General features: G+C 35.7%; 2 pseudogenes; one reads left to right on the top strand and one right to left on the bottom strand.

The window, feature by feature from the left end:
* The first annotated feature begins 105231 nt into the window (after positions 1 to 105231).
* Positions 105232 to 105318, top strand: LOC123937723 (annotated as a pseudogene).
* Positions 105319 to 182060: 76742 nt separating this feature from the next.
* Positions 182061 to 182552, bottom strand: LOC123936828 (annotated as a pseudogene).
* Positions 182553 to 288358: the final 105806 nt, after the last annotated feature.

Genomic DNA, 288358 nt, shown 5'->3' on the forward strand with positions numbered 1-288358 from the left:
GTGCAAAAACAATGAGTACTGTTATGCTGAAAATAAATAAATAAATAAATAAATAAATAAATAAAAGAAAAAGAATGGTCTTTAGCCTGGAAAAAGTTCCCTGATAATATATACTCTGGGTCCCCCAGAGATGAAAAGTAGGGTCCCCTATTCAAGATATGGAGTGTCAAGGAAGACATCCTGGAAGCAGTGACCACAAAGCAAATGAGTAGGAGTTAATCAAGTAAGAAACATTGCCCCAAACTAAAGAGCTTTTGCAAAGACTACGTAGGAGAATGAAGACCAGGAAAACATTTTAAAATTTCTGTGACATTTCTCAGAAGTTTATGACTGTCACTTCAGGAGTGAATAATGGATTAATGAGGTAAACATTCCTCTTTTCTTTTTGTTCCAGTGAGAAAATCACCTCATGCCAATGCCTCATTTATTTTATCATCCTGTATGTTTGTTGTCATTTGCAATATTGTGCTTCCATAGTTTGCTTTTTGTGACATTTCATTTGGTTTACACAATTGTCTGAAACTTGGGGGTTGGTGGGGGGGGAGAATCATGTACCAGTGAAGTTATTAAATGTGAAAGAGAGCTGCAATATCTCTGTTCAGAAAAGCCAGTTTCTCTTTCTTCTTTCTTTCTCTCTTTTTTTTTTGTTAGTTAGTCATTTTGGTGGATTAAATAAGGTACGTTTCTGGAAAAATCTGTGCATGCTCAGTGGCACACATAGTGATCATTCAAAACATGCTGACTGTATATTAATTCAATATTTTTATTTTTTATTATTATCATGAGGTTTCCACAATATGACAAACGCTATGAAGTATCTGCTACACCATGTATGAACTCAGAAGCTTTGCAGTTTTTTGCAATGTATTGGATTAGAGGAAGAAATATCTTACAAAATCGCATAATTTTCATTTTAAAATAATCAATATGACAAGATGAGATAAGGAGAGAGACAAACCATAAGAGACTCTTAGTCTCACAAAACAAACTGAGGGTTGCTGGGGGTAGGGGGTTAGGGAGAGAGTGGGTGGGTTATAGACATTGGGGAGGTTATGTGCTATGGTGAGTGCTGTGAAATGTGTAAGGCTGATGATTCACAGATCTGTGCCTCTGGGGAAAATAATACATTATATGTTAATGAAAATAATTAAAAAATAGAAATTAAAAAACTCAATATGGAATGTAATTAATCAATTTAAATGTCTTATTAAGATAAATATGAAATTCTGTTTAAAATATGTTGGAAAAAACTGTATTGGAGAAACTTAGGATCCAAGGTAAGAGGATACATGTTTGAGAGTCTGCTTTATCTCTTTATTGTCTTTTTTTTTTTTTTTACTTACTGACTTTTAAAGAAATGGAGTTTTATTCTCCATGTTATAAAATCTTTATAAATGTGGATATTTATTTACAAAAAAGAGTAAACCCTGAAGCCCAAATGTTACACAAATAGAAGACATTTTTATGGTTCATTGGTTTATTACTTAGAGCTATCCTTATGCTAGATGTTTTTAATGAAATTATCTGGCTCTATCTACTTCAGCTAAGTATTCTGTTATGCTAAGATGTATCAGTTCTCAACTACTTTACCTTTAGAAATTCTGGTCCAAGAATAGCATTATGAATTTTGAAAAGGTCCTTAAAGTCAGAAAATTATAGAATTTAAATTTTACTTCCACTATTTACCAGCTATGCAAACTTGGGCCATCAGTCTGTGACTCATATCCCTCTTCTAGAACACGGAAATACCATCTAAATCATAAGAATGCAGTAAGAGTTAATACTTGTAATGAACATATAGCAGTGATTAGCACACTTTTTGGTGTATAACCCATGCTCAAGAATGGCTGTACTGTTTATAAGTATTCTGGTCCTATAATTCTTCCTCCTCATCATCATAATGATACAACTCTCTCAGTAAATGCCTGAAAAAAATGCAGGGAAAAATCAGCAAAACTTTAAGCAAATTACAGCTCAAGGAATGCGTTAGAAGGCCACTTAAAACAGAGAATCTGTTGAAAATTTATCCTCTGTAGAATAAATTGCAACCTTGAGACACTAATACTAAACTTACGAAACCTGTAAATCTATAAGCAGCAAGCTGGGCTGGGAGATTGAAATCCTTTCTAGGACAGAATAATGAGTTTGTAGTAGAAGAGACTAGTCAGATTCCATCTCCAGTATTAGAGAAGAAAGAATAACATTTGTCCACTGTCCTGAGTTCTAAAGCATAATTCAAAAAGCATTTTAACAAGTAGATAAACTACATTTTGTGTCAAACAGTCTTCTGGGATATGGCTTGAGGAACTACCAGAATATTCTTCCTTAAAATATTCCCTCTTAAAAACATTATTGATAAGTTCCAAACAGCTGACTTAAACACAAATGTTAAATCTCAAATATTTGCTAATTGGAGACAAGATGATTTAATATTAACACATCAGAATAAGCAGGCATTTTGAAAAGCTAGGCTTCTAAAATTTATGTCTATTTAAAATGTTTACTTAGCTCCTAATCTGCAAACCTGTTATAGCTCAAGTGCACCAGCAGGCAAATGCTAAACTGCGAGAAGGTGTGACATGATGGCATTTAGGAAGTGCTTTATGTTTAGGATCATCAGATAACATGAAGGACTCTCAGTATATTCATGCATAATTTGCTAAGTCTTGGAACTTGTTTTTACTGTAGGGTATGTATATGTATGTATATGTATATGCATATATCTGTTTCTTCATGTATATTACATATATGTATCCATATATGTATATAAACTCATACATAGGTGCTATAAGGGATACATGAACACACATGCACACACACACACACACACACACACACACACACATTCTTTATTGCCTTGTTCAGTGTTCTGCACCAACTGGGAGGAGAAGGAAGAGAACGAGGTAAAGAAAGGTAGAAAAGAGAAGAAGAAGGAAGAAAAATAACTAAAACCACACCACAAGCAGGAGTTGCATTTGAAAAATTATATCAGCTTATTTCTTTAACTTGTTTCATTCTGTCAAGAAAGGGTAAAGAGATAGTAGAAATGACGTAGCATAAGTGACTGACTTATATTACTAAGATATACAGATTTGACATCTGGAAGGTTGAGTACAATATTAATATGCACAAGTACATTAAAATTTTCCATTGGAGATATAATAATTAAAATTTATTGAGCAGCTACTACATATTTTATTTTAAACTTTGATCAGCATAACATTCAGCATAAAATTAAAAAGAATTTTAAACAAGATCTTGATGATGGAATACCTGCTTTGAATACATTGTATCCAGAAACATGAACATCAATAAATATCTATATATAACTATGCAAAAATATAGTTTGTTCACTAAATTATTATGTAAAAGGCCATTTATGGATAAGAAGCAAGTAGTCTATTAGTCAATCAGTAGATACTTTTGATAGCTTATAATGTGCAAGTACAAGAGATTTCTCAGGGACGCCTGGGTAGCTCAGTTGGTTGGGCAGCTGCCTTCGGCTCAGGTCATGATCCCAGCATCCTGGGATCGAGTCCCACATTGGGCTCCTTGCTCGGCGGGGAGCCTGCTTCTCTCTCTGCCTCTGCCTGTGCTCTCTCTCTCTGACAAATAAATAAATAAAATCTTAAAAAAAAAAAAAGGAGATTTCTCAAATCATTGACTGGGTAATAAAGCTTTGGAATGTGTTTATATCTGTTTCTTGTTTTTGTTTTTGTTTATTTTATTTTATTTATTTATTTGACAGAGAGAGATCACAAGTAGACAGAGAGGCAGGCAGAGAGAGAGGAGGAAGCAGGCTCCCTGCGGAGCAGAGAGCCCGATGCGGGGCTCGATCCCAGGACCCTGAGATCATGACCTGAGCCGAAGGCAGCGGCTTAATCCACTGAGCCACCCAGGCGCCCTGTTTCTTGTTTTTGTTTTTCATATTGCTTAACTTTCTGACAATAAAATTAAACTACTTCAGATTGTTTAGAAAAGCAAATCTAGACATGTTTTCCTTTTTTTTAAAAATTTTTTATTTATTTCTTTTTTTTTTATTATAAACATATAATGTATTTTTATCCCCAGGGGTACAGGTCTGTGAATCGCCAGGTTTACACACTTCACAGCACTCACCATAGTACACACCCTCCCCAAAGTCCATAACCCCACTCCCCCTCTCTAAACCCCCATTCCCCCCAGCAACCCTCAGTTTGTTTTGTGAGATTAAGAGTTACTTATGGTTTGTCTCCCTCCCAATCCCATCTTGTTTCATTTATTCTTCTCCTATACCCCTAACCCTCCATGTTGCATCTCCACGTCCTCATATCAGGGAGATCATATGATAGTTAGACATGCTTTTCTTTGAGTGGCTATGTGACAGCCAATAGGAAAGTCAGCCTTAGAGAGTCAAGCACAGCTTTCTAGAAGAAAGTATTCAGTGAGGGAGTGACAACAGTGAGAACTCGTCAAAGGCCAGTGAAGAGAAGTGCTGTCATGGCATATTCTTGTGTGATGAGAGAAGGCTTGTGTTCATCCACTTAACAGCTTCGTATGACTCCCGTTTATATTCCAGATAAGCTGAAGACACTCGGTTTTCCTTCATGTTCAGAAAACTAAAGTCATTCCTTCTTTCTAAGACACAAAACTTATGTATATTATATATAGGTAAATGTAGGGAGATGAGGAGGTTGAAAAGAAACAAAATAATGGAGATAGGCAGGGCTGAATTAGAAGCCTTAGTCTATCATGAGAAGGCAGATAAGTGTAGCTTTAAGGGCCATGGAAGAATCTAGAGCAATAAGCCACGTGAGCACTTTTAAATTTTAGACGAACCACATGACAGCAGGGTGACAGAGCGATTGAAAGAGAAATACTGGAAGCAGAGATTCTAACACAAGAGTTATTCTGACAGCTAATAGAATTGGCAGAATTCTTGCGGCCTACAGTTCTTCGCCTCCACGTGGGCGTGGTCTGTATCGCTCACACTGCATCTGTGGGTGAATACAGAAGCTGCAAGACAGAAGTGAGGGTCACAGTCTCTAGACTTGGGTTTTATGCCTCAAAAACATCACTGTTTATCTATCGGCTACTTACCTAATCTGTTCTTAACATCTTTTTAGTTTTACAGACAGGGTTGGAAAATGAGAAAACAAAATGTGTCTTCACTATCCCACGTGTACCTTTCCTACTATCTCTTGCACACATGTCAAGTCCTAGTGACAGAGAATTTAATACACCCCTTCATACCATGACAGAGGCATTGTCAGCCTGCTCCCACATAGCAAGCACATGGCTTTGCAGCTAAAATCTACAGCAAAGGGACACTGGTTTATGAAAGGGATCTAATATACTTGAGGGAATTTAAGGCATATTTTAGGCATTGTGGCACCACAGTCTAGCTGAAGCTTCAGAGTACAATTTACTTGGTACTTCTTAAATAAAAACACACTGGTGATACTTCCCCAGTGTATTCCCTAGGTGTGCAGATTTAGTCAGAAGAAAGCTCTCATGCAGGTGTGAGAAAGATACCAGGAAGCCCTTTTCTCTCCCTTGTCAAAAAAGAGAATGAAATCTCAAGGGTGATTGTCTAATTATTAAATGTTCAATCTTAGAAAGGCAAGTTAATAGCATCATTTTATTATAAAAATATTAATTGTTTAATAGTAGAGAACACACAGAAAACAATGTTACTGTTAAGAAAGGACAGTAATTATAGAAAAAAAATCACAAAGTGTCTCTTAATTTCAGGAAAATATATTCCTTCATCTCTCTTAGAATGTCACACTGCAAAGCTTTAAAAGCCTTTGTTAACAACTTTATGAATATTAAAGAATACCATGAAAACTTTTTTAAAGAAATGATTTATTATTTAATGCTTATATTATTTTTATTATGTATTGATGCCAAGCAAGCAACTTCCTGGTGGTCAAATAAGGATGTGAATGTTTTCATATTTTAGTGCTACAACATTCTTTCATCTATTATTAATACAACTCATAAATACTCTCACCCTCAAAAATAGCCTCAAACAATCTTATCTGGGCAGACTCAGACTTCATTTCTTCCCCAAGGCTTTCCAGTTTCTGGACTATAATTAGTTGTCATCTATTCTGACAGAGAAGATTCTACCAAACTTCTCCCATGTCTCAATAACGCTCTTGACAGATTTTATACCCTGAGGCAACCTAAACAGTTTACTAAGTGAGACCTACTAGTAGAGAAGGAAAAGGTAGAATAAGAAAAAAAAATTCTTATTATTTTTAGCTAAAAGTTAATTAGTTATTTTTGTAAGATTGTTTTCCTGAAACCATTCATATTTGGCCAAATGTGTAACATGGCCTATGTCATCCTGTAAAATAATTTTAGCCACTTGTTTTAACACTATGATTGTACATTTGGATAAAAAAGAAAGACTTTTTTGGCTAATTCAGGGCACTCCATTAAAATATTATGCTGTTAAATGATTCACATTTGACACTCATATGTTCTGAAATGTCTAAACTATCATTTATTTCCTAAAATAATTCATCAAGACAATAAAAGCCCCACCCCTGCTAAAAAGGAATATTTCAAACTACATTTAACATGAAGAAGCTTGTCTTTCTATGACTTTCTTAAGATGTATATGAACCTTTCTTCTTCAGTGCAAGTATTGGCAAGGATTTCCAGGAGAAAGACTACAAATAATCATACCATAACCAGATTAAGGCTTCATTATCAGAGTGAGAGCATTGGGCTGAGAACATCTTGTCTTTGAAGGCAGATCTTGACTATATCATGGATAGCTGTGTTTCAACCATCTTAATTATCTTAATTGTATAAGGCATATGTAGAATTAAAGGCGTATGAGAATTAAAATAAGAAATTGAACCCCCGCTGTGTTAAGCACTGTGCTCCTATTCTTAAGATAAAGCAGTGAATGACACAAGTTCCAGCTTTCAAGGCTCAAATTTTTGAATCTGGAGTCCATAAGTGGATATGTAAAGGGGAGTACTAAGTACTAAGTAAGTACTAAGATAAAGGAGTACTAAGATAAAGTACTAAGGAGTACTAAAATAAAGATTACTAAGAGTACTAAGATAAAGTACTAAGGTAAAGATTCCAACACACAGAAGAGGAGCATCCCATGCAATTTGGAGGTAAAATGGGGATGGGTATTTAGCAAAGTCTTCATAGCAGAAGTGACATCTAAACTGAGCTCTGAAATATAAGTAATAGCTCTTTAAGGTAGAATTCGGGGGGCAGGTACAGATAAGTCTAAAATAAGTCATTCCAATCACAAGATTATCTTTCCTAGATATTTTCATTGCTCTTAGCAGTTCTATGCTCTATAATTCTAACATAAACTGTGTTTTCCACCTTTCCTGCACTCCTCAAAAAGCATGTTTTTGGAGGCTGTAAGAGAAACAGACAGGTTTGTGTGGGCATGCATACTCATGAAGAGTGTGCACTGAGGTTGCTTCTGTTAGATTCCTATTTCCAAAGCATCCTTTATGTGTGTCTTTGAGTAAATTGCTTAATCTCTCTATGTTTCATCATATAAAATACTGTCAAATCACAAGATTGCTACGAGTGGTGAATGAATTAAAAAATGTACTATATGCAAAAATATTCAGTGTTAGCTGTGATGATGATGGTGATGATGAAGACAACGATGTAGATGATGTTTTATCAGCCTGAAAATCCAAGGTAAATATTTAAATGTTGTCTCCATGGTAATATTTTAGACTAGGTTCTAACAATTTAGGTTAAATCAAGCTAAATTTCCTTTTAGATTGAGACAAGGTAGAATGCACTTTCCTCAAAGTAGTTCCCATATTTCTTCAAAGTCTCACTTTAAGATAAGTATAGCAAACCAGATATCTCCAGTTTTCTATAACTAGTTAGAAATAAAACATATTGAGGATTTCCATCTCTGGCTATAACACAGTTCCCATATCAAGATTCAGCACCCTTTGTAAACAAATATGAACAGAGACAGAATATATGAGACCATTATTTGTGAGCAATAGGCAACAAAGAGTGCAAGTTTATTCTATTTGATTAAAAAATAAACACTCCTGCATTACCCTGACTTCCTGCTGAGGAGATTTTTTTAGACCACAGCACAAAGAGAAGGAACCCAAGCAGAAAGCTGCGTTCTCAATGAATGAAGCAGTCAGAAATGAGAGTCCAGAGCTTCTGAGGTGGAATAATTTTGTGAGCCTAGATGGTAGAAAGGAAAACTGTACAGAGAAGAGAATCTCATACCAACTCTTTATTCCCTCTGTTCTTTGTGGAGGGCAGGGCTCTGAGGGCTCAGGGTGAGATTCTAAGGCCTGGCAGAGGGCAACTGCTGAGGTCTAGTAACTGAATGAAGACTCAAGAGGCTTCTCGATTTAGGGAAACATTGCAGGATGGTCTAGCTAGAGTGGGAACTCCTGCTGGGGATCCCAGGGATGCAGGTGACACTCCGGAAAGGCCATCCCTCCAAAGTGAGATGACAGACTAAGGCTAAGTAAGAAATTGAAACAGAGCTACCCAAACAAAGCCTAAAATAAAGGCTCATAATGATCAATCAATCATTTATGCCAAAATAAACACAGCGCTTTAAAGGAAGAAACACAATCCAGGTACCTTACATTATAGCAAACAGTCAGAATTACTAGACATGAAAACACAGAAACATGTATTCTTCCACCAAAGACATTAAAAATCTAGTTATTAGAAACAGACCTCAACAACAGATGACATGAGTGATGGAATTCACAGAAAAGGACTTTAAAACAGATACTATAAATATGTACAGAATTTTCAGGAAAAGAAGCACAATTGAGAGAACAAGTGGAGAAATTTGGCCAAAAGAGAGAGAGAGAGAGAGAAATTATAACAGAAAAATCTAAAGAATTCTCAGAAATTCACACACAAAATATCTGAAATGAAAAAGTCATAGGATGGATTTAAAAAGCAGAAGGATCGGTGGATTTGAATTCAGATTAATAGACATGATTCAAACTGATCCAAACAGATCAAATGTTGGAAAACAAAACAAAGCAGAAACTCAATGATCTGAAGGATCAAATGTGGAATACATGCAGTTGGATTCCCCAAACAAGGAGAAGAGAAGGAAATTTTTGAAGAAATACTGGCCTCCAAATTTTCCAAGGTTAGTGAAAAAATAACTAACCACAGATTCACGATGCCCAGTATATATTTATCCAAAGGAAGATAAATATAGAGACCCACACATAGACATATCATAGTCAAAGTTCTAAAAACCTAAAATAAATAGAATAGTAAAGGATGAAAAGTTTAAAAAAAGATACAAGGTATCAGTACTAAAAATCCCAGTAGACTTGTCAGAAATGGTGAATGCATGATGAAAATGACTGAACATCGTTAGTGTGCTTTAAAAAAATGTTGCCAACTTAAAATTCTATATCCCCAGAAATCAACCTGCATAGAGAGACTTGAAGTTGACATCAAAAAAAAAAAGTCAGACCTGAGAAAATTATTGAAGTATTACTATAAGAAATGACTAAGGGAGTTCTTCAAGCTGAAGGGATGTTACCAGATAGACATTCAGACTCTCAGATATATTGAACAAATGGAAAATGTAGTAATAAATATAGAGATCATCTTTATTTTCTTAAGATCTTTTAAGTGGCAATGACTAAAGCAAAGACAATAATTATCATATGTAATTATTATAATATGTATAAATAAAATATATGGCAACAAAGGCACAAAGGTTTGGAGGAGTAAATGGAATTATATCATTTTGTTTTGTTTTAAAATTCATGTGAAGTAGAACATATGAAATTAACTAGAATAAAAGATGTTAATAATACATTGTAATTCTTAAAACAAATTTGGAAAAATTATACCATCTAGTAACAATATGTACTATGTATTATAGTAACCAAGAAAATATAACTCTGTATAAGGGTAAGCAAAATAATATTAAAGGAACTGAATTGAGACCAGAAATAGATTGCACATATATGATCAATCAATTTTCAACTAAGTTATCAATGTAATGAAATGGGAAAAGGAGCATCAGAATAATCATACTAAAAACAAACAAACAAACAAAAAACAAACAAAAAACCTTGATCTATACCATATCATACCAGAAAAGCAATGTGCAACAGATCATAGAACAAAATGTAAAAGCCAATATTTTAAAGGTCCTGTATGAAAATAAAGGAACAGCTTTGGACTAGACAAATACTTTTTCGATTGGACAAAAAAGTTCTAATCATGGGAAACTTACCCTAGAGTCCATAAAATTTTTGTTCCAAGTTCCCTCATCACTGATTCACCTGCTGTTTAATAGGAAAAATGGAACAGATCTGAGTCTCTCGCTTATGCTATTAGTTAGTAATTAAAGACTTGAGTCTTACTTTCGTATTTGTCTTTTTGCTGGAATGACTCCTCTGGTAACGGACAATTCAGCTCTCTATCCGGCTCGGCTCATCTCCTGACATGCACAGGGACCAAAATCACACGATGATAACAAGTAGACATCTAGATGATTGAGACTCTTCCTAAATTAAAGCTTAACATTATTATCAATACGAAAACAGAATTGACAGATGATCACGCTTATCTTCAAAATAAAATGTGGTAAATACTGATGTGATACTTGGGTGTTCTTTTTTTTTTTTTTTTTTTTGGTAGGAGAAGGGAGTGATAATTGTTTGATCATCTTTCAGTCATGATCCTACTTGACATGTCATCATGTACCAAAGCTAATATATTCTTGATCCAGGAAGAGTTTTCTTCACTGGCCTTCTGGATATATTTTCTGACATTTTTCCTTTGACACTGGATATACATTTATTTATTTATTTATTTATTTATTCATTTATTCATTTATTATTTTTGGACTTTTAAAAATCCCAATTATCACCAACATCTTAAATTTGGAGTGCCCTAAAGATCATCCTCTTGAATCTTTTATCCTCATTTTTTTTTTGCCAGTTATTCCTTCTGGTTCACAATTTCATTCATCATCTATGTAATAAGGCTCCCACATTTATACCTCTAGTCCAGACTTCCTCACGAGAATCCATAAAACTCCATAGAACTCTACTTAAAACATCTCACACTTGAAGTGCTCAAAACTGAACTGTGGAAGTTTCCTCTAGAACCTGCTCCAGTCACACACCTTCTGTTCCATAATTGGACTGTATCATTTCAGTACATTAGAAACAACATCATCAACAACAACAACAAACAAACAAAAACTTGATTCATCTTTGAAATATTTCAATTTTATTCCATATCTGGAATATCTCCTTATGTCCTCCACTCCCAAACTTTCTCTAAGGCACTATTTCTGCTCACCCAGGGTACTGTGGTGTTCTCCTATCCCTGCTTCCATTCTTTTCCCCGCTGAGTCTCTTTGAAAACAATGCAGTGAAAGGGTGCCTTTCAACACATCAGTGCATCAGCTCACTGTTCTGTGGGGTGGCTCCTCATGTCGTTTATAGTAAAGCCAATGGCTTCCCAAATGTGTAATATGCTCTGCTCAATCCAAGCCATTCAAAACTGTTAACTCATCATAAGCACTGTCTTCCTTTGCATTCCTTGCTTTTTCTCAAATATGCCAGATGTGTTCCTATCCTGGGATTATTTCTGCTATTTGTTCTCTGTGCTTGAAACACTGCGCCTAAACGTCACCTTCTCCTCAATTTTTATCTTGAGTTCTCAAATTTTTTTAAAAAAATTAAAAATAAAAACAAAAACAAGGCAAAGAAAGGCAGGGGGGCCTGGGTGGCTCAATTGTTAATTTCCGTCTTTGGCTGGGATCCTTTGGAATCCTGGGATCAAGCCTGGAATCGGGTTCCTTGCTCCGCGGGAAGCCTGTTTCTCCCTCTTCCACCCCTCCTGCTTGTGTTCCCTCTCTCGCTGTCTTTCTCTCTCTATCAAATAAATAAATAAAAAATCTTAGGGAAAAAGAAAAAAAGAAAAAGAAAGACAGAGAGAAGAAAACCTTACGTACTGCTCAGACTATAATGCTTTAATTTTCCCTAGCATGCTTCCTCTGCTACCATATTACGTAGTGAAGATATATTTATGTTTTCCTTCTTTTTATTCCCATTAATAGGTACACTCTAAAATTCATGGAGCTTCTTAGTTCTTATTGCTACTGTGCCACTGTGTAGTGTTTGGTACACAGTAGGAGGCTCAATAAATATTTATTGAAATATATAATGAATAAATATTTATATATAAACTTATGAATTTATATTACCTGTCTATAATATTATATATATATATATATATATATATATGCATGCACCAGAAGCTGACATTATAATGGCAGGAAAAATTTCTTCTTATCAGAGTTTTGGTACTTTATTTATAGCTTTTTATTTAAGACAGATAACATAATAAAGGATAAATGAACCCACTATGGTATTAATTACATTCCTGACTGAAAGTACTATCATTCCCTGAAGAATAATTTCACTCAATTTCAAAATAATAAAAGGATACAAGACTTAATTATATACACATTCTGAAGTAAAAAAACAGGGATAATGAAAGTAATTTTTTATATAATATTCTTTATTTTTTTAAAATATACATTAGTAAACTGATATGACTTTCAAAATGTTAAAAAAGAAAATAAGCCCTGAACTCTATTTGTTGAGTAATATGGCTGGCCTCTAAGTCTTCTTTATTATGAGAAGAACGACTGGAAATATCTCAGCAAAGAAGTCTCAGGGGATTTTTCGACCAGAGATAGCTGAAACAACCTAGTTGAGCTGGGGATTGGACATGACTAGTTCAAAGTCAGTGAACTGTGGGTGGCATGCCGAGAATAGAGATTTTTTTTTGAGAGAAGGTTATAAAAGTTATTCCAAAGAGAGATGTACCTGTCATTGATTTCTTAGACTCTAGTACAACGGAAATGAAAGAGTACAGTTTCTCTCTGGAAGATTAAAAACAGGAGTTTTCAAGAAGGCCCTTTTACCATTTCTATAATCTTTTGTGAACAACTATAATTGTTATTGTATTTCTTTTGTTAAAGGGTATTCAGTGGGAAAAAAAATTTAATTAAGAGCATCGATGGTACAGTTATCTTTCCTTTTCCCCTCTTATCCCAGATAAGTTCTTTAAACCAAAAGACAAGATCTGGAAGTCACATTATGTAAACTTTAAACTAAATAAACAAATCTGTTCATCTCTTTTGTCCAACTCTAATAGTGACAGGGTTTCACACAATTTGCTAGGAGTAAATGAATCCTAAGTAGCTTGTCAAATTAAAGGGCTTATATAAAATTAAGCAACACCATCAATTTCAACTGCAATTCATTAACCGATTTATTTTTTACAAATGCAATTATATACTTATCCACAAAGAGATCCTTGTAAATGACAATCAAGAACAAAATATCATGGTTTACTGTATCCACTGAAACATTTATGACACTTTTATACATCTTTCATGGTTGATTTTAAGAAAAATACTGGTTCTTAGAGATGTTTAAAAATGAAACTGACCTGGTCTGATTCTGTATGTTTTGATTTTAAGTCTTACTTATGGATGGATATATATCCTGATGGTTGTTCTATCCCTGTTATCTAATAAATCATGCAGATAACAAAATATACAACTCTGAGCCACTTCTAATGTGGATTCTGATCATCTAATGGTCTACTTAGAATGAAGTTTGATGGTAAATTTTGAAAGTGGAAATATCCATTGAGGAGGGGAGGCGAACCATAAGAGACTATGGACTCTGAAAAACAACCTGAGGGTTTTGAAGGGTCAGGGGTGGGAGGTTGGGGGAACAGGTGGTGGGTAATGGGGAGGGCACATTTTGCATGGAGCACTGGGTGTTGTGCAAAAAGAATGAATACTGTTACGCTGAAAAAATAAATAAAATGGAAAAAAAAAGATGCAAATGGCGAAAAAAAAAAAAAAGAAAGTGGAAATATCTACAAATAAAATTAGGCTTTTTCATTTGTTATAGTCATACCTAAAAACTAGGTTGATTTTCATCAAATTCTGAAGCTATATTTTTGATACTGTAAATTGACATGCAGTTTGTGTAGTGTACACAAAATTTGGGGGCAGGTATCCAAGAAGAACCTCAAAGAGTAACAGAGTAAGCTACAAAGAGTAACAAGAGTAACAAAAAAAAAAAAAAAAAGGAACTTTGAAACATTAAGAGGCTTCTGTCACTGCAAATAGGAGAGTTGTCCCATTCATGATAGACACGACGAAGAGAGGTTTCAAGTAGAACCCTATAATTCAAGAGTTATAAAAGTTAATTTTAAAGAACAAGTTCTGTTTTGTGACTGAGCTACTTCTCACATGGTCAAGTTTGTATAGGAAGCCAATGTGTGCTAGGCTCAGACGTTTAAATGATTGTGTTCATGTTTCACAAGCAAAATGAAGAGTTTTATTCTAAATGAGACTCTAAAATGAGGTTAGAAAAGATAAAGAAAGGATGCCTGGGTGACTTAGTTAAGCATCTGCCTTCAGCTCAGGTCATGATCCCGGGGTCCTGGGATTGAGCCCTGCGTCAAGCTCCCTGCTCAGCAGGAAGCCTGCTTCTCCTTCTCCCTCTGCTGCTCCCCTTACTCGTGCTCTCTCACGTTCTCTGTCAAACAAATAAATTAAATCCTAAAGGTAAAAGAAAAGAAAACATGAAGTCGGCATAGCTGGGCTTTATATTCTAACTATAAAACAATCTTTTAAAAACTTTTTAGAGAAGAGGTAATCTCTAAAGTTCCTATCTCTCCAGCATATTTTCAGGATCCCACATTTAAGTTAAACCTTAATTTGATTTCCCTTAGTACATTATGACTACAGAACACTCTTATGATTCTGAGATACACACATATACAGAGAGACACACATTATATATCAATATCTAAATCAATATTAAGATTTCATAGATTAAAGTCCAGTTAATGTACAATCTCTTTAAATCTTCAGAGTTCAGTAAAATGTACTTGCATCTTTGTCTGTACCCTTGCTTTAAGTTGCACAGAGCTGATAAATTGTTAACTAGTAATTCACATCAATATAAATTTCATACTTTCCATATTATTTTCTTTACATGACCCTATTTATCTCTTCTTTCCTTCATATTTTAAAAGGCCATCTTTCAAGATACAATGGTAAGATTATGTAAAAAAAAAAAAAAAGTTCAGATTCCAAGAGAAGAATCAGTATTTTGATGTACTTCTCCAAACTGTCACTTAAGTCAAACAAGGAGAGAGGGTTGGAGCAAATGTATCTTCTAGCCCAAAAACAAAAGAAAAAACCAATTACATGTTCAATAAATTGAAATAGATTCTAACAAAATCAGGATGTTTCATTCCTGGTCTATCGTGTTCTAAGTTTACCAAAATTAAACACCCTGGACTGGGAGGCTTAAACAACATAAATTGATTTCTTCACAGTTCTGGAGGCTAGAAGTCTCTGATCTAGGTGTTGGCAAGTTTGGTTTCTTCTGAAGCCTCTTCTTATTGTGTAGATGGTGTCCTCACCTGGTCTTCCCTCTATACCTATCGGTATCCAAATATCAACTTCTTTTTTTTGTTTGTTTGTTTTTTTTTTGTTTTTAGAGAGAGAGAAAGATCACAAGTAGGCAGAGAGGTAGGCAGAGGCAGAAGGAGAAGCAGGCTCCTTGCCGAGCAAGGAGTCTGATATGGGACTCAATCCCAGGACACTGGGATCATGACCTGAGCCGAAGGCATCCGCTTAACCAACTGAGCCACCCAGGCGTCACCAAATATCAACTTCTTATAAAGACAAGAGTCATATCTGACGAGAGCCAACCCTAAAGACCTCATTTTTATTTAATTATCTCTTTAAGATTCTATCTCCAAATATAGTCACATTCCAGTGTACCGGTAACTAAGGTCTTCAGCCTATGATTTTAAGGTGCACATTTTGATCCATAGTATCTGGTCAAGTCATTTTGCTTTGAGTTGTATCCTGATTTTAAACTACATTTTGAGAGTTAAGTCTGAATGAAATGAAAATCCCCAATCAGATGAACACATAACCACCATGTAAAAGTAGAAATTTAGAAGGGATTAGTAAAGGTCAGAAAATAAATAAATAAATAAATACATAAATAAATAAATGTCACAAGTCTCTTTCATGCCACAGAATGGAGAAATACACTTAGTACTGGATCTTGAGAGTAACCAAGAGGGCTAGATCATACAATTGGATAGAGAGGTGTTTATCAATTTAAGAGCATTCTTTTATAATACTAGATCAAAAGTCTGGGCAAGGGCTCCAAGTATGGTACCACTTTCCTAATACAATTGCTGCTGAAAGATTTGAAAAAGCAATGAGCATACTGAGCAAAACTGAAATGCTGAAATTCCCACAGAAGAAGGTGGAAGGGGATTTAAAGGCTTGACAGTGTGGGCATGGTAGTAACGATAAGCTGTCCACATCCAGAACATCCAGCAGATGGTTATGTTTCATGAGAAGGCCACAGCATACCATTTGCCAAGTCCATGAGAAATACAGTTGAGAGGATATCATAAGATGATTCAGTTGTAGTTCTTCTATAGCCAGCCCTGAGGGTAAGATAAAATATTGTTGAAGAACTTAGTATTCTGATGACTATGGAGAGAGAATCCCAAAACAAGAGTTAACAACACTTAACCATGAGAAACCAGGGGCACAATTACTGCAAAGGCTATCAAGTCCAGTATGGCCTTCAAAGTGGCCTGATATGTAGATTTATGAAGACAGTTAATAGGATACAACATCCTGAAGTACAAAATAAATAGGTAGAAAGTGATGTTAACACTCAGGTTGTGATAGCAGAAGGAATCAGTGGTGGATGTCTGGGAGGCAAAGACCAGTCACCCCAATAAAATCCATAACCTCATGTAGAGTTTTCAAAACTCAAGACAGTTTTCAGATCCAGAAACCAATGCTGAGCCATATATGTATGGAGAAACCTCCCCAAGCATTATGTCAAATGAATTGGTAATTGTTCTCCAGGTCTTACCCTAAGGTACTTTAGTCATTTTCTCAGGGAAGGACATCATCATTATGTTTTACAGACCTTTGAACACAGAGTCTGAATTGAATCTTTGCCAAGAGCTCTAAAACATCATCATGCACCCACCACCACCAGCCCAAGACATCCCCTTCCCTCAATTAGAAAGTGCCCTGCTGAATCTAGTTAGAGCTTAGGAGATGACCACAGACTATTGCAAGTTTATTCAAGCATCAGGACAAATTTTAACCAGTGTCAGATTTGGATATAGTGTCCCTGCTCAAGCAAATTAGTAGGACCTCAGGTACATGGTTTGTGGCAACTAACTGCTCAAACAACATTTTATTTCCTACCTCATCCAAAAAAAGATTTTTTTTGCAAAAGAAAAAACATTGTATTTACATAGAATAGACAACAGTATTTATTTACATATTTTCTCTAGAGAAATGATAACATTCATACCCTTCATCATGTAATAGATCAAAGATATCAGCGTGGGGGTGCCTGGGTGGCTCAGTGGATTAAGTGGATTAAGCCGCTGCCTTCGGCTCAGGTCATGATCTCAGGGTCCTGGGAACAAGCTCTGCATCAGGCTCTCTGCTCCGCGGGGAGCCTGCTTCCTCCTCTCTCTCTGCCTGTCTCTCTGCCTACTTGTGATCTCTCTCTCTGTCAAATAAATAAATAAAATCTTTAAAAAAAAAAGATATCAGTGTGGCATGAATACAGTGTGATTAACTCAACCCGTCACTCATATGATGAAAGTTAGTGTATAAATAATGAGATGTGTGACAAACTTAAAGCATAGATCTTATCATGTATAAGCATTTCGTGTTGGGTTAAATTATAGAGTAAAAATAAATGAAAGGCTTAAAACATAAAGAAATAAAGAAATATATTCAGAAAGAAATATATGCAAAAGCCTAATTTTTATACTTCAAGGTTTATTAATTTATGCTACTAAGAGGCATTAAATATTATACATATCTGTTCATTAATACTGGAATCTCACTTATTAAAAAGATAATAATTTATTTAAATTGCATTGCCTCAAAGGATTTTAAGGATTAAATGAATTAATACATGTTCATCGCTTAGAAAAGTATCTGGCATATGAGAAGACTGCAGAGCGTTAGCTATCATTATTATTATTGCCCTAAAGTAAAGTGAACTTTTTTTTTTTTAAGATTTTATTTATTTATTTGACAGACAGAGATCACAAGTAGGCAGATAGAGAGGCAGGCAGAGATAGAGAGGAGGAAGCAGGCTCCCTGCGGAGCAGAGATCCCTATGTGGGGCTCGATCCCAGGACCCTGGGATCATGACCTGAGCTGAAGGCAGAGGCTTTAACCACTGAGCCACCCAGGCGTCCCCATAAAGTGAACTCTTAAAAGAAATATAAAATGAGTAAAGAAAACAAGCTACTTAAATACTAATTTTATTGCAATAAAAGTCGTTTCACACTCAAAAAAGCATACCTCTTATTTGATTTAATAATTTTTCATTTTCTAAAAATGGATTTTTGCTTTGTAATAAACTCCTCAGATGGGATATGTAACATCTTTCTACTAAGCTATTCTTAATGTATATTTTAAACCATCCGCATCACAGTGAAAATGATTATCTCTCAAAACCAGGCATGACACCCATACCCAAATTTAGCAGTAAACTTCAGCTCCTTGGCTCCTACCCTGAAGTGTGGCTTTCCAGGGGAGCAGTTCAACCATATAATTTGTTATTCAGACTGGGCTTTAGTCACACATTTCTTCTTGAAATTCCTGCGACTAACCGAGATCTTACCAAGCTCAGAATCAAAAAGACACAGAAGGGGAAATATATAATATGAGGCTTTAACATGCTTGTCTTATTCTGGAGGCAATAAATTAATTACGTATTAAAATACAGACAAACTTAACTCAAAAACTAAACCAGTCATTACACACAAATGTTAATTTGGCCAAAGTGTAATGTTAAAAATTGGTAACAATATCAAAAAACCCAAAGTATCTTCCTCCAGGAAACAAAACTCAAACAACCACAAAATTTTATTTAAAAATATGTTGGATCAAAGGTGAAATGTGGATTGAAATTGAAAGAATTATTATAAACTTAGAATAATATCATAATATATTAAACTCTTCAAAATATAACTAATGCAGTGCTCAGAGAAAGCTCATAGCATTAAATACCTTTATCAAGAAAAATAACAAATGAAATAGATAATTGCATACAGAAAGATTAAAAAAAAACTAAAAAAACTGAAACAGAAGAGATAATTAAAGATAAAAGCCAAATTTATTGAGTTAGCAAAGAAAAAGTAAAAAATAAATTGTGCTTCTAACAATCAGAAAAAAAATCTGCCATTAAATAATTTTTAGGATGTCTCAGTTGGTTAAGCAGCTGCCTTCAGCTCAGCTCATGATCTCAGGGTCCTGGGATCTGGCATGGGGCTCCCTGCTCAGTGGGGAGCCTGTTTCTTCTCCTGCTTCTCCTCTCCCCAACTCCTGCCTGTGCATGTGAACATGTCTCTTTCTCTCAAATAAATGAATAAACAAAAATCTTAAAAAAATAAAATGTTTAAAAATAATTTAATTTTTAAAAAGTAGAAAATACAAATATCCAAATAAGAAACTAAAAGAAATTTAAAAAATACACTTGTAAGCAAATTTATTTGGAAATCTGAACACTACACCAAAACTTAATGATGTACTCTATACTGGATAATTGAACATAATAAATAAAAAAAATAAAATCTGAATCAAATTGGTAATTTTAGTAAAAAATAAAGTACATAAAAGTGGTATATTAAAAGTATCTTATGGGCACAACCATAAGAGGAGTGACTGAACTTAGTGGAGTTAGAAAACAACTAATTTCCATATAAAAAGAAACAGAGACTAGGCAAAAAGGACCCCTCACAAAAAATTTCCAGGTTTCCTAGTAGATTCAAAAGGATTTTTAAGCCTTTAAGAAATAGATTATTTTAAACAATTACTAAGAATAGAAAATTCAGGAAAACTTCTGAAATATTTTTTTTTTTTTATATTTTATTTATTTGACAGAGAGAAATCACAACTAGGCAGAGAAGCAGGCAGAGAGAGAGGAGGAAGCAGGCTCCCTGCGGAGCAGAGAGCCCGATGCGGGGCTCGATCCCAGGACCCTGGGATCATGACCTGAGCCGAAGGCAGAGGCTTTAACCCACTGAGCCACCCAGGCGCCCCTGAAATATTTTTTAAGAAGATAATAAAGTGATTCCAAGACCTGAAAAAGGTGACACAGTATATTAAAATTAAAGACCACGTTTCACTTATGAATAACAATGAAAATTTTAAATGCAGAATTATTACATGGAGTTCACATACATTTTTACTTTGTATTGTAGCAAAACTTCTTTGGGGGAATTTAATGTAAAAGAAGTGGTGTATTAGAAGTGAGCTCCCAGGGGCCCCTGGGTGGCTCAGTGGGTTAAGCCTCTGCCTTCAGCTCAGGTCATGATCTCAGGGTCCTGGGATTGAGCCCTGTATTGGGCTCTCTGCTCAGCAAGGAACCTGCTTCCCCCCTCTCTCTGCCTACTTGTGATCTCTCTCTCTGTCAAATAAATAAATAAAATCTAAAGCGAGCTCCCAGACAGTTTGAGCACAGGAAGGCAAGGTGTAATTATTAAACGCCTTCTCTCACAGTTATGGTAGGAGTAGGGTAAGAAGAAGTACGTTTGCTGAAACACAAAGTATCAAAATGCCACATAGGGAAATAAATGGAAAACAAAAAAACAAAAAACAAAAACAAAACAAAAAACACATGCATGCCGTCTCTGTCCTCCCCCCAAGATTGAAGTAGCCCACCTCAAGGTGGGCAATCAATGACTGAAACTCAGTATGTGACTGTGCCCATATCAGAGGCAACTTACCACAATGACCTCAGCATGGTCACAGCAGAATAGGATCAGTATCCACTTGCTTTTGCAAACACCATTATAAAGGCTAGAAGGATAGATTTCTCTAATATCCTCACAGTTTCCTGCCATTATCCTAAGGTTGTGCCTTCTATCCATGTACTTCTCCTAATCTTACCTGGTCCTTGATTCTTACTAAGTGAAGAGAATAACTGCAGTGATGTTTCCAGAAATAAGAGCTTTATGGACATAGCACCTTGCGATTTCCCTGAGAAATGGCGGGATTCCCTCGGCAGCATGGGCATATTTGGTTGACGAGTATGCAATCTGCCAGGAGTCACCATCGCCACACAGACAATACAGAAACACCAGCCAAGAAACACAATAGAAATCCTTTTCCTGGGCGCCTGGGTGGCTCAGTGGGTTAAAGCCTCTGCCTTCGGCTCAGGTCATGATCCCAGGGTCGTGGGATCGAGCCCCACATCGGGCTCTCTGCTCCGCGGGGAGCCTGCTTCCTCCTCTCTCTGCCTACTCGTGATCTCTCTCTGTCTGTCAAATAAATAAATAAAATCTTTAAAAAAAAAAAAAGAAAAAAAAAAAAAAGAAATCCTTTTCCTGAGCTATACTGAGGATGTTCGGAATTACTCTGATTCATTTGAATCCTAAATATATCTTAGGTTTTTAACCTTGGAAAATAAAGTTGAATTTTTTTTTTGTAGTAACCACCTTGAAAATAAAATATTTTGTAGCTAGAAAACAGGTCTTCTTTACTACCTCTTCTAAATCATCATGATGCTGAAAAGTGACAACATTCTGCGGAACACGTTTCTATACCTGTGATTGGGATACTACCATTTAAAAGTTCCACCCAGGGCACCTGGATGGCTCAGTGGGTTAAAGCCTCTGCCTTCAGCTCAGGTCATGATCTCAGGGTCCTGGGATCGAGCCCCACATCGGGCTCTCTGCTCAACAAGGAGCCTGCTTCCTCCTCTCTCTCTGTCTGCCTCTCTGCCTACTTGTGATCTCTGATGTCAAATAAATAAATAAAATTAAAAAGAAAAAAAGATAAAAAGTTCCACCCATCATTCTGTCACTATTATGGCCAACTGTGTTCTAAATAAACATATACTTCAGCATATAGACAGTCATAAAGTAGACTTGTGAATTATGATTAATCTAAACTCCTTGATAAGTTATAAAGTTATACATACACATAGTTATATATGTTGATATGTATATACATACATTTATAGGCATATATTTATGCAAATATAGGCTGTATTTGTTTGTAGTATAATATGTAAATGCAGACCCAAAAAAACCACCCTGAGCTAATTTAAGGAGTAATGGATAATTTAAGGGTATAGAGTTATCTAATGGAGTACACAGAAAGAAATATATTGGAGCCACAGGAAGAACTTAAAATGTGATTAGAGAACTCGTAATGAACAAGCTTGGATTTTAGGGTTTGGATATTTATGCACTGGAAGAATACACTAGGAAAGACTTTATGAGGGAAATTTTCGAAGAAATGTTAAAAGTCTTGAAGCTATAATAGGTTGAAACATAAGGAGCAGTGGGATGATAGAGGCTCTAGGTTTCCATAGTTATTTACAAACTTCTAAAGTCCTCCTCTTTGTCGTCTATCTTCTCATCTAGGGAATTCAGCGCCACCTTCCCTTCCTGGCAGAAGGAATTTCTCTCCCATTTAGTCTTTATGGGGACTGAAATTAAGTCCTCACCCATGGTTCCCAAAATCACATCTTGCAGGTATAGTCTTATAGAATAATGGTGCAATAAAATGGTCATAAGGTCATTTTCCTGGGAAAGTCTTCCAGCTCATGCAGGGGCTTGCCATTGTTCTAGTCAACCGTGGTGTGCCAGCATGTCATGTTAAGCAATGTAGGAAGGCACACAGGGGTTTCCAGAAAAGCACCCCAAAGATGGGAGAAAGCAGTGAAGGGGTCACATGAGTGGAACAGATGCTTACAATGTTATGTATCACATAGACTCTAAATACTTTGAATTCTCCTATGGCCTCTGACCCTAGATTTTTTACCTTTGTGTCCTGGAAGTTTTGTGGCTTAATGCAAATTTGTTCCCCCTAGAAACACTATCCTATCTTCCATCTTTAGCATCACTGGATGAAGGACTCCAGAGGCCCAAGCAGCTCCAGCGGCCTGGTCATGCTCAGGCCTGTAGAGGAACCTCTGCAGCCACAGACATTCCTGGCCCTGACACTGCAGTTGAGCAGCAAGATCAAGACACAACAGCTGCCAGATGCCTGCAGCTTCATCAGGAGGCTCTTCCCCTCTTTCCACATGAGGATACCCTTCATTCCAAGACTCTATTAAAGGGGAAGTGATGGACCATGGTGGCACTCAGCATCCTGGGAACAAGAGAGACTATGAGACAGAACAGCCATCTGGGTAATAGAGCACCATTCTGGAGAGACTGTCTAGACAGAATGGTAATGAAAAGATAAAGACAATTACGGTGTCAAAACCCAGGATCTGAAGACACTTTACACAGAGCCTTCCCCCTGCCACATGCTTACACAAATAAATCCCCAGAAACCCCTAAGACACAAGATGGCAAAGGGAGACAAGCAGAGACTAGGCTGAACAGAACAGGCTGAATAAATGCTGGCTCAAATGCTTACTTTTAGGCGGTAAACCAGATAAGAACTAGCTCTGTTATTTATGCAGCATGGTGTTGTTTATTGAGGGATTGATTGATTGATTGACTGACTGTTACAGAAACATTTTATTAGTAATCACAATGAGGTTTTTTATAAGTTTTATTTCAATGCCTTCTTTAAAGTTTTAAAAATTGTTTTATATCTCATTGTTAAGTTAGCTCAATTTTTAATTTTTAATAAAAAATTAAGTATAAATCTTAAAAAGTCAAGAAACTGCAAGCAAGCACCTCTTCAAAAAGTTACTTAATATTGTTTAAAAATGCTATAGTTGGATGGACGTTCAATCAATTACAAAACAAAAGATTGAGTTGTAAAATTAAAAAAAATTATTTTGATCAGTGCAGCTGTAGCCTTAAAATGTTAATTTATTCTTTCTGTTGCTAAAAGAGATAATAATTATGATAACCAAAGTGTAGAATCTTTAAAGATCAAACCATTGTTATAGTAAGTCAAGTTTTTTCACCACTTGACTTAGCATATTCAAGAAACATGGTTTATTAAAATGTGCAGACTTCTTCCCATCCAGAATCATTCTATTACATTGCTTACCTGTACTTCTCCCTTAATTGTAGAAATATTAAGCAACCTTAATTCTATTCCTGCAGTCACTAAGGCATCTAACAGCCAATGCCTACACACCTGTGCTTGCTAACCTATTCTCCATTATCAGTGCGGGGGAAGGGACCTAGGAGAGCAGGAATCTGGACATGGCTTTGACTGTTACTTCCATGCTTATCTTGAGAACTGACCTCCCTCCTGAACCATAGGAATAACTTATAGCTATTTCTTTCCTTGCTTCATTTTAGGAGGACCCTTTCTTATATTGGAATCTATTTATATTTCAGAAGAAGAAGAGGCCATTCACCTTTTCCATCTAACACACCATCACCTATTCCAATGTACCATATTTCAATGTGTCTTAGTCCACCTTTGGGACATTGATGTGCTTTTTTATTCAAACTATCACCATCCAAGAATCTAATTTATTTTCTGGAATAGATAACTGTAATAATTGTGCATTGCTAAATAAAAGATTATGATAGAAATTGTTTTAATCTACAGTTGATTATAAGTTGTCAACCTATCTAAAGATGATGGAAATAAATATGGTTTTTGTATAAATTTCAAAAAATAGAAAAAAGCATATTTTTATAATTAGCATAAAAATCAGATTTTTATCAAAATGTACACAAATATTTTTAATGGAAAGAAACTATGCTTAGAGACTTGCCCATTATATATGAACCAATCCACAGACATGGAAATTTATTATTAGGAAGATAAGTGTATATTAACATACATGGATATTAATATAATATATATTTAGTTAAACAAATATATAAAGCCACATTTGCAACTTCATTATAAATGTATTTTGAAGATAATGCCTATTAGGACAAAATAGCAATTCAATTTATTTTAAGTTGAAAGGGTTAGTTTTCGTCAAGTTCTTTTTTTATTGAGATTTTATTTATTTAATAGAGAGAGAGAGAGAGCAAAAGCAGGGGAAGCAGCACGCAGAGGGAGAGGGATAAGAGGCTTCCCTGCTCAGCAGGGAGCCCAATAATGGGGCTCAATCCCAGGACCTGGAGATCATGACCTGAACTGGAGGCAGACACTTAACCAACTGAGCCACCCAAGCACCCCAGTTTTCATCAAATTCTATGATAAAAGAGAGATGGTAATTAAAATTGTTAGGCTAGAAAAATAAAATCACTTTCTATTTTCTTTAAATAAACACAAAATAATTATATGACACACAAACACACATACATGTACATACTTGGAAAATTAAATTTCTTCCTTAATAAAAAAAAAAGTTTTTTTTTTGTTTGTTTGTTTTTTTAAAGATAAGCTTCTACATTTAAAAAAACAAAAACTTTTCTTTCACTTTCGGGACAGGATTTTAAGATCATAGCACTTGATAATTTCCCATGTCAACAGAAAAAGTGTGAGAAACAAAATAAGCAAAGAAAGATGAAGGAATCTCAGCCTAGGCCAAGTCTTTCCATCTGTCTAAGAAGAAAGTTGACAAGTCACATAATTAGGTGTTGTTTATTTCCTATTAAATAGGTGTTAAAGTTTCAATTAATCATGCATCAAGCTGTAAGAACAGGAAAGTTTAACATAATAACATAATGTAGGAATAATAGAATAATATAAATCTATAACAATTATGTGAAATAGCTAATATACCTCAAAACATATAAATCCCATGCCTATTAAGTTCTTTTTCTTATAAATCTTCTAGTAAGAAACTGAGTAGCCTATCTAGTCCTTGAGCACACGTGTCTAGGAGAGCCTGTGTGTCTCAGTTGTTAAATGTCTGCCTACAGCTCAGGTCATGATCCCAGGGTCCTGGGATGGAGACCCACATAGGGCTCCTTGCTCATCGGGAAGCCTGCTTTTCCCTCTCCCACTCCCCATGCTTATGTTCCCTCTCTCACTGTGCCTTCTATCAAATAAATAAATAAAATCTTGGAAAACAAACAAACAAAAACAAACAAACAAAACACATGCCTAAGAAACATTAGGAGGCTTCTGAAGTAATAGGAACCAGATTTACCCTACAGATTTAAACAGATAGAAAACTAGGCAAATTTAGAAAACAAAAATTGACAGGGGCCATAGGCAGTGCAGAACTACATTCTTTGAAATGAGATAGGCCAGGTAATGACTATTGGTCGTCAGGCCAGGTAAACACTATCGTTCCCATGTGTGTGCCTTGGAGGGAGTTTGCATGATGCAGTCCAGGGAGGAGAAACTCAGAGTCCAGTGTTCTCACTGGATTAAGGAAACATATGGGGCTGAGGAGGTTAGGGCAGTTAGCACTGGTGGGGCAGAGTACTAGAGAAGATGTCACTCCCCAGAAAGCCCCAAAGAGCCTCAGAGGATAACCCTCAATCTTTGGGAAAGAGCTTTCTGAGGAACTGACACTAGGGAAAAAAGTCAAAATGATGAGAAGATGAAAACATTCATAAGATCAGGGAAAGAACATTCAAAGCTTATGGACTAACAAAGGTGGAAACCTAACCCAGAAATAAACTTGGAATGTTTGGGGTAATAAATAAATAAATAAATAAATAAGAAAACATAGGAAAAAAAAAATAAGAAAACGTAGGAAAGGCAATAAAGGAAAGAGTGAAAAGAGAACAAGTAAACCTAGAACTGATGTTGCAGGACTGTCTAGGCCTTGATTTAAATGATTAATTTTGTTGTTAATATGTTATAATATATTGTAATATGTTAATATGTTATGAGCCATTATAGGAACTTGATGTCAGCTCATTTGTACCTGAGAATAATCACACTCACTACTCAATACTGGCTATGTTATAGTGGAACACAAACGAAAACTATGAGACCAGTTAGAGTTTGAAATAGTCTTGGCAAGGCCTGATGATGGTGGCTGTAGAGGCATCGATAAAAAGAAGAATGGATATGGCATCTGTCTTTGCAATATTCTTGATATTCATCTTCAAGATACATTTTCGCAGTGAAATCAAAAATTTACCAATTTACTATATCTAATAATGTGTGAAGGAAAAAGAGGAGTTCAAGATAATTGATAGGTTTCTGACTGACACAGGTGAGAAGACTTGTAGCATATACTAAGATAAAAAAGGTTTTTAGGGAGCTAGGATCTATCCCTGTTATGATGGCCAATTGCAGACACCAAAATAGAAGTAGATCATAGACGATGTCTAGTTCAGGAGTGGCAATCTGGAAGATAACAATATCAAACACGTAGAAAAGAAAGAGATCACATAGGTTGAGAGCATAGAGTGAAAATAGAAGGGTGCTCAAGCAAGGTCCCCAGAACACACTGATTTTTACAAAAGAAGAAACTTGTATATAAGACTAAAAAGCAGTGGACAACAATAGCCAAACTATGGAAAGAACCTAGATGTCCATCAACAGATGTATGGATAAAGAAGAAGTGGTATATATTTACAATGGAATACTATGCAGCCATCAAAACCCCCAAAATCTTGTCATTTACAATGACATGGATGGAACTAGAGGGAATTATGTTAAACAAAATAAGTTAGTCAGAGAAAGACAATTATCAAATGATATCTCTGATATGAAAAATTTGAGAGGCAAGGAGCAGGGTTGTGGAGGGAAGGGAGGGAAAAATGAAACAAGATGAGAACAAGGAGGGAGAAAAACCATAAGAGACTCTTAATCTCATGAAACAAACTGAGGGTTGCTGGGGGTGGGGAGTTAGGAATCAGGTGGCTGGGTGATGGACATTGGGGAGGGTATGTGCTATGGTGAGTGATGTGAATTCTGTAAGACTGATGATTTACAGACCTGTACTCCTGAGGTAAATAATACATTGTATGTTAATTAAAAAAAAAAGAAGAAGAAGAAGAAGAAGGAGTGGACAGTGAGGTCATGGTAAATTCTAGAAATCGACATTTCCCTGAAACAAAGAATTGAAAGTACTAACAAGGAAGAAGGGCTAGTATATTATAAATAAAGGTATCAGGAGATGAGGTAAAAGAAAATCAGAAAATTCATCACAAGTTTTGATGACTTTAACAAAAACAGCACAGTAGTGAGGTAGAGCAAATACTCCATAGAACAAGATGATAAGAGAATGGGGGTGAATAAGTAGAAACAAATGAATGAGTTTAGACTACTATAGGTGACCCTGAAAGGTGGAAAGCATTGGGTAAAATTATTTTTAAGATGTCAGTTGGGATGCCTTGGTGGCTCAGCCAGTTAAGCATCTGCCTTTGGTGTTAAGTCATGATCCCAGGATCCTGGGATCAAGCCCCTGGGATCAACCTCACCCCACATCTTGTTTCCAGCTCAGTGGGGAGCCTGCTTCTCCCTCTCCCTCTGCCACTCCCCCTACTTGTGCTTTCTCTCTCTCTCTCTCTCTCGCTATTTCTTTAAAATAAATAAATAAAATATTTTAAAGATAAAATAAAATAAGTAAATAAAATAAAATAAAATGTAAGTTACATTTTCTTTTTTTTTTTAAAGGTTTTATTTATTTATTTATCACACAGAGATCACAGGTAGGCAGAGAGGCAGCCAGAGAGAGAGGAAAGGAAGCAGGCTCCCTGCTAAGCAGAGAGCCCGATGCGCGGCTTGATCCCAGGACCCCTGGGATCATGACCTGATCCAAAGGCAGAGGCTTTAACCCACTGAGCCACCCAGGTGCCCCGTAAGTTACATTTTCCAGTAATCTTTTCACTCTTTTAACCTTTAGAGGTCTTTTCAATCATGATGCTTCTAAATCTAATACCAGAAATCCAATTGTTTATTTGAAAAGAATATAGAAGGTGTGCTCTATTTCCAGTGTTTGGAACTGGGAAACTCTGTAGGAGAGCTATCTTTGGGTACTCTGTATCTTGAGCAGGTTCTCTTTAGAGCAGCTGAGGAAAATGGGGCAGTATTTGTATGGAGTGTAGGAGTCAAAAGGCTTACTCTTTTATTTTTATTGTCATCATTTGTGTATTTTATTCCTCTGATGGATAAAATTAATTCATATTCACAGGACCATGGGATTCATTCTTTAAAAAGATATACTAGTGGTATAGAGAAAAGAGATATGGTTGCCTAAAGATCATTAACAAAGCAAGAGGGAGGGAATAAAAGGTAGATACTATGGGGAGGGACTTAGATTTTTCTTGTTGAGATGGGATATATCTTCCATTTTTATGTTAATAGAGCATATTATTTTAACTAGCACAAACGTAACTGGCTTGATTAAACTGATAGTATGTTGATAAAATACTTCTCTTAAAATCACATCAATTTTCTTATGACTTCTATGATGGGGTTGCCATATGAGAGTGAGTGAAAGGAAGTAAAAGCTTGACTCCAGAAGAAATTATGAATATGTAATCTTGGCAAGGGAGCGATTGATTTTACCAGGGAAGAATGGAAGTATTGATGGACACTGTTGAGGTCGTGTCTGAGATTTGTAACCACAAATTTGAAGTGAGTCCAGCCATCCTCGTTGTGTCATATTTCTCCCACAGTACTCAACTGCATTGGTTCAGGAAAATGATAAAGTGGTATTTGAGTAAAACCAGAATTGGAGTTTTGTAAGGTAAGTGATTTAGAAAAGTGATGGGTAAATAAGGGAACTTCAAAGGACAGTTGAAGAGTGGAAACATAAATTTACATGGATTTGGAGGAAAGTGATCATATGAGTGAGATAAAACATAATTAGTAGGAGTAAGAAAATGAAATGTAAATCTTGATAAGTTGAAGAATTCTTGGTAAAAGGAAACTATGATAAGTGAGCTAAGAGTGGAGTTAATGAACAGACTGAAGTGTTTGAAAATGGATTGTTTTTCATGATAAAAAGTTCTAGTGGTGGCTAAGGTGGAACCAAAACAAAAGAAAACTAAGTAAAACAAACAAAAAACAAAGCAATATTGCTAGAGCTAAAGAGTGAAGGATAGGAGAGATCAGTGTTGTGTGTACCATTTGTTTGGATTCTGAAACAGCCAACAGCTAGGGTAGTGAGGGGGAGGACAATGAGTTAAGTGATGAAAAAAACAACCTGGACATGAGCAGTAATAGCAACAAAGAACCTGGGTAGAATGATCTGAGTGTCTATATCTCACATGGCTTGAGCTTTTGGAGGAGGTAGAAGGGAGAGACCAGCATTAGTGGACAAGGAGGAGAGTTTCACCATCTGAAGACCTCACATAAGTAGAGAGTGGTAGAATAAACAGATTGCTTTGGAGAGGTCATTGGGGGAAATCAGTGTTAATAGAAGATGGCCAGGTGTCATTGACAGCAAGAAGATAAGGAGAATCTTCAAGAAAAAATGATTGCTTTGAGCAGTGAGTAAGTGCTAGAAATTCAGAGTTGATATATTTACTTAGGGCTTAATACTTGATAAATAATCTCAAAGCTTATGCAATATGTTATAGTCCATTGAAATAAGGTGGCCTTATTACTTATTAAAAATAAATACATGCATGATTTTTCTCAGTTACCTATTCAATTCAGATAATATAATTTCCAAAATATGCTAGTGTAAAACAAGTTATTAATTAGTGCAATTATCTCATAACCATAAGTGTTAGAAATTTGTACTTTATGTGTGATATATGCAAGTAGAATCCAGGCAATAAAACCAGAATGTTCCAACAGTAAACAGTACACTTACTCAGTGTAGAACATGGTGATGGATTACTTTTTTAATTTTCTTTAAAGATTTTTATTTATTTATTTATTTGACAGATAGAGAGATCACAAGTAGGCAGAGAGACAGGCAGAGAGAGAGGAGGAAGCAGGCTTCCTGCTGAGCAGAGAGCCCAATGCCAGGCTCAATCCCAGAACCCTGAGATCATGACTTGACCTGAAAGCAGAGGCTTAACCCACTGAGCCACACAAGCACCCCGGTGATGGAGTGCATTAAATCTACCCATTTCCAAGCCAACAGTCCACTCTGCTCTCAGTAACCGCAATCGCTTATTCACAATCTCAAACTCATTGCTCTAAATGAAAGTAGATTTTACTCACATTCTTCAGTTCTTGTCTTCCCGCCATCTATTAAGCCCTTTCTCATCATGCTTCCAAACATTAACCTCCCCCAAAAGGCTTTTTCCAAAGTCTTTGAAAATATTCCTGTTGCCAAATCCTTTTTCAATTCTTCTCCATATCCAATTTGAGCTCTTCACTGAGATCAGCTGACATAGATGACGACAGAATTCTTGAATCATTTTCTTCCCTTGAGTTCCAGGATGTCATTTTCTTTCACTTCAAGTTCAGTGTCTGTGGTTCTTACACCTTAATATCCTTTACAAGCCCCTCCTCATCTCTGTGAGTTCGATTATTGGACTTCCTTTTCCCGTCTATTTTCACTCTTCATTTGATCCAGTGTTCATCTTTACATAGCCTGATCTTCAGATTCCTATATCCAATAACATTGCAACATCCTCACTTATGTATATAATAAGTAGCTTTGATTTTATCTTTTCCAAAAAGAACATATGATGCTTCACAAAATAAATACGTTTTTCCCTATCCACTGTCTTCCTCATCTTTGCAATTGGCAATTCATTATTTTTCCCACTTCTCAGGCCAATGAATATTTCTTGTGCATCTCATCCTAGCCAACCTATCATCAATAATGTTTTATTGACTATGTCTACAAATTTTATATATACAGAATCCCACCACATCAGTCAGCACTGCCCAGTCTCTAGCTATCATTATTTTTTATTAGATTATTGCAGTTTGTTTGTTTGTTTTTTCTTAACTGATCTTTGGGTTTCCACCTTTGCTCTGCTAAAATCTATTCTCCACTCATCAGCAAGAATATCCTTTGAAAATGAAAATAAAATCATGGCACTCACATGTTCAGATGTACTCAATAGAAGCCAAATTCCTGCTGTGGCATATGTGATCTCTGCTAAATTTCTGAGTTCATCTCTTATTCACACCACTCCTGGCTGACTGGCTGACTCATTTCATAAGCATTCTAAATAGCTTCCTGTCACAAGACCTTTGTACTCCTTTCCTTGCTTGAGATGCTCATTTCCTAATAAATGTGCGACTTGCTTCTTCATGGCCTGCAGATTTCTCCTCAGTTGTCTCCTTTTCTTAGACTCCTTCCTAATCAACCTTTACAAAATAGTATTCCAAAGTATTTTTTGTTCCTTTTCAATTCTTTTTTTAAAGATTTTATCTATTTATGACGGAGAGAGATAGCAAGAGAGGGAAAGCAGACTCCCCACTGAGCTGGGAGCCTAATGTGGGGCTCGATCCCAGGACATCAGGATCATGACCTGAGCTGAAGGAAGATGCTAAATGACTGAGCCACCCAGGCACCCCTCCTTTCTCAATTCTTAACTTTTAACCCAACACTATTGCCACTTGAATGTATTATTTGTTCATTTTCCCCCTTCAACTAAAACCAAATTCTATAAAGGAGAGAACCATTCCTGTTTTATTCAAGTTTCCATTACTGGCTCATTAATACCTGTTAGTATGTATTGAATAATAAGTGAAAGGATAAATACAGAGCTTTATAAAATCATAACTTACTAATGTGCACTAGATTGCCAAGGGATAAAAAGGTTATTTTCAAGCAAATTATATCTTTACCTATTTCCACCCAGGAGTAAACCCTGGAGTAGGGTTTCAAAGGGCACTATTTGGGAAGACCTGATAGCTGTCAGATGGATCTGCAGTCAAAACTGTGGCCTCTAGGGAAGTGCACCTGGTGAGCGGCATTCTTGTCCCTTTTATTTTATTGTGGTAAGAACATATGTTGGCATGTGAAATCTATCCTCTTCAACAAATTTGAAATGAGCAATACATTGCACTGTCTATAGCTACAATGCTGTACAACATATCCCTAGAGTTTGTCTACAATACTTAACTAAAACTTTATGCCTATTTAATAACTCTCCATTTCTCCCTTCCCCCAGGCCTTGGTAACCACCATTTCAATCTTGGATTTTGTGAAATTGATTATTTTAGAAATATTTACTGACAAGTGAATGGACAAAGAAAATGTTATATAACACACACACACACACACACATGCACACACACACATAATGAAATACTAGTCAGCCTTAAAAAAGATGGTAAGTGGGGTGGCTAGGTGGCTCAGTTGATTAAAAGTCTGACTCTTGCTTTTGGTTCAGGTTATGGTCTCAGGGTTTTGAGATCATGCCCTGAATTGTGATCCATACTAGGTCCATGGAACCTGCTTAAGATTCTCTTTCTCCCCTTTCTCTGTCCTTCCTTCCACCTCTCTCTCCCTCTCAAAACATGGTAAGCAGCATTCTCAGTGGGTTGCTTATTTGACCGTCTTTCTTTGACTATGACAAATATTGCATCAGCATTGGGGAATTTGGTGCAATGGGTTGGAAAATACCAAAGTGAATATAGCCCTTGATCCATATCACCAAAACTGAATGATCCCATGAGAGCTCTTCTATTTTCATTAAAATACATTACACATCTACTTTGTTAATATAGTCGTATTTTTACAGACTGAATAAATAGACTTCAGGATCAGGATTTATAAGATGTACTCATCAAAGTTCCTATTGTATCTTGTGTTCTTTAGCAGCAAGATAAGCAATTTGAATAAATACATTTTATTTCCATTGAGTTATTGCTAACATTACATAGTTACCCCCAGAATGACACAATTCCATTATAGTAGGCTTTGTATGACTAAAGGCTTCCATTAGTGTAACCTCATAAATTTATAAAAAGCCAAAATGAGAGCTCTTATTTTTCCAGTGTGTTTATCAAACAATGAGTTCATAGCATTGACTCTAAAAAGCTTACTTTAAAGTAATTAAAAGCAGTACTTATGTCACCCAGGGGTAATTGCATCTTATTTATTTATCGTTTTGTAATTTACCTTCATTAGTTCAGAGCGACAGGGTCAGTTGTAGAACAGGAGTCAGGTTATTAACGTGTTATGACCATTTGAACTCAGTCAGTGGAGTGAAAATTTCAACAAACAGTATACCAACTTGAATCTAATTCAGCAAGTGACATAGACCTCAAACAGGAAAGAAAAGCACAAAACTGAATTTGATCAAACATATTTTTCTGTGCTGTTAAGTGGAAAAAACCAAAACCAAAAACCACTGAGGTTAAAATTGATCCACAGATGGGCCCCTGGGTAGCGCAGTCAGTTAAGTGTCTGCCTTTGGCTCAGGTCACGATCTCAGAGTCCCAGGATTGAGCCCCACATAGGAATCTCTGCTCAGTGGGGACTCTGCTTCTCCCTCCTGCTCGCCCTCTGTGCTTTCTCTCTCTCTCAAATAAATAAATAAAACCTTTAAAAAATTGATCCACAGATATGCATCATTATTTTTAAGTAACTCATCTGAATCATTGAGGTAAAGATGCTTCATTAGTCAAAGTAACTCATGCCCTTTCTTTAGTCATCTGATATTATCTTTATACCTAGCCAGAAAACACATAATCAAACACCATCTCTGTGTTCCTGTATTTCTGTGTGTCTGTAGTATCTCTTTAGATATTAGTGCCTTGATCTCAAATTTAAGCACAGATCTAGCTTGAAGCTGAATTAATTCAATTAGTCTTCTCAATTATCTTCAGGAACTTAAAGATAAATGTGGGTATATACTTTAGTTGCAAGTTCGGATATTATTTTTCAAAAGGTTTAGACATAAACATAGGCATGATACAAATATACACAAGAAGGGGCACCTGAGTGGCTCAGTGTGTTAAGCCTCTGCCTTCAGCTCAGGTCATGATCTCAGGGTCCTGGAATGAAGTCCCGCATTGGGCTCTCTGCTCAGCCAGGAGTTTGCTTCTCCCTCTCCCAGGACCCCAACACTCATGCACACACACACACACACACACACTCTCTCTCTCTCTCTCAAATAAATAAATAAAATCTTTAAAAAAATACACAAGAAAAGCTGACCATTTGTTGCTTTATTGTAACTAAATGTTAAGTGAACGGAACTATTATTTCATTCTTTAAATAAACATGAAATAAGCACCTACTAAGTGCTAGATGAGTAGGCAGATTGTGGATTACTCAATAAGACCTATGTAAAATAAGATCTCTAGGCATATTGTAGTGTTATATTAATAAAATATTAAAAATTAAAAAAAGTTATTATTATTATTATTAGCCATACTGCTGGCTAATTGTGAATTTGGTACATGGTGAACTCATTACATGTATTAACTCACATAGTCTATGAAACAGGTTTTGATCTACATGATGAAACTGAACACCAGGGAAGTAAGGTAGCTTCTCTGTGTCCCATGGCTAGTAGGTGTCAGAACTGGGAATTAAAACCACACCATCTGGGGGTGCCTGGGTGGCTCAGTGGGTTAAAGCCTCTGCCTTCGGCTCAGGTCATGATCCCAGCCCCGCATCGGGCTCTCTGCTTCACGGGGAGCCTGCTTCCTCCTCTCTCTCTGCCTGCCTCTCTGCCTACTTGTGATATCTGTCTGTCAAATAAATAAAATCTTAAAAAAAAACAAAACAAACAAACAAAAAAAAAACAAACAAAAAAAAACACACCATCTGATTCTAGATCCAAATGCCCTAACTACTGTATCTGCTGTGCCTCTATTAAAAATTACTAAAGTACCTCTAAAAATGTGTCACAAATACTATGATTACTGATGGGGTCCATTTTCAAAGCAGCGAGACTGATATAAAGCCAAGGTCAAGCAAAGCTTTGTTTCACTCCAGTATTGAGAATCAAACCGACCGGTCGGGGCCGTCTCTTATGGAGACAGCGACAACCCCCAGCCTCACAGACCAGCTTTTTTTTTTTTTTTTTTTTTTTTTTTTTCCATTTTATTTATTTTTTCAGCGTAACAGTATTCATTCTTTTTGCACAACACCCAGTGCTCCATGCAAAACGTGCCCTCCCCATTACCCACCACCTGTTCCCCCAACCTCCCACCCCTGACCCTTCAAAACCCTCAGGTTGTTTTTCAGAGTCCATAGTCTCTTATGGTTCGCCTCCCCTCCCCAATGTCCATAGCCCGCTCCCCCTCTCCCAATCCCACCTCCCCCCAGCAACCCCCAGTTTGTTTTGTGAGATTAAGAGTCATTTATGGTTTGTCTCCCTCCCAATCCCATCTTGTTTCATTTATTCTTCTCCTATCCCCCTACCCCCCCCATGTTGCTTCTCCATGTCCTCATATCAGGGAGATCATATGATAGTTGTCTTTCTCCGATTGACTTATTTCACTAAGCATGATACGCTCTAGTTCCATCCACGTCGTCGCAAATGGCAAGATTTCATTTCTTTTGATGGCTGCATAGTATTCCATTGTGTATATATACCACATCTTCTTGATCCATTCATCTGTTGATGGACATCTAGGTTCTTTCCATAGTCTGGCTATTGTAGACATTGCTGCTATAAACATTCGGGTGCACGTGCCCCTTCGGATCACTATGTTTGTATCTTTAGGGTAAATACCCAGTAGTGCAATTGCTGGGTCATAGGGTAGTTCTATTTTCAACATTTTGAGGAACCTCCATGCTGTTTTCCAGAGTGGTTGGACCAGCTTGCATTCCCACCAACAGTGGAGGAGGGTTCCCCTTTCTCCACATCCTCGCCAGCATCTGTCATTTCCTGACTTGTTAATTTTAGCCATTCTGACTGGTGTGAGGTGATATCTCATTGTGGTTTTGATTTGTATTTCCCTGATGCCGAGTGACGTGGAGCACTTTTTCATGTGTCTGTTGGCCATCTGGATGTCTTCTTTGCAGAAATGTCTGTTCATGTCCTCTGCCCATTTCTTGATTGGATTGTGTGTTCTTTGGGTGTTGAGTTTGCTAAGTTCCTTATAGATTTTGGATACTAGCCCTTTATCTGATATGTCGTTTGCAAATATCTTCTCCCATTCTGTCAGCTGTCTTTTGGTTTTGTTAACTGTTTCCTTTGCTGTGCAAAAGCTTTTGATCTTGATGAAATCCCAATAGTTCATTTTTGCCCTTCCTTCCCTTGCCTTTGCCGTTGTTCCTAGGAAGATGTTGCTGCGGCTGAGGTCGAAGAGGTTGCTGCCTGCATTCTCCTCAAGGATTTTGATGGATTCCTTTCTCACATTGAGGTCCTTCATCCATTTGGAGTCTATTTTCGTGTGTGGTGTAAGGAAGTGGTCCAATTTCATTTTTCTGCATGTGGCTACAGACCAGCTTTTATAGAGCAAAGGTCATGTGGTTGAGCCTGGCCACATACAGGTGGCTAATGAGATTGTAACACACAGAGAAAGTTGCATAGTCATATTAGGTCACATGTGGGTGGCCAATTGAATTACAATTTACCCTATAGTAGCTGTTTGAACTAGCTTATCACTTTTGTCAGAATTGTCACCCAAGTTTGGCTCCCAAAAGGTGGGGTTTTCATTCTTTGGTGGTTAGGGAGATAGTATATGTGCTTTACAGATTGGCTGTCTCCACCTGGCCTGACTCATTCTTGCATCCTGGGTTCTGTTATCTCCATCTGACCTGACCTGTCTTTGTATTTGGACTCTGTTATCAGGGACTGGTCGACCATATTTTACTGGTTTCCCAGACTTGTTTTTAAGTAAGTTCCTCGGGGCGGGGGGTGGGGGCAGGGTCAGTTTAAGTTTTACTGCACAAACAACAAAATGGCTGTTTAACTGAGATGAAGCCGCTCTGGCTAAGTTGGCCCTTACAATTACTAACATAAGAGGACCAGTTTAAAATGTGGACAAGTCAGGAGTGCCTGGGTGGCTCAGTTGGTTGAGTGTCTGGCTTCATCTCAGGTCATGAAGGTCATGATCCTGGGGTCCTAGGATCGAGCTCTCTGTTCAGTGGGGAGCCAACTTCTCCCTCTCCCCCACCTTGCTTGTATTCTCTCTTCCTATCTCCCCACCCCCACAGATACAGAACTAAAATCTTTAAAAAGAAGGTGGACAGATCAAGAGATGTCAAATCTTCTGTATTGACCTGAATAAAGCAAGTCAAGAGACCATTTATACAGCATAGTGTAGAACCCAGATGCTGGGTCTTCGAAGATGAGTCAGTGTCGAAGACACAGATAAACTCATGAGGAAGTGCAACTCAACAAAAAAACCTTCAGGTACATATTAATCTGGAATCATGAGAGAAATGTAGATAGTTCAGTATGCTGTGATGGAGGTAGAGAAGGAAACAAGTGAGTAGGAAGACAAAGCACAATGTAAAAGTGTCTTATGTTCTCTTGCTTCCAGGTATTTGTCATACATACACTACTTGATTTTAAGTATATGCAGCGCAGATTTTAAAGTATATACTTATTTTAATGCAACTAAAGAAAAAATACGTATAAACTGTTACTGAAGTTTGTTTTTTAATGTGTATTGTGAGGCTGAAATAAGTATTTAAATTGAAAATGATGAATTGATTTAAAACTATTAAGTGTACCATAATGCATTGCTACCACGAAACATAATGTCTGAAAGATGGTTTGGAAATTGCATCTGTGTACAAAATGAGGACTTTGACCTCTGTCCAATGATAGTTAAGAATACTTGAAAGATTAAAAGCTTTTCCACGTTATACTTTTCATCTTGAAACTATTCACTCAGCAGGACCTGCCTAAGTCCAGGTTGGATGTGGTTGCTGATGAAACACTGGGACTTTGGCAAAGGACACAGATCAGATACCTGGGGTAATTTGGAGTTGGGCAAAGGTGGGGCTATTGGTACCAGACAATGAAACGTAAGACATAGAAGAACAGTTGTTGGGTTTTATATTTTGGTTGGGGCAGTTTGCATTTCAGAATCATATATATTCAGATCGAATACCCAAGCACAGATATGGATGGGCTGGATGTTAAAAAAGCAGCTAAACACTTCACAAGGGAAAATAACTTTCACCACGGGAATCATTGCACACATAAACAAAGCAAAATTTGAAATACTATAAATGTATTACATACTGTGAGAAACAGTGATCAGACTGTGGTTCAAGACCCTTGGATTTAAATATCTAGGATGCACAATACAAGTAGACTTGCCATCTATGTTGAACCTATTTAGTCAGAATTTGTACTTGGTGGCTGGGTACTTAGTGGCCTCCCAGGTCTTCTTACTAGATTCCCCCTCCTTAAAATTTCCATATTGTATACACCATTATGATAAGAAAGAATAGAGATAATCATTGGATACCTCATTTGGGGAAGACAAGAGCGATTAAACTGCCAATCAACATTATCCAGATGTCTGCATCTGCTTACCTCATTCCTCACATTTTTTCCTCCTTCCAGCTAACTGCTTTCAATATGTAGTTTGCTCACTCTGACTCTTGTCACAACCTCTTCTTAATTGCCCTAATTCACATCCTGCCACTTTACAATGAAGAAAATGTATAAACTTGCCGTGAACTAACTGTTAAGGAGTATGACATGGAGCACACTCCTATTTTCCAGCTTTGTCATTATGTTCCATTTGGGAACAGATCCAAAGCTCCCTAAACACAAATTGTTTCTCTCACCTTCACAAAACAATGCCAGAACTCTCATCTTAAAAGTTCTCTGCTTATCTTTTTAATCTGGCAACTAGCTCAGTTATCATGAAATTCTTAATTTAGACAGTGGCTTCGGTTGAGTTGAAATCTGCTTCCTTGTAACTAGTTCTGTCCTCCTGTCTAGTAAAAATATGTGTGTCCTCTTTCACCATGATATTTCTTCATGCCATCAATAATGCACCTAACAAAATTATGTTATTGTATCACCTAATCTCAATTACAATATACTCACCTAACATCAACATAGTATAAATTATTTTAAATATGTCTGTATGTTACAAAAACGATACAAGCTTACCTCAAGGTACACTTATATCTACATGAAACCAAATTCTGCCTTATAATACCAATATTGAGTTATATAGTGCCCCTAAAAAGTATATTTTAAGCAAGAAAATAATCATTTCTTATTTGTGAGTAAAATGATGTTCTAATAATTAGAAGGAAATAACACATTTGTTTTGAGTGAAATTCAAATCTACCACTTACTAACAGTGTGATCTTGAGAAAACCATTTAATTATCTTAAAATTGGTAGATACAGCACTTTTATTACACATTACTATTACTAACAGAAGGGCATTTGTTGTTTGCTTGTCTTGTGATGTTACACACATTTTTTTTTAAATAAATCCTGCCTCATATATTCCTCAGATATAGGGAATATTCCAGGAATACTCTAAGATATGAAATATATTGTTTGTTCCTTTAAGAAACTGACCTATTGTCATATCTCTTGCCATTACCACACATAACAAATGTGTAGAGGCTTTTTAAATGTATAAATATGTGAGCATCTGAGTTAACCCCTTAATAGTCTTCATTGGGATCATCATTAGATCCAAGGTCATGGTATGGCAAAAATAACAAATGATGTTGGCAAAAAAGTGTGAACCACTTGCTTATACAAGAATACCTCTTTTATATTTGCTTTGGTTTATATGACCACTGTATTTCAAGAAAATAAAGTCATATTGAAACCTTGAAGTTATTAAATACATGACTGTTAAGGAAACTGTTCTATCTGAAAATATGTTACACTAGGCTGTCAATATCCTTCCTCTTATCACCCTCTCCACTCTAACAATTATATTTCCAAGGAAAAAAGAGAAAGGAGAATTGACCAGAAATGGAATATGGTTTAAACAGGTAAACATATGAAGTATATATTTTTAAAATTTGCCATAATATTACTCCCTCTTCTAATCCTTGAGTTCAGCTTTGACAAGTGGCGGGAGACTTCCCCCCATACTTTCATTGGAGCCTTTTCTAGATATGGAGTCACAAATATAAATGCCTTAAGGGAAGAGTCTATATATTACTCCTGATGATATTCCCAACTTCTTTCAATGATACGGCACCATTTAGGCTTGTAACAATTTTTTAAATGAATATGTTGTCACCACATCATGACCTCATTTATTATTATTCATTCATTCATTCATTCATTCAACAGGTTCTAATAATTGCCTATCATGGTCTAATGCACTGTTTAAGGCTCCGATTCTGCTGCCCTTACCCTCCAGACTACTGCCAGAAAGTTTTTTTTTTTTCACATTTGAATCTTACCATGTCATCATCTTGCTTAAATCTCAATGAATTTCTAACACACCCATGATAAATTACAAAATTTCCCAAGTACAGAATATGCTACCCTTTATTAGTTGATTCTGTCCTAACTTTATAGACGCCTGTCTTGTCAACCTAAATTGCTCTTACTCTGTTTTACAGCTACATCAATCTGTGCTTCTCCAAATATACTGTACTCTCTCATATCTCTGTGTATTTGAGTTTATATATATATATTTCAAGTTTCATCATATTTTACTCATGAAATCGTATTATAATTAACATTAAGAACTATTTACTGAGTTGTTTTTTCTTTCTTTCTTTTTTTTTAAACCATGCACTATGTTAGACACTATATAAAATGCAGTACTTAATCCTTGAAACAGCCATTCAAGGAAAGCAAATCTATCCCTATTTTACAGATGAAAAACAGTGGTCCAAAGATGTCAATTTATCCACTGTTTTAAACACCTCTAACTTAATAGAAACACATAATTTCAAAGCAGATATTGGATCCATTCTGCCATACTTTCCTTCTCTTTTTACACAGTGCTGGATTTGGTTTGCTAATTAGTAATTACTATCTAGGATTTTTAAACCTAATTTTACTGATAAATTTAGTCTATAATCTCCTTTTTTACATTGTCTTTTCTTCACTTAGTATTAAAATAAATACATAAGTAAATAAAGTACACATATATAGATATTAACTGAAATGGTCTTAACTATCCCCTCAGCTAAATTAAACTTGAGACAGATTTCTTTCTGACTGTAGGCCCTTGACCTTCTTTTTCTTAGAATATTTCCTTTAGAAAACTTGCAATTGTAAATTCTTTCTCTGCTCTTTTGAAATGCAAATTTTCTCCTAGCCTTTTGCCAGTTTTACAATCCAGGAATGTTTTTCTCAGGGATCTAGAGGCCATCTCTTTGAAAGGTAATCATAGTGGAAGGCAAGGTCTTTATCCTTCATTCTCTATGGGAAGTCAGAAAGTGTTGATTGGCAAATAAAGATGGCCTAATTACGTGGACCAGCCTCCCCACTAACATTCCCAGTACTGTCCACTGGCTCACAGTGCTTAAACACTCTCCCACCTCTTGTTTCAGTAGACTCAAGTCCACTCTCTCTCCCCTATGACAATGAGCTTGAATAAAAACTTTCCTGCCTCTTTAACCTTGTCTGGTACAATTTTTCTTGACAGTATACATAAATTTGCAGCATTGCTGTGTTCACCGCTTCCCTTTTCTCTGTTCTTGCAGTTTTAGACCTTTTTTAAAAAATCACTTCATTGTTGTATGAAGTGGGTCCAAGCAAGAAAAGTATATGTTCTATTTATCATCTGAAACTGAAAATATCCCTCTGTTAGATATATACAATTTCTAAAAAAACAAAACAAAACAAAACAGGACTTCAATTTATTTCTAGCAGGGAGAGTATTTATATTAGCAGGGTGTGCCATGTCTACTGGAGCTGCTATTACTAATTCTTTTAGGAAATGAGATTTTGAGCTTCCTTTCTTGATTGGAATTCCATGAGCATCATTTTTGTCCTCTATTTTAATGTATTTAAGAACCAGCTCATGGCCAGGCACATATTTGGGACTACATATGTGTTGAATGATTTAATTAATTTACAACTTCTCTCTAGATTATCTCCCCCATGAGGTCTCTTTCACAATTACTCCATGTATAGGTCCTAGTAGGATTGGTCTAGTGCTGTGAATGGCACTTGCCCTTCCAGATCTTATAGCTGAAATGGGTCCATTCTCCTCATACGATGACCCCCAGACTTGATAATGTGTTTCTTTTTTTTTTTTTTAATATTTTATTTATTTGACAGAGAGAAGTCACAAGTAGGCAGAGAGGCAGGCAGAGAGAGAGGGAGAAACAGGCTCCCCACTGAGCAGAGAGCCCGATATGGGGCTCGATCCCATGACCCCGAGATCATGACCCGAGCCGAAGGCAGAGGCTTAAACCACTGAGCCACCCATGTGCCCCGATAATGTGTTTCTTGAGAGCAGTTACATTGACTATCTTCTTTACCTAGTAAAGTGCACCTTATTTGTGTCTGTTCCCAGAGACAGCCTCTGAGCAGTCTGTGTTCAAGGAAGTACATAACTCTCTATGTCCTGATATGAGAAGGTAACTTTAAATACATAAACACTATTTTAATAAGTTTTGAATATTTAAAATAGTTTTTCTTATACATTTCACTATACCACACTGTTTTTCCCCATGTAGAGACTTCATAGATTGAGGTTATTGAATATTATATTGCCACAAATACTTGAAGATACTTTCTATATAAAAATTTAAGAAAATAAGCAATCATATAATGTAAAAATAACCTGTTGTGAGAATGTAGTGTAATTGGGAGGTCCAAACTATTTTACCAGGAATTCTCATTCTCATAGTAGTTTCTCTCCAAGCTACTATCCAAGATAATAGAATGATATTTTAAGATATAAATAATTAGTGTCATCTTCTTAACAACAATGGCAACACTATCACCACCCATATACATGCACATGCACACAAACCACACAAAGAAATATCCATAATCTCCCTGTCTCATGAAATAATGTGCAAATTCTCTTACTTTGTATTCAGGACTCTATCTGGGGCTTTGGTGCCTGGTTGGGGTCCTGGTCTGTGTTATGATCTCAATCCATAACTACAGGTCATATGAAGGGAATTGTGAATCCTCCAAATGATTTGGCATTCTTCACATTGTCCTTCAAAACATGCATTTTGAATTACATCTCCTCGAGTATTTTCAATGGATATGTAATGTTTAAAAAGTTGAAGGCTTTCTTAATACCTTTGACCACACAATCCTCCCTCTGGAGAGTGAAAATAATTACAGTCTATGGAAACTATTTTATGATACGAAAATGTTGCATGTGATTGACATTGTTTTCAGGGTCAGCAGAATTAAGTTCAGTTAGAGAAGAAAGGGTTTTTCATTTTGATAATTTGAAAACACTCTTCTAAGGGAGAGAATGATGTCAGTGATACTGTTTCTTTTATGTTTAAAGGATAAAGAAAAGTCTTACTTTTATCAGACTCAGAAAGAAGTGACACTCTACTAAATATTTAAAGAGGGTCTTATACAAGGTAGAAAAGGTTTGAATGAATTCTTTGTAGAAATAACATCTATAGAAAAAGTTATAGAAAAAGAGGAAATACATTAAACCTTAACATTTATTGTAGTTTATTATAAGAATTTATATGAGACTATGAATAACATTTAATATACCATATAGTAGCATAAATTTTAACACATTTAGAGAAGATACTCTGAAACTCTATTCTAGTGAAGTATGACACTGCTCTGAGAATAAAACTGGCTCATTTTTACCCTAGCCCTATTTTTTTTCTTCAGCAACGATTTAAATGGCTTTTAGGCATTCATTCCAGGAGTTTTATACATTACTCTGCCCATGATAAAAAAATGTGTACTGATCTCCAAGTCTGATTTTATCCGTTTGCTAAGTTCCTTACCAACTAGATTTGACATCACTGTGTTTGTCTAAGCTCTTCAGCCTTTATAATTTAGATGGGAAATACAATACCACACTATTTCAGACTTTGGGAGATAATTATCTCTCTCTTCTCAGAGCCAACTTTTACCAAGGATCTGAGGATTATGTGTGATGGAAACTGATGACACAGAACTCCAGGGTCTATGAGAATGCTGAAAAGATAGATTCCTGCTCTCTGTATGCAGAAAGGAGGACAGCCTGGTCAACATGGCTCAGAAAAAGCACAGAGGATGAAAAAAGCCTTTGTTTCTACTTCCTGTTTCTTCTCAGATTTGTCTCAGTCAACCACTACGTATTTGGAGGAGGGAACTGTTTTGAGGCTCAGAAAGAGAAATCTTTATATAGTGGTGACCATGTCTTTTCCATTTAACTCAACTTTGCTTAGTAACTAACCATGCAAAACAAAACAAAACAAAACACAAAACAAAACCCAAGTATAGATTTTAATAATGGTGATGACTTTAAAAGCCATTCTTTAAGACTAAACAGGGACATATAAGGAAATACAGTCTCTATCTGATTTTGACATAATGACTTTGACATTTTGCTGTTAATATAGAATCTCATAAGAAGTACTTGGGTAGCTCAGTCAGTGAAGCATCAGACTCTCAATTTCAACTCAGGTCACAGTCTCAGGGTCCTGAGATTGAGCCCCTTGTGGGGTGCTGTACTGGGCATGGAGACTGCTTAAGATTTTACTTCTCCTCTTTCCCCCCTTCATGTGCATGCTCTTCTTTTATCTCTCTCTAAAAAAAATAAAATTAAAAAAAAATTTTAAATCTCACAAATCTGAGATGCAAAATAGAGTGAGATTCCTGTGTTTGCTTTGCTTTTTGTACTTGATATAAGTATGCTTGGTTTTTAAGCTCAGTGGCACATTTGGATCATGTGAGCGGGTTTAGAAACCCTAATGCCTTACCACATACGAATTTAAATCAGTATCTCTAAGTGTGAACCAGAACTCAGTATTTCTCAGGTGATTCCAATGTGTAGCCAATGTTCATTCATTCCTTGGAAGGTAGAGCTAAAGATTACTTTATTATTATTTTTTAAAGATTTTATTTATTTATTTGACAGAGAGAGAGAGAGTCACAAGTAGGCAGAGGGGTAGGGAGAGAGAGAGAGGGAAGCAGGCTCCCTGCTGAGCAGAAAGCCCAACTCGGGGCTTGATCCCAGGACCCCAAGATCATGACCTGAGACAAAGGCAGAGGCTCAATACACTGAGCCACCCAGATGCCCCTAAAGATTACTTTAAATAAACATTATTATTATTTTATGAAAACATTAAGATGTACAGAAAAGATATCAATTTCATTTAAAAAGTTGTCTGGATCTAATTTAACCACTCCTCAAGTACACTTTGACAGATTTAATTTTCTTCAATGATAAAATGGATTGATACTACAAACCCTCCAGAGAATTTCCAAGGATTGTAAACAATGGGTAATGATAACCTTGTAATCAGTGAATAAATAGCTGCACATGAAACAGAAGTGATTTTGGTATACTCTCAGATAAAATTATATCTTCTAATGTACATTTCTTCTCCCACTATACTTTTGGCCTTCTCTCTCTCTCTCTCTCTCTCTCTTTTTTTTTTTTTTTCTTTTTCCTGCCATCAGAAACTTCATGTTGGGGGTGGCAAGGGTGGAGGGGAGATAAGCTTATCCCAACTTTCCATTTCTATGTTTTAGGTGAAGTTGATACTCTGTGAGATCAGGTCTGGCTAAAATAGTACAATCCATTCCAGAAATACTAGGTTTGGTCCAGAGAGAGGAATTTAACCCAATGTGGGCCAATGAGAGTCAGCACCCAAACTTTTTTTTTTTAATATTTTATTTATTTATGTGACAGACAGAGACCACAAGGGCAGAGAGGCAGAGAGAGAGAGAGGAGGAAGCAGGGTCCCTGCGGAGCAGAGAGCCCGATGCGGGGCTCGATCCCAGGACCCTGGGATCATGACCTGAGCCGAAGGCAGAAGCTTTAACCCACTGAGCCACCCAGGCGCCCCAGCACCCAAACTTTTGTTTAAACTGCTCAAACATAGGGACTTCCCTTCATGTTGGCTTGGCAGGTCAGAGATACAGGGCTGAAATCTTGTTAGCCATCTTGCTATCAAATAGATTCTAGTAACAAAGAAGAGGATAGAATTGGGGAAAGTAGAGACACCAGGCCTGTTGGATTTATGAAAGCCCCTTGATAATAAAATGCTTCCTCATGCTAAATAAATTCATGAACTACCAATAATTATTTTTCTCTTTTCCTTTCTTTCTTTCCCCCCTCCCGAGATTGCATTTTCTGAAATTTTCAACAAAAAGATTCCTAAATATATTCACATTAAAAAATATCTTTTATTTTTCCCTGCCCTCATATATCTTTCTAATCTATGATCTGAGAACAGATAACTACTTAGAGTTCACAAAATAAATCATTAATGTATGTCCTTCTTTCTTTATATACACTTTATTTCTACCACACAGAATAGTTTTCACTTATTTTTCTTCTTGAGAAATCATATGTCTCTGCAAAAGTTTAGATCAGATGTTAAATCCTTATTCTTGTTGCAATGTTCAATAAGAATTATTTCCTACTTCTCCTGATTAGCTTTGACTTACATTAGGCAATCTTACTGTATATGTGAAAGCAAGATCATGCCTTACTCATCTTTTAACTTCCACATTTAGTGCAATGGCTAGTATAGATTACAATCTCTATTAATATTATTGAATTAACTCAACTGACTTTTCCCAAGTTAATAAAATGGTCAGATTGGCTTCATGAGTACAGTTGCAATATTCACAACAAAGGCAGCAACATCTCAAATGTTTGACAATGCCTGAAAATTTGCATTTAATTCCAGGTGTGACCCTTTTGGAGAAAGAGAAGAAATAATGGCAAATTAGAATATTTCTATTAAGAAATTATCTGACTGAACCACTGAAATTGGTGTATTTAAAGCAACTAAAGAAACTTGAGAAATTTATTCTGATTGTTGCTTTTAACATTTGAAGAATAGTCCTATATTGAACTAGAGAAGAAAACTAAAGCCAGTGACAAAATTTATAAAGAAATTGGCAGCATATGTAAGATATGTCAAACAACTAAAAAAATACACATTGAACAAATAGAAAGATGGACTCATCACCTTCAGAGAGGGAGAAGTTATCTATCCTTTAAAAAGCTCTCAAAGAAAGAAGAGAGGTAGATAAGATGATTTGTAGAAAACCTTTGCACCTCTAAAATTTTTTGATTCAATGATGCTTTAGGAATATCATTGACCTAGACATTAAGAGACCAAGACAACACCCAAATAGTGATGATCAGGAAGTTGTGTACACTCTTTATTGTTTCATTTGCTAGTGAGTGGATAGGATCTAAATGATCTGGAATATTTTTCGCAGTTTAAGACTTCTATACTTCTGTGTTCATTTCTTTTCACCTATAGTACATCTTTCCTCGTATTTTTCTTAATCTTAATTATTATTTTACCTTGAGCAGTCTGGAAGCAAATAAGACAAAAATATATATATAACTGAAAATGTTTAACTGTACATATGAATGAAACTGAACTATTCACATACGGATTAAGAGATTTAAGTAGCTACGATAAAAGTAGAAACTTTAATTTGCATACATTTAAAGTGATTCCATAATTAGTGATTAGAAGAACATATGTCTAATAGCAATATAGGTTTATTAAGTTACATTTTCCACCAATTTGGGAGCATATGCTTAAAAATTACATTCTTCACATCTAAACAAAAGCAGTTTAGATATCATTAACACTAATTGTTGGGTTTGAAAATAGTAGGGAAACTTTACCACTAATTTTGCATTGATTTTGTGAAGAAAAGTATTAGAAATCTACAATAAATCATGTAAGTTCCCGGCCCAGTGGAAATTTTTATTTATTTATTTTCAGCGTCATGTAAGTTTTTAAATAAGAAATTGTGAAACAAAAAAAAAATTGTGAAATAATGCAGACATTTCAGATAGAAGAAAATAGTACATATGTAATCATGTGATCATTATGCAATTTTAAGTAAACATTATAGAACACAATCAGGTGATTGGTTGAAAATTAGAGAATTCTATAAATCCCAGACTAGAAAAGACTATGTTAACATAAACATCTTTCTGGGAAAATATTTGCCTTAAAAATAGATACTTGCAGTGGTTCCTTGAGGAATTTTATACAAATGTGGGTAGAGGGAATCAGTTATTGTTTTAAGCATTGTTACACAAGTTTCCATGTTACAAATTATTTGAGAGTTACAATTGGTACTTGGTTGAATGTTTTGCTTTATTTAAAATTTTTTTTTATTTTATAAACGATCCAGAAGAAAGAGAACATGAATACGGCTTGTTAATGATTCTAATCTCTCCCACATGCTGAAATATCAAGTCAATAGAACTCTATTTCAAAATTTCACTGTCAGTGTGAGTGGGCAGGTGATAGAGGAAAATCTAAAGTCATAACTTTTTTTGGAAAATAATTGAAATCACATTACATGAGGGTAAAATTTGGTGGAGCTAGTTCGACACTCCACGCTCTCCCACCTCCCACCACCGCTAATAACAAAAAAATTTCAAACCTTTAAAAATAATTCCCTCAAGTTACTGGAGAAATATGGTGATTTGACCTAAAAGGACAGTATGATAATAGGTCTCACTGGGAACAATATGGGAAATAAACAGAATTGTAACAGTCATAATAGTAAACATTGAACATCTACTTTGTGTCAGACTCGCAGGCATTCTATAAACATGAAAATCTCATGAAAATTCTTAGAGTTCCCAGTTTCTATTTGCAGAAATTGAGACTTCTTCATAGTTAAAAGCAGCAGTTTTCACCTACATACATTAGCCAAATAAGACTAGAAACAGGGGCACCTGTGTGGTTCAGATGGTTGAGCATCTGCCTTCAGCTCTGGCCATGATCTGTAGGTCCTGGGATCAAATCCCTTGCCAGGCTCCCAGCTTGGCGGGGAGTCTGTCTCTCCCCCTGCCTCTCCCCTGCTTCTCTGTTTCTCCCTCAAATGAATAAACAAAATCTTAAAAAAAACAAAACTAGAAACATTTTTGGTTGTCATAACCAGGAATGTGGGAAAAGGCACTAGTGGTACATGGTAGAGAAAGAGATGCTGCTAAACATCTAATAATGCATAAAGCAGCCCCTAGCCCCACACCAAAAACATTACCTGGCCCACAATGATGCCAGTAGTGACAACACTGAAAAACCCTGTCTAGGACAAGCCCTGAGAATTTGTCCTGCAACTTTTACGCTTTGTATTTACAGTTTCACTTTCAGCAGGCAAAAGTTACAGAAATCAATAAAGGGATGCAGAGACTTTTACATAAAGCCAGCTGAAATAGAGAGAATTTTATTTTATCTTATGAGTTCAATAAAAAATATATATGTATAAAATGCTGAATTCAGTAATGAGTAAACTTGGAACCTACCTTCAACGCTTTTAAAATCACTTAGAGTTGAGTAGATGCAAAAAAAAGAAAGGAAGAAAGAAAGAAAGAAAGAAGAAAAGAAAGAAGGAAGGAAGGAAGGAAGGAAGGAAGGAAGGAAAGGAAGAAAGAAAGAAAATACATACAGTAGAAGGAAGTAAGCCAATAAAATAAGTCTAAATACTTGGAGTTTCAAGTAGAAAGAAAACACATCTGGTTTAGAAAATCAACAATAACTTTATAAAGAAAGCTATATAGATATATATATATTTAACTTGGCCTTAATGAATAGGTAGATTTTTAATAGAAACAAAAGTGTCTATTTTGGCAGCAATTTGAGTTCTACCTCCTCTTCCGTCCCCTCAATACAGAAATGATGCAATGTGGACAAGGTGTTATTTGGGGAGGAACACCAAGGAAGTGAACTGATTTGATAAGAAAGGAATAAGGGAAATTTTCTAGATGTCTATTCTGAATCAGATGAAGGTGGAAAAGTGTGTGAAGGACAAATAACTTCAGGAAGAGGAAAAAGCTCACAGAAATCAATGACAACCTGGAAGAAGTGTTCTTTCTTTATAATGTCATTCTTTTCTCCCTGCAAAGAAAGCACCAGTATCTTTCAGATCTTTGCTCTGAAATTCTTCCTTGAGAAACCTTTCTTTAATTTCTGTGATTTGATTAAATTCCTATACCACTAGCACAAATATCACCATGTTCCTCCCTTTTATGCCATTTGCCACAGTACAATTTTATATTTATTCACTTTTTTTGATGAATAGCCATCTCCCCAGCAGACTGTGAGAACCATAAAGTCATAGACCAGGTCCAGCTTCACTCACCCAGTACAGAGCACAAGTTTCCAGAGAGCTGGTGTACAATGAGGATGTATGGGAAAAGTGACATATGTAAAATCATGAAGTAAGAAACAAAATAATATTGTTGGACTGTTCAGTGTAATCTATAACAAGATGGACTTTGATTTGGAAGAGAATAATGATACCTATTAAGAAACATTCTTACTTGTTTTGTTAAATATGTTCACTCTTATCCTGGAGGTACCTGCTGGCTCTGCCAGTTAAGCATCTGCCTTTGGCTTAAGTGATGATCTCAGGGTCTAGGGATCAAGGCCCCACAAGTTCTTTCTCTGCCCAGTGGGGTGCCTGCTTCTCTCTCTCTCTCTCTCTCTCAAAGAAATGAATAAAATCTTTAAAAAAAATGTTGAACCTTATCCTATGAGCAATGGTAAGCTACTAGAATATTTTAACAAGTATTAGGGGTTCATAATCATACTTTTGCCTTACATAGCAGATTTTAACAGTATATTTTTTAAGATTTTATTTTTGATTTGACAGACAGAGATCACAAGTTGGCAGAGAGGCAGTCACAGAGATAGAGGGAAGCAGGATCCCCGCTGAGCAGAGAACCTGATGTGGGGCTTGATCCCAGGACTCTGAGATCATGACCTGAACTGAAGGCAAAGGCTTAACCCACTGAGCCATCCAGGCACCCCAATTTTAATGGTATTTTGAAGGATGGATTTAGGCATGGGGATAATAATAAAGGATAGGTGAATAATCTCATGCATATTATAGTTGTCTAGAGGTGAAATGATTAATCCCTTGGAAGAAATGTGCTATAATATGCCTCAGAAGGTCTCTGTTTCAGAATTTCAGTTTAGACATGAAAGGTTAATAAGACCCAAAACATGGAAGACCCTTCATACAGCAACTGATACCCTTCAAGTTAAGTAGAAGAAGACTGTGCTCAATTATTTTTCCTGAATGTCTATCATGTCTCCAAAATGATCATGGTGCCATTGTGTATGGATATAGGTCATTTGTGTATGTTATTACTCGGAGATACTCTTCTTTGGAGGTAATTTATGATAAATCCATCAATACATTGTTATGCTCTAAATAAAATATATTCTTCAAGCATAAAGTCATATCCCGTCTTTATAAATGATTCTGCAAGAAAAAGCTAACTACATGATGTATCTTCAAAGTCTTAAGACAATTTATCACGGTGGATTTGATTTTAAAATGGAACCATAAATTATATACAGCACTAAAAATTATAAGGTTTAATGATGAGCTTTACGGTAACTCTCATCGGAGACAAATGTTGCCATAAAAACCTAAATCAGCATTTAATGAATTGACAGCAGCTGGAGACTATGAGAGCAATGCTGTTTGAGAAAGGCTTGAAAGACCTGTAGCGAGAACCCAGGTCAGAGGTAAGAATCCGTACCTCCTCTGTTCAACCCCCTGGGCACAGAAAGGCTCTCAAATTCCATCTCTTCAATGTATGTAAAAGACTCTGCCGCTGAGGGGATGGTCTTGATCTGTGCAGGAACTAGCCTTTCATTTTTAATGCTCCAAATGAGACAAAGAATTAGTAGCTGAAGCATCTGTTCCTGCACATGCTGAACAAAGGATAAATCCTGTGTTTAGTGTAGCTGCACACAAAGGAGAGAGTGATCCAGAAATGTAAATCACCAAAAAAAAAAAAAAAGTTTCCTGGAGTGTTAATAACAGGTCAGTAATTACTCTGTGAAAGAAGGAGACAGAATTCTATGGAGGATCCAACCCACCCCGTTAGACACCCACACTGTTTTCTTTGGGGAAAGTAATTTAATTTCAGTGGGAAATTATGTTTTCTGGCTGCAATCTCTATTAAATATTTAATTAAAGTTAATGGAAAACCTTCTTTTAAAAAAGCAATCAAACAGTAGAACGCTAGAAAATGTGTTTTACCTCCTTTTGGCTGTTACTGTTCTGAAAATAACAGATCATTATTGTCCTCAATGTTAGGAAAAACCCAAATGGAAATATATTAACCACGTCATCTTCCAAAGCTGAGTTATATGCAGGAAGGGAAATAATCTATTTTTCAAATAATATAGAACATAACTCTTTATGACAATATTTTATAGGGAAATGGAGAAATTTCAGTAGTAGTGGTTATTTACATTATTATTCCCTTTTGGTATTGCCCATCTAAAGGCATTAAGTATGCAGGGAAATTTTATCTGGTTCAGATGGCAAGATAAGTGAAAGGATTTCATTGTAAAAAGTGTTCAGTGAGCCAGGCTTCAAAGGATAATGAGTATCTAGTACCTCCTTGGATATTAAATTAAGACTTCTCTGTTCTCTTTGACAGTGCCGGGAGGAAATCTGCATTTTCAGTCTTCTGGATTTGTGGGTATATTTAGAAACTCACAAAGGAAGAGACTCAAAGGCCTGGATATGTCTTTACACCTACCAAGCTGAGAGCAGCATGACAGGAGTGGTGACTTGTGTTTTGTTTTGTTTTGTTTTGTTTTTAACTTTAAGAGCCAATTACAAATAGGACTATGTCCATGCTATTTATTTTTGAATCAGTAGTGCCTAGTACAATGACTCTTATAGTAGGAACTCAATACAATGTTTTTCAATGAATAAATATATTTTAGCCAGATTTTTAAAAAATTTTTATTTATTTCTTAATTTTTTATAAACATATAATGTATTTTTATCCCCAGGGGTACAGGTCTGTGAATCGCCAGGTTTACACACTTCACAGCACTCACCATAGCACATACCCTCCCCAATGTCCATAACCCCACTCTACCTCTCCCCACCCCTTCTCCCCAGCAACCCTCAGTTTGTTTTGTGAGATTAAGAGTCAGGGATCATGCTTAGCCAGATTTTTTATATTAGAAATAGATGCATTTTGGGATGCCTGGGTGGTTCAATCAGTTAAGCCTCTGCCTTGGGCTTAGTCATGATCCCAGAGCCCTGGGATGGAGCCCTGAATCAGACTCTCCTCTGCTTCTCCCTCTCCAAGCACCAGCTTTTGCACTCTCTCTTGCTCTCTTTCTCACTCAAGTAAATAAACAAAATTCTATTTAAAAATAAATAGATGGGATTCATTCAATGCTGTGATATGGGGTGTGTATTTTTTTAAATTTTTTAAAGATTATTTATTTATTTATTTATTCATTTTTTATTCTACAGACAGGGATCACAAGTAGGCAGAGAGGCAGGCAGAGAGAGGGGGATCCTTGCTGAGCAGAGATCCCGATTCGGGGTCGATCCAGGACCCTGAGATCATGAGCTGAGCCGAAGGCAGAGGCTCAACCCACTGAGCCACCCAGGCGCCCCTGGAGTGTGTATGTTTAAAGCAATACTTAATAAATTGACTTTTTAAACTAATTTTCTTTTTCCTAAAATCATAATAACACAGAAGAATGAGAGGGCTAAATGCATACTTATGAAATAGGCAAACGAGTTCACCAAACTAACTGGAGGAAAAGAATGGCATAAATGTTATAAACAGTCGCTGTTATTTGATGTTGGTATTTATAAGTTTAGTCCATGCAATAAAGTAGAAACAGAGAAGGGAAAGCAATGCAAGAAAGATGGGTGTGATATTGTAGTATTCAGCTTACCATCCTTTCTCTCAGTGAAATTACTCCTCTGTATTTTATCAGGCTAGAAATTGACTGGCCACATCCGAAAATTAGGAAGTGAACTTTCCTCTGAAAACTTGCAAATTCCTATTTTCTCTAGAATAAAGATAATTAGGTGGACTTCCTTGTCCCAGTTCTCTTAAATTGGACTTAACTCAAAACCTATTATGTTAGTAGAGTATTTAATTGAGAGAAGTATTCCCCAATCTAGTAAGAATGTGAAAACAAGATGTCAAGGACAAAAAGCAAGCTTTGCGGCAGGTGGAAGAGGAGGACAGAAATGAGATGAGAAGAGAATGAACTAAAAGGTTAACGTGCCTCCAGACTAGAAGTTCAAGTAAGAAAACACAGAAAAGACAGTTTGAGAAAGAGCAGGAGAGAAAAGTAAATAATAATAAAAATACAAGTTTATGTACAGATAACTTTCAAAAATACAAAAAAAACTTGCATTTGCTTACTTTTTTAAAAAAGAACAATGGTAAAAGGAAACATTTTAGCAATATACAAAAATTATATCATGTGTTTTGGGAAAAAAATGAAAGTTGTTTATGACTTGGTGCCATAGAATCAAACATCATTTTCTTTAAATCATCAGATATCATAAACACAGAAATTTTTTTTTGTTTATTTACAGCATAACAGTGTTCATTGTTTTGGCATCACACCCAGTGCTCCATGCAGTACGTGCCCTCCCTATTACCCACCATCTGGTTCCTCAACCTCCCACCCCCCCGCCCCTTCAAAACCCTCTGGTTGTTTATAAACATAGAAATTTTGACAAGCATTTATTCTTATGGGGGGTATAAATAGAATGGGAAGACCTACTTCAAGTCCTAGTCATTTTTTTTTTTACCTTAAGGAAGAGCCCTGAAAGCAGGCAAACTTTGAGTCATCCCATTTTCTTAGTTCATGCATATCTATGTGATTCCTGTTGACATACCTCCAAACCATACCCCATTTCATTCATTTTTCTGTGTCTTCTTATATGAGAACAACCCTATGCCATCCCCTCATGAAGAGCTTTTAAATGAATTTTTTTACATTCCTTCTCAATTCTGTACAATCTCATCTTCACATAGCTACCACTAGATCTTTAAAACTATAAAATATATTAAATTATTCTCTATTTAAAACAATTCTGTGATTTTCCATCATACTAAAAAGAGTCAGAACTCTTTCTTTTGATTTACAAAGCTTCATGGATTGCAATGCTATTTATGACCATCTGCTCTCTCCTCTATAAGATCATGCTATTCCTAACTTCATCCCGCCTACCCATAAGGGAGATACATGTTCCCATGTCATTGTTAAGTTTGGAAATTCACGCTTTATTGGGCAAAGAAGTCCTAGGCTGCATACAGCCTAGGTACATAAGTGAGGCAAGAGTGAGTTATAGCATCTACTTATGTCTTTTCATCCAACCCAGCCCCTATACACTCATGCTATACCCTAAAAACTAAACAATCTGTATCATATATTTGTGAGACCCATGGATCATAAATGAAAATGTTGGGGTCTACCCTAGAAAGTGCACCACAGGACTGCAGTTTAGTACTCTCTTCACTTTCACAGCAAATGTTAGAGACTTTGTCGTAGGGAAAGCTTCTGCACACAGTGGGTTACAATGGCAATATAGATGCTGTTGATGGAGTCCACAGGTAGAGAGAAGGTAGAGAGAGAAGACAGCAAGTGTGGAGGCAAAGCATTTATGTGTGTGGGGGGTGGGAATTAGCTACCTGGGAAACAGAAGAGGTCAGAGGTGAAGACAAACCATGAGAGACTGTACTGAGAAACAAACTGAGGGTTTTGAAGGGGAGTAGGGTGAGGAGTTGGGTGAGCCTAGTGGTGGATATTAAGGAGGGCACGTACTGCATGGAGCACTGGGTGTGGTGCCTAAACAATGAATCTTGGAACACTGAAAAAAAAATCTTTAGGAATTAAAAAAAAAAAAAAAGAGGATGGAAATGTCAGAAAAGGACATAGCATTTGGGCGCCTGGGTGGTGTAGTTGTTTGGGCATCAGACTCCTGGTTTTGGCTAAGGTCATGAGCTCAGGTTCCTGGGATTGAGTCCCTAGTTGGACTCTGTTCTCAGCATAGAATCTGCTTAAGACTCTCTCCTTCTGCCTCTCTCCCCCACTCTCTCACTCTCTCTCTAAAATAAGTAAATCTTAAAAAAAAAATGGCATCTGACTTCAGAATTGAAGAAAGAAAACCTCTGATTAATTCCCAGGACTATATGAATATGTATTCATTCATTTATTCATTCATTCATTTGTTCGTTCTTTCATTTTGAGGGGGCTCAAATCACAGAATTCCTTCTTAAGAATTGGAACTAAATTATTTTCCCGTGAGATGAGCAGTAATATAAACATTTAGACCCTACCTGTTTTAGTATACATTATTATTCTTACCAAAATCAACTTCACTTGATTGAGGTAAAAGCAGGTGTTTACTAAACTTCCAGGAGCAAAATAATTTTATTTTGCATGTGTGTAGTTTGGTAAATTTTATATTAACATTTACTTTATCTAGCATTTAAAGTAAATGGACTGCTGTGATTATCTAACACAACAGTCTGAAGTTAAAGGGACTCTTTTAAGTAAACCTGAGTGAAAATGTTCATAAGTGCTTGTGAATTGAAGCTGCAAGTGGCTTAATCTGAATCACAGCATGGGTAATTTCAGTAAATCCTCTGCACATAGCCAACAATTCACCAGAGGCCAGATCTGTGACAATCTTGTTCCCTAGCCTGGAATTGTGAATGGGGCTTCTAAAAAAGGCATTTTGCATCCGTGAGCTCAGAGTGGCTTCGATTTCTGATTATGCTATCTCTAAAAATATTTGTTTCATAAAATAAAATATGGATCAATATTTTTCTTTAGTAATAATAATAAATTAATAGTAAAATGGACATTTAAAAAGACTTGAAGCATCGTCTGATTTAAGCTATCATAAATGCTTAAAACAATATTCAGGCCTAAGTTTTGATGTGTGTTGAAATTTTTAACTTGGCTAGGTTAAATGTATCACAAATTGATGATTTAAGTAAGTGGCATTGTCATTTTATAGGGTACTTGAAGCAAATACAGGAAGTAGTTTTGTGATGTCAACACTGAGTTATAGACTAGTTTCATCGCACAACAAATATGAATGTTATGAGCATCAATAAATTATTAAACATATGTGCATTCTTGTATTTTGGACATGCAATATGCAACCACTATGTGCCAGATGCCTTGTAGATAAGCAATTGGTGAATTAGAAGATAAATTAATTTCAAATCATAATACATTTTCCTCTACTTTAAGGATACTGGACCCATTGCTGAAGATATGGATGGATTTGTGACATGAACTAAATGGAGATGTTTCAATTCTAAAGAGGTTTACTACAGAATGTTATATAACAAGATATGCCAGAAGGGGGTAAGTTCCAATTAACAAATGGTTTTAAGTCATCATTAGTGGAAATTTAACCTAATCAGGTAAGGATGCTAAATATATCTATCACCCATGCCATATGATAATCTTTCCATTCAACTAATGTTAAGTTTCAATATATAAGGAATAGAGAATTTGTTCTGTGGCAGATTATCATCAAGTATAACACTGTAGTGGTCAAAAATATGTATTTTTAGAGTTTGTGCATGAACTCTCTCTCTTCCTCAGTCAGTACTCATTTCTCTTCACCTTTATGAATTCAACACCACATCATTACTTGCTAGTGATGACTAGACATTAACAGCCTCAAGAAAGTCCATAACAAATAGTCCTATGTTGACACACGATGTTTTGCTGCTCTTGCAAATTTTTCCCCCTTTGGTTTGATTTTGTTAGATATTGTCAAATTTATTGCATTATCTTGGATTTATTTTCTTACTGTTAACTGTGAAGGATTCTATGCTACTCTTCTTAGTTCTAGAATGAGAATTGAATTTAATCCTTATACCCCTGTACCATGATTGCCAAATCTAGTAAAGCAGGAGTTTTCTGGTACTCGTAGATACTCAAGTATAGAAATTAATATACCTAGCAGAGAGGCCTGATTCCTACTCATTGTCATTTACATTGTTACTATCATACTGTTGGATTTCCCAGAGCACTGAGCATAGCGTGAAATAATGTCAGTAAGGATTCGGATTGTCAGGAAAAATCTCAGGCTTTAATTTTTTGGTAAAGTGTGATGGGAACTCAAGAATATATAAAGATTTGGGTACCTGAGTGGCTCAGTGGGGTAAGCCTCTGCTTCAGCTCAGGTCATGATCTCATGGTCCTGGGATCAAGCCCCACATCGGGCTCTCTGCTCAGTGGGGAGCCTGCTTCGTCCCTCTTTCTGCCTGTCTCTCTGCTTACTGGTGATCTTTCTCTCTCTGTCAAACAAATAAATAAAATCTTAAAAAAAAGAATGTATAAAGATTTATACAAACTAACTTCCTCTTTATAACCCATGCTCTATTTCTTCTATAGACATTTCCCAATATATTCTCTCAGTCTCTCTGTATCTGAATCTCTCTCTCTCTCTCTCTCTCTCTCCAATTCTTTCTCTCTTCCACCTCACTGATAATTCTTCACTACATTTAAGATATAACAGATACAACTCTAAATATGGAAGTGTGCCCAGGTGCTGAGAATATGGGCTTATAGTCCAATGTGTTACTGAAAATTTTTCCTAAAAATAAATGGACTGCCCTGAAGGAACAGAACCCACGTATATGTCTCTCAAAATTAAAGCAGACAAAAAATAAGATAAAGAGCTTTAAGCTTCTCCTATATCAATGTTAAGGTGGTTTGTACACTGCAGAATCTTCTTGCAGATTTCCCCAAGTTTGTCTTCCCTACCAATGGATACAAAGCCGGGCTCTCTAGATAAGATCTTAGCAGCTGCAGGTACTCAGAAGAAAACTTATATTGATTTGAAATGTCAACGCGTAATTCTGTGGTTTGTCAGATGCTTTTAAAAACCTACTGTGGTATGTAATGTGCATCCCTGAACTGCTTTTGAAGCATATTCTCACATGGTAAACCTCTAGTAAATCTCATCATCTCTCTCCATATTTCTTCATGAGGGGCTGTCATTAAAGGTTCTAATACACAGATCAGCTTATGCCTGTGAAACATGAGATAGAGAAATAAGAGAGAGAATCAATAATTTAACAAAGCATGCTAGACAGAATCCTTTAGTTCTAGCCTGCAGAGGACATTTTATATCCTTTAAAGTTTTTGAGTTCTGTATGCAAAGCTAATTCCTCTCTCCTTTCCATCCACATTCATTCTAAGATGATGAACTCAGAAGTGCAATCATATACTTAAGCACAAGATACTATGAAGTAGGAAAATGTAGCTTTTAGCATGATCTGAAAGGGACTATAGACCCCAAGAGTAGAAGTTGTATAAATTGTGCATACATCTATTTGGCCTAACCATCATGTAAAACACGAAGACCAATAAGCAAAATACAAGTTATAAGACAGATACTAATTTTATATATTTCCTGTGGGTAAGGAAAAACTCAAATGATTTAAGGATTTTTTTTTCTTAAACTACAGTTTTCTCTAAGCACCCATGTAGTCCTGACAAAAGAAAAGCAAAAAACAAAGCCAAGACAAAAAACAGGCATATACATGGTCTCAGACACAGTGGGAATGAAACATAACAAACAGATTTTTTTGTAAACTCTTTCAAAGTAGTACATGACCATATAGTTATTGGTATTCAATTTACATCATTTATTATCTGCAGTATAATGTGTTTCTTTTAGTTGATAGACATTTCTAAATTCATGAAATTATTTTGCTATTAGAGATGTTTTCAGATATTAAGGTAAAAGGGTTTTAATTCTTTGTATCTTTACAAAAATACAATATTCCAGCTGTCAGATTATTTTTCCCCCAAATTGGAGAATTCTAGAGCTACTGTTAAAGAATATGCATTGTCAGATCCCATGAAGCATTTTGATTATGGCTTAATCAGTATTTATAAACTTGCAATGTGATGAATCATAAAGTGTTCATGTGATTATATTGTATGAAGCCTTCAGAGACTCAATCTACAGAGGTGCAAAAAATGCACAGTAAGAGACATAGGTGAGAATTAATCTATTCAGAAAAAAAATGCAAAAGAGACAGTTGGGGTCAAATAAGTAAAAGTTGAAGGGAGAAGTATAAGCGTACAAGCTCATCTACTCTAAGAAGTCTGGCTGTTTATATGCTTAATATTTTTCAACTCATTTTCCATTCATATTGCAATCTTTTAGGTAAATAAAGTAACATCAATGTTATTTGAATCTGAGCTCCTGGTATTACTCTCCCACACCCAGCTCAACCTGCTCCTCCAGTAACCTTCACTATCTCAACAAATTGAAACTCTTATCCTCCAAGTGTTCCAGACCAAACCTTTAGAGTCATCCATGACTCTCTCTTCCTTTCACACTTTGCATTTCCATCACCTTGAAAATTTTCTAAGCTCTACTTTATCAAAATGTAGGCAGAAGATGAACAATTCTCATGATCTCCCCTGCTTCTGATCTTCCTCTGATCTAAGTCACCATCATCAGTCAAGGGATTATGAAGGTAGCCTCCCAACTGGTCTCACCTCTTCCCCTCTGGCCCTCTATTCACACTCTTCTCGATCTCCCTGTCTTACTGTCTCAACACAGTTAGTCAGAATTATTCTGTTATAGCATGAGTAAGATCCTTCACTTGGCTACTGAAGAATCCAAATGGTTCTTCATTTTAGTGTGAGTGTAAACCAAAATTTTCCCAATAAGCTGTGATATTCTAACTCTACCTCCTAACGTCCAGCCCCACTCTCTCTCAAAAACCAAGTCTTATTCCATTTCTGTTGTTTATTCTACTGCAGGCACATTAGTTCCCTTGAATAATGCTGATGGTAACTTCTTGGAATATTACCTCCCACCTCTTACCCCAGTATCTACTTGGGTCACTGCCTCTGCCTCTTCTGGCTTTTGCTCACATGTCACCTTCTCAGTAAGTTATTCCTTGACCACAGCATTTAGGCTTTTAATTCTGCTTCCACCCCAGAACTCCCTACCACCATCTTTTTTGTTCATTTGTTTTTTTTGTTTGTTTTTGTTTTTGTTTTTTTTTTCATATCTTAAGGTTAAATATTCTGTTATGAATAATAATTGTCCTGACAATTTTCATGGACAGTTCAGGCAATATTTTAGTGGAAATATTTACTATAAATCAATCCTTTAGCAAATAACCTCTCTTCCTCTTCAACATTATATTCTTTTTGCTAAGTGCCTTAACTGTGGGGTGCTGGGAGGCTCAGTCAGTTAAGGGTCTGGTTTTGGCTCAGGTCATGATCCCGGAGTCCTGGGATCCATCCCACGTTGGGCTCCCTGCTCAGTAGGAACCTACTTCTCCCTCTCCTGTGTCCCCTTCCCCTGGTTCATACTCTGTCACACTTGCTCTCTCTCTCAAATGAATAAATGAAATCGTTTTTAAAAATAAGTACCCTAAATGTTAAAATTTTACCAAGTTATTTTGTTTTTATGTTTCTCCTCCCCAAAACATAAGTTGCATGGTAGCAGGGATTTTTGCCTCTTTTATTAACTCCAATATGCCCAACATTTAGAGATGTGCTTGGAATCCATTATTCTATAAAAAGAGGGAAACTGGAAGGGGAGATGAACCATGAGAGACTATGGACTCTGAAAAACAACCAGAGGGTTTTGAAGGGGCGGGGGGGGTGGGAGGTTGAGGAACCAGGTGGCGGGTAATAGGGAGGGCACGTACTGCATGGAGCAATGGGTGTGATGCCAAAACAATGAACACTGTTATGCCATAAATAAACAAATAAAAAAAATTTTAAAATAAGTTGAAAATGGGACTTTGGATTTTATTATTTTAATACATTATTATATATTTATTTTGTTTGTTCTTTCACTTAATATATTAGACTATTAGATGTCAGGCCTCATGAAATAAGGGAGACATGAACATGAGCACGGGGAAATTTCAGGTTCAAACATTCCAGGTTCAAACATTTCACTTGGTATTTTTGCTGAAAGTGTATATATGGGTCACAATATCTCTTTCTTCCCCTTCTATTCCAACCCCCTGCAGGTAAAACTTTTCCTGTTTTCATTTTTGTGGCCCTTTTACTTAATATAGGGCCTGGATAGTCATAGATATTTAGTAAGTATTTTAGTATTTATAGATAAACAAGCCTTAGGTATAGTATCTGTCAAATGGGGAAGCTGGTCTAAAATGGGATTCTTCAATTGACAATATTGTTATTTTGGGCTACACACTAGATACCAATGGACCTATATCAGCCCTCCAGTCATAGTAACCTAAAATGTCTCCAACTGTCCCCTGGAAGCCAACTCATTTACAGTTGAAAATCACTGGTCTTGAAGATTCTAACATTTTGTAAAATAGGACTTTGAACTTCTCATCAACTATTCTAATGGATCATCCAGGCTTCTTATTTTCTTTCCTGCTATCCTGATTTCAACTACCAAAGATTTGCTGTCACCCACATGCCAGAATAAAAAGATGAAACATCAGTGAGTTGCTCTACACTGCCCTGGTATAAAGTTAATGAGTATAGCTTTAATGTTCTGTGTTCACTGCTCCTTTTAAATTATCTCTGCCATTACTCACTATTAAGGATATTGCTTTCTTATTATATGTGCAGAGGTGATATTTAAATTGCCAAGCACATTGAGGTGAATTGGCCTGCAGGTTGAAACAGGAAACCGTAATACATATCAAAAAGCTAATGAAATAAACACTTCATTTTCTCTGATGTTATCCAGTTCTCAAGAGACTCTTGACTGGTAGCTTATACCAGAGTCAAATAAACATGGACTTGTCAAACTATCACAGCAAGAATATCAAACATTTTGTACTTGTGCCTTCAAATCTGTGAAGCAAAAATGAATATAATGTCTTGTTTGTCAAGACATGTTGTGCTCATTGAATGAATGCATATGGGGGATAAGCTTTCTATCAACTTTTTCTTTTATAATGCTTCAAACAATTAATCAGTAAAAAAACTAAAACTAGTTATTCAGTGAAGTTCCCTCTCTGGAGAACACCAGTCAAATGATTCTAGAGACATTTCACTTTAGTGTTCCTCAAGTTCCCATTAAGTCACAGGCAAATTGGAATACTGTTAGCTCAATATATACTGGCTAGGAGGACATAGCATATCTCTGGAGTCAATCATCAATTTGAAAGTATACATGAAATGGAAGATTTTCAACCTCATGCCCCTCTTTATCTTATTTCTGCCTCCTCATTTCCTGTATCATAATCAGAACAATTATCAGTCAAAACTACAGAACTCCCTGCTGCGGGGAGGTGGGATTGGGGGAGGGGGAGCGGGCTATGGACATTGGGGAGGGGAAGCGAACCATAAGAGACTATGGACTCTGAAAAACAACCTGAGGGTTTTGAAGGGTCAGGGGTGGGAGGTTGGGGCAACCTGAGGGTTTTGAAGGGTCAGGGGTGGGAGGTTGGGGGAACAGGTGGTGGGTAATGGGGAGGGCACGTTTTGCATGGAGCACTGGGTGTTGTGCAAAAAGAATGAATACTGTTACGCTGAAAAAATAAATAAAATGAGAAAAAAAAAATTCCAAAAAAAAAAAAAAAAAAACAAAACTACAGAACTAAAGTCAAAGAGTGGAAATTTGTTGTTTAGATTTGTACTTTTGTTCCTATATCTATCAGGATAGACTGGAATATGTTACTACAGCAAACGACCTCCACAATTTTTTTAAATTTTATTTATTCTTTTGAAAAAGAAAGAGAGAGAAAGAGAGAATAAGCAGGGAGAGGGGCAGTGAGAGGGGGACAAGCAGACTACCCACTAAGCAGGGAGTCCAACATGGGGTTACTCCCATGATCCTGAAGTCAGGACCTGAGCCCAAGTGAGATGTTCAACTGACTGAGCCATCCAAGAGTCCCCAAACTCCACAGTCTTAGTAGTTTAAAGCAACAAAGAATTGTTTTGCTCATGGTATATATTCATCTTGAGTAAGCAGGGGAGTCTTCATATTTTCTTCATTTGACAGTCAAGGTGATGGAATCATCACTATCTGGAACACTGCTGACAGAGACAGCATGTCAAACTGTGGACTAACACTTAAAGACCACATTTCATTGGCCACGCCAAACTGCACGGTTGTGCCTCACTTTGAGTGGAGTGAAAGACAGCAAAGCTTCCATGAGCATGCCCAGTAGGAGAAGAGTGAGAAATAGGGTTGAATTAGAAGTAATGGCTGTCTCAGGCCTCCTTGTTCTTCAGAAATATTCTGCTGTATTGTCATTATTCCCATCATTCAAACAAAGCCACATATTTTTCCGCTTCCAAAATCTCCATGATGATAGAAAAAAAAGTGTAATGGATTATGTAATTTCAACAGAGGAAGAACTGCATATATCAACTTTAGACAGTGTGTTTTATTCGTCTCTGTATCTTCAGCACCTAGAACAATGCCCAAAATAAAACTTAGAAGCACTCAATAATGCTTGTTGGAAAAAAATAAAAAAAATAACAGAGTGGATGAATGAGTAATTTTTAAAAAAGATTAAAAAATATTTTTAAAGAGTTTTTAATCTTTAAATTGGGGTGACAGAGATTAAGGAGTGCCCTTGTGATGAGCATGAAGTGTTGGAAGTGTTGAATCATTTTATATTGTATACCTGAAACTAATATTACACTCTATGTTAACAAACTGGAATTTAAATAAAAACAACAAAAAAAGTTCTTTACTTCTTCCTGAAGGAAAAACAAAAGAGAGAGCACAAGTAGGGGGAGAAGGAGGTTCCTCGCTGAGCAAGGAGACTGTTGCAGGACTAGATCCCAGAACCCTGGAATCGTGACCCTAGCCAAGGGCAGACGCTTAACTGACTGAGCCATCCAGGCAACCCTGAAAGAGTAATTTTAAAAACACAGTAAATTAATAGGGTCTCTGAAAGGTCAATCTAAAAAATAATGACTTAATTCCCTTAAAAACAGACAGAAAGTAAAAAATATACAATGTAAAAAGAATGGTATGTCAGACAACTTTCAGCTGTTTTTTTTCCTGGTCATATCAAAAATTTGACCATTAATATCTCCACTACAAGTCTTAGTCTTTTACTGTACATTCTCATCCTGGGTAAAGTGGTAGAATCATGAAAGTGAAAATCATATCCATAGTTTGTTTTTCATTATAGTGTAGACAACACCTTGATCGAGGCTCATGCATAATTGACAATCAAAGAAAATTTGTTGAATAATTTTTTTACTATTGAGACTAAAGATATTCTCCATAAAATTATAATCCCTAATTTTATCAATCCAATACATGTCTCTCTCTTAATCTCAAACGTGTGTAAGTACACATATATATGTACATACATAATATATATATTCAGATTTAGACACCTATACTAGTCAACTCCACTTGTTACTCTATGGGCACTTCAATTTATGCAAGTCCCAAACTGAGTGCATTAACTATACCTCCTTTAAACCTGATCTCGCTCTGACCCTTACTCCATGAAAAGCACTACTAGTGCCCCACATCTGAAGCTTGAACATTATTCTTGACTAATCCTCCTCTTTCCTTCCCACAGGCAACCAGTCAGTAAGTACTGTCCAATCTACCTCTTCCCTATCTTTAATTATTATTTTCTTCTCTTCAAGTTCCATGCTGATGGCCTAGATTAAGCTACTATTATCTCTCATGTGATCAATGCAACATTTTCTTGATGTTTTAGTCTTGCTCCTTTGCAATTTTCTCTTCAAGGTTACACAAAAGTCTATACCACTTTCCTAATTAACATCATTTGGTAGCTTCTTTTTGTAAAAGAAAAAAAAATATTTAGTATAAAATATATGGTTGTTCAATTTTTATTGTTCTGTTCTTGTTTTCCTTCCCAGCTTTATTTCTAAACATCAGCTGATTGGACACTAATCAACAGATTAGCCTTTAGCAGTAGGGACTATATAAGTCTTTGATGGTTTGGGCGATATAAAGAAAATACATTTTAGTGGGAATACAAATATTTTACTCTTTTTAGAAGTTCTTTACTTAAAAGTTTAAAAATAGAACTACACTACAATCCAGGAATTGCACTATTAGGTATTTACCCAGAGAATACAAAAATACTAAATCAAAAGGATACATGCACCCTGGTGTTTATACTAACGTTATCTACAAAAGCCTGTATTATGGAAAACAGCCCAAATGTCCATCTCCAAATGATGAATGGATTAAAAAAAATGTATATACAATGAAATGTTGTATATACAATGAAATATTAGCCATGAAAAAGAATGAAATCTTGCCATTTGCAATGATGTGGATGGAGCTGGAGAGTATAATGCTAAGTGAAGTAAGTCAGTCAGAGAAAGGAAAACACCATATGATTTCACTCATACGTGGAATTTAAGAAACAAAACAAATTAGCATAGGAGGAAGAGAGAGAGAGAGAGAGACAAACCAAGAAGCAGACTCTTAACTACAGAGAACACACTGAGAGGGAGGTAGTGGGGGGATGAGCTAAATGGGTGACGGAAATTAAGGAGTGCACTTGTGATGAGCACAAAGTGTTGGAAGTGTTGAACCATTTTATATTGTATACCAGAAACTAATATTACACTCTATGTTAACAAACTGGAATTTAAATAGAAACAACAAAAATAGTTCTTTACTTCTTCCTGAAGGAAAAACAAAATACTAAGAAAACTTAAAATCAAAATTTCTTTTAAAAAAGAAAAATTAGAATTCACAGTCCAAAAAAACCCCACTGGACTCTATGTCATCAAGCCGAGTCTGTCTTTTTTTTTTTTTTTTTTTTTTTTTTTTTGATGTTGCATATGGAGTTTGGATATTAATCCATTTCTAAATTTCTATTGACTTTGTAGTAACCCTCTTTGAGGCCATGGAAGGTGTCATTATTTCTATATTGCAGATGGGGGGAATGGAAATTCTAGTGCATTAATTGATTAGCCCAAGGCCAATTGATTATTCTATGAGACTAGTAAGGAACATTCAGTTTCCTAATCGCTTTTCCCCACTATGAATGGAAGTCTTTCTGGGAGATACAGAAGTGAGAAAAACTATTAGTTTCCACATTTTAAAAGCTCAAATCTAGAGATAAAGGAAAAGGGAAATTACATAGACTAAAATGAAAATTATGGTGATAATTTGTCCTTAAAGAATTGCTTGCTTTTTCTATATACATCATTCCATAAAACAGATTTTCATCAGTATTCCTAGTGCCCAGAGTGTTGGCTTTACACTTGCAAGATAAATAGTGAAGACATAAAAAATAAATATTGTAAGGAAAAGAAATAGCATGATTATATTAAAGCTGTTTCCAACATACCTTTACATATAATAACTCAGTTTTCACAATAATTTTATTTACTGTTACCTATGTATTTTTCAGACACCATAGTCAGTACACAAGTGTATGAGTGACTTTAAATAATTTTTATATAAGAAAGAGAAATCTACACTGCCATCACAGAGTATTAAATAGTTTTAGAAATTCTGCCTCTGAGTTTTAATAATATTTGTAATACACGCTACTTCTAAGATATATAGTTATCTTCCATTATACTACAGATATAGATATATTATACTATCTTCCATTATACTATAGCTTATAGGTGATGATAGATAAATCAATAAGTAGATATTAGGAAATATTTGTGAGAATTATGGTTTTTACTTAAAATTTTACACTACCAAAAGCAACCTTGGGCTGATCATTTTCTTACTCCCTATCAAAAAGAGATTTTGGATACTCATTTAGAAAGTATATTTTGCTAGAATTCACTGTGAAATTAAGCAATTAAAATTATTTTAAAAACTTAGAATATGCACTGAATTACATCACATTTTAGTTCACAGTTCAACCATTTTCTTCCCCTATTTTTCTTTGTATTTCTTAATTTCTTACTGAATCTAGAAAATCTTAGGCATGATCTGTATGGTAAGAGAGAAAGGATCTATGAAAGATATAACTATAGAATATTCAATAGCTTAGGTTGTAGTTTTTTATAAAATTTATTTCTCTTCAAAAAAGATATGTCTGGATAAGAATGTTTGGAAAAGGGGGAGTCAAGATGGCGGGGAAGTAGGAGGAGGCACCATTTCAACCTGTACCCTAAAGTGAGCTGATTACCTACCAAAGAACTCCGACCACCCATGAAATCAGCCTGAGATCAGAATTATACACGTCTGGATCTCTACAGGAGCAGAAGACGCCAGTGGCAGGAAAAGTAGACTGGGAGCGTCCGACTGATATCAGAAGATAAACAAAAGGGGGAGGGAGCCACCAGAGGTGACCGATCGGAAAGTAACACCCCAACACGAGAGTGCTCTGTGTCTGGGGACCAGCATTAACTTGGAGTCTGGTTGAAAGCACTCAAAAAACAAACAGCAGAGGATCACGGGGGGTAATAGTGGGAACCTGGGCGGTTAGGGTCAGGGACCTAAGTCCCCGGACCCAGGACAGCCTCCCCTGGCGCGGAGCCAGAGAGAGTGCGGCGGAGAAATCAGGTCTCCATCCCTGAGCCTCCAGTGCACCTGAATGCTAGCGCGCCCCAGAACGAGTGGGGTCTGGCTCCCGTGAGGGGCTGGGAGCCTGGCCAGACCGCAATCCTGAAACACGCGTGTCCCACACCCTCCCTTGGGATAGGTGCTCATAGGCGCTAGCCTGGAGCTCTGGCAGCCGGAAAAACCAGACATTCCCAGCCCGGGACAGCGGGAAAATCTCAGTGTGCGATCTCTGCTCGGAACCTCTCTGGCGGTCTGGAGCTGCCTAGACAGCCACTGCTGCCCTGGTTTTGGGTACAAGGAGGAGCTCCTGCATCCCCAGGGACAGTGACTCAGAACCGACTCTGCCAGCAGCTTTTGCAAAACAGTCTGAGGCTTCTCTCTGAGAGGGAGGTTGGGGTGCTGTTTGCTCTCCTCTAAACCTCCAAAACCATCAAAAGCTGTCAAGGCGAGAGAAAGCAGATGAAAGAACATAAAAACCCCCAGAGAGCAAAAGGCTGAAAAAAACAGTTTCCTGAAAAAAAAAAGAGCTCACCCCCTTGAGGGGAGCGGGAGGACCTAACTCAGGGAACATCATTGTCTGAAAACCCACGTGGCAGGCCCCTCCCCCAGAAAACCAACCAGGAAGGAAGAAAAAAAAAAAAAAAAGACTACAAGAGAACAACCACCACTACTTCATAAATACAACTTTTATTTTTAACTCTTTACCAATATTCTGGTTCTTTTTTTTTTATACATACAGATAATTTTTTAACCTATTTACCATCACACTGAGATGTCCAGTACATCAAATTCTTTAATAACCTTCTAACCTGAACTTTTTGATACATACACCCGTGTTTTTCTTTTGTTTTTCTACTTTTTTAATTCTTTTTTAATTTTAACTTAGTTTAGTCTAGTTTATTCTTTTTTAATTTTTATTTTCTACTATACATATAGAGTTAAATTTCAAGGTAATCCCCTTTCCCCAATCAATGCTACCCCCATAGGCAAACCAGTTTCTAATCCCCCTGTAACAAAGGAAAGTTGAGTCCCTTAACAAAAACATCAAGATACCTTCAGGAAGAATCAAAATAACCTTCCTCACCCACACTGAGAATCTATAACCACTCTCCCAATTTTTCCTTCTGTCAGTGTTTCTGTGAATTTGTGTTTGTCCTGATAATATATAAATCTTATACTTGGGGTTCTTTCTGATGAGGTTCTTCCCTTTTTTTTGCTTATATATACATATATTTTCTCTTGTCATATACTTTTATCACTCTTTTTGTCTGTCTGTTTTTGTTTGTATACTCCACAAATCTTACCTTGTGGCCCATTTGGGCTGAGCCTTCTCTTTTATCTTCCCTTTTTTTCCTATCTCTCTCTCTCTCTCTTTTTTTTTTCCTTTTTTCTTTCCCCTTTTTTTTCTTTCTTCTTCTCTATTTCTTTTTCTTTTCATTTTTCTCTCATTTGGGTGGGGAATCCTGATTGCACAGAAGCGTTCCAGGGTGCACATTGACTGCACCACAATCGATAAGTCCAGCTGCATCTGTTTAGTCATCTCTTACCAAAATGACTAGGAGGAGGAATACCCAACAGAAGAAAAATACAGAGGATGGGCCTTCTGCAACAGAGCTAATGGCTATCGACATAGACAATATGTCAGAAAAGGAATTCAGACTAACAATTATCCAGGCAATAGCTAGGTTGGAGAAAGCCATGGATGACCAAACAGAATTGATTAGGGCAGAACTGAAAGCCACCAGGGATGATGTTCAAAATGCTCTCAATGAGTTCCAATCCAATCTAAATTCTCTAAAAGCTAGGGTAACTGAGACAGAAGATAGAATTAGTGATCTGGAGGACAAACAGATAGAGAGAAAGGATCAGGAGGAAGCCTGGAACAAACAGCTCAGAAGCCACGAAAACAGAATCAGGGAAATAAACGATGCCATGAAACGTTCCAACGTCAGAATTATTGGAATCCCTGAAGGGGAAGAAAAAGAAAGAAGTCTAGAAGATATAGTGGAAGAAGTTGTCTATGAAAATTTTCCCAATCTCACGAATGGAAACAACGTTCATGTACTAGAGGCAGAAAGATTTCCTCCCAAGATTTTAGATTCTCGAAAGTCCTCATGGCACCTTATAGTTAGAATGGGGAATTATGTTTCAAGAGAGACCCTCTTAAAAGCAGCTAGGACAAAGAAGCTTCTTACATACAGAGAAAAGCCCATTAGAATAATGTCAGACCTTTCCACAGAGACCTGGAAAGCCAGGAAGGGCTGGCAAAATATATTCAGAGTACTAAATGAGAAGAACATGCAACCAAGAATACTCTATCCAGCAAGACTGACATTTAAAATGGATGGAGAGATAAAGAGTTTCCAAGACCGGCAAGGCTTAAAAGACTATGCAAACACCAAGCCAACACTGCAGGAAATATTAAGGGGGGTCCTATAAAAGAGAAAAAATCCTAAGAATATCATTGAACAGAAATATAGAAACAATCTATAGACAGAAAGACTTCAAAGGCAACACGATGTCAATAAAAACCTATCTCTCAATAATCACTCTCAATGTGAATGGCCTAAATGCGCCCATAAAACGACACAGGGTTGCAGATTGGATAAAATGACAGGACCCATCCATATGTTGTCTACAAGAGACCCATTTTGAACCTAAGGATACACCCAGACTGAAAGTGAAGGGATGGAGAAGCATCTTTCATGCCAATGGGCCTCAAAAGAAGGCCAGGGTAGCGATTCTCATATCAGATAAATTCGATTTTAAACTAAAGACTGTAGTCAGAGATACAGAAGGACACTACATAATTCTTAAAGGGACTATCCGCCAAGATGATCTAACAATTGTGAATATCTATGCCCCCAATATGGGAGCACCCAATTACATAAGAAAACTATTAATCAAGATAAAGAGTCATATTGATATGAATATAATAATAGTAGGAGATCTTAATACGCCTCTCTCAGAAATAGACAGATCATCGAAGCAGAAAATTAATGAAGAAATAAGAGCATTGAATGAAACATTGGACCAGATGGACCTCATTGACGTATACAGAACATTCCACCCTAAAACAACAGAATACTCATTCTTCTCAAGTGCACATGGAACCTTCTCCAGAATAGACCACATACTGGGTCACAAAGCAGGACTCAACCGATACCAAAAGACTGACATTATTCCCTGCATATTCTCCGATCACAATGCTTTGAAACTGGAGCTCAATCACAAGGAAAATTCAGAAGGAACTCAAACACCTGGAAGCTAAAGACCACCTTGCTTAAGAATGCTTGGATCAACCAGGAGATCAAAGATGAACTTAAACAATTCATGGAAACCAATGAGAATGAAGACACTTCGGTCCAAAACCTATGGGATACAGCCAAGGCAGTTCTAAGGGGGAAATACATAGCCATCCAAGCCTCCCTCAAAAACATTGAAAAATCCAGAATACACCAGCTGTCTCTACACCTTAAAGAACTGGAGAATCAACAACAAATCAAACCAACTCCACATGCAAGAAGGGAAATAATCAAGATTAGAGCAGAGATCAATGAGGTAGAAACGAGAGATACAGTAGAACGTATCAATGAAACTAGAAGCTGGTTTTTTGAAAGAATCAATAAGATCAATAAACCACTGGCCACACTAATCCAAAAGAAAAGAGAGAAAGCCCAAATTAATAAAATTATGAATGAAAAGAGAGAGATCACAACGAACACCAAGGAAATAGAAACAATCATCAGAAATTATTACCAACAGTTATATGCCAATAAGCTAAGCAACCTAGATGAAATGGATGCATTCCTGGAAAGCTACAAACTCCCAAAATTGAACCAGGAAGAAATTGACAACCTGAATAGACTGATATCTAGTAATGAGATTGAAGCAGTGATCAAAAACCTCCCAAAAAACAAGAGCCCAGGACCTGACGGATTCCCTGGGGAATTCTACCAAACTTTCAAAGAAGAAATAACACCAATTCTCCTGAAGCTGTTCCAAAAAATTGAAGCAGAAGGAAAACTTCCAGACTCTTTTTATGAAGCCAGCATTACCCTGATCCCCAAACCAGGCAAAGACCCTACCAAAAAGGAGAATTTCAGACCAATATCACTGATGAATATGGATGCAAAGATTCTCAACAAGATCCTAGCAAACAGGATCCAGCAGCACATTAAAAAGATTATCCACCATGACCAGGTGGGATTCATCCCTGGGTTGCAAGGTTGGTTCAACATTCGCAAATCAATCAGTGTGATAGAACACATCAATAAGAGAAGAGAGAAGAACCACATGGTCCTCTCAATTGATGCAGAAAAAGCATTTGACAAAATCCAGCATCCATTCCTGATGAAAACGCTTCAAAGTATAGGGATAGAGGGAACATTCCTGAACTTCATAAAATCTATCTATGAAAGACCCACAGCAAATATCATCCTCAATGGGAAAAAGCTCCCAGCCTTCCCGTTGAGATCAGGAACACGACATGAGGATGCCCACTCTCACCACTCTTGTTCAACATAGTATTAGAAGTTCTAGCAACGGCAATCAGACAACAAAGAGAAATAAAAGGTATCCAAATTGGCAAGGAAGAAGTCAAACTCTCTCTCTTCACAGATGACATGATTCTTTATATGGAAAACCCCAAAGACTCCACCCCCAAACTACTAGAACTCATACAGCAATTCAGTAACGTGGCAGGATACAAAGTCAATGTACAGAAATCAGTGGCTTTCTTGTACACTAACAATGAAAATACAGAAAGGGAAATTAGAGAATCGATTCCATTTACTATAGCACCAAGAACCATAAGATACCTGGGCATAAATCTAACCAAAGAAGTAAAGGACCTGTACTCGAGGAACTACAGAACACTCATGAAAGAAATTGAAGAAGACACAAAAAGATGGAAGACTGTTCCATGCTCTTGGATTGGAAGAATAAACATTGTTAAAATGTCTATACTGCCTAGAGCAATCTATACTTTTAATGCCATTCCGATCAAAATTCCACCAATATTTTTCAAAGAGCTGGGGCAAATAATCCTAAAATTTGTATGGAGTCAGAAGAGACCCCAAATTGCTAAGGAAATGTTGAAAAACAAAAACAAAACTGGCGGCATCACGTTACCCGATTTCAAACTTTACTACAAAGCTGTGATCACCAAGACAGCGTGGTACTGGCATAAAAACAGACACATTGACCAGTGGAACAGAGTGGAGAGCCCAGATATGGACCCTCAACTCTATGGTCAAATAATCTTCGACAAAACAGGAAAAAATATTCAATGGAAAAAAGACAGTCTCTTCAATAAATGGTGCTGGGAAAACTGGGCAGCGATATGTAGAAGAATGAAACTCGACCATTCTCTTACACCGTACACAAAGATAAACTCGAAATGGATAAAAGACCTCAACGTGAGACAGGAATCTATCAGAATCCTAGAGGAGAACATAGGCAGTAACCTCTTCGATATCAGCCACAGCAACTTCTTTCAAGATATGTCTCCAAAGGCCAAGGAAACAAAAGCAAAAATGAACTTTTGGGACTTCATCAAGATCAAAAGCTTCTGCACAGCAAAGGAAACAGTCAACAAAACAAAGAGGTAACCCACGGAATGGGAGAAGATATTTGCAAATGACAGTACAGACAAAAGGTTGATATCCAGGATCTGTAAAGAACTTCTCAAACTCAACACACACAAAACAGATAATCATATCAAAAAATGGGCAGAAGATATGAACAGACACTTCTCCAACGAAGACATACAAATGGCTATCAGACACATGAAAAAATGTTCATCATCACTAGCCATCAGGGAGATTCAAATTAAAACAACATTGAGATACCACCTAACACCAGTTAGAATGGCCAAAATTAGCAAGACAGGAAACAACGTGTGTTGGAGAGGATGTGGAGAAAGGGGAACCCTCTTACACTGTTGGTGGGAATGAAAGTTAGTGCAGCCACTTTGGAGAACAGTGTGGGGATTCCTGAAGAAATTAAAAATAGAGCTTCCCTATGACCCTGCAATTGCACTGCTGGGTATTTACCCCAAAGATACAGATGTAGTGAAAAGAAGGGCCATTTGTACTCCAATGTTTATTGCAGCAATGGCTACGGTCGCCTAACTGTGGAAAGAACCAAGATGCCCTTCAACGGATGAATGGATAAGGAAGATGTTATGCCTCCGTCAGAAAGGACGAATACCCAACTTTTGTAGCAACATGGACGGGACTGGAAGAAATTATGCTGAGCGAAATAAGTCAAGCAGAGAGAGGCAAGTATCATATGGTCTCACTTATTTGTGGAGCATAACAAAGAACATGGAGGACATGGGGAGATGGAGAGGAGAGGGAGTTGAGGGAAACTGGAAGGGGAGATGAACCATGAGAAACTATGGTCTCTGAAAAACAACCAGAGGGTTTTGAAGGGGCGGGGGGGGGGGTGGGAGGTTGAGGAACCAGGTGGTGGGTAATAGGGAGGGCACGTACTGCATGGAGCACTGGGTGTGATGCCAAAACAATGAACACTGTTATGCTGTAAATAAACAAATAAAAATAAATAAGTTAATTTAAAAAAATGATATGTCTGTAAAAGGAAGAGTATACCTGTAATCTTTGGAAATCCCCCCCACATTTTCTTGTGATAATGAGACAAATATTTGATTGGCAATTTGTGTGTAACAATCTGTCAGTATCTTTAAACTTGACAGTGGAACTTGCAAATCACAACTTTTTTTTTTTTTCTTGCATGGCTTAAATCACTTAATTTCTCTACACTTAAATATTTTCTCTGGAAAATGGGAGAAATAATATTGACCTTAGTCACTGTTAACTAATAAAAATGATTGTTATGCTCTTAATAGATGCAAAGTGCTATGCAAATGTAAATGCTAAATGAGGCAATAAGTCTTATGGGATATTTTCTGCTCTGTTAAAATGCTTGGATGTACATCTCCGTAAAAATCAGTTCATATTACTACTAAAGATGTTCTATTAATGAAACCATGGTAGAGTGCATTGATTTTTGAATGAAAAGGTGGAGTACTTCTTCTCTATAAAGCTACCATATTAGAAAGACATTTATAGCACAAATCTGTTTTAAAATGTATGCCAATGAGTGACTGGTAACATACTAAGCAGGTCATTTGAGCCAAAGAATAAATTGATTTTTTTTAATAATGCTTTGTTTCTATATTGTAAAGCTGTCATTTCCAATTCTAATGACACCTAATATCATTAGTAAAATTATCTGACATATACATATCATTTAATTGTCCTTGGAAAATTTACTTTACCTAATAATTGTGAGTTAGCACAAAAGATTCTGAATATGAAATGTATGCAGTCAGTTTAATTGTCCTCTGGTAATGCAAGACAATTAAGAATACCCTGGCTATTTATAAATAAAAACTATCATACTACCATCAATTTTAAGTGTATAGTGTGGACCAATCACCTCACAATGGCATCACCATGTGAGATAGATCATGATAACCATTTTACCAATGAAAAAATAGAGGCTTAGGAATGTATTTTTCCAAAGACACTATATTATATGAGTGACTAAAATTTCATCCTATGTCTATATAATTTGAAAGCCTTGGGGCTCCTGAGTGGCTCAGTCAGTTAAGCAGCCTATTCTTGATTTTGGCTCAGGTCATGGTTTCAGGATCATGAGATCAAGTCCCATAAGGGACTCTGTGCTCAGCATGGAGTCTGTCGGGATTCTTTTTCTTCCCCTCCCATTGCACCTCCTCCCGTTCATGTGCTCTTTCTCTCTCTCTAAAACAAAATAAATAAAATATTTTTTAAAAAAGCCTCTGGTGTTTTTCTTTTTCCTACTATAGGATGAATAAAGATAGTGAGAGCCTATACATTCATATAAAGCATATATATTCATATAGATTCATATAAAGATAATGAAGCATATACCTTCATGGCAACATCTAGACTGTGTTTGACCAAACAATCAAGTACCAAAGTCTGGTCAAATTGATATATAAAATTAATCATCTCACACCTCTGTCGTACAGGAGAAAATAGAGATAGATTAAATGATTTTCACAGTGTCATGCAGCTACTAAGTGAGTCTGACTCCTCAGTTGACTCCTCCAGTTGACTCAGTCCTCCTGCCTTCTATTTGCCTTCCAACTCAATGGAAGGTGAGAGGGATGAAAATGACATTTGGGGTTTCCATGTGATCCCCTGGGGAAGTGTTGACACGTTGTCATTCTCTAGTTGTATCAGAGATGTTAATTATGAATGCTTAAGAAAAGTTGCCCATTATTGAAGGTGATTAAAAGACATTTTCGATAATCACTTGTTGCAAATGCATGGATATGTAAAGGAATCATAGTAGATAGCCAATGTGCATCCCTACCGATTCTGAAGGGTCTATGCCATGAACTTGTGAGTGCCTCTTTCATACCAGCACTTGCACAAGAAGAAGGATACATCAAATCCACAGTCACAGTAAACACAATCCTTCCTTGTTGATCAGTTCCCTTACTACAGTCTCCATGTATTGTGGCTTTGCAAAGTCACCATTTTTTTTTCTTTTTTTTGCCTTAGAGACCAAAGATATAACAGTCAAGTAACAAAAAGGATATTGTTACATGGCCAAATAATGAAGAGCAACCTTATTATATACTTTATTACATTAAATTAAATGGCAGTGCATGATAATTACCTGGAATGGTGACTGAAAGTAAATGTTTGTCATTATTAGCATATAATTGATTAATGTTAGCTATCATTTATAAAATTCATATAAATAATCAAAATATGTTGACTTTTGAATTTTAGTTGTTGTTTTCTTGTTTTCTAGTTTGGATGTTATCAAAAAGATAACTAAAAAATAAGGTCTGGTTCCCAACAGTCTCAATTGAAGCTGAAAGCAGTATTTCTTTTCTCTCCCCTTTTTTTTCCCTAAGATTTTTATTTATTTATTTGACAGACAGAGATCACAAGTAGGCAGAGAGGCAGGCAGAGAGAGAAATGGGGAAGCAGGCTCCCACTGAGCACAGAGCCCGATGTGGGGCTCCATCCCAGGACCCTGGGATCACCACCTAAGCCGAAGGCAGGGCCTTTAACCTACTGAGCCACCCAGGTGCCCCTGAAAGCAATATTTCTATAAAATATTATTTTAGATTTTGTTTTCAGAATGTAGATGGAAACTGACTATGAAATTATTTTCTAAAGCTAGCTTGAAAACCGAAGTTGGAGGTTTTAGAAGAGCAACACCAAGAGAACTTTTTGTGATGACACTCGATGTTAGATTTTTTTCAAAGGGTTTAACATGAACCCTACCCATCAGGAAGAGACTTCTGCTTACAAATTATTTGCAAATCTTGTTTCTGGATCCCAACTTAATGAAATTCAAATTTCACATATTGATCTATTTACCTCATATCTATTAACCCTCTTTGACTCCAGAATTACCAGGAAAAATTTACCTCCATTTTAATCAAAGATTTCATTTAGCTCATTCCGTGCTAAAGCTACTTGTCAACATCGTATCTCTTAATTTTCTTTTTTTTTTTTTTTTTAAAGATTTTATTTATTTATTTGACAGATAGAGATCACAAGTAGGCAGAGAGGCAGGCAGAGAGAGAGAGAGAGAGAGGAGGAAGCAGGCTCCCTGCCAAGCAGAGAGCCCGATGCGGGGCTCGATCCCAGGACCCTGGGATCATGACCTGAGTGAAAGGCAGAGGCTTTAACCCACTGAGCCACCCAGGCGCCCCGTATCTCTTAATTTTCAATGCTCTATAATTCTGTGAAGATATAAGTCATATACAATCTTTACAAAGACAGTCTTTTATGTTTTAAGATATGTTGACTGCTTTATATTTCTGTATATTTCTCATGATCACAGTGACTTTGTTCAGAACATATTTAACTGTTTAACTATATTTAACTGTAGACCTCATATTTATTTAACTGTAGACCTGTAGAAGAATACCTCAACTTCTCTTGTTATGAACACTGTAGAATGCAGGAAAAGGTGAGTTCTGGGGCAGGGACAGAAGGTGGGAGCAGAAAGAAATGACTGAGCTAGTAGAACTTGAGATCATCCATCCAGTGGTTGTTCAATCTCAGTGCATTTCAATAAGAATCAACTATGAACTTGCTTCAAATCCAGTTTTCTAGACTTCACCTTCAATAATTCAAATTCATTAGTTCAAATTCATTAGTTCTAATGAGGGTCCTAATTTTGAAATTTCAAATAGCTTAGGAGGTGAGTCATAAACCAGCTTAGACAAAAACTAACTTAGTAGCAGAGGCCCTTGGTTTTCCAAATTCTTCCCATAGTTCAGGGGCTTTTTTTTTTTTTCCATATTTAACAATAAATAAAAACTACAAATATTCATTGCATATCTCCTTCAACACCTCTATTTACTTCATGTATTTCTATTTACAACTGCTTTAGAGATTATTTATTAGGTTCTTTGACATTAAATATCCCACACTTTCCCATTTCCAATTTTATTCTTTATTCCAATTTTATTCTACCAAAGTTGATTTGACCAAGCATATCTCCCAACCAGCATACCATTTCTGTCCTATCAACTTTGCATTATTGTCACATACAAAATTATGACATCTTTTCTACCTTCTTATAAGCATGACATTATTTGGGTCCTATCATGGCCTTGGGAGCCCACTGTGACTTCACATTTTTAGGTCATTGACATTTATTACAAAACAAAGACCATCAGTTAAAAACAGATGAAGACTAATGTGGGCTAACTTCAAGGTTCAGCTATATATGTCATGTTGTTTGCTGGTTGATGATCCTCTTTCTCACAAATCTGTAAGGACAATGTGCATCATGTGTGACTACATAAGATAGAATTGGAAATTTCCATCTCCCAAGGCTGCACATTTGCCCCTTCACCTGAGACAATGGGGCTTTTAGTGTCTTGGCATCCATTCATTCAACCCAGATGACATTTCTTTTGTCATCTATATTAATGGATGTACAATAACCTTATGGAAGTGTGAAAGGACATCTCAAAAGGCACTCCAGCTTTGCTGCTATTTCTAGTACTTTCAGAAGATGACATGACTGATGAATCAGACCTAATGGAGCCATAGGCACTGTCAGTTACAAATATGTGGTGCATACACTCCTGCTAGTTCATATATCAGGAACACAGTGCATTGTTTTCCCCTCAGACAATGACTTAACATTAACTTCAAAACTTTTCTTAATGAAAGAAAACAGGATTGATGTTATCACAAAATTGCAATCCAAAATTTCTATTGATATTTATGTTTCAGAGATCCTAGATTCATTAATAGCCCTCAATGACTGTTTAGGACATTGATAACTGTGTGTATAAATTTCTGAGGGATCTCTGGGACCTTCAAGGCCAACCTAGATATTTGATTAAGATAAGGAAGGAGGCTTTAAGCGTAGAAAATGCAAAAAGAGTTGATAATCACACAGAGTTTAACTCAAATGCTGGTTAGGATATCACATCTCAATTTGAAATATAACTCTATAGAAAATAACACCTCTCTTATGAGGTAATTTTAAGAATTCCATTTATGTGATAGGTAATATAAAATAATTATACCACAACTGGTACATATACACTGTTAGGAAAACTTTAAGTGCCCAATAGATAAAAAACCAAAACCCAAAATACATAGGGAAAAAATTAAGTAGGCAAAATGCAAGTTATAAAGGATTTCATAAACAGAATTAAGAAGTATAATATTGTTCTTAGAACTTAAAAATATATGTATATTAACTCAATACCAGAGGTTCTTTAACAAAATGGATTTAGAACTCATACTTTTGTAAATTAGTGGTATGATTTTGGAAATATTATGAACTAAGATTATGTTTTTGTCATGATAATCTCAACCATCAAGAAATGCCATGTAGAAACACACTACTACATATATGAAACATTTCTTTAAATAAAAGAACATTGCAAATAGAATGAATATCTCATTTTCTGTATATAGTTAGATAAATGATAGTATATCAGTAAAAAGGAAAAGCAGAAAACCAAAACTAAAACAGATGCGATATTTATAATTACTTAAATATCAGTAAGAGGGCATTTATATGGAAGAAAATTTAAAAAAGAAAACTTTGTTTTGTTAGACACTTTATTTTACTTTTCAATTTTTGTTTTTTAATGATCATAGCATGGAGAAACAGGAAACTTTGGGTTTAATTTGCCATGGTTTTCTGCATGCCCTTGATATGTCACTTAACTTCATTGAATTTCAGTTTGTATATTTATAAATTGCAGATAATTAAATTTTTTAAGATTTTATTTATTTCCTAGAGAGAGAGGGAGAAAACATGAACAGGGAGAGAAGTATGTTCCTTGTGAGCAGGGAGATCTATGTGGCAGAGCTTGATCCCAAGACCCTGGGAACATGACTTAAGCCAAAGGCAGATGTTTAACCAACTGAGCCACCCAGTGTCCTGCAGATAATTAAATTTGTATTAAATATGAATTGGAATCATATGAGTAAATGTCCCGGCCTCCACCCTACTTCATGATGGGTAATCAATCACTATTTTATATGCCATTCACCACTTATTTCTCCTCTCAGTCTAGGGAGACTACATATTCCATCACTTAATGAATTTACCAGTGACATTAAGGTTCTCTGTGGCCTGTTTACATCACACTTTATATGTAAATGATACGATAATATATGTAAATGAAAGTGGGATATGGTTAATACTTGGGAATTTTAATCCAGATTATAATCTGAGCTCTTTCAAAGACTCTCCATATGACTCTCTCTGCTTTGGGACGTGTAAAGATTCTACCAATATTGTAACTTGCGGAAGACTGCTTTGATATGTTACGTGCCCCATTTCTTTCTTCCACAGCAACCATCTTAGCATCCCCAGGTACTAGTATTTCCTAGGACTGCCATAACAAAATACCACAAACTGGGTGACTTAAAACCACAGAAATGTATTCCTTCAGAACTCTGGTGGCTAGAAGTGAGAAATCAAGATGTCAGCAGGGTTGATTCCTTCTGAAGGTTCTGAGGGAGAGAAGCTGTTGCATGCCCTCTCCTGTGGCTCAGTGACAGCTGGCAATCCTTGGTGTTCCTTGCCTTGTAGATGTATCACTCCAATATTTGCCTTGGTCTTCACATAGCTTTCTTCCTGTGTCCCCCTCTCATCTTCCTCCTATGTGTGTCTGTGACTTTTCTGTGATTTTACATGGCCCTCTCTTCACTTATAAGGACACCAGGCATATTAGATTTGGGGCCACCTTACTCCAGTCATCTTAACTTTACTAATTTCATCTGAAATGAACTCATTTCCAAATAAGTTCACATTCCAAGGTACTGGTGGTACTTTAATATATACTTTACTATATGAGCAGAGGGGCAATTCAACCAGTTGGGAGAAGAAACTTCCCTAAATGGCTCCTCTGAAGAGTGAATTAGCTTAGCCTCTTGCCATTCCAACCTTAAGCCACATAGTTTACCTACCACAGGACTGCTATTCTAAAGACTAGAAAATTGGACTATTAGTGTTGCTTTGTGGCATTTGTTACATGAAGGCTATTTAAAACAATTGGGTCAACAAGTTATTCTAATAGACCTAGTCTACAACTGTATTGCCTCTCATATTGATTTTATTTCTCATGTGGCCAAAGACATTGCATACAAAGCGAGAGAGAGGCTCCTAACATTGTACCAGACCATCAATCACACATCAGACTGGCGTCTTCTCACACAGGTAAGGGAGGCTATGATGCTCTAATCCCTGACTAATGCTCCTATTTTAAAAATCACCTGTAGCCATCCATTAACCAACATTTTGAGAGAAACAAGCCAGAGGAGACAGCTCTATCAATACTAAAGGGACTGCTTTTGAAAGTGACCTTGCTTATTCAACACTCAGGACTGTGAAAAAGTAGCATTTTATACATACACACTTGCCCACATACACATCCTCTGGAAAATGCTGTGCAGAGAAGAAAGCTCTAGAGAATGATAACACAACTGTTAGCAGAAATGAAACTTGTTAAAATGTGACCTAGACCAACCTGCCATCAAATCAGTGGAGCAAAATCCTCTGTGAGCCAACAGAAAGCATCACCTAGCCCCGTACCACACATCACCTGCTTACATGCCTCTGTGTGTATGCTTTATCATTCATGCTCAGAATCCTATACATTTACAATCCTCTGGTGAGAAAGTTGCAGCCCGACTAAGAACTTAAAAATCTAGGATGTGAAAATAATACATACTGTATTTCCCCCACAAAAATGTGATCCACATTTAAAAGATAAGTAAAAGTAGAAAGAATTTCATATTGATTAAAAATCAATCACCCGATCAACTTCATCCTTTAGTGTACTAATATTTAATTAAGTGAAAGTATGTTGTATTGGTGTTTGATTAGAAATTTTGTAAATCCTACATCAGTGTTTTGTCTGTACTCAGCTTTATTCTGCCTACATACAACTTGGTTAAACTATTTACAAGCAGGTGGATGTGGAATAATTTCTTTTCATATCCACAGTGACTTTAAATATCAATATGGCCCAGCAATGAAATACATCTAGTGTACATATTAGTTCATATAATCCATGAAAATTTACAGGTATCAGCCTCACCATCAAATCAACCTAACCATTTTCAAACAAGTGTTTATGAGATATATCCACATAACCCAGTCTCTTTATATCTACTTTATATCTATATAAAGTTGTATTTATACAGATAAATACATTATATAGATAACTATATTATAGATAATTAAAAATATATCTATTGCTACTGAGTATATCTATTGAGTTTAAGTTAATATCTATCTTTTATTTGTCAAAATTTCAAGGAAGATTATGTTTAGGAAAAAAATCAAACTTCAAAGGAATTTTAAAACTACTACTATGGACAAATGTCCCTCAAGCATTTTGTTCTCAGGAAATATTTACATGTTTTAAAATTATTGAAGACCCCAAAGAGCTTTTATTCATATGTGTTATATATATTGATTTTACCAGACTAGAATTAAAACTGATTTAAAATTAAACATTTTGAATGATTTCAAATTAAAGTATATATTTGCTGATTCTTTATAAATAATAATAGTAAACCCACTCGATGCTATGTAAATAATATAAACATATTTTATGACATATAACTATATTTTCCAAAGCAAAAACAGTAAAAAGAGTGATACTGTCCTACATTTTTATACATCTTCCTAATTTCTGGCTTCATAGAACAAAGCTGGATTCTTATATCTGCATCTGTATTCAATATGGAGTGACATGTTTGGGGTGAAGCATCTAAAGAAAATGAAGCCTTATATACATGAGATTTTGAAAACAGATGAATATTTTAATAGAAATTTAGATAATTGTGGATGTTCTTTTTTAAAAATTTCATTAATTAATCTCTTTTTGAGAGAGAGAGAGAGAAAGAGAGAGAGAGTACATGAGTAGGAAGAGAGCAGAAAGGAGAGAGAGAAAACCCCAAGCAGATTCTACACTGAACATGAGTTGTTGAGGGGCTCAGGACCACAACCTCAAACTATGATCTGAGCCAAAACCAAGAGCTGGATGCTCAACAAAAAATCCACCCAGGCACCCCATGTTCTTCTTTTATACTCTACTAAAACTATCCAACAATATTTTAAAGCCACTGTATAAAAAGGTAAACTGAGGCACATTAAAAATGTTTAGTTTATTTGAGCGAAATTTGACTCAAATCCAGCAGCATTCCATCTAACAGACAGAAGGCAGCTTTGTGGAGCTGTATATAGTGACAGAGTTTCATAGGCAGAAAAGAGCAGGAAAGGGAAAGCTATACTAGGAAAAAAAAAAAGAGTTATTGCAAAGTTTCTTCTCTTTAGGGGGGGCTGGGGTCTATCAGGCAGATTACCTAACCAGTGCTAATCAGGTGATTCCTGACTGGTTTAGGATTCCATATCTGGGAGAGCTGAAAGTAATTAAATCTTGGCTTGGTGACATGGACTTAATATAATTGAATCCATTTTGGTCATCCTATCTTGTTTTGTTTTGTTATATATATATATATATATATATATATATATATATATATTTTAAGATTTTATTAATTTATTTGACAGACAGAGATCACAAGTAGGCAGAGAGGCAGACAGAGAGAGATGGAGAAGCAGGATCCCTGTTGAGCAGAGAGCCCAAAGCAGGACTCAATCCCAGGACCCTGGGATCATGACCTGAGCTGAAGGCAGAGACTTCAACCCACTGAACCACCCAGGTGCCCATTGTTTTGTTTTTTTAAAGTTGCCATGTGGAATCTGAAAACATAAACACACACACACACACACACACACACACACACACACACACACAATCATATCATGTGACATTAAAATATATTATTTGGAACTTAAAATTGATATTTTACCCATATGTGAATTTGTAACAACGTGCATTTGTCACTGACTTATATTGATTTTCAACAACAAAGGACACATTTTATTAGACAATATAAAAATCATTCATATCACCACTGAACTCACCTGAAAATCTTTAAGTCTGCGATGCTATCAAGCTCAGACAAGCAAATATAAGTTTTCTAAAATTTGAATTCTTGCTTGAAATCTTGAATTTTATCACTGGTAACTGTGAAATATTAAAATGTATGTATGTATGTATATATGTGTGTGTGTGTGTGTGTGTGTGTGTGTGTGTGTGTGTTTTTAAAAATTTATTTATTTATTTATTTTTGCCTATGCCTTTGGTTCCTGACACACATATCCTAGAACACTTGTATATAGAAATGCTAGGAGAATCTTTTACTACAACATTTAGTTTTTTTTACCCTGGTTCCTAGTACAAAGCTCCTAAAACGCTTGTAATTACCTATGTGATTAGAGCACTAAGAATATCTTTTGTTCTAATACTTGGTCTTTGATAAAGATGTTTGACACAGAGTTCCCAAATCCCATAGAATTTCCTGGGTGATAGGAGTGCCTTCTGTTGTAATGAGGCAACTCCAAGTGGGCTCCTGGATTGGAGCTAGTCAGCAGAAAGACCAAGCCATCATTAGAAGCTTGGAATTTTTAGTCCCAACCCCATTCTGCAGAGAAAGAAGAGGGGCTAGAAATGGAGTTAATAATTGGTCATCCCTCTGTGATGAAGCCTCCCTAAAATCCCAATAGTGTGGGCTTTGGAGAGATTTCATGTTGGTGAACACAACCATGTACTATGCGGGTGGCTTACCCCAACTCCACAGGGACCCTCCCAGACCTTTCTCTATATACCTCTGCATCTGGATGTTTATTTGTATTACCATGTATTTTATTTGTATTATCATGTCCTTCATTGGTAAGTGTTTTCCTGAGTTCTGTGTTTCCCTGAGTTCTGTGAGCTGCTCTAGCAAATAATAGAACCCAAGAAGGAGAGGTCAAGGGAATCTCTGATCTGCAGCCAAGTCAGACAGCCTTTGTGGGTAACCAGGGGACCCACTACTTGTGATTGGCGTCTGAAGTGCGGGAAGTCTCATGAGACTAAGCCCCAACCATATGGGATCTGATGGTATCCCCAGGTAGGTACTGTCAGAATTGGGTTACATTGAAGGACACCCACTTAGCATCACAGAGAATTGCTTGCTGTAAAAGAATCCACACAGGCCTGGCATCCAGAAATGTTTTTGAGGGTGGCAGTCGTAGTGTCAGTATAAAGGAGACACACAGGAAGACGTGAGCTTTTCCTCCTCAGCAACAAATACTGTTAGTTCTTCCCCTAGAAGCCACAGACTCACGGTGTTGTGCATTTATGAAGTAATGTCTGCCAAACACCCAAAGCTGAATAGCCACATTGTGCTTATCCAGTTGGATTTTCCAAAAATGGTATTCCATACAAAAAGTGACCAGTGCAGCCTGCAGTGCATCACATAGCAATTTTCATTGAATAAGAAAAGTTCTTTGGTCAGCAACAGAAATGTTGTTATCTGTATTTACCATTTCATCACACAGAATACCCTAGGAGTTGAGGTCTTATAAAATAACTTTTACTGCTTTTTATAAAGAAAATTCTGAAAGGGTAACTGGTCAGCATGTGTTGTGTATGTGTGTGTGATGTGCCTGCGAGGATGTGTTTCTTCTGTGGCAATGAACGGAGTGTTGACCAGCACAATCTAGTGCCACTGCTTTAACGTATGCTAAGGAACCAGGAGGCTTTACCCACTAATCACTTCTGTGTCATCCAGGCAAAAGTCAACACAGGGATGAAACCAAATTACATCTTACTACTATGATGAAAATAGTTTTGATGTCATCTTGCATACCCTTTGAAGAGGCCTCAGGGGTCCCTAGAGGTCAATAGGCTATATTTGGAGAATTACTGTATAAACCAGTGTATCTTCTTAGAGAAGTTGCGCATGAAATCCACACCACCTGCTTGTACTTAGACATTTATAATATTAAACTATATTTCATGTTAAGTCAAAATTATTCTTTGTAGAGTATAGCTCTGCTTTTAACTATTTTACTTTTCTCCTGCTGTTTCAGATAACTTTGACTGGATTATTTCCTTCCTTCAATATTTTCCAAATTATAATGTGAAAGGCACAAATTAATTTTTTTCCTAGAAATTCTGTAATGTAGAATGTTTAGAAAGTCTTTACGTGACAAAGATTCAGTTGCATACATTCTTCTTTGCCCATTATAATGGTCAGTATGTCAGGGCAACAATTTAAACTTTGGGTTTTCACTCTTGGCCTTGATAACTGAGGAAATTCTCATTATGAGTTTAACACACAGAAGATCAGACACAAATTTCTCTTGACAATTTGAATATCTATTTAAAAAATATGAAAAATTATTTTAATTAAAAAAAAAACTGTGGTCATTTTATGGGGCACCTGGATGGCTCAGAGGGTTAAGCCTTGGTCTTTGGCTCCGGTCATGATCTCAGGGTCCTGGGATCTAGCCCCTCATGAGGCTTTCTGCTCAGCAGGGAGCCTGCTTCCTCCTCTCTCTTTCTGCCTGTCTCTTTGCATACTTATGATCTCCTTTCTGTGTCAAATAAATAAATAAAATCTTAAAAAAAAAAACTGTGGCCATTTTATAACCTGAACTTGCAGACTTAATTCTTTCCAAAGATTATTAAGTTAAAATTTTGCTTCATGATAATCTTAACCCTTAATGGATATTATTCTGGAAGCAATTACAAAACAGCCAATTTCTCTTCAACAGTGAAAAAATTTGAAGTTAATCTTAGAAAACTATTTTGAGATGGCATTAGATTATATTCACCAATTTTCTATTTTTAAAATACTAAACATATATACACATATATGCATATATATGCATGTATTGTGTGTATATATATATACATATGTATATACACATATATTTGTGTGTGTGTATGTGTGTGTGTGCGTGGATCTATTTATGTGTGTGTGTGTGTGCATGGATCTATTTGTGTGTGTGTGTGTGTGTGTAATTATTTGCCACTAACCATTCTATTTCTATTCATCATTGGTGTCTGTTTTCAATTTTGCATAAAGTCTTTTCTGGAACCAATTCTTTATTTATTTAGTCTTAGTTGTAGTGAAATGCAACGTCCCTGTAAATTAGGTCAGTATCTTTTGGTTACTCCAATTCTAATTTTTGCAGATCCATTACATAAAATTTGATAGTGGTACTTTGCAAATTACAATAGAAAGTGCATCATTTACTCATTCAGTTGTTTTTGTCAGGCACTGATTTTGACATTTAGAATAGCAGAGTATGAAGATAGATACATTCCCTTTTTACCTATCTTCCATTCTACCAGGGGAGGAGGCAGAATATAAGAACTATGCAAGCAAATAAATAATAAGATAACTTCATAAATTGTAAGTATCCTGAAGAAAATAAAACTGAAGCCTGGGGGATTAATTATAAATGGTTAGAGAAGACATCTTCAATGATACATTCAAACTGGAACTTGAATGATGAGAAGTAGACTTTATAAGACCAAAGGGAGAGCTTGAGACAGACTTTGTGATGTCTAGTAAGACCAGAATAAAGAGGTGGTCATTACATATGGCAACACTGAAGGCTGTTTTTACCTTGATATAAGATGAAATAAAATGGAGGGGACCAAACGCCACTGAATGAGGGCGTAGAGGGGATTCAGTTTTAAAGCTTCAGAAAATACACAGAATTCTTTCAAAAGCTCACATATGAACTAGAGTAGAGAAATATGGGAAAGAAGGTGGCTCCAGTTTTCGTATAGAAAACTATAGGCATACCTTGGAGATATTGTGGATTCAGTTCCAGACCACCACAATAAACTGGGTCAAATGAATTTTTGGTTCACTGGTGCCTATGAAAGTTATGTTTACACTATACTGTAATCTTTGAAGTATGCAATAGCATCATGTCTAAAAACTAATGTACGTACATTAATTGTATTATTTTTTTAAGATTTTATTTATTCATTTGAGAGAGAGAGAAGAACACAAGCAGGGGGAACTGCAGGAGAGAGCACAGCAGGCTCCATGCTGGGGCTCCGTCTGAGGCTGGATCCCAGGGGCTGAGATCACCACCTGAGCTCATGGCAGTCCCTTAATGCACTGAACCATCCAAGCACCCCACACCTTAATTTTAAAAATAGTTCATTGCTTGGGCAACTGAGTGGCTCAGTTAACTGAACATCTGACTCTTGATTCCCAGTCAGGTCATGATCTCAAGTCGTGAGATTGAGCTCGAGGACTCTGCACTGGGCATGAAGTGGGCTTAAGACTGTCTCTCTCCTTCTCCCTCTGCCCCTTGTCTCTGCATTGTAAATAAACAAATAGGCAAACAAATAAATAAAATAATTTTAGGAAATAGTTTATTGTTAAAAATGAGAACCATCTTTCAGTAAGTTATAATCCTTTTGCTGGCAGAGAGTGTTGCCTCTATGTTGCTGGGGGATGTCTGGGCAGGGTGGTTACTAAAAGTTGGGGTGGCTGTGCAATTTCTTAAAATAAGACAACAATGAAATTTGTCACATTAATTGATTCTTCCCTTCATGAATGATTTCTCTGTTGTATGCAGTGCTGTTTGGCAATGTTTTACCTAGGGTAGAACTTCTTTCAAAATTGTATTCAGTCCTCTCAAGACCTGCCCCTGCTTCATCAAATAAGTTTATGTCATATCCTTAATCCTCCATTGTCATTTCAACAGTTCTCACAGTGTCTTCACCAAGAGTGGATTCCATCTCAAGAAACCACTTTCCTTGCTCGTCTTTAAGAAGGGACTCTTCATTCCTTTGAGTTTTATCATGAGAAGGCAGCCATTCAGTCCCATCTTCAGGCTCCACTTCTCATTCCAGGTCTCTTGCTGTTTCCACCACATCTTCAGTCACTTCTTCCACTGAAGCCTTGAACAATGTCATACGTGAAGGTTGGAATCACCATCTTCAACACTCCTGTTAATGTTGGTATTTTGACCTCTTGCCATGAATCGCAAATATTCTCAATGAAGGTAGAAAAAGTTTAGATTATTGTGAGAATGACCAAAATGTAGCACAGACACAAAGTGAGCAAATGCTGGAAATGTTGGAAAAATTGGCACTGATAAACCTGCTCAATGTAGTTTGTCACAAAATTTCAATATATTAAAAAAACACCATATCTGTGAAGCACAATAAAACAAAGCACAATAAAGCAAGATATGCCTTAGGTTCAGAGAATTATATTAGAGCCTGTTTTATGCATACAGGAATTGCAGGGGCCTGAAAACTGGCCCCCCAAACATGTACACATCTGTGATGGTTAATTTTATGTGCCAACCTGACAGAGCCATGGGTTGTCAAGATATTTAGTTACGTGGTATTGTGGGTGTGTCTGTGAGGGCATATCTGGTAAGATTAATATTTGAATCAGTTGACCTGAATAAAATGAATTGCACTCCCCAGTGGGGGACAGCCTCACCCAATCTGCTGAGGGCCTGCCTGGAACAGAATGTTGAACATGAGAGAATTCCTTCTTTCTGCTTGTTGTTGAGCTGGGACATGGGTCATCGCCTGCCTTTAAATCTGGACATAGACTAGATCTGGCACCATCTGCTGCCTTAACTCTCCAACCTTCAGACAGCAGCTGCAACTATACCATTGGCTATCCTCAGTCTCCAGTTGGCCAACTGCAGGTTTTGGCATTCTTAGACTCCATAACCATGTGAGCCAATTCCTTTTCTGCATATACATATATAGATAATATGCACACACACACACACACACACACACACAACATATCCTATTAATTCTGTTTCTCTGGAGAACCCTTACAACACGCTAATACCCTATAAATATGTTACTTAAATGACACAGGGGTTTTGTAGATGTACTAAACTAAGAATCTTAGGAGATTAGTCTGGATTATCTCAGCGGGCCCTATGTACTTGCAAGGGTCCTTAAAAGAGGGAAGTAAGAGTGTCAGTGTTATACACTGAATATTTGTGACCTGCTCCCAAAATGCATATATTAAATTCTAAAGCCCAATGTGGTGGTATTAGGAGGTGGGACCTTTGGAAGGTGATTAGGTTATAAGAGTGGAACCCTCATAAGTGGGATTGGTGCCATTACAAAAGAGTCTCCAGATGGCTCAGTTGTCCCTTCCATCCTGTGAGGTCATAGCAAGAAGATTGTTTCTATGAACTAGAAGCAGGCTCTCATCAAATACTAAACCTGCCAGCACCTTTATCTTGGACTTTCCAGATTCCAAAACTGTAAGAAATAAATTTCTATTATTAAAAGCCACTACCTAGAGGTAACCTGGGTGGCTCTGTCAGTTAACTGTCCAACTCTTGATTTCTGCTCAGGTCATAATCTCAGGGTCCTGAGATTGAACCCTGTTTTGGGCTCTGAATTAATTATGGAGCCTGCCTAAGATTCTCACTCTTCCTCTGCAACCCTCCAATCAATGAACTCTCTCTCTCTCTCTAAATACATCAATGATATTTTTGTTATAGCAGCCTGAACCAACCATAATAAAAATTGCCTTTGAGAAGTGAAGTCTTGCTGTAACAAACAGCTTAAAACCTGAAAGTGGTTTTGGAACTGGGTATGGGCAGTGTTGGAAGAATTTGGGACACAAGCTTACCTTGCTGTGAAAGAAAGTTGGTGATGCAGAAGGAATAGGTGAGAGCTGTGAAGTCCTCAGCCTTTCAGAGAACACATAAATAATCCTGAACAGAATGCTTGTAGAAGTATGGACAGTGAAGGCCAGAGATGAAGTTTCAGATTGAAATGGGAACTATGTTATTGGAAACAGGAGAAAAGGTCATCTTTGTTATAAAGTGGCCGAGAACTTGGCTGAATTGTGTTTATGTCCACATGTGTTGCAGAAAGTAGAACTGTTGAGGAATGATATCAGATATTTAGCTGAGGCTATTTCTAAGCAAAGTGTTTTAGATACAGCTTGGCTCCTCCTGACTATGTATACTAAAATATAAGAAGAGAGAAATTAGTTACAGGTGAATTATTAATCAAAATGAAAACAGGTCTTAAAGATTTAGAACATTCTCAGCCTTTTCATATGGCAAATGAAGAGAAGTCCTTGTTGGGGAAAGAACACAAATGATTTGTCCAAGAGACCATTTAATGAGAAAATTAGCATGGATAAGCACTCTCAACAGAATCTAAGAGCAATTCTCTAAGACAATGGAAGAGTGGTCTTGAGGTAGAGTGAGTGGTTTCAGAGGGGCTACCCAGGAGCACACTGCCTAGAGCACATTGCCTGGCAACATCTCCCATCATGGACCTCTACCTGCACAGAGGTGCAGCAGTCCTAAGCTGTCCTGGGTGTGACTCCAGTAGGCTCCCATACACTGCCGGCTACAGAGTCACCCCCTCCAGATGGCACAAGTAACAAACACTGGGGGCATCTGCAGCACTGTGTCTGATGGCACACACAGTGCAAGGATGGGGGCATATGTGCAGATGCATGTCTGCCTTCATCTAGCTGTTAAAGAATGGATTCATCACAACGCCATGGGACAGAGTCACCTGCATGATCCCAGCTGGGGAGAGCAATGGAGGCAGAACCGTTTCCTGGAAGAGCTGAAGGCCTGTAATTCCAACTCAGAAGCAGGACTGTAGCCCAAGAGTGTCCACAGGACAGAGTACCAAGTCTAAAAAGTTTATTCTCAAACGTTAAGGTTTAGTAAGATTTGCTCCATTAAGCTTTCGACTTATGTGGGACTTGTCCCCCCTTCTTTCCAATTTCTCCCTCTTGGAATGGGAATGTCTATCCTCAGCCTGTATCATCATTATATTTGGGAAGCACATAGCAGTTTGGTTTCATGGTTCACAGCTAGAAGAGTTTATATCAGGATGGGTCATACCTGGAATCTCACCCATATCCGATTAAGATGTATCTATATGAGATTTTGGACTTCTACAATATAGCCGAGGCTGTAAAGAGTTAAGACTTTTGAAGCTATTAGGGTGGAATAAATGAATTTTGTATGCAAAAAGGATTTGAATAGGGAGAGGGCAGGGCAGTGTCAAGCTATGTGTTTAAGTTTCCCCCCAGAATCATATATTAAACCCTAAGGCCAAATATGATGTTATTTGGAGGCAGGGTTTTTGGGAGCTGATGAAGTCGTCAGTGTGTACGCTAATGTATAAAATTAGTGACTATATATAAGAGGCCCAAGAGGGATACCTCACACCTTCTATTGTGTAAGGACACAGGAAAAAGACAGCCATTTATCAACTGGGAGGCTGGCATCTTTTTCTTGGACTTTTCAACCTCCAAAACTATAAGAAAAAAAAAATAGCTGTTGTTTCTAAGCCACCCAGTCTATACTATTTTGTTATAGCAACCTGAGCAAACACAGAGTCCTAGAAGAAAATGTGACTTTGAAAACAGATCGGAATCATATGGCCATGAAGCAAGGAATATGGGCCATCTTCAGAACCAGAAAAAAGGCAAAAAATCAGATTCTTTCCTACAAACTCCAGATTTTTTTTTGGTTTCATTTGATTGTAGTCAAGTAAAATTGATTTTGGGCTTTTGATCTCCAGAATTGTTAGATAATAAATTTCTACTGTGAAGTCAACACAAGCATCATGATTCAGTAAAGGGGGAGAAATTAATAAATTCATAGTAGATTATAATCATATTAATGAAACCTCTGAAAAGACAAGTATGTATGAGATTCTAAGTGAATTAAAGAGATGGTCTTTGACAGAAATGAGGACATTTCATCCAATGTAAAGAGGACAAGGCAGATTGATCTGTAGACAAATTTGATGGTGTAAATATGACAGAGTTCCTGAGAATGCATCATTTATTTCATGGACTATAAATTAAGGGGCAAAAAGATCAAAAGATAATTGATGAGAGAGGAATAGACATGAGATAATCCTTTTACAACATGGGAGAGTTACATTCTAGGGTCATTGCCATCGACTGAGAATAGGTTTGTCCTTCCAAGGAAAATATAAATAATCACATTTAGTTTAAGATATCCCATTCAATTTCCTAATTGCCTTTAACACGTCCAATGTCATGTATATCAATCCACTGAATGCAGTTAGCATTATTCAACACCTGGTATAGGTTATAGGCTTTGCTCACTCCTGAAGTTACAAAGATTAATGATATGATTACTACTCTCGAGGTTTCACAGTCTGATGGGTGAGATGCCAAGTCAGACGGTGACTTCAAAAGGGAGATATGAATCTTATGTCTTAGGACACCCAAGAGGAAAATAAAACCCAAGCAGAGTTTACTAACTTGGTGGACAGGAGTAGTTTTATAGAACAGATTCACTACTCTGCAGGATCTAGAAAGACAAAAATAATAAACAGGGGAATAAGAAAGCCTCAGATGAGGTTTCCATATAATTATTATTCTTACAATACTGATCTAATGTTTGGACTGGAGGATTTGAGGTCTACTAATCCTATAAATCATAAATACTATTAAGTTCTTATAAGATATTATAACATTATGTTTTTCTAGGCCCTGGATAACATTTTATGTTTTAGCCTTAAAGACACAATTTGCTTCCTGATTTCTCTAATTTACTAATTGAAGTGACAGTTTCCCCTAAACTTCTTTATAAGAAAAATTGCAGCACTTTCTTTCATTTATTCACTTTACACCAACTTACTGAGTCTTCACTTTGTTCCACCAGAATAAAGAGAAAAATATGAGGAACCTTAAGAGTTTGAGTTATAATCTATTGTGTTTATAATTTATCCTTTTGATTTGTAACATTTTCTAATCTATGAAAAGGAACCTTACTTCATAATGAAATTGCCTAGGGTCAAAAACTCAAAACTAAAAGTATTCACAATAAAACACACAGAGCTGTAGCAATTAAAATGGCATAGTAATAAAGTATCACATTGTGATACCTTTCTTTAAAGTAAAAGGACCACACATTATACTACATCATTAATTTTACATGAAAAGATTCATACATCCTTTCTCTTTGCAATACGCCTGCAGTCAAACTTCTGCACATGAGAAAATAATAATTCGTGCCTGAATAGATAAAATTCATTCAGTAGCAATTTCTTTTGTTGCTTTTGTTGAGGCATTTTTTAGACTGTTATTATTATTATTATTTTTAAAGATTTTATTTATTTATTTATTTATTTGACAGAGAGAGATCACAAGTAGGCAGAGAGGCAGGCAGAGGGAGAGGGGGAAGCAGGCTCCCTGCTTTGCGAGAGCTTAGCCCAATGCAGGGCTTGATCCCAGGACCCTGACATCATGACCTGAGCTGAAGGCAGAGGTTTAACCCACCCAGGCACCCAAAAACTGTGCTATTATTTTTTAATTAGAGAAAGAATATGTGTTTGCAGCAATTCAAAGAATAGATATTTGTACTTTAAGTGTCAATTGTCTTAGCTTTCCCCCTCATTCTATCACCTGCTACCTTGAGGTATGGTTAACAGTGTTAGCCATTTGGGTGTCTCCTTTCAAGCTATAGTCTTTTTTTTTTTTTTTCCCTTTTTATTTATTTTTTTTTTTCAGCATAACAGTATTCATTCTTTTTGCACAACACCCAGTGCTCCATGCAAAACGTGCCCTCCCCATCACCCACCACCTGTTCCCCCAACCTCCCACCCCTGACCCTTCAAAACCCTCAGGTTGTTTTTCAGAGTCCATAGTCTCTTTTTAACCTTGGACAAAGATAACTCTACCTATCAATGATACAGATACAGATATACCTATATATAAACATACGCATATGGTTCATTTTTCCTCTTTTCCTTTTTATGTTTTATAAAACAGGAATTATCCACTACCAAATCATGTGTTATAGACATAATTCTAGGTCAATATGTGAATAACAAACAAATTTGTTTAGTTGGTTCCTTTTCTTTCTAAACACAGATGTAGCATAATTTATTTAACAATTCTTTATTATTTGACATTCAAGTTGTTTCCAATTAGATAACTTGCTTCAGGGAATATCCTTGTATAAAAACCCTAATCTGACAGTGTTTTTGTTTGTTTGTTGGTACATTCAGTAGCAAAATCTACCTTTAATAGATACTGATATAGTCTTTTCCCAAAATTTTCTTCCAATATACACTCTTACCAACAATTTATAAATGTGTTTTACCCTCATATGTTTAAAAGCAGAAAATGTTATCAATCTTAAAATAGTTGCTAAGTTTTTTTAAGTCTTCTTTTTTTACTGTTTTAATTTCATTGCTCTAAAAACCAGCAATGTTGATCAGTTTTCTAATATGATTTTCTGACTCTTTTCTTTTTGTGTGTGTGCTTCCAGTTTGTAAAATATGTTTCTTTTTATTGAAATCTGTATTTTAATGGATTTTCAAATTTTTCTTTGTGTTTGTGAATTTAATCCCTGGTTTATCATGTTTATATTTAATTTTGTTTAGTATAGAAATAACTTCTACAATAATACATGACCATTTTTACCTTGATTTTCCTAATATTTAATTTTTCTAAATTAAGAATCTATCAATATTTTTCTTAGTTTTCTATGTATATGTTAATTTTCTAACACTGACTATAAAAAAATCTGTATACCCTAAAGTAAAAAATAATGATACAAAGATCATTCTTGTAAGAAAGATCTACCATCAATAACTCTTTATATTTTACTATATTTTCTCTACCCATCTCTCTATGTTGTATTTGCTAAACTATTTAAAAGTAAATTACAGAAATCTTGACTTTTTACCCAGAATACATGCATCTTATAAAAATAAGGAAATTTTTAGTAGTTCATTCAGTCAGTTCCATTTCACACCCCGAATGAACAGTTATCTCCTGAGGTTCCTGGTGGCTCAATCTGTTAAGTGTTTGACTCTTGATTTCAGCTCAGGTCATGATCTCAAGGTTCATGCTCCATGCTCAGCAGAACATCTGCTTGTACCTAGTCCTCTGCTCCACCCTGGGCTCGTGCTCTCTCTCTCTCTCTTTACAATAAATAAATAAATAAATAAAACCTTAAAAATAAAGAAAAACAATAATTATTTCCTGATATCATCTACTATCAATCTATGTTTTCTCCTTTTATCCTCAAAATATATGTTCATTTGTTTTTTTTTTCCCCTAAATCAGGATTCAAGTGTTACAGATGTTAAATTTCACTGCTTTTTAAAGAAAATGACCACCAGGAAGGGAAAAGCCTTCTTATTGTTTCCCTTTGCAATTATCAGACAAATTGTGGAGTATCTTCTGGTACATTCAAATTTCTATCTTTTCTGAAACACTTTAATCGCTGGGTTTAGCATCCATCTCTCTCTCTCTCCATCTTTTTCTGTCTCTTATACACATTTACACACAGGGCTCATTATTATTATTACTATTTTATTACCAACATTATTCTTCACTGTAATCAAGCCTTGTATTACGGCACTTCATTCTACTGTGTTTTGTAGATACTCTGTTTTTTTTACAAAGCGAAGGCGTGTCGCAACCCTATGTTGAACAAGTCTACCAGCGCCATTTATCCAATGACATTTGATCACTTCATTTGTGTGTCACATACTGGTAATTTGCACGATATTTCAAACTTTTTCATAATTATTGTATTTACATTGCCACAATCTCATGATAAAACTTGAACACATGAGGAGTTTCTTCTAACGGGTGGGCAAAGAAAGTGGTTTCTTAAAATGAAATCTACTTCTTGTGAAGATGTTATCAACTCTGGCATTTCTATTTATTTATGCTTCTATTATTAATTATAAAAAATGATAATAATAAATTACTAATAGTGTTGTTATTTAATGTACCAGAGTTAGCCTATGGGAGGCCTTTTAGGCTGGACCTCTTTGTTTTTTGGTGAATTTTCCTATTAGATTTGTAGTTCTTCCTTGCTTTTGACATAAGAATTACCCATTAGCTAGTACTTTTATTTCCTGGCTTAGGAAATAGCCATTTCTCCAAGGAGCTCTGATTCTCTTTAGTGAGGGATGATTTTTAGAAACTAATATATGCTTCCTTCTGATTCACAGGTGCTATCTTATTTCAGTTGCTGATTTTTTTTTTCTTTCTTTCACCATCAGTTCTGTAGGGGATATTTCCAGTAACAGTGCTTCTCTTTATTCTGGAGATGAGATCTTTCCAACACCACCACCACTGAAACATTTACTTTTCAAGCCTCTTTCTTTCATATATCAAGGGCCATGGAACTCACGCAAAGGTGTTAAAACTATTCTCAGTATTTCCCACCTTGACTGAGTATTTCCCACTCTTCTTTTCCTTCTTTTCTTCTACTCTCCCAACCCGCTTCTCTGTCTTTGATTTGGCAACAGAGTTAACACAGCTGGTCTCAGAAGGTCTGAGAAGATTATTAAAAAATAACTTGCTTAGAAATCGTTGTTTCTAAATTAGTTGTCACTACAGGTTATGGGTGGTTTTCCTTGGTTTCCTTGTCAGTCAGTATTTTCTGTATTGTTCTTGGTTTGTTTGTTTGATAATACTAGAGATATTCTATTTTATATGAGTAATTTATCCAACAGAAAATATATACATATTTAGTTTTTATATATAGTTGGTTACAAATATCTGTTTCTATGCTTCATTCTTTCACACTAATCTAATACCTGTTCTACTAACTGTTATAGTAGATCATGACATAATTTTATATGTGCTACTCAAATTGCTTCTCACTTGTCTTCTCTTTAAAACATACTTGACAATTCTGGGATGCCTGGGTGGCTCAGTCAGTTAAGCATCCAACTGTTGATTTCCAGTCAGGCCATGAATTCAGAGCCATGAGATCAAGCCACACTGAATGTGGAGACTGCTTAAGAGTTTCTCTCTCGGGGAGCTAGGGACCTAGGTGTCTCAGTTGGTTAATTGTCTGCCTTCAGCTCAGGTCATGATCCCAGGGTCCTGAAGTTGAGCCCTGCATCAGGGTCCCTGCTCAGCGGGAAGTCTGCTTCTCCCTCTGCCTCTCCCCCACCACCCCTATGCTATCTCTCTTTCTCAAATGAATAAATAAAATCATAGAAACAAAAAAGACTCTCTCTCTCCCTTTGGCCTTCCCCATCCAAATTGCTTGCTCTGTCTCTCTCTAAAAACAAAACAAAACTAAACAGCTTGGCAATTCTCAAGTGACTATCCTTTACCACATGCATTCTTAAATTATTTTATCCAGTTTTATGAACAAATTCTTATTGGAAATACATTTAATGCATAGATTGATTCACGAAAACAAGAATTTTTTTCCATTTTATTTATTTTTTTCAGCGTAACAGTATTCATTGTTTTTGCCCAACACCCAGTGGAAAACAAGAATTTTGACATTTTGTCCACTCTAAAGCATTATGCATTTCTCCCAGATTAAGTTCTGAGTTCTTCAGTAAAATTAGTGTGACTCATGCGAGTAACTAACTTTTGTTTTTGAATTTACGTCTACATGCTTACAGTTGTTTATTTATAATAAGTAGGATATTTACCCCCTTTCATTTATAAAGAAATAAGGTGTTATCATAAAAAAAACCTATTCATTTGTATATATTTACTTACTTACCTATCTCTTAAGAGAGAACCATTTGTCTTTAAATATCTTGAATTTTCTTATTATGCAATTATGTAACTTTTTTTACAATTCTTCTGTTTGATTTTTTATTGTTTCTTTTCTTTTCTTTCTGTCTTATTTTAAATAAGATTAGTGAGAAGACATTCACAGTCTGTTCCCAAAATCTGTAACAGTTTCAATATTTAATGTTTGTAACTTTCCTGTTATACTGACTTCACACATTTAATTAGTAACTTCTATTCCCATTTTATTTAGATTTTTAAATTATTATTCAGTTTATTTAAATTATTATTGAAGTTACTATCTGTAGTTTCTTTTTTTTAAAATGAAATCATTCAAGACTCTTAATTTTCCTCCAATTGAAGTTTTAGTTCTATTTTATACTTTTGACATAATAATCTCCTTTGTTAAGTTTAAAATAATAATCTCCTTTGTTAAGTTTAAAACAGTATATGATTTTAGATTCCAATTACTTTTTTACAAGGTAATTTTTTAAAAGAGTTTGTTTAATGTTTTGAGAGAGAGAGTGTGTCTGCACACACAAACAGGTTGGGGAGGGGCAGCAGATGAGAAAGAGAATCACAAACAAACTCCTTGCTGAGTGCAGAGAGGGACACAAGGTTTGATTCCATCATCCTGAGATCATGATCTGAGCTGAATCCAAGAGCAGGTTGCTCAACTCACTGAGACACTCAGGCACCTCTCCAAGGTAATTTTTTAAGTGTTAACTTCAAGTACTTTTATAACCTTATGGTTGTATAATGTGGTTTATAAAGTCTATAAATTAATAAAATCTATAAAATATACTTCAAGACTATTTGTTGTTTGAAGATATTATCAAAAGGCCCTACTTCTTCAGATGTATTTAGTTTGCTTGAAATGTCAAAGCTAAAGCAGGTTATTTAAATTCATCCTCTCTGATTGTGGTTTTAACAAGTTATCATCCTATCATAAGGTGTTTACAAAATATGGAGTGTATAGCAAGCTGATCCAACATCCTCTTACCTACCTAATATGTCATCCCCAAAGGTATAAATAAGTAAATGAATAAATAAGATTTAGGATTTAATAGTAACCAGAAATAAACCAACCATCTATATTCTTTAAGGAGATTACTCATAGAGTACATATAACAAACATCAAACAAATCAAAATAAGATCAAGATCAAATCTTTAAGGGCACCTGGGGGTCTCAGTTAAGCCTCTACCTTTAGCTCAGGTCATGATCCCAGGGTCCTGGGATCAAGCCCCATGTTGGGCTCTCTGCTCAGTGGGGAGCCTGCTTCTCCTTCTCCCTCTGCCTGTGCTCACACTGCTTGTGCTCTCTCTCAAATGAATAAATAAGTGAATGTCAAATGAATAAATAAAATCTTAAAAAAAAATCTAACCTTTATTAACTATAAGTTGGATTATGAGAACATGCCTGACTTTATAAATTGACCCTGAACAAATAAATGATAATTTAATACATACACTTGCACATGTACACCAAGGTCACATACTTATTCCGGGTTCTCATGCACTTTATTATTATTAGAGTCTGTCATTATTCATGACATGCTTGGGTATGGTAAATTTCCAAACAAATTTTCTCTCCAACAATAATCTTAACTATATATCTGAGGCTTTACATAGAGATATAGATGCATATATAGATACATTAACATAGGCATATAAAAAGAAACAGAGAGATATAGTCTATAAATAAGTCATAGCACTCACTATGCAAACAGTTCTCGTGTAAGGGGACACATTTTTTTTCTAGTATAAATTTCTGTAAATAAAAGATCAATTATTGACTGTTACATGCATACATTATTAATAACAATGTTAGAAATTCTTTTGTTTCTAAAATTTTATTTATTTGAGAGAGTGAGGGAGAAAAAGAGAAAAAGTAGGGTCAGAGGTGGAGACAGAGGGAGAAGGAGAACTAGGAATTCTTGATATAGCTAATTAATGTTGTGAGAAACAAATGGCTCAAAATAACATCATTATAATGCACACATTTAATATTTTGTTCCTGTTACATTTACTTATATTTCAGAAACGACTCTCATTTTATCTATTTGCACAAAAATGTTATTTGTACCGGTAAATATTTAGAAAGTTCATAAAAGGAAAGAAAAAAGAAAAGGCTTCAAATATCCTTAAATTTAGTCATGAAAATCAAGGCATTTAATATGCACATATTCACACTTACATTCATTTTATTTCTTTAAAAAAGGGTTAGTATTAAATGATAAAAAAATTAAAATTTATAAAGAAAAAATGTAATGTTTTAATTTTAAAATTGAGACAAATTTCAACAACTCACTGGTTATTTATGCCTCTCCCCATATGTATTGCACTTGTGTTCCTTAAATTTTCCTTTTTCTTTTCCTCAGTGATATATAAGCATTTTTTAAGAATTCTTAATTATTAGCATTCATTGTGAATGTTATAAAACTCCTTCTGGAACTGGTTTAACAATTAGGAAATTTAGGGTGCCTGGGTAGCTCAGTGGGTTAAAGCCTCTGCCTTCAGTTCAGGTCATGATCCCAGGATCCTGGGATTGGGCTCTCTGCTCAGCAGGGAGCCTGCTTCCCTTCTCTCTCTCTCTGTCTACTTGTGATCTCTGTCTGTCAAATAAATAAATAAAATCTTAAAAAAAAAACAATTAGGAAATTTATTTCACATAACAAGGAATACAGAGTATCACATATTCAGGATTTGTTCATCACATCATATTTCTAGGTTCCTTTCTTATTATGTCATCTTTGTCCTTCATTGTCACAAGAAGGCTTCCTGAGTCAACTGAGTCCAATAAGTCTCTTGTTCTGTAGAAAAGAATGAGAAAGTGAGAGACAGAGCTACATAGAGAGAAAGAGAGAAATAACAATCTCCCCAAGCATTTAAGTTGTTTCCTTCCAACTGACTTGATCAATTCAGGTCAAGTACCCACTTCAGGGTGTGCCTCGTACTTCTCTTTCACCTATTTAGGAACATAAACTACAATTTGGAAGAAAAAGAAGTCATTTTTGGCAGAAAAATTTTAAGCAGTTTCATGTATTTAAAATTGTTTGCACTGTAGCTACATGTAGGCAAATGATGATGCTAACAATTATAAAACAAATTTCAATGGAGCTATGTGCATAGCCAGAATTGTTTTAAATACAATTAAATAGGGGCGCCTGGGTGGCTCAGTGGATTAAGCCGCTGCCTTCGGCTCAGGTCATGATCTCAGGGTCCTGGGATCGGCCCCCGCATCCGGCTCTCTGCTCCGCAGGGAGCCTGCTTCCTCCTCTCTCTCTGCCTGCCTCTCTGCCTACTTGTGATCTCTCTCTCTCTGTCAAATAAATAAATAAAATCTTTAAAAATAAATAAATAAATAAATAAATAAATACAATTAAATAAAGCACGATGGAGGAGTGAGGAAGTCAATTCTAATTATTGAAAGAAACTTTGATAACATTGTTAGAGGACAAAGTGGTATGTAAAGTATAAATGGAGGATATTCATGATCCATGAGCTAAAGAATGCATGGCTCTTGTGTTAGACATAAAAGATCTTTTTGCCCCTATTATCTTTCTTTTAAATAAGTCAAATTCTAAAAAGAGAACATCTGCCCCTACTAAACTGCCAAAATTGTATTCCTGAGATAATTTCCTTATGCATAAATTTGCATAATCTTGCTGAAGATTAAGTTACTATAAAAAAAACCAAACTTCTACCTATGTGAAAACATTTTCTAATTGTGGAAACCAGTGAAAAATTAGACAAATCACAACATATGTAATTCAATATAGCAAAGATGTCAGTTCTTTCCAAATAGGTCTATACATGTAATACAATTCCCATCAAATACCAGCAAGTGCTGGTGAAGGCAGAGACAACCTTATTCTAAAATTTATATGGAATGGCACTGGCCCTATAATAGCTAACACAATATTGAGAAAGAAGAATAAAATGGGAGGAACCACTCTATAAAGTATTAAGTCCTACTACATAGCTACAGTAATCAATACAATGTAGTATTCCCATAGGGATCTATATACATAGATCAATGAAGAATAAAAAACCCCAAAATAGATCTACACAGACATGCTCTACTGATTTTTATGAAGTTGCAAAAGCAATTTAAGGGAGAAAGAATAGTCTTAAAAAATGGTGATGTAGAAATCAACTCAAATTAGATCATGACTTTAAATGTAAAGCTATTACATTTTGCAGCAATTACCTAGGAGAAAATTCTTCAGAATCTAGGGCTGAGCAATAAAGTCTTAAATTTCTCATCCATTGCATGATCTATAAAAGAAAAACTTGATAAATTGGACTTCATTGAAATTGAATTACTTAGCTCTACAAAAGATCCTAGTAAGAGAATGAAAATCAAATTAAAGACTATGAAAATGTACTTGTAAACCACGTTTCCAACAAAGGACAAAGGACTAGTATATAGGATATATATATATATATATATATATATATACACACATAAAATGGAACAATACAATTAGAAAATGGACCACAGACATAAGGTGAAATTTCACTGAACAAAAATGTACATACAGCAAATAAATACATGAAAATATGTTCAATTTCATTACCCATTAGGGAAATAAAAATTAAGCCACAATGAGATATCACTACACATCTGTTAGAATGACTAAAAGAAAAAACCTTGTCAACACCAAATACAGGTGAAGATGCAAAGAAATTTGATCATTTATTTATTGTTGGAGGGAATGCAAAATAATGCAACAAGTCTGAAAAACAGTTTGGCATTTTCTTAAAATTAAAACTTCACCTATCATACCATTCAGAAGTCACAATTTTGATTATTCCAGAGTAAAGAAGAATTATATTTACTTAAAATTCATAAACAGATGTTCACAGTGTCTTTATTTCAAATAGCCCAGTGTGGAAAAAGAACACAAAGTTCATTTAATGGTTGATTGGTTAAGTGAACTGTACATCCATATCATAAAACATGACTTAACAATTAGAAGAAATTGTGTATATCAATGTACACAATAACATTGGTAAAGGGCATTGTGCTCAGTGAAAAATGACAAATACCAACAGCGACATCTCTGAAAATGATAGAGTAGAGAAGTCCACAAAACAAAAGTAAACTGAGCTGAGGAACTTCATGGTCAAAAGCTTTTAAGCAAGCTTTGCACAGTGGCAGTATCGTAGCCAATGAGGTTTATCCAAGGCGCGATTATTGCTAATTGAAAAGCTTTTAAGCAGATGTATCATCCATAGCCACAAGAAAAAAGCATAACAGGGCAAGCAGTAAACAGATTAAAAATTCTGGGAAAAAGAGGAGAGGACAGAGATACTTGGGGGAATCTGTAGAAAGTAATAGGTAAAACAGAATTATAAGCTGCCTGGCTAAGCAGAGAGGTGGTGTTCAAATCCAGAGGCAATATACAAAAACAGAAAGGAGGTTTTGTTGTTGTTGTTGTTTGCTTGTGGCTACAACTGTTTCAAGAAATCTGTGTCAAATCTCTAGTTGATCATGAATGTAATGGAACAGGTGACTTTAGTAGTCACATATGCAAAGAATATAGACATCACAAAAAAGAGCTAGAAAATTCACCACACAACAATCCACAAAGAGCAGAAATAGCGAAGTCTGAAGAGGATGAGACTATAATTTCCATGGTTGCCACACTAATCAAAATATCCCACTTTCAATAAAAATTTACAAGAATGTACAGAAATTGTAACCTCTGTACTTTGTTAGTGGGAAATATAAAATGGCACAACTTCGGTGGAAAGCAGAGTAGTTGTTTCTCAGAAAGGCAAATAAAGATTACCATGTGACCTAGCCATTTCCCTACTGCATATATACTGACCAGAATTGAAAACTGGGCATTCAAATAACAAAACTTGTACATAAATGTTTGTAACAACAAATTATAATAGCAAAAGGGGGAAGTAATTCAAATGTTTATAAGCTGATAAATTATAAGCAAAATGCTATATACCAACTCAGTAGAACATTATTTAGTCATGCGAAGAAATGAAGTACTAATATGTGCTGTAATAGAAATGAATCTTGAAAATAGGCTGGGTTTATTGATTATTTTCTAATTATTGATTATTTTCTAATACGGATGTTAAGAGCCATGCAATTTTCTGTTAGTACTGATTTAGCTGATATCATACAATATGACGTTATGTTTTTATTTTCTCTTCAGTTCAAAATTTTTTCCTAATTTCATCTTTAATTTGTCCTTTGACATACAACTCAAAGTTGTGGTTATTGAATTTTTAAATATTTTGGAATTTCCCAGAGATCTGCCTGTTATTGATTTCAACTTTGTGTTGTGATAAAGATTATATTTTTGTGTTATTAAATCATTTAAAATCCATTGTGACTTTCATTGTGGTTACTATATATTTTTTGCTGCTCTGTGCTCCAAGTGCTACTGAAAATATGTGTTTTGTTGTTGGTGAATGAAGTCTTTTATAAATATTAATTAAGTAAATTTCATTAGTAGTGTTGTTCAAGTTTTCTACGTCATTGCTGGGTTTTTTTTGTTGTTTTTTTTTTTAGTTTTTCTATCAGTTATTGAGAAGGGGCTATTGACATCTCTTGCTGTGCCTATGGATTTATCTAATCTTATAATTCTATAAATTTCTTTTTCTTCAAACATTTTGAAATCCTTTTATTAGGTTCAAAACATTTAAAAGCATTTTGTCTTCAGACCGATTTGAGGTGTTTTTGTTTTTGTTTTGTAAGTATGAGTTTGAGGCTTTTTCTTTTTAACCCCTTATAATAGGCTTCTGAAATCTACTTTTATCTGAAATCTACTTTTAGCCATTTCACCTTCCTTTTGATAAGTGTTAGCATGCTAATGCTTTTAAAATGAATTATTTTTAACTATCTGTGTCTTTTTATATGTTTGCTTCTTGTAGAAAACATAGACTCAGGTCCTACTTTTTTTAAAACCAATTTTGACAATTCTGCCTTTAAAATAATATGACAATATCATTTATTTATTATTTTCAAAGATTTTATTTGTTTATTTGAGGGCAAGGGGAAAAGAATCTGAAGCAAATCCTGCTCTAAGCCCAGAGCCCTACCCAAGGCTCTATCTCACTACTGGAAGACCATGACCTGAGCTGAAACCAAAACCCAGCCACCCAACTGACTCAACCACCCAGGTGCCCCTAGACCATTTATATTTATTGTGATTCTAGGTGTGGTTGGAGTTTAGTATGCCATCTTTCTATTTGTGTTCTACTTGTCATGTGTGTTTTGCTGTTGTTATTCTTGTCTTCTTTTTCTGCTTTCTTTTGGCTTAATTGGTATTTGTGGGTTTATCTTCTCTATTGGTTTATTAGTTGTCTCTTTATATTGTTTCTTTTACTGTTTGCCTTACATTTCATAATATAGATCTCTAACTTCATGAAGCTAACCTTCAAGTACATGCATACTAAATGTATAATAAAAACCTGTAAGGTTGGGGTACCTGGGTGGCTCAGTGGGTTAAAGCCTCTGCCTTCAGCTCAGGTCATGATCCCAGGGTCCTGGGATCAAGCCCCACATCTGGCTCTCTGCTTAGCAGGGAGCATGCTTCCTCCTCTCTCTTTCTGTCTGCCTCTCTGCCTACTTGTGATCTCTGTCTATCAAATAAATAAATAAAATCTTTAAAAAATAAAGAAACCTGTAAGGTTTCCTCATTTTGGGGGGGTTGTTATATTGATTTTTATGTTTCACCTCTACATATATTAAACCCTATAATACAGGATTATTATTTTGCTTTAGTAGGTCATTTTTTTAAAAACTAAATATGTTAAGACAATGTTTTCTGTGTAGCAATATATTTACTGTTTTTTTTTCACCATGTCTTTTCTTTCTAGTGTCCTTTGTTACTTTGTGAAGAATGCAAATTACCATCTCTTATAATTTACCTAAAAGATTTCCCATAATATTTTTCATGTTAGACTATAGTTATTACTTCAGTTTTTCTATGTCTGAAAATGTTTTTATTTTCCCTTCATCTTTGAAATGTATTTTTGCCGGTTATGGAATTCTGTGCTTAATTTTTTTTTTCTTTTAAATTGTATTACTGTCTTTTGATTAGCATTATGACAAGAAATCTGCTGTCATCCTCATCTTTATGCCTCTGTACATGATGTGTGTGTTTGTGTGTGTGTGTGCGCATGTATGTGTTTACTCTCTATCAATGTTTAATATTTTCTCATTTCTACGCAGTTTTTTTTTCTTGTGCTAAGGGCATGTTGAATTTACTAGATGCATGAGATTATACTTTCAACCAAATTTGGAAGATATTTAGCCATTATATCTTCATATATTTTTTCTCTTTCAATCTTTCCCTTGGGAACTTCATATAAATGCATTAATATTCATGAAGTTCTTTTTTTCTCAGTTTGTTGATTATTTTTTTTAAGCCTCTTTATTCTCTGTATTTTGTTTTGGATACCTTCTATTGTTCTGTTTTCACATGCAATATTTTGTTTATTTACGGTGTATAAACTCCTAACCATTTCATTCATTCAAGCACTGTATTTTTTTTTCTTTAATCTCAGGCACGATTTTTCTCTCTAGAAGTTCAATTTGTTTTGTCATTTCTTCCATATTTTTACTTAATGTGTTTAATTTTGCTCTCCCTTATTGACACATGGAATACAGTTTTAACTGTTTTAATATGCTTTTCTACCATTTCTATCATTTATTTAACTTCCAGGTATATTTCTTTCTATGGATTTTTTTTTCCCTAAATATGGCATATATTTTCTTCTTTTATTTCTTGTAGTAATTATTGACTGAGTCACAAATACTGTGAATTTTACTATGTTGGATGCAGGATATTTTTATATTCCTATATGTTTTTTGTTTTACTCCATGATACATTTAGCTAATCAAATTTAGTTAGAAAATGTTTGATCCACTTGAGACTTGCTTTTAAATTTTGTTAGCTATAACCAGAGTAGCCTTTAGTTCTAGGACTGATTTTCTCATACTGCTAAGGTAATAAGGTTTTTGTGTTTTTGTTTTTGTTTTGGTAATAAGCTTTTGACTATTCTACTCATAATATCATAAATTATGATATTTTCAACTCTGCCTAGTAAGAACATAAATTATATTCAGACGTATGCAATATTCGGGATTCTACTGTCAGTCTTTTTTTGGTAGATTTTCTAAACCATTGGGTAGTTCTCTTATCCACATGAACTGATCAGTGCTCAGTTGAAAACTTACAGTGGATTCTCTGTAAATCCAGAAGATATCTCTAGAACTATCTCTGTGAAGCTTTTTCTTCTCTCCCTTATAAATTCTAACTGCTTTGCCTTCTCTAGGCTTCCATATCCAAATTCTAGCTCAGGGAGATCATTAGGCTCTAACTGAGAAATTTCTCCCTCAACCATTGCCAGAAATCTTGCTCCAGTTAGGAAGGTGTGTCAATTTTAGTGATCACTTCATGTCTTCTTGTCTAAGTGATCACTGTCCTATACTGTTCTATATCTAAAACACTTTTGTATGTTTTACATGAAGTATTAGTGTTCTTTCAGGAAGTAAGTAAATTGGGTCCTTGTTACACCAGTTTTCCTGGAAGCAGACTAGAGTTATATTGCAATGTTATATGAAGATCTAGAAGAAGAATATACTAGATGGAAAAACTAACCAGTAAAAAAGTTTAGGGGTAGATATGACATTTATGTGTTTGAGGAAGATAAAAAGATAAGAAGGCGATTAAAGAATTTCAAGCCATGAGTGAGAAGAGAATGAGATGAAATGAGAAGGCAATGTTCCACAAATGAGATATAAAAAATGTGGACCAGTGTACAATTAAAATTAGGTTGTAGCTTTCCTATGAGTAAACTTTAAAACTCTTATGACTGTCCTAGATAAACTATTTTTTAATTTTCTGATTTGTTATTTAATAAATTTAAATTTAATATGTTATATTTATATAATATACTGTATTTTATATACAGTATATATTTAACATACTGTTATTTAATATATCTTCTATCTGTGGTTTACTTGATAACATGAAGTATGTAACTAAATATACCATCAATTATTATTTTTTAGTTTTTGATAAAAATTATGGAAGTACAATTTAATAAAATTTGTTTTCATAGAGCACACATTTCTAGAAGTACTATGAAAGAAGAATCTTTGTGTAATTATCATGTATGCAAGAAACTTGACAAAAATTTTCAAAAGTGATAACAACCTGAAATATTTGCGTGAAAATATTCATTCTATTGATTGAATTGTGTTCCCCACCCCACAAAATTTATAGGTTGAAGTCTTTCCCTCATTGTGACCATAGCTGGAGATAGGGCCGATAAGAAGGCAATTAAGATTAAATGAGTTCATGCAGGTGAACTTACCAATAGAACTGGTTGCTTTATAAGAAGAGACAACAGAAATGTGTGCATACAGAAAAAATGCCATGTGATAGCACAATGATTGTGGGCTTTCACCTTCCAGAACTGTGAGAAATTAATTTCTGTTGGTCAAGTCACCCAGTCTGTGGTATTTTGTAATCGCAGCCCTAGCACACTAATATAACAATAGTGAGTTGTGAAGCTCAAATATTTTTTTTTTTTAATTTTTTTTTTTTTTTTTGTCAGAAAGAGAGATCACAAGTAGACAGAGAGGCAGGCAGAGAGGCAGGCAGAGAGGCAGGCAGAGAGAGAGAGAGGGAAACAGGCTCACCGCTGAGCAGAGAGCCCGATGTGGGGCTCGATCCCAGGACCCTGAGACCATGACCCGGGCCGAAGGCAGCGGCCTAACCCACTGAGCCACCCAGGCGCCCCAAGCTCAAATATTTTTGAAAAAATATTAATAAAACTATATATATGATCAACCTTGATATTGGACTGAGTTATCTTACTATTCTCTCTATAGAAAATGACAATGTCCCAAACTCTTTACTATGGTATTTTTCTCACTTTTACTCTATTTCTTTTACTTCTGTTTAAGAAGTTTTTCAGGTATCAACCCAGTATTTTTGCATTTAAATCTTTTTGACATTTCTGTCCACTTTAATTTTTCTTTTTCTTCTTCATTGAGTACACTCCCAGTTGGCATCTTCTCTCATGCTCTAGAATATTTTAAAAAAATTTTTATATGAATTAGAAAGTATGAAAGGTTTAAAAGAAAGTGGCATAAAAAAGACTTGAAAACCAGAGGAGCTAATAGAAGGAGACATTTTAAAATTAAATGCAAACAGTGGTTCAGCGAGTACAAACAAAAGCAGGTGGGAAGTGGACAATCTCCAACAAGCAAGACCAGAAGGGAAACTGAAAGGTCAACTCATGGGCTGTACAAGCAGGTTAGCAAACATCCCTCTCTCCCCTGGCCAAAGAAGTAAATAGGAAATTCACAGGAGACTTGACCAGTAAGGGAACACTAAATAAAACTGCTAGTTGGAAGCCAAAAAAAAAAAAAAAAAAAAAAACCAAGGCTTCCACAAAAACATAATTTTAAGTTTCAAAATTGCATGCAGCCAACTGAGGCTGTATCCACTAAAAGTTCTGAAGAAATAAACGTTTAACTAAGGTCTGGGATGTGGTTAAGAAATCAGGTTTTCTGCCCCAATGAATGTGTCTGTTTGTTTGCTTGCTTGTTTGTTTATTGGTCTTTACTAGTTGTGTGACCTGTTGAAAATTAATCAAGGATGGGGCGCCTGGGTGGCTCAGTGGGTTAGGCCGCTGCCTTCAGCTCAGGTCATGATCTCAGGGTCCTGGGATCGAGTCCCGCATCGGGCTCTCTGCTCAACGGAGAGCCTGCTTCTCTTTCTCTCTCTCTCTCTCTCTGTCTACTTGTGATCCCTCTCTGTCAAATAAATAAATAAAATCTTAAAAAAAAAAGAAAGAAGATTAATCAAGGTCTGTGAGCCTCAGTTTTTCATCAGTCAGTAACTGGATATCTCTTACTAGGACATCGTATAGATTAAATACATAAAAAACTGCTGAGAACAGTGGAACAAACATAATAAAGTCTAAACAAATTATACATCTTTAGAAGTGCCTGGGTAGCTCAGTCAGTTAAGTGAATGACTCTTGATCTTAGCTCAGCTCTCATTTCAGGACTGTGGGTTCAGGGGGCTCCTGAGTGGCTCAGTCGGTTAAGCATCTGTCTTTAGCTCAGGTCATGATCTCAGAGTCCTGGACTAGAGCACAGCATCAGGCTCCCTGCTCAGCAGGAAGTCTGCTTCTCCCTCTGCCTGCTGCTCTCTGTTTGTGCCCTCTTTCTCTCTCACTCTCACTCTATCTCAAATAAATAAATAAAATCTTAAAAAAAAAAGGATTATGAGTTCAAATCCCAAGTTGGGTTCCATGCTGGGCATAAAGTCTACTTAAAATTAAAAATTTTTAATTATATGTATTTAGCTTCCACAGAGGCTGGGATATCAAGTTGAGATTCTGTTTTCATGTTAGATAAATAAGAAGAAGCGTGATGTGAACACAGGTCTTATTTTTTGTTTGGGAGGTATGCACAGTTATAGATGGCCCATATACACTTTCTGACACAAAGCAGCTTTCTTTGGTACTTAGATGGTTCAGGGTTTTCATCCCAAAAGTGAATTCAGGAGAAGAACAAATGTTGTGCAAGGTCCAAGTACATACTCATTGGGGAATTTGAGAATAAGGTGGGATTGGCTGGAAAGATCATTTCTTTCCTATGATACTTACATTACATTCAGTTAAGCCTAATGAATGAAATGTACCTACCATTTTTTTTTCTTAAGATTTTATTTATTTATTTGACAGAGAGAGAGATCACAAGTAGGCAGAGAGGCAGGCAGAGAGAGAGGAGGAAGCAGGCTCCCCGCGGAGCAGAGAACCCGATGCGGGGCTCATTCCCAGGACCCCGGGATCATGACCCGAGCCGAAGGCAGCGGCTTAATCCACTGAGCCACCCAGGCGCCCCTGTACCTACCATTTAATCAGGACCTTTAGTGCTTATCAAACACTCACAGCTCATCTTCCATCAAACCTTTTCCCAGAGCTGATACTAAACAGCAACATGCCAATACACCAGATTGATTTTCTCTCCATTCTTCTGTACATTTGCTGTATAACAGCAAGAAACAGGACAGGAGAGTTTCTGATTTAGATCGTCTTCTTCTTTTTTTTTTTTTTTTTTTTTTTAGATTTTTATTTATTTTTTTGACAGAGAGAGAGAGATCACAAGTAGGCAGAGAGGCAGGTAGAGAGAGGAGGAAGCAGGCTCCCCGCTGAGCAGAGAGCCTGATGCGGGGCTCGATTCCAGGACCCCAAGACCACGACCTGAGCTGAAAGCAGAGGCTTAACCCACTGAGCCACCCAGGCGCCCCTAGATCGTCTTAAATGGGACAAAATATCTCTGAATAAAAGGGTGTCATCTCTGGGTCATTGAAACTTAGAGGTCATCACATTGACACTCAGCATAATCTAGAAAGTAGAGTTCTATCCAGGTCACTGTCTGCAGAGAAGTTGTCTGCATAACCAGCTTTAGCTAGTGGATGAGTTAAGTTATTAACTTTTCTTTCATTAAAGACTTAACTACATCTTTAACATCATTATGCTAGACCATGAAGGAACATAAAACATATACATCGTATACCTCTTAACAGACTTAAGGTAACTTTGTAGAGGTAAGGATTACAGGAGTAGAATAAATGAGAATTATTTGAAGTCTGTAGTGAGTAGATTTGTGAGTTTAAAAAAAAGCAGAATGGAAAAATCACATCAGAAAATTTAGTATCCAAATCAGTCCTCTAGACCAGTGGTTCTCAAATGTAAGTGTGCACAGAATCACCTGTAAAGCGTGATAGGCTTCCAATTCTGATAATTCTGACATCTATGCCATATCTGATTCTGGTTTTGATGCTTGCTCTGTCTCTTCAAACTGTGTTTTTTTTTTTTTTCTTTCCCATTTTGTATACCTTGTGTTTTTTGTTTTTTTTTTTGACAGCTAGACATGCATTAGGTAAAAGGAAATCCTGTAAAAAGGCCTTAATAATATAGTAGAAAGGGATGGGGAAGAAGGGAGTGCTCTGTAGACCTGTGATTCAGGCTTAGTATTTTAGTATGTCTGTGTCTCTGTGCTATGAACTCTGCAAGTGCTCTCAGTTTCTCACCACCACTACCTTAGGGGGAACAGGATAGCTAGAGATGGTAGAATTGGGTATTGCCCTTCCCCCAGGCAGGTTAGGCTCTGAAAAAACTCCCAGCAGGTTAAGATGTTAAGCTCTGGTTAAAATACTTTTTCTTGTGACCAGACCTGTAAAGAAAAACAAAATGCACAGATGTTTTCAAATAGTCACTTTTCCACTCTCCTTGAGAGAAGCATGAGCAAATCTTTCTGATATTCTCTTCAAGGATCTGGTTGAGTTCCTCGAGGTGTGGGGACTAGGTTCACCTGGAGTTTTGGACTCGTAGGCTTTTCCAGACTGTCTTCACCGAGTCATTAATTATAACTTCAGTTTTGCTGTCTTAGCACTGGTACCCATAGAAGTTTTTGCTGCTGTGTTTCTGTGCTGGTAAGTTTCGCTTCTCTGTATCTGCTTGTGTCTTTGCTCAAATTCAGGGTCAGCAGTTTGCTGGATTATATCACTTTCCTTAAGGATCTAAGAAGAGCCGTGGATTTTTCAGTCTGTTCTGCTTTTCACTTGTTGTTATGATGGAGTGGTGACTTTCAAGCTCTTTATGTGCCATATGTGGAATGGGAAGTCCTACGTCAGCTTTTCAAACCCAAATTTTATCATACCATTTCCCCTCTTTAATACTCTCAAATGGTTTTCTGTTTCTTGAGAATTAAATCCAAACTCTTCAAAATGACGTATTATGGGGCATCTGGGTGGTTCAATCAGTTGGGCATCTGACTCTTGATTTCGGCTCAGGTCATGATCTCAGGGTCCTGACATTAAGCTCCCTGTCCAGCTCAAATCTCAGCATGGAGTCTGCCTCAGATTCTCTCCCCCTCTTTCCCTCTGCCCCTTTCCCTGCTTGGTTCCTTCTCCCTCCCTCTTTCTTTCTCTCTCTCATAAATAAATAAACAAATAAAATCATTTAAAAATAATTTAAAAATAAAATGGCATGTTATATCACTGACTACATGCCCTGCATTTCTATATCTGTCTAATTTTTTACAAGCTACTCTCACAGAAAACATTTCTAATTACTTGACCTCACTCTGATTTTCTTACCCTTCTGTTTTCTTTTCATGATTTTATTTATTTGAAAGACAGAGAGAGCAGGAGTGTGGGTTAGGGGCAGAGGGAAAGGGAGGAAGAGAAGCAGACTCACTGTTGAGCAAAGACCCTGTTTATTGAAACTGTGGAGAATAGCTTCAATTGAGCTCATTAGTTAGAATGGTGCCTTGCCTCTAAGATATCCTCATTAACTATTGTTTGTAACTGACCTTAGCCTAAAGTGAAATGAAAAAATGGGAAATAAAATATAATTCTGGATTGTAGCCTCTATATAATCCATTTGAGAAACCATCCAAATAAAACAACTGTTAGTAATATGCAATTAGCTAAAGATGGAAACAGCGAAAGACAAAGCCCTAATAAATTTACAATTAACAAAATAAGAAAATGAAACTCTAATAAATGCAAAATAAGATCTAAATCATACTACCCTATTTGTGTAATATAGACTTTTATGAAATACTATAAATATTCAGAGTCAAAGAAAATAGGTTATGACATTTGGAGTGGTCAGAGATGAAACTTACCTGGCTCTAGAGAGATGGGGAACATTTTAATAGGATTTTATCAATCATTCTTAACTTGAAGTTAGGAAAAAAATCGATTTAAGTTGTAACTAGGAAATATTTTGTCTAGAATAACTATTTTTTTTTCTTTCTTAGGATGACTAAATCCTACAATAAGCAGCTAAAAGTTTTGCTGAAGCCTAAAAAAATAAGGATAAATTGTTCGGATTTAGGACTATTGATGTTTTTACTTATCTGGAGAATGTGAGTGAGACCAGACAGTGGAATCCCTCCTTACCCCATGATTCTGGGAATAATTCCACGTATTGGTTAATTAAAGTTCTATTAAATGCATAACTACTTACAGGTCAGCATGGAAGATATTACTTGGACTTTCTGCTAAAGGAAGAATAGAGAGTGAAAATGTGCACATCTAGAAAGTAAACAAGCATTTCTTTCTATTTCATAAAACATCTGCAAAGCATGCTGCAGTGAGTATAAAATTACAGGTACATCCAAACTCTACTGTTTACCTGCCAAAAAAAAAAAAAATTATAAATTTGTTTAAGCTTTTGGAGCTTGATTTCTTCACATGAAATTGGAAATAATATTAGTAAATACTTACACTTTTTCATAGGTCATAGGAAGTCTCAATTTGTTAATGCTTGTAAAAGTATTTTATAAATCATAGGAAAATTAATACATGTTAGCACCTTTTTTCATATTAAGTGAAAATCATTTCCAGTTAATCTTAAAGTATGACTTATATTCTGTTTATTGCTGCATACCCAGTGTCTTCTACTGTTCCAGACAGATGGTAGATACTAGACAAAGACATGTTAAATAAGTTGGAAATATTATCTGACTATATTCCTGTAGTGAAACTATGGGAAACGGTTTACATTGGTGATGAAATCCAAAGAATATAGTTCATGAAAGTCCATTAATGAGCTGTATTTCCATCAATACAAGTTTTTTTCTTGAAAGCTGTTTTTCTGCTAGTTTTTCAACTCCTTTTTGTACATTAGCCTCTGACGGGTTCTTATATTTAAAAAAAAAAGACATCCATACATTAGAATTATATTTAATTAATATCAATTAGAATCAGCTTTTTTGTTTCTACAAATATAAAAGGATCAGCTTTTTTTTACTTCTACAAATATAAAAGGAAAATATATATGGTATTTTTAATATCTTTTGAAGTTACTACTTTGGCTTTAGAAGTTTGGTTTTATCTGGTGTGTCTATTCCTCACCTATATATAACTTTATTCATCACTGTCACAACCTAATTCTCAATTTAGGATTCCAGGACAGTGCTGGAGGATTTATTTTGTGATTGACCAAGAAGATACCAAAATTCACTACATATAAAACACATCATCCTATTTTATTAGACCATATAAAAGATCCAGGTGTGCGTTTGATTTTGTCAAGCCCTTCTTTTTTTTGAGTATCAATTTTCTGAGACAGAAAGTGGTACAGAAGTACACCTTTATTTTTTTTTTAAAGATTTTATTTATTTATTTGACAGAGAGAGAGAGAGAGATCACAAGTAGGTAGAGAGGCAGGCAGAGAGAGAGGGGAAAGAAGGCTCCCTGCTGAGCAGAGAGCCCGATGAGGGCTCGATCCCAGGACCCTGAGACCATGACCTGAGCCGAAGGCAGAGGCTTTAACCCATTGAGCCACCCAGGTGCCCCCAGAAGTACACCTTTAGAGATGGTTGTACAATGACAATGGTGTGAAAGGTAGTCATTCTGGTAACACCAGAGGCTTGGCAACATCAATGTGGTATCTCGCTTTTGTTGGATCTGTCATTAGCATTTAATCTATTCCTCTTGTGGGAGGCTGAAAATAAAAGATATTACATAACTTATTTTACATTTCTGAGAATCACTTATTTTTAATATATGCATTCATAAATCTTTGTTTAAATCATTTTCCCCATTTGTTTCCAATAGCACTCCACCAAAAATGCAAATGCAATTGCCAAAGGAGATAAAATATGATCTTTGCAGTAATATTTTAAATGAAAAAGTATAAAAATTAATATCAAGAATAGCTATGTCTGAGGGAGGTGGGTGGGGTATGAGTGGCTTTTGTTGGATTAAGAGAATTAAAAAATTAAGAAAAAAGAAACCCCAAAGTTTTCTGAAATGTCACTCTCTGAAAATCCGTTCATTCCCCCAAAAGTGTACATCATTTATCTTCAGCAGATCCGCATTGCCATGTTTTCCAAAGATCTGAAATTCCCAGCTGTAGAGGCAGAACCTGCCCAGCACATGTCACTTGGCCATCACTGAAGTGTTGAATGAATTAGACCTGTCCATATTTAGAATCATTATCCCTGGTACTAAGACATGATAATTTTTCTTTCCCAATGAGATAGTGTCTGGCCTTTTGACTCCTCTCACGGTGATTCCAAGTCAGACAGATGCAGGAGTTTCAATCTCCAAATGGTTAGGCCTCCTAGATTTAAGGTGAATAATCTACTGTCAGATTTATAGAAAGGGGGATCTTTAAGGCAGTGGTAATGAACACTCCCTATAAAAATCAAAGAAGGAAACCCTAAGTCACCTTTGTCATTCTCGTTCAAATCACAAAGAAAATCTTTGGTTCTTACAGAAATGTAGAAAAATGCATCTATTTGAAATCTCAGAATCCAGTTTCACAAGCCTCTGTGGTATAATGGTTTTTACTCCAGAAAATCAGTTTTCAATATACCATCTATTTGAACTATCCCGGTGCAAACCTCAAACCTTTAAATTTATAAATGTACCATTATGTTTATTCAGTGTAGAGTTAGTGGTTACATACATATACACATACGTGTGTATATATGTATGTGTGTATATGCAAATATAAAAATCTAGTGAAACACTATCAACTTTTTCTATTACACTTGAACAAATATGTAGGATTCTCCTTATAGAACTTGCAGCCCAAAAAGTACAAGTCTACTCTCCAAAGGGGAAGAGGCAAGAAAAGAAAACAAAACAAAACAAAAAAAGAAATGGAAACAAAAGATTTGGGTTGTTATTTTCTCTCTCTTTTTTTAATGATAAGAATATTGAAAATATTATGCGAAGACGCTGACTACGTTACATTAGTTTGGGGATGTGTGTGCCCTTTTCTTTCCTCAGCTTCAAATCATCTTGAAAAATATTTCTGGAAGGTAAGTCATAATAAACATTAAAGGAAACATGTTGGTAGATGCGTATGTCTGTGCCTGCTTCGTCTGCTTAACTAGGTTCATGTTTGGTTTTGTTGCTATAAGGACTTTGTTTTTTATTGTTGTTGTTGTTGTTTTGTTTCATTTTGTTTTGTTTCTGTTGTTTGTTTGTTTGTCACCTTCCTCCAAACCAGAAAAAAGTAAGTGACTGGCTCCCTGGCAGCTGGGCACTGGGACCTCATTCCCCAGGTCTTTCTCAGGACCTTCAGTGCTGAGCCTCATTATTCCACCTAGAAACCACAGACTAGTGGTGGGACTCACATCAGTTTGATAAAGTGACCTTTCTCTTCTTAATCCACCTTCAAATGACCATAGCTGTTGAGAGCCGAGAGGGACAACAACTCAGTCATTAGCAGAAAACCTGGAGGTATTCCAACATAATACTCCAGCACTGTTCACTTTGCTGCAAATAAGCCATTATGGGCTCATTCTGGGCTCATTTGGGAGGCTTTCTTCCCAGATGCGAATACTCTGATACCGAAGCCCAGGCGAAGCGAGGAGAGCCAACTAAACTTCTTTCTGGTGTCTAGCAAGTGTGGGAGCTGGTGTGAGGTCCTGTCCTAGGGTAGGCACGTTTCTGGATTAGGTCCATGTGCTTTGGCATACCTGATTTCCTTGCATGAATGCCCCAGAAAATTTAGCAGAAATGCAAGTAAGGTGGTAATGGATACAGTCCTTGAGAAAGGAACAAATATAAAGGTCATTGACTTCTTTCTTTTCTCCGGCACATTTTCCTCTGCCTCCTTTTGCTGTCTGTCCCCCGCCCTGGGCCCACATACAGGGCAACCCTTCTCATGTTAGATCCTTCCTTCCTCATGTTAGACCATAACCTTCACCGTAGGAAACATTTTCTTTGTGCTCTCACCTCCTTGCAATTAGAGCCTGCTTGTACCTGGTACTCTGGTGCTGGGCCATTATGAAAACAAGAAAACACTGTTTTCTCTATTCTCTACCCAAAGACTATCTCATTTGACTGCTGTTTCAAAAGAAACCTTGTAAATGCACATGGGAAAATAAATGAACAAAACATAATGTGTAACCAGCCATTCTTTATTTATTGACTAAACATGTAATCAGTTCTTTGTTTTGCAAAGACAGTCACTGGTTTTGATTCTCAAAATTTCTCTACAAAAGGAAAGAAAACATCACCAGTTGTATAATTAAGAAACCGCCAATATCCGTACACAATTAACGGTTTTCTTCTCACACCTTTTGCCTGGGTATTTAATCACAATATAGATTTGTAAAGAATAGGTTTAGAAGCTGAAAGATCATTTAAAATATAATCATGCTAGTAAAGGATTTAATTTCAAAACCAGGAAAAACGTTTTTGAAATGTTATACAACTACGCTATGAAATTAAAAAAAAAAATTCAGAAAGTCATTATTCTCAACAGAGCCAGAAATCAGCCTATTTTAGACATTTAAGCTGTCCCTTGCTAATTAGCAGCCAAGAGACCCTCATCACTATTATGATATCCATCCCAGTATGAGATTAATAAAATAGCAAGATAATAATAAAACTGGATGCAATATGATCCTATCTGGTCCATATACATTCCAGGGTAGTATGGCTTTCCATGACAAAATGGTCCCTTTGAAGGCAAGTAAAAAAGGGGTGGGTGGGAAAAATAGATATGCACATATGTATAATACATACATATGTGATTGTTTAATTTATTAGTTTTCCTCTTCACTGTAGTTTTAGGAAATACTTAAGACTCTTTGTAAAATATAAAATATAACAAAGTAACAAAAATTACAAGTGAAAATAGACAAATATAAACAAAATAGTTCTAGAATTGAGGCTTAAACATGTGTTAAAACTGACTAGTATATGAATTCCCCCGTGCTATTCTGTCTGTTCTCTACCACTAACAAAATATATACATAGGCAAATATATATAACCAGATTCACTCTTTTCCTGTACTTGCTAGTTTCCCATACCTGTAAACCTCCAGTTGCTATTTATTTCAAAAGCAAAGTTTCAAAACTACTGATATTTTATCTTATAAAATTCTGCCTTCTGTCTAGTTGAAAGTTCCCTGGCTTTATAACCATGAAGGGCAATCATTTGTATTGTCAGAATAAACTAACAATCTCATATATTTACTGTGAAATACCATCTTTTATTTTTGTTTTGCTAATAAGGAAATAGATTCTTATAGAATCTCTTATAGAATTATATATAAATTCTCTTATAAGAATTTCTTATAGAAATTTGATAGTAAGATTTACAGGTTTGTTTCAAAACATTTAGTAATCAATGAGATGGTCTGTGACACTGCTCACAGGGGCAATAAGATTGGAAATTTAAAACTTAAAAAGATAAACAAGCGAAAACAGTAATCACAAGTGAATAATAAACTAGAGGAGTGTGGTTATCTAGGACACAATCTAGAATCTGATAACTAGGGTTTGTGCCTGAGCTCCATCAATTGTTCATTGTGTAGATTGGAATTGCAGAAGATGGAAAAAAAAATCTCCTCTTCTACCTTGTCAGTGTTTTGACTGGAGCCTGTAAATTACACCAACGATAGATAGGTTAGTAGGACAAAAAGGTTTATATATATATGTATATGGGAACCAAAAAACAACGTAGCTGACTTGCTAAGTAGTTAAAGTTATAGGTTTATATACTTAATTTGGTAAAAGAATGGAATGAAAGAGAAAAGTCTCCTTTGGGAGGAGGGACTGAGATATAGAGAGGTAGATAGATAAAGGATAGATTTTTTTTTTAAAAGAGAACAAAGGGGAAATAAAGTTTGTGATCAAGTTTGTTTCTACAAGTATGGGTGGTCTTTCTACTTTTTACAAGGCCATACAACTCCCTGGACAAGGGATTTATGGTAGATTTATTCTGGTTCTTCTTCCTGGGAATAGACCCATCCTAGAGAGGAAATTTATGACAGTATCATTTCTAGAAATGATTGCTGCTTTTAGTCATAAAAGGGAAGCTCTGAAAATGCTTCTTTCTTCATCTGTTGAATCTCAAGTGTCTTCGTCTTAAAATAATCTTCATACCAACTATGGGATTCCAAATTGGTTTCAACAAAATCATTTATAAGCTTTGATTTCATAAATGTTTAAAGGATGCACTAATAGCAAGTACCTTATAATTCTTAAAAACTATTTAACATTATTCTGGAATTCTAAACTAGTTAAATAAGTGTGTAATATTATTTATAAGGATTAGAGACTTTTTTTTTCTGGAGAGGCGAATCAGAATGTACAGTCTTCACAGTAGTTTCTTCACAGTAGATATTGTGATGAATTTCATAATAATCTTTCATCTTTTTATCCTCAATATAGACTGATAGATTCTCATCAAAGTGTGGTACTTTTACTATAGTCAGTAATGCCCACAGAGAAAGTTATTATGATATTCTCTTTAATTGGATTTATGAGAAAATGATTAATCAAGACTTTATGGAGCAAATTATATTAAAAATATGTAAGCCTAAAACACAGATTCACAAAGTCTGAGGGTACAGATATCAACATATGCAAATTCATTATCCTGATACATAGGATTCACCTTAATTTAATTAGCTAATATACCTTACCTCTCTATTCCATTCTTCTTAGATAAAAAGAAAATAACATTCATTGCTTCGGATTTACGTGAGTCTCTTCAATTGAAAACAATAAGGATATCTTTTATGTACCTAGATTGTTTTAGTGTCATAAATTTCTTTTTTTAAAAAATATTTTATTTATTTGACAGAGAGAAACACAACCAGAGAGGGAACACAAGCAGAGGGAATGGGAAAAGGAGAAGCAGGCTTCCACTGAGTAGGGAGCCTGATGCCCAGCTCAAAGTCAGGACCCTGCGATCATGACCTGAGCCGAAGGCAGACGCTTAACAGCTGAGCCACTCAGGAACCCCCTAAATTTCTTTAAAAAAAAAATCACATCCCTTGTCTCATTTGAGACTTATAACATGTGTGAGATATGTTTAGTTAGGAGAGTCTATCTTAAAATCACTATGTCCCAAACAGAATTTGCCATGTTCTCATTCTGCTCTTACTTCAATTTTTTTTTTCAATATTTTTTGGTAGTATAACCATCATTCATTCAGTCAGCCCAATTAGAAACCTGGCATGATCTCCAGATTCCTTTTTCTGTCCCATTCCCCAAATTCAACCAAGAAACAAGTTCAGCTGGTTCAATTCCTGGCCATACATGTGAATCTTTCATGCGTGAATATATGTAAAGAGAACATGTGCTTTCTATTCTCTATCCAAATTACTATGGGCCCACTTTAGAAAATCAAATTCTCACCAAGGTGATGACAATGGCATCTTAATTGTTAAACTTCAAATATGTTGACCACAAAATTCATGTTTTAAATTTATATAAATTTACATTTTATTTAATACTATAATTCATTTTCTAAAAGATGAACTATAAATTCTATTTGAAATGAACGGTCCTCAATTTTCAAGTGTTAATCTCTCCAGTCACATTGTCCCATGACTTGTTATTTTATTCATTTTTTTCAACAAATATTGAGCAGCTAATATGTTTCAGGCATTGTTCTTGCAGTGTAAAGTATCTGTTTGTCTATTGATCTATTTATTTACTCTTATTACATTTATTGAATGAATGAATGAATACATGTCTTTGCAGAATTCTTAATATTTACGTATCATGAACAGAGAAAAGTTCTTGGATGAGAAATAGCAGTTTCTGAAAAGTTGAGGCCTCCAAATGGCAAAAATAACCAGATCAAGTAGTTTTATAGTTGAGAATTGATCATTTGTGTTAAATGTTTCACAGTGAAGAAAAAATAAGGTTATTATCTAACTTAATTTATTATTTAGACTGTCATTGATAGAAAACTGGATAAGATTATTAGAAGAAACAGAAACTTTCTTATTCTCACCTATCAAACACTCCACTTAAAAAAGTATGTTATGTCCACGGGGCGCCTGGGTGGCTCAGTGGGTTGGGGCCTCTGCCTTCAGCTCAGGTCATGGTCCCAGGATTCTGGGATCAGGCCCCACGTCGGGCTCTCTGTTCCACAGGGGGCCTGCTTCCTCCTCTCTCTCTGCTTGCCTCTCTGCCTAGTTGTGATTTCTCTCTGTTAAATAAATAAAATATTTAAAAAAAAAGTATGTTGTGTCCACAAGGGTTTTAACCCAGGCTTGTAAGATGGTTCTGTATTCAAAATGTGTTAATACAGCCTACATTACTGGCCTGTACCTCTGCTTATGTCCAGAATTACCATGATGAGTCAAAGCAGTAAGACAAGAAAATCCCAAACAGATTTCAAACAGAATTGCCATATAGAAAACGCAAGGAAATATATATGTTATCTGTTTGAATTGATCAGAGAATTTGTGAAGATACTGCGGGATAGATCAACAGCCAAATAGAATAATATAAGATAATTGTAAACAATACATACTTGCATTAAAATGTGATGTATTATGACCTAGGAGGTGATACCTATCTATTTTCATAGGTGGCACTAGCCAAGGAATTACCTATGCATATAAGAAAAAGAAATTAATTTCCTATTTTTTTTGCACACAAAAATTAAATTATCAGGCTGGCTGATAAATTATTTACTCAAGAAAAGCAAAATATACAACTATCAAGAATAAAATCTTAGACAATATATTTATGTTCTTATGTTAGCAAGATACTAACAACACAACTAATTTTAAAAAATAATTATCAAAATAGGCAAGAGGGGTATCTGATCATAGATAATATAACAAACATATTCAAAATTCTCATATCACTTATAATCCAGAAAACACATTTCAAAATCACATTAAGACAGTATTTTATAGGTCAAAATTTAAAAAGGGAAAAACTGGCATTAATAATTGATGGCAAAGATATGTTGGAACAAAACCCCTCACCATTATTTGGAGAGTAAATTGGTATAAACACTTGGATGAGCACTTTATCTATATTATCTAACATAGAAGATGTGTATATCCCTTGAACCAGCACTTTTTCTCCTAGATATATAGCCTAGCAAAACTAAAGTTTATGCATTTGTAAGAGGTGTTTAACAATGTTCATGGCAACAAACATCATTTTCATAACAAAAGAAAAATTATCAACAGAAAAGCAGGGATATAGAATATGTGGATACATATAGCATCTTCTATCAGTAGGGTATACATGGAAATTCAATATAACCCATGACATGAGTTAAAATGTGTTTTAATATGGATTTTCTCAAAAACTTTAGTAAAAATTTTGTAAGTTACTGAAAATACAATGTGTGTGTGTGTGTGTGTGTGTGTTGTGTGTGTGTGTGTGTGTGTGTGTGTTTCTGTCATTTAAAATATTTCAAAACCATGAAAACAATACTAATATTTGTAAGGAGGCATAAATTTGTGCTATTTGTAAATTTTGTAAATGCTGTACTCTGCTTTCTATTTAGTGTCTTTGGGAATCTTTGGTGTATAATGGGCACTCAGCAAATATTGTTTATATTAATAAGTTTTGACCTATTGAATAATAACCAGTGTAGGATATGGTTAATTTGGGGGAGAAAGGGAGAGAGGTAAGAGTATGATGAAGGGTGTCCCACCGGCCTTTTCTTCCTATATTTGTAGGTTTTGTTTCAATTAATACACATATATATATGTGTATTATATATATATATATATATATATATGTATGTATTCTGAAATAATAATATAGAGGGCTTGCTGTGTATTATGAATATTTTTTATATTTAAATATTTATTTGTTAGGAATTTTTAAAATATGTATTTAAAGTAATTCACAATAAAGAGAATAAAGTTATACAAGCAAAGAAATGAATATTTAATGAATAAAAAGAAATGAAAAGGGAAAACAGATTTCACCTTTCTATGAAAAACAAGGACATTTCATAAATTGAAGAGGTCTGGTTTAAAATGTAGTGAGTTTTTCTTTTTGAGTCTTTTTATCTTTCTGTTTTATTTTATTTTATCTTTTTTAACAGAACCTAGATGGACTTTGCCTGGTATACTAAGAAACTTACTTATTGGATGAGAGATAAAGGAGTATACATTTACATCCTCTTCTAAGTATGTCATCTGCTGGTTTGTTTTTCAAACCCAACAAATGTACTCCATCTATGTGCCATGTTCCCAGAAGTAATATAGTGAGAATTGATTAGTAGAAACCAGTCCCTTTCCCTAAAAATAGATTTATTTTTCTATACAGGAATAAGAATACCACAATGCAAAATAAAATATTCAAATTAAAAGGTCTTTAAAATATATCATCAGTGTATATGTATTACAACCTTTCCTAAAAATAAGAATCCAGCCAGTGTACATCTGACTTATCCAACAATTTCTCTTTAGTCCAAAGCAGAACCATAAAAGTATTATTTTAGTAATAAAATACATTCAACTACCTTGAATGTCATTTAAAGATCTGCAACAGCAATAAAAATATTTTAAATCATTTTATGGCATATTCCATTTCATAATAGTAGCAGCTATTTCTCTACTTATAGTGTATTTAATTTTACATATCAATAAATGTCTTCTAAATTTTTAGATATACTCATGTATTTTTCCATTCACTTATAATTTAGATTACGAAAATTAAGTGAATTTGTTTGCATCTCAGAACAAATTAGAAGCAAAACAAATTACATGATCTGAGATTTTTTTTTAATTTTAATTAATGCCATCAAAGTACTTGATCCTGACATTTAAGTACTTCAGCTCATTGATGATTCATTCAACATATTAACAACAGGATAGTTAAGTGCCAAAAGCCGAGAATGCAAGTAGAGATTTATGTTTGTTTGCAGGCAAGCATACATAAAAAGTCAACAATTAAATCAATTGTTAATGCAGAAGTTCATTCGGAATTCAAAAATAAAAAAATGATTTAATAAATAGAGTAATATAAAACTATAAAATAGCACAACTAGAAAATATTTTTAAAATATTTTAAAAGAAAGGGTAGATTGACTACTTTTCTCTAACATTGTTTGGATTTTAGATGCTTACATTATTTAACTTTAATGTCTTCAAAATCCTATAAAGATAACATTTCTCTGTACCATGTCCACTTGGGGGAAATAGTACTTTAGTTAATCATGGGATGAATTTATAGTTTACATCTGTATACAGTGACAGCACATATTAGATGTTAGATCATGCACCTAGTACTGGAGAGACAATGAAATAAAGCCTACTCATTGGTGTTTGGTGAATTTGACCTTATGCAGATGATAGGCATTTAAAAAGATTATTTCAATGCAATATGGTAGAAGCTCTAAGAATTTATACACAGGATGCTATAAAAGTGAAGAGGAGAAAAATTTACTCTACATAGGGGACATTGGCTCCCAATAGAGTAAGCCTTCCCTTTATCAAGAATTTTAACATAACCTTGGGTTGAAAATTGTTTTGTAGTTTTATATCAGATTTCCACACAATTCCTCTTACCCAATCAGTCAAAAACAGGCAGAATTTTACTTTTTCTGTCAGTATATATAACTTTGCTGCCTATTGGTGTCTTTCCTGTGAAAAGAAATTCTCTCTCTCTCTCTCTCTCTCTCTTTTTTTAAGATTTTATTTATTTATTTGTGAGAGAGAGAGAGAGAGCACGCACAAACAGGAGAAGTGGCAGGCAAGGGGAAGAGAGAAGCAGGTTCCCTGCAGAGCAAGGATCCCGATGCGGGATTCGATCCCAGGAGACTGGGATCATAGCATGAGCTGAAGGCAGCGATTTAACCAACTGAGCCACCTAGGTGTCCCAGAAAGTCTCTTCAATTATAAATTTCCCATATTTCATTTGTTGTCCCGACATACTGACCAGTTTGGAGATTTCTTCTCCTCATAGAGCCCTCTTAACTACACTGAGTCATGAATAAATTATTCCTTTGTCTCCTGATATTTCCATGCCCTTCATCCAAATTATGCACCATTCTCATTAATTCATAATTCATTTCTAATCATTCTGAGCAGGAAATTATTTTTTAACTTATTTCATCATTTTTCCCACTAATATCTTCTCAGGTACTTCAGAAATTTACATTTTTGATACAGAAGATTCTATTTCATTGGTGCCTAACACACGTTTTTGAAAGAACAAAATGACAAAACATCTTTAGGAATAATAGCTTATCCACTCATTTGTGTGGTAATAACTATAGTATCCATTGCTTTTTTCTCCCCCCCACCATGGCTTATGATGCTTTCAATTTTGATTTATGAAAATTTGACATCATCAATATATGCTATCATTGCTATAAAACTGTCAGTTGCTTTTTGTGGAATTTTGAATTAAAAAATTAGGTTGTAATTATATATACAAAACTTTACTTTTTAGAGCAGTTTTAGATTCACAGTAAAATAATTGAAAGGAAGGTAGAGATTTCCCACATCCCCCTGCCTCCATTCATACATAGCCCACTCCTCACCAAAGTCATACCTTTATTATATATATATTTTTTTTAAGATTTTATTTATTTATTTGACAGAGATCACACGTAGACAAAGAGGCAGACAGAGAGAGAGGGAGGAAGCAGGCTCCCTGCTGAGCAGAAAGCCTGATGCAGGGCTCAATCCCAGGACCCTGAGATCATGATCTGAACCAAAGGCAGAGGCTTTAACCCACTGTGCCACCCAGGCACCCCGTGATACCTTTATTATAATTGATAAACTATATCGACACATCATAATCACTCCAAGTCCATAGTTTGCAAGATCCCATTGTTCTTTCACCTATGCAATAATATTAATTTACAAGTGCATGCAAAGCAAAACCATGCAGAGCTAATGAAACACATAGAAATTTGCCTTCATTGCAATTTGCCCTCCAGTTTTCTAAGTCTAAACCCAAATGTTCAGTTCCCAAGTCTAAACACAAATATTCAGAATGTACATGGAATTTAAAAAATAATGCTTATCATTTAGTTTATTTTAAGCACATAAAACAAGCATAAATATTATTGAAAGATTACTAAATCCTTAATTATCATTTTAAAAGATGTGCCAATAATGAAATTTCCATTATTCAATATTTCATTAAAAGGTCTAATTAAAATGATTTACAATCTCTAATTAAAGTTCTAGGAAGACAAGCATCATGCAGCTCCTAACAACAATGAAGTAAAACAGGATGGGTAACAAATGTGAACCCGTGATGCAGAAATTATAAAGATCCATTTTAACTAACAGGGAGTATTATTACTCTGCTCAGGCTGTGGCTTCAACGACAGAAAATAACTTCCGGGGGCTGGAAGTCTAAGATCAAGATAACAGCAGAGTTGGTGTTTGGTGAGACCTCTCTTCTTACATTGAAGTTGGTTGCCTTGTTGCTGTGGGTATGGGTTGAGGGAGAGAGAGATCTATAGTTCCTCTTCCTTTCAGGATATCAGTCCTATTTGATTAGGTGTCAACTCTTACAATCTCATTTAATCTTAATTATTTCTTTAAAGGTACTATCTCCAAATATAGTCATCTTAGGTGTAAGGATTCAACATATGAATTTTGGAAGGCTTTGATCTCATGCAGTAATCTTGAATATTCAGTTTTAGAAACTTTTGTATTATAATTTTAAGCATAAACTTTAAATATTTTGCAGAGTGCAGTAGATAAAACCCATGTACATATTAATGTATTATATCTACCTTACTATTCCTCGTGGAATAGTCCAAGAAATAGTCCAAGAAAATAGTGGCAAGAAACCACTACTCTACTATTGTTCTCTAAAGGGTTATAACTATGGCCCATAATTAGAGGAGCCAGAAAAAAAATGACAGATTAGAGTGTGAATCTAGTTAGAATATCACTGGACCTCTTTTTTTTTTTTTTTTAAGATTTTATTTATTTATTTGTCAGAGAGAGAGAGAGAACGAGAGTGAGCACAGGCAGACAGAGCGGCAGGCAGAGAGAGAGAGAGAGAAGCAGGCTCCCCGCCGAGCACAGAGCCTGATATGGGACTCGATCCCAGGACACTGGGGTCATGACCTGAGCCAAAGGCAGACGCTTAACCAACTGAGCCACCCAGGCATCCCAATCACTGGACCTCTTTAAACAATCTATTTTCTTAATATGTCTACCTTGAGATAATGTTTCAGTATAGTGTACCTTATAAATTACAAATCCCACTCTGAAAGTATGAGCAACTATAATGGATAAGTAACTCATTTATCCAGTACTCTTTTTATTCAAGGAGCCATATATCTTCCAGTCAATACAAGTTATGTTCACTTAGTGGGTCTGAGATAAGCTACTTCTTCTTGCATTCCTTGCTTAATATGCAGATAACATGACCCCAAAATGGACTATCCCCCTTATACTCCTTTTCCCTTATAAGCCCTTTTTTCATGTATCAGTACTAATAAATTCCTGTCCCTTCTTGAGCTTTGAGTAATTATGTCAGCTGGGCTTGCCGTGTACCTGTAGTAAGCTAGCAGATCAGCTGACTACTATATAATCTAATATGCCCTCATTAACAGGTCTGCTGGTTAAAAGACTGTCAGCTGGGGTCATGGGGGCAACTGGGTCACCCCATGCCTCTCATGATCCAGCAGGCTGTTTACATGGCAACACAAGGGTTTTAAGAGCATAAGGAAATCCTGATCAGTTAGCACTTGTTAAGGCTCTCCTTATATCATATCTGTTGCTCATTAGTAAATAAGAGGGTAAACCCTAATCACTACAAGAAGATGTGGATTAAAAATAAAAAAAAGGGTGTGAACAGTATGGGACATTACTACAATCATATACACAGCAGGGAGGAGCTGGTATCACTGAAACATTTTGCCCAAGTAGAAGGTACATAATCTGGGAAATCTTAGAAACCAGATTGGGGTTAGATAGAGAAACCAGATGGTAGAATACCAGATTAAGAAATGTACAAATTATCTGTGGAGAGCTGAAAAATTAGAGCAAGTCCAATCCACAAAATTACTCTTACTTCTGACATCAACTACAAGCCATTAGGGGGGTTACTAACACAACCTTAGTTTTCATTAATTTTCTAGAATGACTCATAAAACTTACTGAAAAGTGTGATACTCATGGTTATGGTTCATTATAGCCAGAGGACACTTATTTATACCCATCAAGGGAAGAACAAATACAGTCGAGTCTAGGAAAGTGCCAGTTATGGAACTTTCAGTTGTTCTCTCTCTGTGGAGCTATGGACAGTGTTACCTTTTCATAAAGGATGTGTGATTATATTATATTATATTATTGTCAATCATGAAAGCTCACCTAAGCTTTGATGTCCAGATATTTATTGGGGCTCCACCGAATAAGCATAGTTGACTGACCACATGACCAGTCTCGGACTCTTGCCCCTTGGAGGTCAAATAGATACAACACGACTCAAAGTCCCCATGCTCAGTCACATGGTCAGACTAGCAAGACAAGGAAGACAAGGCACTCTATCAAGCATGACACACGCTTCCCATTCATTCCGTTTGTTTGGATAACAATACAGTAACTGTAATAATTTTAAGGGTATCACTCTGGAAATAAATGATGGGGAGATTAGTGTATTTTATGGTAAGCAGCATAATGATCCCCAAAAATATCCATGTCCTAATTTTCCAAATCTTTAAATACAGCAAAAGAGACTTTGCAGATATAATACAGTTCAGGAACTTTTAGAGGGGGGGATTATTCTGGTTTATTTGGGTGAGCCCAATCTAGTCATATTAGATCACATTATTCCTGATTTAAAAGCAGAGGAGGGTCAGAAAGATTTGAAGTGAGGGAGATCTGATCATTACTACTTTGAAAATGGAGGAAGAGGGCATGAGCCAAGGAATGTGGTGGGCTCTAGAAGTTGGGAACTAGCCTCAGGTTACAATCAGGAAGAAACTGGGGACCTCAGTCCTACAACTACAAGGAAATAATTCTGCTAACAGTCCAATTGAGCAGAAAACAGATTCTTCCTTAGAGCCCTCAGAAAGAGCATAGTAGTTCTGCTGACACATTTAGTTTAGCCTATTTAGACACATGTCCTACTTATAACTACAGACACAAAGTTAAATTAAAAAAAAAAAGTGTGTTAAGTTAAAAAAAAAAAAAAGTTGCTAAGTTTGTGCCAGCCTTTGAAAGCCTAATGAAGGTGTCAATATTGGAATGTATACTACCTTCATATTAGAAGCTAATTGTTTAAAATTAAATATTCATATTTTGGTATTATAAATAATGTTAGGTCTTTGTCCCCTGTTCCTGGCACAGAGCTCCTAAAACCCTTCAAATGTCCTGAGAGATCAGGAGTGTCTGTTATTCATAAGAAATCACTTCTGAGTACATCTGAGTGTGTGGTAACAAGGTGGTGCAGGGCGGAGTCTCTAGGTGGTTTCAGGATGGGGCTGGTGACCAAAAAGACCAAGTGATTAGATCCTTAGAACGTTCAGCCCCACCCTGATTCTGTGAAGAGGAGGAGTTGGGCTACAGATTAAGCTCTGTAAGAACTCCGAACAAGGAGACTTGATGCCTCACCCTAACTACCTCTTCCTCTGACTATTCTTTATAATACCCTTTATAGAAAGTTGTTAAATGTAAGTAAGTGTTGCTCTTGAGTTTTGTGAGCTGCTCGAACACATTAAGCACACCCAAGGAGGAGGTCATGGGAACCTCCTGTTTATATATAACCAGTTGCTCAGAAGCATATGTGACAATCTGGGTGTGTGGTTGGTGCTGAAATGTGGTGGGGGGTGGAAATCTGTTGGACCATGTCTTTAACTTGTGGGAGCCCCTGCTGTCTGTAGGTTGATAGTGTCAGAATTGAGTAAGATTGTAGGACACCCAGTCCGTGTCTGCTGAGAATTGGAGAATTGCTTAGTGGTGATGAAAAGCACAAAACACCTAAGAATTGAAGTTTCATAGATGTTTCTAAGTGATACACCTGGAGATTTTTCAAAGCCTTCTAGTTCACATATACCAAATCAGCATATTAGTTTCCACATACCAAACTTAGAAAATATAGTTTGATAGGTATTGAATATAAAATTAATAGAGAAGAATAAAGAGAAGTTTCAGTGCAAATGTTGGGCAGTTGTCTAGGTTCTTCCATGGGAAAGACCTCACTCTCCCTCCCATACACCCAGAATGCATCTCACTCCAGGTCCTGCTCTGGAGCCATATCTTCTATGCCAAGGTCATAAAGCCATTCATTTGTCCTTGTGATTATTTCACGGATGGCACTAGCCTAAAATTAATATAATCTTTCTGTGCATTTCTCCATCAAAAGGGATTGGTCCAACTTAGAACATTCATTTTGTTGTCCAGGATTCGTAGTTGATGTTTGGAGTGAGATAATTTTTCTTCTGAATGGTTTGCCTTACAAATGTGTGGGCTAGAGTAGTTCAAGTTATTTCACTGCCTCAGGAAAAGCCACTTGATTCTGAAAGTTTCATAAAAAAAAAAAAAAAAGGGCAGCATCAGAAGATAAAACAAAACAAGTCAAAGCATAGAGCTAAATAAAGGAATGAAAAATTAAAAACTCTAAAGTATGTACGATACTCTGAAATTACTTCCCTTTAATATTTAAACTAGCTTCACTTGGGTTTTCAATCATTTCTAGGAGAATTTGATATTTTAGGATTTGGGACTTTAGGGTCAGTCCTCAATAGCTGGATTTAAAATAATAAAATTACAAATGCCATATTTATCATATAATGCTAGTCATAGAAATAATTAAGAAAATGACAAAGGAAGTTACTTCTAGTAACTGAAAGGCTACCCACCTGTATTGTTCTATGCTTTCCCTAAAGCACCATCCCAGCGAGGAATTAATCCCTGATTCTTAAGGGCATGTTGGATCCTGGTCTTGGGTTTCCTTAGTACTCTGCTTGTATTCATATTATATTATATATTTATTATTAGTATTGTATTACATAATTTCACAGAAATTGGAGGTTTCTTTTGGTATAGTTGTCCCTCACATTTAAAGAGACTGAACTTGTTAGGCTATAAAGCAACTATTAGTGTCTGACATATAGAAGGTGTTGAAATACCATGAAAAAATGAGTATGACCCACTTTCCACTTCCTGCATTAAGCTAATCTTCCCATGTTTAGATCTTTTAGAAACAAATCTATAAGGCATTTGCCAGTCTCTGAAGCTTGCCTTGGCTCTCTGGAGTAGAGAGACTTTGAGAGATTTGTCTAGGACTCTCAAGGTGGCTGTGTCCACATTGAGCATTTTACTACTTATTCAAGATTCTTTTAATTCAGCCAGATTATTTATAGAGTGTCATCAAGAGCTTCAAAGACCTCATTGCCTATCATACTTACATACACTTCCCACTTAGGAGAAAATCTCTAAGCTCACTTTCAGTTCTGTTTTGCTTATTCAAAGAGACCTAGAGCTATAGAGGTTTATACATTTAAAAAGAGATCGATAAGGAATATGTGTGTCAAGTAACCTGAATATAGATGCTGGAGTTTTTTCTTAGTTTCATTGCTTTTGTTCTGTTATTGCTATTATTTCTTTTTTTTTAATTTTAAACAAAAAAAAACTAACTGACAAGTGAAAAAATCCATGTTATTAATGAAAGAAAGATCATTCAAACAGAGAAAGGGAGGACCATGCTTCAGACTTCTTTCAGTGTAAAACATTAGCAATCCCAAGTTTGAGATTCCAATGTGGTTCAATAGTTCTTTACAAGACTTTAAGGGTAAATAACTTGTTAAAAATTACATAATCACATAAGTCTATTTTCAGCTAATAATGAAGATAGAGAAGACATGAATAATACAGAGCTTGAATTTCAGAAACTTAAAATAGGAAAAGGAGACAGTTTGAATCCAGTTTACATTTAATAAAAATGTATAAAATGCCCTTATGATTTTTTTTCTAAAAGGAACTTTCAGATTGTGTGTGTGTATATACATATATATGTGTATACATATTATATATCTATCTATGTATATATATTCCTAGTACTTTTAATTCTTCTTTGTATTTTCTGTTTAGTTTTTTGTAACTTCTTAGAGCTGTTTTGTAATAGGAGAATGAGTGATTGTCTCCTATTTTGTTTATACTGGGAAATTTCATTTGCATGGAGTTTATTTACATATTTTATAAAATTCAATAACTCCTTGGTTCATACATTAGTGATTATTTCCATTAATATTTAAAAATATTTTTAGTTTTAAAATAAAATTTAAAAGCAAAATAAGATACAGTGAGATAAATATTTTGAGTTCATGCCTGAGAGAGAAAGAGAGAACATCCCCAAACAAATTTGTTTAGCTCCATTTACCTTAGTTATGCTTCTATAACTATTCTATTTACTACTTTCTTAACTAAATCTCTTCCTGTTTAAACGAAGGCTTATGTTTTCCAAAAGCAGCTTTCTTTCTCCTTTCAGCCCTATATTGCCAAAGGGATGATATCCTCACATTTAAAAAAACAAAACATGTCAATGATAAACCTAACAATCAGACACAAACATCTGACATAGAAAGAGGGTAAAATTTTAAGTGGCGTGAAGTGAAATTAAATATCCCAGTGTATCTTTAGCAAGTCTCCACTAAAATCACTATAATAAATGTTGAGCCAGTAATTTTGGAACAAACATTTAAGCAAGGTGCATATAAAATTATTTTCTAAAAGAAAAGCATTTTCCAAATTATAATCAATTATACCCATATTGGGGTTAATCAGCTTCTACTGTAAGTTATTTTGATGATTTAACTCTTGTTATCTGACCTGAGCAATCTGGACAAAATATCTTCTAACGCGGCCAAATTTTAGTCAGTCTTCTTTCTTCCCCACAGGTCATTGGACCTTGACTTGCCCTTGAATTTAAGCAAGTATTGGAATTAAGAACAACCCCTCTTCGATGGGCACTCCGAAAATTGACTGCCCTCAGGGAAAAACATTACTAGATCAACTATGAGATCATGCCATCTGTTCATCCTCCTTCCTACACATCCCTTTTTAGCCTACTTTACTCCGTCCTATACAAACATGAGTCTTTTCTGTCTAACTTTTAAGACAAGCATAGAATTTCCCTAGGAAAGTGCTCCCTATTATGAGTCACTTTCATCCTTTTGCAGTAATCTGAGTCAAATAACTCCTTATCTACGTTCAGATCTATTTTTTATTTGACAGTCCCCAAGGTATTTGTTAGGCAACTCCATCCCACTGTCCAGAAAATGATACACTGGTATGTCAGAAAAATACATACTTCAACATCTTTTTTTCCTTTTTTTTTCCAAGTTACTGTGTGCCAGGTTCTTAACATAAACCATCTCTATAGGACTGTCTGTAACTTTAAGATGTATATATCTTTATTAGCCTTTTTTTTTTTTTAATAGATGAGAACACTGACAGGTTTAGCACCCAGTTAGATGGGTGTACTAACACTGTAGCTCAGTCACTACATTACCCTTCCTCCTAACTTCCCCCAGATAATCCCTTCATTGTCTTCCTCCAGTTCTGTTATCAGGAGACATACAGTGCCACACTTGGGATGGGATTCTTCTAAAATTGTTATAATTTTGGATTTGAAAGTTGTACTTTTAATTCTGTTGTAAAAGTTGTAGCATTTTATTTTTCCTTATATGCTCCATGTAAAAACTCAGAAGTAGTATGCAGATTAAGCAAATCTATATGTATATTTATGCAAAATAAAATGCAAATGTTCCTACCTAGTGTTTTCACAAACATCTGGTAGCTTTAAGATAGAAATGATGGTATTAAGAGCCTGCTCATTTGCTGTGGCTTATCCATTAGTACCATGCCAATTGAGAAAAATTAAAGTAATAATTCCAAGTTTGGAGTTATTGTTGCAATTTTTTCTCCTTCTATAAAATTTTCTTAGGTTAAAAAATTAAGAAAAGTAAATAAATAATATAACGACGAAGACACCAAATAATTATATTAGAATTACCAATATAATTTTTTAATGGTTCAGACCTTTTAAAACAAAGAAAGAAAGCATTATAGGTAAAACAGGTTTGTTTGTGTTTTCTCTCATCAGTTTACCTCCCTCTATCCGGATACATACTGATTTTCATGGATTTGTTCCTTTTTTTGTTTCATCAAATTTTAAAATGTGGTTATGTTTACATAAGTAATACATACCATTTCTTTGTATACTTTTAAAAATTGCATTTAAGCTTCCCTACTGTAACTGGCTCTTTCTACTTACATTGTGTTTTGGTAAACGAGACACTTTAAAATGTATAAATTTGGGGCACCTGGGTGGCTCAGTGGGTTAAAGCCTCTGCCTTCAGCTCAGGTCATGATCTCAGGGTTCTGTGATCAAGCCCCACATCGGGCTCTCTGCTCAGCAGGGAGCCTGCTTCCCTTCCTCTCTCTCTGCCTGCCTCTGCCTACTTGTGATCTCTGTCAAATAAATAAATAAAATCTTAAAAAAGAAAAAAAATGTATAAATTTGAGAATTTTTAATGTTGCATGAGAGTACATGGTACATATAAACTTAAAAGTAATTACCCGAGTGCCTGGGTGACTCATACAGTTGAGAGTCTGACTCTTGATCTTGCCTCAGGTCATGCTCTCAGAGTGGTGAGATGGAGCTCCACAGGGCTCCACGTTCAGTGTAGATAGAGTCTGCTTAAGATTCTTTTCCTCTCCCTCTGCTTCTACTAACCCTTGCTCATGTGCACGTGCTCTTGCACTCTCTCTCTGTCTCTCTCAAAATAAACAAATACATTAATTAATAAATTAAAATTTAAAAAAAATTATCCATGAGCACAACAGACATTTCCCTCAGTAGTTTACCATGAAAACCTTAGTAGCAATGTAGCAACGGAAATCATTATGCATATGTTCTGTTACAATTATCTATTATTTATTTACATCTTATCTATGACTTTGCTTTCCATGCTTTCAGTTGCCTGTGGTCAACCACAGTCCAGAAAGAGATGATCTCCCCTCGGACATACTGTCAGAAGGTCAATTGTAAGTTGATGCCATGTCACTAATGCCTACATCATTTACCTCACTTCATCTCGTAAGTAGGCATTTTATCATTTCACATTCTCACAAGAAGGGTGAGTACATTACACTAAAATATTTAGAGAGAAAGAGAAAGAAAGAGACCACATTCATATAGCTTTTATTATATTTTATAGTTGTTCTATTTTATCCTTTAGTAACTTTTATCTTACTGCACCTAATTTATAGATTATACTTTATCATAGTTATGCATATATGGAAAAAAAAAAAAAACAGTATATATAGGGTTTGGTACTATCAGCAGTTTCAAGTATCCACTGGGGCTCTTGGCATATATCCCCTATGGATAAAGGGGGAACTACTGCATTCTTAAAAGGGAATCTGTTGGGGTGCCTGGGTGGCTCAATGGGTTAAAGCCTCGGCCATGATCTCAGGGTCCTGGGATTGAGCCCCTCATAGGGATCTCAGCTTAGCAGGGAGGCTGCTTCCCTTCCTCTCTCTCTGCCTGCCTCTCTGCCTACTTGTAATCTCTGTCTGTCAAATAAATAAATAAAATCTTTAAAAATAAAAAAGGGAATCTGTTAATGGGTTTTATTATTAATGGTTTAATTGTGTCCCTCTAAAATTTGTATGTTTAATTCCCCACCCCAAGTACCTCAGAATGTGACCTTATTTGGAGATAGGGTCTGTACAGAGAAATCAAATTAAGATGACATCATTAGGGCAGACACTAATCTGACTGGTTCTTTATAAAAAGGGGGAATTCGGACACGGACGCATGCACACATGGAAAGCATCATGCAAAGATGAGGGCAGAGATAGCAATGATGCTTCTACAAGCCAAGGAATACCTGAAAATGCCAGCATATCACCTGAAGCTAGAGAAGAGACATGGAATATATTCTCCCTCATGACTCTCCAGAAGAAACAACCTTGACAATATCTTGGTCTTGTTCTAGCCTTCAGACCTGTAAGTCAATAAATTTCTGTTTTTTAAGCCATTCAAAGTACTTGTGCTTTGTTATGGTAGCCCTAGAAAACTAACAGATTGGGCATTTTTCAACTTTACTAGACACTACCAAATACCCTTTAAATCAATTTTTACTTCTACTAGTGGTGGTCTTTTTTTCAACTTAACTCACCAAAGAAATCACTAAACCTAGAGGCTCTCACCTGGTAGGCATTCCTAAATGAAAGAATTGGTAATGAAGGGGTGTTTTTTTCTGTCTCTCTTGCTCTTTGAGTATTCATATTCCAAAGAGTTAGGAGAGTCCTTGTTTTTATCCCTCATCATGGTCACTGTCTTCTTTTCCTCTAGTCAGGATTCTAGTGATATTTCCCTTTCTTGTTCAACACTGACAGTAATAATCATATTTTGTACTGTTAGAGTATTAACACTTTTTCTAAACACCTTACATTAATTTAATTTCCAAAGTTCCCTACAGTGTCGCTCCTCTTGCCTCTATTTTGCAGCTGGGAAATTTGAGGCTCAAACTATACTAATACATGTCCAAGATCATATAGTAAAAGAAGCAGAATACGAGCCCCATTTTTCTGTACTTCAAAACCGATTATCTTGACTGTTATTCCATGAGTCCTTAGTGCCTAAAGTATGTATAGTAAGACCCCACAAAGATGTCTATGTCTTAATTCCCAGAACATGGGAATGTTAGGTTACATGGCACATGTGAAATTAGGGTGTTAAGTTCACTAATCAACTGACCCTAAAATAGAGAGATTATTCTGTATTATTTTGGTGGGTCCACTTTAATCACAAGGACATTTACATGCAGTATTGTTGGCTTTTGAAGATGGAGGCCATGAGGTAAGGAGTGAAGATGTTCTCTAGTAGCTGGAAAAGGAATGGAAACAGATTCTTCCCTAGAGAATCCAGAAAAGAACATAGATAGACCTGCTAGTCTCCAGAACATGAAGCAATGCATTTTTGTTGGTTAAGCCATTCAGTTTGTTGTACTTTGTAGCCACAGCGAATTAATGCATTCAATTAGTAACCATCCATATATTCGTGAAAACTTTGAAACTGGGTATTAGAGTTCAAACAATGAACCATATGTGAAAAATGAACCATATTCCCAATGAACCATATTCACTATCATGAATTATGGTTCAAACATAATACTGGGTATTATGATTCAAACAATTTTTTACAAAGTTAGGGAAAAATGCCTTAATTGGGTAGTAATACATCTTACTTCTTGGCCTCCTTCTACCTGTTGAAAATAGATACATTTAGAACAATAAAATACAATCATTTAAAAGAACATTGATCAGGTCATTTAGAAGGCTCTGAACCAGCAAAACTGTCACAAGCAAAACGCAGCTATTGTATTACTTCTCTTCTGCTGCCTTAGCAAATTTCCACGAAGTCAGTGGATTAAGCAACAACAGTTTAGTATCTCACAGTTCTGTAGTCAGTGGACTTGGCTTGCCTGTCCCGGTCTTACAAAGTCCCTGTCTTACAAAGTCTAAATCAAAGTGTTGGCAGGGCTTGCCTTCCTTTTTGATGGTTCTGGAGAGTGTTCTTCTGGGATAATTCATGGAGCTGGCAGATTGAGCTCCATGTAGTTGTAGGAATTAGGTCCCTGTTTCTTTGTTGGTTATCTGCTGGGATGCTTTCGCAAACTTCCTGGGAGCTCTCTTCCTCCATGTTCAAAGCCAGTGATCATGGTCCAGTCGTTGTCGAGCTTTGAATCTTCTCTCTGTCTCCCCTTTCTGCTGCGACTCATCCCTTTTGCTCTCATGTCCCACTTTTTAAGAACCCATGTGATTACTTCAGGTTCACTTGGATAAACCAGAATAATCTCCTCAATTTCAATGTCAGTAACCTTAATAACATCTGAAGATGATATGTAACACAGCTCTCAGAGACTAGGGTATGATGATATTTTGGTGGGGCAGCATCATTATGCCCAGTGCACATCATAAATGTAGGTCCAAGTTAAGATATACTATAACTCCATATTTTACTTAACATGTGTGAATATTGAAATACATTGGAACCTCTGATAGAATTAATGTGTATATCACCTAATGCTCATTTTTAGCTTAAGTATCACTTGAATTTTTTTTTAGTAATTGTATAGGTCTTCAATTGTTAGATTACTTATTTGAAAACATGTTTTTTTCATTTCTATTGAATATTTAATTCTAGTATTAGTGAAGACTGTATCAGTGTTTTAACGTGATTTTGTAGGAAATTACAGTGTTCTTTATAATAGTATAGTTTAGGACTGAAATTCACAGAGAAGGCCCATTCTTCTCTGGCTTAAAAAGACTAATGTAGCTTTAAAATAGTAAAAGAAATTATATGAGCTTAGAGATAGGTTCCACAAGACTCCTGAGTCTTAGTGCTGAAATAAACACTGAGAAAGGGCTAATTGCCAACCAAAAGAAAGCAGACTCCTCCAGGGCAGAGAGAACACACTTCCTAGCCAAAAACTGATGGAATCCACAGAGAAAAAAAGTGGCATGGAGAAAATGGTATGCTTTTTTTGGAAATAAACAATTGTTCTGTTTTGTCAGTTTGAATAAATGAATAGTTTGAAACTGTTTAAACATAATGTGGTTCCAGTCGCCCAGACAATAGCATACAGAATATTTAATAATAAGATGATGTAAACAAGGAAAAGTGGTTCTCACTTGGCCATATGGTTTTATTTTCTGTGAAAATACAATTTTTGCTCAGAGTTATGTTATTCCTCTTAGATTTCAAGATACTGTATTTCCTTCGCTAATGTTATTTAACACTTCAACAGAATATTTATAGTTGTAAAGGCATACCAATGATTTTATTAGAACATTCTGATAATAAATATATCAATGGAAGTGAAGATGTCAAGACACTGAAAACCTGTGAAGGTTTACTCAGAAGAACCTGATTAACATAAGTGAGGTGTGGCTAAATGAGTTAGATGATAGTGGCAGATGCCTGAAAGTTGAACAAAGGAGACACACACTCCACTAGCTCAATCTCAGAGTCAAAAGATGTTCTTACTCCCTCCCAACCCCTACAATTGCTCCTAAATGTGTCCAGAAGATAAACTAGTACATGGAAAAGACTTATTATCAGTGATATAAACAGTGATTTCATAAGCTTCAATCTAAATTATATTTTGAAATTTTTTATTGGAAAAATTTTTATTCAGATATAATTGGCATACACCATTGTATAAATTTAAGGTAAACAGTGTTCTGGTTTTATACATTTCAACCTTCATTCTAGTAGTAATGAAGCCTACCTACAACTATCCTGCTCCTTGATATTTTTCACTTTCAAGTGATACACACTTTTTACTGAGGTAGTAAATATGCTATATTTACTAAATAAATAAATAAAGGACTTATTTTGAAAGAATTATTGACACAAGGGATTAAAAGGAAAAATGACTTGTTTTCAAAAGGTGAATAATCGTCAATCCCAGTGTCATGTTAAATTCTCATTCAATAGATTATGAAAATGTGGGAGACAAACAAAAAGATGGTGAATTAAACTATTTCTGTGACCATAAGCATTTCTATTATACATAACATTTATGTTTCTTGTGATAGCTTCCAAAGTTTAAACTATTTGAAACCTACTTCATTTTAATATGGTAAATCTCTATTGTGCTAATATAGAAAAAAAAATCTACAAGACATGTTATTATTTTTTTTTAAGTATGAAGAGAATGCTACTAATTGTGAAGAAAAAAAGTTTATATATTTGGATATAAGCTTTTACCTGTAAGCAAATTTCTGAAAGTTTATATAATAATTTGTATCAGTTAGGGTCCAAACAAGAAACTGATAGTATACTCAAATTAAGTTAATTTGAAGAAGATTTATTTACACAGAAATTAATTACAAAGGTATGGATGAGTATAGAAAAATGACAGAAAGGGATCATGCACGATTCTTGACTATTATTAGTGGCAGAACAGTTATCACCACCTGAGAGATTAGGGAAAAGGAAAGCTATCCAATGCCTGAAAGAGGAACAATCTTATAGGACAGGCTGTCTTTTAAGGGGTAGACAACCTAGGTTGATCTCAGTGGTAGACAGCAAGATGAATAAGGACCTTGAGGTCACTCTCCTTTCTCTGTTGTCCTAGAGGGATCCAGCAAACCCAACCCAACAAAACCAACCCTGAGATCCTGGGTGTACTGGTTATGTAGTTCACATGGGTCACCTTCTCAGGGCAAAAAAGAGAGAGTAGGAGGTAGAAAGCAGGTTTGGAGAAAGAAATGGAAGAAATCAATTACACTACTCTGCTGCATTAGGCATCTTGGAGTGTAAATTACTTTTCATCTGCATATATAGTTCTTATTTATTAAAAATTGCTCATTACAGGAGTTTACCATTAAAATAGTTAAGAACAACAGCATGTAGATGACTTCGTTTAGAAAGATCTTCACAGTTTGTCTCACGTAAATGTAATTATTCCATTATATTAAGTCTGGAATTGTACCTAATAGACAAAATATGTTAAATTTTTTAAGGATATATACCAACAAAATAGTTTGGCAATACTTTTACAATTTCTCCAGGAAGAGCAGAGGAATTGATCAAGTTAGGACAAACTGGTTTACCAATCTTTTAATATTATGTAGGCATGTAAGTATGGTGGCTCCCTAATTGGTTATCCCCATTTTATAGAAAAGAAAATGACATCTGACATGCAAAATTGTCAAGCCAGAATCTGAATTCAATCCTGATGATAACACTAGGATATTAAGAGATTTAAATGAGGGAAAGAAACTGGTTTTCAAATCCCACCTGTCACATAAATCACATCTTTTTTGGTAAGTCATTTCACTTCCTAAACCTGATTTTTTAAAAAGATACTAAAATTAAAATATTTTCTTATAAGGACTGAAGTGAGACTCAGTAGTACAGTATGTGAGAAAATAACTTAAATTAATGTAAAATAATTAATGTAATTTTGTTTCATGCACAGAGTTTAGGTTTCCTTCTGTCTCCCTCCCTAACACACACACACACACACACACACACACACTCACATTCATGTGAGTTCTCACAGGCTGACCTTAGAGTTGTTATCTGGTAGATTCTAACTTCCATTCTAACTGGTTCTACTGGTCTTGCCCATGATGTAGAACCGTGTAATACTCTGTGAGGCCTGTTGTATTCATTTGATTTTTCATTGGATTGCCTACTAGAGAGATTTTAGCAAATGCCACCAAAACAGTTCGGAAATTCAACTTTTTTTTTTTTCTCATTTTATTTATTTTTTCAGCGTAACAGTATTCATTCTTTTTGCACAACACCCAGTGCTCTATGCAAAACGTGCCCTCTCCATTACCCACCACCTGTTCCCCCAACCTCCCACCCCTGACCCTTCAAAACCCTCAGGTTGCCCCAACCTCCCACCCCTGACCCTTCAAAACCCTCAGGTTGTTTTTCAGAGTCCATAGTCTCTTATGGTTCGCTTCCCCTCCCCAATGTCCATAGCCCGCTCCCCCTCCCCCAATCCCACCTCCCCGCAGCAACCCCCAGTTTTTGTTCGTGTGAAATGTTAGAGACATCAATTTATCTTTCTCCTTGTAATTTTTCCTCTCCTTTCTTCTGTCCTGTGGGTAAGAGTCTCTGAGCTGCCTTTTCTTAACTGAGGCATTTTTGGCAGGAAGAAAAAGCAGAAGTTGTCTGCATGACACTCTCCTTATTTGGCATTTGTTTCCTAAAACCTAAATCCACTGAAGCAATCAGTCTAGGTTCCCCAGAGGAAAGAGACTGGAAAGCATCATGAACAGAAAGGGAGGATTTCTTTCAGGCAAAAAACAAAATCTGGAAACTGGAGAAAGCAAAGTGGAGTATCGTTCTATGGCTAGTACAAGCGGTGGGGCTCCTTAATCTGATCTGTAGAAAATTCCCAGGACAGTATCAAGAGATCTAAGTGGAAAAGTATCATGGTTCACAGCCTTGGAAAAGGTATATGAGTCAGAGATGCAACAGAGCAGAGAGGACTAAAGGAACCCTGTGAAATGATTCTGTAGGCTTCTTGGAGAGAAGAGTGGATTCTGATGATCAAGAACTACAGGCAACTACTAGGATTTTTTTTGCTGCCACCCTTGGCCAAAGATGAATTTTCTATCTGCCAAATATAAAGGAGATACATAGTTCAAACAGGTATTTCTTGCTTGTGGAAAATGAGCCTTATTGCATATATTTGTATCAAATACAGCCTGTGTTTACAGGACTTTAGGAGTGAGAGAATACAGGTAGTAAAATACCAGTATAGGCCATGAGCTTTATGTCCTGATGAACTCTGCAGGGGAAGAGATAATGGGGACTCCAGGCTTTTGAGACATTGACCTGTATGGGTACCAAAACAAGCCCACACTGAATTTTAGATATGTCACTCAGATTTAATTATGTTGTTTTGGTTTTAACTGTGTATTTGTTCAAATTACATAAAGATTTCTCCTGGGGGCCTGGGAAGCACAGTGGGTTAAATGTCTGACTCTTGGTTTCAGGTCATGAGATCGAGCCCCATGTCGGGCTCCATGTTCACCAGAGTCTGCTTGAGAATCTCTCTCCCTCTCCCTCTGCCCCTCCAGCTTGTGCTCTCTCTCTCTCTCTAGTGTAAAGAAATAAATATTTAAGAAAAAAATCTGAAAAGGAACGTTCCTTTAAAAAAGAGCCCTCTTAACACTACTGGATGATTTTCTTCAAATGTACCTTTATATTGTTCCAATGCATTTTTTCTAATGCAACCTTATTGAGGTACAATTGACATATAATACATAATACACATCTAAAGGTAAGATTGATAAGATTTGACATACAAATACACCCATGGAAGCCACCGTGGAAATCAGGATAATGAACATGTCACTCACAAAAGTTTGCTCATTCCCCTTTGTGATGCCTCCCTCTTGTCCTCCCTGCATATTTACCATCCCATGAACACCCTCTTTTCCAGGTAACAATTAATCTCCTTTTATCCAAGATAGATTAGTTTGTATTTTTTAGGATTTTACATAAATGTGGCTGTACAGTATGTACTCTTTATTGTTGGACTTCTTTCGCTCACCATAACGATTTTGAAATGTATCCATTTTGTTGTATGTAGCAACAATTAAACATTTATCAAAAAGAAAGAGGCTATGAACATGTGTGTGCAAGTCTTTACATACACGTAGGCTTTCCACACTCTTAGAAACAGAATGTCTATATTTAAGAAACTGTAAAACTTTTGTTCAAAATGGTTGTAATAGTTTATATTCCTACCAGATATATATTAGAATTCCATATGTTGATACTCAGGTTCAGTCATTGCATACGAGCCTCAATTTTAAAGTCAGCAATCTCAAAAGACAAGAGAAATGCAGTAAGGAAATCATTAATTTGCTGCCCAGTTTTTTTGTTTTGTTTTGTTTTGTTTTTTAAAGATTTTATTTATTTATTTGACGGACAGAGATCACAAGCAGGCAGAGAGGCAGGCAGGGAGAGAGAGGAGGAAGCAGGCTGTCTGCAGAGCAGAGAGCCCGATGCAGGGCTCGATCCCAGAACCCTGGGATCATGATCTGAGCTGAAGGCAGAGGCTTTAACCCACTGAGCCACCCAGGCGCCCATGCTGCCCAGTTTTGACTGGGGTCTCAGAGGATGGGAAAAAAACAAAACAAAACAGAAATCACCTGTTTGTCTCCATAGCATCCCCAAATCATGGGCAACCTGAAAGGTATACCTGCCATCAGTATAATGGTTTTGCCTTCTGATGCCTGGCATGCTCAGGTAAGACAATGGAGCTCTGCTTTTTGGGAGAATTTAACTTGAGAGTAGTTAGTTCTCCTTTCAGTTGGGTCACATCGGGTAGTAAGAGCACCACCATCCTGAATATTCCTTTTTTTCATTTCTACATATGGCCCATCCACAAACAAAATTAGATTAGAATGAGTTTAGGGGTGTCTTGTAGATAAGTCTGCAATGTCCCAAAATGGGATGTACTTTCCTCGTTGTCATGGGGCTGGCCTGCCTCAGACAAGGGTGATACTACTGTGATTAAGGACGTTACAACATTTAAGATGTAGGTTAGGTGGCAAAAGCAGAAAGAACTCTAAGGAAGTTAGTCTACTTGCAGAGGAATGTTGAGTCAATTCAGAGTTAAGAAGACTTTAGGCAGAGTGTGTGGTTGGCAAATAAACCTCATTTCCTCGGGTCAGATCTGCTGGAGCTTTCACTGACTTAGCAAAGGCAGCCATAGAACCTTAAGACAGCTAACATACACATGAGCAACTGAAGCAACTTGTAGGCTGTAATAGGCAATAAGCCCATGCTTATTACCATGTTCTTACATGAGCATTCCCAGGGCTAAGTTATCCCTTTTGTGCATAAACACAGTGAAAGATTTTGAATAGTTAGGTAAATAGTTAGGTAAAAATTAGTAACCCATAGTCCTATGGGTCCAGTCAAGCCTGGAAATACACAAAGCTGTTGTTTAGTTGTGGGTCTAGAAAATTTCTGGATTAGTTTAATTCTTTTGAAGATAGCTGAGTTCCTTCAGTATTTCAATCAAGACCCATGTAATGAATAGTGCCAGGAGATAATTGCAGTTTTTTCTTCAAGATTTTGTGTCCTTTTTCAGCTAACTGTTGCAGCAAATAAGCAGACTCTTGTATGGGTGCCTCTTTGGTAACTGAGCGGAACAAAAGGTCATCTACATATTGTTCAAAAATTGATTTCTCAGGGAGCTGGAGGGCACTTAAATCTCAGTGAAGTACTTGAGGAAAATAAGAAAGGACCTCAATGAACCCTGGAGGCAAAACTGTCCAGGTATATTGTCAGTTGTTCCAAGTAAAGGCAAACGAATATTGGCTGTTGGGGTCTACAGGGATACTAAAAAAAGGTTGAACAAAGGTCTACACCAGCGAACCATTTTGAGTTTGACGGAACTTGTGGTAGAAGAGTGAGTTTAGAGCAATTGAAAAATAGGAATGACTATTTTTGTGTCTGTTTGTTTAAAATTTTATTTATTTGAGAGAACGAGAACATGAGCAAAAGGGAGGGAAAGAGGGAGAGAGAGAAGCAGACTTCCTGCTGAACAGGGAGCCCACTGCAGGGGTCAGTCCCAGGACACGGAGATCATGACCTGAGCTGAAGCAGATGCTTAACCAACTGAGCCACCCAGGTGCTCCAGGAATGACTATTTTGTTAGTAGCTCTCAGGTCCTGGATAAAACTCCATCTCTACCTATTGAGTTTCCTGACTGGCAAGATCTGAGTGTTGCAGACTGGGAAATCTTGGTCCCTGGGCAGTGAAGTCCACCATCACAGATATGAAGCCCTGAATGGCCTCAGGCTTTAGTGGACATGGATTTAGAGAGAGGTTTCTTTGCATTTATTTGCATCTTTTGTTTCCACTTTTCATGTTGGGCTCTCTGCTCAACAGGGAGTTTGCTTGAAGATTCTCTCTCTCCCTCTCCCTCTGTCCATACCCCATTCACACACACTCTCTCTCTAAAATAAATAAATATTTAAAAAAAATGATCCCTGAACTTTATTAGATACCCCCACTATGGAAATTTTGTTTTTATTCCAAAGTGTATGTTGCTTTACAAGGGTGAAATTTAAAGTAGAAAGTGTAGCTCTGGTATCAACTAAAATTTGTCGAATTTTGATTTTCGTTTCCTCTTGGTTGTTTAAGGGCATTAATGGTAATAGTTTTTTGGAAGATGAATCCATCTAAAGTTTGAGAAGCCCTCAGACTCCTGTCAAGTATCTGGGGACTAGTGTTTTGATGATGGACCCTTGGGGAAGGTGCAGTGCAGGAGGCCCAGGTGTTGTTTTGGGTCTATGGCCTTGGAGCTTTTATAGCAGGAAAGTTCATACTTGGGCAGATTTTTGCTTTCAATCTTGCTCCAGGGTTCTTTCAAAATGCTCAGCTAAGTCATGAGTTCCAGTAGGTCTGTAGCCTCCTTTTTTTTTTTTTTTAACTTTTTATCAATCCACTGATCTTAAGAGATAATCTATTTACAAAGAAGGCAGCTGGAGCAGGCTGTATAACCTTATTTATTGTATGGAACCCTGAATGCCATAGAAAAAGGATTTCCAAATGGGACTTAAAGAATGGCATGAATTCATTTTTGTATGTCGGTTTGCATGTTTGAAAAATAGACCATCAGGGTGGGCAGGGAAAACTCTAAGAATGGCTTGTAGAAGTTCAATTGCTGTTGTGTGAGCTTTTTCTGGTCTCTGAGATATGAAAGACCAAGGATCTTGGATATCATCCTCCGGGTTTTGCCATCTTGCTTCCTGTATCCATTTTTGGACTCCACCAACTCCTCCCAACATGTGTACAAGTTGACAAAGATCTGGCAACCCAGGGTCATAGGCCCCATAATAGCTCTAAATTCTTCAAAAAAACTTTTTGGGGTTCTGCCTTAGGTTTAGGAAATTCTTTAACTAGGACTCTTAATTCCATCTTTGACCAAGGGATGAAGGATATCTGAAATTCATCTCTAACCTCAGGTAGTTTTATTTTAAAAAGTAACTGTCTAATAGTCTCTTGGGAGTGGAAAGGCAGCTCAGACAAAGAATTAGTAAAACTTGAGCACTCAGGTGAAAACGAATGGGGGGGCAGGCAGTAGGAGTCACATTAGTCCTATGATCTTTTGTTTTAGGTACCTCTTGTGTATTTAAATTTCCATTAGCCTTTTGTAACGAGCCTTTTAATGAAGCTATTTTGGAATCTTGAAGTCTTTTGGAAGTTTCTGCATACCAATTAAAGTAGGCATTCCATTCTGTTTATTCAGCCTGGGATCCTAGGCTCTCAAGTGCATTTCTTAAATGAGTGATCTTATCTAATTGGAATGTTCCCCAAGATGGCCATGATATCTTTAAGTTATTTTTAGTAAAGTTTTGTCATTTTTCTGCAGCTTCTGGGGCTACAGTTCTTAAACATAAAATAATAGCCATGCCAGAGGTGGTGAGTTAAACTCTTTGGATATAAAGCATCAAATTTCTTTTAGCTAGGACTTTGGGCTTCCCAGAGTCAGACTAAAATCTATGATGGCCTATCACAGGAATCCTCTTGAGGTAATGAGGGCTCTAACAACCTTTAAATGCTTGACCTTGTCCACTAATAATTGTGGCTTTTTTGATTTCTGAACAAGTTTTGATTTTGTTTTGATTTCTGAACAATTTTTGATTTTGATTTTTGAACAATTAGCCCTTACTTGATATACACTTGAGACCTCCCACCAGACCCAAGCCAGCCCAAAGCAGAACCAAGTGAATCCCAGACTCAGTCCGATTTTTAAATTGTACCTCTGAGGACTCAGCTGTAGTCCCATTTAGCTTTGGTTCTGTTGTTTGTGCCATATACCAAGGGACCAGGAGGATTCCTACCCACCAAAAATGGGGTGACAGATGCCCAGCTATGGACCCTGAAATGTTACTCTGTCTTTTTCAGAAGAACAAATAAACGGATTTTTTTTCTTTTAAAATAATTATGGCATAAAGGATTTAATTAACGGATACCATATCAAACATGTACTACATGTATTATTTGTCAGATTATGTGCTATTAAATATCATACAAATTATACTAAGTTCTTTGAGATTTCAGGAAGAAAATGTATGATTTCATCTTTTTCTTCATCATTCCTCTGTTTACTTATGCATAACTCTAGGATTTATTTGTACAAAATAGCACATACATTTGTGCACATGCAAGATTCATTGAAAGAAGGGGTGTTCTCCTACAATTTACTGGTTCATTTTTTTTAAAACTTCAAATTAAGAAAATTGAGCTAATACCACTCGAGGTACCTTACCATTGTTGAGCCACTCAAGTCCCTTCTCTTCTTTGGTTTGCTTCTTCCTCTCTCTGAGCTCCTTCCCTGGTCCCTTTGGCCTTCCTTCCTCCCTCCCTTCCTTACTTCCTTGTTTCATTTCCTAGACGTTTTTCTTCCATTTCTCCTCAGAGACAAAAATTCTAATATGTTTATTGGGCATCTTTCTTTGTGTCCTTTTAAAACATGTATTGATTACACATGCAAACAGTTTCTAAATTTACATAAGTAATATTGTGCTTTGTATCTCCTGTTTTTTTTTGTTTTGGTTTGGTTTGGTTTTAGTTTAGTTCTATTCTGTTGTTGTTGTTGTTTTAACTCAAAGCTGTATTTATAAGATCCAGCCATGTTGTGTTATGTGTGTGTGTTTATTCCTTGCTTCTACTGCTAGACGATGTGTGTCTACTCCATTTCTCCATCTGCTTTCCAGGTGATAGGCACCTCGATTGCCTGTAATTCTTTACCACCACTCAGAACACTGTACTGAACATCCTGATAAATGCCCCCTCTGGACCTGTGTAAGAAATTCTGCATGATGGATTCCCAGGAGCAGAATTGCTAGACCAAAATATATGTGTAATTCAAGGGTGTCCTGGCAGGTTCTTGACCAGAATAGATCCACAGTCTATAGCGCCACCACCAGCATAAGAGTTGCTGTATCCTAATACCAGCCTTTTAAAGTTTTGCCAGAGAAGTAAGTATAAGCTCATATCTCATTGTTACTTGCATTTTCATGCTTCTGACTTGTAATGACTGTGCATTTCTTTATATGCTTACCAGCACTGCAGTATTTCTCTTCTGTACATGACAGTTCATACGTTTTGCTCATTTGATCATTGGAATCGCCTACCATTCTTCTTCATCCTCTTTTTTTTTTAAACATATACTGCATTATTTGCTTCAGGGGTACAGGTCTGTAAATCATCAGTCTTACACAATTCACAGCACTCACCATAGCATATACCTTCCACAATGTCCATCACCCAGACACCCTATCCCTCCCCCTCCACCCACCAGCAGCACTCAGTTTGTTTCCAGAGATTAAGATTCTATTATAGTTTGTCTCCCTCCCTGTTCCCATCTTGTTTCATTCTTGTTGATTTACAGGACTTTCTTGTTTTTTGTGTGTTTTGTTTTGTTTTGATGTTTTGTGTGTGTGTGTTTTCAAGGGGCATTGTATCCAATCATTGCCAATTTTGAATATGCATATACAAACCCCTCTTCTAGCCTCCTTCTAATTTTGTCTGTAGTGTTATTCACTGGCAGAAGTTGTTAATTGTGATGTAATGCAATTAATTCTTTTTTTAAATATTTTATTTATTTGACAGACAGAGATCACAAGTAGGCAGGGATGCAGACAGTGAAAGAGGGAAGCAGGCTCCTTGCTGAGCAGAGAGCCCTATGCAGGGCTTGATCCCAGGACCCCGGGACCATGACCTGAGCCGAAAGCAGAGGCTTTAACCCAATGAGCCACCCAGGTGCCCCCAATTAATTCTTTTTAAAGAGCTCTTTGATGAGAAGTTTTGCATAAGAATTCCTTCTCTTTGGGGAGGAGATATTTTTCATATTTCCTTCTAATACTTTTATAGTTTTATTTTTCATATTTAGGTTACTCATCGAATAGGAGCTACCTGGTGTTATATAAAGATACATACAGCTTTAGTTTTCTTCATATTGCAAGCGGACTTTTATAGTTTGAACAACATGCCCTTGTCCTTAAAATTTGCAGTAACATATTTATGGCATTTTATGTCCACATACATATGGTTCTGTCTCTAAGTCCTTTAATCAATTTTATCTTTAATCAATTTTATCTGTTTATCTGTTCTGCAACCAAATGGCTTTGTTTTTATTAGTAGGGCTTTGTGATATGTCTTAGTTACTTATCGCTGGTATAGAAAATACTATTAATTTTTATAGTTTGGCCTTATATATCTTAGGCTTCCTTATGTATTTTCCAACTTTATCCTCTGAAATCATCTAGGAGTTCTTCAACCTGATATTCCATCCCACTATTTTTTTCTTTATTGTATCCTTACTATTATGATCTCCATGTCGTCTGCATTTATTTCAACCAATGTATTTTTCATATATAATATTTAAAATTGTTTATTTTATTTTTTAGTATTTTCCTTTATTTTCTTTTTTAAAAATGATTGTCTATTGCAATAATGCTGATTCAAATCTTCCTGCTGGTCAATTTCTTTTATGGTGCTTGTCCTCTGCAGATATTGAGGTTTTGACTTGTGGGCTCCACTTGCCTTCCGGTTATCAGATATGGTCTGCTAACATGGGTTGAGCATGGATTCGGTCAGACATTTTTTTTTTCTTTTTTTTCTTTCTCCCCCACCTCAGCCAATTTAATCCCCCCCACCACCCCTTCGGTGCCCCCCACCACCACCCCTTCAGTGACAATCTCAGCCAATTTAATCATTCCCGTTTTTGGCCAGTACATCAGGAAAGTCTTATGGTCGGGGCTGAAGTAGTGAGGCCCAGGTCCAAGAGGTATTCAATTCACACCTGTTTTCATCAGCTCCAGGCTTCTCCAATGCACAGATGTGAGTAACCTTGCATGGACAGCCTAGGCTCTTGTGGTAGGGTTTTGTTCTGAAGGAGTAAGGTCACCAGGAGCCAAGACTGGAATGGAACCTGAAACGTTGTCTTCAAGTGCTCTTCTCTGTAGATGTTTCTTTTCCAGATTGCAGCCATGCACTAAATACCCTCGTCCAAGACAGCATTTGTTTTCCTGGGATTGTCTTGTGTTGTTACTTGGTAACTCATATTTTATTGTTATTGTTTGATTGATTAGTTCTTGGAGTCCATGTTTCCCTCCTGTCGTTAATTTCCCCAGAGATGTGTCCTGGGGAGGGAGTCTTAAACTGCTTTGCCTGAAACTTGAGATTTCTCTGTCACCATTTTTCTTATGATGTTTGTGTCTATGAGTCGAGCCAGAAAAAAATAGTTTATTTCATCATATCCTCATAGGTCTTTAATAAATTAGAATTCACTCTTACTCGATTGTATTGGGTTTACTTTAAAATCATAAATTGTGCTTTTTATCCCCTTATTTTTTAAGAAATGTTTCCTTTTTGGGTGTTCCTTTTCCTTTTGGGTGTTCTCTCTGTACCCTGATAGACATGCAGAAGGTCCACCTTCAGTAACAATAAAAAAATGATAATTCTATTCCGTATTTTGTTCTCAAGCATTATCTAATTTAGACCTCATAGCAATCTCTTAGTTCAGGTGCTATTTTCAACATTTTATTCAAGAGAAGAAAATATTAGAGAAATAACTTTTCCTGAATTCCAGAGGAGGATTCAAAACAAGCTCTGAATTGTCCCAGATTCTGAGCTTGTAGCCATTCCTATCTGATTTTTTGATGCTAAGTAAATGCTGGCAAACTTCTACTGGTATAATGTAAGAGCATTTAAAAACAAAAAAAAAAAAAAAAGGAAAAAAAGTTCATTTTCTCTACCTCAATTTGCCACATATCACTTTCCTAAGTTCTCTCTCCCAACAGAATGAATCCACTTGGTCTTGTTAACTCTATCCTATCTCATGCTACCTGCTAGGCCAACAGCAGAAGCAGATGAAAACCCAGGTTTGTTCTAGTAGTCCTGATGAAGATGAATTCTTCATACTAGGACCCAGGACCAATTAATTATATTACTAATGCCGTGGTGTCCCTATACTTGATAGAGTATTGCATGCTGATGGGAACTGCTGTTTTACCATTGGCTGTTGTACACATTATTCATAATGCATGGCAGTGAAACTAAATAATTAATATCTCGATATCAGTGATAATCTGACCTCCCTTCCACATGCGAATACACAGTTTGGAAATTCTTTTTGATGCATGACCAATGCATATCACACTGTGCAAGAGTTCTGTATCCTGAAAGATATATGCATGTGCTGTAAATCTGAAACATAGCTATTGTGCCTTGTAACTCAGCAATTATTTTTTCCAGGGCACCATAAATAAAAATGAGAAATTTACCTATATACATTTTTGAAAATTGGAGAGTGGATACAACTCTAGTAAACTATTCATTTTAAAAGAATGGCTATTGAACTTAATGCAACAGCTTCATCGATGTACAGAAATTTACCCTTTTGACAATACAATTTAAAGCCGGCTTGTTTTAGAAACAGACTGGTAAAAATTATAGGAAGAGATTTCTCAAAAAGGAATAAAACTCCCAGTCCTTACATGACTCTCTGTATCCGAAAATTAGTTATTTTTTTTTTTAAAAACAGAAAGTGTGTGTGTGTGGACTTTTTCCATCCCTAAAATTTAACTTAAAAAGATATCATCAGCTGCATTTTTACAGTATAACTTTCTACTATTCATTAATATTTCCATCACCATCGATTGATATTCATTGAACATCTAGAGCATCTATGCCACTCTAGCAAGAGATCTGATCCCTCAGAATACTGACTTTTGATCTAGAGTCAGATAAGCTACTATTGTATTCGTGAGGTCACGATTAATTACAGGAATGAAACAAATTATATATTTATAAGAAATAGTTCACATTTCCTGAATTCCAACTGTGTATAAGGCACAGTCTAGCATACCTATTATTCTCATATCGAGTTGGGATTACAAACTTGTTAAAAAGTCAGAAAACACAGAGATATAGAGACGGACTAGAAATGGAAGCCCAAAATAGCACCCTTGTCAAAGTGACTTTAAATTAGGGTGACAGGCAAGAACTATAAAAATAGACATATGGAAATAGCCAAGTTGATTAAAAGTGGGTTTCTGAATTAGTGCCATTTGGAGGCTAATGTCAGATTCTGATTCTGTTCTGACATATTAGGAAATGTGTCATATTTCCACCCCAGGCCATTTAGATATCCTTTATCTAATGGTACCCGGTTTTCCCAGGGAGGCCTTTTTATTCCTCCTGAGAGCCCAAAAGCCTGCAGCACAAAGACCCAAGTTACCTCTTAATAGAAATTCATATCCAACATGACCAAGACATGATTATTTCAGTGTACGTATAGGAGAGCTCCCTGCTGTTCTTGGCATTTTGAGAATCATTCTTGCTCACTCTCCCTGAAGTTGTAGAGAGCTTTTTTTTTTTAATTTTTTTTTTTTATTTTTCTTTTCCATTAACAAGAGAACATTTCAATTCAGTTGGTGTTCCTTTAGTCACTGGGGTGGCATTACCACTAACTTTAGCACTTTGAAACGGTTACAGTCAAGTTTTAGATCACGATCCTCATACCATTACTAAGGGTAATGGTTTTCAAACAATACAACTGTAAGAGAGAGCCTGGGGATAGCCTGGGAAAGGAAAGGTGGGAAAGTAGCTCTATTGAAAGGTAAGAATCTCTTGTGACTGAAAAAACTCCTTTATGCATTGACTGAACCCCAAGTGGACCTTTCCTATTGACAAGCTAAAGGTATTTCTGAGAACAGGTAGTCAGGTAACAAAAACTCATTTCCTCCAAATTGAACTGAATTGCTAAAGCTACTGCTTGAAAGAATGACCTCTTCAGAAGACAGGGCAGAAGAATTTAGCTATGTTTCTTCTCCAGCTGTGTACAGTTAGCAGAACTGTTAGCTATTCCTGGTGTCACTAGGAACAGCCCCTTTGAGCAAGAAAGGGAGAGGAGGTCCAATACAGTAGTGTGATTCTATAGAGAAGGCCATTCTTCTCCCTTATAACATCATTAAATACATGTTACTACTCTCTGGGTCATTCAGATTCATCATCTCCCAGATAATTTAGGTCTTTGTAAAAATATATATAAATGTATACCAGCACAATTTCATTTAACTTTTTGCCTTTAGCATAAGTATAAAAATATAAAGTGTCAACGCTCCAAGTGATTTCCTCTGGGACTTTAATATATTTACCAGATGCTTGTACTATGCCATAGTCTGATGGACAGTGTGTCTTGGTTGACATTTCTTCCTGCTATTTTGCACAGGTTGGTTCAAAAAGTTTTTTTTAAAAAAAAGTGACAGTTAAGCAAATCAGTATTCCTTGATCCAACTCAAAGCAATGCCTAGCATTTTATTCACATTTTCCCATCGTATGTCTATAGATTCTCAATTTATTAATGATGGTTTTCCATTATCATTCAAGAGACATTGTCTCTGATACTCTTAAAAGGAAAAAAATAATCACAACAACAACCAGTTTCCCATCCAGAAATCCACAGACTAATATCACTATGTGTATTTTATCTTTGTGCTTTTGCTTAGTTTTGCTATGAAGGGGTGTGTCTTGATGGGTTTGATTATATTTTCCATATTTTATAATTGCTTCTATATTTTCCATATTTTATGATTACTTCTGAGACGTCAGAGAAGACATGCAAGTAATCTAAGAGATGGGATAAATCTATTTCATCAAAATGTTTAGGGAAGATAAAAAAAAAATCAGTCACCAGAAAAATATTGTTTAATCAATCAACAAATGCTAATATTGTGTGAAGTATTTGGGTATGGGCTGACTATATATAATAATCTATACATAATCTGGACTATGATCCTTTCTAAGTGCAAAGCACTCAGAATAGACTTTTAAGATTATTCATGATTACCACTCTGGATTTTAAAATTATATTCTTGATTTTATTTATTACATTAATTAGGACTTAGTTACTATTCCCAAATTCTCAGGAAGTAACTTTCCCATTCAGGTTATTCATTGAATCTGTATTAGTCACCAAATGATTGCATGTTAGTTATGAAATGACACAGTGATTTTATTTTATTTTTTATTTTATTTTTTTGGCTAAGATCCTTTCCAGGCTTAAAATTATAAGATGGACAAGGATAATCATCAGCAAAAGTAAACTGACAGTAATATTAGGTATGTTTGTTAATTCTAATCATTATGCTTCCACAATGAAGGTCACATTAATGACTTTTAAAGTGGAAATGAAAGTTTAAGTTTGCAGAGAGAGCACATCAGTGTCAATGAAGAGAGCCAGGGCCCTTGAGGAAAGTTTTCATCAGGGTGGAAAGCAAATAGAGAAATCAGTCTCACCCAAACCTTTTTCTTCCAGAGGTGAAGTGAGGCTTATGGTGGTGAGTACCGTAAGAGTTTGATCTTGAGCTCTCTTGACATGATTTTTGAGACAAATTATCAGTAAAGTGGTATGGTCAGGAGAAAGGCATCAAGGAGAACAGGGAAGGCTAATTTAATTGCTTTTGTTCCTCAGTGACATAGCTTAAATTGAGCTTGCAGTTCTGAGAGCACAGGGATATTTGCATGCTTGGATTTTTATAAATGGGAAATGAACTCAAAGCACTTGGCCTACAGATAATGTATCACTCTATACTTGAAGGACAAAAAATACAAAAGGGAGTCAAGGGAATCTGAAAATTTTTCCTCTTTCGCTCATTTTCTCCAGATATGAGGGGGTGGTGGTGATAAGGTCAGATTAAGTGTAAAATAAAATATAATAAATGCAATGCAAAGATAAAAAAATGTGGAGAATCAAAATGCATGTCCCTAAATATATGTTCTTAAGAAGAGCAATATCTTGTGGCTATAAAGGAAATCAGTTCACTTGATGTTTCATTTATTAATATATTAAACAAAGAACGTTTCATAATGGCTCATACCAAGACAAATTCTGGCACAAAATATTTTGTTGAAGACGCTCTGTCTATATGACTGAATTTGTGAAAAATCAGGGAAATATCTGAGTAATGATTTTAAGCTGTTCTAGAAAAATTAAAAAAAACTGGAACATCTCCAATAATATTCAAGGATTGAAAAACTTGGAACTCTTTCCACTAAAAACCTGGTAATACCATGATTTCCTGGAAGTAGACATAATTAAAACACATTAAAAAAGGCAATTCACACTCTGCTTGCAAATTCTCCCACACATTTAGATGTTACTAGAGTTGACTTCTACATTTGATCTTGTTGTCACTTTCTTCTATCTATGATCATTGAGATTTTATTCATGTCCAATTGAATCTAAGTAATGAAAAGTTAATAAAATATATTATCAATATAATGAAAACTATAATTTTGCTATAGAGGTAAATAAACACTTGTGAAACTCTGAGTTATAATTCGGTGGAGTTTGTAAGCAATATAAATTTATAAAATTCAAACAAATGAAACATCAATAATTGTGAGCTATTGTTGCAACTTGAGGGGTGTTTACTAAATAGCATTATTTTCATGCTCTGGTTGGAATCAATTAAGAGACACAGGGATCAGACAGATGGAGATCGAGAGAATACCAAGAATGCTGATAAAGGTTAAATTGGAGAAATTGTCTTTCACTCTGTTAGCCTTGTGGGCTGACTCAGATTACACACTGAAATTTAACTTGTCCACCCAGTTTCAAGTGTGATGGAAACTTACACTCCTCCATGGGGTCCTGACCCTGTAAAGCTTTCAGGAAGGTGATGCTGCATGTGTTTTCTTCTAGCCGGAATACCAGGGAGAGAATGGGACTGGGTACTATTTGTTAATTCTCTGCTCTCGACCTTACCACGAGAAAAGTTCATCTTCCTTCTCTAGGCAAAAGTAAATCTAAAAACGGAGAGAAGTCCACATTTAACTCTATTGGAGATGTTATTATTATTGTTTACTGATATTTTAAAAATAATAGTAATAACAGTATCCTCTTTTTTACTTTTTTTTTAAAAGATTTATTTATTTGAGAGAGAGAAAGGGAGTCAAAGGAGGAGCAGTGGGAGAGAATTGCAAGCAGACCCTGCTGGGCGTGCAACCCGATGCCTTGCTTGATCTCCCAACCCTGAGATCATGACCTGAGCCTAAACTGAAAGTGGCACCTCAACTAACTAAGCCATCCAGGTGCCCACTTCTTGAGATTTCTAAACATATCCATATTTGGAATGAGATAAATGAAGTATCTTCATGTTTTCAATTTCAACCAGGTGGTTTCAGTTTGACTTTTAGAGCAAATAGTGATAGGACAATTGTTACTTCATATTACCTTCTCCCATGAGTATTCTATTAACTTTACTACAAAAAGATAGTAAGTAATAAATGTTTTAGCCATTGTTATTAAGGGCTTAACAACTAGGCATATAACTTTAGATTCCTTTGTTTGCTCTGATAGGTATATACCAACAGAAAGGATGGGGATATGCAAAATAGACAGTACATTTAAAAGTCTTTTCTACAGGATGTCCACACAGGCCTTTCCTTCTCTTCTACTTTTGAGATGATGGAGTTCAGAAGGCAATGAGAAAAGCCTATGTTGCTCATGAAGAATAGCTATGATACCATATGATACTTGACTGTCTCTGCTTGACTTATTTCACTCAGCATAATCACTTCCAGTCCCGTCCATGTTGCTACAAAAGTTGGGTATTCATCCTTTCTTTTTTTTTTTTTTTTTGGATAAACATATAATGTATTTTTATCCCCAGGGGTACAGGTCTGTGAATCACCAGGTTTACACACTTCACAGCACTCATGATAGCACATACCCTCCCCAATGTCCATAACCCCCTCCCCTTCTCCCAACCCCACCTCCCCCCAGCAGCCCCCAGTTTGTTTTGTGAGATTAAGAGTCATTTATGGTTTGTTTCCCTCCCAATCCCATCTTGTTTCATTTATTCTTCTCCTATCCCCCTAACCCCCCCATGTTGCATCTCCACGTCCTCTTATTTGTGGAGAATAACAAATGACATGGAGGACATTGGGAGATGGAGAGGAGAAGGAAGTTGAGGGAAATTGGAAGGGGAGGCGAACCATAAGAGACTATGGACTCTGAAAAACAACCTGAGGGTTTTGAAGGGGCGGGGGTGGGAGGTTGGGGGAACCAGGTGGTGGGTAATAGGGAGGGCAAGTATTGCATGGAGCACTGGGTATTGTGCAAAAACAATGAATACTGTTATGCTGAAAAAAATAAATAAATTAAAAAAAAAAAGAATAGCTATGATACAACGCCACTATTCCTTGGGTGAGATTTTTTAATAGAGACAACAGAGTTGTATTGTGTTAAAAACAGTACTGGCATAGAAAATATATATATATATAGATAGATAGATAGATAGATAGATAGATAGATAGATGATAGATAGATAGATAGATAGATAGAGATATATATTGGGATGGGATGACACATCCATTCTTGTTTGTATCTATTTTGTCTTGGGGGGTTACTCAATAGAACCACTTACTGCAACACCAACTGATGTTTTCCAGCTTAATCTTTATCAGTAAATGAGATGATACTTTGTCTTCCATATATTTTTCTTTCTTTATAACATTGATTTAGAGGCACCTGGGTGGTTCACACAGTTGAGTCCAGCTGTTGATTTTGGCTCAGGTCATGATCTCAGTGTCATTGGAGCAAGCCCTGAATCAGTTCCATCCTCAGTGGGGAATCTACTCCCCTTGAGATTCTCTTTCCTCCTCTTGCTCTGCCCCTCCCCCCCACTCTCTCTCTCTCAAATACATAAATAAATCTTTTTAAAAAAAGACATTAATTTGAAAAATCTGGGGAAAGAAGAGTAGTGTTATTTATTAAGATGACTTAAAGACTCCAATTCTCTCTCTCTCTCTCTCTCTCTCTCTCAATGTGTGTGTATATATATATATTTCTCTTTCCACATACCATTTTTGATACCTAGCAGTATTCATCAACCCACATATACAAATACATACTTAGAAAAACATATATTTCATAGATTAATAAAATGACTCCAGAGCTTAAAAGTCTGTATACTTTGGATCTTTTCTTATTTAGAAAAGGATTGAATGTTAAATTTCTTTCCTAATCAAAAAAATAGTATCAAAATATAATATAATATCAAAGCCAAAATTAATGGCAGGAGTAGAATGCAATTTATTTTACTGTTTGGCTCAATTTAATCCTATGTAATACTGTGGCATGTTAAAACTACAAGATTTGTTTTTGGCAAACATTTTTTTATTGTTAATATTTCCTTGATTTGGGCTTATTTTTTTTTTTAAATTATCTAGGGATGCTTGGGTGTCTCAGTGGGTTAAAGCCTCTGCCTTCAGCTCAGGTCCTGATCCTAGGCTCTCTGCTCAGCGGGGAGCCTGCTTTCTCCTCCCCCCTCCCCCACCCCGCCTACTTGTGATCTCTGTCTGTCAAATAAATAAATAAAATCTTAAAAAAAAATTACCTGTCTATTTGGTTTGCTAAATCTTTACATTGCTAAGGTTTAGGGTGATGCTGACACTAAAATTATAGATTATTGTCTTATTTTTAAGAAAATTTTTATTGTCTGCCTGTTGCAATTTCGATTAGTATTTAAACTAATTGTTTAAAAAGAAATATATTTATGTAGCTGTGTGTGCTTAGCTTTCAGGTTGCATGTTCACATATTTCTTTGGTGCTTCTCATTATTAGATCCCAGAATAACTTTATAAGAAGAATGCAAAAAAAAAAATAGATCAAATAAAACTTCCAGCTATAACCATCTCCTCATGTTCCATCTCTTGAAGAGAAATGTTATTCTTTCAATAGATAGAGGCTACCCTACACTTGCCCCTTGCTCAATGCTCTACTTAGTTTATTAACATCAGTTCAGACTTGAGTCTTGGTTTTTGAGTCAGCTCAACTCCATCCCACATCAGTGTCCAACAGTGCCAGGTCCAAATGTAAGAACAGTTTGAAATAAGCTTTAAATTGTCATTGAGGGTGCCTGGGTGGCTCAGTGGGTTAAGCCTCTGCCTTGGGCTCAGATCATGATCTTAGGGTCCTGGGATTGAGACCGAATCAGGCTCTCTGCTCAGCAGGGAGCCTGCTTCCTTCTCTCTCTCTGCCTTCCTCTCTGCCTACTTGTGATCTCTCTGTCAAATCAATAAATTAAAAAAAAAAATCTTTTAAAAAAAATGTCATTGAGGGGCGCCTGGCTCAGTGGGTTAAACCTCTGCCTTCAGCTCAGGTCCTGATCTCTGGGTCCTGGGATCGAGCCCCACATCGAGCTTTCTGCTCAGCAGGGAGCCTGCTTCCCCCTCTCTCTACTTGCCTCTCTATCTACTTGTGGTCTATCTCTATATAGCAAATAAATAAAATCTTTAAAAAAAAATGTCATTGAAATCTCTAGGGCAATATCCAGAGGGACAACTACTCCTCCTCCTTTACATCATTATTTGAAAAAAATGGTTGGATCTTCACTAAACAGCGAATAAACTGCTCGGGGAATTATCTATAGCTGGGTGTTGAACTCAGCTGCAGCAGAAGTTTAATAAAAAGTGATCCCAAAGGCGAACCATAAAAGACTATGGACTCTGAAAAACAACCTGAGGGTTTTGAAGGGGCAGGCATGGGAGGTTGGGGGAACCAGGTGGTGGGTAATAGGGAGGGCATGTATTGCATGGAGCACTGGGTGTTGTGCAAAAACAATGAATACTGTTACGCTGAAAAAAATAAATAAATAAATTAAAAAAAAAAAAGTGATCCCAAACTGGAGACACATGTTCAATAACTGAGGTTATCCCAACTCTTAATATGATTATTTAAATTCTTTCAGGTTACCCTGGTTATCTTATTTAAAAAAGAGAGGTAAGGTGAGCTATCTATAATAGCTATCATTTATTGAATACTGTGTCTAAATTTCTCTACATTATTTATATTTGTTATATCATTAATCATTTAATAATTGTGTGAGAGATGTATTAGTATTATTCCATTTTACATGTGAAGAAGTGGAATCTTAGAGAAGCTAAAATATTCTCATGGGCATATGCCTAGTAAATGGTGGAGGCAGAATGCAAATTTAGGTCCGTCTGTGTTCAAAGTCTGTGCCGTAGGGATAAGGCTCTAGTTTATGTTAACATTCTATGATTATTGGTTATTTGGGTGGTGTGTGTTGTCTTTGGGAAGCAATAAAATGTTTTGGCACAAAGGTGACCGCGAATCTTTTGCAGTACTTACGTAGTTTAAAACAAGAGAAGTATAATATATATATAAATAGTGTTTTTAAAATAGGCTATAAGCTAGATGTATTTTAATCTGTACACTTTCTTTTAGATTGGAAGCTCGTTGTAGTCCTATTTCTAGAATAAATATAGAACAGGACTTAGTATATTACAGCGCCTGAATATAATATGGGGCTAATTGAAAAAGGCAAGGAAATCATCCCTGATTAAATTTGCAAATGGCTGTCTGGAGAACCCTTATAATTTATGAGGATTTGTTGCTCAGAGAGTAAATAATACCAGTGACAGCATTTCCTCAGAGAACAGAAGATCAAATCTGTTGCAAAGTAAGTGCCAATACTTCCTCTCAAAAAACACAGTGGAAGAGACAGAGGTAATAAATGATGCTCCATTTACTGCAATGCTTATGACCCTTCTGGCTGCTTGAGAGCAGAGGGACAGCATTTAACCCTTGCAGTGTGCTTAAACTACATATTCCTGCTGCATCCAACAGCCCCACATTCTCAGGGCATAACTGAATGAGAGAAGTTGTCTAGGCAAGTGAACCCTATAAAATCACACCTGGTATTTCTGGCATATAGAGATATGTTTAGAAATTTCATGTAGGGGCACCTGGGTGGTTCAGTCATTAAGTGTCTGCCTTCAGCTCAGGTCATGATCCCAGAACTCTGGTATCAAGCCCCGCATGGGGCTCCCTGCTCAGCGGGAAGCCTGCTTCTCCCTCTCCCACTCCCCCTGCTTGTCTCACTGTCTCTGTGTCTGTCAAATAAATAAATAAAATCTTAAAAAAAAGAAATTTCATGTAAAAATCTTTTTATTTATTTCATAATAATAATAACAAAAATCTCCATGGCATGCATTGCAGCAATACTGTATTGGTGTCGTTTAGAAAAATGACAGGCACTCTGCAATCAGCACTTGTGCGTTTCTGATAATGCAAACTGCACGATGAAATTCAGAATTTGTGGTGCTATATTTCAGAGCTAACCCCAAAAATCCAAGGTGCAGATTCTAACAGATTTAATTCTACATTTTGCTCTCCTGCAGCATATAAATTGAAAGCTAGGCAACTTGTCATTCAAATGAGTTATTAAAAATTGAGACCCTGGATCTCACCACTTTAGAATCCCGTGGTGTCAGCACATATTAAGAACAATTTATGAAACGTGGAGACCTATTGGTCAAATGTTAGCCATATATACTGGGGTTGCCATTTTAATTACTACCTGTCCTTTTTTAAATAGACATTTATTATATGTAATAAATTATTGTTCTGTTTGAACAGTAATATCTGGCCCTTATTGATATCTTATTACATTGCTTTAATAATCATTTGACATTTAGCATTTCGTAGCTAACAATGAAATGCAGTGATTCATATCTCTTGAATGGATGATAAAATCCTAGAGGGAAGTCATTATGTTCTACATTCACTTTATTAATTGATTAATTAAGCTGACACAACGTTAGACTGTAGTACGATTAGTAAATACCGAAAGATTGATGAGCCAAAGTTTACACTTAATAGGTACAGCATTATATATTTGTTAGTTGTATTTTTTTGGTGATTTGACATAAAATGAAATGATATATGTAAAACATGGAATACAGTGTCCATAATAAAATAGATGATGTAATATATACAGTTTCCTATCTTTCATCTTATTAGTTCTCAAAAAAGTCTGCGTATGGAGACATGCACACACAATTTTCTCTCTCAGCCAAGATGCTGATTTCATGCAGGTGCACCAGATGCAAGAATAGTGTCTTTACAGTTAGTAATACAATAAGCCTTGTGTCTACTAAATTCTATCTGTAATAGTCAACTCTGAAACCCACATAAACAGGCTAAGAAAGTAAGAAAGAAGAATAATCTCCTTGCATGGAGTCAGGAAAAGAGGATCACAATCAATTCCTTTCTTGGGGGAAAATATAACACAGGTCCAGCTTCAGGAGGAAAAAAAAAAAAAAAAAAAACCAAAACATGCTGGCTTCTAATTTTGCATTTTACAACGATTTGTCCAAATTTTGTTTGGTTGATTGCACTGAATTGTCTTGTTTTTGAAAAACAGCAACAGCTTAAAAGGAAGCTCTCTGCAGGAGAAAAAAATACGCTTCAGGGAAGAAGGGCAGAAAAAGGAGAGAAGGCATTATTAATACAACTAGTTATATGATTATTCTCTCTACAATTTGTTTCTTCAGAGCCCAGTGGCAGCTTTTTGAACTCATTTTATGGGCCACAACACTTAATAGATTACCAAGTCATCAAAGCAGTATCCATTACACAAAATTAGCAGGATACACCTGCAACAAGGAAATAAGGTAATAAACAAACAGACACGGACACAGAGGTCAGCAATACTTGAGAATTAATTCTGCTTCGTCGTATACCATGTGCGCAATAATTCAGAGTAAATGATAATATATTACACCCCGAGTCCTTAGAAAATAAAAGCATAGTCGGTGCTTGACTTACACGAGCAAAACAAGCTTACAGTGCATGGGTCTGTGTTGTTTGGCAAGTAGTCAATAAAACTGTACCTTATGACTTTCTCTCCTAAAGGTTCTAATCAAAACAATTTATTTCAGGCGTGTAAACCCTGCTTTTCAGACTGTAGCTATTGTCAGCATATGCAGAGGCATCAGCAGTTGCTGATGCGATTTTTGGATTGAGAGTCTCAGAGCTCCCCCATCTGTCTCAGGAATAGTTGGATTTTGAGCTCGATCAATACAGCATGTCAACTCTAGTGCGAGGATTTCCCCCCCAACCTTTATACCAGCAATTTTCCTGCATCCAAAAGCTTGTCCGGTGTAAAAACAGTATCTGAGGATATTATGTAAAGTGGCTGGATCTGATAGAGCTCGGAGAACATTAGCTACCAGGACACTAATTGCCGGAGGCCGAGCATTCAGACATCACAGCCCATTTGAAATCTTAAACACCAGCCATGAAAAGAGAATATCTTTTCAGGCTAGATGTTAACTTGTTTGCCTCCATGAGCGTGAGGCGGTGGGTAAAAATGAGAAAGAGTTCGGTAACAAAGCTACCGTCTATTTTTGTGTGAAAGTAATCTGGCGGCTCTGGCTACTTCTTTGAATGTATTTCTCTCTCATCAGCCATGGGAGAGAAGAATTGAATGTGATGTGTTTGTCTTAGTAAAAGGTATAACTAGATCCTGGAGGGAGACAAAGTGTTTTTGCTTTGTTTCTGCTCCAGTTCTCTACTGAGAAATAAAACCAAGAGGATTCAATTCTTTTCCTTGCAATGGACTCGCATGACTCACTGCTCAGAGCCACAGTGAGCAGATTGTTGTGTATCACTGCCCCTTAGTGGTTGGCCAACAGCAAACCTTTTAACACCTACTGAACACTGCCGGTTTGCAGGTAAGTAGTTTACGTGGGCTTCCCTGTTTCTTTTTTCTTTTACTTTTACTTTTTCTTTTCTTTCTTTCTTTTTTTTTTTTTTTTTTTTTTTTTTTAGCGTGGGCAACAGAGGCTTAATATGCCTGCCTATCACTTTCTAAGATGTTGTTGTGTTTCTCCTGGTCAGTGGGATTGCAGAGGAATGGGCAAGTACTCTGGGGTCAGACGCATCTAGAATGATATTTCCCTGCTATGAGGGCGTTAAGCAAGTTGCTTAACCCCCTTCTCTTTCCAGCATGGAATTAGCTACTACCCACATAAACCAATGTTGTGGGATTAACTGAGATGATGCAGGAGAACAACTAGCAAAGTAGCTGATACGGGTCTTGGCCTCTGTGATGATCAAACGTAGAAAGCATGCATCCCACTATTTTGTGAGACCAAGACAATGTATGCATGTCATGGAAACATAACTATGGTCTCTATGGAATTACAAGTAGAGCCTGCCTTGAGGGGTCACCTCAGGAAAACTAGAGCACAGTGGTTCCTGTATGTTGCCCAGACTGTACGTTAATTTAATTATTGTGGTTTGTGGTTAGATTATGGTGAGGTGAAGCAGGGTTTTATTCAGTTCCCCACATATTTATTGGTAGCCTCCTGCTCTGTACAGTCAATGTGCAAAGGAAAAAAGTGAGTATCAGTGGCTTGGAGGAGCAACTTCTAAACAGTGGAAGAGAAAGAGATACAAACGTGTCTATATAAAAATTAGACTCTGCCAAACTAAGCATGTATATGGGGTGCCTGGGTGGCTCAGCTGGTTAAGCATCTGACTCCAGCTCATGTCACAGTCCCAGGGTCATGGGATCCAGCCCCACATCAGGCTCCCTGCTCAGTGGGGGTTCTACTTCTTCCTCCCCGTCTGCTCCTTCCACTATCTATGCTTGGCTCGCTCTCTCTCTTTCATAGAGTAATAAAATCTTTAAAAAATAAATAAATAAACGTGTATAATAAATAAATAAATAAATAAACAAGTGCTATGGGAATGTAGGAGGAAAGGTCATTGGCAACCTCAGGGTAATTTTCACTGAGTTTATATTTGTAGAGGTACTTGTAGTAATTTTAGACTTAGCTAAACAAGAGGAAAACATTCGAAGTAAGGACAATAGCAAGGATAAGTAATTTACCAAAAAAAAAAAAAAAAGGGTATTGAAAGAATAATTTAAAAATCAAGTGGGCACGGGCCCCTGGGTGGCTCAGTGGGCTAATTGTCTACCTTTGGCTCAGGTCATGATCCTGGAGTCCCAATATCGAATCCTGCTTTAGACTCCCCACTTAGGGGGTAGTCTGCTTCTCCCTCTCACCGTCTCCTACCAGCTCACTCTCTTTCACAAATAAATAAATAAAATCTTTTAAAAAAATCAAGTGTGGCAAAAACATAAGCCATGTGTTAGGAATAATAACCAATAAAGGTGTGCAGGGTAGATTTTGAAGAGCCTTGATCTCTATGCCTAAGTTTTACATACTATATTCTATAACAAGGAATCATGAGGGAACATGCTTTACATCTTAGGAAATTTTCTTTATTTTCATTGAAAAAAGCAATATTTAAAGTGGATTTCCCCAATAGCATCTTTCATATCAGAGACAAATATTTTGTAGTCATTTTCAAGGTTATCTATTATTATTTAACAATATTCATTTACATCTTCTTTAAAATGTTGGTATAATACAAATAGCAATAAAATCTAACTCTTATGGATTCTTGTCACCAACCAAATCTCCCATTGGCCTATCATTTGATTTTCCCATTGCTAATGATAGCTCTACATGAATATTGTTCTCCCCACCTAAATAATTATATTAGGACCAAACAAAACAGGTCACTGGAGACACCTTGAACATCTAACTTGGATCATTCTACACATAAAGTAAAACATTTGGTTATCTTATGAAGATGTAAAAATTATCAAGTAACATTGAAGGATAAATGACAAGTCCCAAAGAACCATAGGACAACGTATCAGCTAAACCTACAAATACACCCAAATATCGATTTCTGTTAATATCATTAGCACTACTCAGGTCTAAGACATCATCATTTCTCCCTTGGACTACCTCATCAGCTATAATCGTTATAAACATAAGCCAGCCAACTGAACTTCCAGTTTACAACTCTCTTTTGATTCCTAACATCATTAAAAATTACTGTACATGTTCATATCTCATATGGTCTTTACAACATCTTTATAACACCTGCATTGTTCCCATGCTGCAATGCTATGATTCTGCTTCGCCCCTCAGGTTTTCTTGTTCTTCTAACAATTTCCCTCTTTTCCACCACAGGGCCTTTACTTTCTCTTACCTTTTCTAGAACACTGATCTCATGTATATTTCAATTTACCCTTCATAGAAGTTTTTATTTAAGGACATCTGTAGGGGGGCACCTGGGTGGCTCAGTGAGCTAAGCCTCTGCCTGCGGCTCAGGTCAGGATCTCAGGGTCCTGGGATCAAGCCCTGCATCAGGCTCTCTGCTTAGTGGGGAGTCTGCTTCCCCCTCTCTCTCTCTCTGCCTGCTGCTCTGACTACTTGTGATCTCTCTATCTGTGTCCAATAAATAAATAAAATATTTTAAAAAAATTTAAAAAAGACATCTGTAGGGAGAATTGTCCTACCCATACACTCTCAGGTGGCTTCCTTCCCCACTTTCATCATTCTCTATGTCCCATCACATCATGAATTTTATTTCTTTCTCCACACCTGTTGTAATCATAAATTACTTTAATTCTTATATATTTACCTTGTATAGTCTGTTTCACCTGTGAGAGCCATCTGTATTATTTCCTTTTGCATCCTCAGTACTCCCACACAGTGCAGGCAGCTGTGTTTGTTAAACTTTTACTGAATGAATGAATGAATGAATGCACTAACCAATGAATGAATGACTCACTAAAGCCCAAGTCAGATGAGAAGAAAAATGAAATAGAAAGCCACTGAGATGCTAAAGCCAAAGAGAGAATAAGGGGAGAGGAGATAACTAAGGAAAGCATGAGGGGCACGCATATCAATAATGTAAGATAGGAAAAGTGGAGACATAGCTGTATCCACATGGCCATATTTACAGTCCACAGTCCATTAAATTCAGTATGCCAGGGGATGAGTCAGAGTGCTTGGGATTTATCCTCCTCCCTATAACTGCATAGGCTGTGGGGAAACAGCCAGAGGAAGTGTGAAAAGACCACATAAGCCACCTATACTCTGAGGTAGCTGGGATGAGAGGCAAGACACACTCCTACAGCACAGTGGTGGCACCCGGAACATCAATGGAACACTGCAGCATCTCCCCATGGGTCCTACAGCAGAGTTCCAGCAGATGTAAGAGCAAGGAATTATCTTATAAGAAACTCTGCCATTAGGATATATGGTTCTTATTTTAACAAGCTGGGTTTTGTTATCAGAACTCTGCTCCTTAGGGAAGGGAGCGAAGTTAGGCAATGAGGTGAAACTCAAAGTCCTAAGGGGGGAAAAAAAGAAAGAAAGAAAGAAGAAAAGGTTAAATATATATATGTATGTTATATTATATGAATATATTTATATATACATATATATGTGTGTGTATGTGTATATGTGTGTGTGTGTGTGTGTGTGTGTATGTATGTATATATATATCTACTATAAGAATTCAGTCAGGAGGGTAAACCTGAAGCTAGTAAAACCAGAATGAAGAAACAAAGTCAGAGTTGGATTGTTGCTTTATGCATTTTTCTAAACCACAAGACCTTGAATCACATGGTTCAGGTGGGAAAGGAGCAAATTCTTGCAGTCTAGTCCAATTTGTTCTTTTGATTTTTATTATTCCTGTAGCAAAGGGTATTGTCTGCAAATGACTAAAAGAATAACATATTAATGGTGACAAACTTCAGTACAGACACTCTCTCTTATTTGGCTGAGAAACCTATAGGAAGAGCTGCTAGCTGGGAAAATGGTTCTGTGTGGCCCAGAATGCTAATATAAATGCTGATCTACTGAATCTGTGTGAACCACGCAGAATGAATAGTAACAGGGTATTGGAGGTTTTATGCAGGAAAAAAATGCCTGTGATTAGAGATAAGTTCATGGGGAATAAAAGAATGTGGAGGCAGAATTACAGACTTAGTACAGGAAAATAGATTAAGGTTGAGAAAAACTAAGATAAAAAGAGATTTGGCAAGAGGCTGAAATGCTTTAAATCCATGCAAATAACCGACAAGGGGGAAAGTGAATATGCTGGAAGGATAAAACAATGTATTTTAGAGCAAGACAAAGATCAGATACTGGGACAAAACATTAAGAAACTGCCCACATCCTGATTTTTAAGTTATCTAAGAGTACAAATTGACTTAAACACGTTCTGTATAATGTACAATAAAAACAATAACCAAGCAAATAATATTAATAGAGCAAGCAAGGAAAATCAGAGTGACCTTGGTTAGCAACACTATACAAAAGAATGGAAGGATTTCTGGTTTAAAAAAAGAATTCATTATAAATCTTGAGTGGAGCCTGTAGGAGGAAATTTTTATTTTATGCCCTTTTAAATTTGCACAAGACAAGTATTGACTTTGCCATATATTTTTGGAAGGTGGCACTACAGACCAAGATTAAATCCTTACGGACACACTACAGGGAAACAGAGTGACAAAACCTCAATGCTGAGAAGCGCGATGCCATCTCCAACACCTACTCCTGAAACACCATAAACTCTGTATCCTGCATCCCAAGTGATTCAACAAGGAAGGTACTAATCTGAAGTTTCTATGGATGTGCTTTGGAAATGGGGAGGTTGAAGATTTATGAATAACTTAAAACCATAAACACACTGAAGAAGAACAGAGTCTATTGCTGTCATCACTTTTTTTCAAAGGAGGTCTCAACTCAAAATTTTCAGAAGCACTGAAGGTTATGAAATTATGATATAAAAGCTTAATCTAATATTTAAATCAGTATGGTTATAGATTATTTACAATGCATAACATATGAAGATCACATATATATGTGTGTATAATGTGCAAATACATAGTTATACATAATCCGTATATACGTAAACATTAGTTTGTTTTTATATAGTCTATCACCATTCATATATATAACTTGTGGAACTGAGAATAATTTATGCATTATCTTAGTAACTTGTACATGATCAATAAAGGGTCATCAATAAAGATAATCAATAGATAGATAACTATTTTCAAAAGCATATTCAAATACCTGTGTTTTTTCCCCTCTCTCAAACATCCCTAAATGTAGATGATGGCTGTGCCTAATACAACCAACATAACTGTTTTGCTCAAATTAAAATTCAGTTAATGTCTTCATTAAGGTTAACATAGTTCTACCACTCATTCTATCATCATTTGAAGATGAAATTATTAAATGTTTTATGTGCATTTTATGTTCTTACTTGGCTAGATGTTCTTTTTCTTGAGATGGCCAGAAGTATTTTCATCTGGAAAAAGCTTGCCTCTCTAAGGACATAAATCCAAGGCAGAAAAATGAAAGTCTTGATTCTGCTGTCTGTAAAACCATACAGTTAATTAAACTAAACAGCTATTGTGTTGCTATAGCACATTAATTAATCATGGAATAAGACTAAAATCCTAGAATAGAGAAGTTTCTGCTCTTAGTGAAGTCAAAATGGGTGAATTTGTCATAACATTGATTAAAAATTTGAAGCAGTGATATCCAGTATTTCTTTTACCAATTATGTAAAGGATAGGTAGTAAGTTTAAACAACTACAACATAAATGCATTTGTTCAGAAAAAATAGCTCAGAATTCTGAAATATGGAACAAATATTTTAAGATTGGATCCTTGCCTGTTTCAGTTACAAAATAAATGTCTTCATGACCTTCACCTTGCAGAGAAAACTTAGAATTTTATGAGTGGTCTACTATATGTAAGCTAAAAAGATTCAGCTAATTATCTGTTGCCAAATAAGAATTTGGATAGACCTCTGAAGACTCTATAAACTAAACATTTTCCCAATAAAGCATCTCTGGGATTTTAAACTCCAAATTTTCTCTTACGTACATGTCTCAATACAATGTTCAGGTAGGAAATACTTACATCTGCTTCCCCAAAATGCATTTTCTATAAAACTGCATTTTTATCAAAATGATAGGAAAGAAAACTCTTGACTTACATTTTAGGTATACTTGGTAGAATGTTATACTTACATATGGAAAATTTGAAAAACTTGAGAATTCTTAGCAATTGGAACATGTGTTTTGCAGGTTGTAGGCATTCTATCAAAATATACCAGATAAGCCTTTCTCTGCCATATTGTTCTCACCTGAGCATGATTTCACTGTGATTTTATATTTTGTCCTTATTTTGTCTATTATAGTACAATAAATGCCACAAAAGTGGAGAAAATATTGAGCAAAACTATACAAAATTTAGCAAAGCAGATGGGAAAAGTAATTGTCAGGGAAACATGGTCCTGCATATAAAATGACTACTTGCTAATATTAATATTTTGGAGACCAAGTAGCAATGTCTTAAAGCAATTTACATCTTTACCTGATAGTTTGATACTTGTTTTTCAGCATTATACAAAATGTACACTGGATACTGTTTGAGCACTTTAGATACACATGTAGCACTTTATAATGTTTCTCTTTAACTAATGAAAAGCTGGATCCCTGTTAGGATTTTGGGGCAGAAAATCTTTTGGTAAAGAATAATGTGGGTAATGACTGATTTTGGTCCTTCAAACATTGAATTGTCAAATAGCTTCATGGATGCTTTTCTTTGGACTCTAACATCATTTTTCTTAAAACAGATTTTAATCTCTCCCAGACTGCTCTTGTTGCACCATGACCAAAAACAATACATCGTAGCAAGACAGCGATGACTTTCTGTAGCTGCATGAGTGCTATATAGTAAAGGTAACAGTGTAGGGAAGAAGATCTCTGCTTCTTCCCTAGAAGAAGAACTATCTCATGGAAGAGAGTTTAACACCATAGTCTCCTCAAATACTGAACTAAAGTCCATGACGATGGCTTATTTTACCTAAGAGACTTTGTAAGTTTGGGTAATTAACTTTGTAAATTTCCCAGTCATAGGGAGATTATGTCATATGGAAAGCAAGAGTAGGTATCCTTGACCAAGCTCAGATAAAATCTAAGAAATATACACATAAACTGTTGTTAGGAGGTGAACAATTGCACCTAAAATTACTTTAAACATATGATAGGATAAGTGGTAGAGTTGATTAATAGTAAAATTACTAATTAATAATAAAATTAATTGTAAGATAGTAACAGTAAATTTATTAAAAATTCTTATGCCAGATTTGAAAAGAAGCCTTTATTTTAGATGTCAAACAAACACAGAAATATGTTTAATGTTATTGTCACTCCCTATTGTAAGGAAATTTTTAGAGATGTCTACTTTCCAAAGAGTATATCTTTGGCATGCATAGTGACATAAGGAGGAAAGAATGTTCTATTTCTTGATTATGCAAATAATGACATTATCTTTTCAAATTCGTTTCAGTACTGGGTCAAAATCAAGCTAATAAAGACAAAAATGGTTAAAATCTGAACAAAAATTTTAAAAATTAAGACATCATTATGTAATATGGATAATAATGACTCTTATACTAGAACTTCCATCCCATGTCCTTCTATACACCTGACTTTCTTCCCCTTCCTTCCTTCCTCCCTTTCTTCGACCCTCCTTCTCTCTCTTTTCTCCTCTCTCTCTCTCTCAATTGTAATTCTGTATCCTGGAAACAGAGATCCTTATCCTTAGCACTGAAAGTAAATTTTTATCTCTTCCCCTGAAACATTATGGCTATAGAAACAAAGTATTTTTAATGTAAATATTAAAATAAAATTTGGTACAGTATTTGAGTTGCCATTGCTTTTGGTAAATGAGATTTTATAAATGTTTTAAGGTTCTTCATCAGGAGCATTTTCATCCAAATAAGGAGAGACTAAGCTTTAATATCCACTTGTTTGGCTGGAAATTTCTTTAACAACAACAACAACAAAATTCCTACTGTGAAATTGCTAAGGGTACTCAATAAACAATTTAGTATAGTGACACTATACTAAATGGGTTAGCACATCTTAAACACAAAAAGGTTTTTTAGCCAGGAATATTAATTTCATTTTTTCCATATTTCCATATTTATAATTTTCCTTTGTTTTCTTAAGTTCTTGGACTTAGATCAGTGGTTCTTAAAATTATTCAATGGGTCTAGGAGCTGGAAGTCACAGTGTAATTTGTGGACCACCATGGAAATACTGAGATACTCCGTGTACCTTTAAATTCCACATACACAATTTTGTGGCATACTCAATATCATTTTATACAGATATAATATAAATAAGATAAAACAAGAGTCAATGTTCTAAGACAAATGTATTTGAAAGAAAAACACATTTTTTTAAAAAATGTCTCCATTAGGTATTTTTTCTACAAATTCGGAAGAGACTCATTATTCAATTACAGCAGCAGAACACCTTGATCCTGCTAATGGAACATGCTCGGCATGATAATTATTTCAAAACTACATTAACAGACTTTGAAAAAAGACCAGGAAGTAAGGAACATTACATGACTATAATCAACACAAAAATTAGCTGGATATTTAAATATATAAAATTCATGGGACATTGCACAATTTATGATCTAAACAGGATGTTTTAAGCAGAGTAATTCCCTTAAAACTGCTCAGTAATATTAATAAAGTCTGCATATTTAGACATTCTTCGGGCAATACTTTACACAAAAAAATTTGATATGATAAGCAGTGGTTGAATAATTTTGTTTTCTTTTTGTAAAAAGATAAAACAAAAATCTAACAAATATGCATGAACACATTACATAACTGAAATGCAGTTTTACAGAAATACCTTTGTGGGGGCATCAGGGTGGCTCAGTCAGTTAAGCATCTGCCTTCAGCTCAGGTCATGATCCATGAGTCAGGATTGAGCCCTGCATCAGGCTCCGCACTCAGCAGGGAGTCTGCTTCTCCCTCTGGCCCTCCCACCACTTGTGCTCTCATAACATCTTTAAGGAAAAAAACAAAAACAAAACAAAAAAACCCAAAACACCAGAAAAATGCCTTTCTTATAATAGTGCAAAGTGCTATTTTGTGAATTGATTAGTGGCACAGGGCATTTTCAGATCATCACAGAGTACAGAAGAATATTCTGGCAAAAACCCACAGTCAATTCCCTTCTAGAAAAGTTTGGTAAATTTAGAATAATTTATTTAAAGTTGAGTTTTTTCCTTTGTTAGTAGTCTGTATCAGGCTGAACTTCTCAAGATGATGATCAAGTAATTAAGAAATGCAGTTCTTTTTTACATAAGTAATAGAGAGATTAAATACACAAAAAGGAAATGAGAAGGCTAGGATTATGTATATATATAATATATATGCACACACATATAATAAACATACATACACATAATTTTTACTACATATATACTCTTTATTACATAATATTCCTTATTACTAAGAACTGGTTGATTTAAAAGTAACCACTAACTGGAATATTAAAAAGGCAGAATTACAGTTATTTGATCTAAAAAATAACTGAAAGTAAATAATTTAAGTTTGCTAATGATGAAGTTGAAACTCAAAGAGGATGTGACATACTCAAAATATGAGAGTGGGAAAAATGCTAGGTCCCAGGACTCTGCCTCCCAATCAATGTTTCCTCTAGTTTCCCAGACTGTTAACAAATAAGAGTTACATATAAGGCTTATATACTGAATAATGCCTTTTTCTTCTTCTCTTGGCATGTAAAGACCAGCAATGGAAAGGTTTTCTATAACTCTATTGTTCAGAAAATCAGGACTAGAATTTTAAGTGGTCATTTATTCACTTGTAGAGAGTTATACACATGCAAGATACTATAATGTGGGAATAGACATATCTCCAAAGAAGATTAATAATTGGCCAATAAGGATATGAAAAGATGCTTATCATAATTAATCATTATAGAAATGCAAGACAAAACCACAGGAAGATACCACCTTGCACCTATTAGGATGGCTTCTATAAAAAGAAAATAAAACAGGGGTGCCTGGATGGCTCAGTGGGTTAAAGCCTCTGCCTTTGGCTCAGGTCATGATCCCAGGTTCTTGGGATCGAGCCCCACATCGGGCTCTCTGCTCGGCGGGGAGCCTGCTTCCTCCTCTCTCTCTCTCTGCCTGCCTCTCTGCCTACTTGTGATCTCTATCTGTCAAATAAATAAATAAAATCTTAAAAAAAAAGAAAATAAAACATAATCAAAATAAAAAACAGAAAGTAACAAGTTTTGTTGAGGATGTGGAGAACTTGAATCCCTAATACACTGTTGGAAGGAACTCAAAATGGCGCAGCTTCTGTGGAAAACAGTTTGATGATTTCTCAAAAGATTAAATAGAGAACGACTATATAATCTAGCAATTTCATTTCCAGGTATATATCCAAAAGAATGGAAAGCAAGGTCTCAAAGAGACACTTGTATATCCATATTTATAGCAACATCCATTATTTACCATAACTAAAATATGGAAACAACCCATCAGCAAGTGAATGGTAAGTAAAATGTGGCATATATAAGCAATGGAATGTTATTCTGCCTTAAAAAGGAAAGGGATTCTGACACATACTACAAGATGGATGAACATTGACGCTGATAGATGCCTCTGCCCTTTACATTCACACTGTACCCAGATCCTTTGTTCAGAATGAGTATGCATTTATATACCAAGATAATTTTATCAGAAGAAAATACAGACTATTTCAGATTTATTTTATTTTATTTATTTGAGCAAGAGAGAGCATGAGAGGGGAGAGGTCAGAGGGAGGATCAGACTGCCCGCCAAGTAGGGAGCCCGATGTAGGAACCAATCCAGGGACTCCAGGATCATGACCTGAGCAGAAGGCAGTTGCTTAACCAACTGAGCCACCCAGGTGCCCCAGACTATTTCAAAATCTTCTCACAATTAACTTCAAATTTTGTTCACTAAGAAAACATTTCCCAAGTACCTTGTCCTCAATGTCCTCTTTAGAAAAACCTGGCATTTTTAAGGAATGAGAGTTGTAATATGGAAATAAACAAATACTCATGGTATTACATTTTCTTTATTCTTCATAAATATTAACTAATGTCTATAAGAGATATTTCTACACAATATTTTCAAACTTAAGGGCTGATATATTCATAGGGATTAGAGAATTTTAAATGCAGTTTAACTCAAATGATTTTAATTATAGGCAGATACCCATCTATGTTAAATTTGAGAAAAAATTCCATTTGAATTTCGACCTCATCAAAAAGAGTTGCAATACAACTAAGGATAGATTACATAAATTCACTTGCAGGGTAAAAGCGCTAAGAGAATTTTTTTTTAATATATTCATCTTTATAAGTCTAAACTATGTCACTGAGGAAAGCAATCAAAAGAGCTTAAATTTTGCAGGTTCAGGTGAAATTTCATTAAATTCTCTACATGCATTTATGTCCTATTTTCATGTTTTTCAAGAGTGAGAAATGCAGACTACTCCCACAGTGGGTCTTTCTATCTGGATATCTGATTGCCGAGCTTCAGTGGGATACTAGCTAGTATTCTGAGATACCAACAACAACAAATGAAACTAAATTTGGATTGTATAAGTAGGAAGGGGATTTATTGATAAGATATGGAGGGGTATGACTTCAAAATAGCAGTATGAAGAGCTCTGCAAAACTGCTCCCCAGTGAAATAACCATAAATGGTGAAAATCATGAAAAAAAAAAAAAAGTCTTTCGAAATGGTCCCAGAGGCATATAAGTGAAGAAACAAAATCTTGGTAAGAATAGCAAGACTCTGTGGCAGTCAAGTACATCCCACTCACCCCATCACCTTCCTCCACCAGAGAGCTCAGCATGAGGGAAACACCAGTCTGGGCATGTGTTGCTAAGAAGATGGAAACTTTCTTCACCCCCGGTTCCAACAAGGGATATGGTGCCAACTTGAGAGTGGCAGTACGCCAGGGTTTCCCATGGCTCTTCATCTCTGTATAGTAGAAGCTGAGCTCCAAGTGAATGTTTCTGAGAGGTTAGGCGTTCCTACAATGGAGGTTCTATCCCAGGCATAGCAGGCCTAGAACCCTGGAGCTGGAAGACACCCAGAAAACTCTTAGGGTGGCAATTGCATTGTGAAAGAGGAAAGCAGAGAATATCAGAGACTGCCACCCACCCTGAACACCCTGCTGGTATAGGGAGGTGTCATTTTGAGAGAAGTGTTGCTCCTAACTTAGAGATTCTGCTTATGCAAGAGAGAAGGGGCCAAAGAACAAAGAATCCTCAAGTTCTCTCCAAAAGAATTAACCTTATTCTCAACAGAATAAGAGAAGTTAAAATCTAAGGGCATCTCAAAAACAGGAGAGGTTTTGGTGATAAGCAATTAAAAGGAATTTGGCAACTCTATCAGTGTAGCAAATTAAACTATAGGCTAGGTAGCTGACCAGACAAAACAGGGGTAAAAAAAATAGCTGAAATGAGCCCTCTTGGAGTCTGGACAAATCTCAAAGACAATTCTCAAAATTAACCGTCAAAAATAGGAAGAACCCAAATGTCTATTAACTGATAAATAGAAAATAAGGTGTATAATCCCAAAATAGCATATTATTTTGCAATAAAACAGAACGAATTAACCACAACATGGATGAACTTTGAAACATTATGCTAAGTGAAAGAAACAAGTCACAAAATAGCATGAAATATTCAAGATAAATCTATAGAGACAGAAAGTAGCTTTCATGGATGCCTAAGGCTAGAGGCATTAGAGTTGGGAGAAACTGGTGGAGGTGACTGCTATTAGGTACAGGATTTCTTTTTGAGGTGATGGAAACTGCTGTAAAATTGATGTGATGGTTATTGCACAATTCTGTGAATATACTAAAAACCATTGAATTATATGCTTTAAGGAAGTGGACTGCATGGTATGTGAATTATATCTCAATTAATCTGCTATGCAAATATTATTTAAGTACACATTTGGTGGTTCACCTTATCACTGGGATGACTAGAGAAATAGGCTCTGAAAAAGATCAGGAAGAAGAGATAGGCAGGCTACTGGAACCAAGCTGAATGAATTCATAAATTTGAGGCTCTTCATGCCTGCCTACTACAGTCTGCCCTGCCACTATCAGTTCTCCTTGGATATTATATACAAGGACTTCTGTCATTGGTTCCACTATCCAAGGAGATTCTCCACTTTCCTTGTTTATATCATTAGCTTCGGTTTCAAACCACTGAGTGACTCATCTGATTGTTTAAGCTTGCATTACATGCCTGCCCAAGCAGAATGTGTAAATACAAAGCCTTTTTTCTCTGTTATATTAGAAGTCATCTTTTTGTCCTTACCAGGTGAGAGTTTCTCAAGCATAGGAAAGGGACTCAGATGATGGGAGGGTAAAGATGACAAATACACACAGATAAATGAATATAAAATATACTATATAAGTATACATTATCTTTATTTAAATAGAAATATATGTTAAACACGATAATAACTAACTAACACATACACTTCTTACTGTGTACAAGATAAGACACTGTTCCAAGAGCCTTTGGTATTTTAACTCACTTACTCTTTGCATCAATTTTGTGTGAACTCTGAAAAACAAAGGTCTTTTGATTCAACTCAGCTCTCCTAGATGGATCATGATCCATACTTAGAAATATATATTTTTTTCTTCTAGTCACTGAAAATTTTCTCACTGAAAATAGACAGATTATATAACATTCTGTTATTTTAACCTCCTTCAGGGGTTGTGTTTGATGCTAGGGAGGGTGTAGGAAGCAAAAGGGAATACAATATAATTCCTGCTCTTAACAAGTTTGCAATATAAATGTATTCCTGGTAAATGAGTATACAAAATAACTAAAATAAAAGGAAGTCTTCTCAATAAAAGGAAGTTTCTCAAGGAATAGAAACATTGCCTTCCAAAATAAATGTCATGCTTACTTCAATTAAAAAAAAAATAATTGAACCTATACCTACTTCCTCCTCTCCCTGGCCCTAATATAATGCCTGGAGCACCTCTGAGGGAACATTCAGCTCCTGAAATTTCAGTTTGAAATCCTTGATTATAATGAATACAGAGAGAAATATAAAAATAAAGATTTATAGGACTATCTAGGAAGAGAGTGTTAAGGGAAGTCCAAAAGCAATCTTTAAAGAGGATGGCATTTGAGATAAGCTTTGACAGATGCAGATGGGTGGTGGTGATGAATTGGAGAGAGCACTGTTATGACCACAGACTCACAAGGGGTGTTCAGGGAACAATGAATGATCTACTTTTTTTTTTAATTAATTAATTTATTTTTTCAGCATAACAGTATTCATTGTTTTTGCACAACACCCAGTGCTCCATGCAATACGTGCCCTCCCTATTACCCACCACCTGGTTCCCCCAACCTCCCACCCCCGCCCCTTCAAAACCCTCAGGTTGTCTTTCAGAGTCCATAGTCTAGTCTACTTTTTTAGGAACATAGATTATATACACAAGTGCACTAGGAAACAGATTTGGTCAGATAAATTAACTCAGTGTTATGGACCATGAGTTGCCAATGTAAGGCTTTTATGTTAAGCTGAAAAGTAACAAGAAATCATTAAGTTTGTCAATTAGAGAATGACATGTTTTGTTTTGTTTATACAAGAAAGGTTCAAGAGGTTTATTAGACAGCCCATGGCAAGATATAAAATGCTCAGTGACCATAACAATCATATTTCATCAACCAGGTGCCACTTGGCACTGTGACACAATCCTGCAAGATATCCCTGGGCTCACATTTCCTAATGGGCTGCCAAGAAATGAATCCCCTCAAATCAAGATCCTAATGCAAAGGCATTCCTGAGACCACTGGGGAGCAGAGTCCTTAGAAAACCTGCTTTCTTATCAATGTTAGGAGGGACTGGGGAGGAAACTGTGTGGGATAATTTGAATTTCCAAACTGAGTAAGAGGAAATAAATTTGGAGACAGGGTCTCCTGGGTCTGGGGCAGAGCATGGGGACAAGAGAAGCAAAACAACTGGGACCAGTCAGCAGCTTTCTCTCACCTACTTCTTTGCTTACCTCTCTCCTCGAGGGTCAGCAGATGACTGCGCCATTGGCCATGTTGAAGTAAGCCAGCAAGTTGATATCCTTTGTGAAGATGCCTTCATAAGACAGCTTCTCCTTTCTCTGCAAGCATGCCTGTGGCTTCAGAAATCTCCATGATTCTAGAGAACTGATCTCTAAGCAGGAGGCTGAAGAGTAGTGCCTGCCCTTTCAGTTTCCATTCTGCCTTATCCTGCACGTTGGGCACCTGGATTTTGAAGAACACCAGCCTTGTCTTTGTGCACAAACTCCTCCTCAGGCATGAAGCTCTTCTCTGTCTTCAGGGTCTTGAAGGTGTGTGCACCTTCCATGGGAGGCAGGGTTGGATAGTGGGATTTGCGGCTGGGGCTGGGACAGTGACAAAGGTGAAGTGGGGAAAAAGGCTGTTGGCACAATCATAGGGGAGGACGAGGTGCCATGGTAAGGGGCCAGTGGATTCATGGGCACCACAATGATTCTGGGCGAGTGTATGACAAGCAGCATGGGAGCGATAGCTGAGCTATGGAGCAGTCAGACCATGAGAGCCATTGGGGCCAAGGGCATGGAGGTGCTGTGGCCACAATTATAACATGGATGGACCAGAGGCAGCATGGCACATGAAAACGAGGTGATGAGAGGGTCAAGCTGGGAATGTTGATGACTGGGGGCACAAGTGGTGACTGCTGGGGAATGCCATTGGGCTTGCTGGGGTCAGTATTGTCTTTGGTATCATGCTCCAACACTGGACCCTTAGATAGACTCCTGACAGTTGATATTGGACTGGGTGGCCTGCTGGGTCCTGGTCATGCTGCCTAAGTGACCAGTATCAATTAGATATTTCTGAAAGTGGTATGAACTATGTTTTATGCTGTAGATTGTTATTATTTTCTATTGTTAGTTTAAAAAACATCATTATTTCATAACATGTATTTATTTGTTTTTTTATTGGGTTTAAGATGGTTCCAAATAATGATCAAAAAGAGGTATAGAGACTTGTTCTAATACTGTCTCAGAATACAGCAAATGAGATTTATTTAAATGGGAAAGAAAGGAACAATAAATATTGATGGATGATGAATGGATGAGAAAAATTCATGGAAGAATGAATAAACGCATGATACAGTATGGAGGCAGAATCTATATAATTAAATCAGTTCCTACTATGGGGGAACATTAGATGTTGATGTCAAGGATTTATTAGAAATGTTATTGAAGATCTGTAGGGTAATGTTCATATAATTAACAGAAATCAGAAGGATGGAAAAGGTAGTAGCATTTTTGAAGCAGAAGTAATATATTTGTTTGATGTATTTAGATAAATGTTCCATTGGGGCAAATTTGAGGTAATGCCAAACAGTTGAAATTACAAATCTAAACTTTAAGAGAGTCTTTTTGGATTATAAAAATTGATAACACATATGCAGAGAATACAAATTCAACTGTAGGAATAGATTCAAAATAGAGTTAGACAAAATGAAACAAGAGAAAGGTTTTGGAGACAGGGCCATTTGGAATGAATATTTTTTAGGTTGGGGATGACAGTATGAGAAAGACCAGAACAATAACATAGAAGATAAGATTTATATTTGTTAGGAACCTAGAAGCCAGAGAAAGAAAATTTTAAAAGTTGATTTGCCAGTTGGAAAAAAAAAAAAAAGCATTAAATATTTCAGAAATTAGGGGTTTTATGCAATGAGTGATCAGTTTTGCTAAATAAAGAATATCATTTGGACTGTTTGAAAAGTTTTGTCAAAGACCATTAACAGTGTCATATGAGAAAATAGAAGAGTCCTACTGAGTTTATGTCATGTAGTATGGAATAAGCCTAAAGGTTTAGAATTATTCTTCAGTTTTGAACAAAATGAACACTAACATTTTTAGTAAGATATGCTTATGCAAATGTGCAGTTTTCTGATGATATTCAAGAAGTATTGAGGTGTTATTTCGTACATATGAGAATGTCTAGTTACTCAAACACAAGAGATGTCCAGTAGTTGTTTCTCAATTATAATATCCAAAATATGACCATTCACTATTATGTTGAGATGCTAACTCATTCCATTTATTTTTTATTTGAGGTAGGAATTATGTGATAAATATTTTCTTTTTTTTTTTTAAAGATTTTATTTATTTATTTGACAGAGAGAGAGGTCACAAGTAGGCAGAGAGGCAGGCAGAGAGAGAGAGAGGAGGAAGCAGGCTCCCTGCAGAGCAGAGAGCCCGATGCGGGGCTCGATCCCAGGACCCTGAGATCATGACCCGAGCCGAAGGCAGCGGCTTAATCCACTAAGCCACCCAGGCGCCCCGTGATAAATATTTTCTATTTATACGTTAGACTTCTATCCTACTTGTATCATGTTTAAGGATTAAAAAAAAAAAAAAAAAAACTAAAATCAAAAGAAGTTACCATATAAATTTTTCAGGGCAAAAGTGAGGAAACACAAATCACTCATACACACATACACACACACAAATAGACAAGATTTAAAAAAAAAATTTTATAACCAGTTTTATGAGTATGTAAATAAAGTCAACCTTCTAAGTCTACTATGAGGATTGAGATAATATACATAAGCATGATTTACATATTACAAAACACTCAGAGATCATTGTTATGTTAATTTTTATGTTAATACTCCTTGGATAAGGCAAGGACACAGTAGATCATGAAATAGAAACAGTACTAAGGATAACTTCAAGTATAAGAGTACTTGTAGTTACACTCATTTTGCCTTAGCTGGTATTCATGTTGATGTATGAAGAAAGAAAAAATAGATATTGTGTTTTTTCTATTTTTTTCAATAGCAAAACTAATATATACAGGCGGTCATTTTTAAACATCACATATTAACAAATGGAAAATAACAAAAATAAGCTGGATTCAGTGTCAGTGTTTTGCGTCCCTAAAGTAACGTTGCCAAGGTTACAAATCAAATGACAGAAATTATATTTTGATCTGTTGCTGTCCACCATATATAATTTTTCTTGAAATCATATCTATGACAGGATTTTTATCAAAATCAATATTTTTCTCGGGGCGCCTGGGTGGCTCAGCGGATTAAAGCCTCTGCCTTCAGCTCAGGTCATGATCCCAGGGTCCTGGGATCGAGCCCCACATCGGGCTCTCTGCTTAGCTGGGAGCCTGCTTCCTCCCCTCTCTTTCTCTCTGCTTGCCTCTCTGCCTACTTGTGATCTCTATCTGTCAAATAAATAAATCTTTAAAAAAAAATCAATATTTTTCTCAAAACAAAATTATTAGAATTGACTTTAAGACATTTTATTTAATTCAATAAAGATTTATTGATAGCTTCGGCTGTTCAAGTTGGATGTCTAAGACACTGATAAATTAAAAATCAATCTGCTATCTCCACTTCTCTAATATCACAGGGACTCATAAGGTAATAGATGAAGTAATTATTTATAAATTGCTAATAATATAAGTGGGTTTATATACACACAACAAATATTCACACAACAAATATTCAGACAAAGGGCTATAGGAGTGAGGTAGATATAAATGAGAAATTTATTCTGAAGAAAGTGATGTAAGAAGTGTGTCTTGAGTCAGGTAATATTTAATAATGGTATTGAAATGACTTAAATGTGGACAGGGCGATAAAGGATAGTAGATATGTAGGGCATACTTCAATGATTTGTCTCAAGTGAAAACTTCAGAGATTAAAGATTATACCCAGATAATTCACCACCATGTCATCTATCCATAGAATTGCATAGGATGTATTGAGCAAATAGCACAGTGTAAGTCATGAGAGAATTATTTTTTTTTATTTCCAGTGTAGTTAATATATGGTATTATATTAGTTTCATGTGTACAATATAGTTATTCAATGGATCCATTTGCTACTCAATGCTCATCATTTAAGGTCATACCCCTCTAAATATGCTCAATTTCATCTGATCTCAAAGGGCTAAGCAGGGTCAAGCCTGGTTAGTACTTGAATTGGAGAGAGAGGTGTTTTGATTAATAGCTATAGATACCTGTATGTTGAGAAGAAACATCAGATAAGCAAGAGTACCCATTTGGAGAGAAAAATTTTAAATTATATGGATATGGTATAAATTGATAAGACTTAACTGTCAACAAAATATTACACTAACCAAAATAAACAGTTGTATGATTGCCTTGAAACAAACTGGATGAACTCCTTATCTCAGATCTGCCTTTTTTCTGCTAAAAATGAAAGGAGACTTTTATCTGACATCATTGAAGCCTCATTGTAATGGGCATCACTGTAAATACATAGCTTTTGTTTTCTTAACCATGAGGCAAAAATACATTTTTTTGAAAAACTGAGCATAAATCATAAAATATTGGGTAGCTGCATATTTGACAATCTAAGGACCTTGGAAAAATTTCAGGACCTTAAATAACTATGTCTCATGTCTTTCTTCTGATTTATCTTTGAAGATGTATTAGTCAGAGGTATATTCTATATTGTTGCAGATTTTATATACTTTGTAAAATTGTAATCAATCTCATAGAATTGAATTGTAGTTTTCCAAAAGGGTGAGGTGAAATTTAGAATTTAATGCTAAAGAACAGGGGAAAAATTGTGCTTTTTCAATGTTATAAAATGCAGTCTTCATAAATAACAATGGCTTCCATAGTATTTACATGTTCTATGCTGGTATTTCTTGTCTCTTTTCTGATTTTACTTAAAAACCAATGATGGGGGCACTTGGGTGGCTCAGTTGGTTAACCACCTGCCTTCAGCTCAGGTCATGATCCCAGGACCCTGGGATCAAGCTCCACATCAGGCTCCCTGATCAGTGGGAAGCCTGCTTCTCCTTCTCCCACTCGCCCTACATGTGTTCCCTCTCTTGCTTTGCCTCTCTCTTTCTCTCTCTGTCAAATAAATAAATAAATAAATAAATAAATAAATAAATAAATCTTAAGAAACACAAACAAAAACAAATGAATTTTTTTTCTTGAATTCCCTTGCATGGTCACATGTTTTCTAAATAATATGGTCTCTTCTCTGTCCAATAACTATTTTGGGTCTCTTGGCCAAATATGTTGAACCCTCTCTCTGACAATCAAAATCCTCTATAATATGGTCTCCATTTCCCTAAGTTTTGTCTCCCTCAAGTCTTTCCCATCTGCATGATTTCTAATCTGATAATTTCCTATGCCATTTTTAGTATAGGTCAAACCTACTTGTGCATTTGGCCATTGTGGATACCTATTCCAGTGGCCTCTACTATCTGAGTTTTTCCAATTATTCAATACCAAGTTCAGTGCCTGTAGACCTTCTTAAAGAGATTTACTAACTGACTACCATATGAAAGGCACAGCATACTTAAATATTATCTTCAAGATATATAGTTGCCTTCAAGAATCTTGATTTGCCAGTTGGAAAAAAAAAAAAAAAAGCATTAAGGAATCACTTCCTTGCACCCAGCTTATCAGCATACTCCCTGTGCATTTGAGACTCAAGCGAAGACCATTACCAGTAGACTCACGTCATCAATGCCAAGGAAATACCTCACTGTATATCAAGACTGATTCTTCCAGAAACTGAAAGACTTATGACTTTACTAGATGACCAGATTAGGCTGAATCTGTATATCCTCTATAGATTTATTCATTAATTATTTCTACAAATCGTTGTTGAAGCCTGTTAGGCACTGGATGCATAGATAATCTCTAGTTATGACAGATTCTGTGCTTCAGGTTTGCTCAGTCTTGATTCATGTACTGAGCTACTGCATGTCAGGTGCTGCCAACACTACAACATTGCAGATGTCAGGTTTGGCCATAGAATTAAGTCTTTCAAAGCCTCCTTGTTTTATTTTCTCCTTTCAACCCCCAGATATCTCATCCTCATCACTCTCTCCACAAAAATGTCCCACAATCCAGTAGCAGATTCAGGTCTAAAGTTCCAAGGCTGTCTGCAGACTCATTCCTAAAGTGGTTTGTTCTGTGTAAGACCAGGAACCAGAGTTACCTGGTTCTGGGACTTTTCACCTGGGTGATCTTGGGCAAGATAATCAATGTAACCAAGTCTCTGTTCGTTCTTCAGTAAAGGAAAATGGTAATGCTTGCCAGCTCACATGATTTTATGAGAATACAATGAGAAAAAGTACCAGTTAACCATAACACAGAATAATATATTATTACAAATAAAACTAATAATAAGATGAAAAAAAATATATATATATATATTTTTCCTCCCAGTTATAATTTGAGTCATCTGCAGCTTGGATTTTATACAGTGCTTGGTAAAGTATGTTAAGTGTGTGGTTAATGCACAAGAAGAATGGTTTGATTCACTGGAAAATCCAATGAAGTTTAAAATTCTCCATTGTCTGTTACTCAGACAGGACAAACAAGGACCAGCCCAAACCTTTTTTCTAGGCTCACAGTAAAAACAGACAAGTGTCTCATTCTTTGACATGCAAACAAGAACATACATGTGTTTATGTGTGTATCTGTGTAGGCATGCAAACAGGCACATATTACTAAAAAACTTAAAGCAAAAACATACACATTTCCACATTTTACTAGTTAGGGACTTCGGCAACAAACAATCCATCTGACCCCTAATTTGGCCATGGGGGAAACATACTCTGAGATGGATATTTGCAAGCCAGAGGTTTATTGAGAAGTCCCTTGGGATCAGCTCTGTGGTGAAGGAAAGGAAGTCAGAATGAGTAGAAAGTATGTTGGATTGCAATACCATTGTGAAGGATAATTTTGCTGATTTTCTGGAGTCTTAGAGATTGCAATGGCCCATCCTAATTGTCCCACAGAAGAAAGAGGACCAGACTTCACACCATGTAATCAGCTATCACTGAATGCCTCTGGGACAAATCACTGAAATTGAGCCAGATCTCTTCAAGGCAGTTTTCCAAGAGGAACATAGCTTAGAACTATTTGGATCCAACTCTCCCCAAAAGCCAAAGAATTCTGTTTCAGTCATGAATGGAGAAAAATAATCTCTTAACAGTTACAAGTAAAACTCCATCAACCAGGAAGGTACGAATATTTGTTTCATAGAACAAGTGCTGGGAACAACTCTTCTAGGATCCTAATGTGGTCTGGAGGTTTCAACTAATATTTATCATCTATCTCATTTTTATATAATAATTACTGAAAGAGGGGTTATTCTGCTGTGAAGTCATTTGTCACGATCATATAAATTTAATAAGAGTGTGCATATCACAAACTCCCATAAAACCTCTTAGAATGAAGATTCATCATAATTCATTATTAATCCTCATCATTCAATTCAACCACTTATTTCTGATGAACGTTATCCGAATATTTTTTTGAAAGTTATCTGAATATCTAAGACACTCCTGTGTCCTGAAAAATTTGCTAATTTTATTAATTTTCCCCAATTCTGCTAATTCCAATTGGCCATTTTTTTTCCTCACCAATTATTTTCTGATCCAAAACAATATCTCAGGTTGTATTATGTCTAAGTGAGACATATATATGGCTGAGATGTGTGCAATGCAACATTGACAGACAAAATGGCAAGATCTATACAAGTGCATACAAAACCCATTGTCTATAATTATTGACTTCTCCACAGATATAGTCATATATGACAGATAGGGTGCAAGATTAAATACAGGATACAGGGCACCTGGATGGGTCAGTCATCTGCCTTTGGCTCAGGTCATGATCTCAGGGTCCTGGGATCGAGCCCCACATTTGGCTCCTTCCTTGGCTGAGAGTCTGCTTCTCTCTCTCCCTCCACCTCTGCCTGCCTCTCCTCCTGCTTGTGCCCCACCCCCATCAAATATCTAAATAAAAAATCTTTAAAAAAAAATAAGTAAATAAATAAATAAATAAATTCAGGATACACAGTTAAATTTCAATTCCCGGTAAACAACTAGTACTACTTTAGTGTAATTGCATTCCAAATAGTGCATGTGACACATTTACACCAAAAAAAAAAAAAAAAAGTTGTTTATTTGAAATAAAAATTTAATTGGCATCCCATATCTTCATTTTCTAAATCTGGCAACGTTGTCCTCAAATGAATGACACTATGTCAGAAAGGTAAAATTTTACTTTCTGGTCACACTATCCACATCATGTATCCCAGCCTCAAAGCTGTTGAGATTCTTGGCCAGATTATTCTTGGGTGGGAAGATGGTGGACTATCCTACTCACTAGAGAATAAATAGCAATATTCCTGGTCTCTACCCACTAGATGCCACTAGCATCCCCCCAGTAGTGATAATCCAGAAATTTCTACAGATGTTGCCTAGTTTCCCCTGGAAGCAAAACAGTCCCACTTAAGAACTTTTATCCAGATACAAGGATTAACAATATAACTGATTCAATCATCAGGATAATTCAGGCCAAATCCTTCTCTTTTAGTTAGATAATTGCAGCAAACAAACAAACAGATGACACATGTAGAGATGTTGAAATTCGTTGCACTTTATTCAGAGTGTAACATAAATTTCTAGCTAATCTATCTGCTGATACATCTGATTGCTTGAGAGCAGACCATGAAAAGGCCTTCTGTTGTATGATCCTGTTTCAAAAGCTATTGACTCAATACTTACCACCAGAGTAGTTCTGCTTCAAAATATTTAGTCTGAGAGAAGATACTTACAGATACATGAGATGCATGCCCTTCACACTTCTATGTGCACATGTGGCCCTACTGAGATGCAAATTGACTCTTTTGTGACTCATTCAGTTTGGTTTCAGCCATGCTAAAACTTCCTTGGTAAGCTAACATGCAATTTAAGATGACTGAAATAACAAGAATCTCTGCTAGGTCTGTTTAATTCAGTGAGAAAAACAGCTGTGGGATAAGGATAACTGATAGAAACAAAAGATAAAATGGGGTTTTTCGTGTTACTACCAAACATGACCGTGTAAACTCCAGGCCAGAAGCTTCACTTATTTCCTTCTTTGCTGTATCTCCCAATACTAGAGCATTTCCTGGCTGATTGTGTTCAACAATATATCTACAATGAATGAATGAATCAGTCAGTAACAGATGGAGCTGACTTAGTCATATATGATATTACTGATTAAGCACACTGTCCGATCAGTGATTATAAATTGCTCAGCAGACATTATCTTGGTTACAAGGTTGTATTCATTAAAGGAAAAATAAAACTCTTAATATTAATAAGTGATTAAGCTCTTATTAGAATTACTGTTATCATTCATTAAGACATAACACAGGGCTCTAATTTTAGCCAGTCAAGCTGTTTGCTAAGTGTTATTTTGTAACCCTTAGAATTAAGGTGTATAAATACATAAGATGTAAAAGGTCATATGCATTTATTATAACTAAATAAATAAACTATTTATTATAACTAAATTAGTTATAAACAGAATTTATAACTAAATTCTGTACGAAGATGTGAGAGTGAGCGAGAAAGGGAAAGAAAGAGGTAACTTAAGAATGAAGTTATTTAGTTATTTGAGGAGAAAAGTTATATACCTCATATTAAATACTGCAAAAAAGAAGGACCAAGTTTTGCCTTTCTGAGCATACTACTCACTATTTTCCTAAAGTTGGTAAGATTTTTGGAGTGTCTAGAAATTTTGTATGATATAGCAATTAGCTGTGCTTTATCCTTAGATATATTAAAGGCAGTAATTTCTCAAATACTAATGTTAATGCGGTTTATGAAGCCAGTGCTATCATTTTGCAAACATCTGTTGGGGCATGACTAATTGGAGAAAGAATAGTGATCAGAATTTCTGAAACATCTTCATATTTTATGAAGAAGCAATTACCCTAAAGAAATGTTAAACACATCTAGAGCACAATTATACTTTCATTATTCAAAATTCAATACAAATATTCAGTCAAACATAAACAAAATAAATGTACATAAATGGTTTAAAAATCCTGTCTGCTCTTCCATTCCAGGCAATATGTATTTTTAATAGCAGAGGAAAGAAGGTCTTCATCAATGTCCGGGCACTAAATTTGTGTTTTTATTTTCAACCCAGCACTGTGAGATATTACCAGTCTAGGAGAAAGGCACTATGATATGTTATTGGGCAAATCTGCTACACCTGCCATCTTGTGACAGACTCTTAAACTTTATGAAACTCAATTTTCTTATCTATAAAATGGGAATAAAATTGACTTCTAAGATAAAACGTGATGATGTTTATAAACTGTTTTACAGCCTCATTTGGCCCATGATAATTCACAGGAAGCTACTGTTTTGCAGCTTTCCAAACAATTTCAATCCATATATGAAAATAATCTTTTGGTTGTAACACTTCTGCTGTTAGTTAAGACTTAATGGTTTGATATATCAAGACTTTTCTTGTTTTTTTTTAAAGTTACATGATAATGCAAATATACACTTAGACATACATAAGGGATTGATGTTGCTGTTTGTTGGATCCTGAATCAGTTCAAATCAGTACATTTAGTTCGAGATAATGGGAATTTATGGAGCAAGCATCAAATGCCAAAAATTATACTCAGGGCTTTCAAAACAAAACAAAATCCCTTGAAATCACAGTCTTAATGGTGAAACAACAGAAATCATTTTACTTTACTATGCAGAGCAATTTATCTCTTCTCTCTGGACCAAAAACCTAGACCAGAGGCTCTGCCTCAGCATACTGCAAAGGCATATTTGAGTGTGTGCGTGTATATATGCATGTTTATACATGTGTGTGGGCTTGCTTTCATCTCTTTAATAATGGAAGCTGTGTTTCCAAAGATGAATGTTGTCTCCATTCCTAGAATATCTGATGAACATATAGGCAGCTTGTAAAATAATTTTCTCATCCATATCCACAAATGCATTCATTTAATCAACAAGCATTTGTTGAGCTACTATGTGATGTTCTGCTAAAAATTGGAAAATATGAAGATAAGCCAAACAGACATGACTCCACCCTTTGAGAGTTCAGAATCTACCAGATCTATGAATATACATTATATAAACCTGCACATATATAAAATAATGTATAATTTAAGTTATAATCACAGACAAGTCTTTCCTCCATGTTTATGCAAATTAATGTAAAGATTATTTTCCCTCTCACAACTTCAAATTTCAGCAAAAGAGGAAAAAAATAAAATGTTTGCATACACTCAGGATATTTTTGTAACCTTCTCATAAGAAAGCAAATATTCACTTGTGCAGAAAGTATTTTTGTGTAGCTTATGATTTCTAGGCGTTTTGCTGAGTACTGGTTATAAAGAGACAAAAAAGACCCTGTCCTTGGTTCACATTGATTTCACACAAGGGACACATGTCTTAGTGAAGAAAATTAAACCTGAGTTTGATTCCCTTCCCCATGCCTATCACCTTCTACTAACATGAATATTCTTTTTTTTTTCTAACATGAATATTCTTATATAATCCTCAACTCTTGAGAGTCACTGGTTTTGAAGAGGAAACTAGACAATGAAAATAAATCAATGTAATAAAATGTTAGCGGTATTATGATAGAAAACTTTACCAAGTTTAGCGGAGTGACATATTGGTTTGAATAATTTTACTTTGCAGAAGGAAGGTGTTCAACATACCTAAAACAAATAAATGGGCCTTTGAAATAAAATTCAAAAGGTAAATATAATATTCTAGCTTATTTTCTAGGCTATTCATGGTGAAGGAAGGGAAGGGATTTAGGAAGCAGGAATTATGGTATCTGAGGCAAAAAAAAGTAATATGAAACAATGTGATGCTTACTAAGAACAAGTGGGCTAGCGTGAATAGAAAGCAGCTTCTGAGAGAGGGAAGAAACAGACATGAGCAGGGTTTATCTCTCTCTCTCTCAAACACACACACACACACACACACACACACACACACACAAGCAGGTTTTATCTCTTTCTCTCTCTCTCTCTCACACAAACACACACACACAGAGTTATAGAATGGGTTGAAGAGTGTGGGATTTTTCCCATGAGTGATATTGAATTGCTTGAAATTGGCAATAAAGCAATTAAATTTGTGTGTGTGTGTGTGTGTTTTTAAAGACTTCCATGGCAGCAAGGTGAAACCTGTGTTAGAGGAATGTAAAATTGTAAATCGAAATTGCAGATGATGATTGAAACAGTCCTGATGAATCTCATCATAAGAAAATCAAAAAGGAAAAACTCAAAGCTTCAAAAACCTAGTTAGTTTTGTTCACAGACAAATGTAGTAATAATAATAATAAAAAAAAAAAAACTTTGTTCTCTTAAATGGAAAAGTACACTAGATAGTCTTCTATACCAGATTTCACATTCACTTGCTAAGGCCTTGGCATATAGAATCTGTAGAAACCAGTCCTCTCATTTCTGCCTTTGCCAATGTAAAGGCGGAATGTAAAAACCTTTGCCAAACATTCCTTTTAACCGAATTTTGCCTGTTAAACATCTCAGCTGAAAAATGTCTTGTTACGCTATATTCTTATTCACAGCTTTCTAAACAAAAGGTCAAATATTTTATTTCTTAGTTGTCACAGAACAGCTGCAAAGAATTTTAAGTAACTGGCAACCTGTACATAAGTTGAGACTTAAAGGTATCTGCTTATACAAAGGCTAATAAATATGTAAATTGTGTCTGAATGTGAATTTTGCTTACTTATCAAGATTCTTGGACTGTTAGTTTAATCCACAGGGTAATAGAATTCTCTAGACTATTTTTCTTGCTATACTAAGTGTTCCTGAGACAAATACTAATTCAGCATAAAGATAATGATTCCAACGAGCAGCTCCATAAAAAAAGGTTTGATTCGGCTCGGGTCATGGTCTCGGGGTCCTGGGATCGAGCCCCGCATGGGGCTCTCTGCTCCGCGGGGAGCCTTCTTCCTCCTCTCTCTCTGCCTGCCTCTCTGCCTACTTGTGATCTCTCTCTCTCTCTGTCGAATAAATAAATAAAATCTTTAAAAAAAAAAAAAAGAAGAGAAAAATTTTTTTAATTTCTAGTGAATTTGGAAAACACAGAAAAAGTGTATTACTGCTTGGGCATGTGTAAGACTATTGCTTATAGAGTCAGTGTTTAAAAGTGACCAAATATATTTAAGGGAATCTCTTCTGCTTCAGTGATTATTAGAAATATTTAAAAACCATTTCTAGGAACACCTGCGTGGCTCAGTCAGTAAGCGTCTGCCTTCTGCTCAGGTCATGAACCCAGGGTCCTGGGATTGAGTCGTGTATCAGCCTCCCTGCTCAATGGGGAGCCTCTTTCTCCCTCTCCACCCCACCTTAAGGGGTGCCATGAAACAGAAATATGTGTGTGTGTGTGTGTGTGTGTGTGAGAGAGAGAGAGAGAGAGAGAGAGAGACAGCAAAATAAAAGTAATAGTAAATTTTTCCCCAACCATTATTGTGGTCAGTTGTTAATTAGCCATCTCAAAGAAATCCAGACAATCCTGCCTCTATCACCAAATATCTTATAATTTTTGTCTGTGTTTCTGCCCCTCCTTTTCAGTGTCACTTTTACTTTCTTTTAGTACCATCTCCTTCACTAACATTGGAAGTCTTGCTTTTCCTTAGTCTCCTTTACTATTTTTTTCTTTTTTCTTCTTACATTTTAAAACTACACAATTACATTGATTAACATTTGTGTTATAAATATATTCCCTTGTCCATATTGTCAATTCAGTTCACAGAATTCAAGAATTTTATCCAACTTTGGGATAGAACTCTATAATTTAATACAATTATGTAGCTGATGCCAAATGCCTACCCACATCAAAAAGCAACTCAAGGAATTCTGATTTTTTTTTTCTTGACCGTTAATGACAATGAGCTCAGGGTTTACCTCAAAACAGTCAATTCTGCTTTCAAGAAAGTTTCTAGAAATTTTCAAGAAACTTCTTGAAAGTTTGCTTCTGGAGCATTGACATCGTTCTCCCTACATCTCATTATACTCTTTTAGTCTTCTTGGGCTGCCACAGCAAGATGCCACAACTCGGTGACTTAAACTGTGGACAGTCATTGTGTCTGGATAGACAAAGTCTGATTGGTATATGCCTCCCTGGATGAGACTACTTGAAAAGCAAAGAAGGAGTGCCCGGAACACTGGGCCTTCTTTGAAGTTTTGGAGAATTCTTACTGTGGCTCAAGACTTTCATCTGGGAAGTAAATGTTTAAATTTTAAAGAAAAATAGGTACCTGCAGTGGTCATGTACTTTGTGTACCCCTTACCTTGTCCACATGTCATGAGCACTGTTTGGTCCTATCCCACGCTGCCCTCTATATTATTATTGTCCTGATCACTAAAGCTACTCATTCCTTCTTGTTTTGCTCTTGTACTTGGTGTATTGATCAAACTCACAATAAAAGAGGATACAGACCTTGGCTTGTGACTTTTTCCCTCTAAAGCGTCTGATCCCCTATTTTGGTGTCTGGATTAATCTTTTCATTTGCCGTCTCAGAGTTTCCTGGCCAAACCCAACTTTAAACAATCTAGTTTGCACATTTCTTGAGGCTGGAAATCCGAGATCAAGGTGCCTGCAAAGGAAGCTTCATTCTCAGGCCTCTCTCTTGGCTTATCAGTGGCTCCCATCTCACTGGGCACACACATGACCTCTTCTTTCTGTGCATGGAGACGGAAAGGGAGCTCTCAGGCATCTCTTCTTACAAAGACATTAATCCATTGGATCAGGACTCCACCCTTATCACCTCTTCTCTCCTCAATTCCTGCAAATATAGCTGCACTAGGGATTGGAATTTCAGCATATGAGTCTTCAGGGACACAAACGTTCAGTTCATAACACATACCAGCTGGACCCCTTGACACGATATGAAAAAGTCTATTTCAGAGACTATCACAATGATTATTTGAAACATCTCATCAGATCTTTTTGGCTTTCACATACCTCCCAGTAGCTGTAATTGTTCTTCCAAGAACAGCTCATTGGTACATTTCCTTCAGGATTAGTTATTGATTCACATGTTTGTTTTTCATTGGAGGAGCCATGTAAAGATCTGAACACTGCCTTCCTGGCCCTCTCTGCCCCTATTCAAGAATAAGTAAGTATAACGGAAAGCTGGTTAGCAAATTTTCTCCAGACATTTCATTAAAAAAAAATAAATAAAATTTTTCGTGGAAAGCAATCTGAAAGAAGTCTTCCCCTGCACTGTATCAAAGATTAAGGTGCCATGTCTTTGGAATATTAATAAGAAAAGGATGAAAATGTTCACTCTGAGAAGCTGTTTTCTTCCATCCCAAGTTTGTAGCTGGCAGTCTGGAGTCTTCGTTTACACCCCAGACATTAAACCTGGGCTATAAATATACCTAATGGGGTTTTCAATAGTTTTGTTTATCTCCCTGAGGACAGAAGAAATATGCTGCTTAGAAATGTCAGATCTTAAACCTTGTTTCTGCGAGTTGTTTTTTATTTATGTTCCATCTTGTGTTTCTCTGACACACACACAAAAGTCAACTTCAAAGAGCTATTTGTCATATTTGAAATTCTTAAGTAGTTAAGTGTTAGTTTGAAGAACCACCTGGAAAAGTGTAGACAGACAGTGCATCCAGCACATTAAACCCAGACCGTGAATACCTAACATTTTTTACATCACAATTTTGCATTCCAAAGAAAACAAACAAACCTGGCATTATATACTATCATAAATATAACATATTGTTATGTTATATAACATTATAAAATGTTTACTTTATTCATGTTCTACAGTGAAATGATTTTCTTTGTGTTTACCAGTGTACTATTTTGAAAAACTCCAGAAATTCTGACACAGTAAGCTTATATTTTCATATGCAGAGGTTCTGAGTAATGAACAACATGAGTGCTGAATCACAAACAATAGAAAACGTGTTTGTTCATATATTATTAAAGCCAATTTTTAAAAAAATTTAATCTGATGTCCCCATTTATATTTTTAGGTTGTAACAATCATTAATGTAATTGATTTATTCTCTTTAAGAGAGTTGCTTAACTTGGACATAGAGTCATAGAATAGCATAGTTCGAAGTACCTCAGAGTAAATCTTTAAATATCTAATTATACAGAAGTACCTTAGAAAAATGAAGTCATGAAGCTAGTCAGTAGAAAATCCCAGGAATGAACCTAGCATTTCTATCTTTTAATACAGTAACCTGCCCGGGACCCTGGTCCAAAATTTCTAATTCTTATTATGCTAATCTATATGTCCTTTTTCCCCCATAAGCACTTATTGCTTTCTAACAGATGATAAAATTATTTATTTATTGCTTATTATTATCATGGTCTCTTTCCCCTTAGGCGATGTGAATACAATAAGGTAGGACTTTTTACATGCCTTATTTACAGATATAGTCCAATTGCCTAGTATGTATTCAATAAATAGTTACTTAAAAATGAATGAGATAATAGTACCTAAAAATATCTAAAATTGTAGGGTTGTAAGACATTTTCTTTTTTTTTTTTAATAATTCCACATACATTTATTTGGTGCCTGCTTGTTCCAGATACCATCCTACACACTGGACTGAAGATAATTAAAGAGAATAAAGATAAAAAAGAAATCAGTCATGGTACTTACAACTTATTGAGACAATTGAATATTATACAATTAAATATAACAATTAGTAAGTATCTGAAGTTAATAATTAGTGAAAAGAAGACAAATAGCAAGACAATTGGTACTAAGTTCAAAGTGCATGATCATGTGAAGAGGTGATATTCAAACAAAAGGAGAATGCATGTTAGTCCACATGGGGTTCAAGTTATCAAGGTTAATCCTACATTTCTGTATTTAGCTTTCCACACATGTAAAAAATATTAAACCTGCTATTGAACAAGTGATACAAGTAATAGAATTGAAATGGTACCAGTGGAGATCAAATGATTGTGAAGAATGTTTCTTCTCTACTTGCTGTCATCTCATGGAGGTTTCTTTCTTATACATGACCTACACAGAAATTAACTAGGAGATTTACATATCACTCCAACTTCCATTAGTTACTTAATGTTTTAAATCACATCATCATATGATTTTCTTTTTTAATTCCCTGTTGTCTCATTAACTTCATTCTCATTTAAAAGCACTTATCTTCCCGTTAACATAAGGAGCTTACTGCATACAACTAATAACTATGGCATAGCCAGGCAAATACTTCGGATAGTGCTGCTTTTTAATACACTCCTGGGATAACCTTAGTTATTTTTCCATTTAGTTAAGGAATGAGAGATCTCACTAACTTTTCCTAAAAAATGTCTAACAATTGGAATGTTGAATTCTGAACATGTTTATACTAACAGTCCTACATTTTAGAAATCCTTTTATTTACTCTGAACATTTGAGGAAGATATGACAAACACTATAATGTTTTTGTATACATGCAGAACAGTTTGAGAAGTTAATTTTCTACTCCAAAGCCATACAGCTAGAATTAAACTCAGATTTCTCAACTCCTCCCCCAAACAAAATTCTTTCAGTTAAACTTTATGTCAGGAGGCACTTTTATGATAAATGGAAAAAAAATTCAATAGTCATGAATATCTCTGTATAAAATTATGATATATGTATTATGTTGTCTATAAAGAAAAATTAAAGAATAGAACAAAATAAGGAAAGAGCAAGACTTTTTTGTATTACATCTATGTGTATCAGTAAGTTAGAATTAATGTTCTATATTACAAAAAGAAAAACAACAGAAAAGCCAAAACAACAACAACAAAATACAAAGATAGAATAAAGTTTATGCCTTTGCACTATCTGTCTTTCTAGATTTGATTTCACTGTGATGGAACGTTCTAAAGTTGAGATATCTGTTTGGCAATTATACAGATTTATCAAATTTCTGAGCTATTCTTTAGATAAAAACTTGAAGAAAGTAAAATATAACATAGTAGAAGATCTATGAATACATAAATAGAGACAAGAATTTTATCTGAATTCATGAAAAGATAATTATAATTGAAATTAAAATCTAACAATAGTTAATCCTCTTTCTAGCAAAATATATTACATCAGAAATAATTTCTCATATGCATTGGCTCAATACCAACACGTAAGGTGTACCTCAATGGTTTTGATCAAATCTGCCAAAATAAGCAAGACAGGAAACAACGTGTGTTAGAGAGGATGTGGAGAAAGGGGAACCCTCTTACACTGTTGGTGGGAATGCAAGTTGGTGCAGCCACTTTGGAAAACAGTGGGGAGATTCCTCAAGAAATTAAAAATAGAGCATCCCTATGACCCTGCAATTGTACTACTTAGTATTTACCCCCAAGATACAGATGTAGTGAAAAGAAGGGCCATCTGTACCCCAATGTTTATAGCAGCTATGGCCATGGTCGCCAAACTGTGGAAAGAACCAAGATGCCCGTAAGGGCCTAGTTGGCCAGAGGGAGCCATTTTGTTGTGGGCTTAGATTGACCCCGCCCCTCCCCGAGGAACTTGCTTGCAGGCCCCGCATATGTGGGCGGGCAAGGCCGGATGGAGACATCCAATCTGTGGGGTGCGCATATATTTGCTGTGGTGAATTGGAATTCAATTGGCCACCCGTATTGCTGACCTAGTGTGACTGTGCAGTTTTCCCTGTTTGTTGCTGTCTCATTGGCCACCTCTGTGTGGGCCGGGCTCAACCACCTCTGTAAAGGTTAGTCTGTGAGGCAGGGGGGTAGTAGTGTAGTAGTGACAGCGTTGGGGTCGTCAGGAGCATCAGGGTCGTCAGGAATGGGAGCGGGAGCGTTGGTATCATTGGGAGCAGCACCATCGTGGGGAGCATCGTGGTCGTGGGGAGCATTGTGGTTGTCGGGAGCATCATGAGCCTCGAGGGGGCCTCACCAGGGAGCGGCCTCACTGGGGAGTGGCCTTGCTGGGGAGCAGCACCATCGAGCAGCAGCCTCGCCACATAGGGGAGCCGTTGGGTAAGGGGAAGTCATTGGGGCCGGTGTCCTGGTCGTCATTGCCTCCTTGTAAGAGATGGCCCCAACTGGACGGCCTGATTTTCGATGCTTGGTGCGAAATAAAGCTTTGCTTGACTTTCGCTTTGTGTTGGTCTGGTTCCTTTGATCACGGACCCTAACATGCCCTTCAACGGACGAATGGATAAGGAAGATGTCGTCCATATACACTATGGGGTATTATGCTTCCATCAGAAAGGATGAATGCCAAACTTTTGTAGCAACATGGATGGGACTGGAAGAGATTATGCTGAGTGAAATAAGTCAAGCAGAGATAGTCAAGGATCATATGGTCTCACTTATTTGTGGAGCATAACAAAGAACATGGAGGACATGGGGAGATGGAAAGGAGAAAGGAGTTGAGGGAAATTGGAAGGGGAGGTGAACCATGAGAGACTATGGGCTCTGAAAAACAACCTGAGGGTTTTGAAGGGGTAGGGGATAGGAGGTTGGGGGAGCCAGGTGGTGGGTATTAAGGAGGTCACGTATTGCATGGAGCACTGGGTGTGGTGCAAAAACAATGAATACTGTTACACTGAAAAGAAATTTAAAAAAAATCTGTTAACAACTCTATGGCTCAGTTTATTCAAATAAAAACATTGATCCAAGTTATTCCATATATCTTCAAATGATAAAAATCATATGGCTGTATAAAATAATGTAAGGAAATCTGGAAGGACTTGTTAATGCAATAAGACAAGAAAAAAAGGCATATAGATTCAGAAGGAAGAAATTTTATTTGTTTACAGATGACATGATCATCTATGTAGAAAATTCTAAAGAATTGATAAAATACCTCCTAGAATAAGCAATTAGATCAAGGTAACAGAATACAAATTAATATACAAAAGTCATTTGTTTTCTTGTATACAGCAGTGAACAAGTAGAAATTGAAAATAAAAGCAAAATACCATTTACATAAACACTCCCCAAAATGAATACTTGGGCATAAATCTAACAAAATATGTAAAATTTCTGTGAGGGAAATTTTGAGAGTCTGATGAATGTAATTAAAGAAGAACCACATAAATGGAGAGAAATTCTGTGTTTATAGAAAGGAAGTTTCAATATGTTCAATATGTCATTTATGCCCAAATTGATCTGTTGGTTCATTTCAATCCTAATCAAAACCATACCAAGTTATTTTGTGGGTGTCAACAAAATGTTTGTTGGGTGTCGGCCATAGACAGAATATCCAACACAATATTAAAGGACAAGACCAAAGTTGGAGGAATGAAGCTACGCAATTTCAAAACATACTATAAAGATATGGTAATCAAGACAATGTGGTATTGGCGAAAGAATAGACAAATAAATTGATAGAAAAGAATATAAAGCACAGAAATATTAATAATAAAAGAATATAAAGCACAGAAATATTAATAAAAATAATAAAATAAAATAAATAAAATAAATAATAATAAATATAAATAAAATATATTATATTATACATAATATATATAATATTATATAATACTATAATATTATAATATACATAAATATAAATAAAAATAAATAGACACCTTAAAATAACTTAGACCGAAAAGCAAAGCCAATACATTGAAGTAAAGATACTTCTTCAACAAATGGTGCTGGAACAACTTGACATGTACCTGAAAAAAAAAAAATTCTGGCCATAGACCTTAGGTCCTACACAAAAATTAACTGAAAATGGATTTTAGGGTCTAAAGGTAAAAGGCAAAACTATAAAACTCCTAGAAAATCACAAAGGATAAGTCCTAAACGGCCTTGGGTATGGAAATGATTTTTTAAATAAAACACCAAAGTACAATCTATGAAAGAAATGATCAATGCACTGCGCTTTCTTAAATTAAAAATTTCTACTTTGCAGAAAAAAATAAGAAGAAAAACCTGAGACTGGGAGAAAATATTTGCAAAAGACACCTCTGATTAAGGATTGTTTTGCAAAACATACAAAGAACACCTAAAATTTAACAGTAACAACCCAACTAAATAATGGGCCAAGGTCTTTAACAAATCCTTCACCAAACAGATGGAAAATAAGCATCAGTAAAGATGCTTACAGGGGCACCTGAGTGGCTCAGTGGGTTAAGCCTCTGCCTTCAGATCAGGTCCTGAGATCAAGCCTCTTGTCTGACTAACTGCTCAGCAGGGAGCCTGCTTCTCCCCCTCTCTCTGTCTGCCTCTCCCTCTCCTTGTGATCTCTCTCTCTCTCTGTCAAATAAATAAATAAAATATTATTTTTAAAAAAGAAAGATGCTTACAACATATGCCAACCAGCAAAAACAAATTAAAACAATGATATATTACTACACTTTTATTAGAAAGGCCAAAATTCAGGTCACCGACAACACCAATTACTAGCGAGTGTGTGGAACAACAAGAATTCTCATTTATTGTGGGTGGGAATGAAAAATGATATACCCATTTTGGAAGATAGTTTGATGATATATTACAAAACTATCCATATTCTTACCATACAACCCAGCAATTGTGCTCCTTGGTATTTACCCAAAGGTGCCAAAAGCTTTTGTCTACATAAAAACCTGCACATGAACATTTTTAACTGTTTGACATCTTGCTTGCTTCCAAGTTTTGGGAATTATAAATAACTTTGTAGGTGAATGGATAAATAAAGTGTGGTGCAGTCAGACAATAGATTATTCATCACTAAAAAAAAAAAAAAAATGAGTTATGGAAAGACCTGGAGAAAACCAACATGCTTATTACTAAGTGAAAGTAGCCAATCTGAATATCTACATACTGTATGATTTCAGCTATAATATATTTGAAGCAGGCAAAATTACAGAGAGAGTAAGAAGCTCAGCGGTTGTCCAGAATTGGGGGTTAGGAAGGAGGAATAAATAGATGGAGCACAGAGGAAATTTAGGGCAATGAAACTTTTCTATGTGATCATATAATGATGGATACATGTTATTGTACATTTGGTACCAAATATATAGAATGTAAAACAGCAAGAATGAACTATATATACAAACTATTTTGAGGGATACATCAGTGTAGGTTAATTAACTGTAACAAATGTACCACTCTGATGAGGGATATTGATGATTAGGGAGGTTGTGATTTGAGGAGGAGGGGACTGCAGAAGTATACGGGAAATCCCTGGATCTTGTGCTCAGTTTTTCTGTGAACCTAAAACTGCTCCAAAAATAAAGTCAAGAGAAAAGAAAAAATACTACTGCAAACGATTTTAAGTCTTTACAATCTTTTTTTTTTTTTTAGATTTTTATTTGTTTATTTGACAGAGGTCACAAGTAGGCAGAGAGGCAGGCAGAGAGAGTGAGAGGAAAGCAGACTCCCCACTGAGCAGAGAGCCTGATATGGGGCTTGATCCCCTGGGATCATGACCTGAGCCGAAGGCAGAGGCTTAACCCACTGAGCCACCCAGGCGCCTCAAGGCTTTATAATCTTTAATCACCCTCATATAATTAGAATATTAGTATATTCCTAACATGTCTTAATAAAATTGTCACATTTACTGGACCCCACAAAATTTGTGTAATATTAACATAATAACTGGACATCAATTGGGCAGGAAATACTGCCATTTTAAATATGTATACATATTTTATATATCATATATGTATGTCATTGAAGTGGATATTTTTATATGTTAATCTTTTCTAATTCTTCATTAGAAAGTGCTCTGAATTTACATGATCTATTAACCCACTATGATATATGTCTCTATTGATGCAATGATTTTATATAGTAATATCACAAATTTTACATATGTGTCCTGTCCTTTCAACAGTCTTTTCGTGCTTACTTTTGTTTATGGCTTTGGTGCAGCTATATTTATATTTTGTAAGATGCTTATTTTTTATTTTAAAGATTTTCTTAAATCTTGTACTTTTTATCTGTGTGTCCTTAAATCTGAAGTCAGTCTCCTGTAGGCAGCATATAATTGGGTCTTGGTTTTTTGTTTTGGTTTTGTATTGATTTCTATTGATTGGAGAATCATTCCATTTACATTTAAAATTACCATTAATAGCTATTACCAATTTGTTAATTGTTTTGTAACTTATTTTTTTTCTTTTGCACTTCCCCTTTGTAATTTGATGATTTCGCATAGTGGTATACTCAGATACAATTCTTTTATCTTTTGTATACCTACTATAAGTTTTGTTTTGTAGTTATGATGAGGTTTACATAAAACACCTCATAATAGTCTGTTTACCCTTATAACTTAACAAATTATAGTGTTTTTTATAATTTTGTCTTTGTACCTTTATACTGGATTTATAAGTGATTTATCCATCACCATTACAACATTAGAGTATTCTGAATTTACCTTTACATTTACCTATATGTACTTACCTTTACTGGTGAGATTTATACTTTCATATGCTTACCTGTTCTAACTAGCATCCTTTTATTTTATCTTGAAGAAGTTCCTTTAGCATTTCTCGTAACGCTGGTCTAGTGATGATGAACTCCTTCAGCTTTTGCTTGAAAAACTCTTCATCTCCCGTTCAGTTTTGAAGAACAACTTTGTCAGGTAGGGTATTCTTGATTGACAGTTTTTTATGTTGTTTTTCAAAACTTTGAAGATATCCACTTCTTTCTGGCATACAAGTCTCTGCAGAAAAATCTGTTGACAATCTTATGGGAGTTTTCTTGCATGTAACAAATTGTTTCTCTTGCTGCTTTTAAATTCTTTCCTTGTCTAACTTTTGACAATTTAATTGTAATGTGTCTCACTGTGATTCTCTTTAGAATCATTTTATTTGTAACTCTCTGGTCCTTCTGGATCTGGATGTGTGTTTCTTTCTTCAGATTAGGAAGCTTTTCAGCCACTATTTCTTTGAATAAGCTTTCTGCCCCTTTGTCTCTCTCCTTTCCTTCTGGGATCCCTATAACCTGACTATTGGTCTGTTTGGTGCTGTCATGTTGGTCTCTTAATCTGTCTTCACTCTTTTCATCTTTTTTTTTTTTTTCTTTTTGCTTCTCTGATTGATTGGATGAATTCCACCACCATATCTCCCGATCTTTGTGGTTGATAATCTTTTCTTCTATTTAATATAATTGATATGGACAGCCTCTATTGGATTTTTTAGTTCAGTTATTGTATTCTTTAACTCTGCCATGTCTGTTTTACAGATTCTTAAATTTTCTTTTTGTTGAAACTCTGACTCATTCATTCGTTGTTTTTCTAATCTCAATAAATACATTTATGACCATTATTTTGAACTCTTTATCAAGTAAATCACAAATCTCCATTTCATTAAAATCTTTTTCTTGGGTTTTATCTTATTCTTTCACCTGAATGTATTCCTCTATTTCTTTATTTTCCTTGACTCTCTTTGTCCATTTCTAGACAGTACAGCCTCCTCTGCCAGCCTTGGTGGAGTGGTCTTGCATTGAAGATGAACTTTATCTTTCATCTCATCTGGATCTTTTAGCTGTCTCTCAAACCTTTGTGGTTATTCAAACCTCTTTCTTTGTTCTTGGTTCCCAGTAGTTGATATTGTGTCAATACCCATTCCAATGTCAGTGTTTTCTCTTTCTTCCAATGTATAGAAGTCAATCAGCTAGTTTCTGGATTTCTTTTAGAGGGAGTTTGTCCATGTGTAGCTGGAGATTCTGTGTGTCCATAGAAAGAAATGAGTTCAGGTGCCTCCCAACTCATTATCTTACACTAGAAATTGCATGAAATCCAATCATTTTTTTTAAAAATTGTTGACTACTCATATCTGGTAGGAAGATGAATTTAAATTTATTTTAAATATCTCAGACTAGCCAAAACTGTCATGCTTCTGTATCAATGTTGTTTTAGTCAGTTATGTTTAGTGATGAACAATCCCTAAATCTTCTTGATTTATAATAATAAGGGTTTATATTTTGCTTGTACAAATATTGGTGGAAGTCTTGCTTTGTCTTATTCACACTTGGATCTGAGCTCCAAAAGCAGCCCTTCTTTGGGTCATGCATTAATTATGGCCAATGGAAAAAAAAAATATGTGAATGCATAACGACTGTTAAAAACATCCATGAGAAAGTCACATGTTGTTTTTCTCACAATCTATGACTAAACAAATTCTTTGAGCAAATTTTACATCATCAGGGTGGAGAAGTATAATCTAATAATAGAAGGAAGAGGTAAATATTTGAGCAATTTAGTTGGCACTATTACTGCCTCTTTTCTATATAGAGAAGTCACAGAGAAAAAGTATATATATATATATATGTCACTACTTCAATGTGGTAAAACGCCAGCAAAAATCAGAGTGTCTGTCCAATAATTTAAAAACAAATAACAGAGAAAGAAAAAAATAGAGCTTTATCCAGATACATTGCTTTCTGAAACAAAACAAAACAAAAAAATTTAAGTAAATTGCATACTAGTATTCTCATAAAAATATAGTACGATTGATAGGGTATTTACATGGGTATCCTTTGAATAATTAAAATCTAAAAATGAATAACATAGTAGCTAAAACATCCATAAGAACTTACCGGTATTGAAATGTTATATTTGGTATTTAATTGCATTTTTTCATGTGTTCTCCGTTTTTATTCTCCTGATATATGATGAAATATCCCTTTACAGTAACTTTGACAATTGTGTTTCTCAGGTTTCTTATTTTGACAATTGTGATTTTGATTTCTGATTTTCATAATTTTGACAATTGTGTTTCTCAGGTTTCTCAACTCAATCATTTTGGAGCAAAACCTAGACTAAGGTCATGCAACAAACACTGACATTAAGGAAGAAAAAACTGTATTAAACGTTCTCAAGCCATTAAGAGTTATGGAGTCTTAGCTAAACAGTTAAGTCAAACCTAGTTGTCAGCTATCTCAGTTAACATACAGTTTATACTGTGATATTGCTTTATTTGATTATTAAATAATCCTTCTTATTACAGAAAGTCAAATGGACTATTAAGATGGTAGAAATAGCAGCACCTTTAAGACTGTTGTGAAATTATTTTTGTTTGTCTAGGCATGGCCTTGATGTCTAGGCATGGTCTATAACTCCTATACCTGAATGCACTCTCATCTCTTAAATGTCAATCAGAGTTTAAGGAAGTATTCATTCAGTTCTACCAAAAGCAGTATTGTACCTGAGAACCTCATCTTACATATTTGGATCCCAAGATCATCAAACTTGTCCAACTTCTATTTCAAAACATCAAGTTTAAAACAAAGGATTAAATTAGAGGACATGATAAAAGTCATTAAATCTATCCCTGAAGCAAAACTTATGTTATGACAGGCTTATTTTGAAATGTTCCTCTAATATTCATTTAAATTGTTTCATGGAATTTCTCTTTCTCTCTCATCTTTAATTTTTATTATTCAATTACTCTACAAATGAAGTTGCTAAAATCCCTATTAATACATAATAAATCATTAGTATTTATGTTTTCAAATAAGACATTGACTTAAATTCTCTTAACAGAAAAAAAGCAAATTAATAGTATTTATCATTGATTAATAAACTACTAAAAGTTTTCAATCACTTGTTTAGGAGCAGAGAGAGTATTTAAAATTATATATGATATATAGTTATATATTATAATGTTACAAATGGTACTGGCATAATATAACAAACCTGTACATACAGGACATACTATCAGTAGAAAATTTACAGATTGAAAATCTAATAATTCTAAATTTTATGTAAATAAGTTACCAGATATTTAAAGCTTAAAAATATTGAGGAATTTATTTATATTTTGGTATTTGTGTCCCTACTTGTTATTTCTTGGAGTCTAACTATTATTCTCACACAAAAACTACTTAGAATCCATCATGTGATTTGGAGGGACATGCTATGACATATCTGGCAGTGAACTTCTTAGTTAAGATGCTTAGCCTTGTTGGGGCGCCTGGGTGGCTCAGTGGGTTAAGCCGCTGCCTTCAGCTTGGGTCATGATCTCAGGGTCCTGGGATTGAGTCCCACATCCGGCTCTCTTCTCAGCGGGGAGCCTGCTTCCCTCTCTCTCTCTCTCTGCCTGCCTCTCTATCTACTTGTGATCTCTGTCAAATAAATAAAATCTTTAAAAAAAAATTAAATTTTAAAATTAAAAGCTTATGTTGTAATTTCATGTCAAATGAGTTTTGGGGTTCGAGATGAAAATAACACTTATATTTCATATTATAATATTCTCATATTAGTTCTATGATGTTATTTTTCAGTCCCACTCCTTACCAAATATAACATGACATAAAATATATCATTTGAATAAGGCCTTTATTATAACAATTTAATACCAAGACTATTTTCCTATTTCAATCACCAAAATCAACTTTTCAAAGTTGTGAACTATTGCATTATTGAGATAGCACAGAGAGCTTATAAAATGTAACTCTAATAGATGATTATTAAATAAATATATACCTGTTCCCTGACCTGCATGGGAAGAATATGTTTATCAACCTATGGATATTGTGGTTGGCCTTATGACTTGCTTTAAGTGAATAAAATGTGAGTGACCATGGCATATCTCTAGTGTGGGCTGTAACTCAGTATTGCTAAGCTCTTGGCCAGTCTCACCTGCAGGAAGACAAGAACACTCCAGGAAGCAGCTGCCCTTCTGCCTGGGTGGGTAAATGAGGATTTATGATCAGACCTGAACCAAACCTATAGCCTGGAGCAGAGATTTTGCAGCTGATCCACAGGTGTGGGGATGAGAATTTAATGTGTGTTGTTATAAGCTAGTGAAATTTTGGCATTATTATTTAAGCAAAGCTTGATAAAAGATCCTCCCATGACAAAGACAACAACACAATGAAACAAAATAGAATGAACAGAAAATCCTTGTATTTATTTCTTTATTGTCACTGAATGCTGATTACACTATAAAATTGTATTTAAAATTGTTATGACCTAAAAATTTATAATAAAGCAATGTGAAAACTTAAATGAGTTATTCAATTTAAAATATATAATTTAACTGTTTTTTTCTCACATTATTTGCATGATAAGACTATGTTTTATTTATTTAAAACACAGCTGTAAAGAGCACTGAATTCATTTATTTAATGTTCATTCAATAAATATTTATCAAGTGACTACTATAGTTCTGTTTCTGGTGGCTTCAAACAAGGAGAGAGACCTATAATCTGTAAATTTAAGGATTGCTGTTTTCCTTTCCAAGAACCACATTTCTATCCATGTTCTCATTATTATTAGTTATTTGAAAATTGGTAGATAGATCTAACAGACATTTAAATGAGGCCAGGGAGTAATTCTGTTATAGTCAATACTGAATTATTTTATAAGAGCAGTTGCATTATTAATAATGAAGATAATAAGCACTGTGTGCTTACTTGAATTATTTTATTTAGTATTTAGAATTTGTTGTAGACAAGGACTATTACTATGTGCATTTTTAAAAGTAAGAAGTTGAAGTTAAGTGATTTAATTTTCCCAAATACAACATGTAGGATTGTGATTAAGTTGCAGTTAACAAATTTCCTTTGGTTTTCTAATTGTTTTGATCACTCATTGAGCACTTATTTTCACCTGACCTGATAGCAGGAAGTGAGCAATCCTGGGCAGTTAGCTAAGTGTCTGATGAATAACCAACCACGACGTTCAGTAACTTTTACAAGATCCCTTTACCTGCAAAAATATATCCTCATCTCTACATGGTAATATAGGAACCTCAAAATTCAAATTTAACCTTTGCATTTCAAAAGCCATGGCTACAAGTTGAGTGATTTATCCTCTCCCAAAAATCTGTGGTTTTTCAACTCATACAGTTTTTTTTTTGTTTTTTTTTTAATAGATTTTATTTATTTATTTGACAGAGAGAGATCACAAGCAGATAGAGAGGCAGGCAGAGAGAGAGAGAGGGAAGCAGGCTCCCTGCTGAGCAGAGAGCCCGATACGGGACTCGATCCCAGGACCCTGAGATCATGACCCAAGCCGAAGGCAGCGGCTTCAACTCATACAGTTTTATGTCCCTCTTGTATAAACTGAGTAAATGCTAACATCGTTAACTTAATTGTCAAAAAGTGTTTTATAAACTTCTGCAGCTCTGTGAAGCTTAGAAAGAATCATATTTTACTTTCTTCTTTTATGAAAGCAAAGTACAATTCTCATGTCTTTATATAGTGCTATTTTTTAACAAGTCTATTCCAGAGTTGTGTTTTTCTTTTTAACTTGTGCATTGAGTTCAGGGAAGTGAAATGCTGTTTCTATACTTCGAGGTTTTGCTTTGGGTAGATTTAGCTACATTAATTCCAGTCCCATTATGAAACATTTCTCTGAAGAACTTGGAGTTAAACAGGATAATAATGGAAACCTGGTTCAACCTACAACTCACAGCAACATAACTTCATCTAATAAACTTCAGCTTCTGGTGACTTGTATTCTCAGGGAGTTCTGATATTTAGCTCTTCCTTATTCTGAACCAAAATCTAGGTCTGTGGACTATTTGCCAACTGATCATGGATTTTCCAGTCTCAGCCAAAACAAAGGTCGTTCCCTCTGTACAAAGGAACTTTAGTGATTTGAAATCACTTAGTATATTCCTAAGCTAAAGTCTTTTAAATTCCTCCCCTGCATCTCATTATAAGCCACTATATCTTAAGTCTTTTCCTTGCTGATTAACATGCTAGAGATTCTTAAGTTTGTCAGTCCTGTAATACAATTTGCCCTTTACCAAAGGGGTACTCAAATATAAGGAGACTACTATTTCAGTATATCAATAAAATATGTTTTAATAATGTAGCATGGGGTTGCAATACTTTGCAGTTATATTGACACACTCTTCAATTATGTAAATATTAGTTGAAAATCATAATTTCTTTTTTTAACCTATAACAAGAAAACCCTCAAGTAACCTCTTTGACCCCAGAACTGAAAATTTTAATGCAACAAATGCAAAGATTAAAAGTGCAATTGTTGACAATGTAATTTTTCATATTATCATTCTCTCTCTTTCTCTCTACCTCTCTCTCAAGAGTCTGGGTAGAAAATTTTAAAACAGTATATTTAAAGAGGGTTAGACCATAAAAACAAGTATGATTGTGTTCCTGACATCATTTTCAGGACCAGTGTTAGTTACCAGTTACAGGGTAACTCTAAGCTGACATGAAGAGTAGGCTTCAAATTTTCAGTTCACCAAAATGAGGATTTTTTTTTTTTTTAAACCTGGGCTTATTAAAATGGCTAAGTCAAGACTACACAGCTAACTAGCCATAGGACCACCAGAGCTATCTATCCAGCCACGATTTTGGTATACATTGGAACCATTGGGTGATAATTGCTTCCATTTAAGACAGTGAATAGACCCTGTGGCTGGCTATGATATTGAGCTCAGTGTTGGTAATCCCAGTTATCTCCTGATCAATTGAGATGGTGAAATTTGGCCAGATATGAGGAAACTAAGCAGGAAGAATTGTACAGCGCACATTGGTGAACTTTGCACCTCCATGATTCCTCAAGTCTGATAGTTTGTCACACCTTCTGAGTCTCCATCACCACAACTATCTTGCCCCCCTGCCCCCAACCTTAAATACACAGAAATTTTTCCTGTTCTCTTTTGAGGCAAGGTTCTGTGAAGTAAAAAGAGTTATTGTCGCGGCCAGCACGACAAATTGACGAGGAACATGAGGGTAAGAGGATGGTGAAAGAAAAAGACTTGAGAGACAAAGAGATGGGGGCAGGAGGAGCACTGAGGAGGATGTCCAACAGTGCCGACTTTATTCAGGGTAGTGGGGCATTATATAGCCAAAGTAACTATTTTCAGCTGGTTACAAAAGAATTTGCTACATGCACAAAAAACTTCCGGACTTGCCCATTACCTACTTCTCAAGGTCTAATTGCAGACCCTCTGGTTTCTTGTGAGAACTAGTGAGAAATGAACGAGGTGCACCTGCCGGCAATGGCTGATGTTAGTACAATTATCCCGTATTGATACAAGAAGTAACAGCAAACCTGAAAGTGATTATGAGCTGTGCTGGAACAGCAAGGACCAGTTAAGTGTTTATGACCCCAACCAATTTGCTCTCATCTAATTAGTAAACATGTGGGAAGTCACGTTGGCAAGCGCACAACACATAGCACAGAACCTTTCTCAGTGCTACTCAACTTTTCTGTCCTAAGCCTTTTGTTAGGCTATTCGGACTTTAAAGGAGACACAAGTCAGGGCCTGGTTTGGTCCTCGTCTCAAGCCTTATCGTGGCCTCCCACAAGTTATATAGAGAACTGATAGCTACTTGTGACCTGTTATAGGTGATTTTCACATTATTGGAAGCAAATTCATTTGCTTTTCCTATAAGCCCTTAATACTCTTGTGGCATCAACTATTGGGGTACATGATAATTCACCTTGAATTTGCCTTTGTCAGAAGCTCGCCAACCTTTTCAGATACTGAACCCTTATTTCTAAATCTTGTTACAACATGGATTATCTGTAATTAAGGGAAAGGGGGTGGGTAAGCAGAAGACAAATTATTTTAGTATTTCTTTATGAGTTTTTGTTTTGTTGCTAATATTTAATACTTCCTTCATGTTTTTCCTCAGCTTTGTCTTTTCTTAGATATATGTTGTTTTTCATTTTTCTCAGGGACTCTTTCCTAAGGTTTAATCATTTGTATAGTTTTTAATATTGACTAAGAAGCAACATATAAACACAATCATTCTTGTACTTAATATTTGATAAAAATGCAGCTTTTGATTTACTATTATGCTACCAACTCAAATATTATTTCCCCAGAAAAGCTAATATTTCAGGGGCAATAGAAGGGATCAGTGAGAATATGAAATATTAGCTAATGTGTCAGTATCGATAGTCATAGAATCTCCTGACTATAGGAGATATTGCTGATAGTGACTAAAATGTATGTGACCTATAACCACAATTGCTTTTGGTATCTTCTTTACTACACTTAGTGGTCCTTCAGCTCTTCTGAAAGTCTTAGGTTAGGAGAGTTTCATGATTCTTAATGAAGTTTATTTTCTCTGGGTAGCTCTGTATGTTGGAATGTTTTTAGTGCGATTTCTTTTTATTTCTTTGCAACTTCCTTTTATTACTCTTAACATACCACTTGGTGTCACACAGGGGAAACATTTAATTCTTCTTCCCATGATTACATATAATTTTACCACTGAGACTTCATATAACCTAACCTAAAAGTTTTCTTTTATTTCTACTTTAACCTTCAATGCAATATCTTTATTACTATTATATAACAAATAAAACAATAGTTTAGGTTTAAGAGGACATATTCTGGACCTAATTCCCTGGGAGTTTCATTGTTTATAAGCTATGTGAATTTGGGCAAAATACTTAACCTATTTGCTTCAATGTTCTCTCCTACAAAATGAGAATAATAGGATAGTTATAATACTTTCCTCATTGAATTAGCAGGAAAATTAAATGACTGTACCCAGTAATGGCTAAGATATTTTATTTTAAAATGCAGATAAAATATTTTGAAAATGGACTCATGCTGAGTCATATATAGTGTCTCCAACATTTCTTAAAAACTGAAATCATTAGACCATGATCTCTGACACCAGAAGACTTAACTAAAAAACCAATAATAAATATATAGTTTCAAATTCTTTGATAAATATTTGGAAACTAAGTGATACATTTCTAAATAACCCAGGAGTGAAGTGGGTTACAATTATATTAAAGGCCTAGTCATAATTAAAACTAAGAAGTGCTTGGAATGAAAGGAAATACCAATACACTATAACTGTAGAAAGGCATTATGGGCATAAACACACAAAAAAATACTTGCCTTTAAATACATGTATTTAAAGAGAAGAAAAATTTAAAATCATTTGTCCCAACATCCACTGAAAGAAGCTAGTAAAATAACCAGAAATTAATTTGAGAGAAAAGGGGAAAATAGTAATAAATGGCATAAATTAATAAACAGAAAAAAATAGAATCCCAAACCAAGGTTTTATTTTTTGAAAAGATTAATAAAATGATCCCTGTCAAAACTGAGAAAGGTAGTTGCTGTGTAGGCAGAAGTAATTTTAGTGATTGGGCATGTGATGTAAACTGAGTAAATAAAGTAAGAATTTGGGGCAGAGTGAAGGATGTATCTTCCTCTGACCTACCCACTTTTCTTGAAAATCACACCAGTATACATTGCTTTATATCTTATGCCCAAACAGAAGAGCTAAGAGGATGGTGGCTACTCTTTTTTACTCCCATTGGTAATGTCAGATAACTACTTAACAACAATCATAGGCATTTACAATATATGGATTTCTTTCTCTTTATCTTCAATTATTTCATCAATGGCTTACAATATTCTTACCAACTGACTTTAAGCACTTGAATAAACATGTTGATGTTTCTCATGAAATCATCCTGGACTCAATTCCTCTTTCCTTTCTCTTTTCCTCTCCTCTTCCTTTTTCAGTTGCTTCCTCCCCAACCCCACCACCTTCTTTTCTTCCCCATTCTTTCTCCTCTTGCTTCTTCTGCAAGTATCTATGGAGCATGTGACATTTGACAAGAGCCTTGGGAGCTTAAAACTGAATGAAAGGAAATCCCACCCTCAAGAACCTTATAGACTGGTCTTGATAGTCAAGAAGAAACTGCAAGAAGGATGAAGTAAATAAACATTGAATATTTCTTTTTTTATTTTTAATATTTTAATTATTTTTATTGTGTTATGGTAGTCACTATACAGTACACCATAAGTTTTTGATGTAGTGTTCCATGATTCATTGTTTGCATATAACACCCAGGTCTCCATGCAATCTGTGCCCTCCTTAATACCCACCATCAGGCTTACCCATCCCCCCATGTCCCTCCCTTCTAAAACTCTCTGTGTGTTTCCCTGGAATCTTTTTTTTTAATTATTTTTATTAGGATATAATCTATTATATCCCCCAGGGGTACAGGTCTGTAAATCATCAGGCTTACACATTTCATTGAATACTTTTTACAGCCTGTCTTCCTATATATGTCATCACAGGTAATCATCACAATGAGCAGAGGAGATCTGTACTAAACTCACTTCCAGTTTATAAGTAAAAATATCTACAGTGAAGAAAGATAAAGAACTTACCAAGATTACACTAGAAATGGATACTGCAAGGAGGATTAAGCACAGATAATCTATAGATATTGTTATTCTATGAACACCTCCAAATTTTTTTTTTTTTTGGTAGAAAGTAAATATTTAATTTCCATAAATCCAATGTGATAAAACCTGTGATATTAATGTAACAAAATTTCTCTACCTCTTTGGTTTTTCTGCCTCTTCTTGACCCCAGATTGACCCCTAGTCTTGTCCCTAATCTTCCCTTATTTTCTCTTTATAATTCCTTCTTTGGTAAACTCGTCTATTTTTAAGGAGTCAGATACTTATCAAATCTGTTTTTAAACCCTGATTTCTCACCCAGCCTTTTACCCCCAACATTCTCACTTCTAATTCAGTATATTCCAATTGACTTCTTCCCTCTTACCACTTACACCTGGTAACCTTCCTAAAAAGACCATTTCAGAGAGTGAAATTACTGTTTTTTCCAATTTCCTAGTCTTCACTAGTTTGTCAGATTGCCAGAATGTCTCAGTGCCCACACATATTACCTTACCTTAGCCCAAAATTTCATCACCTCTTTGCTATCAAATGGTTGTTACCACATTCCTCAAGATAAACCCTTTGATCCCTCACTCTGTTTTACTCATTGATATCAAATAACCTTTGCTAAAACATCACTTTCTTTTTGCTCTTCCCCTGCTTCAGAACAAATAGCTCTGTATTGACTATGCAGGCAATTCTAAATTTTTCTACTTACTTCAGAGACTTTACAATCTGAAAATACCTGATTCACCCAAACAAATGGTGGTGGGTAATGGGGAGGGCACGTTTTGCATGGAGCACTGGGTGTTGTGCAAAAAGAATGAATACTGTTACGCTGAAAAAATAAATAAAATGGAAAAAAAAAAAAAAAAAGATATCACTGACAAAAAAAAAAAAAAAAAAAAAAGAATGAATACTGTTACGCTGAAAAAATAAATAAAATGGAAAAAAAAAAAAAAGTCAAAGCAAAACCCTACCAAAGGAAAGCCACAGTTGAGAATGAGCTTGGTATTGAGGTAAAGCAGGGGAACAATCAGCATGAATAAAGTATTCATTGAGAAGACAGTGGAAATTTGTTTGGGTGAATCAGGTATTTTCAGATTGAACACCTCCAAATTTGCACAGTAAGTGGATTCAGAATAATGGGAAATCAATAGAGTAATGGATGATCTTGTCATTTCTACTGAATTCCATCCAATTTCTATCATAGCTCTCCCATAGCCACAGTGTAAGGACACCTAACAACTTATCATTGAAAATGTGCTACCATCATAATTATACATTCTGAAAGAGTGCTGATATATCTGTAAAAGTTCAAGTGAAATGAGGTCACTATGTCAAGGGGTTTTAAAGGTGAGCCAGGAGGCCAGTAAAGAGACAGAACTTAATGCACATCCTCATCCAGAGAAATCATCATTTTTTTTTTTTAAAGATTTATTTATTTGACAGAGATTACAAGTAGGCAAGTAGGCAGAGAGGCAAGCAGAGAGAGAGAGGAGGAAGCAGGCTCCCCGCCAAGGAGAGAGCTCCATGCGGGGCTCGATCCCAGGACTCTGGGATCATGACCTGAGCCGAAGGCAGAGGCTTTAACCCGCTGAGCCACCCAGGCACCCCGAAATCAGCATCTTTTAAACTGAGCCAAACCACAAATATTCCAGATTGAGCCCAAACGCTTGCAACTTGCTACAGTAAGAGACTTTACTAGTGATAACCTTAGTAACCACATATATTTAGCCAAGATTAGTTTTCTGCCATGAACACTGGTAGAATTTTATATATATATATATATATATATATATATATATACACACACACACACACACACACAACACATATAAGCATTCTCTTATCTATAAAACCCCTTGAGGGGCGCCTGGGTGGCTCAGTGGGTTAAAGCCTCTGCCTTCCGCTCAGATCATGATCTCAGGGTCCTGGGATCGATCCCTGCATTGGGCTCTCTGCTCAGCAGGGAAGCCTGCTTCCCTTCTTCTCTCTCTGCCTGCCTCTCTGCCTACTTGTGATCTCTGTCTGTCAAATAAATGAACGAAAATCTTTTAAAAAATTTTTTTTTGAAAAAATTAAAAAAAAACCTTGTTTTTTTGTTTTGTTTTTGTTTTTGTTTTTTCTCCCTCTGGGAGGGGATGGCACAGTTTTGGGTTGCTGCCAAATGCATGTTCCCTAAATTACGACTCTGAAACCCCAAATAAATGTTTGTGTATTTCTTGTTTTTGGCTTTTTTGGCTGACTTATGTTCAGAAGACTAAGGTTTAAGTCACAGTTTTTCCACTTACTAGTTTTAAAGATTTATTGTTTCTCTTTTTTTTTGGATCTCAGTTTTCTCATACCAAGAAAGAGAATTTGATTTTTCCAGAAACCTCTGAATTTTTTTTCTAGTTTTTTCATCTTTAAAATTATTTGACTTTGGGATGCCTGGGTGGTTCAGTGGGTTAAAGTCTCTGCCTTCGGTTCAGGTCATGGTCCTGGGGTCCTGTGATCGAGCCTCATGTCGGGCTCTCTGCTCAGTGAGGATCCTGCTCCCCCAACCCCACCAACTTGTGATCTCTGTCAAGTAAATAAATAAAATCTTTCAAAAAAAATTATTTGACATGTGTGTAAAATATTTATATATTTATGAAAATTTAGAACAATATGTTATAACTTTGTAAATACATATTGTAGAATGTCTTACTATTTATCTTATTTCTTTCCTTAGGATACAGATATCAAAATATGGTAAGGAAAGTTTCATGGTAAGTGGGAAAAGTTACAGAAATTAAATGTGAGAATCTGACACCAAAATTGAGCGAGTGTCTAAAGTGATGCTGAAGTAAGTAATAACCACGGAAATGCAAGTAAATGACAGGCATAGTAGCGCTGATTTTGAAATAGCTTTGGGAATATAAAACCAAAAATCCCTGGATAACAGTATGATTAGGTGGTTTCAAATATATTAGTGGATTTTATTTAAAGATTGTTGGTTAATAATTGTATCGGTTAGCTTGTGTGTGTATGTTTTTTGTCTGTTTTTGTTTGTTGGGTTTGTCTGTTTGTTTATTTTATAGATAGTGCACATGAGCAGATGATTGGGCAGAAGGAGAGGGAAAGAGAGAATCAGGCACAGAACCTGATGTGGGGCTAGATCTCATGACCCTGAGATCATGACCTGAGCCAAAATCAAAAGTTGGATGCCCAACCAACCACCAACCCAGCCACCCAGGCACTCCTTTTCTGTGTATGTTAACAAACCAAAGCAAACCAAAACTGAATGTGTTAAAACTACACACATTTATGTAATTTATTCTATGGGTTGATAATTTAGGCTGGGCTCAGTTGGAATGTTCTACGGATTTGGTTCAGATGTAGCTGATTTCAGCGGCACTCACTCAGGCATTAATTTAGTCTGCAGCCTTTATGCTTACCAGACTTTCTCATCTGTTACTGGTCTACCTTGGACTTACTTAATTGCCATCAATGAGAGAGATTGAGGAGTTCAGCTCTTGGCTAAAAATCTGTGTGTGTTTTTTCAGGTGCCACCATAGGCCACCTCAAAGGCTTTTCCTGTCAGGCCTCAAGGGGAGAACCTTCTCTTTTCACACTGGACTTCATGCACAGCCAGTGTATTGCCTCTGAAGAGGGGTGCAGTCAAGGACACAGACCCACCACGCTCTTATGCCGATCTGTGTTTCTAGTCCAGGAGCTTCTATTAGAGGCCCCTTTCACAGAGATTATGCACAGAGGCCTCTGCATCTTATACCAGAGGACTGGAAGTGGTTACTTTGAGGTTATCTTTTCCATTTTGACTTGGTACTTAACACTTTCCTAGACTTTACTAGTCAATATTTTCCCTTCCTGTTGCCCCTATTCCCAGAAAAACTGGAGGAACCTTTTGTTTGGGGTCACAAGGAGTGAGATGATCCCAAACATCTCTACTGTCTACCTGACCTTCTCCCCTTACACCTTCCCTTCTGGGAAATGAGAAGTGTCCAAATTTTGTCCAGTTTAGCCTCTTCCTTATACTACTGCAGGGAGTAATTATAAGCTTGACTCTTATTATCATTTTAGCTTATTGTCTTCATCAGGTAGTCCTGTACTTGACAGCTCAGTTCAGTTTTTCTCTAGCTCAGTTGAATTCTAGGCAGTGATACCAAGAGGAAGAATGGAAATACAAAGCCTATTGAGACCCAGGTTTGGAACTCACCCACAATGTTGACTTTGCTGTCCAGGCAAGTTACAAGGAAATCCTAAATTTAAGGAGAGGAGACACAAAATTTAAGAAGGAGAGAAAGAGACTCCCCTTAATGGAGGAACTTCCATAAATTGTGGACTTTTTTATACCTTCTACGTCACTCTGAGGATTATGGTTTTGTGGCACAATTCAGAGGTCTGTTGTCTGCCCTACCTCCTCTGATATTTCTTGTGGATCAGTTGTGCCACTTTGAAGTATTATTCACCTATTAAAGTATATTAGTAACCAAAAGTTTCACCACAGTGCAGAATCAAAGTACTGGGGCCAGAAGAGAAAAGTCATAGAATCTCCACACAATAAGGAGAAATGAAAGTGAAGGTTCAAATGAATGGCTGAAAAACTGCGAGTATTTAGTTCAAGAGGAAAATCTGAGCTTCAAGATGATAGTTACATAAGAGGGAATAACCTTATTATATATTATTCCGAAAGGAAGAACTGTAACAAAGACTGGAAGATAAGGAATCAAGAGCTAAATAAATCATGCAGAAGACATTTGTAACAATTGCAACCTCTTAAAATAGGCTGATTTGTGAAAAATGAAAAAAAGATGTAAGACTATTAAAATATTAGAGCTATGAAAAAGAGAAAACGTTTAAGGTCTTCTATAATGTCAAAATTCTTTGGTTTATGTCTTGTCCCTTCATTTTTTTAATCTTTTTTACTCATCGAACTTTTCTTACTGCATCAAAATTTAAGTTAAAATATAGAATATATTTTTCCTTATATTTATTGTTTTTAGAAAGAATAAATAAAAAACAAAAACTGTGTGTTTCAAATATATGTTACTTAGAGATGCACTCATCAGCGTATGTGTCTGTGTGTGTGCATGGCTTGTACATGTGTGTGCTTGTGGTTGCCTTGTGTTTGTGCCTATGTGTGTGTGTGTGCATGTAGAGGGATGAGACGTTGGAAAGAACTGAATATGGAATATTTATCCTCAGAGAACACTGGCTACTTTCCATTTAAAAAGTGTTATGACTTTGATGTTCATATCAAGCAATACCTTTACCAGGGTAGCACTTGATTGCAGGATACAATATAGTATTTTTGTGCAGTTTTAAGAATACTTTTATATGTTAATAAAAAATAAGAAAATAATTTAAAAAGAATACTTTTAATCTCCCAGGAGCATATATTTACTTAACTCCAACCAAATTAAACTTTTGGGTTTCACCTTCACTAGGTGTATAAATGTAAACACACTGTATCTCAGTATCTTCATTAGTAAAGTGGGTATAATAAGAGTAACACTCTTTTGAGACTTTTGTGAGTTCTTAATTTGACAAATCATGCAAAAAAAAAAAACAAAAACCACTAGCACTTTGGATAGTCCTCACAAAAAATGAATGCTTAGTAAACATAACCCTACTTATCACTATTGTCATCATGACCATCATTTTAATCATCATTAATTTAATCAGAAGTTTATCTAATGCAATAAGGCCAAGTACAAACTTTAGAACCCACCACTCTGTTTTTTTTTTTATTTAACTTTATTTTTTTAGTGTTCCAAAATTCATTGTTTATACACCACACCCAGTGCTCCATGTAATACGAGCTCTCCTTAATACCCACCACCAGGTTCACCCAACCCCCCACCCCCTTCCCCTCCAAAACCCTCAGTTTGTTTCTCAGAGTCCACAGTCTCTCACGGTTGTCTCCCCCTCTGATTTCCTCCAACTCACTTCTCCTCTCCCTCTCCCAAGTCATAGTTCAGTCAATAAACAGCTGGTAACTGCAGATAATTTAATTAAGTCATTTGTATCTCACTTTTCTCATCTATAACATGGGAATAATGACATCAAATTATATTTTGTTTGAGTATTAAATTGAGATGATAGACATAAAATTCTAAAACAATACTAGAAACAGAACAAATACTCCAAATGTAAACTACTATTTACATTTATAATAATCAAATTTGGTTTTTATCAATATTATACCAGAGATGGTAACTTCTTGAAACAACTATGAGACTGGATTCATGAGTTATGGTTTTTTGTGTGTGTTTGTGTTTCTTTGTGAGAAGGCATCTAAATATTCCTGTAATTTATAGATTCATTTGCTGACTTATACATTATATACAAAATATATAAAAAATACAAGTCCCCCATATGGTATAGGGGTCTTGCAAAGAAATAAAATCATCACAACAATTGTATACTTTCATTAATTAGAGCATTTTAATCAGTTATTTTTCTGTTAAAACTTTGGTAATTTGATACTTGGGGCACCCGTGTGGCTCAGTCAGTTACCCCTCTGCCTTCAGCTTAGATCATGATCTCAGGGCCCTTGGACCAAGCCAGGAATAGGCTCCCTGCTTAGCAAGGAGTCTGCTTCTTCCTCTCTCCCCCCAGCTCAGGTGCACGCTCTCTCTCTCTCTTTCTCAAATAAATAAAATAAAATAAAATAAAAATTTGATACTTGAGCTTAATTCTTTTATTCAATATCTATTGGTTTAAAATGATTGTGAGACACAGAGCTATGGCAAGAACTATAATTTCCCTATCTATTTCTCACTGAGTTTATATTCCAACAAAATAATCAAATATTAAAACCATTTTAAAGTATGTATTTTAGTTCTAATTTTCTAGGGAATTTGATTAAGTTAAAAAAAAAGTCCAAGAATACAATTCAGGCTAAAACTATGAAAGCCATCTAGAATATCTTTAGACTTTCTCATCTTAATTATTCCCTTGAGCCAATCACTTACAAAGCTATTCCACAATATAGTTTCCAATTCTGTCTTCACAGCATTCATCTTTTATTGAGTGTCCTTCCCTAGTCTTCAGAAAAGAATCTTACTGTAATTGTTTACATGTCTCCTTCTCTCTGGGTCATATTTTCTATGGGAGCAGTGGCCCATGGAATTAGTTTCATGGAATTACCAATTGTGCATGGACTTCAAGAAAATAAATAGTTTCACTAAATGAAATTATAGAAATATGATTCATCCATGACTTAGGGCTCAAAATGTAATGATAATTTCTCCTGTTGAAAGACTAAGTTCTACATGGGAAATAAAACTTGGGTTGGGTTCACAAAATGAAGTCACATTCTCTGCTTCATAAAAAAAAAAATGTCATTGGTTATTCATTGAGTCATTGGCTCAATATTTTCATGCAGTATGATTACCTGATCTATACTCTTCACTTCTTTTCGTAAATAAAGTGTGTTGCTGTATTGGCAAATTTTATTTCCCTAGTTCAAGGAACAGATATTTGATATGGAGAGAGCATCCATGGATGTTTGAAGAGCCAGCATGTTATTTCAAATGCTTTCAGAATAGAAAAAAAAGAAAAGAAAAAGAAAAAAAGAATACTTCTTTAAGGTAACATTATTTTTTCTAAAGCTTAGTGTGGAAATAGCTTGACCCACATTATTAAAAGGGTTTATTGATTTTTCCCAGAGAAGCAGCCTGACTAAAAATTTCATTCACAGTTTAAAGCACAGGAGTTTATTTCACTTGCAACATGATGCCTGTGAGAGTTTTAAAGACTCTTCCCAAAGGTTGCAGCAGAAAGCATGAAACCAAAACAAATATCCCGAGATTTTCTAAATGTTATCCATCATTCCCACTATTCGTTATGAGCTCTACTATGACTCTTTCTTTTGACTTTATTTTCAACCACCCTAAAAATGACAAGGATAAATATTATATTGTAAGAGTAATAATAAAATAAAATAAAAATTATACTCTGCTGTTTTCATGAGGTAGAGTGTGTCTAGCTTTCTGGTTGTATCACTTTTGTTATTTTTAATGGCATTTATTTATTTTTTTATTTTACAAAATGCACAACCAAACCATACAGGCCATATTAATAGTTTATCACATGTCATCTACTTAATGATTGCATTGCTTGAATCAGAAAAAAAAGTAAAATAAATTAATAGAAGTACTAAAGGATTACACACTTCACTCAAATCATATAAACTGGGTATAACTACTTTATCAACAAGATGAAAAATACAGGTCATATCAAGTGCTCTGAATGGAATGAACTGAACCACTCTTAAGTCTATAAATGCCTCTATTTCCTTTTCCTTTAGAATTTATTATTATTTTTACTTACTCCTAATCCTAGTACTTCCAAATTGGAACAACCATAAAACCAATCCATGTCATCTTTATCAGTTCTTGAATCTTCTTTGCAATATTTCTGCCAACAGACTGATGATAAACTACATTCCAAGTGCAGTAATTTTTTTATTGTTGTTTGTCTGAATCAAAATGTATATCATAGAGTTAAAACCTAAGTCTCCTTAATTTTATCTGGTAGCTGAGTTCATTTGTCTCTATTTTGTTTTATTTATTCATTAAAAATACAACTGCTAATTACTAAGATCTGGGATCCTATTAGTGAGAAAGACAGACTGGGTTCCTGTTCCCCTGGAGATGTAAGTCTAGTGAGAAAGTGCTGTTCAAATAAATCACAAAAGCATGAGAAATTATGATTGTGATAAATGCTATGAAGAAATAATTTAGATGTGAGGAGCTTTAGGAGTTGAAGATAAGTTGACATAGTGAATGAGAAAAGTCAGTGCAAAGAAACAGCATTTATGAAGTTCCTTGTGTGAGAGGAGACAGTAAATAGATTTGAGAGATGTTTATGAGATAAAAGTATACCTGTGGAGGGGTCATGAGGAGGAATCAAAGGTAACTTCAAGCTTCTATTTGGTGGAACAGAATGGAGAGTACTGGTAACATCACCTGAATAGTAAATACTGAAAAATTGTAAAGAACAATAATAAAGATAAAATTAGAAGTCAATGCAATATGAAATTTAAAAAGCACATGGGGCACCTGGGTGACACAGTGGGTTGAGCATGCAACTCTTGGTTTCCTCTCAGATCATGATCTCAGGGATGGAACCCATTTCTGTCTCTGCCCTCAGTGTGGAGTCAGCTTAGGATTCTCTCCTTCTCCCTCTGTCCCTCCTCATAGGTGCTCATGCATATGTGTGTCTTCTTTCTCCTCAGAAGTAAATAAATAAATCTAAAAACAAACAAGCAAATAAAAAGCGCAGGAAGGATTAACCAAGGTAGTTGATTTTTTTTTTTTTTTCAGCTGGACTAAAAACAGTGGATAAAACTCTGAAAACACCAACTAAGAAAAAAAAAAAAAAAAGAATTCACAAGTCAGTTGCATTTGACTGAGAAGAAATCATAGCTACAGTTTAGCAGACATCATAAGGATAATAAAATAATACTATCAATAATGTACGGCAATAAATATGATAAATTACATAAAATAAAAATAGTTATAAGAAAATCAAACTTGCTAGCAATTAATCTGACTTAAGATGAAATGGAAGGCCTAAATAATATTGCTATTTGTATCCAACATATTGAAGTCATATTTTAACATCTTTCTACAAGGGAAACAACAAGCCCTGGCTGTAAGGAATATTTCTGCTAAAATTTCAAGGTAGATATGTTTGATCTTTTTCAGAAAAAGAATGAACACCCTGCATCTCATTTTATGAAGTTAATATATAACCTCTATTACCAATACTGGACAAAGTGTGAGAAATCACAATTATAGGCCTCTTTGATTCATGAATATAGATGCATACACCCTACATAAATCCAGTAAAACTTGAAATAACACGAATTAGAAAACAAGGCAATTGGTGAATTCCATCCTACAGAGTAAACTCTCTTCCTTTGTGAACAAAAGAAGGTTAAAATTTAGGGTGTCTGGATGGCTCACTTAGGTGTCTGACTTCAGCTCAAGTCATGATCTCAGGGTCCTGGGATTGAGCCCCACTTTGAGCCTGTGTGGAGCCCTATATAGGACTCTGCACACAGTGGAAAGTTTGTTTTTTCCTCTTCCTCTGCCCTTCTCTTCCCCCATTCTCCCTCTCCTTCTCTCTCCCAAATAAATAAATAAAATCTGAAAAAAAAAAAAGAATGAAAGTTAAAACTGTATCTTAGCAAAGAAGAGGAAATGCAGAGGAAAATGGCTTACTGAACAAAGAGCACACAATCCTACTTTGAGGAATTTCTACAGGGTAGAAAACATTTCCAGGTGTATAGAGATCAGGCCTTTCTGTTCATAGAGTTTTCCCAAGTCAAGACTTTGAATTAGGCCAATAATAGCTTTAACAAACCAGGCCATTTTGGAAATGTTAGGTGCTGTTCTGGAAGTCCAAAAGTTTGTCATTTTTCAATGTCAGAAATTACATACATGCACACACATACACACACTCTTAAACCTGAGAATAAAACAACTATCATGAGGTACGAGTGGATTTGGGACTGCATTGAAATGATGCAGGAAGATCCCTTTGTGACCCTATGATCAGATATTTTCTTAATTTCATTATATTAGCAAGTTGAATTTTGCAATGTCTTTTTAAAAATTCAAAATTCAACATTACCATGCTGGGCTTCTCTCATATATAATGCAAAGATGTATAAATATTATATTTTTAAATATCATTAAGTCCATTATGAGATTAAAGGGGGAAATATGATCATCTCAATAGACACAGAAAAAAGTTTTCATAGAATTTAATATATATTCATAATTAGGAGAAACAAACAAACAGTATTAGTGATCTAGGAACTCTGGAATGTAAGTTTCATGAAGACAGGGAATTTGCCTTATTCTCTTCATTGATGGATCTCAGGCACCTAGAACAGTTTCTTACACATAGAAGACAATCAATAGTTCAACCTTTTATTGAACACATAAACTTTTAAATTTGATGAATAGTACCTATACAACTTAAAATATTATTTGACAACAACTTAAGTAGGTTAACATTAAAAGTGTTTCTTTAAAACAGAGAATAATTCTCTTTGTCTCCACTTCTATTCAGTTTTGCACTGAAGGCTTTACATGTTCCAATAAGAAAATAAAATTAAATAAATACATAGGAAATTGAAAGAGGAAAATAAAACTGTCATAACTTGTCATCAGTTATTTTCTACAGGGAAACACAAACAGATATGTGACCAATTTATTATACATAATTGAGAATATTAGAAGGTTCACTGGATATGACTTAAAAAGCCAATTTTATTTCCTAACGTGAGCAACAAATATATGAACAACTGGTTAGATGATATTACTTATAATAGGAATAAAGCTATATTTTATTTGACAATACATTTAGCAAATAATGTACAAATATTATTCATGATGAATAATGAAAACTATAATAAAGGGCATTAGAGAAGACCTCAGAAAATGGAGAAATATCCCATGTTCAGAAGGCTTCATGTTATATAGTGTCACTTCCCCCAAGTAATCATAGGATATTCTAAGTGGTCAATAAAATATCTTCAATAAATATCCCCAAATGTTTATTTGTGACATTTCACAAAGTGCTATACGCTTCATTTTTTAAAAAGGATACAACTAAGATAGCTTGAAATAAGACCAAGAAAGCAGAGATACACTACCAAATTATCAGGTCGACTCTTAAGTAACAAAGCATGGGATTGGTATAAGGATAGAATAACTGACCTTGAGGGAAGGGAAATAGACCTACACATATGTAGAAAACCGATAGATGATAGGTGATGCATGTATCATCAGGAAAAGAACAACTATTCAATGAGGAGAGTTTTAACCAATAGTTATTCAGAGGGGGAGGGAATGGAATTAAAGCCTGTTATTAGACATTGTAAATAGATTTTTCATATGTTGTTGGAGAGTTTCTGAGTTTCCTATTGTGTTCCATTAGTCTATATATTCGCTGCTCTTATACGCTTTCCTTTCCTTTTCTTTCTTTCTTTCTTTCTTTCTTTTGATCTTACAATCTTATTTGGAATGTTTTTATGCTTTGATATCATGTCTTAACCCTTATTCAAATTCCTTGGCTTCTTTTCCTCATTTTGGTACTCTGGTCAGTCTGCAATAGTGAAAATAATAATAATAATAACTTTCAAGACAGCATGTTTCTCTAGCATAGCATTAAATTCTTAATTTTCAATTCTTCAATTTTCAATTCTTGCACAACATGCAATAAGTAACATAACAAAAGAGTAATAAGCTGAAGTTCATTAATTCAGGGGATCTGAGAGTCTGGGAACCCCATGAAATTGGGTGAACATTCTTTAACATTACTGTATTTTTTTCAAGGAGACACAATATATTTTTAGTGTATATTTGACCTATTTACTTAGATGTTATTTTGCTCATTTTGCATTAGAGTATTTTAAGGCAGATACCCTTTTTTCTGGATTTTCAACTGCTGTCACATTTCTTTTTTAAAGATAATTCACCATTTTTATTCACCCTCATGTAAAACAGTTCCTCAGAAGGTTTATTGTCCCTGTTTCCAAATATAAAGAAGGAAATGGTGACCTCAATGAGATAGTGAACATGTCTTTGTCTAGGTTCATTTGTGTCTTTAACATTTGGCTTCTTGGCTGTATATTCAATCTTTATTCTTCATAAGATTATTTGCATTTGCCTTACTAAGTGATTCCTGTTACAATCAGTAATATACATCATTAAAAATGGAAATACATATGTTAATAGCTCTTCTGTTACCTAATGATTTTTAAACAGGAAATAATACCAATAAAGCAAATAATGAATATTCTCCAGTGATGCCTTCATTGCAGTTTATAAAGTTATAGCTCTGACTCCATGTTTCACAAGAAAAATCGATTTCAACAAAATCACCACAAAATAACTATCTTTGTGGCATACTCATGGAAGCATAGAATTTTTGTAGAGATTCATAGATCTTTCAAATCCTATGGAATGAGAGTAAATACTATATTTAAACAAGCTGACATTAATTAATAAAAGTTTGTGAACTTTGAAAAATTCACAATTTCATAAATTTCTAAGATCAGTAGGTCTTTCTACAGTCAGTGTATTTCCACAATGTGTCTAAGAGACAGAGTTTTTTTTTTCCACTGTTAATCATTTAAAAATAAACATGATAAACTTTTGAGTATTGTTTTCACAAAATATTAGATGTTTGTGTTCAGGTCGCTTTAGATGGATGTCAGCTATAGAATCCATAAAATTATCTGAGAGTTGGCAGATAATTTCATATGATGTGACATTCCCATTATATCTGAGAGTTAAACAGCAAAATCAATTGGCAACTCAGAAGACAATAATCCCTATAAAGACCAATTAGTGAGCTATCTGCCAAATTATACATCTTGATGAAGAAGGAAATCCTTGATGATATTTTTCAGACCTTGTATCTTAAAACAGGACCCAAACTGTGCCATCTTTTTGGTATGGTGACTTAACACAAAGCAAATCTATACATGGGAAAATGTTCAAGGTCTATCCAAAAGGTTGTGAAACACCAGATGCTGAGGCAATCTTGGATACTTACAACATAGATTGCTTTATCAAAGTAGAAAAATAAGTCTTTTATTTGGAATTGTATAATAGAGCATAAGCCATTATTGTTCATCTCACCTTTTAAGTTTATAACAAGTAAAATACATCTTATTATTTTCTTTTACCCTAGGTTTTGAAGGTGCACAGATGTGAAAACAAAATCTAAGCTCTGGGCTGTGGTGCAACTTTCATTTGAATTAAAGACCACCAAGGGCAGTCTTTACAGGAGAGAGATGTGGAAAAATTCTATCTATGAGGTAAACAGAAGTATATCAATGACTCCGTCATACACTCATAAATTAAGAAGCTATTCAAACAGAAATTATCTCAGAATCATTCCTCATGGTTGTTCATTTTAAAGGGGAAGAAAGTTTTACCCTCTTTCCTCTCTGTATCCTCTTCTGCCCTTTAGATAATTACATTCAAAGTATGTTGCATTGAGACCTCCAAGACCACACACTCTGCTTTATCCTTTCACATACTTAGCGACATTTCACCCATGATAGGGAATTATTTCTTGAGCTTGCTGGCCCACACTGCAGATTTGGTCTTGCCAGTCATCATAATCTAATAAACTATTTTTTTTTGTAGCCAACTGTATATATAGATGTTAGATAAATGTTAGATAGATAGATAGATAGATAGATAGATAGATGGATGTAGTTATATATAGTTCTGTTTCTCTGAACAACCATGATTAATAGAAACTTTTTTTTTAAAGATTTTTTTTATTTATTTATTTGACAGAAAGAGATCACAAGTAGGCAGAGAGGCAGGCAGAGAGAGAGGGAAGCAGGCTCCCTGCCCAGCAGAAAGCCCGATGCGGGACTCGATCCCAGGACCCTGAGATCATGACCTGAGCCAAAGGCAGCAGCTCAAACCTTCTTAATTGTGGTGCAAAATAAAATGTTCTTACAACATTTGCCATTATCTGGTAACATTTGAACTAGTCAATGATCTTGAATTAGACAATTAAAACTTTACCTTCATTCTGTCTTTGGACAATGCAAACTCAGAAAATTTATTCCAAATATTACGCTGGATTTTCACTGTTCAATTTATAAGCATTATGCATTCATCTAAATATTATTTTTTCCTCTACAGTAGCCCCACCACCACCTCTGGTGATCCAGAGGAGATTCGTTCCAAGGCTCCCAGTAGGTGCCTAAGATCATAGATATTACTGAACTCATATATACTTATTTTCTCTATATATACATAACTATGATGAAGATTAATTTATAATTAGGTACAGGAAGAAATTAATAATAGCTAATAATAAAATAGAATAATTATAACTATATATATTTTTTTCTTTTAAAGATTTTATTTATTTATTTGACAGACAGATCACAAGTAGGCAGAGAGGCAGGCAGATATAGAGGAGAAAGCAGGCTCCCTGCAGAGCAGAGAACCCGATGTGGGGCTTGATCCCAGGACCCTGGGATCATGACCTGAGCCGAAGGCAGAGGCTTTAACCCACTGAGCCACCCAGGCACCCCATAACAATATATTTTAATAAAAGTTATGTGAATGTGGTCTCTCTCTCTCTCTATCTCAAAATGTCTTAATGTACTATACCACTCTTCTTAAGGTGATGTGAGATGATAAAATGCCCATGTGATGAGCTGAAGTGAGGTGAAGGATGCAGGCACTGTGACATAGCAATAGGTTACTATGGACCTTCTGATGATACTTCAGAAGGAGGATCATTTACTTCCAGACCACAGTTGACCATGGGTAACTAAAATCACAGAAAATGAAGCTGCAGATCAGGGAGACTACTAAAATATGTGGGAATTAATTGTTAATGTCAGGTAATACACAGACATTGGTAAAACAATAATAGTAATGGATTGAAAGTATGGAAGCTTTCACAGTTAACATAAAATGAAGCCAGTTTATTGTGATTGTCCTTCACATTTTAATCTCTCGGTTTTTTCATCTATCAATATCATTTTATGTTCTTATAGGAGATTAAACCCACCGTTAGGCACTGGTCATGTTTAGACAATTTTTGTAAGACTCAATGTACAGAAAAGAACTAAGGGAAGCTGTTGTTTGACACATAGTTGCTTAAAAAGAAATATAATTTGATTTCATGTAGATGTTGGAACATTATGGGGCATGCCAAAAATGAAGTAAAATCATGGCATTTTATACTTAAGTTATTGAAAGTCTTATCTTCTCTTCTGGGGATTTTAAACAACCCATTTATTGTCATACACAATTTTGTCTGCCAAAAAAGATCAGTGACATTCTGAGAATGGTTATACTTTGAAAATACCAACAATACTCAGTCTAACTTCCAACAAATACTTCCTGGACAAAAATGGAGTTAAAAACTTAAGAAATATTTGTTGAATATAACAATGGAAGTTACATTTTTGAACTTATAAGGCCATACAAAAGACATGGTGCTCCTCCCCTGCTCACTCCTTAACTCACAGTCACAATGATAAATATAAGAAAATATCGTACTTTAGTTAGGACCCATATCAAAACTCTTAATGTCACCATAAATTCTGTAAGTGAAATACTAGACTCATAAATAATAAGTTACAGAGAAAATTAAAATATAGATGTATATGTTAGCATGGCAAAATAAAAATATTAGAAGTGGAAATTAACAAGAAGAAAACATAGGTAGATATACAATCTCATGATATAGAAATAATTATTAATCAGAGAAAGTTAAAATAAGAGAAAAAAATGAGAAAATTTGAGTATGCATACATTACAAGTTACATATATCTTGAAATTATAAATAATTTAACGTTCAAATGGTAAACTAGAAAATAATATGCTATGTATGTAACTTAGAAAATTAATACCTCAATAATTAAGGAAAATAAGCAATAATTTAAAAAAATAAGCAAAACTTGAAGCAACTCCACCCATGAAAATAATCCCAACTACAAATGGTTAATAAATGCATTAAAATATTCAACATAACTTATAATTAAAGAAATGCAAATGGGTACTCTAATGTGCTGCTCGTGGGAATACAAATGTATGGGAACTTTCTAGAGGGCAACTTGGCAACATTTATCCTAATCATTAAAATACCCATACTCTTTGACCCAATTATTCCATTTTAGGAATACATCCTAAGGAAATAATCAGAGAAGTGAGCAATGAATTATGCATAAGAATGTTTATTGCAGCATTATTTATGGTAGCAAAATTCTGAGACTAGGCCCACTGTTTAATATTAGAGGAATAATTTAGTAAATGACTACAAAGTATGAAAACCCAGTAATACAACACAATATTATTCATTCCTTACAAGTTTTTACATACTAAAAATGGTATAAAATTTATGAAAATGAAAATATGTAATAGAAACTATCAAAAACATATCTTAACTTTCTATGTATGTATACACAGAGACATATTTGCACATATATTTTTGGAAAAAATACACTAAAATTTAATATTTTAATGAACATGTGCTGTGATTATGGTTGATGCCTTTCTCTTTGTTAATTTCTGTATTTTATACAGATTGTGAATTAAACTTATATTAATTCTATTAGGAAAAACAATACATGTTAAAAAATGTCTGTTTGCTTTCACTTTCTGAATACATTAAGCAAAAATAATTATCATGCTAAGACTAGTGAAATACAAGTATGATATTAATATAGTACAAAGTGGAATGAACTATTTTTTATTGTTATTGTATTGAAGAAAGTACAAATCACAAACTGATTACTCATTTATGGATAATTGCAGAAGGTAATGATTTTAGAAACGTAGATGAAATTGCTAATATAATTGTAATAAGATCAGCGAACTAAGAGTTTGGAAATTTATCTAATCATGTAATAATAGGATGGTCATGATTTTAATAACATACCTAAACTGACATTTATATCCTATATTGTGTTATATATTTAAAAATTATAACTGTTCAAGTTTCAAAAAAAAATTATCAGTATCTATTTTATATATTTATATTATATATCATATAATTGAAAAAAGATACATAGGAAGTTTGAATTCTCTAACAGTGATACATTAAAACCATATATTTTTAAGTTAATTTAAAACTCATATTTTGGGGCGCCTGGGTGGCTCAGCGGGTTAAGGCCTCTGCCTTCGGCTCAGGTCATGATCCCAGGGTCCTGGGATCGAGCCCCGCATCGGGCTCTCTGCTTGGCTGGGAGCCTGCTTCCTCCTCTCTCTCTCTCTGCCTGCCTCTCTGCCTACTTGTGGTCTCTATCTGTCAAATAAATAAATCTTTAAAAAAAAAATTTAAAACTCATATTTTGAGAATTTAAACACATATTTTGAAATAATTATTGTTTCAAAGGTAAAATTTTTAGTAAAATAATTAAAATGCAAGATTTAAAATTTAGTATGACAAAGAGAACAGTCTTACTCATATCAGTGCCAGTCAGAAAGCACATCTTTGAAAAAAAAAAACACTTATGGGTCAATTAATTGTATTTTTTTTTCAAAACTTTTTTTAAAATTTGTATTTATTTATTTGACAGACAGAGATCACAAGTAGTCAGAGAGGCAGGCTGTCAGAGAGGAAAGGAAGTAGGCTCCCTGCTGAGCAGAGAACCAGATGCTGGTTTGATCCCAGGACCCTGGGACCATGACCTGAGCCAAAGGCAGAGGTTTTAACCCACTGAGCCACACAGGCACCCCAATTAATTGTATTTTTTTAATTGAACTTTTTCTCAGAACAAGGGACTTCAACATATACATATACAATGTTCAGTATGTATTAGACTTTTTTTTTCCAGTCAAGTAAAGAGGACTACAGTACTATAAATGAAGACGTAGAGACTTGAAAGGTGTAGTGATAACTGGAACAAGATACGTGGGCAGAGATTAGTGCAAAAGGCTCTAAGTTGAGAATGGATTGGTGTGTTTTAGGAAATACAAAGAGGAAAATATGAGTAAAGCTTCATGAAGAAGGGAAACAATAGAAAGATAGTTCAGAAAACTATCAAGCAGCTAGATAACTTGGGATCTTATATTTAAGAGCTTTGGCTTTTGTCTGAGATGGAAAACTATGGAAGTTATTTAATTATTAGGCATAATTAAATTCCAGAAGACTGACTCTGTTGGGTGGACTATATAGATTGCATAATGATCATCTACGTTTAGGCTATTATAATTGAGGCAAATATGCTTGCTTGGACCAAGGTGTTATTGTAGAAGAGCTGAAAATAGAGTGGGTCTATTTCAAAGGTAAACTCAATGGGCTTAACTGGTGGGCTCAAGGTAAAGTATATGACTTATCACGATGAGTACTGATGAGTAATGTATAGAATTGTTGAATTGTTATATTATACACTTGAAACTAAACTAACATGATCTGTTAACAATACTGGAAATTTAAAGAATAGTAAAGTGTATGAGGATAAAATGATAAAGTACATCTGGATTTGCCTGGAGCTACTATATATTAAGATGGAAAAGACTGTGGGTGAAATAGATTCAAAATGAAACAAATATTTTGTTATCTCTATTCTTAAGAAGTGGACTGTAAGTCTTCTTCCTTTGAGTTGGGGCAAATCTCTGTGACTGGACTCTGTGTGATGGAAGTGGTGTTTGGGAATTCTCAGCCTAGATAATAAGAAGCCTTGCAGCTCCCACCTGAGACTTTTGGGACACTTATCTTGGAGTTGCCAGACATCATGTAAGATGTCCAACTACACAGACACCTCTTGAATGTAAGGAAGCCATATAGAGAGAACATATGGAAAGAGAGAAACCAAAGAGCCAATAAATGGCAACTACTCTAATTCAGGTGCCACAAATATATGAATGAAGAAGCCATCAAATGTCTCCTTCTCAAACACCATCTTTCTGAAACCACATGAAAGTTTTTTAAGTGAAAATATCCAGCTGAGATTAGTCAACTCACAAAGTCATGGGGGGGGCAAGTAAATAAATGCTATTTTAAGCCTTTAAGTGTTGGCACAGCTTATTAGATAGCAATAGAGAACCAGAGCAGTGGGAGAAACAGGGTTAGAAGAAAACTTAAAAAATTTACTTTTCATATGTTAAATACCAGAGAGACACTAATCATCTGAGTAAAAACGTTTAGTAGACTGACAACCTTGGAATTCACAGATATTTAGATTTTATCACTAGCCCATGAAAGCATTTATGTTTAAGGCCCATTGTTGAACTATTATGACAGTAAATACCCACTCTTGTTTCTTATTTGATGTGAGAGTTTCTACTTTTTCATTGTTAGGAATGATATCTGCTATGAATTTCTGATAGGTAAGCTGTATTTATGAGGTTTCTTCCTCTCCTCATTGACTAAGGATTTTTCTTTTACATTGTGAATGAATGTTGATATTTATCAATACGTTTTCTGTATCTAGTGATAGGATCATATAGTTTTATTTACATGCTGAGTTATCTGTTGTCAATGAAGTATCACCAATGTGCCATTCCGTGATCTCTTCTGCCTCACAAAGGAGAAATGAGAAACTACTAAGTTCCAGTATCTTCTTCACCTCACTTTTACTAAGTTAAAAGGTGATAATGATTTCATAGGAGATCTGAATGCCACAAGAGGAGAGACCATTATTCTGAGTAGGTATTTGTGGACAGACACATGCTAGTATGGTGAACAATGTTCAGGTGAGATTCTTGAGTGTTACTTAATGCATCCTAAGTTAAATAAAAGAGCTTCTTAACAGTTCTTTGGATTTGCTAAAGTAGGTCATCAGTAAACTGGTGAAGACAACCTGATCCGATAGTATTGCCTGCGATTTGGGGTGGAGCATTCTCTGACCTCAAGTGCATAAGCCCTTCCAAAACTGTAAAAGCTTCCAATTCCCAATATTAGAACATTTTTAATTTGGAAAGGAGAAAGGCTTCTGTGTTCTATACAGAGTGCTAACTGATACACTGATGGATTTTTATACAGCTAAACCATGTTTACATGGCTGAGATAAATCCTACTTTGTAATTATAATAGAATCTTCACCAATTATTTCATTATCATTCTCACCCTTTTGGACACCTGGATTAATTGCACTTCTGGGTGCTCTGATTATGTGGGGCCATAGAACTCATTCTAGTCAACACATTTGAGCAGATGGGAAGTGTCACTTGCAGGCCAAGCATTAAATTGCTGTCACAAAACCTCAGCTTGTTTTTCCTTCTGTTCCTACCATTAACAATAGTGGTGACTTTTCTCTCCATCTGAGATGTGAAATAAGGATACAGAGCACAGCCTGTAGCAGATTCACCTTGGATATAATATGACATCATCAATAAATAAGCATATGTTGTTTTGTTAGCCATAACCATTGATGATAGGTTATTACTTCAGCACAATCAAGGCCATCCTGACTGGTGCAGTAATTGATACCAGAATCAGGTTACTGATCTCATGCAAATACTAAAATATTTGGTATTAATTTAAGGAACAGGAGGGAGACAGGAAGGAAACTATATCAGAACCTGGAAGTATGTTGATGAAAATTCTATACTGGTGAAATATTTGGTAAAACTGTCACCTTAATGAAATTATATTTTGAGGGAAGATGTTCCAGAACAGAATGTTGAAAGTATTTGACATTCATTGTAGGCTGTATGTGGAAGTGAGCTCAGAAAAGAATTAGTTGTTTTGAAGCAAGCAACAAAAAAAGTATAGTTCATGAATTTAGGAATCTTTTGGGTTGGAAAGACAAAGGTTTCTTTATTCCAAACAATAAAAGATAAAATGAAATAGGTCTTTCACATCAAAAGCAAATTCTAGTTGGTCTTTGAGCAAAGATTAAGTACAGAGTAGAGATTTTACAACCAGTAGCAAAACTCTTTAATGAGCTTGACATCCATTGGATACTCCTGGTTAGACGAAACAGCTCAGAAAAGGCAGAGTAAGAATGCAGCTGCTCTCCAACCAAAGTGGTCCTAGTTACTTATGATTTGGTTAAGAGAAAACAGAAGCCTGAAGGTAATGAAACATAGAAAAAATATCATATCTAAGAATCTCTGGAAAAGAACTGTAGATATGGATGTTTGCACATCGAGTTGACAGGAATCAACGGGAACTGACAGGAATCAAATACACAGAAACCAACCAAGTTTATAAGATCTATACCACTAAAGAAACCAAAACTAAAAGCATAAAAATTTTGTGAGAGTTGAGGATTTAAAACAGCATCCTGCATACAACTGAGAATTACCCGAGGGCTCCCAAATGTTGCCTTTATTGTATATTCTCTAAGTACCATAATGCATGTAGAAAACTTCCCAGAAGATGAAGCAACATGTTCAGGAGATCAGTGGAATGGGTGCTTCACTCAGAGAGGAGAATCAAGATGTAATCAAGCATTAATTACTACATGTAATTAATACATGTAATCCCCTTCCCCATTGATGGGGCTTTTGTAATGTCTGTCCAAAGTATTTAAGTTTCTGTAAACCAGTTTATGATTCTTTGGTTTTCAAATAGCAACATGTATTGTAGTTATTCCAATTTTGAGATTGAAAGTGATGCAGATGTTCTCAACAGGAATATGGCTACTATCTAGTCAAATTTAGTATGTGCACAACTATGATCTAAACGTTCTCCCCGTGAGAACAAAACTTTATTTTTTTTAAGATTTTATTTATGTATTTGACAGAGAGAGAGAACACACCAGCATAGGGGAGGGGAGAAGCAGTCTCCCTGCTCAGCAGGGAGCCTGATGCGGCACTCAATCCCAGGGCCCTGGGATCATAACCTGAGCTGAAAGCAGATGCTTAACAAAATGAGCCACCCAGGTGCCTGAGAACATAACTCTAATAAATAAATGTTTGACAGTGTTAATAGCAACATTATTGGCCATAGGAAGGAACTGGAGGCAACTTGCTTGTGTCTCATTGAACATGGACGGTAGTTAGATGTACTTGCAGGGGAGTCAAGATGGCGGGGAAGTAGGAGGAGGCGCCGTTTCAACCTGTACCCTAAAGTGAGCTGATTACCTACCAAAGAACTCCAACCACCCATGAAATCAGCCTGAGATCAGAATTATACACGTCTGGATCTCTACAGGAGCAGAAGATGCCAGTGGGCAGGTAAAGCAGAGTGGGGACGTCGGACTGATACCGGAAGATAAACAAAAGGGGGAGGGAGCCACCAGAGGTGACCGATTGGAAAGTAATACCCCAATACGAGAGTGCCCTGCGTCTGGGGACCAGCATTAACTTGGAGTCTGGTTGAAAGCACTCAAAAAAAAAAAAAAAAGAGCAAAGGATCATGGGGGGAAATAGTGGGAAGTGGGAATCAGGGCAGTTAGGGACAGGGATCTAAGTCCCCGGACCCAGGACAGCCTCCCCTGGTGCTGAGTCAGAGAGAGTGCATCGATGAAATCAGGTCTCTGTCCCTGAGCCGACAGCATGCCTGAGAACGAGTGGGGTCCGGCTCCGGTGAGGGGCTGGGAGCCTGGCCAGACAGCAATCCTGAAACGTGTGCATCCCACACCTTCCCCTGGGAGAGGTGCTCATAGGTGCTAGCCTGGAGCTCTGGCATCCGGAAAAACCAGACATTCCCAGCCCGGGACAGCAGGAAAATCTCAGTGTGTGATCTCTGCTTGTAACCTCTCTGGCCGTGTGGAGCTGCCCAGACAGCCGCTGCTGCCCTGGTATTGGGTACAAGGAGGAGATCCTGCATCCCCAGGGACCGTGACTCAGAACCGACTCTGCCAGCAGCTCTTGCAGAACATTCTGAGGCTTGTCTCTGAGAGGGAGGTCGGGGTGCAGTTTGCTCTCCTCTAAACCTCCAAAAACCATCAAAAGCTGTCAAGGCAAGAGAAAACAGATGAAAGAACATAAAAACACCCAGAGAACAAAAGCCTGAAAAAAAACAGTTTCCTCAGAGCTCACCCCCTTGAGGGGAGCGGGAGGACCTAACTCAGGGAACATCATTGTCTGAAAACCCACGTGGCAGGCCCCTCTCTCAGAAAACCAACCAGGAAGGAAGAAAAAAAAAAAAAAAAGAAGAAGACTACAAGAGAACAACCACCACTACTTCATAAATACAACTTTTATTTTTAACTCTTTACCAATATTCTGGTTCTTTTTTTTTAATACATACAGATAATTTTTTAACCTATTTACCATCACACTGAGATGTCCAGTACATCAAATTCCTTAATAACCTTCTAACCTGAACTTTTTGATACATACACCCATGTTTTTCTTTTGCTTTTCTATTTTTAAATTTTTTTTAATTTTAACTTAGTTTAGTCTCATTTATTCTTTTTTAATTTTTATTTTTTAATATACATATAGAGTTAAACTTCAAGGTAATCCCCTTTCTCCAATCAATGCTACCCCTATAGGCAAACCAGTTTTTAATCCCCCTGTAACTTAGGAAAGTTGAGTCCCTTAACAAAAACATCAAGATACATCCAGGAAGAATCAAAATAACCTTCCTTGCCCACTGAGAATTTATAACCATTCTCCCAATTTTTCCTTCTGCCAGTGTTTCTGTGAATTTGTGTTTGTCCTGATAGTATATAAATCTTATACTTGAGGTTCTTTCTGATGAGGTTCTTCCCTTTTTTTTGCTTATATATATATATATATATATATATATATATATACTTCATAAATCTTACCTTGGGGCCCATTTGGCTGAGTCTTCTCTTTTATCTTCCCTTTTCTTCCCATCTCTCTCTCTCTCTCTTTTTTTTTCCTTTTTTTTTTTTTCCTTTTTTTTTTTTCTTTCTTCTTCTCTATTTCTTTTTCTTTTCTTTTTTCTCTCATTGGGTGGGGAACCCTGATTGCCCAGAAGTGTTCCAGGGTGCACTTGACTGCACCACAATTGATAAATCCAGCTGCATCTGTTCAGTCATCTCTTACCAAAATGACTAGGAGGAAGAATACCCAACAGAAGAAAAATACAGAGGATGGACCTTCTGCAACAGAGCTAATGGCTATCGACAGAAACAACATGTCGGAAAAGGAATTCAGACTAACAATTATCCAGGCAATAGCTAGGTTGGAGAAAGCCATGGATGACCAAACAGAATTGATTAGGGCAGAACTGAAAGCCACCAGGGATGATGTTCAAAATGCTCTCAATGAGTTCCAATCTAATCTAAATTCTCTAAAAGCGAGGGTAACTGAGACAGAAGATAGAATTCGTGATCTGGAGGACAAACAGATAGAGAGAAAGGATCAGGAGGAAGCCTGGAACAAACAGCTCAGAAGCCACGAAAACAGAATCAGGGAAATAAATGATGCCATGAAACGTTCCAACGTCAGAATTATTGGAATCCCTGAAGGGGAGGAAAAAGAAAGAAGTTTAGAAGATATAGTGGAAGAAGTTGTCTATGAAAATTTTCCCAATCTCACAAATGGAAACAACATTCATGTACTAGAGGCAGAGAGATTTTCCCCCAAGATTTTAGATTCTCCAAAGTCCTTGTGACACCTTATAGTTAAAAGGAGGAATTATATTTCAAGACAGACCCTCTTAAAAGCAGCTAGGATAAAGAAGCTCCTTACATACAGAGGAAAACCCATTAGAATAACGTCAGACCTGTCCACAGAGACCTGGCAAGCCAGGAAGGGCTGGCAAAATATATTCAGAGTACTAAATGAGAAGAACATGCAGCCAAGAATACTCTATCCAGCAAGACTGACATTCAAAATGGATGGAGAGATAAAGAGTTTCCAAGACCGGCAAGGCTTAAAAGACTATGCAACCACCAAGCCAACACTGCAGGAAATATTAAGGGGGGTCCTATAAAAGAGAAAAAATCCTAAGAATATCATTGAACAGAAATATAGAAACAATCTACAGACAGAAAGACTTCAAAGGTAACACGATGTCAATAAAAACCTCTCTCTCAATAATCACTCTCAATGTGAATGGACTAAATGCACCCATAAAACGACACAGGGTTGCAGCTTGGATAAAACGACAGGACCCATCCATATGTTGTCTACAAGAGACCCATTTTGAACCTAAGGATACACCCAGACTGAAAGTGAAGGGATGGAGAAGCATCTTTCATGCCAATGGGCCTCAAAAGAAGGCCGGGGTAGCGATTCTCATATCAGATAACTTCGATTTTAAACTAAAGACTGTAGTCAGAGATACAGAAGGACACTAGATAATTCTTTTTTTTTTAAGATTTTATTTAGTTATTTGACAGAGAAAGATCACAAGTAGACAGAGAAGCAGGCAGAGAGAGAGAGAAGGAAGCAAGCTCCCTGCTGAGCAGAGAGCCCGATGCGGGACTCGATCCCAGGACCCTGAGATCATGACCTGAGCTGAAGGCAGCGGCTTAACCCACTGAGCAACCCAGGCGCCCCCTAACACACTACATAATTCTTAAAGGGACTATCCACCAAGATGATCTAACAATTGTAAATATCTACGCCCCCAATATGGGAGCACCCAATTACATAAGAAAACTATTAATCAAGATAAAGAGTCATATTGATATGAATACAATAATAGTAGGAGATCTTAATATGCCTCTCTCAGAAATAGACAGATCATCGAAGCAGAAAATTAATAAAGAAATAAGAGCATTGAATGAAACATTGGACCAGATGGACCTTATAGACATATACAAAACATTCCCCCCTAAAACAACAGAATACTCATTCTTCTCAAGTGCACATGGAACCTTCTCCAGAATAGACCACATACTGGGTCACAAAGCAGGACTCAACCGATACCAAAAGACTGACATTATTCCCTGCATATTCTCAAATCACAATGCTTTGAAACTGGAACTCAATCACAAGGAAAAGTTCAGAAGGAACTCAAACACCTGGAAGCTAAAGACCACCTTGTTTAAGAATGCTTGGATCAACCAGGAGATCAAAGATGAACTTAAACAATTCATGGAAACCAATGAGAATGAAGACACTTCGGTCCAAAACCTATGGGATACAGCAAAGGCGGTTCTAAGGGGGAAACATATAGCCATCCAAGCCTCCCTCAAAAAAATGGAAAAATCCAGAATACACCAGCTGTCTCTATACCTTAAAGAACTGGAGAATTAACAACAAATCAAACCAACTCCACACGCAAGAAGGGAAATAATCAAGATTAGAGCAGAGATCAATGAGGTAGAAACGAGAGATACAGTAGAACGTATCAATGAAACTAGAAGCTGGTTTTTTGAAAGAATCAATAAGATCAGTAAACCATTGAACACGCTAATCCAAAAGAAAAGAGAGAAAGCCCAAATTAATAAAATTATGAATGAAAAGGGAGAGATCACAACTAACACCAAGGAAATAGAAACAATCATCAGAAACTATTACCAACAGTTATATGCCAATAACTGACATATACCAACAGTTATATGCCAATAAGCTAAGCAATCTAGATGAAATGGATGCATTCCTGGAAAACTACAAACTCCCAAAATTGAACCAGGAATAAATTGACAACCTGAATAGACCGATATCTAGTAACGAGATTGAAACAGTGATCTAAAACCTCCCAAAAAACAGGAGCCCAGGACCTGACGGATTCCCTGGGGAATTCTACCAAACCTTCAAAGAAGAAATAACACCAATTCTCCTGAAGCTGTTCCAAAAAATTGAAGCAGAAGGAAAACTTCCAGACTCTCTTTATGAAGCCAGCATTACACTGATCCCCAAACCAGGCAAAGACCCTACCAAAAAGGAGAATTTCAGACCAATATCACTGATGAATATGGATGCAAAGATTCTCAACAAGATCCTAGCAAACAGGATCCAGCAGCACATTAAAAAGATTATCCACCATGACCAGGTGGGATTCATCCCTGGGTTGCAAGGTTGGTTCAACATTCGCAAATCAATCAGTGTGATAGATCAAATCAATAAGAGAAGAGAGAAGAACTACATGGTCCTCTCAATTGATGCAGAAAAAGCATTTGACAAAATCCAGCATCCATTCCTGATGAAAATGCTTCAAAGTATGGGGATGGAGGGAACATTCCTGAACTTCATAAAATCTATCTATGAAAGACCCACAGCAAATATCATCCTCAATGGGAAAAAGCTTGCAGTCTTCCCGTTGAGATCAGGAACACGACAAGGATGCCCACTCTCACCACTCTTGTTCAACATAGTATTAGAAGTTCTAGCAATGGCAATCAGACAACAAAGAGAAATAAAAGGTATCCAAATTGGCAAGGAAGAAGTCAAACTCTCTCTCTTCGCAGATGACATGATTCTTTATATGGAAAACCCCAAAGACTCCACCCCCAAACTACTAGAACTCATACAGAAATTCAGTAACGTGGCAGGATACAAAGTCAATGGACAGAAATCAGTGGCTTTCTTATACACTAACAATGAAAGTACAGAAAGGGAAATTAGAGAATCGATTCCATTTACTATAGCACCAAGAACCAAAAGATACCTGGGAATAAACCTAACCAAAGAGGTAAAGGACCTGTACTCGAGGAACTACAGAACACTCATGAAAGAAATTGAAGAAGACACAAAAAGATGGAAGACCGTTCCATGCTCTTGGATTGGAAGAATAAACATTGTTAAAATGTCTAGCCTGCCTAGAGCAATCTATACTTTTAATGCCATTCCGATCAAAATTCCACCGGTATTTTTCAAAGAACTGGAGCAAATAATCCTAAAATTTGTATGGAATCAGAAGAGACCCCGAATTGCTAAGGAAATGTTGAAAAACAAAAACAAAGCTGGCGGCATCACGTTACCCGATTTCAAGCTTTACTACAAAGCTGTGATCACCAAGACAGAGTGGTACTGGCATAAAAACAGACACATTGACCAGTGGAACAGAGTGGAGAGCCCAGAGATGGACCCTCAACTCTATGGTCAAATAATCTTCGACAAAACAGGAAAAAATATACAATGGAAAAAAGACAGTCTCTTCAATAAATGGTGCTGAGAAAACTGGACAGGTATATGTAGAAGAATGAAACTCGACCATTCTCTTACACCATACACAAAGATAAACTCAAAATGGATAAAAGACCTCAACGTGAGACAGGAATCCATCAGAATCCTAGAGGAGAACATAGGCAGTAACCTCTTCGATATCAGCCACAGAAACTTCTTTCAAGATATGTCTCCAAAGGCCAAGGAAACAAAAGCGAAAATGAACTTTTGGGACTTCATCAAGATCAAAAGCTTCTGCATAGCAAAGGAAACAGTCAACAAAACAAAAAGGCAACCCACGGAATGGGAGAAGATATTTGCAAATGACAGTACAGACAAAAGGTTGATATCCAGGATCTATAAAGAACTCCTCAAACTCAACACAGTCAAAACAGATAATCATATCAAAAAATGGGCAGAAGATATGAAGAGACACTTCTCCAATGAAGACATACAAATGGCTATCAGACACATGAAAAAATGTTCATCATCACTAGCCATCAAGGAGATTCAAATTAAAATTACATTGAGATACCACCTGACACTAGTTAGAATGGCCAAAATTAGCAAGACAGGAAACAACGTGTGTTGGAGAGGATGTGGAGAAAGGGGAACCCTCTTCCACTGTTGGTGGGAATGCAAGTTAGTGCAGCCACTTTGGAGAATAGTGTGGAGATTCCTCAAGAAATTAAGAATAGAGCTTCCCTATGACCCTGCAATTGCACTGCTGGGTATTTACCCCAAAGATACAGATGTAGTGAAAAGAAGAGCCATCTGTACCCCAATGTTTATAGCAGCAATGGCCACGGTCGCCAAACTGTGGAAAGAACCAAGATGCCCTTCAACGGATGAATGGATAAGGAAGATGTGGTCCATATACACAATGGAGTATTATGCCTCCATCAGAAAGGATGAATACCCAACTTTTGTAGCAACATGGGCGGGACTGGAAGAGATTATGCTGAGTGAAATAAGTCAAGCAGAGAGAGTCAAGTATCATATGGTCTCACTTATTTGTGGAGCATAACAAAGAACATGGAGGACATGGGGAGATGGAGAGGAGAGGGAGTTGAGGGAAACTGGAAGGGGAGATGAACCATGAGAGACTATGGACTCTGAAAAACTACCAGAGTGTTTTGAAGGGGCGGGGGGGGTGGGAGGTTGAGGAATCAGGTGGTGGGTAATAGGGAGGGCACGTTCTGCATGGAGCACTGGGTGTGGTGCAAAAACAATGAACACTGTTATGCTAAAAATAAACAATTAAAAAAAGAAAATAAAAAAAATGTTAGATGTACTTGCAAAAGTAGGAAGTGGGTTGTAAAATCTGATGGAATCATACCATGGAGTTTTGTGCAACAGAAGGGGAAAAACTGATATATATATATATATATATATATACACAATATAAATTGTTAATATTATAAGTCTCATGTATTGCTTCTTTTTATTACTCATCAAAATGTGTTTCAGATCGATCCATTTATATATAGATATAGTTATCTATATCTATGCAATACATGGTGACCATGTTTGATGTTTGATGCAATACATGAGACCTATAATATTATATATATATATAATATTAACAATTTATTTATATGAAATATATTAACATGAACTAAATTACATATTAATAATAACACAATTTAATTAAATGTATTGTTTCTGGGGAAGGTGAAGGAAAAGAAAAAGGACATATGAAAGAAATACATGAATAAATAACAATGATATTGTATAAATCAATGATTATAATGAACCGTGAATTTGGGAGTATAATGACCTCAGTCTGGGTACCTGCATGTGCCAAACAAAACTGTAAAATTTAATAGTAAACCATCTGGTTTGCATAAAAGACACATAAGTTTAAAAATCAATTAATCAATAAAAAAGGAATAAAATAAAAATCTCTGCAAAGATAGAAGACAAGCCTCTTTATTTACTGGAGAGGAACATTATTTAGAACCATGAGATCTGGGGCACCTGGGTGGCTCAGTCGGTAAAGTGCCTGCGTTCGGTTCAGGTCATGATTCCAGGGTCTTGGGATTGAGTCCCGCATCAGGCTTCCTGCTCAGTGGAGAGCCTGCTTGTCTTTCTCCCTCTGCCTGCTGCTTTGCCTGCTTGTGTTCTCTCTCTCTCTTCCCCCTCATCTCTGTCAAATTAAAAAAACAAAAAACAAAAAAAACAAAAACAAACAAAAAAAAACACACAGAAAAACTATAAAATCTTAAAAAAAAAAAAAAAGAACCATGAGGTCTGTTTTCAGAGCTTTCTTCCACTAACTACTGGCTGAGTGAGCTTGGGCAAATGCTTTCATTTCATGATCATTGACAAGTAACCTATACTATATATAGCTTTTGTATGAAATTAAAATAAACTACTAAATACCATGGATATGCCAAGCAACTTGCTACATTCTCTGCTACGAAGCTGTTAATGATCTAGTAGAGAAGACAAACGATAGGCACATATATACTATGATGGAGTGTTATAGTGCTACTGAAGTACCCACTAAGGAATTAATCCAGTCTTCAACAGGAAATGGAAGCTGTCTAAAGAGAAGGGCACTAAGCTGAGATGCAGCGAATGAGTACAAGTAATGCAACTGAGGATATGGGTGTGTGTGTGTGTGTTGTAGGAGAGAAAAAGAGAAAGTGAAAGAGAGACCTATGTGGAGAGTTAATTCAAAAGAGAAAATAAGGGCGCCTGGGTGGCTCAGTGGGTTAAGCCGCTGCCTTCGGCTCAGGTCATGATCTCAGGGTCCTGGGATCGAGTCCCGCATCGGGCTCTCTGCTCAGCGGCGAACCTGCTTCCCTCTCTCTCTCTCTGCCTGCCTCTCTGTCTACTTGTGATCTCTCTCTGTCAAATAAATAAATAAAATCTTTAAAAAAAAAAAGAGAAAACAAAATAGGAATGCTTTGCAAGTAGAAATGTGACATTAAGGAATGCCTGGGTGGCTCAGTAATTTAAGTGTCAGACTCAATTTCAGCTCAGGTCATGATCTCAGAATCATGAGACTGGGTTCCACATCGGGCTCCATGCTCAGCACAGAGTCTGCTTGTGACTCTTTTTGTCCCTCTCCTTCTGTCCCTCATTACTAGCATTCTTTCGCTCACTCTCAAAAATTAAAAGAAAAGAAATGTGACTTTAACATTTCTGTGGCTATTATTAAAATTATTGGTATCAACAACAGAGACAGCAAGAATTAGGAATTAGTAGCAAGATCAAGGAGGATTTGTACATCTTCTATTCCTGAAAGGACACATTCCTTTTTCCCTCTTGGATAATAATAGACGGATAGCATCCCAAAATACAGTCCTTCTTCATAATTTGTTTTTGTTTAATCCACAACTCAGTTTCTATGTCTACCAAATTGTCACAATATGTCACCCAATCAAAAAAAGATGAGTTTTTTTAGTTGTTTAAGTTGGAATGAGTAACTCTTGGAAAACAAAACAAATGACTTGCAAAGAGTTCCACCAACAATTGAAGCATGTTGTGTTTGTGTGTTCACAGACACCTGTATGTGTGCACGTGTGTTTATTTTTCTCTCTTATCCTAAAAGAGAATCTATAACTTGGAAATTATGTAGTTGAACATATTTTTTACGTTCCAATTCTCTGGAAGTTTCTCATCGGAGAAATTCAAATCTACAGACACATACATTGCACCGGACATTAAACTGTCATGTAATTTCTTATTTCTGTCATCACAAACGCTACTGTAAAACCAGAGACATCAATGGCAAAAACTGTCATACTTTTTATAAATTTTAGAGTAGCATTCATTTTGTGTTTATGGTGCTTTAAATATAAAGCATATAAGAAATTATCTTGTACAATAGCACATAATGAAATAAGAAAATGTCACATGTGGAGCATTTTATTATCATTGGTACTATAATATAGATTAATATGTGTCACATTAAAATTTAAAATTCCAGAAATAAAGAATATCAAGTGGAATATTGTTTTAATAAACTACTGATTAAAAATGTTCTTCAAAATGACACATTCTAAAAGCAAAACTACTTTGAGAAACCTAAATTATACATCTGCAGCCTGTACAGAGTGTATCTGAGTTTTTAAAAACTACCTAACCCCGAACTTTAATTTGTTTCATTTCACCTTTGTTTTTATGCATAGGATATTAAAACCAAATGCCGAACCATTCTCTACCTCTCTCTCTCCACCACTTTTCTACTCTTTCTAAGAAAATCAAACCCTTATGTATTATAACTTCTAAATGCAGAGGGTAGAATCACTAAAATGCGGAGGTAGTCAGCATGAGTTTTAGGCACTGAGAATGTTTTGAACAGGGTATTACCGAACCATCATGAGCAGATAGACCTGTTCTATTTTCAGGTCTTGTATAAAATGCCTCATGCTCTTCCTCAGTATCCTGTCCAACATTTCAGTCACTGTGATTAGAATCTCAGTGCTTCTAGACTTCTCAAAATGTGTTTCATACAGCACCTCCATCAAAATCACTTGAGATGCTTATTAAAAATTCAAATTACCAGGACCCATCCTAGCTTTACTGAGTAAAAATCTCTGGTGATTGGATAAAAGAATCTGCTATTTAATAAGCTCCCTAGATGATTATTATGCATGCAAAAGTTTGGGGGAAATGCTGTTCTGGAGGTATGCAGTCATATTCCATTCTGCTTCATCTCTTCCTTCCTCTCAACCCACCCTTTCAATACATGTCCCAGGAAATGATCTACTGTGTGTACAACTGTTATTTAATTAGTAAGCAAATTTTAATTTTTTAAAAATATTTTATTTACTTATTTGACAGACAGAGATCACAGAGAAGCAGGCAGAAAGAGAGGAGGAAGCAGGCTCCCCACTGAGCAGAGAACCCGATGCGGGGCTCGATCCCAGAGTCCTGGGATCATGACCTGAGCCGAAGACAGAGGCTTTAACCCACTGAGCCACCCAGGCGCCCCAGCAAATTTTAATTTTGAAGAATCTACATGCTGGTGAATTTGTAAGGAGGTAAGCGTGGTATAGAGTAGTGTTTCATTTTTAATTTTAGTTATTTTAATTAAAAGCTTTGAAATGTTTAAATGAAAATAGGAGATATTTAGAGGCCAGTGATGTATAGTGACTGACATACAAATAAACAAACAAATAACTAACTAAATAAATAAAATGGAATTATAGACAAAACCTTTTCAAGATCTCTGGGCTTGTTTTGCTAAGTTTGACCTCGTACAGTAATTTGCCACAGGCTTCTCTCACAGTACACATCAGAGTTATTTAGCTTCTAGTATATACGTGGCTTCAAGGCCAGAGTTCATTGTTCCATGCCATGTTATCACCAATCTTCTGTAGTAAGTATATATACTCTATTCAATATGAATGGTACAAAAATAGGTGTGGCTGTGCTCGCTTCTGCAGCACATATACAAAAATAGGTGTGGAGGTGTTTTGCTTCTAGTATGGCAGCATGAAGAGTTCCCTCGAAACACTCCACACCAAAACAAGCAGAACTAATTGGTTAATTGAATTTATATTAAAAAAAAGAACAGAGTAAGTGCAATGAATAGAAAATAAAATAAACATCGATATTAATCCAACTATATCAATAATCATTACAATTGTGAATGGCCTACATCAATCAAAAGGCAGATATTGTTAGAATGGATAAAAAGAAATGGTCCAAACTATACATTGTCTACAAGAAACCCACTTTAATTATAAAGATTCAGATGGGCTAAATGGAATGGAAAGTAAAAGAATGTACAATGCCTTTAATAAAAAGAAAGCTGGTGTAACTATTAATTTCAGACAAAATAAACCTTAGAATAAGGAAGATTATCAGAGGTAGTGAGTGCTGCTACAAAATGTTAAAGGGGCAGAAGAAAAGAAATAATAAAATCAGAGCAAAAATCAGCGAAATTGAAATATATTGAAGTTGAATACAATCTAAAGTTGGTTATTTAAAAAGGTCAATGAAGCTAATACGCATCTAGTAACCAGGCTAATCCAGAATTAAAAAAAAAAAAGGATACATAAATTACAAATGTTTAAAATGAAAAGAGTAGCCAATGGACATTAAATCAATCCTATAGACAACATATTAGTAATACTATCAATAAATCTATGCCCACAAGATGTCTTAATTTTCTGAAATGTAGTAATCCTTGAAAGATACAAACTGCCAAAACTCACATAAAGTTCAATGGCTAATATATGGAAAGAATTCAATGTCTATTAAAGAAACTGAGTCACAATTAACAGGATTAATTAATCTTCTCCAAAAAAAAGTGACCAGGCCAATTAAAAGATTGGCAAAAGATCTGAACAAATACTTCACCAAAGAAGATATACAGATCCCAAATAAGAACATGGAAGGATACTCACATCATTTGTCTTTAGAATAATGCAAATTAAGACAACTATGAGATACCAATACTCACCAATCAAAATAAACATAATTCAAAGCTAACAGTAGAAATTGCTGGAGGTGATGTAGAGCAACTAGAGCTCACATTTATTGTGAGTAGGAATAAAAAAATAAAAATTAAAAAAAAACTTTGGAATACAATTTAGTAGTTTCTTAAAATGCCTAACAGTTTGATCCAGCTGTGCTGCTAGATATTTGCCCAATAGTTTTATCTATGTCCACGCTGAAACCTATAGGCAAACATTTATCATACTTATTCATAATTTCCCAAACTGGAAAAATCCAAGATGTCTTTCAGTCAGTGAAGGAATAAACAACTGGTGGTACATCCATCCATACATTCCAATAGAATACTATTTTATTTTTTAGAATACTATTTTTTTTTTAAGATTTTATTTATTTATTTGACAGAGAGAGATCACAAGTATACAGAGAGGCAGGCAGAGAGAGAGAGAGGGAAGCAGGCTCCCTGCTGAGCAGAGAGCCTGATGCGGGACTCGATCCCAGGACCCCGAGATCATGACCTGAGCCGAAGGCAGCGGCTTAACCCACTGAGCCACCCAGGCGACCCTAGAATACTATTTTTTTTAAAGGTTTATTTATTTATTTGAGAAAGAGAGTGAGAGAGTGTCTGCAAGTTGGGGGAAGGGCAGAAAGAGAAGGACAGAAATCCTCAAGCAGAGTCCCCACTGAGTGCAGAGCCTGATGCGGGGCTAGATCCGGGAACCCTGAGATCATGGCCTGAGCTGAAATCAAGAGTGGTCACTTAGCCCACTGAACCACACAGGTGTCCCTATAACAGAATACTGTTCAGTGATAAAAGTGTAGTGCTAACTGAAATAATCAAGGCACAAAGCAATATATACGATATGATTACACTGACATGAACTTCAAAAATAGGGAAAAATATACTATAGTATTAGAAGCTAGTGTTTGTCTTTAAAGAGGAGACAAGTTGTACAGATTGCATCAGACACAAGGGGTCATAAGCACTTTTTGTTGGATTCTTTCTTTTGTCTTGGGGTGTGCTTCCATGAATGTGTTCATTTTGCAACAATTAATTTAGCTTCATACTTAACAATTTTCTAATTTTTGTATGCAAAATTTATCCCTAAAAGAGTTACAAGCTTTTTTGTTTACTGACTTTACATCCTTGGGCAATTTGCTTAACCTCTGTGAGTCTAGATTTGTTTGATATATAAAATTGCTATGATAACATAAAGTTGTTTTGAGGATCAATTAAATATGAAGTATTTGGCACGAACTTTAACAAATACAAAAATGCTAAATAAATCAGAGCTACACCTGAAAACTGAAAAGGTTATTGTAGCTATAAACATTTCTTAAAAACCTTATTTTTCAGTGAATCTAATGGTTTAGATTCAAACAGAATAGGTGTTACTTAAATGACAATTCTTTAGTCAAAAAAGAAACATTTATTCCACAAATACTTAGTAGGGATGTACTGTGTCAACAGAATTATTCTGTGTACTCAGGAAACATTAGCTACCGGAGCCATCAACAGTCCCAGTCTCTTTAGAGTTTAAATTCACAGAAGAAATATAATAAGGTAAAAAATATATATATTACTAAAATATATATATATATATTACTAATAAAAGCATGATAAGATAGGGGAGCCTGGGTGGCTCAGTGGGCTAAAGCCTCTGCCTTCGGCTTGGGTCATGATTTCGGGGTCCTGGGATCGAGCCCTGCATTGGGCTATCTGCTCAGCAGGGAGCCTGCTTCCTCCTCTCTCTCTCTCTGCCTGCCTCTCTGCCTACTTGTGATCTTTGTCTGTCAAAAAATAAATAAATAAATAAATAAAATAAAATCTAAAAAGAAGCATGATAAGGTAAGTTACATACATTTCTCAAAAGTGAAAAAGAGATGCAATTCTAATAGGACAGGGAAGAATTATGTTAAAAAGAATGAGATTTTTCCAAAATTTTGAAAGAGGTAAGAAATAATAGCAGAAAGCAATTTAGTCCAAGAGGATAACTGAAAAAGCCTGGAACTCATAGGCTATAGGATGGATTACATGTGTTGTAGGGAACAATCATGAGTCGCTGAAGGTTTTGGCCTGAGAAAACGGCAAGAATACAGTTGCTATTAATTGAATTGGAGAGGGATGGGGAAAAGCTTAATCATCCTTACGGTGCTCAAATTCAAACACAATTTTGAGGTTATGGTGGGACTACTCCGCTTACCAATTCCTTATTTTGTCATTTCACTTTTGATGAAGGATTAGATTTACACTTTCACCTGAATGCTAATATTTTAAAGAGAAGTGAGGAAGTAGGCTGGTATGGAAGGGATGATTATGGAGTCTCCACCTTCCTAAGGTAAACTCTTACTCCTAACTTTGTATCATGGCACCCATGAAAAATTAGGTCTTGCTTTCCCTAATCTGAAGATACTTTGTTTTATCTAGACAAAGGACTAAACCATTAAGTACCTTGTCAAGTGGGTATGTGTGTGTAAGTAGGCAGCAGCTGGGGGAGCACTGCTGACTCTGTGGGGGTGGGGGGAGGAAAACGGGCTTATATATTATACCAGATTCTCCTTCTTTCTTTCCTTTCCTTTCCTTCTTTTTCTTTCTTTCCTTCTTTCTTCCTTTCTTCCTTCCTTCTTTCTTTCCTTTCTTTTTCCCTCCCTTCTTTTCTTCTTTTCCTTTTTTTGTTGTAGGTTATATTTTGAAATAGTTTCAAACCTACAATAAACTTGCTAGAATTATACCAGGATGTCTTATATCCCTTTTTATGCCCTTTTCAGAGTCAATAATTTTTAGATTTTGGACCATTCACTTTACCATTACTTCTATATTTTAATTTTATACATACATAAATAGTACTATTTTTCTAAACCATAATAAGTTGGAAGCAATGCACCTCCCTAACCCTAAATAATGTGTATTTCTTAAGAAAAAGAACTCATTCTAACCAAATCACAATCCAATTTTAAAAATTAGAAAATTATCGGGGCGCCTGGGTGGCTCAGTGGATTAAGTCGCTGCCTTCGGCTCAGGTCATGATCTCAGGGTCCTGGGATCGAGCCCCGCATTGGGCTCTCTGCTCCGCAGGGAGCCTGCTTCCTCCTCTCTCTCGGCCTGCCTCTCTGCCTACTTGTGGTCTCTCTCTCTGTCAAATAAATAAATAAGTAGAAAAATAAGTAGAAAAAAACACTAGAAGAAAATACAACAAAATATTCATAGTGATAAGTGATTATTATTTTATCTTTAAACATTTCTGTATTCTTCAAATTATCTATAATTATAACCCAAAGAAGACTTTTTTACATTACTTTTATGCCTTTTTATAAAATCTTAAACAATAGAAAAATTTCCTCAAAAAAATAATTAGAAAATTATCTTATCCACAGACAATATTCAGATTTAATTCGTTTCCACAATAATGTCCTTCTTAGCAACTATGTTCCTTTTCCAGGATCAAATACAGATCACACAATGCACTCAGTTGTCACATCTCATTAGTGGCAGTCTCTCTTTATGCTTATTGACTTTAAGCTTTCTGAAGAAGACAGGTTATTTTGTAGACTGTCTCCCAATTTAGTTCTTTCTGCTGCTGCTTCTTCATGATTAGATTCATTAGGTGAACCTCTTTCTTTTACAAAGCATCTTATTTGACACATGATGTTTTTCGTCCCAATTTTGGTGATGCTAGGTTTGATGTCATGGTTCAGATGGTATTCCATATGTTTCTCAGTGCTGGTATTACCTTTTTTTTTTTTTCTCTCGAAACTAGTAAGTAGCCTGTGGGAGATATTTTGAAACTAGGTAAGCCTCCTGTACCTGGTCAAACATTTACCATTTAGCTTTAGTATCTAATGGTGATTTATCACTCCTACTATGATTTGTTATTATATTGTGAAGGATATACATAGAGAAAGATCTATCTATCTATATATAGATATAGATATCTCACCATGTACTCATGGATTATTTTATTTAAGTTCTTAATCCACTCCTTTCATTTTTTGAGACTTAAATCGTCCCAAATATAGCTGTAGGGAGTTCTATCAAACTGGCTAGTGTCACGTTGACATATTTTCATGATTCTTTGAGTTCCCTTTGTGTTTTGCAATAGTATGTTCTGGGTTCATATTGCTTTTTCCAGTTCTAGAAATAGTAATTCTCCAAAAAGCCCTCCATCCTTTTAATGGGGGGGGGGAACCTGAATAAGGAATAAGTGTACTTATTCTTTTTTTTCTTCTTGTTCTTTTTACTGTCTCTTCCTATCCCCATATTTATGTATAATATGCATACATACTGACACTTCCAGTTCTAAGCTAACATCACATAGTACATACCAGTTTTCCTTTCCCAGTTTCGAAACTCTGTCTTAATAGTAAGAAACCTGATCTCATTGTCTTCAATATATTAACTAGAGTCTACTATTTGTTTATTTCTTTTACAAGGTAAATTTTATATATTGATATTCACAAACTGAGACTATGATTTAATGCATTTTAAGTGAATATACCCGTTCAATGAATATCATATACCTGACTCCCTCAAACCTAAATGCACCCTTATATGACTTATATGAGCAGTTGGTCACAAGTCCCTATTTACTCTGACCCAGAAGCAACCACAGTTCAGATTTTATTTCACTACAGATTAGTTTTGCCTACTGTAAAACTTCCTATAAGAGAAATCACGTCACATGTACTCTTTGTTTCTAGTTTATTCTGTTCATAAAAATATCTTTGAGATTTATACAGTTGTTAAGAATCATTTTTTTTAGCTAAACAATATCCCATTGTATGAACACAGAGTTGAGTGTGCATCTATTTCCCTGTTGATAGAATTTTGTGTTGTTTCCAGTTTTGAGATATTATAAATAAATCTCCTATAAAGAATGTATCTTATTTTGGTGGGGATACATTTTTTTTTCTTGCTTATTTCCTGGAAGGTATAACTGTTAGGTCAAAGGAGAGCTGTATGTTCAACTTTATAGTAAACTGCCAAATATTTTACAGCATAGCTGTGCTCTTTACAGTACAACCAGCAATCTGTGAGAATTCATGTTTTTCAGCATCCATGCCAATATTTGGAATTGAGACTATTTTTAAGAAATTGGTCATCATTGCTGGGGGGAGGTGGGGTTGGGAGAGGGGGAGGGAGTTATGGACATTGGGGAGGGTATGTGCTATCATGAGTGCTGTGAAGTGTGATTCACAGACCCGTACCCCTGGGGATAAAAATACATTATATGTTTATTAAAAAAAAAAAAAGGATGAATACCCAACTTTTGTAGCAACATGGACGGGACTGGAGGTGATTGTGCTGAGAGAAATAAGTCAAGCAGAGAGAGCCAAGTATCATATGGTTTCACTTATTTGTGGAGAATAACAAATGACATGGAGGACATTGGGAGATGGAGAGGAGAAGGAAGTTGGGGGAAATTGGAAGGGGATGCGAACCATGAGAGACTATGGACTCTGAGAAACAACCTGGGGGTTTTGGAGGGGTGCGGGTGGGAGGTTGGGGGAACCAGATGGTGGGTAATAGGGAGGGCATGTGTTGCATGGAGCACTGGGTGTTGTGCAAAAACAATGAATACTGTTACGCTGAAAAAATAAATTAATTAATTAAAAAAAATTGGTCATCAGTAGGGCACCTCTCTGGCTCAGTCAGTAGAGCGTGTGCCTCTTGATCTGAGTCATGAGTTTGAATCCCATGTTTGGCGAAGAGATTACCTTAAAAAATTGTCATTACAGTGAAAATATAGTTGTGTCTCATAGTAATTATAATTTGTATTTCCCTGTTAAGTCATAATGTCAAACACATTTTCACAAGCTTTTTGTTCATTTAAACATTTCTCTTTTAGATATGTTTGTTTAACCCTTTCACCCATTTATTTATCGGATTGTTTGTGAACTTTTAACTCTTGAGTTGTAGATTTTTAAAATATATTCTGGCTATGTCTGTTATCAGATGATGTGTGTTTACAATCTGTGGCTTGTCTACTAATTTTTTTAATGGTGTCTTTTGATGATCAGAAGTTTCTAATATTGAAACATACTTTATAATATATTTGTGGTAATTGTTTTATTCTAAGAGTTCACTTATCCTCAGGTCAACTTTGAGCCATTAGCTGTAATTTAAACTTTATAGTTTCAACTTTTACACTTAGCTCCTGATTCATTTTGAGTTAGGTTTCTGTGAGATATTAAATATATATCAAGATTGATTGACTTTTTTTGGATATGAATATCCAGTTTTTCTACCATCTATGTTTGAAAAGTCTTTGAATTTCCCACCTAATTGTTTTGGAACTTTTATTGAAAAATCAATTGAACTTATTATTGTTAGTTTACATCTAGATGCTCTATTCTCTTCCATTGATCTATCTGTCTATATTTATTCCACTACCGCTGTCTGTAGCTTTACTTTGAGCAATGAAATCTGGTAGTGTACATCTTCCAATCATACACTATTTTGTTTCAAAATTGTTTAGACCAGTTAAATATTTTGCATTTATTAATTTAGAATTATCTTATCACTTCTACCAAAAGTCTGATGAGATTTTGATTTAGATTTTGGTGACTGCATAGACCAATTTGAGAGAGCTCTCATTTTAACAACATTGAGTGTTCTAGTTTCTCTGGGTGACCGTATTTCTTCACTTACTTGCATTTCTTTATTTTAGTCTCAGAAATGATTTATAGTTTGCAGAATAGATGTCTTTCACTCTTAAATTTTTCCCAAGTCTTTCAGGTTTGTTGGCACTATTGAAAATGAACATATAATTTCATTTCCTAGTCGTTTATAGCCAGTATTTGGAGATACTATCAATTTTTTATATAGACCGCATGTCCTGGGAACTTACTATATTTGTTCCTCAGAACTTGTTCCTCAGAAGAATTTGGGGCGCCTGGGTGGCTCAGTAGGTTAAAGCCTCTGCCTTCGGCTCAGGTCATGATCCCAGAGTTCTGGGATCGAGCCCCGCATCGGGCTCTCTGCTCGGCAGGGAGCCTGCTTCCTCCTCTCTCTCTCTGCCTGCTTCTCTGCCTACTTGTGTTCGCTGTCTGTCAAATAAATAAATGAATAAAACCTTAAAAACAAACAAACAAACAAAAAACCTAGTAGAATTTGGGTTTATTTTGTTAGATTCCATAGGGTTTTTCAACATTTAAAAAAAAAATCTAGTCTAAGAATATTGGCAATTTGACTTATTTCCAATCTTTGTATCTTTTTTTTTTTTCCTGCTTTCTTGCACTAGATAAGACATCCAGTACAAAGCTGAAAAGAAGTTTTGAATGGTGGTATCTGCATTTTTCTGTTGAGAGAGAAAGTATTCAGTCTTTTGTAATTAGATACAATGTTATTTGTAGGATTCATCAGAGATGACCTTTATTAGATTGAGGAGGTATCAATATATATTTGTACTAAGCTTAGAAGTTTTATCACAAGTGGATGATCATTAGGTTGAGTTGTTTGCATGATTTACTCCTTTATTCTGTTAATATAGTTAATTAATTTAACTGGTTTTAAATGATATGTCAGCTTTGAATTTCTGAGATATATTACTAAATAAAATCCATGATGTCTATATCTATGAAAAATATTACTTTATAATTTTCTATTTTTTTCAATCTTTGTCAGATTGTGGCATCAGGGAAATACTGGTTGTATAGAACGAATAGGGAAGTCTTTCTTTTTCCATGTAATTCATAACTTTATTTCAGAAGAGCTGACATTCTCATGATGGCATATTACTTTATACTGAAAACAGGTTCTCCTTTAGTATAGGTAGAAGATATTTTAATAAACTTTTATTGAATTTTTAGTAAAATCCAGCACACCTTTTGTTAGACTTATTTTAAGTTACTTGACATTCTGTGATATTACATTAAAGAATAACAAATTATTTTTTGTTGTTTGTTGTTCATATAAAGAAATTCATTATTATTACCTGCTATCTGGATATACTCTACAATTTTGTATAACAATGCATCTACTTATTTTTTCTAAATATATCATCATATATTATACAAAAAATGTCAGTTTACTATTTTCTTTCCATCCTCATGTATCTTATTCCTTTTTGGCATATTATGATGCATGCTAGGACCACCAAAGAGTTTATTTAAATTATGAAAATATGCTTCCTTCTATTATTCTTGATTTCAAATTGGAAGTGCTTTACATTGACCCATTTAGAATAATATTTGTTGATTTTTTAAAAATATTTTATTTATTGCAGAGATCACAAGTAGGCAGAGAGGCAGGCAGAGAGAGAGAGAGAGAGGAAGAAGAGGGTTCCCTGCTGAGCAGAGATCCTATGCAGAACTCGATCCCAGGACCTTGAGATCATTACCTGAGCTGAAGGCAGATGCTTAACCCACTGAGTCACCCAGGTGCCCCAAAGTGATTTTTTAAAAATATTATAATGAGGGATCATTTGTCCAAAATTATTTTAGGGATATCTTGAGGCAAAATTTAACTATGATTTGAACTATGCCTACCAATAATCCTAGCTATTTTGAATATGAAAAATATACACACAAGATATTGACATGCAAGATGCTGAGTTATACCAAGAAACTTTAGTAATATGTTCAAAGTGAGAATTACCATTATTTTGTTCCACAGAATACTATTTTCTGCTGATTAAATAAGAAACTTTATAATAATTAAATGTAGCATTTTTAAAGAGGACTATGAGTCCTAAAAAAATAGAGTTTATTATAAATCATAAACTTGAATTTGTAATTAAAAAGTAAGAAAGAATCATGTGCATGCATGTATATGTGTATTGGAATTTTAAAATCTCAAAAATAGCTTTGTTATGATAAACTTCCAGTAAATCATGCACTTTTCTTTCTCAGCTAAAATGATTACCCTTTTGAAATCAGGCTTTGAGAATTGTATTTCTCTTTATTTTGTCATGAGAAAGATTTCTCCTTTTTTGGAAAAGAAAATAATATACTATAATTCCTGGAAGGAAATTGTATTTGGTAAAACTTGACTATTAATCATAATCTGCAGATTTTCTAGCAGCAGGAGCTGAATAATTCTGACTGCTAGTCCACTGTTAAAGGAAAACAGACATTCTGGAATAATGAGCCTGTGTGAAATTCTGATGTTGGTGATATAGTATTAGCATCCACATTTTCCTCTGTGACACAAAGCATTGATCCTTTTGGGGCCTGCTAATTGCCCGGCTGGAGCTTTTGGTTCCTGCATAACTGAATTTAATGATAAATCAGACCCGTATTTGCTTTCAAGGGACTTTCAGTCTGGTTAGTAAATCAGAAAGGTCAACACCAGATCTTGGTTAAGGATTGTAATCCTTGGTAAGGATTGTAAGGATTGTAAACTTTAAATAAGTTTAAACATATTTAAACTATGTTATGACAACATAGTTTAAAAAAAATAATAATCACAGAGAGAATCAATTACTTTTAGCTTACAGGAAAGAAAAGAATTACACAGAAAGGAAGATGCAGTATGGAGTTCGCTGGATTTGACCTGGATTTAAGGTTGAAGAGGTAGTTCATAATGAAAGACAGAAAAAGGATAAGTTCCACACCGAGCAATAGCATGAACAAATAAATGATAAGGAGAAATCATCATCTCATACATCAAGGAGGAAATAGGTCAGAAAAAAAAATTTATTAAAATATTTATTAAGGGGCTCCTGGGTGGCTCAGTGGGTTAAAGCCTCTGCCTTTGGTTCTGGTCGTGTTTCCAGGGTCCTGGGATCCAGCCCCACATCCGGCTCTTGGCTCAGTGGGGAGACTGCTTCCTCCTCTCTCTCTTTCTCTGACTACTTATGATGTCTATCTGTTAAATAAATAAATAAAATCTTTAAAAAAATAAAAAATATATATATTAAAATGTAATACTATAGAGACAATGTTAGTTGGTGAAATAAATGATAGTATTTTCTATTTAAGAACAACTTATCTTCGTCTTATTGTTTTGCATTCATTAAAAAGTCATGTGTTTTATTAATAAATTTTGAGTTGGGGCATATGAAAAAGCCTTATTATACATCAGATTTAATTTGTATATGAATAAACAGAAGCATTCACATGGCATATATAATTTCATACACTAACAAATAAAGCAACATATCATTAGTACCTCAACTTGTCTCCTAATCTCCAATATCCATTCCTCACTTGTTAAAAAACAATGTGATAACTTTTTATTCCTTAAAGAATCAATAGGTAGTGAGATTATTATGTTTTTTTTAATTAATTTTTAGAAGAGTATGGTGCCTTTGTCTTAAAAGTTTTTTTTTTTTAATTTTATTTATTTATTTGACAGACAGAGATCACAGGTAGGCAGAGAGGCAGCCAGAGAGAGAGGAAGGGAAGCAGGGTCTCTGCTGAGCAGAGAGCCCGATGTGGGGCTCGATCCCAGGACCCTGAGATCATGACCTGAGCTGAAGGCAGAGGCTTTAACTCACTGAGCCACCCAGGCGCCCCATTAAGGATACCTTTCTTTTTTTGAAATGACATTATATTAAAAATCCTGGACAGTTATTCAGTCTTTTACTTGTTGCTTTAGCATGTAGTTGCCTGCTGCAGTATTTCATAAAGAAAACATTTTATTTATTTATTTTTTTAAAATATTTTATTTATTTATTTGACAGAGAGAGAGATCACAAGTAGGCAGAGAGGCAGGCAGAGAGAGAAGAGGAAGCAGGCTCCCTGTGGAGCAGAGAGCCCGATGCGGGGCTCGATCCCAGGACCCTGAGACCATGACCTGAGCCGAAGGCAGCGGCTCAATCCACTGAGCCACCCAGGCACCCCAAGAAAACATTTTAAAACATTCTTTATAAACAGGGTATTTCTGTATGAATTTGTCAGCTCAGGATGGGGTAATTTTTTAAATCCCAATTCATTGTTGAAAAGTCACTTACTCTTATAATGTATTTCATAATAGTAGATAAGACATCTATTTTGTCTTGGGTATGTAAGTAGTGAGCTCTCTCCTTCCTAATAGATCATTGTAGGGCCTATATAGCAGTCCTGAGAGAAGACAAAAATGTGTGAGAGATCTGACATTAATAAGAACTCTGAGAAGCGATCCCCCCACCGCCTTGGTGGTATTCCCCTTATTAATTTGAGAGATTTTTTCAGATTAACAGTTTTAAAAAAAACACAAAAATAATTGTTTTTATGACTTGAGTGTGTCCATTGAAATGAGACCAGCTCTTTATTATTATGCATATGTGCATAATAATACGCACGATCATATGCCTATGTTTCCACACCGTAAGTGAGATTTGGATATAAAAAAATCGAAGAGGGAATAATAAGCCTAAGATTAATGTATTAAAATCTAATAAAATGAATCTCCTCACATTTTGTATATGCACAGAATATTTTGAATACTTAAAGTCTAAGTACATTAAGGTAACCAGAACGGATTTCCATATCAATTTGTATTTTTTAATATTGATGTTGAATTTCGCAGAGAAATAAACTGTATTACTGACGTATTATTATTTGTCCCACATAAAAGAGATGGGTAGAAAGACAAATACCATATGATCTCCCTCACATGTGGAATTTAAGAAATAAAACAGATGAACTGAGAGGAAGGGGGAAACGAGAAAAAAGAGAGAGGGGGATCGAAGCCGTAAGAGACTCTTAAAGATAGAGAACAAACTGAGAGTTGATGGAGTAATGTGGGTGGGAGATGGGTAGATGAGTAATGGGTATTAAGGCATTTGATGTATTCAGCCCTGCGTGTTGTATATAAGTGATGAATCACTGAATTCTACTCCAGAAACCAATATGACATTGTATGTTAACTAAAATTTGAATTAAAAAAAGAGCAAGAAAAAAAGAGACTGGTAATTATATGGCCATATATGTTTAAGATCTTTATGATCCCCATTACATGACATTGTTATATGCTAAATGGCATATATCTATGTTCTCTTTTATTTTCTAGTTCAAGATTTCAAATATAAATATATGGCCCCAAATGTACAGATTAATTTTTGTGTATCTAGACTCTGGGAGGACATAAATTATGGCTTTTGCCTTCATATTAAGAATCTTACCGGAATGCTTGTGACATGCAAGTATTAAATAAGAGTTGCTCTGGAAATTTATTTCAGAGAATAGACTGAAGAACAAAATGCAATATTAGAACATAATATCATATATTTCTTTTTTTAAATCACATATTTCTAAATGCACAATTTAACAAGGTAAATATGTACATGTCTAAATTGAATGTATTTAAAAATAGGTCTTAAAATTATTACAGGAAGAGAAAGGTAAATCAATAGATATAATGGGTAATGACCAACTGTTTTAATAATTGGTAGATCAACCAGATTTTTGAAACAAATATGAAAATAGATGTTTTTGAATACATTGTTGCCATACCAGATCTAAGTATCAATTAGAGAGCTCAGTGTCCAATAGTTAGAAAACATAAGTGTTTTAAAATCTCAGAACACATATATTCTATAAAACACTAGACTCCAATGAAGTTTAAAAAATATAAAAAATGTAAATCAAATACTTCAGTCTTAAAGTGATTAAATTCAAAGGCATTCATAATAAATTTATCCAAAAAATAGTGGTGGAAATCTCTGGAGACATAATGGAGATAAACATACTAGAAATAAAGGTGAAAAGTCTTGAGTTGAAAGTTGATAGTGTGCTAAAGAGGAAATGAGAAAAAAACTTGGCTCTAGAAATGATAGGATGATATTTTAAAATGTACAAGAAAAGAATAAAGCAATTTAAAAATAATATTTCAAGAGACACATAATATTATCTACAAAGGAACAAGGGTCAGATCTACATCAGATTTCTTTTTAAGATTTATTTATTTATTAGAGAGAGATTGAGTGAGTGCGAGCAGGGTGGCAGGGCAGAGGGAGAGGGAGAAGACCTCAAGCAGATTCCTCCTTGAGCTTGGAGACCAATGTGGAGGTCAATCCCTGGACCCTGAGATCATGACCTGAGCTGAAATCAAGAGTTGGATGCTTAGCTAACTGAGCCACCCAGGTGCCCCAACATCAGATTTTTAAAAACCACACAACAGGCTATAAGAAGAGAATGGAATGATATTTTTTCAAATATTAGAGAAATAGTACATAGAATTTAGCATTTTTTTCTAGTTATATAAGCAAATCTAATAGTGTTTAAAGAGACAAAATACTATGCTCTTACCAATTTTACCCTATATATACAAAGAAGATATACTTAAAAATCTATACATAGCTATATGTATATGTATACATGTATACATATCATACATTATACATAGCTATATGTATAATACACATGATACATTTTACCATAAATCCATCATAAAAACAGTCAGGATATCAGAAACAGGAAGGCACATATTTACACAATAAATATTATTTTTTTAAATCAAAAAATATGTTGATTTTTACCCAAGCCCTGTGTCGGACTTCCCTCTCAGTGAGAAGTGTGTTAGAGATTCTCTCTTTCCTTCTTCCTCTACTCCTCCCCCTGCCCTCTTTCTCTCTCTCTAACAAATAAATATGTCTTCTTAAAAAAATCATTTCTACAAAATAATTTTAAAAATGATTAGATTTTGTCTTGCTTCTTTTAATATTTATCTTCTTGATGAAACAACATGCCACCACCACCTTTGTATATTTAATATCAGTTTTTCTGCTTTGATCTCAGAGGAGCAATGTCTTATTTCCCTTTCTTCCTCTTTTTTTTCTTTTTTCTCTTAGTGAAACCAAATGAAAAAGTGCCTCTGTTAAATAAAATCTGTCATTATTTCTGTCATTTATCTTTTAATTTAGAATGTCTTCACACAGGTCAAAATACACAGCTTTTAACATCAAGCTTCAGAATTTTCAGAAATATATTTGAATCATGAAGCTCAACTGCAAGTTTGCGTTGCCTTGTTAAAGGATTCTTTGTTAACACACCAAGTTTCTGGCTAGTTGCATAGCGAACATTCCTTTAGATAGAAAGAGAGAGATATGGGACAAGCAAATTCTGGCATCAACACACCCACATGTACACCTGCAAATATGCTAAATGCTATACTTAGTGTAATAATGCTTGTGTGAATAGAAAATATAAAAACTTAATGTTAGTCTTTCATCAACTAAAAATGTACCAGCAATGTCTCACTTGGATCCACTCCTTCCCACCTTACTTCTTTCCTTCCCTTGCTTTTACTTTATGATCCAACATTTCTTCTTTTCCTGTGACAATGCAGTTTTTCTGAGTTCCACTGTCTATATTCAAGGTTGATTCTTAAATTCTGCTTTTTATTTTCATATGCAATATCATATAAGAGATTAAATAATGACAAGATTTTACATTAATCTTACATTAAAGGAGACTTCTAGAGGCACAATATTTTGTTGAAAAAATAAAATCCTGAGAAAGGGAATTTTGGTGATATGATAATACAGTAGAGAAAATACATTAGTGTAAGCAGGCACTTCTATATCCCATCAGTAAAAATTTGTCTATGGCATGAAAAGGAATCAGATGATTTGAGTAGGAAAAATATTCACTTACATTTTTTAAGAAGTTAAAGTGGACTATCATATCTGTTAAGTCCCACATCTGTTCCAAGTTATTCATGTAGTGGTATATTTGAGATGTCTTCCAAAGAAGGATAAATTATTAATGTGGTTTCTGCTGTTCTTTAAAGAAAATAATTCAGTTCTAATGTCAGCTCTTTAGAACAGACACACACACACACACACACACACACACACACACAAATGCATATTCTGGTATAAAACTAGTACAAGAGTCCATTCTTATTGTTTATCTCTTGTAGTACAATACTTACCTTCCTCATCAACTGCAAATTTTTGTTCCATATTATTGCACACTGACTGACACATTTTAAAGTATATATTGTAAATATAACTCATAGTAAGATTGAGAGAAGTTATGCCTTTAGTTCAAGGAGAGAATATACCCTCACCTATCTGTTATGAGATATAACTCATCTGCTATTCATTGGAACATTTTAGAAGTTCCATATAATACATCAAAAGAAAAAAAGTATCCCAGCTGCAATACCATTTAGTTTTATATAGAAACACATATACTGTATATCACAAAATGCTTTGTAAAGAGTGTTAGTCACAGCAAAAGGAAAAAAAAAAGAAGAGGGATAAAAAAGCAGTACTTGGTGATTCTTTGCCCTAACATAGTCACAATAAAAGTAAAAACTAAGGAAAACTTTTCAAGTTTTTGGAGTCCAGGGAAGACTTTCATCTTGCTAAATCCAATATTCTTTTCAATTTCTTCTCAGTTTCATGTTATTCTTTAGTTATTACAGAATCTTATGAAGATTAAAGGAGAGAAAGCAAAATAACTTTTCTTCTTTGAATGCATTTTTTAAACCACTCCCAGTGACAGTATTCAAAAAACTGAGCTCTGGAAGTGCCATGGATGATATGCTAATTTTGTTAGGAGTTGATGCCAGTCTCTTACTTAGATAATTCAAATGGCTGATGTGGCAGCAAAGTGGTAAATAGACAAAGTAGGGAAGCTCTGTAATTTAACCCAAATTAATACAACTCTATTTCAATTTCTATAAGTTCACCAAAAAAATCAGGTTTCAAATTATTAATTGTGCAGATAATACTTCAACATTCTCCTTTACAAGAACATGAAACTATACGTATTAATATTCAGACATCTAATTGACACCTATAGAATCCATGGAATCCAAGAAGATACATAATTATAAACTCTTTCCTCTTTGCACATTTTTGTATTCTTTCCATCACAGCTGAATAAAAGACAAATTCCCTGGGATTGCTTCAAGGCCCTGCATGGAGTGGGTGGTCCCCGGCTCACTCTTCAGTCCCTAGGCTCATAAGTCCTCACAGTTCTTACTCACCTCACACTCATCCTGGCCTTCGTTCTGAGCCCCTCTGATTCTGACTGTTGGTGACCTTTGTTTAAGAGCCAGCACCCATGCTTTTGGTCACCTGATCTTAAACTCTCAATTAAAGTATCCCCATCACTCTGTATCCCTTCACCTTCTTTTTTTTTTTTTTTTTTTTATATTTTATTTATTTGACAGAGAGAAATCACAACTAGGCAGAGAGGCAGGCAGAGAGAGAGGAGGAAGCAGGCTCCCTGCAGAGCAGAGAGCCCGATGCGGGGCTCGATCCCAGGACCCTGGGATCATGACCTGAGCCGAAGGCAGAGGCTTTAACCCACTGAGCCACCCAGGCGCCCCTCCCTTCACCTTCTTAAGTTTTCTTCATGTCGCCTGTAATTACTTCTTTATTTTATCTTTATCTATTTCTTCATTGTCTCTCTCTAGAATATAAAAGTAAGAGAATAGAGTTTTAGGATTTTTGCTCAGAACAATATTGCTGGCACCTAGAACAGTACAGGAACACGGTGAACTTAATGAATATTTATAGAATAAATGAATCAATCAATCAAACTAATAAGCAATTTGGTATATGAATTCATATGTAAAATACTGTGTGATAGCTTTTTGCTTATTTGTTTGTGGTTGTTGCTGTGTGTATGACATTCTAACATTAAATGGACTGGAAGCAGTTAAAAACCAGCCCAGCACATATTATGAATCTGAGAAATGCTGTAGATAATAATGTATCAACCAGAAATAACAATAAAATGACATTAGGTACAGACACTTGAAATATCACAGGCTCCAGCTCATAAAATCAGCTAGTGAGCCCAAATCTTAATATTTTTTTGTTTTCCTATTCCTGGAGAAAATGCTGTTGGGATTTTGGCAGGGATGGCATTGAATCTGTACATCACTTTGAGAAATACTAATATTTTAACAAAATTAACCCTTCCAATCCATAAACTTAAATGTGTTTTCATTTATTTGTGTCTTCTTTAATTCTTTTCATCAACATTTTGTGATATTTATTTATTTATTTATTTATTTATTTATATTCAGTTAGCAAAACATAGTATGGAACTTTTCATTCCCCAAGTTAAGTTTATTACTCAGTAGTTTATTCTTTTTGGTGCTTTTCTAAATGGGATTCTTTTCTTGAGTTTCTTTTCAAATAGTTTCAAAATACAACTGATATTTGTATGCTGATTTTTTAACGTGTAAATTTCATTCATTTATTAGTTCTAACAGTTTTTCTTTAAAGTTGTTAATGTTTTCTAGATTTTAGGTAGATACAGATACAAAATCATGTCTTCTACAAATAAAGACTTATCTCAATATTATTTCTTTCTTATACTAATTAAATGGCTTTAGTTTTAGTTTTGTCTTGTTTTGTTTTGTTTCCTTTGAACTTCTCTTTCCAAGGTCAGGACATATTTACTGTTTTCCTTGTTTAGTGTATACTTTTTTAGTTCTGGTCTTAGGATACTCCTCTCAGCTGTACTACTGCATATTTTTCTTCCTAGTTATTCTTCTATCTTATTTATCAACATCTTTTAGTTATTTCATAATGTTATACCTAGTAGGTTGCATTCCTACAATCCCTTTTATATGTCTTTCTTTGCTAGGAAAGCAATTTACAGTTATTTTTTCATATAAGACTAAATTCTTTCTCATGGGAATTCATATGTTTCCACAAATTCAGCTCTCACTTTAAATGATGACACCTCCATAAATTATATACCCTGGATGAGTCTCTCTCCTAAAATCAGAGTAGTATACCTAAGCCTGATGGACACTTTTCCCAAATAACCCAAGATCCACAACTGAAAATGTAATGAGTCTTCTCTCTTTTTTTTTTTTAAGATTTTATTTATTTATTTGACAGAAAGAGATCACAATTAAGCAGAGAGGCAGGCAGAGAGAGAGGGAGAGGCAGGATCCCTGCTTAGCAGGATCCTGGGGTCATGACCTGGCCTTAATGCAAAGGCTTTAACCCATGGAGCCGCCCAGGTGGCCCCTAATGAGTCTTCTCTTATTAAATTCTATTACTTTGAAGTTTTGTTCCACCATCTTGCAAGAAGAATAAGCTTGAAATTATAGACTGCATTAACATGACAAAAATGCTCAATTAATATTTCTGAATGATTAAATATTCTCCACTCTGACACTTATGGCTTGCATATCCTCCTACTTCTCCAGGTTAGATATATTGGAAAGCTATAATTTTAGGACTCTCAGACCAATGTCTCAGGGGCAAGTTGATTGGATTCAAATCCTGTATGCACTATCTAAAAACTATGTGGTCTGAGAAATGTGACCTAAATGCCTCTGCTTTCCTCTGTTCATCTACAAATTGGAACAATAATAAAGCACTCATTCAGGTGGACTAAGTGAGATAATAGAGATAAGGCACTTTTTTTTAAGGTTTTACTTATTTATTTGACAGAGGAAGAGAGATATCACAAGTAGGCAGAGAAGCAGGCAGAGATAGAGGGGGAAGCAGGCTCCTTGCCGAGCAGAGAGTCCAATGTGGGGCTCGATCCCAGGACCCTGAGATCATGACCTGAGCCAAAGGCAAAGGCTTAACCCACTGAGCCACCCAGGTGACCCGAGATAAGGCACTTTAAGCAGTTCCTAGCACAAAGTTACTCTTACTAAATTGTATGTATTATTATTGCTGAAATTAAAATTCTCCTTACCTGCCCAATGCCAATGTACAGACAATTCTAACTTTCACTTGAAAAGATTATTAGTTTTGGTAGTAGTCCACCCTCCAACTCACTGTGGAGTGAGGGAGACTTTGTAATATGCAGATCTGTTTATCATTCTGGCACTAAATAATTTTCATAGACTTCTTAATACCAACAAGATAATGGTTCATCTCCTTGACATTGTTCAAAATGCCCTTTGTAAACTTTTCCATACCTGTTTCTCTAGTCAGATCTCTTAGAAAGCAATCATAGATTCAAGTGGATAAAATAATGTGGGTAGGCTAATACATTATAATTAAATATTAAGGAAATTCTTAAAATTTGACATTAGAAAATTTTTTGGAAAAAAATTTTTCATCATACTTTATTCCATATTTAAATGCTATTTTCACATTTTATCTTTCCCTTAAGAAAATCTTACCAATTCATATTTTCTGAACAGTTACTTATTTATTAAAAATATACTAGCTTTATTTAACAGCTAAACCCCATAATCCTTATACTTCTTCAGAGCATAAAACAAATCACTTTTTTTCAGTAAGTTAATACATTCCCAATAACAAACATGCTAAGTATAACATGGGAAGACTCAGAAACTGATATTAAGGATATAGAGATTTTGAAATTCTTAAATAAAACATGTGATAAACAAAATCCAATAGTATCTTAATTAGTATAGCATTATGTGCTTCTAAAACTGAGGGTGAAGTTCAGGGCTTAGGAAGTAAACTGGAAAGACATAAGTATATGAAATCTTGAGATTGCATAAAATCACTGAAAACAGAACAGTGAAAGGGAGAGTAGAAACCTTTAGCACTAGGGGCGCCTGGGTGGCTCAGTGGGTTAAAGCCTCTGCCTTTCACTCAGGTCATGATCCCAGAGTCCTGGGATCGAGCCCCGCATGGAGCTCTCTGCTTGGCGGGGAGCCTGCTTCCACCTCTCTCTCTCTCTGCCTGCCTCTCTCCCTACTTGTGATCTCTATCTGTCAAATAAATAAATAAAATCTTTAAAAAAAAAAAAAAAGAAACCTTTAGCACTCTAATAATTAGAATTCTAGTTGAAGAGGGAAGATGGCAAGAAAAGACAGATAATGGGAAACCAATGTGATTGAAGTCCAATTAAGTGGTGCATAATGGAAATGTAATTTGCCCTAGAATGCAGCTAAGATGTTAAAATAAGCACATAAAATTGTCATATAAGTTCTGAAGGATTTGGCCCTTGGTACTATTTATAATATCATAAAAGCCCTATTTGTGGAGTTGTGAGGATTAAAGACTGATTTGGAAGATCTCATGTACAGACAAATATTGCAAAAAAAACCAAAGTTGAAACCTAGATTTTGTCTAGTAAGGAAGACAAACACATCCTTCCTTATTTTACTATATATATATATATATACATATATATATATATTTAAATATATATATAATTTCCAAATATTACATTATTTATAATATAATACTATAAATATTATATTATTTACATTATTACATTATTTAATTTAGGTATGTTAGATAATATGAACAATGATATTCATTGTGTCAGTAGGTGAAGGTAAAAGAGAAAAAAACAGATCATCCATATAGATACCAAAGAATCTTCAATGGCATTTGAGACCTATTTTCTGATTCATAAGTCATTGTGGTAAACTGTTCTAGGAAACCTCTATAACATATGAGTTGTCCACAGACTAATATCTAAATTTAATATAGTTTAATTAAATACCCCAATATCTTGTTGTAACTAAGCCAAGTGATATTTGAATTAATATGTGAGAAAATATTTCCATCACAATTTTATAGAAAACTATAAAAGTGAACAATAGTGAGAAGGAATTTGTATGGTCTGGATATAATAGTATATTAAACTGCATTACGTGGTAAAGAATACATAAGTAGATTTTTAAACAGAATGGCAGCCTTCTTAAAAGATCATGTGTGAAGATGGTGGACGAGTAGCAGACTGAAATGGCATCAGGTCCCAGGAGTTCAGCTAGATAGTTATCAAACCATTCTGAACATGTACAAAATCACCAGGAGATAGAAAAAAAGAAGAGCAGCAATTCTAGGAATAGAAAATCGACCACTTTCTGAAAGAGTTCTATGGAAAGTGTTCAGGGAACAAAAGCTACCAACAGTCAACCTGAGCAGATTACTTAGCCTGGCCCCTGGCGAGGGTGATGCAGTTCGACCTCGGGCTGCCAATTATAGAAACCAATTAATAACAAAATCAAAGAAACACATTGACAATAATACAATAATAGTAGGGGGCTTTAACAACTCCTAACTAAAATGCACAGATCATCCAAGCGAAAGATCAACAAGGAAATAAAGGCCTTAAATGACACACTGGACCAAATGGACATCACAGATATGTTCAGAACATTCCATTCCAAAGCAACAGAATATACATTCTTCTCTAGTGCACATGAACCATTCTCCAGAATAGATCACATTCTGGGTCACAAATCAGTTCTCACTGGTACCAAAAGATTGGGATCATTCCCTGCATATTTTCAGACCACAATGCTCTGAAGCTAGAAGTCAATCACAAGAGGAAAGTTGGAATGAACTCAAATACATGGAGGCTAAAGAACATCCTACTAAAGAATGAAAGGGTCAACCAGGAAATTAAAGAAGAATTGAAAAAAATTACGGAAACAAATGAAAATGAAAACACAATTGTTCAAAATCTGTGGGACACAGCAAAGGCGGTCCTGAGAGGAAAGTATATAGTGATAAAAGCTTTTCTCAAGAAAAAAGAAAAGTCTCAAGTATACAAACAAAATGTACACCTAAAGAAACTGGGGAAAGAACAGCAAAGAAAACCCAAACCCAGCAGAAGAAGAGAAATAATAAAGATCAGAGCAATAATCAATGAAATAGAAACCAAAAAAAAAAAAAAAGAAAGAAAAGAAAAAACAAACAAACAAACACACACACAAAAAACCAGTAGAACAGATCAATGAAACTAGGAGCTGGTTCTTTGAAAGAATTAATAAGATTGATAAACCCCTGGCCATATTTATCAAAAGGAGAAGAGAAAGGACCCAAATAAATAAAATTATGAATGAAAAAGGAGAGATCAAAACCAACATCAAAGAAATACAAACAATTATAAGAACATATTATGAGCAACAATATGCCAGCAAATTTGACAATCTGGAAGAAATGGATGCATTCCTAGAGTTGTATAAACTACCAAAATTGAACCAGTAGGAAATAGAAAACCTGAACAGACCCATAACCAGTAAGGAGATTGAAGCAGTCATCAAAAATCTCCCAAAAAACAAGAGCCCATGACCACACAGTTTTCAGGGGAATTCTACCAGGCATTTAAAGAAGAATTAATAGCTATTCTCCTGAAACTGTTCCAAAAAGTAGAAATAGAAGGAAAACTTCCAAAACTTCCAAACCCAGCATTACCTTGATCCTAAAACCAGTCAAGGACCCCAACCAAAAGGAGAATTATATAACCTTGATGAACACAGATGCAAAAATTCTCACCAAAATACTAGCCAATACTATTCAACAATACATTAAAAGGATTTTCCACCACAACCAAGTGGGATTTATTCCTGGGCTTCAAGGTTGGTCCAACATCTGCAAATCAATCAATGTGATATAACACACTAATAAAAGAAAGAACAAGAACCATATGATAATCTCAATAGATGCTGAAAAAGCATTTGACAAAGTACAGCATCCTTTCTTGATCAAAACTCTTCAAAGTGTAGGGATAGAGGTTCCATACCTCAATATCAACAAAAACATCTATGAAAAATCCACAGTGAATATCATTCTCAATGGGGAAAACCTGACAGCTTTTCCCCTAAGGTCAGGAACATGGCAGGGATGTCCACTACAACACTGCTATTCAGCATAGTACTAGAAGTCCTAGCCTCAGCAATCAGACAGCAAAAAGAAATTAAAGTCATCCACATCAACAAAGAAAAGTCAAATTCTCACTCTTTGCAGATGTTATGATACTTTATGTGGAAAACCCAAAAGACTTCTCTCCAAAACTGCTAGAACTCATACAAGAATTCAGTAAAGTGTTAGGATATAAAATCAATGCACAGAAATCAGTTGCATTTCTATACACCACAAGCAAAACAGAAAGAGAAATTAAGGAGTCAATCCCATTTACAATTGCACCCAAAACTATAAGATACCTTGGAATAAACCTAATCAGAGAGGCAAAGAATCTTTACTCAGAAAACTACAAAGTACTCATGAAAGAAATTGAGGAAGACACAAAGAAATGGAAAAACATTCCATGCTCATGGATTGGAAGAACAAACATTGTGGAAATGTCTATGCTACCGAAAGCAATCTGCACATTTAATGCAAACCCTATCAAAATCCCATCCATTTTTTTTCAAAGAAATAAAACAAATAATCCTAAAATTTATATGGAACCAGGAAACACCCTGAACAGTCAGAGGAAAGTTGAAATAAAGGCCAAAGTTGGTGGCATCATAGTTCCAGACATCAAGCTCTATTACAAAGCTGTAATCATTAAGACAGTATGGTACTGGCACAAAAACAGACACATGATCAATGGAACAAAATAGAGAGCTCAGAAATAGACCCTCAACTCTATGGTCAACTAATCTTCAACAAAGCAGGAAGGATTTCCCAATGGAAAAAAGACAGTCTCTTCAACAAATTGTGCTGGGAAAATTGGACAGTCACATGCAGAAGAATGAAACTGGACCATTTCCTTATACCACACACAAAAAAAGACTCAAAATGGATGAAAGACCTCAATGTGAGACAGGAATCCATTAAAATCCTTGAGGAGAACACAGGCAGCAACCTCTTCAACCTCAGCCATGTAACTTCTTCCTAGAAACATCACCAAAGACAAGGAAGCAAGGGCAAGAATGATCTATTGGGACTTCACCAAGATCAAAAGCTTTTGCACAGCAAAAGAAATTGTCAACAAAACCAAAAGACAACTGACAGAATGAGAGAAGGTATTTGCAAACGACATATCAGATAAAGGGCTAGTATCCAAAATCTATAAGGAACTTAGCAAACTCAACACCCAAAGAACAAACAATCCAATCAAGAAATGGGCAGAGGACAGACATTTCTGCAAAGAAGACATCCAGATGGCCAACAGACACGTGAAAAAGTGCTCCACATCACTCGGCATCAGGGAAATACAAATCAAAACCACAATGAGATATCACCTCACACCAGTCAGAATGGCTAAAATTAACAAGTCAGGAAATGAGAGATGCTGCCAAGGATGCGGAGAAAGGGGAACCCTCCTACACTGTTGGTGGGAATGCAAGCTGGTGCAACCACTCTGGAAAACAGCATGGAGGATCCTCAAAATGTTGAAAATAGAACTACCCTATGACCCAGCAATTGCACTACTGGGTATTTACCCTAAAGATACAAACGTAGTGATCTGAAGGGGCACGTGCACCCAAATGTTTATAGCAGCAATGTCTACAATAGACAAATTATGGAAAGAACCTAGATGTCCATCAATAGATGAATGGATAAAGAAGATGTGATTATATATATATATATATATATATATATCATATCATATATATAATATATATCATATCATATATATCATATATATATGGTGCAGCCATTGAAAAATGAAATCTTGCCATTTGCAATGATGTGGATGGTATTAGAGGGTATTACACTTCACAAAATAAGTCACTCAGAGAAAGACAATTATCATATGATCTCCCTGATATGAGGAATTTGAGAGGCAGGGTGAGGGCCTTGGGGGATAGGAAAGGAAAAAATGAAACAAGAAGGGATCAGGAGGGAGAAAACCATAAGAGACTCTTAATCTCACAAAACAAACTGAGGGTTGCTGGAGGGAAGGGCGATATGGAGGGGGTCGTTGTGTTATAGACATTGGGGAGGGTATGTGATTTGGTGAGTACTGTGAAATGTGTATGTCTGATGATTCACAGACCTGTACCCCTGGGGCAAATAATACATTATATGTTAATAAAATAAAAGTAAAAATAAAAAGATTGTGTATGAGAGAATGTGTATATGACTTTGTTTATATGTGTTTATTTGTACAGAAATAATGGTGTTTCAGGATTGTGTGAAAAAGTAGAATATTAACCAAATGACATGTAGACATTTGGCTTGTTTTCTCATATAAAATTAAGTAAAAAATTACCCCTCAGAAGCAAACTTTTTAAATGTAAAAGAATAACATTATATTCTCTGACACTGGCCATAGCAACTTTTTTCTACATAGGCTCCCTAAGGCAAACAACAACAAAATATAGACTATTGGGGCTACATCAAAATAAAAACCTTCTGCACAGCAAAGGAAATAGTCGAGAAAACTAAAAGGCAACCTATGGAATGGGAGAAGATATTTACAAATAACATATCTGATAAAAAGTTAACACCTAAAATATATAAAGAACTTATAATACTCAACATCATAAAAAAAAAATTTAAATGGGCAGAAGACATGAACAGACATTTCTCCCAGGAAGATATACAGATGATCCACAGACACTTGAAAAGATGTTCATCATCACTCATGATCAGGAAAATGCAAATGAAAATTACAATGATCTATCACCTCAAACCTGTCAGAATAACTAAAATAAAAAACACAAGAAACAATAGGTTCTAGGAAGGATACGGAGAAAAAGGAACCATCTTGCACTGTTGGTGGAAATGCAAACTGGAGCAGCCACTGTGAAAAACAGTATGGAAGTTCCTCAAAAACTTAAAAATAGAACCGTCATATGATCCAGCAATTGCACTAGTGGGTATTTACCCTCAAAATACAAAACACTAATTCAAAAGGATACATGCACCCCTATGTTTATAGCAGCATTATTTATAACAGCCAAGATATGGAAGCAATGCAAGAGTCCATCTACTGACGCATGGATAAAGAAGAAGTGATACACACACACACATACATATATGCACATATGTACATATGCATACATGTGCATCTATATACATATACATAATGCTAAGTGAAATAAGTCAGAGGAAAACAAATACCATATGATTTCACTTGTATGTAGAATTTAAGAAACAAAACAAATAAACAAAGGGATGAAAAAGAGAGAGAAATAAACCAAGAAGCCAACTCTTAACTGTACAGAAGAAACTGTTGGTTACTAGAGGGGAGGTGTATGGGGACATGGGTGAAATAGGAAATGGAGACTGAGAAGTGCACTTTCCCTGATGATCAACAAGTGATAAAAATAACAAAAAATTTAAAAAAGGACAAAACTATAATTAGAAAACTAGCCCAAAATAGAGTTGTGCATTTATCTTATATAACAGGGGAGACTTCTTGCACAATGCCTAAAAGAAAATTTTGCAACATTTGGTCATGTTGATATTTCAGTGTGCATATTAAAAAATAGAGACAGAGTATGAAAGCAAGCTTTCAAAACTGAGCATTTACTTCACATATGCCTATCTTGCTTGATATACCTAATAGTAAAGAGAATTAGAAATCAAAAAGAGGGGTGCCTGGGTGGCTCAGTGGGTTAAAGCCTCTGCCTTCGGCTCAGGTCATGATCCCAGGGTCCTGGGATCAAGCCTCGCATCGGGCTCTCTGCTCCGCATGGAGCCTGCTTCCTCCTCTCTCTCTGCCTGCCTCTCTGCCTAGTTGTGATTTCTCTCTGTCAAATAAATAAAATATTAAAAAAAAGAAATCAAAAAGAGACAAAGACACTGATAAATTTGGGCAAAAAAATATTAACAGGCAATTTATAAAATAGATGTACAGATGCCAACAGATATTTCCTATCCAATTTGCAAAAATAAAAACAGTCATAAGTTCCAATAATAGCAAGTGCAAGGAAAAATCAGCAGTTCTTTCTCTGCCGCTACTGCTAGTGCAGAATGGGCTAATATTTCAGGATCCCTTGAAATAAACTTGGCAGTTTACATTAAGGAAAGAGTCTTTTTCCCATTTATTCTACATTTAGAATTTTTTTTCTTTTATAGTAACCATAAAGATACAAACATAATTACTACAAAGTTATTTTGATAGACAAGTATTAGAAAGAATTTAAAATTTGGCAATAGAAAAGTGCTTAAAAATGTGATTATCTGTAGAATAAATTGGTAGACATAAGTGTAAAATGCAGAGAATATTTAATCATGAACATGAAAAATACCTCTAAATATTGGTAAATTTGGCAGTGTCTAATTGACATTCATATTCATGTGTTCATACATGTGGATATGCATATACCAGAGACAAATCTTCTAATTTATGCTTCCTATTTTGATTAAAAACTCACTTTAGTTTCTTCAGTGAAATTTTCTGCATTACTTGAATTTCTATAATAAATATATACTAATTTTATAAAAGAGCATTAAAAGCTAATTCAAAATATAAAAATAATAATTTAAGAGTAACTATTTTTCTTTTCTCAGCAAGGAAATCTGTTCTTTCATTTTTTTCTTTTCATGCCTCTAAATAATATTTATTTCAGCATGTATTCATGTGTGTTGTGTGTCTGTGGTGTGTAGGTGTGTGTGTCTATCAAGTGAGATGAGGCTGAAGGGAGAAATAGCCCTTGGTAATAGATTTCCAGCTTCCATGTTTCTTAGAAATCATTCTAGAATCTGCAAGCCAATAAGGAGGTCCTCATAAATAGCTATCCTCTAAGTTCTTTATAAGTCTACTAATTTATAATTGCTACACTATTAACGGTATCAAACTTTAGAGTTATTTTTTTTCTTTTAAATGAAATTGGAGATCATATAAAATTGGGTCTTCCTTGTTTCTAGAAGATGAAAGCAATATGTAATCTTGTATTCACAGCTACATTCTTGTAAAGTTCCTGGTTAAAGAACAAATGGCTATGAATCTCATATCTATATTTTCATGTGATCAGCTTGAAAATATTCTAAGAATTAGTTGTATATGATTTAATCTCTTTTTCAAGAAAGTCAGAACTTCTAAAATTAGATGTAATGTTTAAGGGTCAATTCAGGGTTTTTCCAGGGAAAACCTCTAGAAAATGGTTCTTTACTATCTTGAATTAGGTATACAAGAGAGAAGATGGGCCTACCTAGCAAGTAGATGCAAGAAACAGGACTTGAACACCTAAAACTACTCTTAAAAAAAGAAAAGAAAAAGAAGAGAAAGAAAGAAGACAAAAAAAAATCAGAACAAAAAATAACTACTTTGATATAAGCTGGAAATAAAATTTCTCTTTTTCTAAGTTTTGTTAGATAAAGTCAACTCATTTAACCATTGAAAAGACCAAAATTAAAAACAAGGAAGAAAAATAACTAATAGAAAGTATTATTAATGTGAAAATGTAAAATGTTCTCAGGCATTATAAAATAAATTTTGAGGAATATGAGGTGCAGAGTAGATGTTATTATTTGGTACTTTCTGTATATTATCATGTTTATCTGAACATTTTCTCTTCTCCCTCATTAGCATGCAAATTCTATGAGGCAGTGAACTTGCCAGTCTATACTGAATGGCATAATTTACATATCTATATTCTCACTTGCTTTATTCTCAGTGCAAATTATTTTCTAAGTTTTATTCTCAGAGACTTAAAAAAATCTCTTTTTTTTTCATTTTATCTATTTTTTTCAGCGTAACAGTATTCATTGTTTTTGCACAACACCCAGTGCTCCATGCAAAACGTGCCTTCCCTATTACCCACCACCTGTTCCCCCAACCTCCCACCCCTGACCCTTCAAAACCCTCAGGTTGTTTTTCAGAGCCCATAGTCTCTTATGGTTCGCTTCCCCTCCCCAATGTCCATAGCCACCTCCCCCTCCCAATCCCACCTCCCCCCAGCAAACCCCAGTTTGTTTTGTGAGATTAAGAGTCATTTATGGTTTGTCTCCCTCCCAATCCCATCTTGTTTCATTTATTCTTCTCCTATCCTCCTAACCCCCCATGTTGCTTCTCCATGTCCTCATATCAGGGAGATCATATGATAGTTGTCTTTCTCCGATTGACTTATTTCACTAAGCATGATACGCTCTAGTTCCATCCACATCGTCGCAAATGGCAAGATTTCATTTCTTTTGATGACTGCATAGTATTCCATTGTGTATATATACCACCTCTTCTTTATCCATTCATCTGTTGATGGACATCTAGGTTCTTTCCATAGTTTGGCTATTGTAGACATTGCTGCTATAAACATTCGGGTACATGTGCCCCTTCGGATCACTATGTTTGTATCTTTAGGGTAAATACCCAGTAGTGCAATTGCTGGGTCATAGGGTAGTTCTATTTTCAACATTTTGAGGAACCTCCATGCTGTTTACCAGAGTGGTTGCACCAGCTTGCATTCCCACCAACAGTGGAGGACGGTTCCCCTTTCTCCGCATCCTCGCCAGCATCTGTCATTTCCTGACTTGTTAATTTTAGCCATTCTGACTGGTGTGAGGTGATATCTCATTGTGGTTTTGATTTGTATTTCCCTGATGCCGAGTGACGTGGAGCACTTTTTCATGTGTCTGTTGGCCATCTGGATGTCTTCTTTGCAGAAATGTCTGTTCATGTCCTCTGCCCATTTCTTGATTGGATTGTGTGTTCTTTGGGTGTTGAGTTTGCTAAGTTCCTTATAGATTTTGGATACTAGCCCTTTATCTGATATGTCGTTTGCAAATATCTTCTCCCATTCTGTCAGTTGTCTTTTGGTTTTGTTAACTGTTTCCTTTGCTGTGCAAAAGCTTTTGATCTTGATGAAGACCCAGTAGTTCATTTTTGCCTTTGCTTCCCTTGCCTTTGCCGTTGTTCCTAGGAAGATGTTGCTACGGCTGAGGTCGAAGAGGTTGCTGCCTGCATTCTCCTCAAGGATTTTAATGGATTCCTTTCTCACATTGAGGTCCTTCATCCATTTGGAGTCTATTTTCGTGTGTGGTATAAGGAAGTGGTCCAATTTCATTTTTCTGCATGTGGCTGTCCAATTTTCCCAGCACCATTCATTGAAGAGGCTGTCTTTTTTCCATTGGACATTCTTTCCTGCTTTGTCGAAGATGAGTTGGCCATAGAGTTGAGGGTCGATTTCTGGGCTCTCTATTCTGTTCCACTGGTCTATGTGTCTGTTTTTGTGCCAGTACCATGCTGTCTTGATGATGACAGCTTTGTAATAGAGCTTGAAGTCCGGAATTGTGATGCCACCAACTTTGGCTTTGTTCTTCAATATTCCTTTGGCTATTCGAGGTCTTTTCTGGTTCCATATAAATTTGAGGATTATTTGTTCCATTTCTTTGAAAAAAATGGATGGTATTTTGATAGGGATTGCATTAAATGTGTAGATTGCTTTAGGTAGCATGGACATTTTCACAATATTTATTCTTCCAATCCAGGAGCATGGAACATTTTTCCATTTCTTTGTGTCTTCCTCAATTTCTTTCATGAGTACTTTATAATTTTCTGTGTATAGATTCTTAGCCTCTTTGGTTAGGCTTATTCCTAGGTATCTTATAGTTTTGGGTACAATTGTAAATGGGATTGACTCCTTAATTTCTCTTTCTTCTGTCTTGTTGTTGGTGTACAGAAATGCAGCTGATTTCTGTGCATTGATTTTATATCCTGACACTTTACTGAATTCCTGTACAAGTTCTAGCAGTTTTGGAGTGGAGTCTTTTGGGTTTTCCACATATAGTATCATATCATCTGCGAAGAGTGATAGTTTGACTTCTTCTTTACCAATTTGGATGCCTTTAATTTCTTTTTGTTGTCTGATTGCTGAGGCTAGGACTTCTAGTACTATGTTGAATAGCAGTGCTGATAATGGACATCCCTGCCGTGTTTCTGACCTTAACGGAAAAGCTTTCAGTTTTTCTCCATTGAGAATGATATTTGCGGTGGGTTTTTCATAGATGGCTTTGATAATATTGAGGTATGTGCCCTCTATCCCTACACTTTGAAGAGTTTTGATCAGGAAGGGATGCTGTACTTTGTCAAATGCTTTTTCAGCATCTATTGAGAGTATCATATGGTTCTTGTTCTTTCTTTTATTAATGTGTTCTATCACATTGATTGATTTGCGGATGTTGAACCAACCCTGCAGCCCTGGAATAAATCCCACTTGATCGTGGTGAATAATCCTTTTAATGTACTGTTGAATCCTATTGGCTAGTATTTTGGCGAGAATTTTTGCATCTGTGTTCATCAAGGATATTGGTCTGTAGTTCTCTTTTTTGGTGGGATCCTTGTCTGGTTTTGGGATCAAGGTGATGCTGGCCTCATAAAATGAGTTTGGAAGTTTTCCTTCCATTTCTATTTTTTGGAACAGTTTCAGGAGAATAGGAATGAGTTCTTCTTTAAATGTTTGGTAGAATTCCCCTGGGAAGCCGTCTGGCCCTGGGCTTTTGTTTGTTTGGAGATTTTTGATGACTGTTTCAATCTCCTTACTGGTTATGGGCCTGTTCAGGTTTTCTATTTCTTCCTGGTTCAGTTGTGGTAGTTTATATGTCTCTAGGAATGCATCCATTTCTTCCAGATTGCCAAATTTGTTGGCGTAGAGTTGCTCATAGTATGTTCTTATAATTGTCTGTATTTCTTTGGTGTTCGTTGTGATCTCTCCTCTTTCGTTCATGATTTTATTTATTTGGGTCCTTTCTCTTTTCTTTTTGATGAGTCTGGCCAGGGGTTTATCAATCTTATTGATTCTTTCAAAGAACCAGCTCCTAGTTTCATTGATTTGTTCTATTGTTTTTTTGGTTTCTATTTCATTGATTTCTGCTCTGATCTTTATGATTTCTCTTCTCCTGCTGGGTTTAGGGTTTCTTTCTTGTTCTTTCTCCAGCTCCTTTACGTGTAGGGTTAGGTTGTGTACTTGAGACCTTTCTTGTTTCTTGAGAAAGGCTTGTACCGCTATATATTTTCCTCTCAGGACTGCCTTTGCTGTGTCCCACAGATTTTGAATTGCTGTGTTTTCATTATCATTTGTTTCCATGAATTTTTTCAATTCTTCTTTAATTTCCTGGTTGACCCATTCATTCTTTAGAAGGATACTGTTTAGTCTCCATGTATTTGGGTTCTTTCCAGCTTTCCTCTTGTGATTGAGTTCTAGCTTTAGAGCATTGTGGTCTGAAAATATGCAGGGAATGATCCTAATCTTTTGATACCGTTTGAGACCTGATTTGTGGCCCAGGATGTGATCTATTCTGGAGTAAAAAAATCTCTTTTTGTGAAACTATCTCACCCTAACCTTCAAATTCTTACAAAAAATGTATTTTTTCCTTTATGAACTATTTGTTCACGAAGAAAAAAATGGTCAGGTCAAAATTGAAAGTTTTAAAGGATGATCTTAAGTCACTTATTCAAGACACTTTGAGTACACCAACTAATTAAAACAAATTATTGTATAACTAATCTGCAAACTCCTAACTGATCTTCAGATTCTTTTATTCTGTGACAAAATTTCCCCAAACTTTTTTTTTTTTTCTGTCTATTTTCAGTGTACTCCCAGGAAAAAAAAATGCGTGGTGGATGCAACTCAACTCAGCTCAAAGTGCATCCTGGCATGGATGCACAACTCTTGTCGTTTTTATCTGAATTTAAAAGGTTAGGGAGCACTGGTAAATGATAGTCTACTACCATTATTAAGAAGTGAAATGAGGTACATCTGGCATGAGTTGTTCTAAGATGTTCCAAGAAGCAAACTTTTGATCATTTTTTTAAGTGTCTAGTCCCCCAAATTGTTGCTTTGACAAGTGGGGTACTGGGTCTTTTACATAGATTATGACATTATAACCTAATCCAAGGCACTGGCCTGGCTTCCAAATGTGGAGGCAGAAGAAACCTCAAAATGTGGTTGGGAGACAACAAAGCCAGGCAAACGCATACACATATACACATACACACACATACACAGAGAGTCTAAAGAAGGAGAAAATGCTAGAGTGACAGGAAGAAACTGCAGATAGGATTAGAGAGGGATTTGATTTCTGGTTACGTTGGGCTCTTTATCACTGAAGATCCTGGTTAGTGTCTTATTCTGATAGGCACATGTCAGTAGCTTAGTTTTGCTTCTTCTCACCTTTTTTCCAGGAACATAGTCAGAAGGATAAGAAGAATAAAACTTCTGGAGCTAGCTGGGAGACAATAAAAACATAAATTCTAAGTTGTATGTACATGTAACCAAAGCAATGGAGACAAATGAAGCAGGAAGAGGTGGCAAGGCAGCCATAAAGAAAGGGATGAGAGAAAGGGGAGAGATAGAAATACTTTAACATACTCAGTCTCAGAAGGGCAGAGTTCCATTTAGGGCCCAGGGTGGGGTGGACTAGATTCTTTGCTGGCTTATTTTGTTTGTAGACAGTTTTTACTATTTTTTCCTGTTTCATTTTTTTCCCTGAAAGGGTAGAATCTTAGCCTGGCTAAGTAAAAGTGCTAATTTCCAACTCTCTTCTTTGTATGGTTAAAATCTTGGTCTCCTCTCCTCTTATGTTCAGTTTATCACCTTCAAATTGTTCAAATTGTGTTCTGTTTTAGGATGCTGAGATGATCTTTTGCCTCCTTTTAAGTTCAAACTTTCATTGGAAGATACTGGTGTTATATTTTAAAATTACATGTCTAAATGTCTTACCTCAGTTTTTTTCTTAAATTTAAGGATTAAATGGGTTCACTTTGTTCAAAGACCATAGATTCCATACAACTCACTATGAGAAAATTATCTAGACAAAATCTAGAGCAGAATGTTAGATATAGAAAAGGCTAAGAAAGGAGAGAAAAAATTTAAAAGAAGAAAAGCAAACAGTTCCAGCAAACAATACTATGCCTGCATGTGGTAGAGAAGGAAAGGACTTAACTTAAAAAAAAAAAAAAAAAAGTACGACTGTTTAAAAAAATCAATTCAACCTTTCCAAAAGTATAGAACACTAGAGATAAGTTAAGGATCAGAAAAATATGTTATCTAGTGTTTATATATATGTAAAAAAATCTCATTTGTGTTTATATTTTATATATATAATATATAATTTATGTTCTCAAAATATATATAATTTTTATTGATATATATTTATATATTTACATATTATATATTTATATATATTACATATTACATATTACATATTTATATATTTTATAATATAAATATATATAAAAACTCAAAAACAAATGGTGCTCAAGATCTTGAACCTTTAACAGCTGAAGAAAGAATCAATGTTTGTGGAACAAATGGCAGATACACTGGTCCTCACCAGGCTATTAAGGTCACAGTTTTCAGGATCATCAATAATGGACAAAGTTTAGGAATCTGTTAAGGATGATTCTCCACTTGTCTTTCACAGGAGATGGGTTTTTCAGGCTTAAGCCAGTGAATAAAAGAAACATGACCTAGGACTGGAAATGCCTGTTTAGAAGGTATAGTTGTGGCTGCATCATTAAAGTTATCTTCTTTAAAGCAAGAATTGCAGAAGCAAAACAACAGCAACTCTCTGTTAGATACGATCACATTTTATCCTCACAACTACCTCATTTGTAGTCACTACTAGTGATCCCATTTGAAGAAGAGGAAAATGAGTGACACAGAGGTTGAGTAGTAGTTTCCAGATGTGGTAATAAATACCACATTATGGTAGTAAATGATAGCATTGGTATGTAATCCCATACAATCTGACTACAGAATTAAGTCCTTAATCCAATATTCAGAGTGATATGTTATCACAGACTCAACTACTGAATGTGCATTTATTTGAATCCACTTATCTCCTTATGGTTCAGTTTAGTTTATTTAGTTAATTCCATTGCTGTGATCAATTTTCTACACTGATCTCAACCTTCTTGTATGACTCTGTAGGTGTATTTAAAAGAAAAACTTATGGGGCGCCTGGGTGGCTCAGAGGGTTAAGCCTCTGCCTTCGGCTCAGGTCATGGTCCCAAGACCCTGAGATCAAGCCCCACATCGGGCTCTCTACTCGGCAGGGATTGCTTTCCCCTCTCTCTCTCTCTCTGCCTGCTTCTCTGTCTGCTTGTGATCTCTCTGTTAAATAATAAATAAAATCTTTAAAAAATAATAAAATAAAATAAAATAGGCCCATGACAAATGATAAATGACAAAAATCTAGGACTGAATCATGCCCAATCTCTCAACTGTTGTTAAGTCAGCCCTGAGTTAAGGATTTAAAGTTTTACAAAATGAAAAGGAAGACCTATGCTCTTTGTGTCATTCTACCAATTTAACAATGCACACCAACCTGTGAGTTCTCTTCACTTTCACCTACTTCTTTCAGGTTTCCTGGAATAATATACCTATCAATGAAGAGACAAAAAATAGAACTCAGTTTGGATTAGTGCACTAAACTTCAATTCATTGCACTAAAGTTCACATTCTTGTTTCTATAACTAGATACTTCAATGTCTCTATTCCTCACTACGGTTTAAATTCCACAGCAGAAGACAGGGTTTTTTTAATGCTTTCTTTTTTATGTCTAGCATAATACTTAACACATAATAGTTGATCAGTACATATTTGTTGAATGAAAGAACTCATGAGCCATACGAGAGCAATAAGTATTTGCCAAATGGATGCATAAATATTTTAAAAGAAAATTATTCTACTACAAATCAGAAAATTTCTAACATTTACATTTTGTTGATTAATCATGAATTTATATAAAATGTGAATAAACAAAATAAGGACTCATCATTATCAGTGTTTCTGGCCATTCCTCCAACTTATAACTTTCTTATTGGAGATGGTCATTTTTTATTTTTTGTCCTCATGCCTTGGCAAAATTGTTCCCCACTTGTTCTTCTACCTGGCATTTTAATACTTATTTAGAATGCTTTTCTTTGTTTTTGAGCCTAATCACAATCCCATGAATGTTTTATAGTTATAGCAATAATAAGCAATTCAGTACAAAAATAATTACAAATGATCTTTTTGGTGTTGTATGACACAAAGGATCAAAACAAAATTTCTGGTATGGTTTTGTTTAAAGTGAAATAAGATAATGCATAGGGATTTTCTACATGAACTATCATATAATTGGACATGTGTAAAAATTAGCATTTCAAGGTGGTGGCATAGAAGAGGCTTCATTCACCTCCTCCCACAGACACATCAAATATATAGCTACCTATGAAACAATTCCTGCCACAGTAAAAGATAAAAGGGTCCTATCAAGACAGGTAGTAGAGACAGAGACACAGTCTCATCAGAACTCCTCCCCCAGCATTGCAACCAACAATCTAGAGGGATCTCAGAAATAGTTTCTGAGTGAGTGGTTTGGGTCTCACATCAGGTATAAGCCTTGGCACTTGCACCAGGGAAATTAGTACCTAAAGCTCTGACTTTGAAAAACAATAGGGCTTATGTCTAGGAGACCCAAAGAGCTATAGGGAACTGAAATTCCATTCTTAAAGGGTTTGGACACAGATTCATTCACTTCAGGATCTCAGCAAAAAAACAAGCATTAAATGTTTTTTTTTTTTTTATTTATTTATTAATTTGACAGACAGAGACACAGGGAGGTAGAGAGGCAGGCAGAGAGAGAAGGGAAGCAGGCTCCCCGCTGAGCAGAGAGCCCGATGCAGGGCTTGATCCCAGGACCCTGACATCATGACCTGATGCAAAGGCAGAGTCTTTAACCCACTGAGCCACCCAGGTGCCCCTTGTTGGCTAATCTTAAAGCATCTGCCAGAGGGGTCAGGCCTTGTTGGAACCTTGCCCAAAGGTAGAGGTTTTGGACATGATCTCTCCCTTTTTTTTTTTCACTCTACCCTTATATTGCAAGCACAGGCATGTGCATGCATCACAATCCTCTCCCTTGTTCCACTAAACCTGTTCCATTAAAATGGGCATGTCCTGTACCCTCCCACTCCCCTGCTGAAACCTAGGGGCATGTCCTGACCCTACACTCCCCTGCTACCTTGCTAATGCTAACTGGTATGCACTTTTTACAGGGGTAACCATTGAGAACCTGGCTCTGATAGTCAGTGAGGCTTGCACTTCCAGATCTCAAGGAATTGAAACAATCAGAGTGACAAACCTTAGTAGGTTCCAGGCCAAAGGACACGGCCCACACTGTGTTGAAACATACCTCCGGTCCACCTATGAAAAAGACCATTTATCCGGACCTTAGCCTGAAGGGCAAGCTTCAGGTCTGCTACAAATCTATAGGCCATGGAGATGCTCCCAGGAAATGTAGGCTATCTTTGTTCTCTCTCTTGGCCTTGCTACAACATCCTGGTACTTCCAAAAAGGAGCTTGTACACTTATCTGGAGACCTGATTTTGCAACTGTTGCCAAGAGGACACTTCATATCACCAGGTCTGGGGTCAAGCAGGGTTTTACAATTGCAGTCTGGAGAGAATGACATATATACGCATACTTTAAAAGCTGTTACACACAGGTCTGGTTTCTAAGCACCTCATTCTAGGTACTGACTGAGATTTCCCCCTTTAGAATACAGGCTGGTCTTGGCACACCAGCAACAACTGGAACCTATCAAGAATAAATCAGATTGCTTAGACAATCACAAAAGTTTCAAGGACAACCAGAAGGTAAGGCAAAGTATGAAATTTCATTTCCTACAAAAGGCCACTCATTCAGAGCAAGGAAAAGTAGCTGTTTTGCCTGATACATTGAAATAAACACAGACTTAAGTAAAATGAGGGAGCAAAGGAATATGTTCCAACTGAAAGAGCAAGATAAAACCTCAGAAAAAAATACCTTAATAAAATGATGATAAGTAATTTACCTATTAAAGAGTTCAAGGTAAAGGTCATAAAGATGTTCACCAAACTCAGGAGAAGAGTGGGTAAACACAGTGAGAACTTCAACAAAGAGACAGAAAATATAAGGAAGTGCCAAACAGAAGTCATAGAGCTTCAGAATATAATAATTGAACTGAAAAATATACTAGACAGTTTCAACAGCAGAGTTGATGAAGCAGGAAAACAGACCAGCAAGCTGGAAGACAAAGCAAGGAAACTCACTTAGACAGAGCAGGAACCAAACCAAACCAAAAAACAATAAATAAAAAAGTAAAGATAACTTAAAGAGCCTATATGGGTCTCAAGTGGTTGACATTTACAGAACAGGGGTCCCCAAAGAAAAAGA

The sequence above is a fragment of the Meles meles genome, chromosome 2 (genome assembly GCF_922984935.1).
Source record: "Meles meles chromosome 2, mMelMel3.1 paternal haplotype, whole genome shotgun sequence".
NCBI lineage: Eukaryota > Metazoa > Chordata > Mammalia > Carnivora > Mustelidae > Meles > Meles meles.